The sequence below is a fragment of the Panthera tigris genome, chromosome X (assembly GCF_018350195.1).
Source record: "Panthera tigris isolate Pti1 chromosome X, P.tigris_Pti1_mat1.1, whole genome shotgun sequence".
In the NCBI taxonomy this organism is placed as follows: Eukaryota; Metazoa; Chordata; class Mammalia; order Carnivora; family Felidae; genus Panthera; species Panthera tigris.
The window spans coordinates 21,656,091-21,944,448 of record NC_056677.1 but is presented as its reverse complement, the minus strand read 5'-3'; the positions used below and the strand labels follow the sequence as shown (position 1 = coordinate 21,944,448).

General features: G+C 40.4%; 5 protein-coding genes, 2 long non-coding RNA genes, 2 other non-coding genes and 1 pseudogene across 18 annotated transcripts; 2 read left to right on the top strand and 8 right to left on the bottom strand.

The window, feature by feature from the left end:
- Window positions 1-50,546: 50,546 nt before the first annotated feature.
- On the bottom strand, window positions 50,547-57,206 carry LOC102960825 (melanoma-associated antigen B5-like). 4 transcript variants are annotated; one of them, XM_007084790.2, is made up of 2 exons: window positions 57,099-57,206; window positions 50,547-51,968 (listed from the first exon to the last, which is right to left on the bottom strand). In XM_007084790.2, the coding sequence occupies exon 2, from the start codon at window positions 51,905-51,907 to the stop codon at window positions 50,777-50,779; it is 1,131 nt and encodes a 376-aa protein (XP_007084852.1). In that variant the 5' UTR covers window positions 51,908-51,968; window positions 57,099-57,206; the 3' UTR covers window positions 50,547-50,776. The 4 variants fall into 4 exon arrangements, with proteins under 4 accessions (XP_007084852.1, XP_042830338.1, XP_042830337.1 ...); XM_042974404.1 differs by lacking the exon at window positions 57,099-57,206 and adding an exon at window positions 56,864-56,929; XM_042974403.1 differs by lacking the exon at window positions 57,099-57,206 and adding an exon at window positions 56,592-56,634.
- On the top strand, window positions 54,998-56,553 carry LOC122235258 (annotated as a pseudogene).
- A 3,271-nt stretch (window positions 57,207-60,477) lies between the features above and the next one.
- Window positions 60,478-62,606, bottom strand: MAGEB5 (MAGE family member B5). Its single transcript, XM_042974596.1, is given in 5 exon segments — window positions 60,478-61,018; window positions 61,021-61,223; window positions 61,226-61,287; window positions 61,289-61,685; window positions 62,468-62,606. Coding segments are annotated over 4 exon segments (831 nt in total). The 5' UTR covers window positions 61,438-61,685; window positions 62,468-62,606; the 3' UTR covers window positions 60,478-60,601.
- A 12,733-nt stretch (window positions 62,607-75,339) lies between these two features.
- LOC122235257 (melanoma-associated antigen B4-like) lies at window positions 75,340-76,577 on the bottom strand (the record flags this gene model as incomplete). Its single annotated transcript, XM_042973936.1, has 1 exon — window positions 75,340-76,577. A coding segment is annotated over one exon (819 nt), but the record flags the coding sequence as incomplete, so codon positions are not given.
- A 4,209-nt stretch (window positions 76,578-80,786) lies between these two features.
- On the bottom strand, window positions 80,787-80,890 carry LOC122235563. The gene has a single exon (XR_006213617.1). It is a non-coding gene; the product is annotated as a U6 spliceosomal RNA (small nuclear RNA).
- A 29,851-nt stretch (window positions 80,891-110,741) lies between these two features.
- On the bottom strand, window positions 110,742-112,368 carry LOC122235256 (melanoma-associated antigen B17-like). Its single transcript, XM_042973935.1, has one exon. It carries the CDS (start codon window positions 112,366-112,368, stop codon window positions 111,340-111,342), a length of 1,029 nt encoding a protein of 342 aa, XP_042829869.1. The 3' UTR covers window positions 110,742-111,339.
- Window positions 112,369-120,387: 8,019 nt separating this feature from the next.
- Window positions 120,388-128,749, bottom strand: LOC122235401. 2 transcript variants are annotated; one of them, XR_006213464.1, is made up of 4 exons: window positions 128,708-128,749; window positions 127,909-128,024; window positions 124,258-124,389; window positions 120,388-121,111 (listed from the first exon to the last, which is right to left on the bottom strand). It is a non-coding gene; the product is annotated as an uncharacterized LOC122235401 (long non-coding RNA). The 2 variants fall into 2 exon arrangements; XR_006213465.1 differs by lacking the exon at window positions 120,388-121,111 and adding an exon at window positions 121,900-121,938.
- A 951-nt stretch (window positions 128,750-129,700) lies between these two features.
- LOC122235381 lies at window positions 129,701-132,359 on the bottom strand. Its single transcript, XR_006213442.1, has 3 exons — window positions 132,150-132,359; window positions 131,936-132,030; window positions 129,701-130,908 (listed from the first exon to the last, which is right to left on the bottom strand). It is a non-coding gene; the product is annotated as an uncharacterized LOC122235381 (long non-coding RNA).
- Window positions 132,128-132,256, top strand: LOC122235607. The gene has a single exon (XR_006213648.1). It is a non-coding gene; the product is annotated as a U8 small nucleolar RNA (small nucleolar RNA).
- Window positions 132,360-135,055: 2,696 nt separating the features above from the next.
- Window positions 135,056-279,441, bottom strand: LOC102960535 (melanoma-associated antigen B18-like). 6 transcript variants are annotated; one of them, XR_006213399.1, is made up of 5 exons: window positions 140,495-140,595; window positions 138,959-140,086; window positions 138,758-138,848; window positions 136,242-136,341; window positions 135,056-135,182 (listed from the first exon to the last, which is right to left on the bottom strand). XR_006213399.1 is itself a non-coding variant. In XM_042974173.1 (4 exons), exon 3 carries the CDS (start codon window positions 140,039-140,041, stop codon window positions 138,980-138,982), a length of 1,062 nt encoding a protein of 353 aa, XP_042830107.1. In that variant the 5' UTR covers window positions 140,042-140,086; window positions 276,129-276,400; window positions 279,328-279,441; the 3' UTR covers window positions 138,267-138,848; window positions 138,959-138,979. The 6 variants fall into 6 exon arrangements, 4 of the variants coding, with proteins under 4 accessions (XP_042830107.1, XP_042830109.1, XP_042830110.1 ...); XR_006213400.1 differs by lacking the exons at window positions 135,056-135,182; window positions 136,242-136,341 and adding an exon at window positions 136,362-136,418; XM_042974173.1 differs by lacking the exons at window positions 135,056-135,182; window positions 136,242-136,341; window positions 140,495-140,595 and adding exons at window positions 276,129-276,400; window positions 279,328-279,441 and having other exon boundaries at window positions 138,267-138,848.
- Window positions 279,442-288,358: the final 8,917 nt, after the last annotated feature.

Here is a 288,358-nt window from a genome sequence, read left to right as displayed (position 1 = left end):
CAATATAGACAACACAACAACACCCGCAGCAAAAAATATATAAGAATGGCCGGAAAAATTATGAAAATAATAATAATGGGGCCCTGCACCTAAATGATAGCAAAATTACTTTAAAGCTAAGTAATTAAAAACAGTGTAGTAATGTTTCATAGAGAAACCCGGATCACTGTGGATGTCTATTAAAATAAATGTGTGTGTGTGTGTGTATATATATATATGTGTGTATATATATACATATATGTGTACATATACATATACATATACATATATATACGTATATATATATGTATGTGTATATATATACACATACATATATATATACACACACACGCAGGCTTTCCATAATATGAGGTTGGCTCTTTAAAACAGTAATAAAAATACATTTTAGAAAGTTGGAAATTTACATCATGCTGTACACCAGAATAAATTCCAAAGGAATCAAGGATATAAATGTGAAAAATGAAGTAATAAACTATTAAGGGAACCAAGAAGACATTTATTTGCCCCATCCTGGAAAAAGCCTTTCTAAGTATAACACCAATTCCAGAATGTACAAAAGAAAAATAAGTGTTAGATTTCACTACTTAAAATCTCAATGCATACTGTACTTAGAAAAGCCTTTCTCGTGCTGGCATGCAGCCAAGGTAGGGACCAAGAAGGGAAACAGACACAAAGACTGATTACCCTGTCTGCTGGAGCTCCGCTGCGAGGGCGGCGAGAGGTGGAGTGGGTCTGGCTGCCCTAGCTGGCCCGACGCAGGTGCGGTATCCGAGCAGCTGCAACAGTCTCCGGAAAGGTTTTGGTACAAAGCAGCTTGGTGTCCTCTGGGCCTAGCTCTTGGCACCCCATTTCCCCTTGGTGAGAGTCCAGAGCTCCCGAGTTTGCCACTTAGGAAACTTCTTCGAGATTGTGTGCACCTGCCTGGCTTTGACCACCAAACCAGCCAGCACCAGCTCAATGTCCCTGCTTTGAGTATTTATCCAAAGGTATCCTTTGCCTTAGCAAGCCTTCTCTTTGCCTAGTGCTTTCGAAGGCTCATCTCAGGCCACGTCTCAGACGCTCTTCTTTGAATGACGTGGACTTGATTCAGTCCACACACCTGTGAAGGCTTCTCACATTCCTATTGGTTTTTCCCTCATCCCCCCTGCCATCAAACTATGAATTTGTTTTTGGTTTTGTTTTGTTTTGTTTTGTTTTGTTTTGTTAATGTGGCTGTGTGTATTAAATAAGATAGAACAAACTCGGGCAGTTCCGATTCCTATGAATGAGAATAACTGACAATTGGCTTGAGTTACTTTAGTTTACTCTCAGCCATGAAAGAGGCAGTGCAGAGGATACATAAAAAATTCAAGGGCCCAGGAGACTTGGCCCTCCAGTGATTCCCTTTGTTTCACATGAAGTGACCCCACAGTTGTGTGGTTTTACACACTAATGCAGGGTAAGGGATCCATCTTGTCAGAGAAGGCAAGAACCTGGCCTCTTGTCTTTCATTCTATAATACATTAGGCAAAAGAGGTCCCCGTTAAAGAGTTAGCCTTCTTAACGTAAAAGTGAGTTATTTCAGTGCCACCATCACCAAAATTTTGTTCTGTAAGTTCCAGTGCAGAAGTCTGCTCACAGCTGCAGTAAAACCTCCGTCCTTTTGGTATATGAAGACACTGCGGCCTGCAAGCTGTTTTGCTGTTCGCTCGTTACAGACAGAGTCCTGTTTACCTATCCCCAAACGTGATCACACAGTTCCTATGTCAGAATTACTATTGAAAGGGAAAGCCTAATGAAAACAGACCTGCATTCACAATACACAGGAAATGTATGCCAGGCGCTTAGGCCTTCTTGGACTGGCATGATCCACGGTAAGGACCCTGACACATGTGAAGAAATCATACTTCTTAAAAAAAAAAAAAAAAAAAAAAAGGTGGGGGGGAGGTAAAAATAATGACAAGAAAAATGGATGTCAGAGGTAACAGAGTTAATTCTCGAAGTCTATGGGAAATTAGAAAAAACTGCTTTATTTTTATTTCAGAGCACTTAAAGAGTAAAGCTCTCTCAAAACAAGGTACTCGATAAAACAGTGATTATAAAAATAAATAGAGTTCATTGCAATTAAGAATATAAGTGTTTTGTATTTCCCTGATGATGAGTGATGTTGAGCATCTTTTCACGTGTCTGTTGGCCATCTGGATGTCTTTGGAAAAGTGTCTATTCATGTCTGTAAGCGATGAATCTTGGGAATCTACTCCCGAAGACATGAGCACACTATATACACTGTATATTAGCTAACTTGACAATAAATTATATTTATTTTTTATGTTTATTTTTGAGACAGAGACAGAACATGAGTTGGGGAGGGGCAGAGAGAGAGGGAGACACAGAATCAGAAGCAGGCTCCAGGCTCTGAGCTGTCAGCCCAGAGCCCGACGCGGGGCTCGAACTCACAGACCGTGAGATCATGCCCTGAGCAGAAGTCAGACACTCAACCGACTGAGCCATCCAGGTGCCCCGACAATAAATTATCTTTAAAAGAATATTGCTACAATAAAATAATGAGAGGTAAAATTGCAAGTTGAGAGTATCTTCTAGAAAATAGCTTTAAAAATCAAGCTATGAAAAGTATTCAAAATCTCTAAAATGCAGAGTATTTGTTTAAATTCTACAATATCCACTTGTGTTTCCTCTAGAAAGACAAAACCAAGAATTTGGAAAATAAATACTAGATGAAAGTGCCCTGTAACAGAAAAAGAAGATATCTTCAGAATGTAAGGGCTTATTGAAAACTGAATTCAGAAAGAGTACAAGACCCACACATAAATGTAACATGATTGCATAACACCTGGGATTAAAAAAAATGTTAAAAATGTTTAAAAGAAGGGGGAAAAAGCATCATACTTGGTATTGGAGATACTAAATGGAGAACACATTGGGACTGATTTGAAAGTTCTAAGAAAAGCATTTAAAATGGAGAATGACCTAACCAGCAAAATGAATGTATTTTCAGATAAGCAATGAATTAAGTAGTTTCCTTCCAAAACATACATTCTGAAAATTTACTGTAAGTTTTCCTTCAGCAAAATGAGAATAAAATCAAGAGAGAGGAAGGCCCAGGGTTCAGGAAGCAGCAGGTGGATCACAGGATAGTGGGTTAAGAAACTCTCTTCAGCAATGTGTCCCGGTCCAGAAAAATGCAGCTCTTGGCAGTAGGAGGAGAAAGGTCTTTGGGAAAGATGTCTTTGTAGAACAAAGGCAACACCCTCCAGTAGGCTGTTTGACTCAGAGGATAGAAATACTCAAGCGTCTAATTGAGAGCTTCATGCAGTGAACGTTTCTGGAGCACATACTTGATTCTACACACAGCAGTATGTGCAGCAGTGCGGGGGGGGGGGGCGGGATACAGAAAACACGTTTTCAAGGAGATAATACTCTAGTTGGAGGAGATAGGATATACAAACAACTCCAACGAAGTGTGTCATTTGGGATGCTATTACAATGGTTATGAAGGGAAAAGCGAGCCCAGTGAAAGAAAGACAGCACCGGCTATTCGGTGGTGTGGATGGAGACGTTCTCATAACAGCTACCTTGGGCGGAAATCTCAAGTTGTAGGAACGTGAAAGAGGACAGTGCACCTGAAGTGTAGAGAGTAAACCGAAGTGCTGGAGTGGAAGAAAATAGAAACCTAATGAATGACCTCATGTAAACTTAGGGCCGTAATAAATACTAGATTTAATTCTGAATGAGATGGGGTCCCTCTGTTGTATGTAAAATGGATTGTTACGGGGAAAGAGTAGAAGAAGGAAAGCCAATAAAGGCACTGGTAAAATAATTCTGAGGAAAGATGACACTTACTCGGAGTAGAACTTTAACAAGGGAAACGACAAGAGATAGTTTTGAGATGTGATTTAAAGGTAGAGCTGACAGGAGTTTGGGCTCGAGTGGATGTGTAGGAGAGAAAAAGACATGAGTTAAGATTGACAGCCAAGTACTGCACGTGAAGAACTCAAACAACAGAGTGTCCATTTAGTGGGACAAGAAGAGTGAATGAAAAACACATTTGAGGGGGCAGGAGACAGGGAGTTGGATATATCAGGCTGAAGTTCTTGAGAGGTCTTAGAGATAGAAATAAACTCTCCCTCTCACTCTCGCTCTCTCTTTTTCCCTCAAATAAAAGTGAAATCATTAAATTCAGGGAAAAACACAGTGTCCCAAGGCAGCTATGGTCCAAACATGTGTATACGTAATCTTGATTACTGAAATGTTTTACTTCAAATAAATTAGGGCCGATACATTTTACCCAAAACAAAGTTTGGTAATCTTGGCATACTGCTCGGTTGGTCAGGAAATACTATTTCTGCACTCATAGTATCTGCATTATATTGACTTTACAGTGAATTTAATTTTAAGCTTTGCAAATTTATAGGCAAGGCAAGAAAGTTATGATTACGGTTGAAGAAGAAAATGTAGGATTTAACAACCTTGACAAGTGTAAAAGTAAATCTGTAGGTGACAGATGGTGGGAGATGAGAGAGGAAAAGAATGTGGAGGATGCATGGAGGCAGTGACATCCTCATCCTACACGGAAGGGAGTCAAAAGCCTTAAGAAAATTTTATAGCACAAGAAATTGAGGAGTGAAGACATTACTTAACATCGTAAAGTTTCCCGGCACCAGAAGTAGTTATGGCCATCACTTGTTTGGAGACATGTGCATGTGGGCAGTAGAATGAGCCAAAATTCAGGGTGCCTGGGTGGCTCATTTGGTTAAGTGTCTGACTTTGGCTCAGGTCATGATCTCATGGTTTGTGAGTTCGAGCCCCACGTTGGGCTCTGTGTTCTCAGTTCACAGCCTGGAGCCTGCTTCAGATTCTGTGTCTCCCTCTCTCTCTGCCCCTACCCTACTCATGCTCTGTCTCTCAAAAAATGAATAAATGTTAAAAAAAAAAAATTTAGAATGAGTCAAAACTTTAAATTTCCTCTTGAGTTAATTTTTTCCCCTAAAACCAATCAAGACATGGAATTATAAGCCTATATCGTTTCAATGTGTTATAGCTTAAATTTTGAACATTACTTCCAGAAAAGTTATATTAGGAGTCTGTTACAAGCTAGGGAATGGTTAAGAAGATTTTCTATATTTATTTCAGATACATGTGTTTTATTATTTGATTTTTAATATTAATAGAAAATGTTTAAAATTTATTTTCAAAGAAACATATTTATATTACGAATCTATAAACATTAAATACTAGGAAGAATAAAGTAGGATTAGAAAAGAATATGAAATTTTAAATGTTGCAATTTACACGATACAAAATTTTAACTCTTTCCTAAATTAATGTTCCCTGGGACTGTTAAAATTTGTCCCATTTCAAGGGAGCCTGGGTGGCACATTTGGTTAAGTGTCCGACTTCGGCTCAGGTCATGATCTCACAGTTTGTGGGTTTGAGCCCGGCATTGGGCTCTTTGCTGACAGTTCAGAGCCTGGAGCCTGCTTCAGATTCTGTGTCTCCCTCTTTCTGCCCCTTCCCCCACTTGTGCTTTGTCTTTCTCTCTCTCTCAAAAATAAACAAACAAGTAAAGAAAAATTTAAGATTTGTCCCATTTCACATTCAGTCACCCAGACAAGTGCAAAGTGCACTTAACCATCAGAAATTATAGGCTATATAGTTTGACCAATGTCTTTATAAAATTGTAGTACTGTATTTGATATAATGCCTTGTAAAAATAGAAATAACCTTATGACCCTGTGTAGTTTAAAAATGTTAAATGCTATGTTAAAACTGTCCTCAGCATTATATGCAAGACAAGATTACATAATGTTTATGTTCTTGTCATCACACACAAAGGGCACTGTTCATATTATCTATCCACTTGGGGCTGCCTCAAGCAAGATGGAAGCCTGTGTGTGTTCATCCATATATACGCTGTATGCATCACAGTGCTCATTGGTCTTGTGCTTCCAATTCCTGCACCTTGTTTACTACAGTAAAGCAAAGATTTGCAAGAGAACGTTTTTAATCACATGACTAGTCAGGTTTCATCACTTAGGGTAATAATAACAAATTATGGAGAGGCTAGTCTCAAGTAATCAAATCTGCCCATATAAATACTGGGTGACTTCTTTATTGAACAGAAAGCATTGTACTCTGTTTAGTCCAACCCTGTACTGCTCTAATAATTATTCCTGACTGAAACTTAGCCTACGATTTCATTTCTTCCTTAACCCATGGAGATCTTCACCTGGGTTTTTACATTCCGTGTCCTAAACTACCTTTATGTATGTGGTTTCTTCTTACATGCCAGCACCACAGAATCTGGCTTCCTGGCCAGCTTTTTCCTTTCCTGTCCAACACATGAACTGAGATCATGTAAACTTTTCCATTAGGGTCCCCACAAAGAATAATTATAACTTTATTTTTTGGTGGTATCCTGGTGATTGAAGTAATAAGTGACCTCACTCTTCAGTTGAGATTTGCCATCATAAGGCGAAATACTTGATCCAACAGTGTAAAAAAAACTTAAAACTTATGCTAACCATGGCACCTAGTCAAAAAGGTGACACGATCTGCTGGAAATCATGTAAGTGTGCTGTGAGGTTACTGGTCTGAATCATACTTTTCAAAAAAAAGTCTTACTCTCTTATAAGCATTCGTATCCACTTAGTGTCATTGGAATATCTACCTTATATTCTAGTCCTGACTTTAAGTGGGATCTTCCATTTCACATTCAATTAACATCTCCTACCGTTTCCATTTTTAACATGAAATTGCTTCTCCTTATAACGATCATGTTGAATGGATGGATCATTCGGGTTTGTTCTCAGCACATGAGTTCTTTGACTTCCTTTTCTCTCCCACTATACATCTTAATCCAACATTTTCTTGTAGTTATTTCTATATTTAAGTTCTTCCTTTCACACTCTTGTCTCTTGGACCTAGGTCATCTCTTCCACTAGAATCAGAACAATCCGGTAGGCACCTATTGCACAACACAAATTTGGAAGCAGCTGCATCATAAATGATTTTATTTAGAGTCAGCAGGTCCTTGTTGAGTCGGGTTTTTTACTGCATTGGTAAAAAGTTCAGCAAAATTGATAGAGAAAATCAAATTTTATCAGACCTTTTTGAAAAAGTTATCATCAATATGGGTATGCAGATACCTCTTAAATATGCTGATTTCATTTCCTTTGGATATATACCCTGAAGTGGGAGTGCTGGGTCATTGGATAGTTCTGGTTCTATTTGTAATTTTTTGAGAAAGTCATCCTGTTTTCCATAATGACTGTACCAATTAACATTCCCACCAAAAATAAATAAGGGTTTCCTTTCTTCAAATCCTCACCAACATTTGTTATGTTTTATATTTTTTATACTTGCCATCCTGTCTGGTGTAAGGAATAATTTCATTGCGGTGTTGATTTGCATTTCCCTAATGATTAGTGATGTTGAGCACCATTCCATGTACCTATTGACCAATGTAGCTCTTCTTTAGAAAAATGTCTGTTTTGCTCCTTTGCTCATTTTTTTTTTAATGTTTATTTATTTTTGAGAAAGAGAGAGTGGAAGCTGGGGAGGGGCAGAGAGAGAAATTGGGAAACATAGAATCTGAAGTAGGCTTCAGGCTCCGAGCTGTCAGCACACAGCCGGATGTGGGGCTCAACCCCATGAACCACAAGATCATGACCTGAGCCTAAGTCGGACGCTTACCTAGGCGCCCCACCTCATTTGCCCATTTTTAATTGAATTATTAGCTTTTGTCTTTTTTTTTAATTTTGAAAAAAATTTTTAATGTTTGTTTATTTTTGAGTGAGAGAGTGCGAGTAGGGGAGGTGCAGAGAGAGAGGGAGACACAGAATCTGAAGCAGGCTCCAGGCTCTGAGCTGTCAGCAAAGAGCCTGACACAGGGCTTGAACTCTTGGACCTGCATGATCATGATCTGAGCCGAAGTCATAAGCTTAACCACTGAGCCACCCAGGTGCCCCTCTTTTTTTAAAAGAATTTTTAAGTTTAATATTTATTTATTTTGAGAAAGAGCATGAGCTGGGGAGGAGCAGACAGGGAGGGAAAGAGAGAGGATTCCAAGTAGGCTCCATGCTGCCAGCACTGAGCCCAAGGTGCAGCTCGAACTCATGAAACCATGAGTTCGTGACCTGAGCCAAAACCAAGAGTCACACGGTTAACCGACTGAGCCTCCCAGGCTCCCCTTAGCCTTTTTTTTTTCCTATTGACTGGTATGAGTTCTTTATTTTGAGTATTTATTCCTTATCAGGTAGACGGTTTGTCTCCCATTCTGTAGATTGCCTTTTCAATTTATTGTTTGCTTTGCAGGAGCTCTTTATTTTGGTATACTCCCAGCATATGTTGTCTGTTGTTTGGGTGTCTATTCTAAGGAATTATTGCCAAGACCTCTGTCAAGCAAGTTTTTCCCCTATGTTTTCTGCTAGGTCTTTTATGGTTTCAGACATTACATTTAAGTTTTTTATCCATTTTGAGTTAATTTTTATAAGCGATCTAAGATGTACGCATGTGGATATGCAGTTTTCCCAACACCATGAATTGAAGAGCCTGTCCTTCCTCACTGTGTGTTCTCTGCATTCCCATGTTCATTGTAGCATTATTTGTAGTCGTCAAGATTTAGAAACAATCTATATGTTTTTTGACTGATGGATGAAGGTGTTAGGATATATAAAGGAATATTATTCACCCATGAAAAAGAAGGAAATCCTGCCATTTGTGACAACATAGGTGAAACTGGAGGCCATTCTGGCAAGCAAAATTAGCCAGACAGAGAAGGATAAATACTGCATGGCATCACTTACATGTGGAACCTTTTAAAAAATAATAAAAGCCTATTTCATAGAAAGAACAGAACAGTGGTTGTCAGGGGCTGGGGAGAGGAGCAAATGGGGAGATGTAGGTTAAAGGGTACAAACTTTATAAGAAAAAGAAGTTCTGAGCATCTAATGGAATGCATGATTACTGTAACTAATAATATGGCATCATACAATTGCAAGTTGCTAAGAGTAGATCTTGAGTATTCTCACCACATGCCCCAAAAGAGTTAACTATATGACATCATGGATTTGTTAATTGTCTTGATCTTGGTAATCATTCCACATTGTATATATCTAGTCACCATGTTGTACATGGTAATACATGTTGTACATGGTAATAGATAGTACTCTATCTTTCAATTACTCCTCAATAAAGTCAGGAAAAAAAGGAATTTATCAGATAGTATGGAAAATAATCTTGGTTTTTGGGGTTTTTGTTTTTGTTTTTATTTTTGAAGAAGGGATATATCTGTATTTTTGATAGCTCCTTAAATGAAATATGGTCATGGGTAAATGTGGAATTGATACATGCTGCTTATCCTGTGGTATCTCATCTTAATACTGCCCTTTAGATTTGGGTGTTTTTAATATGTCAGATTGTTACAAAGTTGTTTTAAACAAAATTGAAAATCACTGTCTCCCCTTCAAGAAAACTGTCTCACCTTCAAGGTGAAAAAAACATGATTCAAAGTCTGAACTCATGTTCTTAATATGCCCTCTGTTCTGTGTTACTGGATTCAAATATGAGCCTCTATTCCTCATTTTACCACATTAACATACTAAGGATGGAAATCAAAATACCACTCCAAAAGAGAATTTTAATTTAATTCCATGTCTTCCCATCATTAAGATAGGTCTTCATTTCTCCAAAAGAATTGGAAAAAAACCTGAGCCACTATTTTTAAAAACATGTTGAATACCCTCTGTTGGTTCTTTCACTGATTTCAAACACCTCTTCTCTCCTAGAGGAATAATTCGAAGTTATATATTCTCTTTGGAATTCCCTTAGTGTCCTATTTCTTTTCCTAGGATATATGCCGCCTTCTACCTTATTAAGAATTTACATTTGAAAATTACTTTGTTTTTTGCTGTGGGATTAAGAGTTAGTTGAGAATAGATATTGTTTCTTATTCATTGACGTACTTCAGTGGCCAGTGAGCCAAGTCTATAGTGTTAGATAAATGTTGAACTGAATCTAAACTTTCACTTTCCTTCTAGACCTCATTAATATCTTAGGTATTTTATGGAGAGTTTAACCAATGTATTGATGTTATCTTTTTCTTCAGTATTATCCATAATGAGTATAATTCTTTGATTTAACCAGTAAAAATAATATGTCAAGCGAAGAATTAAGTTAGGTCAGTCTATTATTTCTCATCTGGAATAAATAACGTCTGAAATAACGATTCCTAGTGAAAAATTCTGTAAAGACATGTAAGAATGTTAAGGAAAAGCATATCCCTGCTGATTTTATGTAAATTGCTCAGCTTATTCCTAAAATCAGGTCATAAATTGTTAAAAATTTATCCAAGGCAAATCACATTTCTATTTTCTTGAATTTTGGGGGGGTGTATTATCATAACAATTTGTATTTAACTATATCACCAGAATATAGCTATAAGATTCAAAGTAATATCCCATATGGAACAAGTCACTGTGAAACTACCAGTATTCCAAAACAAGCTATTGTCATTTGAGTATTTTAAATTAACTGTTCCTCAACTTAAGATATAACTGAGTGCTGATTCATAGGGGTACATGTACCCCAATGTTTATAGTAGCACTATCACCAGTAGCCAAATTATGGAAAGAGCCCAAATGTCCATCAACTGATGAATGGATAAAGAAGTTGTGGTTTATATACACAATGGAATACTACTCAGCAATGAAAAAGAATGAAATCTTGCCATTTGCAACAACGTGAATGGAATTGGAGAGTATTATGCTAAGTGAAATCAGTCAGTCATAGAAAGACCAGATATATATCAGTATGTTTTCACACATACCTGGAATTTGAGAAACTTAACAGAAGACCATGGGGAAAGGGTAGGACCAAAAAAAAAAAAAATAGTTAAAACAGAGAGGGGAGCAAACCATAAGAGATTCTTAAATACACACAACAAACTGAAGGTTGATGGGGGTGGAGGAGCGGCGGGGCAGGGAAAATGGGTGATGGGCTTTGAGGAGGGTACTTGTTGGGATGAGTACCGGGCGTTGTATGTAAGTGATGTATTAAAGGAATCTATTCCCAAAGCCAAGAGCACACTGTATATGATGTATGTTAGCTAACTTGACAATGAATTATATAATTAAAAAAAAGATTTAACTCCAACTTTAGTAGTATGAAAAACCAAGGATAAACTCAACACCACAGGTTTGCTGGCTCTTCACAACCTGAAAGTTATATTTTATTTCCTTGCAAGGCTTATATAATAAAGTTAGGAGACATTTAGATGGCATTTATCCAAACTATACAACACAATTCAAGAAAATTAAGGATGTTAAATATAACGTATCAGTATAGCTTGTACTAAGTTTATTAAACCATTTGTTCATTCATGAAATATGTATCCTGTAACTATTTTGTGCCACAAATCTGTTAGACTTAGTCCTCACTTTCCTGGAGTCCATGCCTCAGCAGAGAAAGTGGATATCCCACAAGCAGTAAGAAATAGGATAAATACTAACAAAGAGAAGTATTGTTAATTATCGTTATAAATGTGCATGTCTTTATAACATTAAGTATATTGAAGGCATTTATGGATTTTTTAAAGCACCAAGTATAGTGTCTTGTAAATAGGTGATAAATATGTGTTAAATGAACAGAGAAATCAATATATAGCTATGGTAGTCACGTTGAGTGCCTAAAGACTATCGTGGTGTATGAGGAATGGCGTGAGAAGTATTTTACACAAGGGCGGGAATGCATGCCCTCCAATTTTATTAGAAATGGAAAAAGGAAAATTCAGATTTTCAAGTAAAGAGTACAGAGCTTAGAATAGATGTACAAAAGCTTTCCAAAGAGTTGGTAGTCATTAAATATTATAATTTATTTCCAAATGAAGTTGTCAAATTCTTTTTACATGTCTTTGAGAAGAAGATAGGAGTTTCATCTGTTCAGGATACTTTAATTGTCTCTACATTATGCCAAAACATCTGCTAGTTGCAGTCAGTAGTAAAAAGTCCATACTGTCAATTGAAAGAATAAAATCAGTTCAATCATTTTGCTGGCATCCTGTAGCTCAAACAAAACTGTTGATTGACATTTTTATTTTTCTTCAAATTATTTTAACTTGATGGCAACTCCAAGGCTCTTATAGTTGTGAGTGGGGTAGATTAAATAAAATTTCCAAATTCCTTTTCTGCTATATGTGAATTAAACTGTTGTTATTTGTGATGTCTGAATATAAAATATATGTTACCTTTCTATAACTTGAAGCTTACTTTAAGTACCTTTGAAAACATTTAAAGTGAGAAAATGCTGCTGTCTTTAAATTATAAGGAAAATTGCTAAACTTAAGTTGTCCTCAGTGTTCAAAGGCCAGTGTGTTTTCTGTATTTCACTTGTGTAGTCATCATACATAGTGGTGTGCAGTGAAAAAACTTTGGAAAGAATACCAGTTAAACCAAAAGTGAGGAAAATAAGAAGGAAATGGCTTTTTACATTTTTTTGGAAAAAAAAATAAGAGCTTGGTTGATGTTCAATGAATACCTATTGGATAGATTAACTGGCTGATTGCTTTGTATGGTGAGTCGCTGATCTGAGGTATATATGATAAGAAGCGGTATTGTTAATCTGTTAATTCAGTGTGTCTAAAACAATACTTAATCTTCAGCTAAGGGTATTTCCAGTGAGAAGAGGGAATTGGACAACACTGGTATATGGGGGCCAAAACTGCTACTTGTTTCATGTTCTACTTGTGTTTTTACCTCATGATCTTTTAAGGTGATATTTCTAGTGAACAAAATAAATCAACTGCTTTGTATGGACATTCATATGTGTATAAATGACCAATATCTAAGGTTATAAGTTAATTCAATTTAAAAGTAATAGACCTTTATGAGATGTTCCCTTGTGAACATAGCATTTAGGCTAAGGGCTTTACATTTCTTTTTTTTTTTTTTTTTAGAGAGAGAGAGAGAGAGAGAGAAAGAGACAGAGAGAGCATGAGTGAGGTAGGGGCAGAGAGAAAGGGAGACAGAATCCGAAGCAGGCTCCAGGCTCTGAGCTGTCAGCACAGAGCCTGAAGCGGGGCTCAAACCCACAAACTATGAGGTCATCACCTGGGCAGAAGTCAGATGCTTAACCAACTGAGTCTCCCTGGTGCCCCTACATTTTTTTCTTAGGAGTTACATAAACTAAGTGGGGAGGTACTCATTTTTCAGATGAGGTGATAAAGATAAGGGATCAATGTTAAAAAGGTGAGTGAGTAAAAACAGCTTTCGTGACCAGTTAGTCCTTACTCTTTTTTTAAACTTTTTTAATGTGTATTTATTACTGAGAGAGAGACAGAGCATGAATGGGGGAGGGGCAGAGAGAGAGGGAGACACAGAATCCCAAGCAGGCTCCAGGCTCTGAGCTGTCAGCACAGAGCCCGACACGGGCTCGAACTCAAAAGCCGTGAGATCATGACCTGAGCCAAAGTTGGACGCTTAACTGACTGAACCACCCAGGTGCCCCATACAGTTCTCATTCTTGTAAAATAATATACTATTTTGATTATAACTATTCAGTCAGCGTTATCTCATATGTACTCAAAGTGTCATTAGTAGCTATTAAAAGATAAGAATAAAAGCTCAAACTTATAAAAGATTATTGATCATTTGTATAAGGCTGACTAGGAATGTTTCAAACCTGTGTGTGGTTCTCTTTAAGTAATATTTAGATACCCTTGTTCTTTTTGGTTTGTGGGTCTGCCATTTTAATAAGTGACTTCTGGGGTGCCTGAGTGGCTCAGTTGGTTAAGCCTCCAACTTTGGTTCAGGTCATGATCTCAGGTTTGTGATTTTCAGCCCTGCATCGGGCTCTGTGCTCACAGAGCCTGGAGCCTGCTTCGGATTCTGTGTCTGCCTCTCTGTCTGCCCCTCCACCACTCGCGCTCAGTTTCTCTCTGTTTCAACAATAAATAAAACATAAAAAAAAAAAACCCAATATTCAAGCCCTAAGCCCCAGAACGGATGGATATGATAATTTACATGACAAAAGAGAATGAAATTAAATTTTCTAATCACCTGAATTTAGGATAAAGAAATTATCACAGCTTATCTGGGAGGGTGCTCTTATCTGTAATCACAGGGTCCTTACAAGTAGAACAGGGAGCCAGAAGAGAAGTCAGTGTCAGAGAAGAAGAAATGATCGAAGGATATCGTAGTGATGTGTTGTGGAGACCCATTCAGCCGTTACCGCCTTTGAAAGTGGAGGAAGCAGTCAGGAGTCATGTCCCGTGGGCAAGCCCTAGTTGTGGGAAAAGGTGAGGAAAGGGATTCTCAGCCGTGGTCTCCAGAAAGAGACCCAGTCCTGCTGACAATGATTTTGTACCAGCGACACCTTTATTGGACTTCTGCCCTCCCGGACTATGACATGATAAATTTATGCTGGCTAAAGTCACTAAATGTGTGATAATTTGTTACCGCATCAATAGGAAAGTAATACAACTCTCTCCCTCTGTGAACATCCAGTATACCAAAGGGGTCCTGGAATGGGATAACAGCAAAATGTTCCCATTTAGGGAAGGAAAAATGGGAGATAGGCAGCAATATTGGCTCACAGCAACGGTTTAACCTTGAGAGGAAGGCATTGTGATCCCGCTTTTCCCCTGCTAATTAGGAGAGTTTCTTAACTACTGCTGATTTTATTCTTTGTTGGCAAATTCGTTGCTTTTAAGTAAGGCTCGAGCTCTTTCTTCTGCAAACTTTATCCTCTGTCATTATTCTATACGTGAAATGGGTTGTGAGGATTATTATTTCCTTCAATATTACGTAGTTTTTACAAGCCACTCTTTTGCACATAGAAATCAGGAGCCATGATATTTTTGGTAACGTAATCAAAAAGATATATTTAAAAACCTTTAGAGGCTTATTTTCTCTCGGATTCTAGGTAGTTCCTATGTGTTTACCACATTGAAATTATTTTCCGGACAGAGCTAGAATATGGTATTTCCTTCGGTTCTTTATTGGTGGTGTGTTGGTGGTTTCTTAGATATTAAATCCCTTTGAGTTACAGTAGGTTCATTTGGAAAGCAGGGATTAACATAGTAGCTGTTTTATAGGATTAACATGTGGGTGAAGCATGAAAATGTATATAAATCACTTAGCTCATGGCCAGATAGACCCTAAATATTGAAAAAAATTTGAGCTGTTGATGGTGGGGCACTCTTTCTGTTAGAATTACCAACACTGCAAATTATTGTCACTAAACCTAGTTAAACTTGGGATGTGAAGGCTGCCGTAGCCACACTGATCACATTTATCCAGCACTTTTTGCTCCACTGATGAAATGAAGAATTTAATTCACATTTTACGTCACTGCCAGACACTGGTGTTTTTCATATTTGTTTGGCTCAAGTGTGTTTGTGGCTTTCGGCATCTCTAGGATTACCATGACCAGAAGTGACATCAAAAAGAGGTGTTCTTTTTAAAATCAGACCAAGGTGGAGGGGATTAGAACATTATCTGTTTTGCCATGTAGTAACAATAAGCTGTGGCATTTGTTATTGAGTAGTCACAGAAAATGGCTTCACCTATATAAGGGACCTGGCAGCAAACAATACGGCTGAAGAATCCAGAACTAGTATCCTACAGATAGAGATTGTTATAGTTTAAATGTGAGAACCCTTATTTAAGGAGGCTCTACTTATCTTGAGGGTATCTCTGGAACAGAAGTTTCAGGCCAGCGAGGAGCTTCCAGGAATATTTGTTGTCATCGGTGCTGGTAGCGTATCCTCCTGGGGCCCTGATGCAGAGGTCTTTTCGCTGTGGTATGGTGAATTCAGTACGGGGAGTCCAAGGTATGGCTGTCTGCAATTTTAAGGAAGAGTGTGTGATTTATAGGACTAGGCAGGGCCCTGTCCATATAGGATATAGTCGATCCTAGGATGACCCATTTTTCCACATTTTGAGGTAAATCCATTCCCCCGGTTCATTGGGGTGAAGGTTAATTCCGATGGGTTGAAGGAAGCAAACATTTCCATACGTGTTGAATGCATCCACTCCCTGTTGGAGATCAACTCTATGCCTAATGGCCAGAGAAACTTCCAGGTGAGAAGGAGTCAGAGCCTTTTGGAAAAGCCTCCCATAAGTCATTCCACATGGGATGAACTTTTAGTTTGCCCTTTGAGACAGCTCTCAGTCTGGTCAGAGCTACCGGTAGTAAACTGAACCAGTATTCCTGTGTTTCCTGGCACAACTTCGTCAGGGTCTTTTTCAGGGTTTTGTTAGCATGTTCTGTTGTCACAGAAGCCTGAGGTCTCCAGGCAGTTTGTACCCTCCACTTAATATTTAAAGCCTTGGTTACCTCAGAAATCATTTTTGATATAAAGGCGGGCCCATTCTCATTTTGGGTTGACCTTGATGATTGAAATCAGGGAATTATGTCTTAATAAAAGAACTTTATTGCTTTATTAGCTCTTTCTGTCCTATAGGGAAATGTATTTACAAACACCAGAAGGTACTTGAACCTTCCAGTACTGGAGTTCTGGTTTGTACGTTATTTGTCTGGCATTAGGCACATTGTTTTTTTCTTTCTCAAAAATTTCCTTCATCATTTATGTGCTGACAGTCTTTATTAACGGTAGGTATAAAGCTTCCTTAACATGGTGAGTTGAGTCATGTGTAGTCTTAAGGATTCGTCAGTCTGGTTGGCTTAGGTACCCAGATTATCTCGTTATTCACCCTCCATCCTCTGTCCAATTTTACAACCTCTTTGATCTCATCCAGGAGGTAGGGTGGCATGAGCTTTTACAGTGGTAGAGACGGAATTAGTGACAGTTGCAAGATCCCCCCCAGACCTGGCAGACCGTTTTGTGACTGCAGCAGCCCAATTATTTCCCTTTGTTACCTCTAGATTTCCCTTTTGATGGACTCTACAGTGAGCCATTGCTAATTCTTTAGGCTTATGTGTGGACACTAGCACTCTGTGCATTTCCTTGCCATATTTAATTTCTGTTTTCACTCTATAAGTGCTCTTTCCCTCCATTTGGCTCCACTGGCTTGAATTACAGAGAAAGCATATTTGGAATCAGTATAAATAGTTAACACCACACCTTGTCCTTAGTCAATTCTGATGCTCTGGTTAATTGGCAGTTATTTCTGCCTTTTAGGCTGTGGTGCCTGGGGCCTGTCTTGTAGCCTTTACAATAACCTTTAGGAATACTACCACATATCTTGAACTTTTTAGTCTATTTTCCATAAATTGCTGCCGTCTACAAACCACATTTCTTCTGCGTTGGACACAGGTTTACTCTGGAGATCTTTGTGGCTAGAGTACATTTGATCAAATACTTGCTGATAGGTGAGGAGTAGGGTGGCAGCTGTAATGGGGCGGGGGGGAGCAATGGTTATCTGTCAGCATGGCCTGATACTGTAACATTCTGTTTTGTAACAGCCGCAGATGTCCCTAGGTTTCCAGTAAACTAGAAACTTGGTGTAGTGTGTTCAGTCATACGTTGGGTCGTAGTTACTTTTTCCGCTTCTTTTATCAAGAAGCATGTGGCTGCTATAGCTTTCAGTCAAGGGAGCCAACCTCTGGCCACCGTGTCTAATTGTTTAGAAAAACAAGCCACCACCGTACTTTTTAAGGGCCCCAGCATTTGGGTTAACATCCGTACAGCTATTCCATGCCTTTTGTGTAGATACAAATCAGCTTGTCAGAATCAGGTAATGCTAAGTCTGGAGGCTTCATACTAGTGCTTTAAGTTGCCTAACTTTAGTTTGCAGGGCGATAGGGAAAAAGGTTGTTTTAGTTCTCGATGATCCCAAGTCAAGGGAATGAAACAAAGTTGGAAACCGTAGTTTGGCGATTCATAGCCAGATACGTAAGGAAACCAGATGAATTCAGGATCTAGACCAGCTTTATAGACAAACAACAACCACTAAGAGACATTCAGAATCTAATGTTGACCAAGATGTGTTATTGAAACAGTTTTTCTCTAAAATCACTCTCATTTCCCTCAAAGATAGCCAAATTAAGACTAAAGCATGTGTAAAACAAATCCAAGTTTAACAAACTCAGCCTAATTATTTACATAAACTCAGCAAGAGTAGTAATTCACCATGTAAGTTTTGTTTTTGTTTTTTTAATTTGCTTTGCTGGAACTTTTATAAGGAATTTCAAATTGAATTTTTTTTTTAATTTTTTTTTTGACGTTTATTTATTTTTGAGACAGAGAGAGACAGAGCATGAAGGGGGGAGGGGCAGAGAGAGAAGGAGACACAGAATCGGAAGCAGGTTCCAGGCTCTGAGCCATCAGCCCAGAGCCTGACGTGGGGCTCGAACTCACGGAACGCGAGATCGTGACCTGAGCTGAAGTCGGACGCTTAACCGACTGCGCCACCCAGGCGCCCCTCAAATTGAATTTTTAATATCCTCTCAAGGCCAGAAGCTAAGCCAAATACTTGACTTCAGATTTGCCTGAAATACCTATATATTTCAGTAAATTCCTCTTCTCAAGGTCTCCAAAATATCCTGACGTTTCCTGCACCTGGCAGGAAGTGACCTTTATTCAGCTGGTAAAGCTGCTGAGAACTCTCTAAGCAAAGTATCAGGCCAACATTTCCAAGGGACTTTATTGGCTCCATAAAATTGGCCTTAGTTTCTAAAAGCTGTCAGGTCATACATACTTTTATGCTTGTCTTTCTCAAATATGATATTCCACTGAAAGCCTTGGTAATATAATCAATGTTTCCAATGGTGTTCTGTTAAAAACAAAAAAAAATTCTCATTGAATTTATGCAAATAATCATAATTGCCATGAAAGAAAGGAAGAATACTCATTGAGAGTTTCTGAATTCTGGAGGGTTCATGTAAGGAGAAAAGAAAATGTTTCAATTTGTTCACAAAGGTATATTTTAACGTACTTCTCTAAGTCATAGATATTTTAAGAGAAAAAGGTTCCTCAAATTTGGAAGACTGGACATTAGAAAGTCAGCAGCATTTCAAACAAGATTCATAAAAGTATAATCATCTTCCTCAATTTATTCAGTTCCATGTTATTAATTCTTGTTCTGCCGGAATGCAGCTTTTCCATTAGTTGTGGAAATTCTTACTCAGTTTTATGATCTAAAAGATAACAAAAACCTGTGTTTGTCAAAAAGTCCTTTTCATGAATCTCCTTGAAGATGAAACACGTTTTGCAAGAGCATGAGCACAATAACTGTAAATGACAAAAATATTCAAAAAATGGACATGGTTAAAGATCTGATAAGAGTTCATTATAATGTAGTCAACAAGTTGTTCTGGATATTTCTTGTGACACACATTTCAATAATTAGAATACTGAGTGATGACCCTGTAGAGGATGTATTAAAACCTTAGGAATTTCAGGGGTGCCCGGTGGCTCAGTTGGTTAAGCATCCTATTCTTGGTCTCGCCTCAGGTCATGATCTCACAATTCATGAGATTGAGCCCAGCGTTGGGCTCCACACTCACAGTACGGAGACTGCTTTGGATTCTCTCTCTCTCTCTCTCTCTCTCTCTCTCTCTCTCTTTTTCTCTGCCACTCCTCTGTGTGCTCTCTCTCTTTCTCAAAATAAATAAATAAATAATTTATTTTAAATAAATAAATAAATTATTTATTTATTTATTTTAATTATTCAAAATAAATAAAACAATAAAAAAACTTAAAGAATTTCATATAATTTTTAGAACATTTCCATATATAATATAATCCAAGAAAGTTTATCATCATCTGTTTGACTTCGCTTCCCATGTAGCATAACATACCAAATAAGCAAATCTAATTAGTCAAGACTTCATTTAGAATTTGAATCTTGGTAACTTTGTTAAAAACCTCACAAAGGTTTTTTTGTTGTTTTTTGTTTTGTTTTGTTTTGTTTTATTATTTTGAGAGAGAGCCTGAGCAAGGGAGGTGCAGAGAGAGGGAGAGAGAGAATCCCAAGCAGTCTCCTCACTGTCAGTGCAGAGCCCAATGCACGGCTTAAACTCACAAACCGTGAGACCATGACCTGAGCTGAAGTCAGGAGTCAGACACTTAACCGACTGAGCCACCCAGGCACCCCAAAAGCTTAATATTTAATCATCCATTTATCCAAGCTGGCAATATGAGATTCTGCAAAAGGTTGTAACTTATTAGCAAAACTAAGCTTCTTTAATATTGAAAAGTTTTACTTAACTAATCAAAGTCTTGTTAAAGACAAAGCATAGAAATTTTGTTTTTCTGGGCATATAGAAAAACTTTGTTTACAACTTGTTATCAAGAGTAGACCAATAATCTAAGAAAACTTTGTCTTTTCACCAGAGAAAAGCCAAATTTCCATCTAATAATAGTGTACTTTTAAAATTCTTTCATTCCTGACCATCCATATGATTTTTTTTCAAAGATTTTCTTACAGACCTACTATCACTTTCTTTTTCATTCATATTTTGTCTTAAGCCTCTCTTTAATAACCAGTCACATTTTTGGACAAGATTTTTTTTTCCCTCAAGAAAAATGTATTCCCATTCCTTTTATCTTTCTTTTCAAAAACACATCTTATTTTACTTGCATCCAGGTTGTTTCTCTTATTATTTCTAGCAGTCTCCATTATATTTAGCAGAATTTTTACTTTTAAGGTCCTTAGTCTCCAGTGAAAACGCAGTAGTAATCAGTTGTGAACTGTGTGTGACACCAGATCTTTACATCAGAAATTTATGACTATATTTCACAATTTCTCAAATCATGTTTTTTTTCAGAGTACAACTTTTTAATAAAGCATAAAACATATTCACTAACAGACCCAAGTATCCTCAGTTACCTGCAAAAGAAGCCAAAAGCAGACAAACCTACATTCAGTAATCAATGCTTTAGTATTCTTATTTGAAAAAGTTTTAGATATCTAATGAATTCAACCCAATTTATCATTTAACTTAGCAAAACTTTAAAGTTTAAGGTTACCAAAGATTTTCAAAGCTATTTAAAGCTGTCAGCACTGAACCCAACTTGGGGCTTGAACCCACAAACTGTGAGATCATGACCTGAGCCAAAGTCGGAAGCTTAACCGACTGAGCCACCCAGGTGCTCCCAAATCAACCATCTTTCTAAGTCATTTTTGCTGACACATTATAACAGGTACAATATGAATTTAATAAATTCAGATAGAATAAAAGTTGGTTATTATATTTGATGTTGATAACACCAAAAGACATGTGTATTTTAATTTGCCAGACATTATCCCAGATCACATGAACTTGAAAAACATTTAGGTTAGTTTTTATTTTTCTGAGTTTTAGAATGCCCAGTTTTTACAAGTGCTTTTCTTTTAACCAACTCAATAGAGCTCTTACCTGTTCCAGGTAAATGCTTCCAGTGACCCACAGGGCTGTTGCTTCCTTTGTTCAGGTTTGTAAGGGAAGGAGGAGGAGGTACCCCAGGGCCAAGTAGCAAGGGTGGAGATTTAAACAGGGAACAAAAACAAACAGAGTAATAACAAACAGACCAAACATCCAGTTAGGGCAGAGATTACTTTTAACTTCCTAGGCCTTACCCAACAACCAGGCTGGATGGAGGTTTCTTTTAATCTCCCAGATCCTAGACTAGTCTTTGTTAGATCAGTCTTATGTTGTCAGGCTGGAGCATCCAAGTCTCCAATGGCCGGATCATGTGATCTTCTGTCACCCACAATGTCTGGATGGAAGTCTAATCGAGTGTTCAGTCTTCCAGAGTGTTGACCAGAGAGGCCCTGTCATTTCCCCAAGTATTCTGACTGTTAAACTGGCTTGCCCAGACTTTGTGACACAACTCTAGTTTTACCTCTAACAGTTGTGCCATGGATCTGCCATAACTTACTTAGCCCAACAGAATTCCCTCTGAGTAAAAGTATCAGAGTCACCCCTGGATTTGAGGTGAGGACAAAAGGCCAGAATGGTGGGCACAAGTACCGAGAAGGGAGGGTGCCCTCCAAGGACTCCACTCCTGGTCCTAGTAGCTTGAACAGGTTAGCCTGGGTGAGCTGTCACTGTCCACTGGTCTGTCTGTTGCAAAACCAGGGAACTGAAGGGCAGAACCTCAGAAGGACAACTGTTCCATCTGGGTCATCAAATTTGTAACCTAACTAGTGTGAGTTTGCTCCTTGGTGAGTCACAAATAGAAACTGTAAGAGGTGAATTGGTGCACAAAGTAAACTTCATTTGCAGTAGGTAAGAAGATCACCCAGAATAACTTTGAAAGTTGTGACTCCCCAGTCAAGAGTGAATACCCATTTATTTAGGGTTACTATAGATAGTTAGAAAGGGGACCTTGTCATCCTATGTAGAGCCTGGCATAAGGTCGCTCATGCACCTTAGAGAAACAAGCCTATACATATATTGCACGTTATGTAAATGAGCCTTGTGTTCCTGGTTGGACACAGCTTTCAGTATTATAGTGAGGTAAAGATAACTGTTGGTTAGTCTGTGGTCTATCTGTGCAGGCATGAGTTGAAAGATAAGTTCAAACTGGTCTGGATTGTGTGGGCAGTAGGAGTTCTACCTCCAAGTAATCATTATTGCTTGAGTGGTAGGTTTGGTTTCCATTATGGGGTGCTATGCCTCTGTGATCTTTTGCCTGAATTAAGACCTAAGCTGGAATGAAGAGCTTAGGGAAAATGTGGGACAAAGTCATGAGAACAAGCTGACTGAGCAGCGAAGGTCAGGTGTTGGGATCTAGCTGGTGACACTTCCTTCCTGAGGTTTCCAATACAATAGATTTACCCCCTACTCAGTGCTTTCCATTTGTTATCCTCTTACCTGCTCCAGGTGCCTTTTTTCTCTACAGCATTTCCTTAACTTTTGCAGTAAGAAAGTGGGGGAGGGAGAGCAGTGCTAAGATACTATATTTCCTCTGTTCAGAAGCTATTTCCTCATGATGAGTTTTTGAATTGCCCCAGAGAAAAGACAGATCTATCATAGTGTCGAGGAGGAAAAATAATTTTCACTCCACTCTTGTGTAGTAGGATCTCTTGGGTGAGATTCCCTTTAATAAAAGACAGATTAACAGAAAAGAAAAAAAATTTTAAACATGTATACCTCCTGTATACATAGGAGATGCACAGGAAAATGGAGTAACTAACCACAATGGCCCAAGCTACCACCTTAAAGACCATTTCCAGCTACAGATAAAAGAAAGATGTTGGGGGGGGGGGGTAAGCGTTAGGCAGTTATGAAAGTTTTTTATGCAAAATACAGTAATTGAAGGTGAAGTTATGCAGACTTAAGTCATGACTTTCCATTGATAAGAGTTTTTTAGATATTCATCATCCTATTCTTGGTACAGAGAGGGTGACACCCTCCCAAATGAAGATTTTCCTTATAAACATAAATGTCTTCGTAAAAGAGTAATTTCTACTCATTTTCTGAGCTTTTCTTATGTCTGCTGCTGCTTTAAAATGATTTCAAAACAATCCTAAAAACAAAGAGGTGATATTTTGGGGTTGCATATTTTGTTCCCTTTGACTAATTTCACTGAAGTCAAGCATGTTGCCAACCACATCCCTTCTCTTTATATTTTTTGGCTCTGACTCAATAGGCCATCTTTTGTACATAAAAATAATGTCTGAAATAAGTCAGCTATTTGAATCTTATATGAACTTGGTACCTGACAATTGTCCAGCTACTAAATAAATGTATCCCTGCCCCAAGATCTTGGCCATTGTGTATACACATTTTTTTCCACCTTTTTAAAAGAGATTTCAAAGAAAACATTTTTAATTTGTCTTTCCCAAAGTTTCATTCCTAAATAATACTTGAATTTTCTACTTTTGATGCACCTGATCCTAAGAAGAAATTTATGCCTGTAATCCAGTTCTCTCAATGCCATGTAATTGTTCTTAAAACTAACGAATTGGTACCATTAGCTGCAGAACCAAAGCTTTCTTGTAGATGGGAAGGCGGAAAAGGCAAAAAATAATTTGCTTATTAAAATAAAATTGCTCACACTTAAGGCAATAATTAAACTTGTTTTTTGCTTCCCCAAGATTTTTCTTCTCACCAACCAGTCTTTTCAGGGGAATTCAAGTCAATAATTGTTAAAACATCTGTCATCTAGGATTTCTTTTCCATACACGTAATGTCAACATTTCCCTACCTGGAAAGTTACTATCAGTGGAGCATTACTTCACCTGGTAGAATGAAAAGATGAAGTCATTAGATGTATCTGAGATATAGTCCGGACCTCGGGGATTTCAAATCTCTTTTGGGGATCCTAGATCAATGGTTTTCAAAGTGTATTTTCAGTACCAGTAGCATTAGTAATATTTGGGAACTTGTTGGAAATGAAATTTCTTGGAAATCTTTTCTATGAAACCATCTGTGTGATTCTATGCCTTCTAAAGTTTGGCAACTGTTGTCCCATCAACACAGTTTTGAATAACAGCATTAAAGGAATCTGGAAAGTGATTCTTGGATTCCCTTGACTTTTGCTCATTTCTGTATAATTGTCCACAAGGCTTGATCACTCACACATAAGGGGATTGGAGACAACTCTTCTTGACACAACTTCCTTATCAAATAAACTTCCTTCAACAATATAAACATCTTGAGTCCACAGATCTGCTTCATCACACAAAATTCCTTGTTTTTTTCCTTTAGGTCTAGATACCCCTTTCTAAAATCAAAACATGACACTAAAGAATCTTCATAACCAAACCATCTCTGTAACTGCAAAATTTCAGACAGTTGGTGTACTGGCAAAAGGAAACGACGGACCCTCTATAAATTTAGCATTTATTCAGCCAAGAAAGAGAAATTCAGCAGATGGTAGGTGACTACACAGAGCAGGATTAAATGGATAGTGTCTTGGATAGATACTTGAATTTCCCTGGCTCCTGGGTTTCCTAATAATGTATGTATTGGCCAGTGACACTTTCCAGACTGATGTTTCTTTGAAATAAAACAACTGAATAATTTGTATACTACTGTTCTTCTCTACTAGGGGAGTAGATCGCTGTAGCAGAAGTAACTACCGTGATCATCAACACATTTCTGTTTAAATAAATGCATAGAGGTCTTCCTTGTTTCTTGAATGAAGTTCAGTGCTGTCAGGAGCACTCCCTCAACAAGGTCAAACAACAAGTTTGATCTTTGACCAGGTATTTTTGCATAATAATTGTGCTATCTGATTTTCAAGGACTAGGAGTCCTCCCCTACAGTATCATTTTCCCATTTTTTAAAATATGGCCTTTGGGCATTAAGGAGGGCACTTGTTGCAATGAGCACTGTGTGCCATATGTAAGAGTTGAATCATTGGGTTCTACTGGTGAAGCCAATACTATCCTGTGTGTTAACTAACTTAAATTTAAGTTAAAAAAAATGTGTGTGTGTGTGTGTGTATACACATACATACATACATACGTATATACATACATATATATACACATATATGTATATATAGTATTTTCTTGTTTAGACATTTCTTCTTTATAAAGTCTTTACATATATTAAAGATTTAATTATTTGACTACCATGTTTGTTGGATATCTTTTTCTAGCTCACTAATTCTTTTACATACATTTTTATATGTAAAGCATTTTTTCTTTATTAATCAGATTTATTAATTTTTCCTTTTATGTTTCTGTATCTGTTCCATATGTTAGAAACATAATCCCAAACTAAGTATCAGATATTCAGTCCCTTAAGTTCTGAGTATTTTTTCCAAGTTTTTATTTTTCACCTTTACATTAAACAAATTTTTTTAAGGTTATTTATTTTGAGAGAGAGAGAAAGAGAGCCTGAGCAGGTGAGGGGCAGAGAGAGAGAAGGAGAGAGAGAGAGAATCCCAAACAGGCTCCACACTGACAGCCCCAGATGCGGGGCTTGAGCTTAGGAACCTCGAGATCATGACCTGAGCAGAAACCAAGAGTCTAGAGCTTAACTGACTGAGCCACCCAGGTTCCCCTCACCTTTCCTTTTTTTAAGATGTACATTGAAATGAACTTTGTTGTAAGGTGTGACGTGGTTTTCTACATTTCTTTTTTCTCCTCAATTGCACTGTTCTTTATATAATAAATAATCTATCCCTTCCAACTCATTTCGAAGTTCATCTATAAAATGGTCTATATCCTTATAAGTTCAGGCATATATCTACACTTGATTCAAGTACTTAATTTTTTAATAGAATAAGTCATCATCTATTCTCTTTTTGCCAGATATACTTGAGTATTTCATCTCTTTCTTCCCAAAGAAATCCAGTCTCTTATTATAACATTAATTTCCATTTCTCTAAAACATAATTGGTATTGAATTTTAATTACTTTAACAATAATTGAAGTCATGTAAATAACAAAATTTATCATTCAGAAACAATTTATCTCTTCTTTTTCTTTGTGTATTTTTGCATGGTCCTCAATATAGAATTTTGTACCTTTCTTATATTTAATATAAGAACCCTCATGCTATAGTATATTTAAAGCATATTGAGCATTGTGTTTATATAAATCAGTGGATGTATGTCTTAGTCCATTAAGACTGCTTAAATAAAATACCAGAGAATGGGTGGCTTATAAATAACACAAGTGTATTTCTTGCATTTCTAGGGGTTGATCTGAGATCAGGTTGCTGCCAAGGTTGGGTAGGGCCCTCTTAAAGACTGCAGACTTCTCGTTATGTTCTCTCGTAGGGGAAGGGGCAAAGGACCTCTCTTGGGCCTCTTCTATAAATCATTATAAAAATGTCATTCAGAATCCTGCTGACCTAGTCATCTCCCAAAGGCCCCCCATACTAATATCGCCCTGGGCATGAGGATTGCAACATGAATTTGGGAGGGAAACAAACATGCATGCCACAGCATTATATGAATGGAAAATATTCCCATTATCTTAACCAAAGCTTATCAAATGCCAGTTACAATACAATGTATGAATGTATTGTCATTTTCAAAAATCACCATCACAGATAAAATCTTCCTCGAATATCACTACCAAGGCCCTTTTCTTTCCTACGTTGGTAAGTACCATCAGCCAGACATCTCTCTCCCACGGATTTACAGCTTTACTTGTCTTTGCCATAGGTCATTTGGTGTTTTTAAATATAACTAGTATGTGATCATTTTGCACTTCCTGTTTTCTCAATAAGTCACCTTGATTAATATATTTTACAAGTCAATAAACACATATCTGTCACAAGCGTATTAAGTACTGCGGAGTATTCCATGGAACTCTGGTTTTCATCAGTACTGTCTTGATGGACATACAGCTTTTATTCCATTTGTTGTAACTATGGATATCAGTCCAAATAAATAAAACAGTTTTGTGCATGCCTCTTAAGGGACATGTGTGAATGTCTCTAGTATAAATACTTAGAAGTGGAGTTGCTGGGTCATAAGATAGGTGCCTTCTTATTTCAATATATTCTATTAATTACTCCCCAGAGTAGTTTTAGAAATTGACTCTCCAATCTGCAGATCATTAAATCATTTGTTTTTCACACGTCATTCTATCCTCCACGTTATTAAACTTCTAAAAATGTTTACTTCTTCATTTTTTTTACAGTGTAGGCAAACATTTTTATTACCAAGAGAGTGGACATTAGAAAGTATCAGTATACCAGTTCAGAGTTGGAGATGATCTATTTTTCAGTGTTATTCTTTGCAGGGTATTATCACTTAGTACTTTATATTTCAACTAGCATACACATTTCATTCTGTATCTAAGTAAATCAATATTTAATGCATACTTGTTTGACACAGGAGTGGTTAACAAGTTCTCAGTTAATGCTCCTCACACATGAAGTTGTTTTTGTGGGTTTTTTTCCCCAGTAACTTTCCCAGTTTGAGTTAGCATCAAACCAAGACAAAAATCTAACACTTCTAATACTCAGAGCAGTATTGTTTCCAGCTGTATGAAATGGCCTTTGACCTAAGTTATCTATGCACAACTAAAAATTATACTGTTCTTTGTGATGTGCTGACAGTCTTATAACATTCCTTTTACAATGTGAGTAATTCTTAAAAGTCAGAAATGGGTAAGATTATAGATACTTAACAAGTAGTTTATTCTTAGTTATTCTGTAGGCGTGGGGTCCAAAGAATGTGTTCTCGCTTAATTATTTAAGGCTTTTGTTAATTAAATTGTTATGCTTAATTGATTATTTAATCATGTTTTGTTTCTCTGTTTATATTTAGGCATTTTTTAAAATTTTATAAGTAGTGCAAATTCATTGTTGGTAACATAGGAAACATTCAAGATTGTATTTTTTATGTTGTCCTGTAATATAACCTTGTAGGAAACATCACTACTAACATTTTTATTCATTATCGTTCATATGATTGTGTGCATAACATATCCATACATGTTACATATGCTTCATGCTTCAGAATTACTATGTAATCAATGTAGTTGTTCATTCTTGTCCTCAGACACACTCATGGATAAAAAAATGTGTACATAAATACATATATAGGCATATACACTGACATACCTAGGCAAAGCATACATAGACTTCAATGCATATGTATTTACCTATAAACATATACATATTTATTACTTTTGTATTCATCCATACCTGTCCATATATATGTGAAATATTTTTCTGTATTACATATAGTCTTAAATGGAGGATGTGAGATAGATTTAATAGCAAAGCATATAAAATCTTCGGTTTGCCTTTGGCTTAATTACTGCTTTGGTGATTCTAACGCTTGTCACCTTCATGATGCTACATTTCATGTAATCTCATTACCAGTACAGAATGGTAGGAGGTGTTACTTAATTGGGTGCTGATCATTGTTGAATGGATTAGATCCAACGTTTTTTTTTCCATTTTCTTCTTGATTTAATTTGTGCCTTCTTCCAAGTATGGATCCTGCCAGAGTGTATTTACTTTCCTTAAAAAGGAAATTGCATTTTTTTTCTAAACTCCCTTTTTGGGTTGATGGATGGGAAATTTTCATTCATCTTTATTTTCAGATATTTAATTGGTCATATGTGATTGTATCTGTTTTTCATGGAGTTATAATTGATATATAACATTGTATTAGTGTCAGCTATACAGCATAATGATTCAATATTTGTATATATTGTGAATGATCACTTCAAGTCTCACTAGCAGCCATCACCACTATACTTATAATTTTTTTCCTTATGAGAACTTTTAAGATGCAACGACTTTCTAATATACAGTATAGTTTTATTAATAATAATCACCTCACTGTACATTATATTCCAGTGACTTAGATATTTTATAACTGGAATTTAGTAAGTTTTTACCATCTTCACCCATTTGGCCCACCCCTCCCTCCACCTCTGGCAACCACCAGTGTGTTTTCTCTGTGTAAGTTCAGGTTGTTTTTTTGTTTTGTTTTGTTTTGTTTTAGATTCGGATTTCTCATATGATTATATCATCCAGTATTTGTCTTTCTCCATCTGACTTATTTCACTTTGCCTGGTATTTCAAGCTCCATCCATGTTGTCAGAAATGGCAAGATTTCCTTTTTTATGGTTGTATAATATTCAATTATATGCATATAATATATATGTTTCATCGATAACAAATCATTTATTCATATTTTTTAAAATTTTCTAAACATTTATTCATTTTTGAGAGACAGAGACAGAGTATAAATGGGGGAGAGGCAGAGAGAGATGGAGACACAGAATCTGAAGCAGGCTCCAGGCTCTGAGCTGTCAGCACAGAGCCCAACTCAGGGCTCCAACTCACGGACCACAAGATCATGACCTGAGCTGAAGTCAGATACTAAACCAACTGAACCACCCAGGCAGCCCAATATTTATTAATATTTAAGTAAAAAATAATATATAATAAATATTCCTATATATTTTGTTTATCCATTCATCCATTTATAGATATGCAGGTTGCTTCACTGTCTTGGCTATTATAAATAATGCTGTTATGAATTTGGGGGTGCACATATATTTTCAAGCTAGCTTGTCAATTTCCTTTCAATTAATACCCAGAATCAGAATTACTGGAGCTTATGGTAGTTCTGTTTTATTTTTTTGAGGAACTCCTATACTGTTTCCTGTACTGCCTGCACCAATTTATATTCCCACCAAGAGTGCATGACAGTTCCATTTTCTCCACATCCTTACCCACACTTATTACTTCATTTTGATAATAGCCATTCTAAGAGGTATGTGGTGATATTGTGGTTTTGATTTGCATTTTCTCAATATCGGTGACATTGAGTACATTTTCATGTACCTGCTGGTTAACTGTATACTTCTGATTATATCTCTTTAATGAAATGTTCCTTCACTGTTTGATCTGAAAGTTGGCGTTTTCTGTCTTTTCAAGGAAACTTTTTCCTATGTGTGTGTGTATATATATATATATATATATACACGCATGTACATATATATATATACACCTCTGCTCCAGTTCTTCTTGTTCCCCGCCCCCCTCAAGGACACTGAATTTGTACAGTGATTATTCTCTCTCTTTTGTCCAAAGCTACCTGTTGGAACTAATCCCTTCTTGTTCTCATTTTTGTACTTTTCTTCTGTCTTCTATAGTAATGGTTGTATTTCTCGCCATGCAGATGCTAGTATTCACGTCTTCTAATGAGTTTTAACTTTTATGGTTATTTTTTGGGAATTATTTTCTCTCACCATTCCTTTATTTTGTCTTACCATTCCTTTTTTAACTCTCTATTTATTTCCGTTAAATTTTATCTACCAATTAAGAATGGAACGGTTTTAATTTAAAGGTAGCCTAACTATATGTGCACTTGCAAATTATAATACAGAAGAGAAAGATAGGGCACTTTTTAAAGCAGTGAAAATGCCCAACTAGAGTCAAATATAGCATCAAAAATGCAAGTTATCACTTAGAAACAATGGTGAACTTACAGAATTATTGTAATATTTGATTTATAAAAGCTGGCTTTTTCCTGATCAGTAAATATGGTCTACCTTAATCAGACATGAAATACACCAAGAATATTAAAATTATTCTCCAGTTAATTCCAAAAATTTTTTAACATTTTGTTAAAAAATATATAATATTGCCTTCTTTCATTTGGAAACTATTAGATCATGGGGATTCCTTGTGGTACACAAAGCAGATGCTGATTATGAAATCAGAGCTTTCTGAGAATCTAATATGCATGGATCAGTGCTGATGAGAGCAGACCATCCCTAATACTTTCAAGGCAGGAGATATAATAAGGTGTTCATGCTTCAAACATAAGTCATCAAATTGAAAATGACCCAAGATGTTGATGAAGCCATCTGGCGTTTTATGGACTTATTGGTAAAAAGCAGATTTTGTTCTTTTATTTGAAACATAATAATTTTAACATTTATAGTAGGGAGAATGTAAAAGAACAGAAGGTACTGTTCACACTTCAGATTTAGAATGTAACCTAAACTATAAGTAGAACTATGTCAAACAAACTCTGATCTACATAAACCACAACTGGCCAACAGTGACAAGCAAGCAGATACTTCTGAAGCACACAGGATGGGAAGAAGTTTACTGGGATCAAGCCAAAATGCATCGTGCATATTGTGAACAAATATATTTGATGAATTGGCTTCACGTTGCAAAACTTAAAAAAATACCCAGGTTGAAAACATAAACACTTATCACAATTTGTGCTTGGTGCCTGGCATATGAAGATTCATGAAATCATATACAAATCAGAACTAAGGAATCACTTTTGAAAAATGTTTAAGGAGGAAGATCAAGATTATTCTTACTGAACATCTGAAGGTGTTCAAGATGCAAACTGTATTTTATATCATCCTTAAATATCTGTTAGGCTGGTAGTTACGTTTTTGGAAACAGGCTTTAGTGGTTTATGCCAAAAAATGCCAAACATTAAAATGAAGTTTATTTTACTTGTAACTGTAGGGAAAAAAGGAAAGTAGTAATAAAATATATTTATTAATTACACAAAAGTAATGACACACAAGAGCAAGCAAGAAAAGCAACAGAAATATACTTGTATTTGGCTTTAATAAATATTCAACTGAGACAAGTACATCTTCTTGGCTTTCATCATAACAGTAATTCAAATCAATGAACATTATCTTTGAAGATGCTAAAGAAAACCGCAGAAAAACAGGGACAAACATTTTTTCTTGATGTGGACAGTCCATTTCCCTATCTGGAGGTGAGAAGATCTTGACAATTTCCTTCGACATTTATGATTATGGTATATATACACCTAAATCTGTGAAAGGAACAGCTTTGAATCCAAATGACAGCCCCGCCTTAGTTTAAAGCTAGGTTCTCTTTTCTGCTTATTATGGATGTTTGATAAGAAATACAATTGCTGAGAAGTTTGTTTTGCTTGCTGTTTGCTATGAGCATTGTGAGACCTTTCCTGATTGTAACCCACTGTAGAATGGGCTGTAAAACTTCCTAAATGTAGTCTGATATGTAATGGAATGAGTGATTGTATACAAACTAACCGGCATTTCTCGCTTCTGTAAACCTGCTTGCTTAGCACATTCCTCACCTACCCCCTTCCCCCTTTCTTCCTCTCGCCACAAGTAAAAACCTCCCCTGTGCTATTTGTCTCTGTCTATAAAAACGCTATACCAACCCTAATCGTGGCCTCTTGTGTCACCGGCGACGAGCGCACAGAGGACCAGTTTCGAACCTGCAATAAACGACCCTTGCCGCTTGGCTTTGACTTACGACTCTGGTGGTCTTTTGTGGGAGGTTTTGGAACTTCAGGCATTACATCTGTACTTACATGAAAATCATACAGAAGTGGAAATAGTTTGCTGATGAGCTAAATATAATCAAAGAAATTTAAAAACCAAGTCTTGATCTTTCCTGAAGGCTTTAGGCAGAGGAAAAAGAAAGGGAGGAATCACATTTTCTTTGGCCTTTAATTAATTTTGTTATTGACTTAGAAATCTAGTCCAAAAAAGAAAGTTTCCTGGGGAAGTATTTACACATGTCATCCCAATTTCTATAGTACCATAGAGAAGGGTATAAAAGACACCAAATAAATACCGAAATATCAGAGTAGAAACTTCAGGATTCCCACTGGAGAGGTGGAAAATCTATTATTCATTCCCTTACCTAAGGGACCAAAAAGAAAGTAAGAGTGTGTAATAACAGTGCTTGGTAGCAAATAAATATACCTAACACTCCTGATCATTCCCCATCATCAGGAGAGACCAAGAAAACTTTGCCTAGGCATTGTTTTTTTCTCTTTTGCTTCTTGTCTTAATACAATCAGCTCAAGGATATATTGTAATGCTTGAAGTTCCAAAACCTCCCACAAAAGACCACCAGAGTCATAAGTCAAAGCCAAGCGGCAAGGGTCGTTTATTGCAGGTTCGAACCTGGTCCTCTGCGCACTCGTCGCCGGTGACGCAAGAGGCCACGATCAGGGTTGGTACAGCGTTTTTATAGACAGAGACAAATAGCACAGGGGAGGCTTCAAATTATGAGGGGCCTGATTAGTTGATTTTAAAGTAAGGACATTTGTTGTTCTCTGATTGGGCGTCCTTTGTCTGTCCTTTGGCGGGAAGGCTTTGTCCATTACTTGTGGCGGCGGGAGGAAAAAGGGGGAAGGGGGAAAGGGGAAGGGGGAAGGGGAGGAGTGTGTTGAGCAAGCAGGTTTACAGAAGCGAGAAATGCCGGTTAGTTTATGTACAATCACTCATTCTATTACATATCAGACTACATTTAGGAAGTTTTACAGCCCATTCTACTACACAGCGGGTTACATTCAGGAAAGGCCTCACAATGCTCGTAGCAAACAGCAAGCAAAACAGACTTCTCAGCAATTGTATTTCTTATCAAAGATCCATAATAAGCAGAAAAGAGAACCTAGCTTTAAACTAAGGCAGGGCTGTCATTTGGATTGTTCCTTTCAATATAGCTGGCAGAGTGATCTCATAAAATCTGTGACATTTTTGTATGTCATACGATACACAATATCTAACTTCACAGAGTTGGTATCAGAAGTAAATTAGCAGAATGTCCAGACCCTGACTGGCAAAGAGTAAGGGTAACTGAACTCAAGTGTTCGCTGCTTGGGGTGCATCAAATTGAGCACCTCCCAAGAGAAGGTTGAAAGCATAGAATGTTTTATTATTTTACTCATGGGGTTTTTTGGAGTGATGGGGCTTCAGAGTTTATGGCCAAGAAAGAATTCTTGGGACATCTTTGGTGCAAAAAAATTGATTTTATAAAAGCACGGGGATGGGACCCATGGGCAGGAAGAGCTGCCCCTGATCTAGACTGATTATATACTTGGGAGTTGGGGAAGATAAAGACAAGCAGAAGTTCACAAGGGATTTTCATATTCTAAAGAAGACTCACAGGATCCTGGAGGCCTAGCTATTGTCAAGCTAAGGTTGTTTTTCCCTCTAGCAAAGCATTAACATTAAGACAGTGGGAGGTCCTGGAGAAATGTTCTACTCTGTATTTGCCTCAAGTATTTGTCAATGGGCTGCAGGTTATAGGGAAATTTAATTTTATCTGCCATTTCCTTCTGCCTTTGTTTCCCACAGCACTTATTACAAGTAAGGAGATAGCTCTAAAAGTACTATGTCCGCATGGACCTAGTGCAGGAAGTTTTTATTCAGTGTATTACAGGATGCGGGCAGGGAGCTTGCATAGGCACCTTTGGTTCAATTGCGCATGCTTCCTATGTCAACTTAGTGATGCAAACATCCTGTGTTCAGGAGATGGGGAAAAATCCCACCCTTGGGAGGAAATCTTAGTATTATAATGAGTTAAAGGTAACTTCAGGTCACCTCAGGGGCCTTCTGCATCTGTCCTTAGCTCCAGTCCAGCTCAGAGTGGCTCATGTAAGAGGCTGTCTGGCCAGATACCTAGCAAGGGGCCCTCAGGTGAAAGACCTAGTTGGATGTGTCCTTGGCTGGAACTGTTGGTTGTACAAAACAAAACACATCCCTTCCCTGCTTTTCTCCCTTCGCCTTCTCCTTTTTGCTGAAAGCTGTCAGCCCTCTTATTTGAGTAACTTTCCCTTGCCTCCTAGCTAAAGTAAGCATTGCGCATGTTTGTTAATTGAATTTATATTTTTAAAAGTCAGTCAGCAGTAGATTAATTTGTAACAAAATCTGCCAGTTACTACTTGATTAAGTCAAATCAACTTTTTGGATTCATATAGACTAGTATATTCAAAAGTACACCGATGGTAGTGAGAAGGGAGCCTAAGGCAAGCTGAGGACCACACACAAGGTAGTATACCCCACCCTCCAACATCTGGGATATGTGTGATATTCCTCGGACACTCCTGGCTGCCCAAGAACAAAGGAAAGGGGGAAAAAAATGGCTAAATGATAGAGATCATAGTCCTGCAGGACCTGAGTCTCCATTTATTTACAAATATCTTAGTAAATTACAAGAAAAAGGCAATCTAATCAATAGCCTAATCTCCAGAAACCTTACAGACTCAGTTTCCTGGAGCCCCAACATCACCCTCCCCTCCATTGTGAAGCCGGGAACAAAGGCAAGAAGGAAATGGCAGGTAACATTAAATTTCCATAGAACCTGCAGCCCATTAACAAATATTTGAGGCAAATACAGAGTAGAACTTTTCTCCAGGAACCCCCTACCTTCCTATTGTTAATGCTGCTAGAGGCAAAACAACCTTAGCTTGACAATAGCAAGGCCTCAGGTATTTTAAGAGTCCTCTTCAGCATATCAAAGACCTTCTGGAGGCTTCCCTTTTGCCTTTACCTCCCCCAAGTCCAAAGTATATCACCACTCTTCACAACCCCAGTGCAGCTCTTTCTGCCCATGGGCCCTGTCCCCGTGCTTTAATAAAATCACCTTTTTTGTACCAAAGACGTCTCAAGAATTATTTCTCGGCCTTGAGTTCCAAACCCCCACCACTCCAAAACCTCATCAGTAGAAGCTGTAATTTTAACAGGAAAACAGCTGGGTTTCCTCTCCTGAATTTACTTAAGTTCTTTAAGTGGATTTAACACATTGAACATTAATTGATAGCAATGATACCAACTTTCCATTTTGAGTACTTCAAAAAAAATGTTTTTTGGTCTTTATTTACCTTTGAGAGAGAGACAGAGTGCAAGCGGGGAGGAACAAAGAAAGAAAGGGAGACACAGAATCCGAAGCAGGCTCCAGGCTCGGAGCTGTCACCACAGAGCCCGATGCGGGGCTGGAACCCATGAACCATGAGATCATGACCTGAGCCAAAGTTGGACACCCAAATGACTGAGCCACCCAGGTGCTCCAGCCCATTTTGAGTACTTTTAAAATACAAAGGGGAATTTTAAAAGTCAATAAAAGATCTTATGTATTGTATATAGATATGACAAGTGTAAAAATATTACATGCAATCCAGTAGGAAAAAAATGTAAATAGTTGACAAAGTTGCAAATCCAAAGAGAAACAGCCCTATGAAAAGAGGCTCAAATTCACCAGCAATGGGGGAAATGCCAATCAGAGTAACCATGAAATACCATTCTACATCTTTTAAAAAAATTGTTAACATTTATTTATTTCTGTTTTTTTTTTTTTTTTTTTTTTGAGAGAGTGTGAGCAGGGGAAGGACAGATAGAGGATGAGACCCAGAATCAGAAGTAGGCTCCAGGCTCTGAGCTGTCAGCGCAAAGCCCGACGCAGGGCTCGAACCCACAGACTATGAAATCATGACCTGAGCTGAAGTCATATACGTAACCGACTGAGCCACCCAGGCACTCCTCATTCTACCTCTTAAAAGAGCTAAAACTAAAAAGCTTTGACCTCTTTTGTGCATGGTGAACGAGGAAACAGTTATTGTCACAATTGCTAGGGAAATTCTGATGCATTAAAAGGTTTTTGGAAGTAATTTGGCAACATACATTACAATTAAATATACACATACTCACCCCTGGGTCCTATCCTATAGAAATAAAAGCACATAAGAACACATGCATGTGAGAGTTGATTGCTGCAACTGAATTAGGGGCGCCTGGGTGGTTCAGTCGGTTGAGCGTCTGACTTCGTGTCAAGACACGATCTCTCAGTTTGTGTGTTCGAGCCCCGCGTTGCGTTCTGTGCTGACAGCTCGGAACCTGGAGCCTGCTATGGATTCTGTGCCTTCCTCTCTCTCTCTGCCCTTCCCCTGCTCATACTTTGTCTCTCTCTCTCTCTCTCTCTCTCTCAAAAATAAATAAAACATTAAAAATTAAAATACTGAATTAGAACTGTACCTTTTGAGTTGGATGTTTTTCATGGAGTATTGAGAAACCAAGATGCAGACGTAGGTGTTCAGTTTAATGACACTGTAATGAAATTAGTATTAACAAAAGTAACTACTTAGATATGTATACCTATTTATACAGGATATGTAGGGATGCAGACTGTTTTCTTGGTCACCTTAAAGGCAGAAGAGGGGGCGTTAATTGATTAGAGGGGAGGCAGAAGAGGAGGGCCAAGTAAAGACAAAATGTAATAATAATAAAAAAAAAAAGTCTGTACCAGCAATAAAATATCTGTATCCATTTTTTTTTCAAATGTTTATTTATTTTTGAGAGGGCTCAAGCTGGGGAGGGGCAGAGAGAGGGAGGGAGACACTGAATCTGAAGCAGGTTCCGGGCTCCAAGCTGTCAGCGCAGAGCCTGACACGGGGCTTGAACTCACAAACCACAAGATCATGACCTGAGCCGATGTCTGGCCCTTAACTGACTGATGCACCCAAATGCCCCTGTATTGATTTTCATCATATATTTAAAATTACCTATTTCCCTATATTTAAAAAAGTTAAAAAATACAAAAGTACAAAGATACTTGACTATTAATACCACGAGTAAACCACTTTTTTTGTTTAACCAATTCTTAAGAGCTCATTCTAGTTTGTTCTTAGGTATGTAATAACCTTCAAAATACCAATTTTTGTATTTCAATACTGTGTCACATCTTGGGGGCCATCCGATCAGGGGGAGGGAGGCCAGCAGCACAGGTGGGGAAAGAATTCACCCAAAGCAAAACCAAGGAGACAGAAGTTTGTAGACTACACAGCAAGGGAGCAGCTGGCAGAACAACAAGGGAGAGGCTGTCTGCCAGGAGGCAGTGGGGGTGAGGGCTCTGGTTAAGCGGGGTAGTGAGAAAATGTGGGAGTATATGGAATTTTCCTTTTTCGATACCTGTGAGTGGTTTATGTAGCCTATGGGTCAGCTCAGACCTATGGTTATTTTTAGGTGGGTCGTTTAATGAATGAGTCTGTTGGCGTTCAGCCCTGTAGTTGCTGTCGGCCCTTTTACCTAACTCAGGTCTCCTTGCTCAAGCCTGTTGCCTAAAAGTGGCGTCTATCATTTCTTTGGTTATATGAAACCACTCACCGCCGGTAATGGACTTGTCCCTTTTGAACATGGTTTAGGTTGACATAGGTTTCAGTTTTATAATGTTCTCTTTTATCATTAATATCGTCAGTCATTCTTATTGTGCTGCTTAAACTGTATATTGGGTTGGTTGGGGAAGAAAAAAAATTTTCCTCTAGGTTCTTTGGCTGGTCTAATCAAATAACACAAGATACAGTAATAGAAAAATGAGTATGATTACATACCTGTGCAGACTGCCTAAGTATATGCGCTCAAGTACCAGCCAGGCAATTGAGGTTATATGCCCTCTTGAGGTAAGGAATGGAATAGGGGTCTGGGGCTTCAAGGGGTGGGGTGGTGGGGTGGGGTAAGATCAGTCACATGGTAATTTAAAAAAAAAATGTTTGTTTGGTAATGAGAAGTTTGTCCTGCCATATAGTTAGGTCATTCAGATAAAAAAGTTATTTCTTGGTAATAGCTGTCTTTCTGGCCAAGATCACTATCTAAATTCTTTTAGGCAGTTTAAAGGAAAGGTCAAAGTTTTTAAGGGGCTCCTGGGTGGCTCAGTTGGTTAAGCGTCTGACTCTTCACTTCGGCTCCGGTTATGATCTCACGGTTCAGGAGTTCGAGCCCTACATTGGGTTCTGCACTGACAGCTTGGGATTCTCTCTAGCTCCTTCTCTGCCCTTTCCTCCCTGCTGTGAGCGCTCTCTCTCTCTCTCTCTCCAAATAAACACACTTTTTTTTTTAAAGGTTTTTCTTGAGTCAGCTGGGTCTTGATTGCCTTCAGCTCAAAACAGTCTGCATACGAAAGTGGCACATTTGGGGGAAACTGGTCCTGCACCCCTTCTGGTTCATTCTAAAATGCATCTCCTTGTCCATGATGCTTTGTTTCGTTGCAGTGATTTCCCTCCGCTTTGCCATCGTAACTTGCATCTTAGCGTGTTTGCTTGTCTCCTCCTCCCTACTTGATTGTATTTCTGTCCTGAGTCTTCTGTCAGATATTTGAATGTTTGGTTATATTTTCTTCAACATTAATTAGAAAATATTTGGTCGTTCTTTGTGTCTGCTCTGTGACCTGTTTCTAGTGGGTCTTCTTCGTATGTTGATTAATGGTGATATTCTTGATTTCGTGTTTCAGTGGGGTCTTTAGATAGCTGCTGTATTAGTTCCCTTTTCGAATAGTCTCCACGTAGCATCGTTAACCCAGAAATCACAAACAATATGAGGATTCATACTTCACTGTTGCTTGTTCTTGGCATTTTCATGGTTAAAGAAATATCTGGGAATTTTGATGGCATTCATCTTAGTTACAGTCTTTCAGATTGGACAAAGCAGGTCACATGCCTATTTTTCACAGTCTTTTTGGATTTTAATGTATTGAATATTTTTGTAATGTTTATTTGAGAGAACATGTGCACGCACACGTGTGCCTGAGTGGGGGAGGGGCAGAGAGGGAGAATCCCAAGCAGGCTCCCCACTGTCAGGCAGACCCCAAAGCAGGTCTCCTTCCCACAAACCATGAGATTGTGACCTGAGCCGAAATCAAGTTTCAGATGCTCAGCCCATTGAGCCACCCAGGCGCCCTGAATGTAGTTAGTATTTTAGAGGTCACAGATGTCTCTTTAACTGCCTTGGCAAATTATAGAACAGTTAATGATTAAATACTATTTCCAAAACAGTAATAATGCTTACAAAGCAGTAAAACAAAATGAGCAAAATGACATCTGTGATGAACTGTGTGTTTTAATACACTTTTTCAGGTGAGGAAAAGTGACTTCACTATATCCTTCTGTGTTCTTAGCTGAGAACCCAAATGAAAGACATGTTAACAGGAGAAAAAGCAGATTAACAGGAGAAAAATAAAGTTTAGGAACTTAATATTTAAAAAAGTTTAGACACACCTGAGTGGCTTAGTCAGTTAAGCGCCTGCCATTGGCTCAGGTCATGATCTCACACTCATGGGTTCAAGCCCCATGTAGGGCTCTGTGCTGACAGCTTGGAGCTTACTTCGGATTCTGTGTCTCCCTCTCTCTCTGCCCTTCCCCCACTCTCGCTCTGTCTGTCTGTCTCTCTCTCAAAACATAAACATAATAATAAAAAAATTTTTAAAGACAAAAGAACATATTGTGAAGGGTGGAGGAGAAGGCGGTTATGGGTGGTTACAAAGCCGAGAACCCAAATAAAGGTTATGGTTCTTAGGCCAGTTTACACCCTTTCTTTCTCCAGTGATAACGAGTTTCTAGAGGTTTAGAATCCCCCATCTTCCAGGTACAGAAAGGGAGACACCCTTACAAATAGGGATTTCCCTTGTAAATGTCTACTACAAAAGAGTAGCTTTTAATTAGTTTTCAGAACTACTTCTGTGTCTCAATTTCATAAAAAATAATTAGCTCAAAATAATCCTTTTGACAAAGAGATAAGTTTTGGCATGGCACATTCAGCTCCCCTTCACTTGAAAAGAGGAAAAGAAAGTAACGTCTCTCAGCAGAAACCTCTTTGGCATTTTAGAACTAGATAGTCAAAAGCAATAAGTGGAATTGATGTAAATAGTCATCACTCTTGTCTCACATTGAAAGATTTTTTGAAAATCAGTTTTGTTACCTGAACACTGACCTTGCTGTCCGTAACTATAATTTTGAAATCATTTGTTTCCTTAGCTTCTTGAATGGGTTTTTGTAGTTGTCCATCAGCTTGATTTTAAAGAATACACCAAGTCAAAGAGGTGATGTGAAATGTAAGCACTTTTTAGGACCTTTATGGTCCCTTTCACTTCTCACGTCCCATGGATATCTGTGGTGAAAATTCAAAGGTATTGTAGTCATTTGCTTTACATAGTATTTTTCTATTACCTGGCTTGAAAGGATAATGTGATGTGATGATTAAGTTTATATTCTGGTTAAAAGAATGAACACAAATCCCATACAGGAATAACTAATTTCCAGTAGAATGTGATTCAGTTCGGCAATGCCAATTATAATTGAATGTGTAATGCACTTAATTAATTGATGTGCCTATTTTCGAACATTTATTGACTATTGATAATATGCTTGATGCTGTACTTCATACTCATAATAGAGGTATCCTTCCAAGGGGAATTTACATCATTTAATTTTCTTTGTTCAAATTAAGTATCAGCCCTTTGAGGTCTATTGGGACCACTGTCAATTACTGTTTAAAATAATTAAGTGAGGGGCACCTAGATGGCTGAGTCGATTGTCCAACTCTTGATTTCTGCTCAGGTCATGATCTCAGGGTAATGGGATCAAGCTCTGGATGGGGCTCTTTGCTGAGCATGGAGCCTCCTTAAGATATTCTCTCTCTCTCTCTCTCTCTCTCTCTCTCTCTCTCTCCCCCTCCCTCCCCCTCCCTCCCTCTCTCTCCCCCCTCCCCCTCCCCCTCCCTCCCTCCCTTCTTTCCTCCCTCCCTCCCTCCCTCTGCCCCTCTCCCCTGTTTATGTTCACTGTCTCTCTTTCTCTGTCTCTCAAATAAATTAATGACATTTTCATTTGTGGTACTTGTGTTATTTTCAAAATATTCTAGCAAAGTCAATACAAAATAAAAGATCATAAATCATCCTTTCCTTTATTATTTTAGCCCTGCAATGCTGTTTTATTTTTAGGCTAAATAATCATATAAAAATTTAACTCAATTATAATTAAATATAATCATTTTAATCTACAAAAATACAATTTGTACTCTGTGCTTGGGATGGTTTAATAAAAATAATAACTTATATAATGCACAGCCTTTGTAATGCAGTACTTTCATTTTGTAAAGAATAATGTGGCATTTCTTTTAAAAATTTTATTAAATTAAGGAATTCATTTATTCTTAGGTTGCTGTAATTATTTGAAGATTTCCCACCTCACTATGTATGAGAATTTGTGCTAAGCAAACTGTAAATCAAAAAGTGATTAACTCTTATTTACAAAATGCATGAGGGTTTGAAAGTGTGCTTAATAAGTCATATGAGTGACAGGTAAAGGAAGAGATGTGAGCATCTGTGTCATCCACTGGTCCAAGAACATTGTTTGTCTTGAAGAAATTTTATACACCACTGGACCATGTTATGAACTAGTAACATTTAATTAAAAAAAGATAATCTTAGTATAATGTGAACTCTACAATACTTACATGCCAAATTTTTAAATTTCCAAATACTACTTTAAGAGCATTATTGTTTTCATGGATAGCAGGTGGCTTGGACTCACACAGTATTTTAGTATTGTGCTTTAAATTTCAGTTTTCACAAACTGCTTTTCATGCAGAGAAAGCAATTGTACATATTAATTCCCATGAGACTCCCATCAGTATTCATTATATGCATTCTTTGTAAGAATGGGTATTCTCTTACTGTTTTATTATCTGGCATGCATGCACGCATGAACCTTAACATACCAAAGGAGTTTTATCGAAATCAGTATTTTTCAATGTTTTATTTTCTAATAGTTATATATAAGTTACCTTGTGGAGAGGTTACTTTTGTCGCACAATCTGTCTGTGGTCAGCCTGTAGCTGTATCCATAGATTCCTAAGGAAATGAATGAGTTCGTGATTCTTTAGGCTGTGTAATTATGGATAAAAATTATAATATTAATGTCATTACTAATTTTGTGTGACATTTTGCAAACCACTTAGCTGTGCATTTATTGTGTCTGTATGAAAAAGAAAAGTTCCCTCACTAACTCAACGTTAAAGAAGATAAAAAAAATAAGTCACAGAAAGAATTTATCATCTTATTTAAAAAAGCACTTAGAAATGGTATATGATGTAAACATTATTGAAAAAATAATTTTTAAACAATTTTTGCCTTTTTAAGGATTAATTCAATGAGGCCAGAATATTGAAGAACCAAAAATCCATCATGAAAGCCTTTACTATTAAGTTGTTCAAAATCTTATTTAACCCTAATCATATTCAGCCACTTTTTTTTCCCTTTGGCCAGCAATATATACAAGCCTTCCACCATTCCCACTTAAAACATGCAGAAGAAAGTAACATACATATTATGAAACAATTGACAATCGTAGAAGTTAAGGATGTTTGTCCTTAAAAACAGGGAATGGAGTTAAATCCATGAAAGTAGTCGACTAGAGAACTCTAAAAATCTATTCTGAAAAAAAAAAAATCTAATAAACTGGTAAAAACTGTCAGAATCAACTTTATCAGAACTCTGAAAGTTAATCATAGATTTCCAACAGCCATGGGAAATCAGGAAAAGGTAGCTGACTCTTGGTAAGAGATCTTTGTGGAATTTTTACTTACTACATGCCTGGCTCCCCCAATCAGTGGTAGCCTTGAGGATGGGAGCTCACTTTCCAGATATGGGTCCCTTGTGGCAGAGAGGGCAGAAAGGTCATTGTTCTCTGGGAATTATCCTTGTTTTGGCCTGTTTAGTGTGTCTCTGAAGGATGAGTTCAAAGGACTCCTTTCATTACTCCTAACTCAGAACTTGCCCAGGGTGGAGTCATTTTCTAGGGAGTGTTTGTCAAAAACATATAAAAATAAATGCATTAGCCACTCATACTTATGGATGGCAGTGGATAACAGTTGGGGCAAACAATAAAAACCCTGGAAGAGCTAAGGAGTAAAATACTTGGGGGGAAAGGAGACTTCACAAAGCTATGACATATTCCTGGAAGCCTGGGTGATCATCTGAATTCCAGGAGGTCCTGTCAAAAAATAAAACTGAAAGGCCCTAATCTCTTACTTGAGGCTCACATTCAGGTTCTTTGGATGCAGAAGTATAGGCAAAGTTGTAAGCCGTCCAGCTGATGAAGAAGGCATACTCCAATACAAACACAGAGCCCATCTGCAGAGAATGAAGGTCATTAAGGAAATCTTTGCCAAATTACCAGCTGGCATATGAACGAATTGATCAGAGATATCAGTGGTCACACATAGCAATGAACGCAGATCTTAAAAAGTTTGTTGACAGAATTCATGAAGAAAAATAAAGCATGAATGGAAAAGAATCTGATTCTAAAGCTGACACATTATAACATTTGAAATGTTTAGTTTTCCCCAAAAATTATGAGATGTGCAATGAAATAATGAGGTGTGGGGGGAGATGACATCAGTAGAATCTGTGCAGGAGGAAGCCCAAAGATTGGACTTACTAGACAAAGACCTTAAATCAACTATTTTAAATATTATCCAAGAAATAAACGATATCATCTACAATAAACTAAAGGAAACTGTGAGAATTAAGTCTCACCAAGTAAGGAATATCAACCAAGATAGAGAAATTGTTAAAAGGAACCATATGGAGATTCGGGAGTTGCAAAGAACGCTAATGGAAAGGAAAAATACACTGTAGGGATTCAGCAGGAGATCTGAGAAGGCAAAGGAAGGACTCAGTAAACTTGAAGATAGGTCAGTTGAGATTATCCGGTCTGAGGAATTGGGGTAAACTCCTCAGAAAAAGGAAAACATAATTAAGGAAAATGAACAGCACTTAACAGACTTATGGAACACAATCAATTATAAAAGCATAATGTAATAGGAGTCTCAGAGAGGAGAGAAGGGGGCAGAAAGAATAATTGAGGAAATAATGGAGTTCCAATTTCTTATCTGTCATGTAAGGAGTTTCGAAGTCATCATTCCATCCTAACAACAAGTAAAGGTGAAGACACTGAAAAATCAACAAATCTTATATCTACCCATGAAGTGAGACCACAGGACATGCTACCGCCCCCACCAAGTGGAGAGACAAATAGGTCAGTACAGAGAATCAGAAGTTAGCGGAGGAGAAACCTCCATGGGAACCAGTACCAGGGTAGGAAAACCTGAACTATAACTGAGAAATTTCCAGAGTCTCTTTGTAGAAAAGTCTGAGAGTTTAAGACTCTGCACATTGTGAGTATTACTTCAGGAGCTCTACAGATTTCCACCATGAAGATAAAAAGTCTCCTTTGGCTTCTAGCAGGGAGAGAAAAGTATTCATTTGAAATATTCCAGACTGTTCCGTTCTCAAAAAGACCTGTCCTCAGAAGAAACTATATTATACAAGTTGAACCTATTGGGGTTTTGTCAGAGCTCAGCTGATCTGGGATAAAGGAGACACTCAACTCCAGCCTTCTCTAGCCTTCCACGTGGGACAAGGAAAATAAACAACTTCAATCGTACATAGCCATCCTGTCTTGTTAATGGAGGTGAGGAAATGAGAATCACCTTTGAACTTTGTGGCCTGTAGGTCACAAGTACAACTAGTATCCTTGGACTTGTGATTGTTCTCTGCTGTGGGGGCAGTCTTGTGTGGACTGATCCCTTAACCTGGGAGATCTTATGCATCCTCAAGATAGATAGTGTCAGACTTGAGTCAAAATGGGGACTTGCTTGGTGTTAGAAACCTACATATTGTAGCATATAATACTCAAACTGCAGAAAATAAAAGATAAAAGAAAATTTTTCATAGAAGCCAGAGGAAAAGCAACCAACCTTTAGAGGAGCAAAGATGAGAACTACATGTGACTATTTCGCAGAAACCATACAAACAGGTGAAGAATGTAGTGAGATATTTAAAGTGTCTAGAGAAGAAAACCACCAATCTAGAACTTTATATCCTGTAAAATTATACTTCAAAAGTGAAGAAGTGCTTTCTCAGACAATCAAACATGGAGGGGATTTGTTGCCATTAGAACCATGTAGCAAAAAAATGGTCAAAGAAGTGTGTTTAAAAAAAAAAGGATATAGGATGTATATTAAAACAGGAAGAGGATTAGAGAAGAAATAAGTGGAGGTAAAATAAAACTTATTTTTCCTCATTCTTAACCAGGTAGCAATTTGTTTGAATTAATAATAACCATGGTGTATTTGATTATTATAACTTATATATAAGTGAAATGAATGACAGAAATGGAATAAGGGATAGGAGACAGGAATTAAGAATACTTTGTGATTATATAAGCTACTTGCACTATCTATAGAGTCATATAGTGTTATTTCAAAGTGAGCTTGTATTCATTGTAAATATATATCGTAAACACTAGGGCAACCCTGAAAAAATGTTTAAAAAAGTGAAAAGAATCAATATGCTAAGAATGGAGAGAAAACGGAATCATATAAAATGTTCGAGTAATTTTTTCCATTTAAAAAATTTTTAAAGTTTTATTTATTTTGAGAGAGAGCATGACAGAGGGGAGGGGCAGAGAGAGGGAGCGAGAGAATCCCAAGCAAGCTCCACACCATCAGTGCGGATCCTGATGTGAGGCTTGATCTGGTGAACTGTGAGATCATGACCTGAGCCAAAATCAGGAGTCAGATGCTTAACTGACTGAGCCACCCAGGTGCCCCAGTTTTTTCCACTTTTACTGAGGTGTGAATGACAGGTACACATTGCATTTATTTAATGTTTGCAATGAGATGTCTTGGTATACATATGTATTGTGAAATGATTCCCCCAATTAAGTAAATTAATGTAAAACACCACAAAAGGCAGAAAAAGAGCGTAAGTCAAAAATATAAAAACAGGAAAGGATCAGCAAATATGGTAGATATTAATCTAGTCATATCAGTAATAACCTTGAATGGAATATCAACAATCTGAAGATACCAATTAAAGGACAGGATATCAGTATGAACCAAGAAAGAAATCTCCTCTATGTGTTGTGTATAACAAACCCACTTTAAATATAAAGACACATAGATTGAAAGCAAAGGAATAGAGAAAGATAGACCACGGTAATATTAACCAAAGGAAAATGGGGGTAGGTATATTCATTTCACACAGAGCCGAGCTCAGATCAAGCAAAGTTATCAGGGATGGAGAAGGGCAGTGCCTAATGACCAAGGTGTCAGTTCTTTAAGATGACACAGCAGTGTTTAATAGGTATGTGCCTCACAACAGAACATCAAAGTGTGAGAGGCAAAAATTGTAAGAGAAAGTAGATGAATCCATTATAATAGTCGGAGACTTCTACAACCTTCTGTGAAAAATGTGAAGATCCAGCAGGCAGAAAATCATAGGGATATAGTGGAACTCATTAACATCCTAAGTCCATCAGACATGATTAACATCTCTAGACTTCCTCATCTAAGTGCAGAGTACACATTCCTATCAAGCCCACATGGGGCACTCCCCAACCTAGACTACATTCTGGGCCATAAAACACATCTAACAAATATATAAGAATAGAAATCATGTAGTTTCTATGTCAGACAATAATGGAATTAAACTAGAAACCATTACCAAAATGATGACTGGAAAATTCCCAAAACATTGAGATTAAATAAAACACTAGTAAATAACACATGACTAAAAAATGAAAATTCAAGAGAAATTTAAAAACTCTGTTTTGAATGAAGCAAAATGATAAGAAAACTTACCAAAAACTGTGCAGGTTTTTGTTTGGGCATAAGATATAGGTAATGCTTTGCAAAGTGTTCACATGCAGCGAAAAGGGGCCCAGAACACCTATTTGACCTTGGCCTGTGGGAAGTTTCTTTCTAGTGTACCCAGGATTCAGGAGCCATTTTCACTCCCAGCTGAAATCTCTCAGTCCTTCGGCACACCGTGTGAAGAAATGGCCCTTGTTTCCATTCCCACAGTCTTACCTCATATTGTTAAACCTAAACTTCAGTCTCACTAAAGAAACCTGCAGTTTCCCAAACATATTTGCACCATTTGCTCCTAACTGCTACCTCCCCATGTTCATCTGGACTCCAACACCCTCATTCTGGTGTAAACACCTCTGGTTTACTACAATATCTTACTATCGCCCTTCTAATATTACTACTCCCAGACACTCCCTTTTTCCAAATCTGAGCATCCCCAGCAATAGCACAGTGTGTCCCCAAGAGCAGATGCCTGATTAATATTAAGGGAATAAATGAGTCAATGAGCATATTAGCCAATTGATTGAGATTGAATTTCTTGTAAATTCTTAAGCAAATCCAACTATGTGTTGTTAAATTTTACCGAACGGGAAGATGGAAGTTGATAATCTTTTACTTTATTTTGCCTTTTATGGACTCAAATAATTTTACTGCTGAGTTATGTTATAAAGTAACATCTATTCCAATGCCATGTTGTCATGTTCTGGATTCACAATAATCGGGAAGGTTTTCCAATTTGATTGACAAAGTTTACAAGCTTCTACTTGTAAACTTGACACATGTTAATAAGTGTGTCAAGAAAATTCCTCATAAATTTATAGTAAGAAGCTATTTAAACCATCTATTAGAAGGCTTAACTTTTGGAGAAGGCAATGTCTGGTGTGTTGAGAGAGAGAGAAATGAAGATCTCCATACTACCACATAAACAGATATATTAAAATGATATATATCCGTGGTGAAGGAGGTGCCCACCAGGGAGTTGGAATGCTCTAAGGCAGGGCTAGAGCAGGTGATGCAGGTTTTCAGCTCTGCTAATAATGGAGTGCAGCCATCAGAGGAGGCCAAAGTGAAGAATTGGTCAGCAGATCAGGTTCCAGATTTGGAAGGAGGGCAGACTTGGAAGTCCCAGATGAAGGGTTCTCCAATGATGGAAGGTGCTAGAACTGGGCACAGTACTAGGCCCTGGACAGAATTAGTTCTCAGTAGGATCTTAGGAAAAGGAGACCCGAGGACAATCCCCAAATTATGACTTATTCTCATGTTTCCCTTCCCTTCAACAGGCCTGCTTTTAGTAATTTGGTTTCAAGTGCCTTCATACTGTCTGAGATACATTTTGGAAGAGTGAGTGAGTAAATGAATTAAGAGGCGGAAGGTCTGCCTCGGGTGGGGAGAAGGCGAACGATGTGGCCTCTAGGCGAATTCAAACCAAGGATCTAGTTCCAGCTCTGGTAGTGACCATTCTTGTGAAGTTGAGAAAATTGCCTGTTTTTATCCTCCAAGTGAGTTTGGTAAGGCCTATCTTACAGGATTGTTGGAATGTATATATGTAACCACATGATAAGATGATTAGCAAGTATTACCCAATATTTAAGGAATGGAAATTAATATTTTGATCCCAAATGGTATCATCCACCTCCCTTGTATTTTTTTTTTAATTTAGGAAGTGCCAGAGAATATGCAGTATTCTTGGACAAAGAAGCAGCCACAAATTTACCTGACCTAGTAAAATGAACTAAATTTTCCCCATTAGACCACCTGTCATTTAATTCAGGCACAGAGTTGTCTTTCTCATTTGGATACCAGTCAAGTTCCTAGAATTTGTGTCAAGGTACAAGTTTTCCCATCCCTCCCAGGTGCCCTTCCATCCATATGACCTCTGTTGACATTCATTATTACATGCTCAACAAAAGCAAGCCCTTGCTTAGTCTGCCAAATTGCATCCATGATAATCTAATTAAAATGGCCTTTTAATGGAACAGGCTGTGCCTCTCCCAACTCCAGGCAAACAGTGCCAGCACAGTGGCATCTCACCTGAAGGTGGGCATCACCCTTATTTCTGAGAAACTCCATGAAGATGTCGTGCCTAGATCACATAGCTTGCACACTGTACTCATCTGCACTGGAATAAGAACAAAGGACCCCTTCCTTTTCTGCCCCGGCGTGGAGATTTCTCTTTGGTTTACCCATCCATAATCCCAAAATAACTCATAGCACCAATTTTTTATTACAGACTGAAAGTGTCCCCACTCACCAAAGTTCGTATGTTGAAGCCCTAACACCCAATGTGAACGTAATTGGAGGTGCAGTCTTGGGGAGGTAATTCGGTTTAGATGAGGCCCTGAGGAGAGAGCACCCGTGACGTGATTAGTGTTCTCCTAAGAGCAAGAGAGACCAGAATTTTCTCTCTATGCCACATGAGGATACATGGAGAAGGTGGCAGTCTTTAACCTAGCGAGAGAGCTCTCACCAGAAATCAAACCTGCTGGCATCTTGATTGTGAACTTCCCGGCCTCCAGAAATGTGAAAATGTTCGTTGTTTAAGCCACCCACTCCATGGTATGTTGTTATAGCAGCCTAAGCAGACTAACACTGGGTTTTCTCTCTCAATTCCGACATAAAATGTTGAAGGAACTGGCCTCTCCCTAGTAATTCCACAGCCTCAACTGTGTGCACCACATACTGTAAATGGCAATTACATCCCCCTGAAGACTAGCAGGTTCCTAAAGTCCCAAGCTGTGTTGCTTAGGAAATTTCCACTTGTTCTCATAAGGACCACCCTCCTCCTCTCCCGTTCTTTTTACCCTACTTACAGGCCAGAGAGGGTATTTGGGCATCTTGTGTGAGTGTAGCTCAAAGGCTCTAAAATTCTATGAGTAGAGACTGGATTCCTTTATATCAGCATCTGCAGTGCTAAACTGAGCTTTCCGGTGAGCAGATACTCCATGTGTGATGAACAAAAGAGTCAGTAAACACACCGTATAATTTAAGATTTAATTTATCTTTATTGAACAAACGAAGTATGAGTTAAGATGTAATTTATCTTTATTGAGCAAACTTGAAGTCTAAATCATCTAAAACTAAAACATCATAACTTGTGTAAAACTAACGCCTAAAAGGAACAAGAAAAACTGGATTGACCATGTTTAAATTTTTTTTTCCTATTCTCTCATCCTTACCCTTTTACTGTGAGATTCTTTCACATTGCTAACAATCTAATTCTTACTGCGACGTTGTATTATCTTGTCAAGAGGATTAGAAGCCTCGGGTCTCAGCAGAGGTGGGAAGATGCTCCTGGCCATGACGCTGGAAGGTACGATGACTCTGGCGGTAGCGCCAGCCCCGGTTGCGCCTCTGGCCTGGGCTCTCTCTTCCTCTTCCCGCAGAGCCTCTTCATAATAGGACGGGAAAGCAGTAGGGATGGTATCGTTGACTTTGGACAAAAACTGCAGGACTTTCATCTTGGTGGTTTCAGCTAGGGCGTTTGGGCCCCACAGGAACTCGTGGCGTGGAGGATCACTGTTGGCCACCTGGCGGTACTCGAGATACTGCAGCCTCACCAAATCTTTGGTGATGAGCTTCCTGGGCTCCCCGTAGATGAAGTGCTTCCTCCCAGGATATACTCGCATCAGACCCAGGAATTTCCAGATGTCTTCCTCAGCAGCACAGTTGCCTTTCATGAAGATCATTCCCAGGATATTCATCAGGAGACCGGTCTTGGGTAACCCCCTGCCAGCACGCACCCTCCCGTTGTTGGGGAGTTTGAGTTTGCTGACGAGGTCGTATCTAGTCGAGTCGATTTCCTGTAGGTCGACGGCGAAGACAATCTCAATGCGCTCAGCAGCTTTCTTGAGGATCTCAGGAAAACGATCTTCATAATTTGGGCCGATAATCTTCAGCATGTCTTGCTTCAGAATGGGCTGTTTCATCTTATACTTGTACAGAAGGTACTGCTCCAGCAAGCCAGGCTTCCTGCTCAGAGAATCTTCGCCTGGGCGTTCACCGTAGAATGGGGCCTCATAGGGGCTCACCCTTTCCTCATCTTGGTTGTTGGATTCTTCATCAGATTTAGTGCCAGAAAGGGCTGCAGAAGTAGCGGCGGCAGAAGTCGCGGCGGCAGAAGTAGCGGCGGCGGTTTTTGCTCTTCTTCTACGCCGCTGAGAAGCGCCACTTGACCCAGTAGTGGGCACACTCTGGGTAGTATCTTCGCACTGAGCGGCGGAGGAGGGAGTGGGCTCCGCTTCCGCTGCTGCTTTGGCCTGAGCATCTTCGCAACCCTGAGCTTCACCTCGAGCCTGGCGGCGTCTCTCACGAGCCTTGAACTTACTCTTGTGTCTCCGAGGCATGATGGCCCTTCGGTCAGGCACAGGAGGCAGGCGTAGAAACAGGATCAGGAGATGCGGATCCCTGGATGAGGGAGAATGAAGTGACGTGAGCACCTTCATCAGGGACATTCCTCCCTGGCTTTAACCAAGGCTGCCTCTGGGGGCTTATCAGAGGGCCCTGCTCCAGGAACCCACAAGGCCCCTGTTCTCATCAGCCTGTTCCCTGAGAATTCTATGGAGGAAGTTAGAGGGAACTTTAGAGTATAGTCTGCCAACCCTGCCTGGGGTATACTGGGGTGACAGCAGGGGCTGCCAGTGGGGAGCCTCTCTTCTGCGTTCTGGGGGTGTTCTGAGTTTACATTCAGGATCATCCTGAAAACTCTTGACCAGTCCTGGGTCTCCTCTATTCTCTTGCCATGAACTCGATACCTCAGACCCTAGAGGAAGAAGTAAAGTAGTTCTTTACACCCTGTCCCCCTCAGGGGGGCATCCAACTGAGAGTTGTGTGGAGCCCTCTCCTTCATGGGCTGTTTTGGTCCTCATTTCTCATTCAGGGTACTCACTTGGCCTCTAACTAGCGCCTGGTACACTTCCCTTCTGCTCACTGGTGGCTGTACTCAGATTTGGTGTAAATAAGTGAGGGTGACACTCAGCCTGACTGCCCTGCCCTGAGCCTTCAAGTCCTGATGGAAAAGTGGGGATCTGACTTTTTGTTATTTTTCGACAGCCAGTGGTTTCCCCCTCCCCACCTTCCAATCTTTCCTTTGGCCCCTACTGTAGCCTGGGATTCTTTTCGTCCTGCCAGCCTGTCCTTAAAACATGCTGGGAGAATATGGGAGTCATCCCCCTTTCCCGTTCTCTAAAAGTAAGAATTGTTTGATTCAGAGGTCATGGAAAGATCTAGAAATCCTCCTACTTCAGGGAGTAAATGTTGTTGCTTTTAAACAAAATCTTACTCCACCCGACGCCCCTCCCACGACGCCCCCTCCCGCCAACGCCCCCCCACACCCCTCCCCCATGCCCCCTCCCTCCACTGGCCCCCGCTGCCCCCTCCCCCCCGCCACCTCCCCGGACGCACCCTGACACCCCCTCCCCCCCCCGCCACCCCCCCCCGCCATCCCCAACACCCCCTACCCCTGCCGCCTCCCCCGACGCACCCTCCCCCCGCTGCCTCCCGGATGCACCCTGAAGCCCCCTCCACCACCGGCCCCCCTCGCCGCCCCTACCCGCCCCCTACCTCTGCTGCCTCCCCCAACAACCCCTGACGCCCTTTCCCTACACCGCCCCCCGCCGACGCACCATCCCCCCACCGACCCCCTGCCGCCCACAACACCCCCACCCCCTGCCACCCCCCCACCCCTTCTCCTGCCGCCTCCCCAATGCACCCCGATGTCCCCTACCCCCACCGCTCCCCTGCTGCCCACAACGCCTCCTCCCCCCACCTTCCCTGAAGCCCCCTGACGCCCTCACCCCCCGCCGCCTGCCCTGAAGCCCCCTGAAGCCCCCACCCCCCGCTGCCCCCACCAAGCCCCCCACCGCCTCCCCCAATGCCCCCTCCCCCCACATCCCCTCCCCCCAGCGACCCCTCTCCCCATGTCCCCTCCCCCCATTCCCCCTCCCCATGACGCACCCCCACGCCCCTCCCCCGCAATGCCCCCTCCCCCCACTGCCCCCCCGCGGTGCCCCCCGGACGCCTCCTCCTCTGGTACCCCCCCGACGCCCCCTCACCCCATGCCCCCTCCCCCCACGCCCCTCCCCCGACCGCCTCCCCGCTGCCCCCTCCCCCGCTGCCCCCCGACGCCCCTCCCCCAGGCCCCCTCCCTCCACCGGCCCCTGCTGCCCCCCTCCCCTGCCCCCGACGCCCCCTCCCCCTGCCGCCTCCCCCGATGCACCCTGACGCCCCCTCCCCCCACCCGCCATCCTCGACGCCCCCTCCCCCTGCTGCCTCCCCCAACACCCGCCCCCCCCAAAGCCCCCTCCCCACCCCCGACACCCCCACCGCCCCCTCCCCCCGCCGCCTCCTGGATGCACCCTGATGCCCCCTCCACCACCGGCCCCCCTCGCCGCCCCTACCCGCCCCCTACCCCCGTCGCCTCCCCCAACAACCCCTGATGCCCTCTCCCTACACCGCCCCTGCCGACGCACCCTCCCCCCACCGACCCCCTGCCGCCAACACCCCCACCCCCTACAGCCCCCCGCCCCGCCCCCTCCCCCTTACGCCTCCCCAATGCACCCCGATGCCCCCTACCCCCACCGCCCCCCTGCCGCCCACAACGCCTCCTCCCCCCATGCCTACCCTGAAGCCCCCTGACGCCCCTACCCCACGCTGCCCCCCACCAACTCCTCCCACCGCCGCCTCCCCAAACGCCCCCTCCCAATGCCTCCCCAATGCCCCCTGCCCCCAGTGACCCCTCTCCCTACGCCCGCTCCCCCATGACCCCTCCCCTTGACGCCCCCCCACGCCCCTCCCCCGCAATGCCCCCTCCCCCCAATGCCCCTCCCCGTGCCCCCCTGATGCCCCCTCCACCGGTGGCCCCCGACGCCCCCTCACCCCATGCCCCCTCCCCCCATGCCCCTCCCCCGACCGCCTCCTTGATGCCCCCTCCCCTGATGCCCCCCACGCCCCCTCCCCCATGCTGCCTCCCCTGCCCCCCCTGACGCGCCCCCCGACGCCCCCACCCCCCACCGCCTCCCCCGCAGCCCTGACACCCCATCCCCCCGCCGTCTCTCCAGATGCCCTCCCCCGATGCTCCCTCCCACGATGCCCCCTCCCCTCTGACGCACCTTCCCCGCCTCTCCCCAACGCCCCCTCCCCCCACGCCCGCTCCTCCTGATGCCCCCTCCCCCATGCTCCCTCCCCCCCGCCGCCCCCGTCCCTCCCCCCGCCCCTCCCCCCACACCTCCTCCCCCCGCTGCCCCCCCCCGAGGCCCCCTCCCCCGGTGCAACCCGACGCCCCCTCCCCCCATGCCCCCTCCCCAGACCACCTCTCCGCTGCCTCCCCGACACCCCGTCCCTCACGCCCCCTCCCCCCGCTGCCTCCCCTGCCCCCGACACCCCCCCCGACGCCCCCCCCGACGCCCCCATCCCCCACCGCCTCCCCTGCAGCCCTAATGACCCCTCCCCCCGCCGTCTCCCCAGACATCCCCCGATGTTCCCTCCCCCAACACCCTCCCCACGTCCCCCGACGCCCCCTCCCCCCCGCCGCCTCCCCCGACAGCCCCCGACGCCCCCTCCCCCTCAAAGCCCCCTCCCCCCGCTGCGACCCCGACGCACCCGAATGCCCCTTCCCCCCACCACCTCCCCCAACAGCCCCCAATGCCCCCTCACCCCACCGCCCCCCAACACCCCCAACGCCCTCTCCCCCCACGCCTGCTCCCCCTGACGCCCCCTCCCCCGCCTCCTCCCCCCCCCGCAGCCCCCCACGCCCCCTCACCCCGCTGCCCCCTGCCCCCTCCCCTGATACCCGCCACGCCCCTTTCCCCTGCTGCCCCCTCCCCCCGACGCCCCCCACGCCCCCTCCCCCTGCCGTCTCCCCCGACGGCCCCCCATGCCCCCTCCGCCAACACCCCCCCCGCCATCCCCCGCCACCCCCTCCCCCCGCTGCCTCCCCCGACAGCCCCCAATGCCCCCTCCCCCGACCGCCGTTCCCTGCTGCCCCCTGCCCCCGCCACCTCCCTGGACATCCCCCGATGCCCCCTCCCCCCACCGCCCCCCCCACAGCCCCCTCCGCCTGCCGTGTCCCTGACGCACCCCCGACGCCCTCTCCCCCCACCGCCCCGCCCTGCCTCCCCTTCCCCCAACGCCCCCCACGACACCCCCCATCGACCCCCCCACCGCCCCCTCCCCCGCCGCCCCCCCACGCCCCTTCCCCCAACCGTCCCCTCCCCCCACCGCCTCCCCAGGTGCCCCCTCCCCCGACCGCAGTCCCCTGCTGCCCCCTGCCCCCGCCACCTTCCTGGACAGCCCCCGAAGCCCCCTCCCCCCACCGCCCTCCCAACGCCCCCTCCCCCTGCCGCGTCCCCGACGCCCTCTCCCCCCACCACCCCGCCCTGCCTCCCCTTCCCCCAACGCCCCCCACGACACCCCCCACCGACCCCCCACCGCCCCCTCCCCCGCCGCCCCCCCACGCTCCCTCCCCCAACCGTCCCCTCCCCCCACCGCCTCCCCTGGTGCCCCCTCCCCCGATGTCCCCCCATACCCCTTTCCCCCGCCGCCCCCTCCCCCGCCTCCTCCCCCACCGTTCCCTCCCCCCATGCACCCCCCCGCCGCTTCCCCCGCCGCCCCCCACGCCCCTTCTCCCCTCTGCCCCCCCATGCCCCTCCCCCCATGCTCCCCGACGCCCCCCCATGCCCCCTCCCCCAATGCCCTGTTCCCCCGCTGCCCGCCGCCGCCCCCTCCCTCAACACCGCAGCCTTCTCCCTCAACGCCGCCGCCTCCTCCCTCAACGCCGCTGCCTGCTCCCTCAACGCCGCAGCCTTCTCCCTCAACGCTGCCGCCTCCTCCCTCAACGCCGCCACCTCCTCAACGCCGCCGCCTCTTCCCGACGCTGCCTCCCCCCATGCCCCCCCCACCGCCCCCCATGCCCCCTCCCCCCACACACCCCCCCTCAGCCCCCTACCCCCACCGACCCCCACAACATACACTCCTCTCCCCAACCTTCCGGTGACACCAGAGTGAAAAAAACACGAGTGTCCGTCCACATACCACTGCCCTTCCCCAGATCTCTCCAGGACTAATGGCGGTTGGAAGTTACGCGCCACCTCATTGTTCTAGAAACGACGGTTCCCTCAGACCTCACTCAGAGTTCGATTCTCTCATTTCCTTCAGAGCATAGTACCCTTCCTCTAAATTCAAGGCCTTCAGCTTCCTGAGCCTCCAAATAGGGAGGGTAGCTTCACACACGTGTGACCGCCATGTTTGATTCCCCCGGGAGCCACGAGGAACCAGGCATGGCCTTGGTGGCACCTGTTACCTACTTTTTCTCCCCTTGGTTTTCGTTAGGGTCTTCTCTCCCCTCCGCTGAACTGGCGCCTCCCACCAAAGCCTTCACGTTCTTGCGACCCCCTAGGTGGAAATCTCTTTCCGCCTGACTGACCACTCTGCCGAGGGCCCCATAAGACTGAGAGTAGGCGCGGGGGGGCAGTGGGGAGCAGGGGACGCACTATTTGCGGGGAGGGAGGTATTCTCTTATTCCTTAATCGGGCTTCTTACCTTGACTTGCGCTCGGGCCTAGAAGATTCCTCAGCTGCCTGCCCTGAGGAGCGGCAGCCAAAACGAACGTCTCTCCCCTTCCTCAGGCGCCCCAAGAGGAAGTGAGGGCTGTTCTTCCTGTCACCAACGATAGGGCCTGTGAAGGCTGGCAGCGGGGGGCGGGATCTCTGGTGCCCCCTCTGTTCTGGAGTGGAGAGGACTCGCGGTTTCCCTCCACCACCACCCTCTTACCTCCTTGATACTTTTCTTTAATAGGTCAGCTTGACAGCATAGGTGTGAGAGCAGATGAGGGTAGGTTGATGCACGACTCCCTGTATGCCTGTGTGTTGTTTTCGTCAGTTTTCATTTATATCGGTCCTCATCTTGGCTTCTGTCTCTTTAATGAAAGGCTTCCGGAGCGCGTCCACATCCCTACGAACTGTTTAGTAATCTCTTTAGTGCCCATCTTAGAGTGGACGAGTCTGTGTCCCAGGGGTGATCGGAGACGCGAAAGGTGAAGAACGAGAAAGTGGACTTAGGTTGGGAGAGGGAATGTCAGAGGAGAAACCCTGCTGATACATTTGTTCCCTTGACCCCTGCCCCAGACTTGGTCTTTTAGGTAACTTCTGTTCTATAATACTTAACTGTAGGTAACGGGCTGAGGCAGATAATCTCATGAGACCACCATGTTTTGAAGTTAGGCTACACTGCATATGCAGATCGTCATATTGTTATCAGATATTGTATCTTTCCTTTCAGTATTCATACCTCTCGTTTATTTTGGTATTCTTATTGCTCTGTATACGTATTCCAATTTTTTCCCCTAATGGATTAAGATATATTTTGGAGTAGCAACAAGGAAAGTGAATAAGGTATACAAGGTCTGTTTCAGGGTGGGAGTGGTAGCCCAATACATGCCCTGGATGAATGCATACTAGGGGCCTAGTCTAGCTCTGACACCACCTTGTGAATATGAGAATATTTGAAGTTCTTCATGTGCCAACTGAGTTTGGTAAACTATCTTGTAAGACTGGGAGTGTGTATGCTGTATATAAAGCATCTGTCAGAATGACTGGAAAATATTGGGCACTTAATGAAAGACAGTTATGATTTTTACCTAGGCAATATCACCCTCCTACGTAGGAATGTTTTTTCAATCCAGGATATGTCCTAGGAAATGGAATACTCCTAGACAAAAGAAGATTGAATCAGCCAAACATTCACTTTAGCAGGTAGAATTAAATAGATTTTCCCCATTAGGGCATGTTTTTAAAAGCTTGTTTAATTTGATGGAGAGAGAGAGAGAGAGAGTGAGCACAAGCAGGGGAGGAGCAGAGAGAAAGGGAGAGAGAGAGGGAGAGAGAGAGAGAGAGAGAGAATATGAATCCCAAGCAGGCTCCACACTCCATGCTGAGCCTGATGCAGGGCTCAATCCCACGGCCATGAGATCATGACCTGAGCCAAAATCAAGAGTCAGACACTTAACTGACTGAGCCACCCGGGCAACCCCAGAACATTTAATTTTGGTGTGTGGTTTTTCTTTCCCCACCTGAATGCAACTCTGAACTCCTTGGATTTTGTCAAGGACCAACTCGTTAAGCTTTTCTCTATTGTCCTTACATTCAAATCACCTCTATTTTCATTTGTTTCCTCCCCCACCCCCAGTCCCAAAATGTAGCCTTCTCTTAGAATTCACCAAAATACAGTCAAGATAACCTAATTAAAATGCTCTTTTAATAGAGTGGGCTCTGTACCAGTTCCAGGAAGAAAGTATCTATACTGTGGCTTCTGTGTATGTCATCTCAAGGGAGTTCACCCTTTTATCTCAGAGAGTCCCTGGAGACAATGTGTTTAGAATAGCTATTTGTGCACTATATTCTTTTGTATTGAGACTGGAATGAAGACGCTCATGATTTCTGTTTTTTTTTTCAGAGCTGAATTGTGTCCCCCCAAATTTCATGTTGAAGCCATAACCCCCAGTACCTTAGAATGAGACTGCAGTTGTAGATGAGATCATAAGAGGTGGTTAAGTTAAAATGAAGCTTTTATGGTAGGCCATAACCCAGTCTGGCTCATGTCCTTATAAGACCAGCACCCACAAAGAGACACCGGAGATTCATGCACACAAACAGACAGCCAAATAAAGAGGGTGGCCATCTAGGAGCCCAGGAGAGGAGCCTCAGAGCAAACCAGCCCTGCCAGCTCCTTGACTTTGGACTTCTAGCCTCCAGAACTGTGAGAAAATAAATTTTGGTTTAAACCACCCAGTCTTTGTTATTTTGTTATGGCATTCCTGACAGGTTAATACACTGCCCCAAGTAGAGATTTCTCTCTGGATTATCTACGAAGCCAAAGTCGTTTGTAAGAATCTATTTTAATGGCCTCCTCTTTACCCCCCGAGGTAAGGAAGGAGCCTCCACACTATGGTTACGTGGAGTTGACACATGCAGCACTGGACAATGTAGACACGAGATAGACAACCAGTTATTAGCCACGTTTCCTCGCTGGCTAGGGGATAAGGCACCACGTGCTACACAGTGCGACACGGGGATACCGGTCAAGAACACAGTGAATGAGCGAGTCTGTGGGAGGCATAGTTTGGTGTCAAGAGCTTGAGGTGACCTTTCATTCCAGTGGTGCTGTGTCATCAGCTTCTTTGAATAATTTTGCATGCTAGTAAGGAACAGAAATCTGCCGCTTAGGAATAAGCAAGGTTTGTGCCTTGTTCCCTTGATAAAGATGACGGTTTGGTAGGGGCCCTTATCTGTAAGTACAGAATATCGAGGGGGAACTTCCAGTAAGACAATTTGAGGCCCTGTAAGTTTCACTAAATGTCAAGGAGCCCGTAATATTGAACCTTAATTTTAGAACTTACAGCTCAATGTAGTTTTCGATTCAAGGATTTTTCTTTTCTCTCACGTCTGAGATGCATCATCTTAGGGTATGGCATCTGATCGCCATTGCCACAACCTCAGTCTAGTCCACTGCATAGTTTAATTTGAAATTACATGACATGGTTTGACCCACAATATCCCAAAACTTAAACGGTCTTATTTTGGGGAACTTACACTCTGCCTGGCCCCAGGGCACCTCCCTTCTCCCTCATTGCGTTTTTTGTTTTTGTTTTTGTTTTACTTTTTTGTAAGACACAGAGTTTTGGGATCCTTATGATCCCATCTACTAGTTTGTAAAGTTCTATGGGAAAGGCTGGGTCTTTATCTTAGCATCCCCACTCCTAGCATGGAGCCTTCCAGAAAGCACGTACTCAGTAGACATTTGGGGAATAAAAGAGAGAATGAGGTCTAACTTGTTATGATTTGGCATATCCTAAAACTAAACATATTGAGGTATAAATTATTTAATTTTATAAAGCAAAAGGCTGAAAGGAGTAAAGAACACCAAAGTTGATCGTGTTTTATTGTTTTTTTATATTCCATTATCACAATACATTTACTATGAGGTTCTTTTACGTTTCCATGAAAATCCCTATTGTGAGGTTATGTTTTCTTACTGCGATGATTTTTTTAAAAAGCCTCAGACTTCAGTAGTCTGCTGGAAGTGACCCTGTTACACACAGTGGCTATAGGTCTGGCTTCAGCTCTTACTTCCTCATCTTCCAAAGTTTCTTTATATCTTGCTGAGAAGACACTGGGAACTGTGTCATTGAACTTGGCCAATAATTCAAGGACTTTCATCTTGATGCTTTCAGTGTGGGCTTTTGGGCCCCATAGGAACTCACAGCATGGAGGATCACTGTTGGACACTTGGCAGTGTTCCCGGTACTCTAGCTTCACCAAATCTTTGGTGATGAGCTTCTTAGGCTCCCCATAGACGGAGTGCTTCCTCCCACCATATACTTGCGTCATATTCAGGCATTTCCAGATGTCTTCCTCAGCAGCACAGTCGCCCTTCATGAAGATCACACCCAGGACTGTCATCAGGGTAGACCGGTCTTGGGTAACCCCCTGCCGGCGCACACCCTCCCATTGTTAGGGAGTTTCACTTTGCTGACAAGGTCGTAGGAGTGGCTGGTTGAATCCACTTCCTTGAAGTCTACAGCAAAGACAATCTCGATATGTTCAGAGGCTCTCTTAATGATCTCAGAATAGTATTCTTTGTAATTTTGGCCACTAATCTTTAGCATTCCTTCAGAATGGGCTCTTTCATTCTATATTGGTACAGAAGAAACTGTTCCAACAAACCCATCAAAGCATGTGATCTCAGTAAAAGGTGGGAGCCCAGAGAAACATAGATGTTTCTCATCTTGGCTATTCTCACCATCAGATATTGTACCAAACATTTCTGAAGAAGTAATGGTGGTAGATGGGGCAAGACTCTTCGGAAGTGCTAATTGAGTCATTAGCTGATAAACTCTGGGTATTACCTTTTGAAACAGGGGAAGAAGAGGGAGGAGACTCTTCCACTGCTACAGGGGCCTGAACTCTTGTGTCACCTCGAGACTGGTGGCATTTCTCATGAGTGCAGTGCTTATTCTTCTGACCCTGAGGGATGATGGCTGTGATCAAGGTCAGTGGTCAGGAGTATGAGTAGGAGAGCAGGTGGTGAGGTCCCACTAGAGGAGGAGGAAGGTTGACGGGGTGTGTGCACCTTTATAAAGAAGGTACAGTTGGTTTTCCTCAAGGGCACTTCTCTCACCACCCACAGGGCTCCTTTCCTCCCAGTTGGCTTATCCCATGGGAAGCTTGTGAAGGAAATTAGAGATTTAGGCTGCTTCCTGTCAGACCTGCCTCGGGCATACTGGGGTGATAGCAGGAGCTGCTGGTCTTGTGGTTGAGAAATCACCTATTTCACAGTCAAGACCATCATTCAACTAGTGGCCAGTCATGGGGTTTTTGTTTTGTTGTTTGTGTCTGTTTGTTTCACCTCTGTTCCTCTGATGTTGACATCACAAACCTCCCTGGTACCCATGATAAGGAAGTGAAAGGGGTCCTCAGCTTATGTTTCCTGTCCCGGTCTGACTGTTCAGTGGGGAGTTTTCTATCTTGGCCTCTTTGGGGTCCTCAGTCCTCATTAAGGTCCTTACCTGGGGTCCATATAGGGCCTGACACCTCCACCCCTTTCACTGAAGTGTAGCTGCACTTTCGATCTAAGGATTTCATTTCCCATAAACCTAATATATATAAGTGTTGGGGCAGTTTCTACTTGAAACTCCTGCCCTGGTTCTTCAAGGGCTGAAATTAAGGGCAGAGCCAGAATCTTTGCTTTCCTTTCTGCCTCGTGGTGAGTAGTCCTTTGGTCCTCGTTTTGAGCCCTGACCCTTTTCATGGCCTGGAATTCCTCCCTCCCTTGCCCTTAGGCCTGCCCCTCATATCACAGCCTGCACCACCCTGAGACCCCTAGAAGAAAGTGGGACTCTCATCTGATCCTACCTGTCCTTGGTCTCCTGAGGCTGAGAGTAAGAAACTAATGCTTTCCTATTCCTACTCTTAAGGGGTGTGTGGCTCCCTTAGTCCACAGGGTATTCCTTTGATCTCCAGAAAAAAAAAAAAAAAAAAGAAATCTTCCCACTGCAGCTGCTTAGGCCATAGTCCTATAGACCAAGTTTCTCAACCCTTTATGACACCATAGGAGGAAGTATGTCGTACTCTGTCATCAATGCCCAGGTATCCAAAGGGTGCCAGCAAAGTCAGAGTTCTGTATGATTAATTCAGTTCTGAGGGAAAAGAGCTCCCTAGGTCCTTACTCAGGATCCTCACCTTGACTAGGACCTGAGACTCCTTTCTTCGCTTGCCTGAGATCCCTTCCCTTAGAGCAAGGCACTCGGGTTTCTGACCCTTTTCTTGTCGAGTCAGCCTGACATCCTTACCGAGGCATCCCAGGGTTGATGGCAGGGGCAGCCTCTGTGCCAGCTCACTATTCTGGGGTCTGGGGTCTCCACAGTCATCACTCAGGATTCTGCCCATGTTGAGTGGCAGTACCTGGGATGCCTCCCTCTATTGTTAGGTCTCAAAGCCACAGACCGAGTCCATCACTCCCCAAGGTGTCAGAGAGGGAAAGTCAGGGAATGCTGCATGAAGCTACTCCTGCTTATGCCTTTCCAAGTATGGCATCAGGATTCAGGCTCCTTGGGGCCCTCTCTGATCCTGGTCTTCCCTTAGGATCTTCACCTTGACTTCCAGCAAGCCCTGGGTTTCTGCTTTCTTTCAACCTAAGATTACCCATGTAGACCAAAGCTCAAATGTCCCTGAGAGCCCTGAAAATAAGTGAGGGAAGGCTTATCTTGGCACTTCTGCCTTGGCCTCCTGGGCCTGAGAGGGGTCACAGGCCAATCTTCCTATGAGTCTAGTTATTATGGGGTGTTGGTCTCCTCAATCTTAATTTATCAGTCTTCCTATGGACTCGGGTCTTTTTTTTTTTTATAGTTTAAAAACCAAATACAATTATTTTTTATTACAGGGTCACAGTTTTTCATATTCAGTGCTTTGGGGGAAAGTCTTTTCTTCAAACAATTCCTCAAATCGTGTTGAAAAACATTTCATGTCTTCTGCAGTGCCTCAGACGCATAAATAACAACATTAAGGGGCACCTGGGTGGCTCAGTCGGTTAAGCGTCCGACTTCAGCTCAGGTCATCATCTCGCCATTTGTGTGTTCGAGCCCTGAATGGGGCCCTGTGCTGACAGCTCAGAGCCTAGAGCCTACTTTAGATTCTGTGTCTCCCTCTCCCTCTACCTCTCCCCTGCTCACACACATACTCTCTCTCTCAAAAAGAAACAAACATTTAAATTAAAAAAAAATAAACATTAATATACATATTTGTCAGTTAAACAGCTAAAAATGGTAATTTCACTCTTGTGCAGTGATGATCCAGATTAGGTTTCAAGGGAGTTAAATTTCTGATGACCAGAGCACCATCCAGAAACCTGGGGAAAATTTCTCATGGTACAACCCAGTTGACTGACGTTAACTTGTCCATTTGCAAGAATAGTAGGCATGCTCACAGGTAGTTGCTATTTTGCTTTCTCATTAGTTGTCTGAGATTCACCACACGATGCAGTTTCCTAGACTGTGTTAACTTGGTCATAAACTCTTGGACATTGGTGGGGAAGTCTGAAATGGGTGGTCCAAGTGGTTGCTCTTTGCTCCCTGACTTCAAGGGTGGCAGTAGGAGCCAATGGTGCCAAGTTTGCACCGAAGCTCGGAGTCCAGGTGAAAAAACTCATAGCCCTGCGTTCAGGCACCAAATAATGAGGTTTTGGGGGTTGTGGGGGGTTTGGAGCTGAGGGCCAAGAAGGAATTCTTGAAGACCTCTTTAGCACAAAAAGGTGATTTTATTAAAGCATGGAGACAGGACCTGTGGGCAGAAAGAGCTGCTTTTTTTTTTTTTTTAAGTTTCTTTAAAATTTGTTTATTATGAGAGCAAAAGGGAGAGTGAGAATCCCAAGCAGGCTCCATACCAGCAGTGCAGAGCCTGATGGAGGCTCAAACCCACAAACTGTGAGATCATGACTTCAGCCAAAAATAAGAGATGCTTAACTAACTGAGCCACCCAGGCACCTCTCCTGACTCTTCTTTGAAAGGCTTCCTGGGAAATACCTCATCCTTCCAAACTCCTGCTTAGTCTCCCTACTGCAAACCTGGCAGCAAATGAGTTGATTCCCAGGAGTAATGTGAGGTGATGAAACTATAGTAGAGGCAGGGTCCAGGGCCGGTGGTATGCTATCGCAGATCTCTTCTTTCTTCTTTCTTTCTTCTTTCTCACACACTGACCTCTTCTTTCTTTTCACAGACTTAGCCTCTTACATAATTTCACTTCTAATAGATTTGTTTTCCACAATAGAGGGACTGAGCCACATGATACTGTGATTCCCTGATCTTTTCAGGTTTATTGACATTTCCTTTGTTGATAACATTATTGACGCTGAATACTGTCTCTTTCTTTATTCATACTTAACATTGATTTTGCTATTGCTTGTTCCTTGGGCTTTGTCTTCCAAAACCATATTTGGGGTGTGGAATCATGGTTTTTAACACCTGAAATACAGTTGGGAGTAATGAGCAGAACAGTGAAGTAAGTGATACACATATGCCTTGGGCTGAGAGGAGTGGCACTGTGGGCTCTCAAGGAATTCAGAGCCAGGGTCTAGTCCATTGCTGTCACTTGCCAGCCTTGAATTTAAGAATATTCCAAGTTCTTTATTCGGAAAGTGAGTCTGATAACATTTGTCATGTAGGACTATAGACATATAGGTGATGGATATTACCCATTTGGCATGGTGTTAGGCAAAGTTTGGTGCTTTTGTTTTTTTAATGTTTAGTTTTGAGAGAGAGAGAGAGAGAGAGAGAGAGAGAGAGAGCACAAGCATGATCCAGGGAGGGGCAGAGGCAGAGGGAGAGAGAGAATCCCAAGCAGGCTCCGCACTATCAGCGTAGAGCCCGATGCGGGGCTTGAACTCGAACTCACCAACCGTGAGATCATGACCTGAGCCGAAATCAAGAGTCAGATGCTTAACCGATGGAGCCACCCAGGTACCCCACAAAGTTTGGTGCTTTTAATGAACGGCCGTTATTACTGAGATGATTGTGACCCCTGATGATAAAATTGTTTCTTCACAGAATTTTATTTCCAGCCTGTACTAGACAATATCCAACTACTAACAGTATAGAAATCCAAATCCACTGAAATGCTACAGGGCAAATAAAATCCGTAGTATTTCTCCACTAGAGCATCTGTTGTTTAATATAGGTATGGGGCTGTCTTCCTCAATTGGATGCAACTGAAAGTTTCTCTTTGTGTCAGGTACCAACGACTTCCCTTTTAAGTCCCTTTCCATCCAAACCACCCCTGTTGTCATTCATTTTATCGCCACCAAAATTCATGCCCTCTCTTAAGAGTTGGACAAATTGTACTCAAAATAACCTAGTTAAAATACCCTTCTGACAGAGTGAGCTCGGGCACTCCCATCCCATGAAAAGCAAGAAAGTCCAGGGCCTTCTTGGCATCGCACTTCAATGAAGTATTACCCTTATTACTCAGAAGCTCTCTGGACGTTCTCTGCCTAAAATACCTCGTTTGTGTACTGTGTCACCTGCACTGGGGCAAGCGCATAGGACCCATTCCATTCAGGCCTCAGCTAGGGACTGATGCTGACACTGACAACCCCAGAGTAAATGTGAAAAACTGTTTTCCACTATAGGCCTGGGCTCCCAATTCTCAGAACCATCATCTAAAGACCTGGCCCCTTGCTGCCCACCACTCCCCCGGCCACATCCAGCCCACAGCACAGCCTGGCTTAAAATGACCTCCCCAAGGGACTGGCATTTTACCAAGCCCAACAGAGCGTTAACCGAACACTTTACACTAGACTTTTCTCACCTAGGACCTCGCCTTATGCACCTCTTCTTTTTAACTTGTCATTAATTTATTTCTTGGAGTGGATCTCACCATCTTCACTGTATAACTGCTGCTAGAGTCTACAGTTCTATGTGCATTGGTTTGCTTATTTTTCTTAACATTCCCAGTGCTACCAGGGGGCTTTCCAAAGAGAGGGTGCTCAACTGATACTAGAGGAAAATAAATAAATAGCATTTATTATTATTGAAATAAATGAATAAAATAAACCAAGAAGTTTATTTAATTTCTTATACATTTTGAATAAGCTACGCAATACCCAGGTGTATGTTATGTAATTTTATGAGCAAAGAGCCCAAAGAATAAAGCAAAGAGTTAACCGTCCTTTACTTAAGTTTCACCGCCTGGTGATCCCAAATATTTTCCTATGAGGCTCTTTCATGTTCCCATGAAAAACCCCATTTCAGTGCTCTGTTAACCAGTTCTGTAGCAAAAAGGAAAGAATGAAGGCATTTGAGCTTGTTTAAAAAAAAAAGGCAAACCCTAAAACGTGAATGGTAATAATGTGATTTCTCTGGCATTAGTAACCTTAGGTTCTGAAGCAGAATATCTTCACTAAACTGAACAATATTTGAAAATTAAAAAAAAAAAAAAAGCTTACAGATGACTTTAATGAAAAAAACAAACAAACAAAAAAGGCAAAGATCTTCATTTTGTTCCCTCCAGCCCCCAACTCTGCACTACTTGGAAGGCCAAGGGCCATCTTTTGCCTCACCTGACTCACTGGATTCTGCGACAGCAGCTGACCCGGGTCCTTGAAGGCTCCCGCGCCCTCCCCCCACCCATCACCAGGAGAGGCCACCCTGGCTGAGGCTCTGGGTCTGTGAGCTGCCTCATGTAGCAGGGCCTCCTTATACATTTGTCATCACCAGAAATGGAAGTCACATAAGTCACATCTAGTCACAGCTGTTTGGACATTCTGAGAGCTAACAGCGGGGGACAAAACTCCATGGGACTCTACCGTTCTGAGGTGTGTGAAAGGAGTGTGTTTTATACCATTCAGAACCAGCCCCTTTCAACCATACCTGAGTTTATGTTCATGAGGTGACTTTGGAAAGCTCCTAAGTATGGGTACTGGCTGCCCAGGGGGAACCAACCGTGTATTTAAGGAGTTGGAAGTTTCGGCCCCACCTCCTGATCTGCGGGGAGGGGAGGGAGGCCGGAGATTGACTTAATCGCCAACAGCCAGTGATTTCATTAATTGTGCTTCTGTAACGAAGCCTCCGTTAAACTCCTAACCAAAGTGTTTTGGAGAACTTCCAGTTGGCTGAACTCATGGAGGTGCTGGGAGGGTGGGACAGCTGGAGACAGGACAAGGAACCCCTGAACGCCTTCCCCACACCATGCTCTGTGCTTTTCTTTTTTCTTTCTTTAATTGATGTATTTATTTTGAGAGAAAGAGAGAGAGCGAGAGCGAGCACGCGTGCAAGTGGGGAAGGGGCAGGGAGAGAGAGGGAGAGAGAGAATCCCAAGCAGGCCCTGTATCACCAGCGCAGAGCCCGATGCAGGGCTCGAACTGCAGGATCGTGACTTGAGCTGGAGTCAGACGCTTAACTGGCTGAGCCAGCGAGATGCCCCTATGCATTTCTTACATTTGGCTGTAATTTAGTCCTGTCCATTCATGAGAAATCAGTAACCTACTAAGTACATCATACTCCTGACTTCTATAAGCCGTTTTAGAAAATTCTTCAAACCGCAAGAAGAGTCTGTGGGAATCCCTGATTTATAGCCAGTCAGAGGAACGGGAGGCCCAGATTTGTGATTAAGTATAGGAGAGTCTTCTGGGAATGAGCCCTTGACTTGTGAGATTTGATGCTCGTTTCAGTAAATGTTGTCAGAATGGAATTGAGTTGTAGGACACCTGGCTGCTGCTTAAGAATTGGTCCATTTGGGGGATAAAGACACTAAACCCTATACTGCTGGTGTCAGCAGTGTTGTGAGTAGAAGTGTAGAGCACATGTTCTTTTCTTGTAAAATGCATTTGCTCCTTTTCTGTGAAGGCAGTGATTTCCCTTTGTCGGTATTTTCTTCCCTGATCTAACCATTGTGTTTCTGAGTCATCCTATTTGATTCCTAGTGAAATCCGTGGTCTTTGCTCATCCCCAAATTGCAAGGGAGGCTTTGGTTATTGACCACTCGGGTAAGCTCGCTCATTGCTGTGTTTTTCAGAGGCCAGTCTCAAATAACACACCAGTAACAGATTCCAGAGTTGGACACGAGGGCACGCCAGGGAAGGCCCCGGGCGAGGATGCCGTCTTGCAGGAAAGTGCTGGAACCAGGCGCACGCCTTGCGGCCAGGGCAGGGTCTGCTTCCAAGGATCCATACGGCTAATGGTATGTGGATCTGAGGTGAATGCAAGCCACAGACAATCCCCAAATTGTGGTCTCTTTTCACAGTAACCATCCTCTTCTATGCCTGCTTTTAACATTTTGGCTACAAGTTCCTCTTTCTTACTGCCTCAGATCTATTTTGGAGGACTGGGGAAAACAAAGTGAATTGAGAGACACCGTGTCGGTCTTCATCTGGGAGACACGCAGTGGCACGGTGTGGCCTCTAGACAAATTCAGACCAGGGCTCTAGTTCTGGGTCCGTCACTTCAAAGCCAGGTGAACTGGAGAAAACGGCTAGTTCATCATCTGCAAAGTGAGTCTGATGTGTCCTCTCTGGTAGGATTGTTGGAATATGTGCAGTGTTTGCAAAGCATCTGAAACAACGATCTTCTAAAGAGTGGCATTTCTTACTATGATGATTAGGACCCCAGACAATAATACCAATTCCTCTGGGATTTCGGGTTTGTTTGTTTGTTTGTTTGTTCGTTTGTTTTTATGAGATGTCAGAAAAACTGCAGCACCTTTGGAAAGAAGGAAGTACTGCTTAGCCAGTAAAGCTATGTACATTTTTCCCGTTTGAAAATGTGTTATTTAATCTGGGTGTGGAGGAGTCTCCCCCAGTTCGATGCAATGCAGAGGTTCTAGAATTGGTGTCATGGACAGTTTCCCTCCCGGGGGCCTTTCCATCCAAACCGCACCTGTGTTCATTCCTTTCACCACCACCACGAATCTAGTTTTCCATAAGAGTTTGCCAAATTCCCCTGAAAATCGTTCAGTTAATAGAATGCCCCTGGAATGGAATAGCCTGTGGCCCTCCCAGCCCGGCGCAGAGATAGTGACATGACATCTCACTCTCCAGGAGTGTCACCTTTGTTTCTTAGAAGCCTCTTAGACAGCATGTGCCTCAAACATCTGTTTTGTGCACTGTGTTCACATGCACAGGAACCAGAGCCCAGGACCGCTTCTCTTCCTGCCCCAGGTGGAGAGCCTGTCTGGTGTATCCAGCATCCCAAAGTAAGGATTAAGGGCAGGATTTCATTCTTACCTATAGTCAGACTCTCAGCTCTGAGACCTGCCGTCTGAGGGCCCATTCTCCGCTCACGATTCTCACCACTTCATCTAGTCCACTACCCTGCTTAACTTCAAACGACCTCCTCTACAGGAAGTCAAGAGTGGCAAAGCTCCCAAGTGCCTAGCTGCAGAGCACTTGCTCGTGGCTACTCTCATCGGGAACCTTCTCTCTCTCCCTGACTCCTTCTTTTCACTCGTCATTTACATGGGTCCTAGAGTCTGGGTCACCGTCTTGCTGATAGGGCAGCAGCTCCTAGACTAAAAGTCTATGGACAGTGGGAGGGTCTTTTGCGTAGCATCCCTAGTACTGGCATGAGGCCCCCCCGAGAAGAGATGCTCAGTTAACGGTTGTGGAGGAAGAGAGATAGCAAGCAGAATGCCTACTTTGTTATTATTTAATTTCTCTCGCCATCTTGAATAATAGAAGAAATGGGAGATACACATCTTTTAGTTTTCTAGAAAGTGCTAAGAGAGTCCTCCACTGCTTCGACCCTAACGACATTCTTCAGTGAAAAGGTCCAGAATCTCCCTGAGGCTGTACTTGATGTGGGCGTAGTTAGTGGTAATGGCCCTGGAACACGTGCTGGTTTGGGCGCTCAACCTGGCAGCGTCTGCTCTAGAGGCTTTCTTCCTCCTATCTCAAAGCCTGTTCATAATGGGATGGGAAGGCACCGAAGATGGTAACATTGACCTTGGCCCACAATGACCAGACGTATCTCTTGCTGGTTTCAGCACAGGCTCGTAGACCCACATGGGAATTCACAGAGAGGAGGATCACTGTTGGGCACCAGTCGGTACTCCAGGTCCTCGAGCCTCATTCCATTTTGGGTGATGAACTCTTCATATACGAAGTTGTTCCCCCACCATATGCCTAAATCTGACTCAGAACTTCTCAGTTCTTCCCTGCTGTGGCCCAGTTGCCCTTCATGAAGCTCATGCTCAGGAGTGTCACCAGGAGATGGGTCTTGGGCAAATCCTTATCGCCACTCACACGCCCGTGGTCAGGAAGTCCAGGACGCTGGCAGGAGCATCAGAGGGATGCTCTAGCATCACTCTTGCATCAAAGGCACCCCACTTCCTTTAATTCAAGGCCAAAAGCCAATCCCTTTCTCCTCAGGATCTCAGGGAAGCGGTTCTTAGACATTTTGTCAGCACCTTTCAGCATGACTGCTTTTCTAATGGGTCTTCATGTTATAGACGTGCAGCAGAAATTGTACCAGTATAACTTGCCTTCCTGCTTACAGGAGTTCTGTGGGAGCTCTCAGTGGATGGTGCTGTCCTCTCCTCAGCTTGGTTGGCTCTTGGCATTGTCTTCACATCTTGGGCAGGAAACCCCTACAATAGAGGTAGTGGTGGATGGGGCTCTCTTTGGCTCTCGGGGAATGCCAGAAAGAGGGAATCTCTGCAGAATACCCCCAAATCAGGAGAGGAGGAAAATGGGGGACTCTGCTGCTGCTGCTGCTGCTGCAGTAGACTGAGCACCCTCAAGACCTTGGGGGCATTTCTCACAGAGGCGGAGCTTACTCTTTTGGCCCTGAGGCGTGACGACACTGGTTAGGGACAGCAAATAGCAAAGGCACCTGGGCACCTGGCTCTGCCTGACATCAGAGGGAGATGATGTGAGCCCCATCAGTGGGGAGATTCCACCTTGGCTTCGACCATGGTTGCCCCTGCAGGGTCCTCGAGGGCACTGTTCTAGGACCCCACAGGGCTCCTGTTGTCCTGGTCAGCCTGGGTCCTGAGCACCCTGTGGAGGAAGGTGTTGGGAGTCTTGGGCCACTGTCAGACAGACCTGCCTGGGAGTGAACCAGGGTGACCACAGGGGCTGGCAGGGGGGGCTGCTCACTTTGTCACCTCGGGGCTGGGACACACCCTTCTGCCCTCTAGTGGCTTCACATCCAGGCTAAGGATCTTAACATCCTTAGACATGCTATAAGGGAGGAATAGGGGATCCTCTGCCTGTCCACCCTGCCCTGAGCCTTGAAGCGCTGAGCAGAGGTGCAGCTGGACTCTTTGTTGTCCCTTCCACTCGGGGGGTGGGGCAGGGGCCCCTCAGTCTTCAGTCAGGGTTCTCACATTGAATCCTAGGAGGGCCGGTGGCTCCTCTCTACCTTCGCCTGAAGACATCTCCTCTTAGGAAGGCCACAATGCTTTGAGACCCAGTAGAAAGAGTGAGGATGACCATATTTGGCCACCCCTGCCTGTGGTCGCTTGAGACACAAAGTTGTGGTAGGCAAATCTGGAACTTATGATGGTTTGCCTCCCTGGTCCTCACTCAGGTTCCTCAGTTTGACTCTGGGATGGCCTCATTCCTTCCTCTCTTGATCTCTTACTCTCCCTATTTCTCTGTCACGCTGACAGGAATTGAGGGTTGCCTTCACTCTGCCTGACATCTTTCCCGATGTCTCCCGGGACTGACAGCAGGGCGGATATGATGTGCTGCACCACTCTTATGGTTTTCATGCTCTGCTCCTTTTTCAGGGCCCTTACCCTTATCCCTGGCACAGCCTGGCAGTTGTCCCTTTTCTTGCTTCCAACCAAGGGCCTCACCACCCCGAGTCCCCAGAGGTGGAAGTCACATAAGTCACATCTAGTCACAGCTGTTTGGAGATTCTGAGAGCTAACAGCGGGGGACAAAACTTGATGGGACTCTACCGTTCTGAGGTTGGTGACACCTACAGTCCTCACTCTGTCAGGATCTAGGAGGCCTCCTTCTACTGACCTGAGTCCCCCAAGGCTGGAAGCCAGTGGGTGACACATTTGCATACTCCTGCCTGGAGCCCCCAGCCAGGTCTGACAGGGCGGTGGGACTGTTCGTTCTTCTCTCTTTTCCGTTGTTTCTCTTGGCCCTCACTCAGTCTTCACACTGCTTCTTGCCATGACCTGGAGGCCCGTTCCCCCACGCTAAGGCTTTTCATGGCCTAAGACCACCTAGGGGGCTGTGAGGGTTGCCTCCCGTGGCAGCCCTTCCTATGGTCCCATGGCCGACAGTGGCCGAGGTGTTCTGTGGCGTCTCTACCTTTATGGTTTGGGTGGTTCCCTCTTGACGTAGGGCCCCATGCCGGATTCTTGGCATGACCTGGAGTTTCTCCCTCTGCTCCGCTGAGGCTCGCCCCTTCGACCCAGCGCCTCACCTCCTCCACGAGACACCCCCAGAGGACACGAGCGGGACAGGAATGCCAACATTCCTGGGTTTGCGGAGAGAAGACAGCAGTGGTCGGGCTCTGCGTGGCCCCGTGTGTTCTGGCCGGTGTCCCTTTCCCCTGATTTAGAGTCATCAACTTGCCTCCAGTTAGGGACGAGGTTTCCACACCGTGAGGACCGAGGCTGCTCCCGTTAGGCAGAGGCCCTCTCCTCCGTGAGACCACTTCCCGTGGAAAGAGGGGACACCTCAGCTGGAAAGCTTTGCCCTGGGCCTCCTAGGACTGACAGCAAGGGTGGGACTCTGGGCGTTCTCCTCTCTTCTGGGGTGAGGGGTCCCCTTGCTCCTCACTCACGGTCCTCCTCTTGACTCATGACCAGCCCTGGGACTCTACCCTCCACTCACCTAAGGCCGTGCTCCTCAGACTAAGGCTGTTACCTGCCTGGACATTCCGATTTGGAAGTCAGGATGAACCCTATCTGTCCGGGGCTGTTGGGATCCTCTGAAAGATCATAGTAGGGGCTAAATTTTAGGACACTTCCCTCTTGTCGAGTGACTAGCCCCTTGGGCTTTGCTCGGGTGTCTAACCTTGACTCCGGGGAATATATGGGACTCCTTCCTCTACTGAGTCGGCCAGCCTTCCGGCAAGGCTGTCATCTTCCTGAGACACTAGACGGGGAAGGCCGGCTGCTACTCCCTGGCTTCCCCCTGCCGGAGGCTCTGTGTGGTCCCCTCTGTCATAGGGGTCCACTCATCAGCCCTCAGTATCCTCACCTTAAATGCCAGTAAGGCCTGTTGGATAGGATCTGCTGCTTGGACAGAATCGGAGCTGCTGCCCCAGCACCAGAGACCTCGCCTCCCCATGAACCCCCCTCCTCTGTTCCCCACCAGAAGAAATGAGGGGGAGCCTCAGCCGGAGAGCACCGGCCACAGCCACACGAGGCGGAAAGCAGGGTATGTGTTGTGGAGCCCCTGGCGTTGCAGGACGGGCAGTTCCTCCTTCCTCATTCGGGGTCCCCACCTTGCTACCTGTCAGGCTAGGACTCTTCCCTCCACTGCCCTGAGGACACAGCCCTTAAACTGAGGCTTCTCTATCTCTGAGAACCTTGAAGGAGGAGGGGATGCTCAGGTACAGCTCTACTTGAGGCCCTCTAGGTGTGAGGGCAGCTCACCTCGGTAATCCCATGTTCTGGGGTGTGGGTGTCTAGGGTCCTCATTTTGTCCTCTCCTCAGTTAGAGGCTGCTGGGAAATCCACATCCCTGCCAACCCTCGAGCAGGTTTCTGACTGCGGGCCTTGCAGGGACTTGGGTGCTGTCCCTAGGAAGATGTGACATTAGGCAGGGGTGGGGGGGAGGACTGGGAGGCTGGGGGTAGGGGGCTGCCCAGATGGTCTGCTGCCAGAGAAGAATCACTGTGATCTCTTCCTTCTCTTTGCCAGCTAGACAGCATCTTCCGGGGCTCTCCTTCTAACAGATTTACTTCTTATAGGGACAAGGCAGGGCCCGTCAGGATTTTGAGAGCCCCTGATCTTTTCGGGTTGTCTGATGTTGCATGTACAGGTGATCCTGTTGACACTGGATGTCAGTTTTTTCTTATCTTTGGTCACGCTACACACTTATGTAGCATTATTATTACTGTGGCTGTGTATTCCAAAACGCTGCTTTGGGTCAGGGTTTTGTTTATCCCATGAGATAGAGTGTGGAGTGATGAGAAGAGAAAGAATGAAAAGCTGGGAGGAAAGGAAGAGCATGGGTCTCGAGATGGGTCTAAACCAGTCCAGAGCAGGGATCCAGTCCAAGGGAGGTCACTCACCACTCCCGTGAACTTGAGGCATTTACAGGTGCTTTGTCTGTAAAGGAAGTTTGCTATAGGAATGTTGGAAGTTATGTACCATAGGAAGCATTTCACATGCTCAGTAGAAAAATACCCGGCCTGAACGAATGGCAGTTAGGATTGGTATGAACCCCCAACCTCCCACCCCCCCCCCACCTGAGTTTGGTTTTCCCTGAATGCTTATGTCCAGAGAGAAGGAGCAAGAGTGGGGGGAGGGGCAGGGAGAGTGTGGGAGGGAGAGACTCCCAAGCAGGTTCCACACTGTCAACAGAGAGCCCGACCCGGGGCTTGATCCCACCACACTGGAGATCGTGACCGAGCAGAAACCAAGGGTGGGTCGCCCAACCAACGGAGCCACCCAAGGGCCCCATCTGAGTTTACTTTTCATCCACCAGGTAGCAGGGAATATACAGTGCACAGAGACAAAACAAACATTCTTGAGAATACATCTTTTCTTTTTACTAAGAGAATGAATGGAAAAGACAAACCATGAATTAAACACCTTTTCTTTTTATTTAACTAGTGTTCCTCCGTTGGCTATTCCCCACTCTTTTCCGTTTTCCTCTTCTCACACGGCCATGAAAATCCCTACTGCATGCCATGTTACCTACTTCTGGACCATAAATGCAATATGGATGGTCTGTGGCTTTGTTTTGCACACAGCAACACTGTAACTCTCCCTTGAGGAACAGCCACGGAGGTAAGAGCCATGCCATTCTTTATATTCTAGCGCTAAATAAGGGATACTAGGAAAAAACTTGTAAACACCTAAATAAATACGAATGATATGTGTGTTGATATTAGTTAAGAGTTTAGAACAAATATGAAGGAGATCTACTTACTTCCCTCCAGCCCCCGGACTCTGCACTACCTGGAAGGTCAAGGGCCCCCTTCCGCCCCGAGCAGGAGGAGCAGCCGCCCCACCCGCCTCGCTAGATTCGGCGGCAGCGGCCCACCCGGGCCCGGGACGGCTCCCCGGCTCCCGAAGGGCCCGCAGCCTCGCCAGCGGAGGCCACCCTGGCTGCGCCTGCGGAGCTATCGCGCGCCGCCTCTTCCAGCAGGGCCTCCTGGTACAGCTGGGGGAAGCAGCTGGGCACCGTGTCGTTGATCTTGGCCAGCACCTGCAGCACCTCCATCTTGCTGGTGTGGGCGCGGGCTCTCGGGCCCCACAGGAACTCGTAGCGCTGAGGCTTGCTGCCCGGCACGTGGCGGTACTCCAGGTACTTCTGGCGCACCAGGTCTTGGGTGATGAGCTTCCTGGGCTCCCCGAAGATCGGGTGCCTGCGGCCCGCGTACACGCCCAGCACGTTGAGGAACTCCCACACCTCCTCCTCGCCGGCGCGGTTGCCCTTCATGAAGATCACGCCCAGCAGCGCCATGACCAGGCCGCTCTTGGGCAGCCCCTTGTCGCCGCCGTCGCCCTCCAGGCCCGGCTTGCTGACCAGCACGTAGGCCCGGCCGCCGGCGTCGCCCTCCCGGAGCTGGAGGCCGAAGAGCAGCTGCAGGCGCTCCGAGGTGCGCCTGAGGATCTCGGCCCAGTGCGCCTCGTACTTCCTGCTGACGATCTTCAGCAGCGCGGCCCGCGTGATGGGCTCCTTGCTGGCGTGCTTCTCCAGCAGGAACCGCACCAGCATGTCGGCCTTGCGGCTGAGGGGGTCTTTGCGGGCGCCCGGGCCGGGGGGCGCGGCCGGGCCCTCGGCGCCCTGCTCACGTGGCGGGCTTGCAGCGCCTGCGCCGGGGGCCCCGGGGGCCCCGGGGGCCCGGGCACCCTGAGGCTGCTGGGCTGCACCCGCCCGGGGGGACCCCGGGGAAGCCTCCCCAAGGGGCTCCGCCGCCGCCGCCGCCGCCGCCGCTGCCGCTGCTGCGGCGGCGGCCTGAGCACCCTCCACACCCTGCCCCTCACCCTGGCCCTCGTGGCGTTTCTGGCGGGCGCGCAGCTTGTTCTTCTGGCGGCGCGGCATGACGACGCTGGGCCCGGCTGGCAGGCAGCGAGGACACCTGTAAGAGCGGGGGCGGGGGGCAGGAGTTGCCCTGGGCTTCGGCCAAGGCCGCCCCTGCAGGGTCCTCGAGGGCACCGCTGTGCGACCCCCCAGGGCTCCCGACGTCCCGGTCAGCCTGCCCCCTCGCCCACCCCCCCCCCCCCCCGCCGAGCACCCTGTGGAGGCACGTGGGGGGAGCCTTGGCCCCAGCCAGACAGCCCTGCCTGGGGGCCACTCGGGTGACAGCGGGGTTCCGAACTGACGCGGGAGAGCCCTGGGTCCCGGGTTTGGGGGCCCTCCCCGCTCACATTCAGGCTCGGCACGGTACTTGTGGGCCCGACCCAGGCCCCCACCCCCGTCTCCTGCTCTGAAGGCGACCCCGCCACCTTCCAAGGGACCCACGGGGCCGAAAGGAGGGAGCGCCTCGGCCCCCCATGGAGTCAGGGGGCACCTGGTGCTGAATGAACACTTGTGGCAGGCCTTCTCTGTCCCGGGTTCCTTGGGTGCTGGGAATGACGCAGAATCCCCACTTGGGCTCCATGTAGGACCTGGGACCCTCCCTCCCACTGACTGCTGGCTGCAGCTTCGGGACACAGCTCCCCCCTGGCCTCAGACCTGGTATTTCTTAGACGTGGCGGGCTGTCTCAGCCTGGCCTTCCTTTCCTGGCATTTGCAGGGTTGACACGAGCGGACAGGCCACGTTCCCTCTGGTCCCCGGGGCCCGGGCCCGGACCCTACCCCCCCCCCCCCCCACCCCCGCCCCACCCCCGCCGGCCAAGGTCAGGAGCGGGGACGCTGCGTCGCCCCGGTCGCGGAGTACGGAGTCCCCCCAGTCCTCACGAGGGTCCCCTCCTTCCCTCCACAGGGCCTGGGAGGGATGGCTCCCTGTGCTGAGCCACGCCAGCGTCCAGCAGCCTGGGGCCGAGGCCTGCAATCCCTGACACCCGGCGGGGGAAGCCAAGGCACTTGGGATGAACGGCCATGACGGGGGTCTCCGAGCCCCCGGAGCAGGGGCGGAACGGGCCAGGGCCTGCGTGGGCCCCTCTTTTCAGGGGTGACGGGGCTGGGGGTGTCGGGGAAACGTCCCCGCGGTGGTCGAGCCAGGGCTGCTCTCACCTTGACCCCTGACGGGACGTGGGACCCCCCCCCCCCCTCGTGTTCAGCCGAGGCAGCGGCTGTCCGACCAGGCCTCACTGCCCAGCGCCGGGAGGAAGTTGGAAGGGCCACTTCCGGTCATGTGGGCCTGGCCCCCAGATCGACAGCGGAGGGGGCGGGCTCTGGGGTTGGCGTGGGGGGATGGGCAGGGGGGCCGCGTTCCAGGGGGGCTGGAGTCCCTCCCGCAGGACTGGCACGCGGGCTTTCGCGCACTCTTAGCGGCTCCTGTGAACTCTCCCTCTGCTGTGCTGTGTCCGAGGGCCTCAGACCAAGGGTCTCGTTTCCCTCTAAGCACCCAGCAGTAGGAAATGTTTGGGGGTCTGAGCTTAGCAGCCATGGCTGGGGCTCCCCCGAGCTGACAATGGCCAGGTGTTGTTGCCTTTGGGGGAGCCCGTGTTCCGTGTGGGAACTGCCTCAATCCTCTCTCGGTGTCTTTCCTTGAGTCCTTTTGGGTGCTGGTCGATGTCCCTCTTGTGCCTTTAGGTCGATGCCATCACTGCCTGTGACTCGGGATATGAAGTGCAGGCTACTCACCTCTCCTGGCTACTGCTGCCAGAGGCCTTCCAGAGACGGCTGCGGGAGGACAGAGTCCTCTGTGGTCCCGTGTTGGAGGTTAGAGATGTTGCACCGAGTTCTTCTCAGTCCCAGAGTTGCTCCCGTTTGTAACTGAAGCCTCTCACCCCCACCATGGTATTGAGAACCCCACAGAGAAAGTCAGTTGCTTCCTAGCCTCATAGCTCTGCCTGTGTCTTCTCCTGACTGACATCACTGCCATTTCTGAAAGCTTCTGGGATACAATTCTGGCCTGTGCATAATTACTATGATACTTGTATTCTATTTTAACATTTTTGGTTTTTTTTGTATTTTTGTGTCTTTCTTTTTTTTTTGTATTTTTGTATCATTTGTATTTTTAACATTTTGTATTTTCGTATCATTTCCCTCCCAGCCTCAAGTAGGGTGTTTTTGGGGTTCTGAGCTTAGCAACTCTACTTGGGGCCCTCCAAACAGGACAGGACAGGGACTATTTTGTTCTCTCCTATGTCGTGCATGCACCTCTCATTAGTCTCTCAATGTTTGGCTTCATTTCTAATAGTTCTTTGGTTACCTCTAATTAGCTGGCCTAAGGCCAACTCCTTATACCACAGGCTTTGACTTTGTGAGCCTCCTTTCATGAATTCCTTCTCACCAGGTCACTCCTGCCTGAGGCTTCCCAGAAGTGGCTGCCATAGAACGAGAATCCTGCTGTGTTCTCTTTTCTGGGTGGAGGAGCCCATTCGATTTCTTTCAAGGAACCTGGAGTTAGCAACTCTGGAGTTCTTTCCTTTGCTCACTTGATACCTCATCACACCCCCTATCAAGGCCCTTAGGAATCCCATGGAAAAGTGGGTTGCCCCTTAGCCTGATCACTCTTCCCGGGGTTTCTTTGGCTGATATCATTCTTACTGATCATGGTTTCTGGAACCAGTTTCCATCCTTATGTGCAATTATTGTGATACTCGCTAGTAGTCTGTTTTATTTTATGCGTTTTGTTCTCGTAAGATGTTAATAAAGGCCAGTTCACATTCACTGGCATATTTTCAAGTGGTTATTAGCACAGCCTGTGGACTCATGCTTCCAATATAAACCCCTGCTTTGGTGCAGTCCTGGTATTTCCCCTTGGTCCTGGCACTTAGGCTCTAAAGAGCTGCCTTAGGTTCCTTTATTGAAGGTGTAGAAATTCATTGTCCTAGGGAATACTGAAAGGATCAAGGGCTGGACTTAAAACCTTCCCTCCAGTCAGTTCTGTCATCTGCCTCTCTTGCAGGCTACCTACTGTCCTCAGTCACAAGCAGGCCTCTGCCTGCCCACATAGATATTCTAGGTCAAGACAGAGTTAGTATTCCCCAGGGGCTCATCATTTTTGTTGTTTTGCTCTTGTTCATATTCGTTTTGTTTGTTTGTTTCTTTGTCAGTTTTTCCAGGGTTGGTTTTGATTATGGGAAAAAGCAACCTGAATTGGTGTCATTTTTGTAGCTGTAGGTAAAGCCATAAATCTGTAAATACAGTAAAGAGAATTGACAGCTTTGCAGTGTTCTCTTTTGTATAAATAAACATTGTAAACTGCTTTTTTGAGTACTATTTTTCGGAAGTCGATCAGTAAGTTTTTATAGTTGTCTCCTAAAGAACTTGTAGGTGTCTTTTTGTTTTTGTTTTAGGTGTATCTTGGCTATTATTGTTGTTTTCAGTGATATACTTTCCATTACATATTGTAATTTGTTAGTGATTTTGTTGGCCAGATTCCATAATTGACTATATTGATCTTTTATATATCACCTTTCCGAAGTTGCTTATGTATCTTAATAATTTCTGTACCGGGGCGCCTGGGTGGTTCAGTTGATTGAGTGTCCCACCCTTAATTTCAGCTCAGGTCATGATCCCAGGATCCTGGGATCAGGCTCCATGCTGAGCCTGGACTTGGCTTGGAATTCTTTCGGACTCTCCTCTGCCCCTCTCCCCCACTTGCATACTCTCTCTTTCTCTTAAGAACAAAAAAAATTAATTAATTTTTTAAAAATCAAAAAAAAAATAATTTCTGTACCAATTACTTGGAACTTTTTAATTAAGAGATCATATTGTTACCACAATTTCTTTTCATTATTCTTTTGTCTTATTTACTTTGGTATTCTTATTCTTGTGTGATGGTTGTGTACTGGGTATTTTTTTTTCATTCACTCATAGACAGAGGATTTAATACCACTTATCTTTGTCTTATCAACCCTATTGCAGTGGTTCACGTTTATTATATTCACTGTAGATTTTAGAAAATGACAATTCTTACATATTTTTAAAAATATGGAACACTTTGCAAATTTGCCTGTCATCCTTGCATAGGGGCCATGCTAATCTCTGCATCATTCCAATTTTAGTATATGTGCTGCTGAGGGGAGCACAGAAATTCTTGTCTAATGCAGGTTTGCCAAAACTTATTATCATCAACAAGTGTTATTTCTTTATATATTTTGGGGGACAAAAGGCTTTTTCTTTATCCTCGTACATAGTCCTGTCCCTTTCCCCCCTTTTTTGTCAACATAGTGATTTCCATTTGGCAGTGTTTTCTAATGTTGATTCTCTGCTATATTGGAAACACTATGAATTGATTTAGGGTGTTCGTGCAAGCAAGCTTGGTTTCGGTGTTGTTTTATTGAGGGATTCTCATCTGGTCTTTGTATCAACAAGAGGTAGCCTATTAAAATGGTTGAATAGGGGCGCCTGGGTGGCGCAGTCGGTTAAGCCTCCGACTTCAGCCAGGTCACGATCTCGCGGTCTGTGAGTTCGAGCCCCGCGTCAGGCTCTGGGCTGATGGCTCAGAGCCTGGAGCCTGTTTCCGATTCTGTGTCTCCCTCTCTCTCTCTGCCCCTCCCCCGTTCATGCTCTGTCTCTCTCTGTCCCAAAAATTAAAAAAAAAAAAAAAAAAAAAAAAAAGTTGAAAAATAAAATAAAATAAAATGGTTGAATAACTGCAAATCTTTTTGTATAGTTTAAAAGAATTTTCATGAGATAATTACCTTTTCCTTTACCATTTTGTGCAGTAAGCCCCAAAGCCTGGATGGCCCTGAAATATTTTGATGTTGCCTTGGGTTGGACTGCTGTTTCAGTTTCTTATTTTGTTGATTGAATATTTCTGTTTTTCTGTGGGCCTATTTAATCATATATATTATTAACCTTCAAAATAAAGCATGTAGTTATTTCACCAGGAAAATGGGTTTATTTGGAAATAGAAAAGAATTTCAGTTTGGGACTGGCAAGCTATGGCACAACCCCAGGCAAGTCCAAGAACAAAGTCGAGGAATACTCTGGTAGATGGAAAGAGGAGTTGGACGGAGCTCTTAGAAAGTCCATTGGAATAAACTGGGAGTTTAAAGTGGCTTTTCATTGGCAGAGTTGTGACCGTCTCTCGTTGGCTGGGATGTTACTGGGCAATGAGATAGTCGTTTTTCCTCCTGCTCTTGTAGTGGAGTCTGAGCTCTTCCTGTTGGGAATGCATGTCTACCTGTCTGCAGTTGAAGACAAGTGGTAGGACATGAGAGCTCCCCGTTCTAGCCTCCCGACCCCATTTGAAATGAGTTTTCTTTTATTTAATTTCACAATATCTTGATTAAAATGCTGCATTTTGTAGGCATATCTCAAAGACATTGCAGGTTTAATTCCACACTACCATAATAAGTATTGCAGTAAAACAAGTCACATGAATTTTTCGGTTCCCTGTGCATTCACACTATACTGTAGTCTATCGTGCAAATGCATTATGTCTAAAAAAAAAAAAAAGAAAGAAAGAAAAGAGAAGAAAAAAGAAAACAGTGTGCACACCTTAATTTAAAAATAGCTTAAAAAAAATAGCTTAACGAAAACTTCAAACTCGTGGTTCTGCTTATGTGGGATAGATTAACTAAGTAAAATTTCTAAATGCCGTTTCAGGTGTATATGTATTAAACTGGATTTTATTCATGATGCGTGCGTATAAAATATGTGTTACTTTTATGTAATTTGAATGAAGGATACTTTAAGTACATTTGAAAATATGTAAAGTAAGAAGGTGGTAATCGCCATATTGAAATTATACTGCAAGTAGCTAGGACTTAAGAAGTTGTACTAAATATTCAAAGGTGAGTGTGTTTTATGTAGTCATCAAGGATAGTGTCCCGTAGGGGAAAAAAAACTTTTCAAAGGATACCAGTTCTATTAGAAGTGAGGAAAATGAGAAGGGAATTGTTTTTTAACAATGTCTGGAGAAAATTAGAGCTTGTTGATGCTCAATAAATACCTTTTGTATCAATTAATTGACTGGTTGCTTTATATGGTAAGACAGTGAGCTGAGATATACATGGTAAGATGAAGTACAGAGGCATACCTTGGAGATATTGTGGCTTGGCTCCAGACTACTCCAGTAAAGCAGACACTGCAACGGAGAGAGTCCAGTGAATTCTTTGGTTTCCCAGTGCATATCAAAGTTATGTCACACTTTGTTGTAGTCTGTTAAATGTGTAATACATTTTGTCTTTAAAAAGTACGTATCTTCATTAAGAAGTACGTTATTGCTAATGATGGCTAACCATCATCTGAGCTTTCAGCAGTCATAATCTTTTTGTTGCTCGAGGGTCTTGCCTCAGTGTTGATGACTGCTGACTGATCAGGGTTGTGGTTTTAAAGGTTAGGGTGACTGTGGCAATATCTTAACATAAGACGACAGTGAAGTTCGTCACATGTGTGGACTCTTCCTTTCACACACAGTTTCTCTGTAGCATGTGATGCTGTTTGATAGTATCTTCAGGAATAGATTTCATCTCATGAAACCACATTGCTCACCCACAGAAAGCAACTCCTCATCCATTAATGTTTTACCATGAGATTGGAACGTTTCAGTCATATCTTCAGGTTCCACTTTTTCCTAGTCCCATTCTATTTTCACCACATCTGCAATTGCTTCCTCCACTGAAGTCTTGAAATTCTCATAGTCATCCATTAGGATTGGAGTAACTTTTTCCAAACTCCAGTTAATGTGGTCATTTTTACCTTTTTTCATGAATCATAAATGTTCCTAATGATATCTAGAATGATGAATCCTTTCCAGAAGGTTTTCTTTTTTTTAAATTTTTTAAATGTTTATTTTTTGAAAGAAAGACAGAGCACGAGTGGGGGAGGGGCAGAGAGAGCGGGAGACACAGAATTCAAAGCAGGTTCCAGGTTCCAAGCCATCAGCACAAAGCCTGACACGGGACTTGAACTCACAAACCACAAGATCATGACCTGAGCCGAAGTCAGTTGCTTAACCCACTGAGCCATCCAGTGATAGAAGCCGAGCTACCCAGCCTGAGTGGAAGGCCCCGGGCTGTGGACGGATTGGTGACTGCAGGGCGGCCCGCCGACAGCGAAGCTTCTTGTACTCCCGCTTTTAGGTAATTCGGCCTTAAAACTACCTGGGGTATTGTCTGTCGGGGAATGGCCCTCGGCAGGCCCCCTGGGAAAAGAACCATTAGGGAAGAAAATCAGGTTCCGCCAGAAATTGTGTGGCCTTACGTTTAGCCCTTGCCATCCCCCATGGAGACTCCTCTCCTTACAGGAAGGATAGCCTCATGCCTTTGCCAGCAAAGAGGGCCTGTAAAGGAGAGTCATATGGATTTGAAAGCCCCACTCCGGCAACTAAGGGGTGTATCTCTGGGCACGGGTGACTTCAACCCCTAGGCCCACCTGGCCCCCAGGAGGCATTCCAGATGATGACTGAACCTAGTCGGTTAAGCTACAGAATGGTTCATTGGTTCCTAGGTGCATGGTCTGAGAACGTGTGAGGCATGGGTTTCTAAGGCCTTTTCGGCCCCTTCCTGGCACCTCGGACCGAGGCGAACACACTGTTCTTCTGGCCCCATGTGGTCAGGAGGTCACGTCCCTGTAACTGTTCCACTTGAGGTGTTGAGAAACGGAGGGCCTTTCACGAGAACGGCAAAGCACATGCTTTGTAGATTATAGATAAACGCAGGTGCATAATGGAATAATGTAAGAAATTAATCTATAGTCAAAGGGTATGCAGGAAAGTTAGGGGAAAATCACCATGTTATTTCTTAAAGGTTGTTTATACATAGGAGCATTTTCAAAATTAGATAATGTTAGAAAAACATAGATGACGTATGCTACAAGGAAATCACTAGCATATATAATGCCACGTTTGCTGCAATAAATCGGCCAGTTCAACACACTGCTGTTGTCTGTGTCCATTTTTATTTTAGTTTTAGTTTTAGTTTTTTATTTTCCAGTTTTTTATTTTAATTTTATTTTATTTTCACCGACGCCGTTCATCCTTCAGGAATCCTTGGATCTGCTGGAGCTGGACTCCGGCAACCCAGCTGTCCCATCCAGAAGGTTTTCAGTTGACTTTGCCCAGATCCATCAGGGGGATCACTAGCTATAGCAGCTATAGTCTTAGGAAATGTATTTCTTAAGTCATAAGACTTGAAGTTTGAAAATAACTCCTTGATCCATGGGCTGCAGAATGGATCTTGTGTTAGCAGGCATGAAAACAACATTAATCCCATTATACATCTCCATTGGCGTTCTCGAGTGACCAGTTGCATTGTCAATGAGCAGTAATATCTTGAAGGGAATCTTTTTTTTTTTTTTTTAAGAGCAGTAGATCTCAACATTGAGCTTAAAATGTTGCATATGTCATGTTGTAAACAGGTGTGCTGTCATCCAGGCATTGTTTTTCTGTTTAAAGAGCACAGAGTATTTTTAGCATAATCTTTAAGGGTCCTAGGATTCTTGGAAGGGAAAAATGGGCTTTGGTTTTAACTTAACGTCACCAGCTGCCCTAGTCCCTAAAAAGAGAGTTGGCCTGTCTTTTGAGGCTTTGAAGCCAGGCCTTGAGTTTGTTGCTGTAGCTGTGAAAGTCCTGGATGGCGTCTTCTTCCAAGAAAGGACTGTTTGATCTGCACTGAAAATCTATGTTTAGTGTAGTCACCTTGGTGAATTATCTTAGCTAGATCTTGAGAATAACTTACTCTAGCTTCTACATTAGCACTTGCCGCTTTTCCTTGCACTTTGATGTTGTGGAGATAGCTTCTTGACTTAAATCTCTTGAACCAACTTCTGATAGCTTCAGATTTTTTCTTGTGCAGCTTCCTCACCTCTCTCAGCCTTCAGAGAGGTGGATAGAGTTAGGACCTTGCTCTGGATTAGGCTTTGGCATAAGGGTATGTACAATGTGACAGGTTTGGTCTTTTATCCAGATCACTGAAACTTTCCATGTTTTACTATTGTGTGTTCATTGTAGTAGTACTTATAATTTTCTTCAAGGACTTCTCCTTTACATGTAAAATTTGACTGGTGCAAGAGCCTTAGCTTTTGGCCTTTCTTGGCTTTTGACGTGCCTTCTTCACTAAGCTTAACAATTTCTAGCTTTCGATTTAAAGTGGAAGACTTGGAAATTCCCTTCGCTTAAACACTTAGAAGCCATTGTGGGGTTACTAATTGGCCTAATTTTAATACTACTGTATCTCAGAATAGGCCGGCTGGATGAGATGAGAGATGGGGGGAACGGCTGGTTGATGGCACAGTCAGAACACACACACAGCAATTATTAAGTTTGTCATCTTATATGGCTGTGATTCTTGGCGCCTCAAAATAATTACAGTAGTCCCTCAAAGATCATTGATCACACTACCTTAACACATATAAAAATAATGAAAAATTATGAAATATTGCGAGAATTACCAAAATGTGACACAGAAATAAGAAGTGAGGAAATTCTGTTGAAAAAATGGCACCGATAGTCTTGCTTTCCACAGGGTTGGCACACACCTTCATTTTGTAAAAAAAAAAAAAACAAAACACAGTATCCGAGAATGACCATAAAATGGGATCTCCCTGTATATCACTTTTTATATTAAAGACATGATACTTACATCATGTTTATATTTATAGAAGCATTTTATTATAGGAATTCTCAAACAGATAACAATAGTATGGAGAACAGAGGAATGAATGCAATTACCAAACATTCAGCAGCAGCAATTCTCAATATTAGAGGTAGAATCTTGTTTGCATTAAAGTTTAGGTGTTTGTTTATTGTCAGGCACACTCCAGAGGTAAAATTGTGCGCTTCCATTAGGAGATAGCTGATGTCTGTTTTTTCCTTGATGGTAATGTTATCAGTCATCATCTTTATCCATGAATCTGTTAGAGGCGGCAGGATGGGAATTTTCTCATTCTGTAATTCCTGAGTTCTTTTAAATCTGAAATTCTCTAGGTAGAACTTCTTTGTCCATCATTTATTTATCTTGAGATCTTGGTAATACTTATTGTGGTATTTTATAATTGCTATAACTGTTCTGCACCTTAATTTTGCCTGGTTTTATTTACCTAATATCACATATAACTGCTTCTTTCACTGATGATTGTAATACTTATAAAGATGGTTAGGTAAACCCTTTCAAAGTACTAGCTTTCATTACTTAGGTCTTCTGTCTTCTAATTGATCACTTTTGCACTCATCTGTATTGTTTCCTACCTTTGCTTCTTTGCGTTGAATATGCTGTTCAGTCGTTTGGATGTTGTAAACATTTTTGTCATCAATCTAATTAATACAATAAATATCACCCGTAAGTACCACTTGGACTGTTTCCAGCAGTAGAGTACTGTAGAGCTTTATTTTCAGTGCTCACATTTTTTTTTTTACAAGTTGACTCTCTCTCTCTCTTAATGCCTTTATGATATTTTGAGTATGTGTATGTGTTTATGCTTACAGGCACTAAAACTGAAACAGAGTTATTTAGAGGAAGTTTCAAGTTGCAGAGTTCATGGGGTGGTAGGCTTTGTTATATTTTACTTATTAATGATAGAAGAAATTTGAATAAATTTAACTGTAGTAAAAGAGTTGGGTTTTTTTCCCCCTGAAAGTGAAAGTAAGGTTTGGTAGTGAGAAAATCAATAAAAATAATTGGTGAACTGCAACAGATTATCCAGGAAAACAGAAAGTATTCTGAGTATATAACTCTGAGAGGATGTTTGTTTATTCAGAAGCTTTCTATTTTTCATGCTATTTCAGGTTTACAGAAAAATTGGACAGAAGTACAGAGTTCCCATATACCGGCTCAGCCCCTTACACAGTGTCTCCTGTTATTTACATCTTGTCTTGCATTAGCCTGGTGTGTTTGTTACAGTTAATAAGCCAATATTGCTACATTATTAGTAGCTAAAGTGGAGAGCATACATTAGGGTTCGCTCTTTGTGTGTTGATGTTGTATATGCTTTTTTGTTTAATGTTTATTTTTGCGGGAGAGTGCATCCACATGTGCACGCACGCGCGCGCACACACACACACACACACACATGCACGTGAGAGAGAGTGCAAGAAGGGAAGGGACAGAGGATCCAAAGCAGAGAACCCGGTGCAGGGCTGGAACTCAAGAACTGTGAGATCACGACCTGAGCCAAAATTGGACACTTAACTGACTGAGCCACGCAGGCGCCCCTGTGTTGTACATGCTATGGGTATTGACTTATGTAGCCATCATTGTAGTATTCCGTATAGTATTACACAGAGTGGTTCCCCTGCACTATAAATCCCCTGTGCTCCACTTATTCGCCCTCCCTCCATCCCCCTGAATCCCTCATCTTTTCTAATGTCTCCATAGGTTCACCTTTACCAGAATGCCATGCATTTGAAATAATATAGTATGTAACCTTTTCACATAGGCTACTTTCACTTAGCAGCATGCATTTAGCCTTCCTCCATGTCTTTTCATAGCTTGAAAGTTCACTGATTTATATCGCTGAACAATCTTCTACTGTCTGGATGTACCACAATTTGTTTATCCATTCACCTGCTGAAGGACATCCTGACTGCTTTCATCTTTTGTCATTTATGAATAATGCTGCAGTAAACATTTGTGTGCGGGTTTCTGTATGAACATAATTTTTCAACTCGTGGTTACACACTAAGGAGTGCATTTGCTCCATTGTATGACAAAAGTATGTTGACTTTTGTAAGATTGTTAAACTGCCTTTCCATGCGGCTCTGCCGCTTTTGCGTTCCCACCAGCCCCTAATGAGAGTCGCTGTTGCTCTTCATCCTTTCCAGCATTTGGGTTTTTCTGGGTTTTAGATTTAACCGTTCTAATTAATAGGTGTGTTGTGGTATCTCTTTGTTTTAATTCCCAATTTCCAAATTCGATATTGTGCTAAGCATCTTTTTATTTGCTGATTTGTAGAAAATGGGTATCATTTCCTCCTAAAGAAAATGAGCCCCTCTGGGATGGTTGTTTTCTCTTCTAGAAGGTTATTAATTATTGATGGAATTTCTTTAATAGAGATGGTTCTAGTCAGAGGATCTGTTTTTCCTTGTGACTGTTTGGTAGATTTTGTCTGGATTTGGTCTCTTTCACCCAATTTATCAAATTGTGAGCATAAAATTGTTCTTAACATTTCTTTATTTTCCTTTTAGTGTCTCCAAAATCACTAGCAATGGTCTCTTCTTTAATTTTGGATACTTTTTGTGCCTTTCTTTTCTTATTTAACCTGGCTAGAAGTTCATCAATTTTATTGACATTTTCAAAGAATCGGCTTTTGCTTTTGTTTTTTCTCTACTGATACTTTTATTGTCATTGAGTTCTGCTCTAATATTTATTATTTCTTTACTTGTACTTAGGATTTTAATGTGGTGTTCTTTTTCTGCTTTTCCAAGGTGGAAGTTTAGGCTATTAGATTAGATCTTTCTTACTTCTCATATATGCATTCAGTGCTACAAATGTCCTTCCAAACACTGCTTTTGCTGCATTCCACAGGTTTTTTTTTTTTTTTTTTAATGTTTACTTATTTTTGAGAGAAAGAGAGACAGAGCGTGGGAGGGGCAGAGAGGAGCAGGGGCACAAAGAGAGGAAGACACAGAATTGGAAGCAGGCTCCAGGCTCTGAGCTGTCAGCACAGAGCCCGACGCAGGACTCGAACTCACGAGCTGTGAGATCATAACCTGAGCCAAAGTCGATGCTTAACCGACTGAGCCACCCAGGTGCCCCCAGGTTTTGATATATGTATTTTCATTTCATGTAGTTCACATTAAAAAAATTTTTCTCTTGGGAGTCCTCTGAGCCATCTTTTATTTAGAAGAATGTTGTTTAATCTCCATGTACTTGAAGGTTTGTGCTATTTTTCTGTTACTGATTTCCAGTTTCTTTTGTGGTCCTACAGCATACTTGTATCATTTCTGTTCTTTACATTTGGTGGTGTTTTATGCTGCAGAGTATGGTCTTTCTTGATGTTTGTTCCATGTGAGCTTGGAAAAAAGTGTGTTTTCTGCTGTTTAGACCTTCACTGATGGTGCTCTTCAGTTTAACTATACTACTAAGAATTTTCTGGCTGCTGCATTTGTCACTTACTGAGATATGTGTGTTGAAGTCTCTTACCTATATTCGTGGATTTGTCTCATCAGTGTTTTTTTTTTCTCATGTATTTTGACACTGTGTTTTTTTTTTTTTTTTTTTTTTTTTTAAATTTATTTTTGGGACAGAGAGAGACAGAGCATGAACGGGGGAGGGGCAGAGAGAGAGGGAGACACAGAATGGGAAACAGGCTCCAGGCTCCGAGCCATCAGCCCAGAGCCTGACGCGGGGCTCGAACTCACGGACCGCGAGATCGTGACCTGGCTGAAGTCGGACGCTCAACCGACTGCGCCACCCAGGCGCCCCTTGACACTGTGTTTTTTGGTGCATACACATTAAAGGTAGTAATTTATTTTGGAGAACTGATTCCTTTATGGTGATGTACCTCTCTTTATCCCTGGTAATTTTCCTTGATCTGAATTCTGCTTCATCTGAAATAAAAATAGTTACTGTAGCTTTCGTTTGTTTTTCCTAGAAAGGTGTATCTTGTTCCATCTCTTTACTTTCTTTAATCTGTCAGTATCTTTATATTGAAGGTGGATTTCTTGTGGACACTATGTAATACGGTCTTGTTTTTTTTTTTTTAATCTCCTCCAAGAATTTGTCTTTTAAGTAGTATATTTAGACCACTGACTTTTCTTTTTTTAATGTTTATTTATTTTTGAGAGAGACAGGGCGAGTGGGGAAGGGGCAGAGAGAAAGGGAGACAGAGAATGCAAAGCAGGCTCCAGGCTCTAAGCTGTCAGCACAGAGCCCGACGCAGGCTCGAACTCAAAAGCCGTGAGATCATGACCTGAGCCGAAGTTGGACGCTTAACCGACTGAGCCACCCTGGCGTCCCTAGACCACTGACTTCTAAATTAATTATTGCTAAGGGTGCCTGGTGGCTTAGTCGGTTAAACGGTTAAACCCTGGCATCCCTAGACCACTGACTTCTAAATTAATTATTGCTAAGGGTGCCTGGTGGCTTAGTCGGTTAAACGTCCAACTTCGGCTCAGGTCATGATCTCCTGGCTTGTGAGTATGAGCCCTACGTCGGGCTCTGTGCTGACAGCATGGAGCTTGATGCCTGCTTCTGATCGCTAAATCAATCATAATTGCTAAATAGATTGTTTCTGTTACTAATTTGAGCTCTTATCTATTAGATCAAATTAAAATATGATTTTGCCTTTATTTATTCCTTCTCTGACATTCTTCTTGTCTCTGTACAGGTCGGAGTTTCTGAGCTATATCATGTTTCTTCTCTTTGAAGAACTTTTTAAAACATTTTTTTGCAAAGGAGGTCTACTGGTGACAGATTTCCTCAGTTTGTGTTTGTCTGTGACTATCTTTTATTCTCTTTCACTTGAGGAGATTCTTTCTCAATATAGAATTCTAGGTTGAGTTTTGTTTATCTTTTTCAACTCTTTCAAGCTTTAATTCAACTCTGTTCTTGCTTGCCTGGCTTGTGAAGAGAAGGCCAATGCAGTCTTTATCCTTGTGTCTCTGTAGGTAAGGTGTCTTTTTCTCTGGCTTTTTTCCCCCCAGAATTTCTCTTTTGGTTGGTTTTCTACAGTTTGAATATGATATGTCTAGATGTAGTTTTTGTTAATCATACTGCTTGGCGTTCTCTGAGCTTTTCATATCTGTGGTTTCGTGACTGTTGCTAATTCTGGAAAATTCTCAGTTTTATTTCATATATTCTGTTTCTTTCTCTCCTTCTCCTCCTAGTGTTCCCTTTACATGAATATTATACCTTTTGTCATTGCCCGCAGTGTTGGGCTTTTCTCTTCCATCTTTTTCATTCTTTTTTCTCTTTGCATTTCATCTGGAAGTTTCTCTTGACATGTTTTCAAATTCATTCATGTTTTTATTCAGCCATGTCCAGGCTTTTGATGAATCTTTCAAAGGCTTTCTTCATTTCTCTGGTATTGTTTTTGATTTCTAGCATTGCCTTATGATTCTTAGTGATTACATCTCTCTGCTTACATTACCCTCAATTTATTCTTACATGTCATTTCCCTTTTTCCATTATAGCCCACAGCATATTAATCATAGTTATTTTAAATTCCTGATATTATGGGGCATCTGGGTGGCTTGGTTGTTTAAGCATCTGACTTCGGCTCAGGTCATGATCTCACAGTTCGGGAGTTTGAGCCCCATGTTGGGCTCTGTGCTGACAGCTGGGAGCCTGGATCCCGCTTAGGATTCTGTGTCTCCCTCTCTCTCTGCCCCTCCCCTGCTCGTGCCCTGTCTTTATCTGTCTCAAAAATCAAAAAATTTAAAAATATAAAAAAATATAAATTCCTGATACGATAATGCCAAAATGTCTGCCATATTTGATTCTGGATCTGATGTTTGCTCTCCCTCTTCAAACTCTGTTTTTGTTTTTTGTTTTTAAATTTTTTTGGGGGGGCGCCTGGGTGGCTCAGTCAGTTAAGCGTCTGACCTCAGCTCAGGTCATGATCTCACCGTCTGTGGGTTCGAGCCCCGCGTCGGGCTCTGTGCTGACAGCTCAGAGCCTGGAGCCTGCTTCACATTCTGTGTCTCCCTCTCTCTGTGACCCTCCCCCGTTCATGCTCTGTCTCTCTCTGTCTCAAAAATAAATAAATGTTAAAATAAAAATTATTTATTTATTTTAAAAAAAATTTTTTTTAACGTTTATTTAAAATAAATAATTTTTATTTTAACATTTATTTATTTTTGAGACAGAGAGAGACAGAGCATGAACGGGGGAGGGTCAGAGAGAGGGAGACACAGAATCTGAAACAGGCTCCAGGCTCTGAGCAGTCAGCACAGAGCCCGACGCGGGGCTCGAACTCACAGCCCTCACGGACCGCGAGATCATGACCTGAGCTGAAGTCGGCCGCTTAACCGACTGAGCCACCCAGGCGCCCCTGTTTTTTGTTTTTAGTATGACTTACAATTTTGTTGTTGTTGAAAGCTAGATGTAATGTACTAGGTGAAAGATATTATGATTTTTCTGGCTTGGAGTTAAGCAGTGTTTACTGTTTGCTATAGCTGCACTTGTCAGAAACAAAATTTTCTCTGGTGTCCTTCTTTTCATCTTCTCTGTTTTCTTTTCTTTTTTTAAAGTTTTTGTTTTATTTTTTAAAGTTATTTATTTATTTACTTTGAGAGAGACAGAGACAGTGCAAGAGGAGGAGGGCAGAGACAGAGGGAGAGGGAGAGTATCCCAAGCAGGCCCCACACTGCTAGTGCAGAGCCTGACCCAGGGCTCGAACCATGAAACCACGAGATCATGACCTGAGCCGAAACCAAGAGTCAGAGGCTTAACGGACCGAGCCACCCAGGCGCCCCTTATCACCTCTGTTTTTCTTAAAGAAGATGGGACATGTACAATTATTTCCCTTGCATTCCTTTGTGACTGTATAGGAGCTGTGCTGATGTGGTAGTAATGTCTGGAACATGGGGGAGTGTTCCATGATCTGATGATTCGTTCTCAGTTCTGTCGTGAGCCTGTGCCCCTGGGCTGTGACTTCGCAAGTGCTTCTCAGTTTTTTCAGTCCTTCAGTGAAACTGGAAGTGAAGAGGGCCTATTTCTGGTATTTCCCTTCCTCCTCTTGGAAGGCTAGAGGGGCTAGGGTTGGCATTTCCTCTCCCCTACATGGTTAAGGCTCTGGATAAAACTCTACTCGATTAGGCTCTGGTAATAATTTCTCTGTAGGCAAGCCTTCTTATGAAGGCTTTGGGCAGTCTTGAGGATGACTACTTTTTCCTTTCCCCTGCTGGAAGTACAGTGACATTTTTACCTGACTTTTCTTGTCACTCTAAGAACCTGCTAGGGCTCCTAGAAGTAAAACTTAGAAAAGTTTAGGGGTCCCTATTAGACTAGGCCCACCTAGAGCTTTTTTTCTTTAATTTTTTAATGTTTATTTATTTTTTGAGAGAGAGAAAGAGTGTGAGCGGGAGAGGTGCAGAGAGAGAGGGAGACACAGAGTCCGAAGCAGGCTCCAGGCTCCGAGCTGTCAGCACAGAGCCTGATGTGAGGCTCGAACTCACGAACCGTGAGGTCATGACCTGAGCCAAAGTCGAACTGTGAGGTCGTGACCTGGGCCAAAGACAGACGCTTAACCGACCGAGCCACCCAGGCACCCCATACGTGCCTAGAGTTTTTAACTCGAGGCGAGTCTCCAGCGAGTCTCCAGCAGTTTGTGAAATACACTTTAAGGGTTCCGTTCCTGGTACCAGCTCCAGTACTGCTTTCTGCTCCTGGACTTAGGCTCCTGTGAGCTGTGATTCTGTTTCAACTGGTTTCTCTCTCCACTTTGGTGGGGACGGCCATTAGCCTTGTGACCTCAGTTCTCTGATGGATCTAAGATGAGTTGCCAATATTCACTTTGTTCATAGGTTTTCCTATTGGGAGGAGGGGTGTGACCAAGCGATTCCTTGCATGTTAGACTGGAAATGGCAAGTGACCACGAAATATCCACTCTCAAGCTCATTTTGTTGGCCAGAATTAATTTCCTTTCATCTTTGGGACTTAGAGGGCTTTTTGTTGTTGTTGTTTTGGCTATTATATGGAGACTAACCTCGGTACCTAAACCTAGCCTGCAATCCTGCCACTTTGCTTTCGCCACAGGCCTTTTGAAACATGGCAGATTCCTTCTTCAAGGCAAGCAAGATAGCAAGAGCATATCTGATAGTAAAGTGCTGTCTTATGCAATGTCTGTTATCAGACGAGTGTTGTCATACCTTTGACATGTAACGTAATGTGATTATGAGACTGACATCCTAACGCTTTTGTCAGAATCTCTTCCTCAGATACCAGGGTATGAGTACCCAAATGCATGGCTACGAGGAGGCAGGGAATCATGGGCCCCCTGAACAGTTCTTTCTGCCACAATCTGCCCGGTAGGCCCCATTGTTTCATGTCCCTTCCTGATACCAAATACTTCTCACCCTTCTAAGATCCTCAAAGGCCTGATCCAGGGACATCACCTCCAAATTCCAATCTTACATTTTTTAGTGTTTATTTATTTTGAGAGAGTGCACAAATGAGGGAGGGGCAGAGAGAGAGGGAGACACAGAATCCGAAACAGGCTCCAGACTCTGAGCCGTGAGCACAGAGCCCCACGCAGGGCTCAGACTCAAGGACCGCAAGATCATGACCTGAGCTGAAGTCCACACTTAAACTTTGCACATGGTTCTGACATGCGGTGGGACAGGTACACAATGCCTACCCACAATGCTCCAAAATTGAAACATTCTCCCAGTTTCTCAGGGAATCCCGTGTAACTGCTAAGAGCTACTTTGCTTTCGTCTCTCACCTCAGAGACACATCATTTGAGGTTTTGGCACCAGTCCACCACTCCCATAGCCTTTACCTCTTGGACCACAGGGTGAAACTTGAACTTCAGTAACCGGAGAATGGCAGTTACTGAACTCCTGAACAGACTTATCTCAGGAAATTTACTCTTAATTGCTCTTGCTTACATTCCCACCTTCTATTTTCTTCTTTTAAATTATCCTTGTGCACTCCCGTAATACCCCACCAGTTTCCACTTGCTCTTATCACAGAAATCCTAGCATCCCCAGAAATAGCGTGGTGTTTTCCAAAAAGCAGGTATTCGCTTAACGGTGAGGGAATGAATGAGTCGATGAACATATTATCTAATTTAGTGAAATTTAATTTCTCCTGCATTCTTGAATAAGCTGAGTCAGTGTGTGTGTCTGTGTGTGTGTGTAGGTATGTGTATGTTTAAATTTTCAGAACAAATTGAATGTTTAGGGAATTCAAGAGTTGAGCATTCATTTTTTGCTTTCTCTCTGTTTCTTTAGCATGACAGTTGTACTGTTCGGTTCGTTCATATTTCCAAAGAAGCAATTGCTCAATTGCCATATTATTCTGTTTAAATCACCAAATAAGATGGAAAATTTACCAGTTTGTTATACAAAACAGCATAGCTCCTACTCCTCAACTTGATGCACAATGGTAAATGTGTGGTCAAAGTAGTGATTCATAAGCTTACATTCTGAAGCTGGATAAATTTTCTGTTGAAAGGAACAATGTTGAGAAACTAAGTGGGAAGAAAGAAGGATAGAAAGGAAGACTAAAAGGAAGGAAGGAAGGGTGGAAAGAAGGCAGAAAACCCTCCAAGTTACCCAGTAAAACAGGAGTATGATGGTGATCTATGTGTTCCCTCCTGCCCGACAGCAGTTCTTCTCTACGTCGGAGGAGGAAGGACTTATTCAATCAGGAAGTGAAGAGTCTGCCCCAAGACTTCAGTAGGGGTAGAAAAGCTTCTGGCCATGACCCTGGGCCCTGCCCGAGCCCTGGCAGTACCATCGGCAGCTCTGGCTCAGGCTCTTCCTTCCCCATCTCCCAAAGAGTTGGTATTGGCGTAGCAGAAATGGAACCATATCATTGTCTTTGGTCAGAGATTTCAGGGCTTTCATCTTGTTGATTTCTTTGAGCTCTTGGGCCCCACAGGAATTCACAGCATGTGGGATCACTATCAGGAGCATGCTTGAACCTCCAAGTTTCTTTCTTGTACTAAATGTCTAGTCATGAGTTTTCTGGCTTCTCTGCAGATGAAGGGCTTTCTCCAAGCATATATCTATATAATATTCAGGAATTCTCAGATCTCCTCCTCATTGGTGCAGTTGCTCTTCACAAAGGTCATGCCTAGGAAGGTCATCAGGAGACCAGCCTTTGGCAACCCCTGGTAGCACTCTAATTCCCATCACGGGTGAAATCCAGTGTGCTAACAAGGGCATCGCTTAGTTGGGTCAGAATCCTTCAAGTCAAGGGCAAAGACCAACACCATGCATTGGAGGCTCTCCAGAGGATCCCAGGAAAATGGTCCCTGTGCTTTTTGTCAACCTTTTTTCAGCATGTGTGCTTTCTGGGATGGGCTCTTTAATTTTCTATATGAGCAAAAGGAACTGAATCAACTAAGCTGACTTCTTGGTTTAAGGGTCTCTGCGTGAGTTCTCTGTGGCAGATGGGGCTTATGAAGTGCTTCGTATCATTTTCAGTTCTGCTACGTGACGCATCAGCGGTACTGTGGGTGGTGGTTGCGGGAATGTCAGAGGCCTGGAGATTGCTCTCTTTCCTAATGGCAGGCAACTTGTGGCAATACCCAGAAAAGAGGGGCAGAGGAAATGGATGATGCTTCTTGTCTTACTGCCGCGCCCTGACGTCCCTCCAGATCCTGAGTACCACCTCAGCCAAAGCTGAGTACAGCTGGCTGGTACCTCTCAGGTCTGAAAGCAGAGGCAAGGATGTAGTAGTGCTTATGCTCTGAGGTGTTTTGTTGTGTTTTGTTTAAACGTTTATTTATTTATTTGGAGAGAGAGAGCGAGAGAGCAGGGAAGGTGCAGAGAAAGGGAGATAGAATCCCAAGCAGGCTCTGCACTGTCAGGGCAGAGCCAGATGTGGGGCTCACCCCTACAAACCATGACCTCTGAGCCACAACCAAGAGTTGGGTGCTTAACCAACTGGGCCACCCAGGTGTCCCTATGCTCTGAGGTTTGTGGTCACTTGAGTCCTCCATCATGCAGATCCTCATATGTGATTACTGCTCCTTGACTACCACTCTCTACAAGCTCTGAGATTTTGCTCAAGTGGACCCTTTGTAAACAATAGGTAGGATCCCAGGCTAGAGATAAAGAACCTGCAACAAAAGGCATAGTGCCCAGGACAGGTGACAGGCTGTGTCCTAGTCCATTCGGGCTGCTATAACAATATACCAGACTGGGTAGCTTATAAACAACAGAGACTTTTCAGTTCTGAGGGGTGGGTGTCTAGGGTCAGGATGACAGTATGGTTGGCTTGGTGAAGGCTATCTTCTGGATTGCGGGCTGCTGACTTCTCACTGCATCTTCACATGGTGAGGGATCTCTCTGGTGCCTTTTCACTAGAGCTCCTCCCTCGTGACCTAATCACATAGGTTTCAATGTAGGAATGTTGGAGGTGACACAAACATTCAGGCCATAGCAGGCTGTCAGAAAATAAACAGAGTTACCTGTCCCTTCTCTTCAGCAACCAGACTTGGTGTCTCTACATATCCTCTGTCTAAAAAAAAAGTTCCTTTATAAAGGAAAAGTGCCAAACCAGATGATTCTGTGAGCTCTTGATGCTTTGACATTGTTTAGCGCTGCAATGTCAAGCACAGTGGCTCTGTTTGACCCTCAATTATAGTAAGTTATATACAGAATACTAAGAAAGTCTACCAACTATGTATGTGAGTGATTTTGTGTTCCTATATACATAGACATCATCTCAAAAATTCCACGAAAAACTATTTAGTCTTACCATGTGATTCACTGTGATAATAACTATTCTGTTTTTCATCCATTCTTTATACTTTATTAAAATGATAATTAAAGATTTTTGTATTTAAAGAGTTCGCAGATGTTATTTTTTTAATGTTCATTTATTTTTGAGAGAGAGAGAGAGCGAGCACACAAACTGGGAAGAGGCAGAGACAGAGGATCTGAAGCAGGCTCCATGCTGCCAGTGCAGAGCCCAATGTGGGGCTTGAACCCACAAACTGTGAGGTCATGACCTGAGCTGAAGTCGGACTCTTGACCAACTGAGCCACCCAGGTGCTCCTAAAGAGTTTTCATGTGTTTGTTATATTCTCTGGAGTCAGAGGGTCTCCACTACCTGAACCCATGGTATGTACAGGCTGAGGTGCTGTCTCTGATTCCTTTAGTGTAGCAGTGGAAATTCAGTGTTCCAAGGCTCACTGGGAAGAAGAGAGAGCAGAACTTTAAAACCTTGTTTTTGAAATATGAAATTTATTGTCAAATTGGTTTCCATACAACACCCAGTGATCATCCCAACAGGTGCCCTCCTCCATGCCCAGCGTCCACTTTCCCCTCTCCCCTACCCCCTATCAACTCTCAGTTTATTCTCAGTTTTTAAGAGTCTCTTATGATTTGGCTCCCCCCCTTTCTAACTTTTTTTTCCCCCTCCCCCGCCCCCATGGTCTTCTGTTAAGTTTCTCAGGATCCACATAAGAGTGAAACCATATGGTATCTGTCTTTCTCTGTATGGCTTATTTCACTTAGCCTAACACTCTCCAGTTCCATCCACGTTGCTACAAAAGGCCAGATTTCATTCTTTCTCATTGCCACGTAGTATTCCATTGTGTATATAAACCACAATGTCTTTATCCATTCATCAGTTGGTGGACATGTAGGCTCTTTCCATAATTTGGCTCTTGTTGAGAGTGCTGCTATAAACATTGGGGTACAGGTGCCCCTATGCATCAGCACTCCTGTATCCCTTGGGTCAATTCCTAGCAGTGCTACTGCTGGGTCATAGGGTAGGTCTATTCTTAATTTTTGGAGGAACCTCCACACTGTTTTCCAGAGCAGCTGCACCAGTTTGCATTCCCACCAACAGTGCAAGAGGGTTCCCGTTCTTCACATCCTCACCAGCATCTATAGTCTCCTGATTTGTTCATTTTAGCCACTCTGACTGGCGTGAGGTGATATCTCAGTGTGGTTTTGATTTGTATTTCCCTAACGAGGAGTGACATCGAGCATCTTTTCATGTGCCTGTTGGCCATCTGAATGTCGTGTCTTCTGCCCATTTCTTCACTGGATTATTTGTTTTTTGGGTGTGGAATTTGGTGAGTTCTTTATAGATTTTGGATACTAGCCCTTCGTCCGATATGTCATTTGCAAATATCTTCTCCCATTCCGTCGGTTGCCTTTTAGTTTTGTTGATTGTTTCCTTTGCTGTGTAGAAGCCTTTTATCTTCATGAGGTCCCAATAGTTCATTTTTGCTTTAAAACCTTTTCTTGATCTGATCTTATCCTCTACCTCCTGTTGCAGGCTCAGAGCAAGCACAGCGTACGGCATGCCCCTCCGCCCCACAGTCAAGTGTTTTTGCACCTAACTTTAGATCCCTAAAGAAGGCATTGATCACTTGTACTTCATCAAAAGTAAAACCTTTTGCTTTACAAGAGGCACTTAAAAACAGGTAACAGGGACACCTGGGGGGATTGGTCAGTTAAGCGTCTGACTCTTGATTTTGGCTCATGTCTTGATCTCACGGTTCATGTGTTTGAGCCTCATATCAGGCTCTGTGCTGACAGTGTGGAGCCTGATTGGGATTCTCTCTCTCTCCTCCTCTTTTTGCTCCTCCCATGGTCTCTACCTCTCTCAAAATAAATAAATAAACTTAAAAAAATAAAGACAGGTAACAAAAGCCATAAACAAGAAGATTTGTGCATGTTTGCAAATCACCTGACAAAAGACTTGTACCCAGATGAAACAAGAAAGACTATGCCAAGTGGCAATAATAAAAAAAGAGTCCAATTAGAAAATGTGTGTGGACCTTGAAAACATTTCACAAAAGAGGACCAGTGAATGGAAAATAGGCCCATGCTGATATGTTCACCACGAGTGTCCATTAAGGAAATATGAATTCATGCAACACTGACCTGCAGCGACACGCCTACTATAACAGTGAAAGTAGAAACCCCCGAAAATACCAAGCAGTAGTGAGGATTGCAACCAGTTGGATTGCTCGTCCATGGATGGTGAGAAAGTAAAATGATCCAGGATCTCTACAAATCAGTTTGTCGGTTTTTTTGTAGTTAAATACACGCTTACCGTACGACCAAGCAGACTTTTCCTAGGAATTTAAAGAAAAGAAATGCCAAAGCATCCCAGACAAATGTACATAGCAGCTTTATTTGTAGCTGCCCAGGATTTAAGATAACCCAACTATCCTTCAATTGGTGAATGTATAAAAGACTGAAGTACATCAATACAATGGAATCCTTAGCATTAAAAAGAGAACCAATCAATGATACATGAAACATCCTGAATGGATCTTGAGACTATTCTGCTGAGCAAAAAATCCGACCTGAATATGAAATCTTACATACTGTAAAATCCCATTTATAGAATCTTCTCAAAATGGCAAAACTGTAGTGACGGAGAATAGATCCATGGTTGTCAGGGTTTAAGGTCTGGGGAAAGGCAAGACTTCAAATGGAGAGTGTTGGAGACATTTGATATGGTGGCAGAGCAGTTCTGCATCCTGATTGTGGTAGTGGTTATATGAATCGATACATGCGAGTGGCAGGCACCTGGCTGGCTCAGTCACTTAAGCGTGCAATTTCAGTTCAGGTCACGATCTCATGGTTCAAGAGTTTGAGCACCGCATCGTGCTCTATGCTGATGGCTCAGAGCCTGGAGCCTTTTTTGGATTCTGTGTCTCCCTCTATGCCCCTCTCCTTCTTGCACTCTGTCTCTCTCTCTCTCTCTCTCAAAAATAAGCATTAAAAAAATGAAAAATACATGTGGAAAAAAAACTTAGGGAACTCTCCTCCCCTGTCAAATAGGTGCATGTTAAAATTGGCAATCTGAATTAGATTACAATTTAGTTAATCTTGGGCAGCAATGTTATTTCCTAAGTCTTTTTATAAGTAATCTCTGCACCTAACATGGGGCTCACACTCACAACCCCAAGATCAAGAGTGGCACCATCTATTCACTGACCGGCTAGATGCCCCATTCAGGGCCCTGATAAATGTACTACTCTCCGTAAACTCATATATCAGGCTAAAGCTGGGGAAAAGGAACACGAGAACTTATGTATGTATGTATGTATTTAAGAGAGCACAGGTGGGGGAGAGGAGCAGACAGAGACAGAATCCTAAGCAGGCTCTACTCTCAGCGTGGACCCTGACACAGGGCTCAATCCCATGACCCGCATGACCCTGGGATCATGATCTGAGCTGAAATCAAGAGTCAGACACTTAACCAACTGAGCTACGCGGGTGCCCCGAGAACTCAATTTGTACTATTTTTTACAACTTCTTGGTGAGTCTAAAATGATTTTATACGAAAGGCTTGAAGTACAAGGGCTGTAACTCATGGTACACTGGTGTCCACCAGTGTCCAGTTCTCCCCTCACAGGACAACATTTACAGGCCTCAGTGCAATTAACTGGCCACCTGATGAGAATATGCTTGTGATGGAGCCACTGATTCAAAGCAAAATGCAGAGCCCCACAAAGGCAGCCCGATATGATAACATTGTGTGTGTTAACATAGAAAGAGAGGCAGGGAATCATCTCTGAGCTTCAAGAGGTGGGAAAGGTAAAAAAATTAGAGTATCTGCTAAAGGCAGAATATACCAACTTCCAAAAAAAAAAAAAAAAGAGGAGGGGGGACCCTGGGTGGCTCAGTCGGTTAAGCGACCGACCTCGGCTCAGGTCATGAACTCACTTTCGTGAGTTCAAGCCCCATGTCAGCCTCTGTGCTGACAGCTCAGAGCCTGGAGCCTGCTTCGGATTCTGTGTCTCTCTCTCTCTCTCTGCCCCTCCCCTGCTCGCACTCTGTGTCTCGCTCTCTCAAAAATAAATAAACGTTTTTAAAAATGTAGAGAAAAATAGAGACAAACTTACCACCTGCACCTTTTCTGGAGCAGCACTGTTACTATGTTGGCTCTCGCCAGCCCTGGATGCCACATTCTCAGTCCCTCAAGAGATCTCTTCACTCAGCAGTGACACCTCGAACAGGGAAAGAGGATTTACATTTTACAGTAGATCCTGTGAAGCCTGTGTGGATGCTTTAGAATCCATTTTCTTAACTATCTAATTCATAAAGTCACGGCCATTACCGTAACACAGATGGGGTTTTACATCTCCTTTTTCCACAGCCACATAACCTTTTTTTGGGATGCATTTCCTCCTTCTGGACACAAGAAAGACGAAGCTAGCCTAAGTGCCCTCGGTTAGGAAACTGTAGGGCAGGAAGGATTGTGTCCCGTCAGGACACTTGTCAGGAAGAGCTCTCCCACAGGAGGAAGGATGGGGCCAACGTGGGAGGATACAGGCAAAGGAAAAGTGAAGGCAGGGGCGCCTAGGAGATGAGGAGAGTCTCCTCAAAAGCTCGGCAGAGTGGGAGGAATGTCACTTGGGAGACAGACTGGCTGGTAAGGTACACAGTCCGTGCGTTCCTCTGAGCCACCGAAGCCACCGGTGGGTGTGAGCCGTGCTTCTGGGGAGAGCCGGGAGGCTTGCTGCACTCCCTGGGAGGAGGAGGCCAGAGCAGTGTACGTGTCCCTATGGGTTTCCTCCTCGTATGTTTAAGGAACCAAGGGAAATGGATCTCTCTCTTTTTCTGTTTCTCTTTCCTTCGCTTTGGTAGTATTAAAAAGAGCTGTACCAGATAATGATTTGAATTATCGTTTTATGGGCCTTATAAATTACTAATAAATATTTTTGTATCTCCTTTTCACATCAGATATTAGAAAGGATAGGACCAAACCTAGGACCCAAACAAACAGGGGTACATAATGAACATTTTATGTACTGCCTCCTTGTTGAATTCAGCTTGGCATTTCTCATTAAAAAAATGTAGGGGTGCCTGGGTGTCTGATTCTTGATTTCACCTCGAGTCATGATCTCGCGATTTTGTGAGTTTGACAATTTATGTAAATTGTTACATCCTTAAATTGTCCCTGGGACTAATAGGACTGAATTATATTGATGAATAAATCAAGCAGTGTTACAAAGGAAAATTAAAATGTGTAATAAAATGACATAGAAACATTTTTTTAGAGGAATACAGATATAAAAGATGCAGTTTTAGATAGTAGGAGGATTGTCATACCTTGATGTTCAAATCAGAATAAAATGAAGATGAGTTAGGAACTTTGTGAGAGATGGGTTTTCAGGGACATGGAATCTGAAAATCTAAAGTCAGTCTGAGAAATTGACAAAACAGAATATTGAACAGACATTATTTTCAGTACGGCAAAAGTAAGGATTCTCCCCATGTTCAACAAGGACTATATAACACAGAAGTTACAAGGAGGGCAAAAATGACAGAACGTATGTTATAATCATGTAAAATAATAACTGCTATGTGATCCAGTAGGAATGTGTAACTACTTAAAAGAAAGAAAGGGGTGGGTTGCCTGGGTGGCTTATTCGGTTAAGCACCCAGTGCTTGATTTTGGCTAAGGTCATGATCTCACGGTTCGTGAGTTCGAGTCCTGATTTCATGGTTTGTGAGTTCGAGCCATCGTTGGGCTCTGCGCTGGCAGTGTGGAGCCTTCTTGGGATTCTCTCTCCCTTTCTCTCTTTCTCTGCCCCTCCCTGGCTCACACACACACATACGCTCTGTCTCTCTCAAGATAAATAAATAAACTTTTTTTTTAAAAGTGAGAATGGGGCAACATATTTAGATCTGCAGCAAAGGCATACTAAAGAAACAAGATGATAAATTGGAAAGAGAAGGAAGAGTTTCATTTGCAATTATGAGAAGCTGGTTTAAATATATAATGGTATTAGGGAAAATACTGGAGTCTCTTCATTCTTTTTTACCGTTTTTGGAGAATACAGGCAAATTTGTAAAAAGAAAAAGTAAAATAGTATGAGAATTGCACAGTAAACTGATATTTATATGCCTTGTGTAATGGAAAATCTGCAGAATCAACTTTGGATCAAAAGCATGCCGTAAAACTTAGGAATTGATGCGTTCTGGGAAGAAAGCCATGGTTCAAAAGCTAGGAAATAAAACATGTTCACTGGAGAAGAGAGAATATAATTCTTTAATAAAGGAAAAGAAAATAACATGGAGCACATAGTACAATGGGGAGAAACTTAGGCATAAAATAATATGAAATTATATCAATGTGAAAAAAATCGTTAATGCCTTTGTTACCAGGACAATTTTTGAATGCAAACTTTGTAGCAGAAGAATGTCACAACCAGAGCAGGTATGTGGTGTGTAACTAACCACTCAGAAGGTGACAACGTTGAAAGTAGAGGAGAAGAGTCAAGTAAGTCATGAATCTCACTTCTCTTTACATAGTGTTTACTTTGTGAAAGATACTCACATGTTAACTTAGGAAGCATCGTCTTAAATCATAGTCTGTGATGGAAAATATACTTTACTGACATTGTTCTCATGAAAGTCTCTAAGCAAAAAAGTAAGTACATTTTTCAGTTACTTCTTGGAATTGATGGCAGCACTGAAAATATTACGTATTTTTAAGTAGCACAATTTCTTTATATAAGCCTGGATAACAAAGATAGAAACACAACATGTGTAATACTGAAAGCAATCAATGTTATTTGTTGTTGCCCTGTTAGTTGTATACAGTCATTCCTGTAAATACTGAAAATAGTAACTGAATCCGATCATGTCCGGGAAGATTTGTGTAAGATATATATATAATTTCTGCTCCTAAGATATAACTTAAAACTTTCTGGAGGGAGTCTGTTAAGTTGTTTGAATGGACATAGCCTAATACTTGGATTTTAACTTTTTTCCTAATTATCGAAAGGTTACATCAGAGAATGTGTGTTTAGTTTTGGTGTCGTGATGGTTAGATGTATGTTTCGGTTTACCTGGGCCATGGCGTGCCGTGGTCAAACATGATTCTGGGTGCTTTTGTGAGAGCACTGTGGGATGAGATTAACATTAAAATTTGTTGACTGAGTAAAGCAGATTGTCCTTCCTAATGAGGGTACTCCTCATATAATCACTTGAAGGCCTGAATAGAACAAAGTATGAAAGAGAATTCCTCCTGCCTGATGTTTCTGAGATGGGGCTTTGGTTTTTTTCCCATCTTTAGACTCGAACTGAAATGTCAGCTCTTCCGGGGCTCCGTCTGGTGGTCTTTACGCTGGAACTGCACCTTCTGCGACCCTGGGTCTCTGGCTTGTCGACTCCTCCTGCAGATCTTGGCACTTGCCAGCCTCCATAATCACGTGAGCCAGTTACTTATAATAAAACCCGATAGATACATAGATGCATAGATAGATACACAGAGATGTATATACATACACACACACATACACACACTTCCTATTGGTTCAGTTTCTCTGGAGAACCCTGACTAATGTCGGTATATGAATCATATTTTGAATATTTAATAGTATTTTATAAACATAACGGAAATGCATGTGTGTTTTATCAGTGTTGGAAAATATGGAAGCCATAAATAATACAGTAATCATGTACCTTTCCACAGAAGGAGAGGAACATTTTTGTTATTTTGCCATGCATGTTTAATGTTTATACTCTACTAGTTATATGTATGTAAATGTGTCTCTACGAATACACACACACACACACACACACACACGGGCGTGTGTTCCACAGTCTTTCTATTCAAATTCTATTCTAATGTGTTTTATTTTTATTTTATTTTATTTTTTTTAAATTTTTTTTTTTACATTTATTTATTTTTGAGACAGAGAGAGACAGAGCATGAACGGGGGAGGGTCAGAGAGAGAGGGAGACACAGAATCCGAAACAGGCTCCAGGCTCTGAGCTGTCAGCACAGAGCCCGACGCGGGGCTCGAACTCACGGACCGCGAGATCGTGACCTGAGCCGGAGTCAGCGGCCCAACCGACTGAGCCACCCAGGCGCCCCCTAATGTGTTTTAAATGTTGATGGCTTGGAGTTTGAAGGCACTTGTTTGTCACACAAATGTAGTTTTTAAATTTGGACTCTACTACTTATGTTTTTGGAGAAGATGAAATACTAGGAGATGGATCTGGCCACCTGCCAGAAACAACCAAGAAAACAGGAAAAAGTGCCAAAATATATATGACAACCATTTTCAATACCATGGCCATCAGGCCAGGAAAGACAGTGACTCCCAAGAGATTGAAAAGAAAGAAGGTGAGCCTAGAATTGCACCAGCTTGCTGCCTCGAGCCCATAGCGCACAGACTGGTAGTTCAAGTGAAAACCTGGCAGTTGAGGAGTTGAGAAGAAGAGACTGAGGGCCAGGGGAGAACCAGGAGGCTAGAGTTCACAGGACAAAGTACCAGAGTGAGAGAGCCACACAGAGAAAGAATTTCCGAGTCCACATGGGCTGCTTCCTGCTCCCACAAGTCAGAAGGGAAAACTGTATCACGCCCAGGGCATCAGAGAGAGGACGTAGAGAGTTGTTTCTGTCATAAAGCAGGATTAGTCGTAGATTTATGTTGCTTTGGAAGTACCTAACCTTTAGAGCAAAAATGGAAAACATATAAGTGTTTCTAAGAAACTTACCTGAGTTACAGAATAAAGTTCTAGAATATGTAGGTATTGAAAAAACAATATTCAGCACACTTGTACTTGATAAGTGTGAACAAGGCCAAATTCACAATGTTTGGCATCCAGTCAGAAACTGCCAGGCATGCAAAAAAGCCGGGAATATGTCCACTAGTGAGAATAAAAACTAATCCCTCAACATTTATCCAGAAACTATATGGCTGATAGAAAGAGTAGACAGTGACATCAGAAGAGTCATAACTGTATTCCATTTTTTCTGAGAAACAAGAGTACAAATAAAACATGTTAAACAGAGACACATAAGATAAAGAGAAACACAAATGAACTTTGTGGTACTGAGTGCAATGTCTGAGCTAAAAACACACATTTTTGCAGGAATGACAGAAGTAAAGATAAGTGTATGTTAAAATCACAGTATATGTTTATAGTACATCTACATATCTAAAGGAAATGAAAACATTAACTCAAAATGATCTCTGGACTCCCATGTTCAATAACTGAGACATGGAAGCCACCTAAGTGTCCACTGACGGATGAATGGATAAATACAATGTAATATATGTAAAATATTACACACTCATAAAATAAAGGAAATCTTGTCGTTTGCAACAACACGGATAGTCCTTGAGGGCATTACACTACGTGAAATAATTCGGAGAAAGACGAATACCATATGATCTCACTTACATGTGAGAATCATTAAAGAAAACAACTCCACCACGAAAACGGTCCCAAATGAATACATACAGAGGACAGACTGGTGGTTGCAGAGGCCAGAAGTGGTGGTAAAGGTGTTCAAAAGGTACAAACTTCCAGTTACAAAATAAATAGGGGCGCCTAGATGGCTCACTTGGGTAAGCGTCCATCTCTTGATTTCAGCTTGGGTCGTGATCCCAGGGTCACGTGATGGAGCCCCACATCGGGTTCCACACTGAGCATGGAGCCTGCTTAAGATTCTCATTCTCTCTCTCCCTCTCTCCCCCTCCCCCTGTGCCCCTTCCCCACTCATGCCTGTGCATGCTTTCTCGGAAGAAAAAAAAAAAAAAGTCCTGGGAGGGCAAAAGAATCATACGATCATTTTTAGCATAGTAGCTGCTACAGGCTAATTTTATTCGCCATGGAGGATGTTGCTGAATTTACTAGGCATGATGTAAAGCAGGCAATTGTGATTTCTCTGTATTGTTTGTATTATTTTGCTGCAAGAACCTATGCACTGTTATCTTGGTAACTGAGATATTTAAACAAGCCTAACAGAAATAGCAGCTGTGTGTTAAAGGAACCGCTAGCTGATGTGACAGACACACATGAAATCTGAATGGCTTCATGGAATGAAGGCTCCTTTCTGGATGTGGGTTGGAAGGGGCTTTGTACTATCACCTGACCCAGGGATTCAGGCTCCTTCCATCATCTAAATAGAGAATCTTAGCATTTGCCGTAGAGGGGAAGAACAGAGCGTGGAGGTGGGATACTGTCTGTCAAATGTCTAGACCAGGCAGTGACAAAAAAATGCTTCTAGTTACATCTCAGTGGCAAGCGTAGTCATGTGACCCTAAGTACAAGTGAACTGGGCAATATAGCCTACCAGTGTGCCAAAGAGGAGGGCAAAACACCTGTGGTTGAGTGGTTGTAGTCTCTCCCATAAGCTTACATAGTAGCTATCCTGCAAAGGAGCAGTTATTAGAATTTATTATGAGACCAATCCCCTCCATTCCTGGTGGAGTTTCTGGCGAGGCTAAATCTGCCTTGGAATTCACAGTACAAGATCACATCACGTTATCAAGAGGATCCTGTAAAGCTTCAGCAGGGAAGGACCAGCCTCTCTCAAATGCTTCTTTCTGGACTAACCGTAAGTTCCGGATTCTCAATAGGAAAAGAATGTTCTCTTTTCATTGACGTTTGGTCAAAACCTTAACTTGTGAGTCTGGGCAACCCTCAGCATGACTGAATGTGCCAAACACTTTACAAGTACTGTTAGGCACAAGGGAAAACCAGGATATTCCTCTGGGGCAAGCACTGAGATAAGAGGCAGCAGAAGGAGGACGGATTATTTTAATCAGTGCTGTTCAGTCTACCAGGAAACCATTTTCCTCTCCTAGAAATACTCTGGGTCCTGAGGAATTCTGCCATGGTAGGTGTTTGCTGCATAGTGAAATCCATGGTCTTTCCTCATGCCCAAATTGCTAGGGTGGCTTTCGTTATTGACCACTTAGTTAAGCTCGCTCATCAGTGTATTTGTTCAGAGGCCAGTCTCAAATAACACACCATTAAAGATATACTGCATATATCAGGATGCTTTCAAAAACCTTTTCTACCTGTAGGATCATATCCCCAAACCGGTAGCTGTGCGAAAGCAAACTCTACTCACGAGCCCACTTAGGGCCTGTTTTGAGAGTGAAGAGACACAGAGGTTCTAAACTTCAGTGGCTAAAGTGATCTTTTACATGGATGTGTCTAAACCTGTCTATAATCACCTTTTGTATGACAGGCTCTGTGGCTATCAGAGAGGTTCTGGGTTTGATTGGGGTTTTTTTTTAATTTTTTTAAATTTATTTTCGAGAGAGGGAGACAGAGCCTGAGTGGGGAAGGGTCAGAGAGAGAGGGAGACACAGAATCCAAAGCAGGCTCCAGGCTGTGAGCTGTCAGCATAGGGCCCGACGCGGGGCTCCAGCTCCTAAACTGTGAGATCTTGACTTGAGCCGAGGCCGGACGCTCAACCGACTGAGCCACCCAGGCACCCAGAAGTTGGAATGTTGTAAGTCAGGAGGAAGGCAGGTGATTCTGGACCGGCTTTACGTTGGCCACAAGGAACGTCCTTTAGAGAAAAAGATGGCGAAGAACTGCCAGCAGGTCAGCTTTCAGAGTTGGACAGCGGGTCACACTAGGAATGACCCAGGAGGACATTCTAATGTGGCAAAATGCTGGAACTGAACAAAAGCTGGCACCTTGGGCCGAGTCAGCTCTCAAGAAACCCTGGGGTGAGGGAGAGCAGAATCCTAGTAAATGAAGCCCACAGACAATCCCTAAATTGTGGTTTATTCTCCTACTCACCTTCCTTCCTTAGGCCTGCTTCTGATGTTTGGCTACAAAGTCTTCTTACTGCCTGTGAGTCATTGTGGAATAAGAGGAGCCTAAGGGGGCAGGCCCTGAAGGAGGAGTGGCACAGTGTGGGCTCCAGAGCAATCAGACCAGGCTCTACTCCCTGTTCTGTCACTTCATCAGCCACCTGAACTTGAGAATATTTTGAGTCCTTCCTCTGTTAAGTGTGTTGGATAAGATCCAGCCTGCAGGACTGTTGGAACTGTCTGTAATGTGTGTGAAGCACTCAGTACAGTGATGGGCAAATATTGGGTCTCTTACGAATGACCATTACTCTGAACATTTTGGTACCAGATGATACCACCCACTTCTTTGTAATATTTTTGTTTGCTTTGATCCAGCATATGTCAGAGATGATGCACTGTACCATAGAGAACACCAAAATAGCCAATAGTTGCCTGGCAGGAAAATTGTCCTGCTAGGCCCCTCTGCTGAATGGGGCCTCCCCTGTTAGGCCAAGCATTTTATGTCCCTGAGACCATCCATAACTCTGTTAATTGCCAGCCTTATGTACTTGATATCTTGCAAGTCATTTATCTGTAAAAGGAGTCTGGCAAACCCTGTCTTGTCGGAATGTTGGAATATACACAATATATTGTAAAGCACTTGGCATATTTATTGGGGAATACTGGATCTTTACTGATTGATAGTGATCATGTGATTATTTTGAAACCCCAAATTACCAAATCCCAAGTAATATTTTAAAATTAATCCAGTAGATACTAGAAAATAAACACTGTTCTTCAACAAATATTCTTTAATAAGCTATGATATTCCAGGGCAGATATCTTTTAATACTAGAAAACCAAGACTAAAAGCAACAAGGCAAACAAATAATTGAACACATTAAACATTTTAAAAGTTTATTTTTTTTTTTCATGTACTTTGTGACCTCATCTATTTTCCTGTTGGATTCTTTCACATCTCCTTGAATCCTGTTCTGGTACCATGTCATCTTGTCTGGATATTGAACAAAATACTGAATATATTTGAATTCCTTTACAAATAGCAAAACTGAGACTTTAAAACCTTTTGAAATGCAAAAAAAATGTGAGCCTAATGTTGGTCATACCTTCATATCTTGAAGCAAAGTAAACTTTATCTTAAAAGGAAAAACATTTGAAAAAACTTTAAATATCTCGAGCTAATATGCATCTGTGTATTTAACTTTACCTAAAACATAATTATGTGAAGATCAAAAAGAAGATAGGTTTTGTTAAAACAAAAGCCACTTAGACCCCCCACTACTTAAAATGTTCAACTGAAGATTTCTTAACTGTTATATCTACTTACTTCCCTCCAGCCCCCGGACTCTGCACTACCTGGAAGGTCAAGGGCCCCCTTCCGCCCCGAGCAGGAGGAGCAGCCGCCCCACCCGCCTCGCTAGATTCGGCGGCAGCGGCCCACCCGGGCCCGGGACGGCTCCCCGGCTCCCGAAGGGCCCGCAGCCTCGCCAGCGGAGGCCACCCTGGCTGCGCCTGCGGAGCTATCGCGCGCCGCCTCTTCCAGCAGGGCCTCCTGGTACAGCTGGGGGAAGCAGCTGGGCACCGTGTCGTTGATCTTGGCCAGCACCTGCAGCACCTCCATCTTGCTGGTGTGGGCGCGGGCTCTCGGGCCCCACAGGAACTCGTAGCGCTGAGGCTTGCTGCCCGGCACGTGGCGGTACTCCAGGTACTTCTGGCGCACCAGGTCTTGGGTGATGAGCTTCCTGGGCTCCCCGAAGATCGGGTGCCTGCGGCCCGCGTACACGCCCAGCACGTTGAGGAACTCCCACACCTCCTCCTCGCCGGCGCGGTTGCCCTTCATGAAGATCACGCCCAGCAGCGCCATGACCAGGCCGCTCTTGGGCAGCCCCTTGTCGCCGCCGTCGCCCTCCAGGCCCGGCTTGCTGACCAGCACGTAGGCCCGGCCGCCGGCGTCGCCCTCCCGGAGCTGGAGGCCGAAGAGCAGCTGCAGGCGCTCCGAGGTGCGCCTGAGGATCTCGGCCCAGTGCGCCTCGTACTTCCTGCTGACGATCTTCAGCAGCGCGGCCCGCGTGATGGGCTCCTTGCTGGCGTGCTTCTCCAGCAGGAACCGCACCAGCATGTCGGCCTTGCGGCTGAGGGGGTCTTTGCGGGCGCCCGGGCCGGGGGGCGCGGCCGGGCCCTCGGCGCCCTGCTCACGTGGCGGGCTTGCAGCGCCTGCGCCGGGGGCCCCGGGGGCCCCGGGGGCCCGGGCACCCTGAGGCTGCTGGGCTGCACCCGCCCGGGGGGACCCCGGGGAAGCCTCCCCAAGGGGCTCCGCCGCCGCCGCCGCCGCCGCCGCTGCCGCTGCTGCGGCGGCGGCCTGAGCACCCTCCACACCCTGCCCCTCACCCTGGCCCTCGTGGCGTTTCTGGCGGGCGCGCAGCTTGTTCTTCTGGCGGCGCGGCATGACGACGCTGGGCCCGGCTGGCGGGCAGCGAGGACACCTGTAAGAGCGGGGGCGGGGGGCAGGAGTTGCCCTGGGCTTCGGCCAAGGCCGCCCCTGCAGGGTCCTCGAGGGCACCGCTGTGCGACCCCCCAGGGCTCCCGACGTCCCGGTCAGCCTGCCCCCTCGCCCCCCCCCCCCCCCCCCCCGCCGAGCACCCTGTGGAGGCACGTGGGGGGAGCCTTGGCCCCAGCCAGACAGCCCTGCCTGGGGGCCACTCGGGTGACAGCGGGGTTCCGAACTGACGCGGGAGAGCCCTGGGTCCCGGGTTTGGGGGCCCTCCCCGCTCACATTCAGGCTCGGCACGGTACTTGTGGGCCCGACCCAGGCCCCCACCCCCGTCTCCTGCTCTGAAGGCGACCCCGCCACCTTCCAAGGGACCCACGGGGCCGAAAGGAGGGAGCGCCTCGGCCCCCCACGGAGTCAGGGGGCACCTGGTGCTGAATGAACACTTGTGGCAGGCCTTCTCTGTCCCGGGTTCCTTGGGTGCTGGGAATGACGCAGAATCCCCACTTGGGCTCCGGGTAGGACCTGGGACCCTCCCTCCCACTGACTGCTGGCTGCAGCTTCGGGACACAGCTCCCCCCTGGCCTCAGACCTGGTATTTCTTAGACGTGGCGGGCTGTCTCAGCCTGGCCTTCCTTTCCTGGCATTTGCAGGGTTGACACGAGTGGACAGGCCACGTTCCCTCTGGTCCCCGGGGCCCGGGCCCGGACCCTACCCCCCCCCCACCCCCGCCCCACCCCCGCCGGCCAAGGTCAGGAGCGGGGACGCTGCGTCGCCCCGGTCGCGGAGTACGGAGTCCCCCCAGTCCTCACAAGGGTCCCCTCCTTCCCTCCACAGGGCCTGGGAGGGATGGCTCCCTGTGCTGAGCCACGCCAGCGTCCAGCAGCCTGGGGCCGAGGCCTGCAATCCCTGACACCCGGCGGGGGAAGCCGAGGCACTTGGGATGAACGGCCATGACGGGGGTCTCCGAGCCCCCGGAGCAGGGGCGGAACGGGCCAGGGCCTGCGTGGGCCCCTCTTTTCAGGGGTGACGGGGCTGGGGGTGTCGGGGAAACGTCCCCGCGGTGGTCGAGCCAGGGCTGCTCTCACCTTGACCCCTGACGGGACGTGGGACCCCCCCCCCCTTCGTGTTCAGCCGAGGCAGCGGCTGTCCGACCAGGCCTCACTGCCCAGCGCCGGGAGGAAGTTGGAAGGGCCACTTCCGGTCATGTGGGCCTGGCCCCCAGATCGACAGCGGAGGGGGCGGGCTCTGGGGTTGGCGTGGGGGGATGGGCAGGGGGGCCGCGTTCCAGGGGGGCTGGAGTCCCTCCCGCAGGACTGGCACGCGGGCTTTCATGCACTCTTAGCGGCTCCTGTGAACTCTCCCTCTGCTGTGCTGTGTCCGAGGGCCTCAGACCAAGGGTCTCGTTTCCCTCTAAGCACCCAGCAGTAGGAAATGTTTGGGGGTCTGAGCTTAGCAGCCATGGCTGGGGCTCCCCCGAGCTGACAATGGCCAGGTGTTGTTGCCTTTGGGGGAGCCCGTGTTCCGTGTGGGAACTGCCTCAATCCTCTCTCGGTGTCTTTCCTTGAGTCCTTTTGGGTGCTGGTCGATGTCCCTCTTGTGCCTTTAGGTCGATGCCATCACTGCCTGTGACTCGGGATATGAAGTGCAGGCTACTCACCTCTCCTGGCTACTGCTGCCAGAGGCCTTCCAGAGACGGCTGCGGGAGGACAGAGTCCTCTGTGGTCCCGTGTTGGAGGTTAGAGATGTTGCACCGAGTTCTTCTCAGTCCCAGAGTTGCTCCCGTTTGTAACTGAAGCCTCTCACCCCCACCATGGTATTGAGAACCCCACAGAGAAAGTCAGTTGCTTCCTAGCCTCATAGCTCTGCCTGTGTCTTCTCCTGACTGACATCACTGCCATTTCTGAAAGCTTCTGGGATACAATTCTGGCCTGTGCATAATTACTATGATACTTGTATTCTATTTTAACATTTTTGGGTTTTTTTACACGTTATTTTGTATGCATATATACATGCATACACACACACACACATACAATGTGATGTTTTCATAGATGCATACACTGAAATGGTGACCACAAATTGTTCCACATATCACCTTCCATAGCTACCATTTTTGTGTGTGTTGTGACAAATTCTGCCGTTTTCAATAACATGGATGAATCAGTAGGATATTACGGTAAGTGAAACTGGCCAGACACCAAAAGACAAATATTATAATGATTTCAATTATATTTCGATTCTAGAAAGGAAACAGATATATATAATTCATAGTAATAGAGAATGGTCGTTACCAGAGGCTGGGGTGGGTGACAGAAGAGGGGAGATCTGATAAAAGTGTACAGTCTTTCAGTTATGAGTAAGATCTAGAAACCTGTATAGCACAGTGAGTATAGTTAATAATTATTTACCTGGAATTTGCTAAAAGACTGTATCTCAAGTGTTCTAATTTTATGTGTGCCTTATAGTGTATTCAGATGACCACAAAAATAAAGGCCCAGTCCTCACCAACAGAAGAGATTTCAGGTAGTTCTTAGGACAATCTCTGAACTCACTGACTCATACCACATCAACTAACCCAAACTTTGGTGCCGTCCCGACATTACCCCATGATCCTGGCACATGGGCTCTGAGGAGCTGCCTCAGGTTCATTCACTGAAGCAGCAGAAATTCACTATCCCGGGCACAGTGCAAAAATCAAGGCTACACTTCAAACCTTCCCTTCCCACCAACTCTGTCTTCTCGAAACCTGTCTGAACTTCAGAGCCTCCTCCCACACAAGTACTAGTTCAATACATACTCAGTACCCCTCAGGGTTTTCTCAGTATTGTTTTACTGTTATTGTTGATATTGTTTTGTTTATTCCTTTAGTTTTTCCAAGGGTTGATTTTGGGCACAGGAAATAGCAGCCCGAGATCAGTTTTCATTTTGGAAGCTACAGGTAAGGCACTAAATCCTTAAATAATTTAAGGAGAATTGATATCTTTCTGAAATTCTCTTCCCCTGAATAAACATATTTTACAGCTCTACGGGGACATTTTCTTTCTCTTACTCTATCAGTACATTTTTTAGTTGCCTCCATAAAGATCTTCTGCAGTGTTGTGAGGTTTCATCTTCGGTACATTTTAGATACTGTTGCTATTGTAAATGGCTTGTGTTCTAATTCGGTGTTGATTTTGTGTGACCAGGCTTCTGATTTTGCTATAGTGATTTTTTTACACACTAGCAATTTGATGATCCTTATATATTTGAATGTTGCATTTGCTTATTACTTTGGATATTTAAAAAAAAGTTGTTTTAACATTTATTGATTTTTGAGAGAGAGACAGAGTGCAAGGTGGGGACGGGCTGAGAGAGAGGGAGACAGAATCTACAGCACCACGTGTCAGCACAGAGCCTGACGCAAGTCTCGAACTCACAAACCGGGAGATCGTGACTTGAGCCGAAGTCAGATGCTTACCTGACTAAGCCACCCAGGCGCCCCACTTGGGACATTTTAGTTATAAGAGGAGATTGGTACTATTATCTGTTTATTTTTATTATTCACATCTCATATTTATTTTAGTATTCTTGTGGATGGCTGTGTCCTGCTATACATTCACATCCAAAATCATTCTTAGAAGTTTACTAAAAGTTACTACCATGAAATTGTGCCGAATTTTTATCAAAAGCTTTTTCTTTACCCCAGCACGTTGTCAGATGCTTTCCCTCCCACTAGAGTAGTGAATTCTGATTCAGTTTTTTGATGTTATACAATCTTTGCATCCTTTTGGCACATCTTCCTTCTTTATTGACCACTGTACTGCACGTATATGCCATGAAGTTGTTTATGTTACTCGTCTCTGGGAGTGAGCCGAGCTCAGGCACTCTTTGTTCAGTGTATCTGGATATGGTCTTTGTATCAAGGAGAGCTAACGCATTAGAGTGGGTGAGTGATTTCCCTTCTTTTTTTGTATGGTTTGGCAAAGTTCATATAAAAGTTTTACTCATTTCTCCTTCACCATTTGGTGTAAGAAGACTTCAACTATGGCTGGCTCAGGAACGTTTTGGGGATACCTTGCGTTTTAGCTAAGTTTTCTGTTTCTTTATGGACCTATTTAGTCATTTATGTTTTGCTGAAAAATATTCCATTTCTCTTGGATTTTTAAATTTTATGTCATGCTCTTCAAAGTAACATCAGATTATCATTGAAATTCAAAAAACATGTACAACACAGTACAGAGAATAGTGAACCCAGTGTACCCGGCACTCAGCATCAACAATACTCTGTAGAGACAGGAAGATGCTTAATCAGATCAAACTTTGTTTATTAGTAACACTACTCCAGAGGGGACCCTGTGCACTTCCACCATGAGATACATGATGTCTGTGATCCCCTTCGTGGTGGTGTTGGCAATTAGGAGCATCACCCTCATTGATTAATCCATTAGGGGCTGCTGGACGTTAATTCTATCATTCCTTTGTTTCTGTTAGCTAAAAGAATTGTCTAGGTAGACTCTTTTCCTTTTCCACTGTTCATTATCCTCAAATAATGGTACAAGTATTGATAGTGTTACTTGCAGCCTGTAAATCTCTTCTACATGTATACTTTGTAGAATTTTATGTAATATCCCTTGTTTCTGCTGCTTTATTTTGTAATTGACAAAACCTACAGAAGGTGTTACGGAAATATTTGCGAAGAACCAGCTTTCATCAGTTGGCTCTGCTGTCCTAATTTCATCATTTCTGCATTTCTCTTCATTATTTTCTACCTTTTAATTATCTGGGTGGAATATGCTGCTGTTTTTGTAACTCTTGAGTCATTTGGATGCTTTACATATTTTTTTCTGATAAATATATTTAGTTCTATCAAATCTAAGCACTATTTGGGCTATTTTCCCCAGGTACTGTTGTAGAGCTTTAGGAGTACTGCTTGAAAAATTTTAACGTCCAGTAAGTGTCTCCATTATAGTCCTAGAATTTTTTAGTGTGTGTGTGTTTGTGTGCACACACATATGTGCTAGACCTAAGGTTTTCCTAGGAAGGAAAGGATTTCACATGAAAAAAAAAATCAGTATAATTGGTCATCTGTATTAGGGATTATCCAGAGGTTACAAAGAGAAAAGTACATTTATTGAAGGACCTTGGAGCTATGAAGGTAATACAGTCACTGAAGGAGAAGCCCCCTGCATTAGAGAGGAAGAAGATGAAAATTTCTGGGCACTTCCATCCCCCTGATCTCTCACCTCCATCTGTTGCTGGTCCTTGGCTTAACTGACCTGGCATCCAGGTGTCGCGTGAGCAGAGGAAATGGCAGTCAGACATGTTCCAGAAGAGAACACAGGGCTGCATACCTTGTGGACAGATGAGATGAGGAAAAGTCACATCTACATGGCTAGAGAGTGGTGTTTTATCAAATTTATCACTCATTCATGATAAAAGAACATATGTTATAGTAAAGGGTATCTGAAAACAACAGCTAAACTGTTATATCAGTAAAAGTATTGGTAAAAGGTCTTGAGTAAAAGATAAATATATAAACATAGATTTTATCTGTGCAGCGACAAGCAGTTTGACCATGAAATTAAGAAACTATAACTTCTAAATTACTGTACCAAATACCTGGCACCTGATAGATGTATTTATATATAAAATACATGATAAAAATGAAACATATACAGCTGCTATATAGGAAATTAATGAAAATCTAAGTAAATAGAGGATTATCATGTTCATAGAGTACTCAACAGTAAACATGTTAATTCTCCCCCATATTTATTCTACAGTGTATATTAATACCCAGTCCCCCCCCACCAAAAGAAACTATATAGATTTTTGTATACAAAACTTGACAACCTGATTCTAAACTTTACTTTCAAATGACCAAGTGCTCTTGATAAACATAGAAAAATATGAGGACTTACTCTGTTAGATATTGAGAATTATTTAAAAAACTGTAGTAATTGGGGCGCCTGGTGGCTCAGTTGGTTAAGTGTCCAACTTCAGCTCAGGTCATGAGCTCCTGGTTCGTGGGACAGAGCCCCAGTCAGGCTCTGTGCTGACAGTCCAGAACCTGGAGCCTGCTTCGGATTCTGTGTCTCCCTCTCTCTCTCTCTCTGTCCCTCCCAGAGTCTTGCAGTCTGTCAGTCTGTCTCTGTCAAAAATAAGTAAACATTAAAACAACTGTAATTAAAACTTTGTGCTGTATTTGCCACTATAAACAAATAGACCAATAGAGCTGAATAGTGTCCCACAACACCCACTTATACATACACTTCATATTATTAAAACTGTCATTGCAGAGGAGAGAAAGAACAGGTTTTTTACTGAGATACGACAGTGGAACATCTGGAAAGGCAAACTGAAAACTGACACAACTGGAACACTTCCCTCATGCTGGACACAAAATGCAATTCTAAGGGGGATTAAAAAGCTCCCACTCCATATATTGTAACCATCCCAGTGAGAAGAGCACAAAGATTTTGTATATTCTATCAACTAGAAAGACACCAGCATGGGTCAAGTAGGACATTTGGAGGCAAAGAGATGAAAAGACTTGGGGACAGCAGGCCCTTGAGTAACAGAAAGACTGGGGAAGGTGTGAGCGGGAGAGGACGAGAAGAAACGGCAGCTCTTTGAGCCCTCTTGTGTCCTGCTTATTTGGCCTGGATGCCATTCCGGGCCTTCATTTTCAGAGAGTAGTACTCCGGTACTTAGCCCTGGCTCAGAAGACGACTCCCTGGGTCAGTGCCCCGTTCATTCCATCTACCTCTGTGCTAGTCCCCGACCGACCTGTCAATCTTGAGACCTTCAGAAAGCCTAACCTGGACAGTAGCGTTCAAGACAGTAGTGACCAGGAGTACAGCACTGATGACAGACACACTGAAGAGAACTAAGACGTTGTTAGGAACTTAGAGACAGGTCCGGCTTGTGCAGATGTGATGGGAGCAGTGTCCCACCTCCTTCTGCACCCGAATGAGGACTCCTGCTATGGGGGGGAGAAAATTGGGAGCCTGGGATTCTCCCCCTTGCTTTTTTGTAACACTCTTTTGAGTGTGGTCGTCACACAATGTTCCATTAAATTCAGGTGTACATTTTAGTGACTTGACAAGCTTATAGATTATGCTGTGCTCACCACAAGTATAGCAACCATCTAGCCCATGACATCACTATTACAGTATCAATGACTAGATTGCATATGCTGTGCCTTTTATTCCTATGATTGATTTATTCCACAACTGGAATCCCTTATTTCCCCTTTACCCATCCCCCACCTCCTCCCCTCTGGCAACCATCCGTTTGTTCTATTTATAGGTGTGATTCTGCTTTTTATATGATCATTGGTATTTGAATTTTTAAGATTCTACTTATGAGTGGAATCATAAGGTATTCGTCTTAGTCTGAGTTTATTTCACTTAGCATAATACTCTCTAGGTCCATCCGTGTTGTCTCAAATGACATCCTTTTTTAAAAAGAAAACGTTTATTTATTTGAGACAGAGAAAGAGAGAGAGCATGAGCAGGGGAGAGGGAGAGAGAGAATCCCAAGCAGGTTCCGTGCTGTCAGTGCAGAGCTCCTCGAGGGGCTTGATCTCATGAACCATGAGATCATGACCTGAGCCGAAATCAAGAGTCAGATGCTTAACCGACTGAGCCACCCAGGTGTCCCTCATCCTTTTTATGAATAAGCATATTACAGTGTGTGTGCGCATGCATGTGCACCCCGTATTTTCCTTATTTATTTCTCTAATGATGAACACTTAGGTTGCTTCCTTATCTTCACTGTTGTAAATAATACAATAAGCAGGGGCTGCATATATCGTCTTGAATTAGTATTTTTGTCTTCTTTGGGTAAATCCACAGTTGCTGTACCCTTTTGCATTCCCACCGACAGCACATGATGGTTACTTTTTCCCCACATCCTCCCCAACACTTGTGATTTCAGCCATTTAACAGGTGTGAGGTGATCCCTTGCTGTGGTTTTGATTTGCATTTCCCTATTGATTAGTGATGGTGAGCATCTTTTGAGGTGTCTGTAGACCATCTGGATGTCTCCTTTGGTAAAATGTCTATTGGGGTCTTTTTGGGCCTCTCCCCATTCGTTTGCCCATGTGGAGTTATCCTGCAGATTCTCTTTATCAGGGGCGACCTCACACCGAGAGCCACACCGGGGTTCACGGTACTTAGGGTACAAGGAGGAGATCTGTCTCCTTGTTGTCATCAGGGCTAGTCTGAGCCGAGGGAAGTCAGGAAGCAGCGAGCGATGGTGATTCCACGGTGATGGGGGGCAGACAGCCGTGGATATGTTCACCGAGAGTGCCGCCTCCTCTAGCAAGTGTGCTCCCACCAGTCGGGGCAGGTTGTGCCCCAGACGTGTGTAAATGGGGACTTTCCACCGTCTAGCTGGTATTTGGAATTGTAGCGAGAAAGACTTTATTCTGACAGTCTATCCTTCAATGTGCAAAGAGTCACCCAGAAATAAGTCTACAGGGTCTGAGGTTAAGGGGAAGTGGAGGAGGAGGATGCTGTGTTGGTTATCTCCTTGACACACTCAGGATGGTAGGCAGCTCTCAGCCCAGAACAAGGCCCGCCTTCACCTTTGCTCTCCATTCTTCTTTCCAGGTACCTCCAACGTCCACGGAGCAAACGGTTCCCACTTACTTACTCAAATGTTTCACGAACCAGTTTTTCCTGTCAGCAGGTAACCACTTCCGGCTTAGAACCTGGGGATACAAGGGGTGAAGAAAGACCCAAAGAAAGAGTTAATATCTAGGTAAATATGGTTGGCTCTTCTTGTATTCATTTTCTACTCTTGCTGCGTAACAAACCATCACCAATGTAGCTGCATAAACGCAAATCTATTATCTCACGGTTTCTCTGTGTAAGACGTCCAGCTAAAAATCAACTGTGCTCCCTGTGGTAAAGTATCACTGACTGCATCAAAGGTGTCGTTGGAGCCGTGTTCTCATCTGAAGACCAAACTAGAGATGAATCCAAGCTCACTCGCTTTGTTGGCATTGGTGCTAAAAAGTTTTTGTGGTTACGTCATTCTTGTTGTTGTTGCCGGCTCTTGGTTGGAGGCCGGCCTGCAATTTTGTGACATGTGGCCCATTCCACACCGGCCCTCTCCACAGGTACTTTCCGGCATGACAGGGTTTTTCTTCAGGGCCACCAGCAAAGCAAGAACATTTCTGCTAGCAAAATGGAGTCTTACATGATATCCACTCAGAGGAGTCCCATTCCCCCTTTGATAAACATAAGGGTGAATAAAAATTTAAAATAGGAAAAAAGTACCAATATCGAATCATGTTGTACACCTGAAACTGATAAAATATTTGTCAATTATACCTCAATTAAAAAAAATAAAATTTCATTCTTTCTGGTACAAGAAGCCCGGGCGGCTCCATCAGTTGAGCATCTGATTCTTGATTTTGGCTCAGGTCGTGATCACAGGGTCGTGGGATCGAGCCACCTGCCAGGCTCCATGGTGAGCATGGAGCCTGCTTAAGATATTCTCTCTCTCCCTCTCGCTCACATGTGCTCTCTCTCTCTGAAAAATCAAACAAAAAACTTGTAAATTCTTTTTCTGCTTCATTGAGATCTTTGTAACTCTTAAAAGCTGAATAAGCTTCTTGCCAACTTACAGCCCAGGAATTTATTCTTAAGTAAGTGGGAGTCAGTCCCTTGAAACGTAAACATTAAGTAAGACAGCACCCCTATCTCCCAGTCTCCCTGAGATTTTAACTTCAGCACCTGTCTTCTGTCATAAAGAAATGAGTTTTTTTCTTCCATTTGGATAAAGGCATTTAGCTAACAAAGATACTCTCCCCCACCCCCAAATTACCAGGTGAATTTAGGATGAACTAGGTGTAGTAAATGGTGCTGTAAAGTCCTCTTACTTGAGGAATAGTTACTGTTATCTTAAGATCACGGATGTAATGGGTTATATCTGGCTGCATAAAAGGGTGAGATCTCTTTCTGTCTCAGCAATCTCTTTAGCATTGTGATGGGTATCACATTCTGGTTCAGTGCTTATTAAATAATAAAACTGTTTTCTCTCTTTCCTATGTTTTGTGGAGAGGCCTTTCTGAGTTGGCAGGAGATTTTATTTTTCATTAACTACCGCCACAGATTTGGAAATGAGGATGACTTCTGGAAGTTCCTAAATTGAGTGAATACGCAGAAGTTCTTTGGACCCACAAGACTCAAGTAAGAGACCTTCACTTATAAAGTCTTCCTTCTAGCTCTCTGCTCTTTTGGAATACTTGTCAGAGAAACCAACCTCTCTGAATTCAAGATTTTATTATTAAAAAAGCATGATAATGTGGGCTCTAAACTCCCAGGATCACCATTAGCTTTGATTATGGAAAATAAGAGAAGCTGGGAATGTTGCCTATGGTTGTCTTTAACATGTAATCTGTCACATAAGGAATGGTGTACCTGTAAGATATCTCCTCTTGCAGTGGCCCGAGGGCACGTCTTTTAATTTGTATAAATTAATGTATTTGCAGAGATTCTCAAAAGGTCCTCATCTCAACCAAATGAGTTATTGGTATGTATGGAATTCATATCATTCTTACAGGAAAGTTAAATATGAGTTGAATAGCCAGAAGGAAAAATTGGAAACCATGGAAGAGGAAATGAGAATGAAAGGGACTTTTTCTCTCACAGAACCCTCCTCCCTTTCTCAGCTACCCCCCCTCCCTGCTCCCCTGCTTTTCTTTATCCTTCCCTACATCAAATCAAGTCCTGGAAGGAAAGAGGCCGTGATCTTTTACACGTGTGGTGGTTCCCTTCGTTAGTGGTTAGTGGATGTCCCTGCACAAGGGGACTAAGGCCTAACTTTATTATGCTAATAACAAAGAACAGCAGGTATGCTAATTAATCACCTGCTCCCCTTAGGCTTGGATTGGGTAATATTTTATAAGGATTTACTAAATACTACTCAGATAGTTAATTATTTGAAAGCTTAAGCAATAAAGCATCACAACAGTTTGTAAAATTAATGTATGATGAAGAAGTTTCACACGTTGATAATCAAGAATATGCTTTAACTATTAACTATTAGTATGATATATTTAAAGTTTTTCCCCCAAGGCAAGTAATGTACTGAATTTATCCTACCTTATTCTTATAATTGCATCGCTTTATAATTTACTAACGACTTGTTGGCTATATAGATGGCTGCAATTTGCCCAGAGAAAGGTAGAAATGGCAATGAGATGATTTCTAAAACTGTACTTCTACTAGTTTTCGGTAACAAAGGGGGGTATTATCAGGATAAGTAAATTAAAAACTAAAAAGTTTTATTCTTTTTGTGTCAAAAGGGAATGAGACTTCCCCTGCCTTATTTTTTTTTTAAGTTTATTTATTTTGAGAGAGCAGGGGAGGGGCAGGAGATCCGAAGCAGCCTCTGTGCTGACAGCAGAGAGACGGATGTGGGGCTCAAACTCAGGAACCGTGACATCATGACCAAGCCAAAACCGAGAGTCAGACGTTTAAGCAAAGGAGCCACCCAGGCGCCCTGACCCACCTCTTTTTAAATAGCACTTACTTTAGCCTTTAAAAGAAAAAGGTTTTCTATTTACACTTTTTCTAAAGAAGCTTCTTACCAATTTTACATCCCAGAAAAGTACATTTAGGAAGAAATATGTGTGACAAATGGAGACATCAAGTCCTCTTACTTGGGGATTAGTTATCTTTTCTCTTAAGAACGTGTGTATAATGGGTTGTATCTGCTTGGCAATATAGAAGAGTAAGATTTCTTTTTGGCTTTGTCTGCTTGCCTGGGATGTACATCCTAGTCCGGCTTAATACTTATTCATTAATAAAACTTTGTTCTTTCCCACATGATAATGTTGAATGTTACCTGAGCCCTCTGATCCGGGAAAACAGTCAAATTGAGGCAGTTCGCACATTCTTTGTGTTCCAGGAAACCGCTTGCTTCAAAGATCCATCCTCCATATCACTGAGGTAAGACTCAGGGCGCTCCTTTGTTTACCTATGACAAGGCCAGACACAGATCCTCAAAAATCCCGTTGTTGGCCTCATAAATAGTTAGCTCAAGTGCTTGTCGACACTGATCCCATCGAAACAAAATGCTTATTAGCCCAACATTGGTTAAGCTTCTCTTCCCCTCCGTGCCCACCCTCACCAGAGCCAGCTACAACCCTTCTTGTGAACAGGCTGGCCTCAGGGTAAAGTATTCTCCGATCTTCCATCCATTCACACCACCCTCTGTCCTGCTTCCCTGTATCCAGTTCTCTCTAGCTTTGTGCACTCCTCTCTCCAAAAGGAAAACTCTTTTTGCCTAACTATTGCTTGACATTCTCCCCACTGTAGTTCCCTTTCCACCTTTGCGTTAATTCTTTATGAAGAAAGGTCTCTCCCTACTAAGTCCAATTGGCTTTTATTTTATATATACTTTGTGGAGACAAATTTTTGAGTCCGCATAATAGTGTGTTTCTAATTATTTACCCAACACTTGGAATGTGATGTAATCATGGGGATGACATCTGATCGCCTTCGTTATAAGGGGATTGTGTCTGCCACAGTCCACCCTGTGGGGCCCAACATCTCATGTCCCTACTTTATGCGAAACTTGCCCAAGATCCCCAAATGTCTTATCCCGTTACATCAGCTCGAAATCCAAGTCTCATCATCTAAATCTCTAAGTGTAGCTGTAGATGAAGAGGCTCTTGGGAGGAAGTTTATTAAGCAGAGTAAAACCCTATTTGTGGACCTAGGAAGCAAGGAGACAGGTCATCTGTCCTGACACATCAATGTGCAATGGCAGGATCGGAGACACTCTTGTTCAGAAATAAGCAAATGGGAGGTACAAGAGGCAGTGGACAGTAGCACTTCTGAAATACCATTGAGTAAATATTGTCAGTTCCTTATTAGATTTCAAAGCCTACGGATAATTTCCCTGGCTGTCACCTCCATCTTGTGGGTTCTTGCATCCACCCTTGGAGCTAAGTAATCTCTATGCCCAACATGGGGCTCTAACTCACAACCGTGAGGTCCAGAGTCACATACTCTACCACCTGAACCAGCCAGGCGCCCCTTATCTTTCCTTTTTTTATGAAAGATAGCATGTATTTGCAGTTGAGAATATAAAACAATTACTTCACTCACCGTGATCAAATGCATGAGACAAGTACTTATAGCACCTACCTTGCTTCTTCCCTCAATGGAAACTTTCTTTCTAGTTTATCCGGAATTCAAGAGTAACTGGTGGGGGGGCGGGTCCCTGAGTAGCTCAGTCAGTTAAGCATCTGACTTTTGATTTTGGTTCAGGTCATGATCTCATGGTCGTGGGATGGAGCCCTACATTGGGCTCGGCCCTGAGAGTGGAGCCTGCTTACAATTCTCTCTGTCCCTATCTCTTTCTCTCAAAATAAACAAACATTTAAAAACATTTTAAAAACAGAGTATGAAGAGCCATTCTACATTTTATTCTTTAAATCTCTCCACGCTGAGCCACACAATCTGAGGGTCTCCCACAGCCTGACCTCACCTACCACATAGCTAAGGTTGAAACATCCCTTCCACTGAAAAACTGGTTTCCCAAATGTCCAGAAGGACACTTAGCTGCTCTCACCTGGAATTGAATCTCTTCCATCCTTTTTATACTACCCTGACACAGCTTCCAACTGCTCTTAGACACAAAATCCATAGCGACCCAAGAATACCTACATGTCTTCCAAAGAGCACATGTTCAGTGACTGTTTAGAGAATAAATGAGCCAATGAACATGTTAACTAATTCAAGTTTTAATTTCTCCTACTTTCTTAGATAAGCTAAGCCAATTCACATATGCATCTTTTAATTTTACAGAGCGAGGGACTGAAAGTATTAGGAAGCCATGAGTCAGCGACCTTTCAAGCGGAACAAATTTCCAGAGAAACACCTACTCAATGCAGGCAATATCCTGTTTGAGATCCTAAAATAAGGGGGAAGAGTTCCCAAGTTTCTTTTGAAATTACCGATCTCCTACTCTTAAACCCGACACCCAGCAATGAGAGTTCTGGCCCAAGATGGCAACACAGAAAGACTCTGAACTCACCTTCTCCTTGGAGACACCTAATCTACACCTATTTATAGAACAGTTCCTTCCTAGGCAGAACTAAGAGTTGACTGAACGTCTTCTGCATAACAAAAGACCACAAAGAGAATGGCAAGAGAGAAGAAGAGAGGTAGTCTATTGTTTGTGTGCTGAGAGGGACACTGTAGTGTTGGTGGGGAGGGAAGGGGAGGGAAAACACGAAACTATAGTACAATGTAGTATCTCTGTGTGGAGAAGGGAAAGGGCAGTGCATTGTGTGTGTGCAGGAAGAGAAGGAAAGGAATGACAGGGGTAGTGTGTATGTGGCAAGGCAGGGAAGGGAAGAGATGAAAAGGGAGAGTGCAGTGTGTGTGATAAGGGAAGAGAAGGAAATGTGTAGTGTAGGTGGTGACGGGATAAGGAGGATGGGAACGGATACCGTAGCTCGTGTGTGGAGGGTGGGAAAGAGGGGAAAGTGCAGTCAGTGTGTGGACACGAGGGAAAGGAGAGAGACAGGAGGGGATATTGCAGCACGTGCACGGAAGGAAGGGGCAGGGAGAAGATGGGAAAGGAGAGCAGAGCCCTGTGGGTGTGTGGACACAGAAGGGAAAGGGTAGTGTGGTGTGGTGTGTTGCTAGAGAAGGGAAGGGGTGTGTGTGGGGAAGGGAACCCCGAGACTGCGGTGTTCAACCACAAACTACAAAACTAAAGAAACCACTTTGGAAAGCCTCATGATATTGATATGGGAAGGAACAGTGGACATCGTAAGTGGCCTTCCTCAAACCTCCAGGACTTGACTCTTTCCGGTCTCCAAATGGGCTCTCGGGCCCCACAGGAGCTCGGGGCATGGTGGATCTCTAGCCGGCACCTGGCGGTACCCCAGGTACTTCTGCGGCACCAAATCTCTGGTAGTGAGCTTCCTGGGCTCCCAAAGAAATGCCTCCTCCCAGCCTACGCCCCCATTACATTCAGGAATTCTAGATCTGCTCCTCAGTGGGGTAGTAGCTGCCCTTCATGAAGCTCACAGCCAGGCGAGTCATCCGGAGACCAGGCTCAGGCAACTGCTGCCACCATGGAACCTGCCACCCGTAGTGACATCTAGTTTGCTGACAGGGCCATAGAAGTGCTGGACAGAATACACTTCTCTGAAGTCCAGGCAAAAGCCTAGCTCCATGTGTGCAGAAACAGCCCACAAGGTCACCAGGAAGCGTTCCTTGTATTATTTTCATCGTGTCTGACTTGGTAATGCACACTGGCTTTGCATTTGAGCAACAGGAACCACACCGACAGAGCTACCTTCTTGGTTATAAAGTCTCACCGCGACGGCACACACAAGTATCTACCAATTCTGTGTGTTAGTGAGAATGCATGCATCTGTATATATACACCATCTCACGAGTTTGCTGAGAAAATACTAGCCTTACTAAGCGTGATTTACACCACATGGAAATAATAATAAAGGGCCGTACTTACCTCTAAGGAGGTTTCAGATGTGCGTACATAACCCCGTGGATACTGATACCAGTGGTCGCTGGCGCTCTCTCACCTTCACACAATGAAGCAGTCGGAACTGGTTATCCCCGGACACACTGGGAAGATAGAGGGGCAGAGCTTTAAAATTTTTTTCCTCTGTTGATGTTGTCATATGCATTTATTGCAGGCTACGGAACCGAACATCTTTAAGACACACAGCTCACATCCGCCGCATAGCGGGGGAAAATATTTGCAAATCACCTACGTGATCAAATACTTGCATCTTCCCGCACACACCTCCGCCCGCCTCCCAAAAGGGCTCTATATTTAACAGTAAGAAACAATCTAATTAGAAATTAGGTGTATTTGTGAGTTCGAGCTCTGCTTTGGGCTCTGCACTGACAGAGCAGAGCCTCCTTGGGATTCTCTTTCCATCTCTCTCCTCCCCTCCCCTGTGCTTGCTCTCTCTTTCAAGATGAATAAATGAACTTAAGAAAGAAAATGGGCCTAAGGCTTAAACACACCATTCACCAAAGAGAATATATGGATTGTAAACAAGGAGATGAAAAAACACATATCATTATCCATTGGTAGAATGTAATTTTAAACCACGATGACATACTACTACATACCTACTTGAATAGGTAAAATAGAAATTACTGAAAATCTCAAGTGCTGATGAGGATATGGAACAGTTACCTAGATTTGTCACTCACTGATGGTGAGAAAGTAAAATGGTCTAGGATCTCTGGAAATCGATTTACTAGTTTCTTATAAAGTTAAACATAGACTGGGGCACCTGGGTGGCTCAATCGGTTAATCATCTGACTTCAGCTGAGGCCATGATCTCATGGCTCGTGAGTTTGAGTCCCACGTAGAGCTCTGTGCTGACAGCTCAGAGCCTGGAGTCTGCTTCGGATTCTGTGCTCTGTCTCTCTCTCAAAAATATAATGGTCATTAAAGAAAAAAATTAAACATATATTTACTGTATGACAGAACAAGCCCTTTCTGAAAATTTACCCTAGAGAAATAAAATGTTCACACAAGACACCATACACAAATGAACATAACAACTGTATTTGTAATAGCCCCAACTACAGAGAACTCCAGTTTCCTTCAATGGCTAAAGGGATAAACTGTTGTACTGGGAATCCTATTCAGCAAGCAAAAGGGATATAGTATTTCTCCTCTCCACTTGGGTATCTCTCCAGTACATTATGCCAACTGAAAAAGCTCATTTCATAACATTATGTAGTTTTTAATTCCATTTGTCTAACACTTTCAAAAAAATGATACTAACATAGAATAGGTCAGCGGTTGCCAAGGATTATAAAGAAGGAACATTAAAAAACAGAACTACCCTATTGTCCAATAATCAGCCTACTGGATATTTACCCCCAAGATATAAATATACTAAATCAAAGGGATACACGCACCCCGATGTTTACTGCAGCATTATTTACAATAGCCAAACTATGGAAGCAGCCCAAGCATCCATCGGCTGATAAGTGAAGATGTGGGACACACACACAGGAACATTATTCAGTCATAAAAAGGAATTAAATCCTGCGTCTCTAATGACACAGACGGAGCTAGAGTATCATGCTAAGTGAAATAAGTCAGAGAAAGACAAATACCATATGATCTCACTCATGTAGAATTTAGAAACAAAACAAATGAGCAAAGGAAAAAAAGAGACAAACCAAGAAATAGCCTCTTAACCATAGAGAACACACATGGTTACCAGAGGGGAGGTGGGTGGGGGGATGGACGAAATAGAGGATGGGGATTAAAGAGTACACTTATCATGATAAAAAAAATATAAACAAAATAAATCCCCAAAAGAAGGAACATAGGGAGTTTCTCTGGGTTTCTTAGGAATTTCTGTGTCTGTATTCTGGTAGGATTCATACAGATTTATACAAGTGAAAAAAGTGTCTTTAGTTATGTACCATACCAAAGAAAACAAAACCTAACAAAAAGGAGCGACTGCCTGTTTGAGTCTGGTGAAATCCGGATTTGACTGCAGTTAAATACTACTCTATCAATGTAAATTTATGAATTCTGGTAAATGAACTATCACAATGTAAACAGTTTTGTTCGACTGAACTTTGCTGTAAGAGCCACAGGAACTCCCTGCACAATTTTTATGTAAGCCTTACATTATTTCAAAAGAAAAGCTTTTAAATAGGGAGGCTGTAACTTCTACAATTATTCGTGACCACCAGTGTCCAGTTTTCTGTCCTTAAAGGACACAATTTCTGGGGTCGATTGCAGTTGGTTGGGCCAACTGGTAATAATATGCTTCTGACAGATGCAGTGACTGAAAATAAAATGCAGAGCTCTATAAAGACTGTGGATATGAGACTTACTTATGCAAATGTGGAAGGAGAGGCAAGGAATAACGTGTGTTACAATTGGTGGAAAAAGACGAAGCAGCAGTCACAAAAGGGGAAAAACTGTTAACAGGAGAATATACGACATCTATTAAATTTCTAATACAGGCAAGTAAACCTAATTTCTTGTCCCCTTCACTGTACATTACTCTCCCTCAGTTGCCACTTAGGCTAGACATGCAACTTAGAAACACAAATCCTCCCCATGCTACACCAGTGGGTAGTGATTTGCACTGTGCTACAGATCATGTGATAACCCGGGGACGGCTAGCACCGAATATTTTTTTCAAGTACATCAACTCTAGGTTATTACAACCATAAAGACAGAGCTCCGGATTCCACGTATCCCTGTCACCCATGGTCAATTTAATAAACCGTGCCAATGTGACAGATCCTCCATCTGCCCTACTCGTGTCTGCATTCTGAGTCAACCTCTTACCCTAAGAGATACCTGGTGGCGATAGAGGCTGCCGAATACAGCCATGGGGCGTCTGGCCTCTGGTGTGCCAGGACCTCAGGAACCACGGAGGACACTCGGAGGACACGGACTTGGAGATACCTCCTGGAGCATCTTTTCCAGACGTGTCCACACTCAGCCCTTTATCTGTGGGATCATGGAGGCAAACGGCCTAAGAACACCTCCCCTCAATCTCCATCTCCTTGCAGTGGGAGGCGCCTTCCTCCGCCCACTGGTACTCCTGGCCTGTTTCAACTGTCAGCACTTACCAAACCTGCCCACTCATACTGCCCCAAACTCAGTGGACAGGGCACTGCAGACCGGGAGAGACGCCCGTCTCCTGCAGCACCGGCTAGGATGCAGCGGACCACCACAGTAGCCAAGAGATGGAGTCCTCCCGGTATCCAGCATGTGCAGCATCACTGGGTGATGTGAAAAAGCCATCTATATTCTGCCTGACTTTGGGCCAGGAGACTTCAGAGGCAGGGTGGGGTGTGTGGCATGCCTTTAGTCCTTTCATGAAGTAGACCTGCCCATCGAGACCACCTCACAACTTCAGCTGGTGGTGGCATTTCAGAGACCGGCCAAACCTGTTAACGGAAGTTCTTGGACCCTCTAGCCAGATTTCCCACCTCCACTCCTTACGGTTCTTTGTGCACTTTCAGCTCCACTCCAGATCCAAAATGCTGACCTCCAGCCTGCCCTGGGCTCTCCAAATGAGATTTTACCCGTGGTCTCTGTCTCATGGACTCAGGCAATTGCTAGGACCTCTGACCTTCACTAGCTAAGAGTGTCCTGCCTGGCTCCACTGCTCAGCAGCTGATCATTCTGTCAAGTTCTTGCTTTTCAAAGTGAAGGAGGAATGTTTTACTGGTATTTCAAAATATAAAGTATGCCTAGAAAAATCTAGGCACTCAAGACATTAATGCAGAAATCCCAGTCTGTATTAATTAAATTTTATATTCAACCTGTTTGGAAAAAAGGAAGTAGAACAATCATGAGACACTATCTTTTATCCCAAAGTTTGACCACAATTGCAAAGTCCGATGAAGTAAAATGCCTCTGAGGGCGTAAGGCATTCACACACATTAACTGGCCAGACTAGGAAGTGGTATGGCATTTTTGGAACAGAAGTTCAACATTACTTATAAAAAGTCCCAATCTTTACACTCACCTGCTTTAATCAAGCTTGTACTTTGCTACATCTTTCCTATGAGAAAGCATGCACACTTGCCCCAGATTTCACGTTCAAAGATGTTGATTTCAGTCCTGTAAATCATAGCAACGAATGAAACAATTATATGTCCGTGAGGAAACAATTTATATGGCCATTAGGAGGAGAATGGTCAAATTAATTATTGCACAAACATAAGTAGGATGATCCTTACCTGTTCTCTCTTTTTGTGGGAGGGCTTGGAACATGAGGATTTGAGTTCCCATGATTAATGTCTTTGTATAATCAAGACTTGCAATGCCCTGATTGCTCCTATCTTCTTCCTGACGATCTCTCCTTTAAGAGGCCAAAAAGTCTAAGAAAAGATTCTCAACATCACTAATTATGAGGGCAATTCAAATCAAAACCACAATGAAATATCACCTCATACCAGTTACGATGGTTATTTAAAAAAAAAAAAAAAAAGTAAGTGTTGGCAAGAATGTGGCGAAATTGGACCCTTGCGCACTGTTGACAGGAATGTAAAATGGCAAGCCGCTATAGAAAACAGCATGAAACTTCCTCAAAAAATTAAAACTAGAACTATCATATGATCCAACAATCTCATTCCTGGGTATAGAGACTCAAAAGAATGGAAATCAGGATCTCAAAGACCTATCTGCATTCTTATGCTCCTTGTAGCACTATCCACAATAGCCAAGTTATGGAAATAACCTAAATGTCCATTGAAGAGAAATGGATAAAGAAAATATGATAAATATATATATTTTAATAAATATATATACATGCATCACAGAGTTGATGAAATAAAGGAACATTAACATTTACCAAGGTCAAAATGACTTGGCAAAATCTTGAAGCATGAGCTCTATTTCTGGCCAGAACACTATACATCTGCTTCACTAAAACAATGAAAAGAACATTCCAAACATAAAGATAAGAAAAAAAAAAAAAACCTCCCTGGTTCCCACAAGATTAAATTCACACAGCCTTGCACGTACTGAAAACATAGGTAAAGTCTCTTTCTATAATGTCCTTTGTCATGATGATGTGTAAGTATGTAAAACAAAACAACACAAAACAAAACAAAACAAAACAAAACAAAACAAAACATATAACCCTGCACCAAATGTTCCTTCCCTGGAATGATCTCTTCTTCGTGAAGATTGTGTATCTGGGGCAGCTGTCCAAACTGGGGCTCGAATAAAAAAGTCTGTTCCTTTAAAACTTAAAAAAGAAAAAAAAGGTTTGTTCATTTTGCATCAACACAGTAGTGTCTTATTCTGCTTTAAAGGGCAAATCCTGGGGCACCTGGGTGGCTCAGCTGGTTAAGCATCTGACTCTTTATTTCAGCTCAGATCATGATCTCACGGTTTGGTTTGTAAGATGGAGCCCCAAGTAGGGCCCTGAGCCAACAGCACAGAGCCTGCTTGGGATTCTCTCCGTCCCTCTCTTTCTGCCCCTCCCCTGTTCACTCATGTGCTCTCTCCAGCTCTCGCTCGTTCTCTCTCTTGATCAGAATACATAAACAAACATTTTAACAAGTAAAAAAAAAAATAAATAAACGGGAAATCCTGCCATTTGCAACAACATAGGTAAACCTGAAGGACATTATGCTAAGTGAAATAAGCCAGCCACAGAAGGACAAATACTGCATGGTTCCACTTACACGAGGTACCTAAAATCATCATACTTGTAGAATCAGAAAATAGAACTGTGGTTACCAGGGACCAAGAGAAAGGGTTAAGGGGGAGTTGTTCTGTTGATACAAAGTTTCAGATACGCAGGCTGAATTAGTCCTAAAGATCTGGTGTACTGTATTATGCACTTAAAATTTTGAGACATTTCATGTGAAGCGCTTTTAGAAAAACAACCAAAGGGACACAAGGAACCTTTTGGAGGTGACATGTCTATTACCTTGATCATGATGATGATTTCACAGTTGTATACATATGTCCAACCTCATCAAACTGTACATTTTAAGTATGAGCTGGTTTTTGTATAGTATATCCTAATAAGCCTATCTCATTAGTTTTTTAATGTTTATTTATGAGAGAGAGACAGACAGAGCACAAGCTGGGGAGGGGCAGAGAGAGAGGAAGACACAGAATTCAAAGCAGGATCCAGACTCTGAGCTGTCAGCACAGAGCCTGATGTGGGGCTCGAACCTATGAACCGTGAGATCATGACCTGAGCCAAAGTCGGACGCTTAACCAACTGGGCCACCCAGGCGCCCCCCAATAAACCTACTTCAAAAGAAAAAAGAATTCGAGAGAGTCATGAAAAGAGGGTGATGGATCTGTATCTGCTGTCATGGAAATATCTTGCATTCATTTTATTAAGTCAAAGTCAAGAGGCAAAACGACATGTACACTGTTAATTGCAAATCTTAAAAATTCAATGTATTTTTATAGCACATCTACATATGAAAAAGTCTCAGATGAGCTTTAACCTGACACGCATCAGATTGTTAACTGTGAATGCCTCTGAAGAGGGGACTGAATTTTGAGGAAAGAGGATATTGTAATTTATCTGTATCGTCAAAATTTTTTACAAAAACATATGTACTATTGTCTTTGTTATTAAAATATTTAAATATACCGAACCACGAAGATAGTAGCTGTGCATTAATCAGATAAAGTGACTGATAGGTGATAAAACAGCAAACCTGCCAGGGCTTAAAACAACAAAAGTTTGGGAACGGCTCAGTCAGAAGCGACTTTGGCTCAGGTCATGATCTCACGTTTCAGTTCGTGAGTTCCAGCCCCGCATTGTGCTCTCTGCTGTCGGCACAGAGCCGGCTTCAGATATTCTGTACCCCCACTCGCTGACTCTCCCCGGCTTGTGCGCGCACTCTCTCTCAAAAATAAATAAACATAAATAAATAAATAAAAAAAATTAGGGGCGCCTGGGCAGCTCAGTCGATTGAGCATCCGACTTCGGCTCAGGTCATGATCTCGCGGTTCATGAGTTTGAGCCCTGGGGCAGGCTCTGTGCTGACAGCTCTGAGCCTGGAGTCTGCTTCGGATTCTGTGTCTCCCCCTCTCTCTGCCCCTCTCTTCTCCTGCTCATGCTGTCTCTCTCTCTCAAAAACAAACATTAATTTTTTTTAAATTAATAAATAAAATTAAAAATCATAGCAACAACAAAAGTTTGTTTCTCATACACATAAACTCTGACGTGAGTTGGCAGGTGTCCAGGCTGCTCCCATGATTCCACTTCTCAACAAGGGTCTCAAGGTTGGCTGCTGAATGAAACAGAAAGCATGGATGAGACACACTGGCTCTCAAATACCTTGGCCTGGAGGTGACAAATACTGTTTCTGGTCCTATTTCAGTGGCAGCAGTAGTCACATGACTCTCCCTAAGTGAGGATGCAGTCTCCCTGTCAGCCCAGGAAGAAGAGTGAGACATGGTGTCCAGGAGCGCTTGCAGCCTTTCCCATAAACTGTAACTTAGTAGGTGCTCAACAAAGAGATAAAGAGCAATTATCAAAGTTTGTTGTGAAAACAACCCTCCTCTTGGAGTTTCTAAGGAGGCCAGTTTGCCTCGCAATTCTGCAAATTTTTCCAATCCTGCTATGTGGCACGTTCTTTGAAACACTGGATCACATTTAATTTTCAAAAGGATCCCGTAAAATCGCAGTAAGGAAGGCTCACCTTTTGCACTCAATAGCACCTTTCTGAACTCACCTTTTAAATGAATTCTAGAAAAAAAAAAATAAATAAAATAAATAAATAAATGAATTCTAGAATCTCCGTAGGATGAGAACGTTCTCTTTCTATTGCAGCATGGTCAAAACTTTCACTTGTGAGTCTGGGCAACCCTCAGCATGACTGAACATGCAGGACACTTTTACGGATGCCGTGAGGCACAAAGACAACCCAGCATTTGCCTCTGGGGCAAGTACTGAGATAAGAGGCAGCAGAAAGAGGGCCAATTATTTTAGCCTTTGCTGTTGAAAGTTAGTGTGTCTGTCAAGAAACCATTTTTTCTCCTGCTAGAAGAACTCTAGGTTCTGAGGAATTCAGCGTCAGTAGATGTTTGCTGCAGAGTGATTTCCATGCTTAAAAAATTACAAGGGGAAGCTTTGGTAACTGACCATCTAAGTAAGCTCAGTCATTGGTTTATGTGTTCAGTGGCCAGCAAAATAACACACTCCTGCAAAATCCTACTGACAATATCTGTGTCCTTTATACCGACCTCCCCCCCACCCCATCTAACTTCATTTAAATCCCAAGAACCCGTATTTTCTTTGTATTTTCTTACAAAATAGGACTGTAGCGACCAGCTCATTTGGAACATACTTTGATACTGTTGTAGGGATGGGTGGCGGTGCTGTAGTAATCAGGTATATAAACTTCACGGTCTATGGCTCCACTGAGGGACAGGACCTCCCAGGTACACCTGCAGAGAGGTGGAAGGCTCTAAGGTGGAGGGCAGGTGATTCGGGACTGTCTGTATCACAGGAAGCTGGGTGCACCCTAGAGCAGACACAGTGAAGAGCTGGTCAGCAAAGGAGGTTCCAATTAGGACAGCAGGACACACTGGGGAATAGTCAGGGGACAGATGTTGTAAGGCTGGAAAGGGCTGGGACAAGAGGCGACTCAGTAAACGAGGCCCACAAACAACACCCCAACCGTGCTTTATTCTCATATTCACCATCCTTCACGAGGACTGCTTTTAGCACTTAGGCCAGTGTCCTGGTTTTTCATTACCTGTGATACATCTTGGAGTAGTGAGAAGAATAGAACAAGAAGGGACGGAAGGTTGCCTCAGGCTGGAGGAATCCAAAAGTATGGGCTCCAAATAAAATTGACCAGGGATCTAGTCCCGGCTCTGCCAGTATCACCCATGTGAACTGGAGAAAATGACAAGTTCTTTAACTGCAAAGTATGCCTGATAAGCTCTATCTCGTAGGACTGTTGGACTAAATGTAATGCTTAGGAAGCACTTGGCAGAGTAATTGGAAAACAGGAGGTCTTCAATGAATGGTAATTATCACGGGATTTAATTTTTTTGAACTGCAGACAATACCACCGTCCCCCTGGGGAGATTTATTTCAATGTTTATTTATTTTTGAGAGAGAGAGAGAAAGAGGAAGCAGGGGAAGGGCAGAAAGCGAGGGAGACAGAGGATCCCAAGCAGGCTCTGCACTGTCATCACAGAGCGCAATGTGGGGCTCGAACTCACAAAACTGTGAGATCAAGACCTGAGCTGAGGTCGGGCGCTTGACCAAATGAGCCACCCAGGCACCCCTATTTTATTTCTTTTTATTTTTAATTTATTTTTATTTTTATGAGGTTTTTAAATTCAGGAGTTATCAAAGAATATGCAGCTTTCTCAGACAAATAACATCAAATTCATCCATAATGCTGCTTAGCAAGTACAACTAAAGAAAATTTTTCCCAGGTTCAGGATGTGTTACTTAACTTGGGTGTGGAAGTCTCCCCCAGCCAGATGCGACTTAGATGTCCTAGAATGTGTCAAGGACCAACACCTTCGAACCCAGGGGCCTTTCCATCCAAACGACCCCTATTTTCATTCATTACACCACCACCAAAAATCTAATCCTCCCATAGAATTGGCAAAATCACACTCCTGATAATCCAATTAAAAGGCCATTTAAATGCGTTTGGACCTGGTTCCCCACCCAGTTCAGAGCAGAGACAGACAACATAGTAAGTTCTCAACATCCCACCTCGGAGTAATACCACCCTTATTAGATATTCCCTGGAGATGCTGTGCCTAAGACAATGAGATTGTGCTGTGTGTCCAACTGCCCATGAGGAAGAACACCGGCTACCTTCCATTTCTGCCCATGAAGGAGGTTTTCCTCCGGGATACTGATGATACCAAAGTAACTCAACAGCAGCTTTGCATTCCTGGGTTTTGTCCTTCAACACCGAGAAACCATCTGGCTGGCTGGCCCCCCGCTCACCAGCCCCACAGCCTCCCGTGGCCCACCAGGCAGCTTAAATTAACAGCCTGGCCCACCAAGGAACTTGTAGTTTCCTAAAGCCCCAAACTGCCTTTCCTCAGGGGATGTGTGTCTTACTGCTCTTAGCTAGACACCCTCCCCATCCCACCTCTCCCAACCCCTCCCTGTCTCTTAACCTCTTTCCTCCTTCTTAGTGGTCCTTTAGGCCTTAGAGGGTCTTTCACCATCCTCCATATGCGATTACTGTTCCTGGACTGTCACATTCTAAGGACAGGAGTGTTATATTTATATCCCAGCTTCCCCATTTCTAGCACTGTGACTTTCAAAGACCAGACGCTTAATTAGTATTTGGAAAATAAATGAGCCAGCAAGCATGAATTCTAGTGTTTCAACGTTTTATTTCTCCTACATTCTTTAATAAGCAAATCCAAGCATGCCATCTTGTATTCTTACAGAACAAGAGACTAAAATGTATGCGGAAAACCAAGAACAAATGGCTTTCACTCCTATCCTCTCCATTTTTTGATCCTAGTAATTTTACTGCTAAAGTGTTTTGCATTTCCAAGGAAATGCCTGTGACAATACCATCTTTTACCGTTCTTTTTTGGTAAGCGTGAAAGGTTTCCCAATGTGTTTTACTAGATAATAAAACTCCTTCCCTGAAGCCTATTAAACCGCAACAAATATGCAACCAAAATCATTACTTTAGATTTGAAAATAATGTAAACTTTCTATTAAAGAAATAACACTTGAAATAAAAAGAAAAAAAAGAGTGAAAGAAAGAGGAAAAAAAAAGAAAGAAAAAAAAATAAAGGACTCTTAAGTTTACCATATAGAACAAGAACACCAAGATGATATTCACTGTGTTCTTTCCAGACCTACCCTGGCCACTGCCATCCACTATTTAGAACGTTGACTATTTTTTTCCACAAAGAAAACGAACTGCTTCAAACTTCAACATATGAAATACAACCTGAAAAAAAAGAAGGTGAAATTCCAAGTTACCAATACACAACAGGAACACAGATGATACACACTTCTCCGGCCCCACCCTGCCCCTCCACTGTTACAATGGTGACATACCTTTTGGACCAGCCTGAGACTTCACTTTGTGTGGGATGAGCTGGAGGCCATGGCCCTGGCACGTGCACTGGCCATGGCAGCGGTATGAGCCCTGGCTGCGGCTCGGGCTCGGGCTCGCTCTTCCTCATCTCTCAAAGCCTCTTCATACCAGGCTGGGAAAGCACTGGGGACGGTATCGTGAACTTTGGCTAGAAACTCCAGGACTCTCATCTTGCTGGTCTCGGCGTGGGCTCTGGGGCCCCACAGGAACTCATAGCGCGGAGGGTCGCTGTTGGGCACCTGCCGGTACTCCAGGTACTTGAGCTGCACCAAATCTTCAGTGATGATCTTCTTTGGCTCCCCATAGATGAAGTGCTTCTTATCCGAATATACGCCCATCAGATTCAGGACTTCCCAGACCTCCTCCTCCCGGGCGCAGTTGCCTTTCATGAAGATTACCCCCAGCACGATCATCAGGATGCCGGTCTTGGGCGTGTTCTCTTCTTCACGCATCGTGCCATCGACGCTGAGGTCTAGTTTGCTGAGGAGGGCATAGCAGTGCCGGATGGGATCCACTTCCTTCACATCAATACCAAAGGCCAGCTCCATGTGCTCAGAGGCTCTCTTGAGGATCTCACTGAAATGATACTTGTACTTTTTGATGACATACTTTAGCATGTCTGCCCTCGTAACTGGCTCTTTCTTTTGATACTTCTGCAGCAGGAACTGTACCAACAACACCACCTTCTTGTTTAATGGATCTCTGCGTGAGAACTCAGTGCCCTTAGAGGATTGTTGGCTTCCCTCATCTTGGCTTTTGGCACTTTCATCTGAATTGGCGCATGAAACAGCTGCACCAGCACTGGCGGGAGGGGAGCGCCCCTTGGCTGCCTGAGGACTGCTGGATGTCGCAGCGGCAGACAAAGTCTGAGCTCTATCCCCAGAGAGAGGGCAGGCAGGGGAGGGGGACTCTCCTGCTGCTACGGCTGCTGCGCCTGCCGGTGCTTCTGCAGTAGTCTCAGGGCCCTCCAGCCCCTGGGTCTCACCACGGGACTGGCGGCGTCTCTCACGGGCACGGAGCTTACTCTTCTGACCTCTAGGCATGGTGATAGCAGGCGGGAGTGCAAGCAGGCTAATGAAGAGGTCACCCTAGAATATGGAGGAAGAGATGGAGTGCATTGGTAGGGATATTCTACCTGCTCTCCGAGGTAAGCTGCCTCCGCTTACTGTTTTGTGGGTACTGTTTTAGGAACCCACAAAACACGGGCGGGCAGGACTCTGGATCTCCACTCTTCCTCGGGGTCTTGTAACCTCAGTTCTAATTCAGAATACTAAACTTGGCTCCTGACCGGTCCTTTGTTTCTCTGTGGCCCCTTCAAGAATAGTCCTCCCATCCCAACCGTTCCCAACGTGAAAGTAAGAGGGCATTAGTCTTAACAGCTTGTGCCACGAGTTGGTGGCAGTGGGGGTGGGGCATACCAGAGGAGAACGGGGCCCTCTTTGGGGCACCTAAGGTCTGAAAGGAGTGCAACCCTTCAGTTCCAACAAGTTACTCACCTCAACACCTGCCAGGTCGTGGGCCTCCTCCCTCGGCCACCCGTGAGACCACACCGCTCAGACTAGGCCTCAAGTTCCATAGCAGCGGGGTGTAGCGGAAGTCAGGGTGAGCACTTCCGGCCACGCCCACATGGGGCTCCCTAGCATAAAAGCCCGGGTAGGTTTCTGGGTTGGGGGCCTTCCCTGAGTTCTGGTGTCAAGGGAATTATGCTGAACTCAGACATGGGTCTTTCCTGACTTCTGACAGGGAGGGGCCGGGACTTCTCCCTCTGGTGAATTTAGTAAGCCCACCTCAGACCAAGCCTTTCATTTCCATCAGAAACCCCCAGTAACAAGTAAGGCAGGAGCAGAGCCTAGCAGTTGTCATAGGGACCTTCCTAGAATGACAGCAGGAGGTGGGGGGGTGTTGGGGAGGAGGTAGAGGGTGGGTTGAAGGGGGGTGTGGAGGAGGTTGTGTGAGGGGAACCTCTTTGTTGCCCCTTCTTTTCTGGTAGGTTCTCCCCTCATTCCTCACTGTCATACCCTGATTCCTTGTTGGTGCTGGGATACCTCTCTTCTGCTAACTGGAGGCCAGCAGAAATCTATAAGGCAGAAATCTGTAAATAAGAAGAACTGACATCTGTAGGATATTCTGTTCACCATAAATAAGCATGGTATATTGCTCTATTTGAGACTTCTTTTACCTAAGTCTGTTAATAAATTTTTTTATATTTGCTTCCATAAAGATCATGTATATATTTCCTAGTTCTTTTTTTTTAGGTATATTTTGGATATTGCTACTCTTTTGAATGGTATATTTTCCATTACATAACCTGTTATTTATTTTGTGTGGCTAGACTTATTTTTTTAAGTTTATTTATTTGAGAAAGGGGGGGGCAGGGTGAGGGAGAGCAAGAGAATCCCAAGTAGGCTCCACTCTTTCAGTGCACAGCCAAATGGGGGACTCAAACCCACAAACTTTCGGATCATGACCTGAGCCAAAGTCAAGAGTTGGATGCTTAACTGACTGAGCCACCCAGGCACCCCGGCTTCTGATTTTGCTGTAGTGATCTATATCAGCTTCCTAAAGTTCCTTATACATTTAAATATTGGACAGCCAATTTCTTTGGAGTTTTTAATTAGGATATCTGATAATCTCTTTTCATAATCCATAACTTATTTTGGTATTGCTACATATGGCTATATATTAGCTATGCAATAGAGTCTCAACTTGAACAGTAGAAATGGTACCACACCTCTCTGTCTTGTCCTGACCATACTGGGAATGTTTGAACATTTCATCCTTTACATATATGTGCTGTTGATTTTACAATATGGAAATTCCATTCTAATATGTTTGCTAAAAGTTACTAGCATGAACTAGGGTTGAATTTTTATCAAAGGTTTTTTACTTTCAGAACAGGATAAAATGCTTTCTCTTTTCTGTTAACATAGTGAATTCCAATTCACAGGTTTTTTTCAATGTGATATGATCTTTGCATTCCTTGGACACAGCCTATTTCATTTAATTTGCTGCTGCATTGGATATGCTATGAATTTATTTAGAATATGTATATGAGTGAGCTTCACTCGAGTTTCCCTCCCCCCCACCCCGCCCCCCACCCGCCTTGGGGCATACCCATCTAGTCTTTGTATCAAGGACAGTTAGCCTGTTAAAGTGGTTGAGTAATTTCCCATCTTCTTGTATGGCTTGTAAGAGCTTACCTAATGTGGTGATTAGCTTTTCCTTCATCATTTGGTGTAATGACCTTTCAACCTGGCTGGTCATGGTACATTTTGAGAGCAAAATTTGCCCTGAAAATGTATCAGGACTACAATTTCAGGTTGTATTGTTCAATGAAAGTTTTCTATTTCTTTATGGACCTATTTAGTGATTTATATTTTGCTAAAAATTGTTTCATTTTACTTGGGTTTTCAAATGTAAAGAAATGATATTTATAATAGAAATTGCCAATCACATACAACATTACAAGGGATAAAATAACTCAATATACTTGACAGTCAGCATCAATAATGTTCAATAGTTATAATGAGAAGCTTGTTCAGATTAAGTTTTATTGATTTGTCTCTGTTGGCAAAATCACTCCTGAAGTGACAATGTGTTAATTCCATTAGGAGGCACGTAACATCTGTTGTTTCCTTTGTAGTGTTGTTGGCAGTCACTGAGGATGGTCAGTGTCATCCATTAATCCATTAGGGGCTGCTGAATTGTAATTCTTGAATTCTGTCATTTCTTCTGAGATAAGCTGAAATATATCTAAAGGTAGAACCTTCTGTTATCTTCCATTTTGTTTTCTTGAGGCAAGCCTTTATAGTTGGCCCATTTTACTGCCTAGCGAGACAGATATATGGATAAAGAAAGCTAGATCTCTTTGTTTAATTCCAGTAAACTCTTTAGCTCAGAATTGTAATTTTTTGTCATTTTAAATAACAAAAAAATCTTGCTTGAGAACTCCATCCGTTAATAACGGCTGAATAATTAATCAGTTAATAATTATTAATGAGTAGCACTGGAATAATCCATGTTCAGGCCCTAGTCTTTGTCACATGACATAATACTTGTGCCTACAGATAGTTCTAATTTTAGAAAACAGAAAATTTTACTGTAATTTATTCAAAGCTAGTTTTCTTTGCAGGAATATACTTTCTGTGTTCTTTCTATGTAGCTAATCTGTCAGTGTGCCAGTTTACTTTTTTTTTTCTTTTTAACAACTAATAATTTATTAAAAAGGTTGATTTAATCATCTGCAATGGTGACTTCAACCTCAATCCTGGCTGAATGCTGGTGGAAGTAATCTGTTTAACAATCTCAGAAGGACTGTGCAAATCAATGAGTCACTTATAGATCCTCATCTGAAAAGGATCCCAAGTCTTGGAACCTTCACCGCAAGGAGTTTTACTTGTATGAGTCTTAGAGTTTTCGTAGTCATCCAAACTGGTCCTTTTCACCATGAGATTCTTTTCTTTTGCGCCTCTGATCAAGTCAGCACATACCCTTCTCCAAAGATTTTACCAGGTTGCCTGCTTAGACTAATTCTAATTTGGTCTACCCCAGAGCTTAAATTTTGAGCTCAGGGTAAATGCCTCAGTTGCCTTAACCTAGCCCCAGTGCTGGTAAGTCTTCAGTGTTTAATACTGATCCTGGCCTCACACACTAAGAGCATTAATATTTAATTATACTTTGCCTTGTTTTTATTTATTTATTTATTTATGTATGTATTTATTTAATTTTATTTTTTCTTTTCTTTTTTTAATTCACATTAGATAACATACAGTGTAGTCTTGGCTTCAGGAATAGAATCCAGTGATTCATCACTTACACACAACACCCAGTGCTCATCACAACGAGTGCCCTCCTCAATTCCCATCACCCATATTCTGCACCCCCATCAACCCTCAGTTTGGTTTCTGTATTTAAGAGTCTCTTATGGTTTACCTCAGTCTGTTTTTATTTATTTTTCCTTCCCTTCCCCGATGATCATCTGTTAAGTTTCTCAAATTCCACATTTGAATGAAACCATGTGATATCTGTGTTTCTCTGACTGACTTATTTAGGTTCGCACAATACCCTCCAGTTCCATCCACATTGTAGCAAATGGCAAGATTTCATTCTTTCATTGCTGAGTAGTATTCCATTGTATGTGTGTATGTGTGGTATACACACAAACACACACACACACCACACCTTCATACATGGGTATACATATGTACGTATGTACATGGGTATATATGGGTATACATATATACATATATACGTATGAAGATGTGGTGTGTGTGTGTGTTTGTGTGTATACCCATATATACATATATATGTATGAAGATGTGGTGTGTGTGTATATCACATCTTCTTAATCCATTCATCAGTTGATGGACTCTTTCCATTATTTGACTATGGTTGATAGAGCTGCTATAAACATTGGGGTGCATGTGCCCCTTCGAATCAGCATTCCTGTATCCTTTGGAAAAATTCCTAGTAGTGCAACTGCTAGGTTGTAGGGTAATTCTATTTTTAATTTTTTGAGGAACCTACATACTGTTTTCCAGAGGGCTGTACAAGTTTGCATTCCCACCAACAGTGCAAGATGGTTCCCCTTTCTCCATATCCTCACCAACATCTGTTGTTGCTTGAGTTCTTAATTTTTAGCTACTCTAACTGGTGTGAGGTGGTATCTCACTGTGGTTTTGATTTGTATTTCCCTGATGGTGAGCAATGTTGAGCATCTTTTCATGTGTCTGTTTGCCATCTGGATGTCTTCTTTGGAAAAGTGTTCATGTCTTCTGTCCATTTCTACACTAGATTATTTGTTTTTCAGGTGCAGAGGTTGGGAAGTTCTTTATACATTGTGGACACTAACCCTTTATCTGATATTTCTTTTGCAAATACTTTCTCCCATTCCGTTGGTTGCCTTTTAGTTTTGTTGACTGTTTCCTTTGCTGTGCAGAAGCTTTTTATCTTGGGGAGGTCCCAATAGTTCATGTTTGCTTTTATTTCCCTTGCCTTCAGAGACATGTCCAGTAAGAAGTTGCCGTGGCCAAGGTCAAAGAGGTTGCTACTTGCTTTCTCCTCTAGGATTTTGATGGTTTCCTGTCTCACATTTAGGTCTTTCATCCATTTTTAATTTATTTTTGTGTATGGTGTAGGAAAGTGGTCCAGTTTCATTCTTTTTCATGTGGCTGTCCAGTTCTCCCAGCACCATTTGCTAAAGAGACTGTCTTCTCCGTTGGATACTCTTTCCTGCTGTGTTGAAGATTAGTTGGCCATACATTTGTGGGGCCATTTCTGGGTTCTCTGTTCTATTCCATTGATCTATGGGTCTGGTTTTGTGCCAATACCATACTGCCTCAATGATTACAGCTTTGTAATACAGGTTAAAGTCTGGGATTGTGATGCCTCCAGCTTTGGTTTTCTTTTTCAACATTACTTTGGCTATTCGTGCTCTTTTATGGTTCCACGCAAATTTTAGGATTGTTTATTCTATCTCTGTGAAGAATGCTGATGCTATTTTGATTGGGATTCCACTGAATGTGTCGATTTTTGGGGGTAGTATCGACATTTTAACAATATTTGTTCTTCCAATCCATGAGCATGCAATGTTTTTCCATTCCTTTGGGTCTTCTTCAATTTCTTTCATAAGCTTTCTATAGTTCTCAGCATACAGATCTTTTACCTCTTTGGTTAGGTTTATTACTAGGTATCTTATGGTTTTTGATGCAATTGTAAATGGGATCAATTCTCTGTTATCTCTTTCTGTTGCTTCCTTATTGGTGTATAGAAATGCAACTGATTTCTGTACATTGATTTTATATCCTATGACTTTGCTGAATTCCTGTATCAGCTCTAGCAGTTTTTTGGTGGAGTCTTCCAGATCTTCCATGTAGAGTATGATGTCATCTGTGAACAGTGAAGTCTGACTTATTCTTTTGCCATTTTGGATGCCTTTTATTTCACTTTGTTTTCTGACTGCTGAGGCTAGGACTTCCAACACCATGTTAAACAACAGTGGTGAGAGTAGACATCCTTGATGTGTTCTTGATCTCATGGGGAAAGCTCTCAGTTTTTCCCCACTGAGGATGATGTTAGCTGTGGGGTTTTCATATATGGCTTTTATGACGTTAAGGTATGTTCTGTCTAGCCTTTCTTGAGGAGTTTTATTTAGAAGTGATGCTGTATCTTGTCAAATGCTTTTTCTGCATCTATGGACAGGATCATATGGTTCTTATCCTTTCTTCTATTAAGGTGATGTATCACACTGATTGATTTTTGAATACTAAACCATCCCTGCAGCCTAGGAATGAATCCCACTTGATCATGGCGAATAATTCTTTTAATGTACTGTTGAATTCCATTTGCTAGTATCTTGTTGAGAATTTTTTCATCCATGTTCATCATGGATATTGGCCTGTAATTCCCCATTTTACTGCCATCTTTGTCTGGTTTTGAAATCAAGGTACTGCTGGCTTCATGGAATGAGTCTGGAAGCTTTCCTTCTGTTTCTATTTTTTGCAACAGTTTGAGAAGAATAGGTGTTAACTCTGCTTTAAATATATGGTAGAATTCCCCTGGGAAGCCATCTGGCCCAGGACTCTTATTTATTGGGAGATTTTTGATAATGAATTCAATTTTTTGCTGGTTATGTGTCTGTCCAAATTTTGTATTTCTTCCCGCTTGAGTTTTGGTAGTGTGTGAGTGTACAGTAATTTTTCCATTTCTTCCAGGTTGTCCAGTTTGTTGGCATGTAGTTTTTCATAGTATTCTCTAATAATTGTTTGTATTTCTTTGGTGTTGGTTGTGATCTCTCCTCTTTAATTTGTGATTTTATGTATTTGGATCCTCTCTCTTTTCTTTTTGAGAAGTCTAGCTAGGGGTTCATCAATTTTGTTTATTGTTTAAAAAAACAGCTCTTGGATTCACTGATCTGTTCTACTGGTTTTGTGGATTCTATATTGTTTATTTCTGCTCTAATCTTGTTTATTTCTCTTCTTCTGCTGGCTTTGGGTTTTCTTTGCTACTGCCTTTCTAGCTCCTTTAGGTGTAAAGTTAGGTTGTATATTGGAGACCTTTCTTGCTTGACATAGGGACGAATTGCAATGTATTCTCCTCTTCGGCCTGCCTTTGCTGCATCCCAAAGGATTTGGACTGTCATGTTTTCATTTTTCTTTGCTTCCATATATTTTTTAATTTGTTCTTTAATTTCCTGGTTGAACCATTCATTCTTTAATAGGATGTTCTTTAAACTCCGTGTATTTGGGGGCTTTCCAAATTTTTTCTTGTGGTTGATTTCAAGTTTCTTAGTGTTGTCATCTGAAAATATGCATGGTATAATCTGAATCTTTTTATACTTTTTATACTTGTTTTGTAACCCATTATGTGATCCATTTTGGAGAATGTTCCATGTGTACTCGAGAAGAATGTGTATTCTGCTGCTTTAGTATGAAAAGTTCTGATTATATCTGTTAAGTCCACCTGGTCCAATATATCATTTAGAGCTGTTGTTTTCTTATGGATTTTCTGCCTGGGTGATCTGCCCATGCTGTAAGTGGAATATTAAAGTCCCCTACAATCATGGTATTATTATCTATACATTTGTTTATGTTTGTGATTAATTGATTTATATATTTGGGTGCTTTCACTTTGGAGGCATACACATTTACAATTGTTAGCTCTTCTTTTTATTTATTATTTTTTTAACCTTCTAAAAAATGTTTATTTATTTTTGAGAGAGAGACAGAGTGGAGCAGGAGAGGGGCAGAGACACAGGGCAACATAGAATGTGAAGCAGGCTCCAGGCTCAGAACTATCAGCACAGAGCCCTACATGGGGCTCATACCCAAGAACTGTCAGATCATGACCTGAGCTAAACTTGGACACTTACCCAACTGAGCCACTCAGGCGCCCCTACAATTGTTAGCTCTTCTTGATGGATAGACCCCTTAATTATTATATAATGCCCTTCTTCATCTTGTTACAGTCTTTGTTATAAAATCTAGTTTGTCTGATGTAAGTATACCTACTCTGGCTTTCTTTTGCCATCCAGTAACATGATGGATGGTTCTCCACCCCCTAACTTTCAGTCTGCAGATGTCCTTGGGTCTAAAATGAGTCTCTTGTAGGCAGAATACAGATGGATCTTGTTTGTTTATCCATTCTGGTACCCTATGTCTTTTGATTGGGCCATTTAGTCTGTTTACATTCAGAGTGATTATTGAAAGATTTGGATTTATTACCATCGTGTTATATGTAGGTTTCACGTTTGTGGTGATGTCTCTGGTCTTTTGTAGTCTTTACTGCTTTCCACTCACAAAGCCCCCCTTAGAATCTCCTTCAGGGCTGGTTTAGTGGTCATAAACTCCTTTAGTTTTTGTTTGTCTGGAAAAGCCTTTATCTCTCCTTCTATTCTAAATGACAGCCTTGGTGGATAAAATATTCTTGGTTGCCTATTTTTCCTATTTAGCATATTGAATATTTCCTGCCACTCCCTTCTGGCCTGCCAAGTTTCAGTGGACAGGTATGCTACTACCCTTATGTGTCTACCCTTGTAGGTTAAGACCCCTTTGTCCCTAGCTACTTTCAGAATTCTCTCTTCACCTTTGTATTTTGCCAGTTTCACTATGATATGTCATGGTGTTGACCTATTTTTGTTGATTTTGAAGGGAGTTCTCTGTGCCTCTGGGACTTGGATGCCCGTTTCCTTCCCCACATGAGGGTAGTTCTCAGTTATAATTTGTTCAAATAAACCTTCTGACCTTTTCTCCTGTTCTTCTGGAACTCCTATGATATGGATATTGTTTCATTTTATGCAGTCTTAGCTAATTCTCTTCTTATGATCTAGTAATTTCCTTTCCCTCTTTTTTATCAGTTTCATCACTTTCCATAATTTTATCTTCTGTTTCACCTATTCTCTCTTCTGCTTCTTCCATCCTTGCTGTCACTGTATCTAGTTTATTTTGCATCTCATTTATAGCATTTCTGAATTTATTGTGACTATTTCTTGGGTCTTTGATCTCTGTAGCAATAGATTCTCTGCTGTCTTGTATGTTTTCAAGCCCAGGTATTAGTTTTATGACTGTTATTCTATCTTGTTCAGATATATTGTTTTATCTGTTTTGAGCAATTCTTTGGCTGTCATTTCTTCTTGAATTTTCTTTTGAGGATTCTTCTATTTTGTTATTTTGGCTAGGTTTCTCTTACATGTTTTAATAGCTTTTACATGTCCTGCACCTGCCAGTACTACTATATTAAAAAGGGGTCATAGACTCTCCAAGACCTGGCACTTCAGAAAGTGTTTTTGGAGTATGTTGTGTGTACTCTGTTGTTGTGTTTTGGCCACTCTATCCTACTGGTCATTCCTCTGCAGAGCTCCTCCTTGCTTGTAGTGGTGGAGCATTTGGACTTTCAACCAGGTGTGCTTTGATTTGTTCGTTGAACCAACCATCGATCCCACCAAGCTTTCTCCCTCCACCTGTGGAGATCCTTCTGCCACTCTGCAGATTGATTTCCTGGGTGTTCCAAGTGATCTGACCTCAATACATTTGTGTTTGAGGGACCAGGGAAATCTGATCCCCCTATTTCTCTGCCATCTTAACTCCTCACCTACTTCGCCTTTAAATTCTAGGCATTATTCCATAGTCTGCCTTTGTGATCTTGAGCTATAAAATTACTCTATATGAGATTATGTTAAAAGAAATATACAGTGGAGAAGGATATTCTTTTTACTGAGTTGGTGGAATGATGAAATAAAAGTATATATAAGAAAATACTTTCTAAGTTTTACAACTGACTAGTTGTTTAGAAATATTTATTGGATTCAAACTTTGAGAAAGTCTTAAAAATCAGTATTGATCCGTCCTTTGAGATATGCAGTACCTTAGTTTTTCATTGCTGCATAACGAACTATGTCAAAGTCAGTGGCTTAAAATAACGCCCATCTATTAGGTCACAGATCTATGGGTCAATAGTGTAGGTGCAGCTCATTTGTGTTCTCTGCTCAGATCCTCACTCTCAAAGTGTCTTGGCTGGGCTGCATTCTTATCAGGAGATCTCTTGGGAAGGATCCATTTTCAAGATTCAGGTTGTTGGCAGAACCGCGTTAATCTGTCACTATAGGCTGGGGTCTCTGTTTCTTTGCCTGCTGTCAGGGGCCACTCTTAGCTCCTAGAAGTCGACTGCATTCATTGCCCATGGGTCTTAGGTATCTCTGCATTTTCAAAGCCATCAGTAGAGAATCTCCCTTATGTAGAATCCCCAGCACTTGAACCCCTTTCCCCAGGAAGAAGGAATCTTGCTCCTTTTGAGGGCTCACCTAATTAGGTTTGGTCCACCAAGAATAATCTTCCTTTCTTAAAGTCAACTGTGCCATGTGACATAACTTAATCATGGGAGTGACATCCAATCATATTCAAAGGAAATTATATAGGAGTGTGAACTATTGGGGGTAATCATAAAATTCTGCCTGTCACACCCAGAACAATTAATGATTATAGAATTTCTGACCATAACAGTAGCTGGAAGTCCCAAGTTGCATATACTGTACTAAATTTAGAAGAAAAGGTTTTCGAGTCTCTAATGCTATAGTTTGTTTTGTTTTGTTTTTTTACTTTCTTTGGAACAATGGTGCCTGATGGCTGTTAGCATCCATCAGGCAACTGCTTAAATGGGATATGTGGCACAATAGCCAAAATTGAGGCTTCTAATTCCCTAAGTGAAAGGCTGCATTCAGACACTGAACTTAAGCTGTCTGTTGTTTCATCATTAATGTCCTCATGTGTTATCAACTCAGCAGCTACCCTCTTTCTGCTTGTCATTTATTTAACAAATATGTATAAGGCTAAGCACCATGCCAATAATGGAGTATGCAGTAATGAATAAGCCCTCTTGTATGTCTTCAGTGCACTAAGTGCAAATCCACAAGGTTTACAACTCATTCATTCTTCACTCCATCACAGTAACTTTAAATGTAAGAAGCAATAAATTACCCTTCCATCCTACTATTCAAAGGTATAGCAGCAGTCATATAACAAAATGAGGAGTGATGCATGGAAAACTAACTGGAACAGGGACACCTGGGCTTTGATGACAGTTCACCTTCATCATGTCTCTCAACATGACCATACCCTTGTCTGTTAAGGCTTCAGAATCTATTCTGAGAGGTTGGTGGACTAGCCTGTTTTAAGTATTTACTGTCAGTGTCTGGTGCTTACTACAAAGGGAAAATGACTTTATTTATTTATGAATTTATATGTATTTTTATTTATATGTTTATGTATTCATTTATTCATTCATGAGGGAATGTGAGTGGGGGAGGGGCAGAGAGGGAAAGAGAGACTCTTAATCAGGCTCCATACCCAGTGCAGAGCCCGACTAGAAGCTCAATTTCATAACCATGATATGACCTGAGCCCAAATTAAGAGTTGGACACTTAACTGAATGAGCCACCCCATTGCCCCAGGGAAAAGAAATTTACAATTTACAGAAAGTACATAAGTACTATAGAAGGAATTTCAAAGTGAAATGCCATTAATTCACGTGGAAAGGAGTAATTTACCAAAGAAATAACAACAACATCATCATCATCATCATCATCATCATCACCATCAAAGTTCTGACCAGGTAGTTGCTAAAATGTTCCTTGGCTGATAATGGAAAATTATAGGGATTTAAGGAGGAAAAAAAAAAGGATGCCTACCAAAGATGTAAGTTCAGCTCGTTTAAACACTACAAGCCTGTATATTTTATCTTTAAAAGAAGGATTATTGGAAATATCTTTTTGAAATTAAGGAAAACAAGAATGCCTGCCAAGCAAAGATAAAAGTTTGGTTATTTGGTTATTCTGGTTGTATGTCAAAAGAGTGTATTTTTACCTGCAAAGAAAATACTGTTTGAAAGTTCTGAATGGATACCAGGGTATCTAGAGCATTTAAAATCTGATGGGTTAAGAGGTTGGGGTTTGTTTTTCATTTGTTTTCTTTGTATTTTCACTCTTAGCGGCATGTTAGAACTAAGGCTCTCAGTGCATGCACATACACTCAGGGGTCAGGGAAGAAGAGATGGAAAAACAAATGACCAACTACCACCAGACAAATGAGATGTGTCCTAAGAAAGAAGTGGTTGTGACTGGAAAAATGTAAATAGCTTAGTTTCCCAGACTACTTTTTACATCTAAGGTGTCACTGAGTTATGGGATGGGGTACATAGGTGTCCCCACCCATTCTCTAAAGCATCTGTCTACTATTGAGTCACAGAGATATGAGGGGCAAGTGTAGGGAAGCAAGACAAATATTTTTAAATGAAAGTAATCAGAACTACTTATTTACTGAGGAACCTCGACATGCAAGGAAATGTGCTCTGTGCATCATCGTACATAGCCTGTGGTGTTGGTTTTAGTAATAAGATTATACAGGCGAAGACAGGGAAGCTTGCAAGATTAAAAAAAAAAAAAAAAAACCCTTTCATTTGTGTATTTAGTTCCTGTTTACTATAGTGAGGAACTTGACCAAAGTCATAAAAAGAGCAAAGGTTTAGAATGAATGAGAGACAGAGAGGGTTGTCAAAAGAGTTCCTTTTCTGGTCAGAAGAGGCAAAGACTCCCTGATAGTGGATAAGCTACCTTCTTCAGTTTCGTGTGCTGTATGTAATCAACCTTATCCAATACTTTTCTCTTTTTACCTTTTATTTTGTTTTCTCTTTGTAACATTCAAAATTCTGATAATCAAAATGAGGGTTAAAAAAGTGGTCTCAACTCTAAAGTAGGCTTACAGTCGTTATAAGAAAACAATTAATGTGATATTTATTATAAGGACATTTTTCATGACAGGACTACCTTGAGCATTCAGTTGAAAAGACCCTTAGGAAATATGCTTTTAGCTTAGCTGTCTTATTTAGGAGAAACTATGTTGTTTTTATCAGATAGGTAATTAGTTGCTTTTTTACTCAAATCAGAAGTGGAATCTCAAAGTCAGATTTATGCATTCTTATAGCAAATGAATATGATCTGATTCTATGCACTTTGAGTACCAACCAGACTTCATATATTTCGTCCCCATTTTAATATTTTCTGAATATAAAATATCACAATCCTTAATTCAACAGTTATTTATTGTAAAGAATTAGGCTATGGGTTGTGCTGGGAGCTGAAAATGATGAACAAAATATGGGCAGACTTTGCCTTCACGAAGCTTATCATTTAGTGGCAGAGACAAGTATAAATCCAGTAGAGAGAGAGAGAGAGAGAGAGAGAGAGAGAGAGAGAGAGAGAGAGAGAGAGAGAGAGAGAGTCATTACAAACTGTTCAAGGTTATGAAGGTAAAGGACCGGGAGATAAAAATAGTAAGATATTATTTGATTCAATAAGTTTGGGAAGCCTGTCCTGAAGAATTAGTATTTTGTCTAGGAAAAGGATAAATGTGAGTTAGAATAACAAAAGTGGAGTAAGTTTTGAAGACTGTTCCATAAGGGACCTGCCTGTTCAAGGGTCTGATTGAACAATAAGCTTGCTGCACTCATAACAGACTGGAAGAAGACCACTTTGGTTGGAGTGTGGAAATCAAAGGCAAGAGCAGTGAGGAGTCTAGGTTTTTTGTCAGGTGACAATAAAACCATTGAAGGTATTAAAGCGGGGGCATGACCTGATCAGATATGCTTTTTCTAAAGATCGATGTGGCTGCAATGTAGAAAACAGATTAACAGAAACAAGACAAAAACAAAACAAACCAAATAAACAAAAACATGTAGGAAGGGGCACCTGGGCGGCTCACTCACTTAAGCCTCTGACTCTTGACTTCGGCTCAGGTCATGATCTCATGGTTCATGAGTTCGAGCCCCATTGTCAGGCACCTGCTGACAGCCTGGAGGCTGCTTGGGATTCATTCTCATTCATTCATTCTCTCTCTCTCTCTCTCTCTCTCTCTCTCTCTCTCTCTCTCTCTCCCCCCCCCCTCTCAAATAAACTTTAAATAAACATGTAGGAGAAAGAATTCTGGATACTTGTACAGTATTGCAAGATGGAGAACTGTGCCTAGATGAGAAGGCCACATATGAACAGAATTTGCAGGACTTACGTGCCAGTTTGCAGATGGATGGTATAGGAGAAAATGGTGTCAAAAATGCCTGCTTCTATCCCTGGCAGGTGCACGTGCGTGCACACTTGCGTCACCTGCTGAGATTGGGGATTCTACCAGTGTACAATTTACCAAAACTTGGAATAAGAATGTATGTAATTTCAAAGTATGAATTCGAGTTCAATTTTAAAAAGGTTCTGTTTGAAGCACCTTTGGTAAATATTCAAGGCAAGATATCAGGTAAGCAGAAATATGTGAAATTGAATGTTAGAGGAGAGGTCTGGCCTTGACATGCACATCTGAAGTCACGAGCAGGTATTTGAAAATGGAAGCAATGAACATGAATGAGAAGGAAAAGAGTACAGGGTGAGATAAGAAATATGAAGGCAAGCCAGCGTTTAAAGAATGGGTAGAGAAGTTTACCCATTAGAGAAGACTTAGAGTATCTAGAAAAGAATTTAAGCACCCATAATTCTATTTAATATACATAAAAATTGTTACCATTTTGGTACCGGAGCTTACCCTTCCTATGAATACCCAATAAACATTTTTACTCTTAATTAGCAGGGATAGTAAGTTCTCATTTGGTGGTAATGAATACATTAATTCACTCAGAATATTGTGAAACTACAAGCATAATAAAGTAATGAATAAATACATTCTGTGAAGAGTTTAACTTATATACCCAGTACCTCTAGTTAAGGTATCTAGAGAACTGGGTGAAATTAAGTTCTATGGTGTATGTGCTTCAGAAAAACCTCACTGTCACATTTGAAAAACAGCACAAAGCAGATGTTCTGTTAATGGTAGCATTGTGTTGCTGTGTGAAGGACAGCACATTTAATGCACATTACAGTGACAAAGTAGAACAACTCAATACTGGCTTCTCCTACATTGAGCCATTTGTGTTCCGATTAAAATGAGTATCAACTGGTTTGCTCTAATTTGATTTCAACTTGAACAGCTTTTAAAAATGTCAGGGTCCATAAGCATAATGTATTTTTTAAATGCACCTAAAATTCATTCAAAAGAAAATGGCTATGTGCATTGTACTTATATGTAAATACAAAATTGATGGCAAAGCATAATGTGATTAATGTGTAATATTTGGTATTTGCATTAGGGAGGTCCTTTTCTATTTTCAGTGGTACATGGTTTATGGGCACTGTTGCAATCCTATTATGTATAATGTAAGAGACCAGGCTCAGCATTAGGATGAGTATGATATTTAAAAATTTATTTTCAGGCAGCCTGGGTGGCTCAGTCGACTGAACATCTGACTCTTGATTTCGGCTCAGGTCATGATTCCAGGGTTGTGGAATCGAGACCTGCATCAGGTTCTGTGCTCATGCATTCTCTCTGCGTCTCTCTCCCTCTCCCTCTCCCTCTCTCCCTCTCTCTCTCTCTCTCTCTCTCTCTCTCTCTCTCTCTCTCTCTGTCTCCCTCTGCCATTCTCTCCCATTCACACTCTCTCTCCAAAATTAAAATAAAGTAAAATAAAATAAAAATAAAAATTTATTTTGTCTGAACAAATCAACAAGCTTTCAAGTGATTAACTTCTTCACTGCTTATGAGAGTCATGCCTTTCCAATACTTAGGAAAATCTCTCCAGACTTATTTCTGGTTCTACTGCACATACATTTAATGTTGTGGTAACTAGGGAGGCCTGTGTACACTTGTTGTCATTTGAAGAAAATTAGTCATTAAAAGGACATTGGGCTTTTAAATCAAGATAAGTATTTCCTATTAAACTTTAGTTTTAATCTAGGTCTTTCAATGTGAGTTTTATGTTAGCAACTGGAGAGTTTTTTGAAACTCCATTTTTATGATTTGACCTTTTTAAAAGTGTAGACGAATTTAAAGAGTAAGAGAGCTCTGAGGGATGCCTGGGTGGCTCAGTTGGTTAGGCATCTGACTTTGACTCTGGCTCAGGTCATGATCTCACAGTTTGTGAGTTTGAGTCCTGCACTGGGCTCTCTGCTGTCGGTACAGACCCCACTTTGGATCTTTTCTCCCTCTCTGTCTCTCCCTCACTCATGCTTTTTTCCTCTCTCTCTCAAAACTAAACAAACATTAAAAAATGAAAAAAAGAAAGCTCTGAAATATTCATAGCAGTGAGGTATAGGATATATAGATAACTAAATATATACAGAGAAGTATATAATACAGAAATTATATTTAAAAATTTCAATAACGGTTTCAGCCAACAATTCCTTTTTATACATCTACTAAGCCAAATCATTTACTATTTGAATGAAACGTTTTTCTTTCCTTTCTTTTTCTGGTTATTCGACTGATGACTGGATAAAGAACCCAAAGACAAACACCAAGAAAAGTCACTTGGGAATGACCAAGCTATAGTTGAATCAGACACATCAACTTCAAACAAAGACATCATGGAGAAATAAGAAAGAAAAAAACCAAATAAAACAAACCAACATGCATATCTCATGAAACAAAACTGTAGTGTGAACATATCAGTCATAAGAGCAATCTATTCATTGACAAGATCTATTTTGAGCCATTTGGAGTTTATTGTGTAGCAATAAACTCACACACAAGTAAATCCGTAATAGCGATGCTAGAATTTTAGAAAAAAGTTTTTCCATACAAAACTGTTTCCTTGCTGTTGTAAAAAAGAAATGCATTTTTATTTAGTGGGAGATGCTGTACAAGAGATACGTTATTGTGTGAAAGGCAAGTTTGTTTTTATAAGAAGAAAACTTGATATGGCTGAAAACTGGCTCTAAATAAATAGAAAGAAATGGCTTACACTACTTAAGCGTTTTCACACACTTCATGAGATCATGTCAGTGCTGAGGAGTATGAGTATACATTATTCTTTTCCCCATCTAACAGATGAGAAAGGAAAATGAGGCACAGTGAAGCTAAGTGATTTGAAGCTGATAGAATATACATTCTACAGAGCATAGTGGTAAAAATTTGAGTATTTTACCATTCTCTTCTCCTATTTCCAAGAACCAAATTGCCCTAAATTAGAAAGGTAGGTTAGAATTTTCTTCTTGGTGACGCTTTAGTTAAAATGCTGTAAAAAGAAAAATTCATTACAAAGATGTAGAGGGGCACCTGGGTGGCTCAGTCAGTTAAGCATCTGACGAGATGTCAGCTCAGGTCATGATCTCACAGTTTGTGAGTTCGAGCCCTGCATCAGGCTCTGTGCTGACAGTGCAGAGCCTGCTTGGGATTCACTTTCCCTCTCTGCCCCTCCCTCACTTTCTCTCAAAATAAATAAATATTATTTTTTTAAAAGAGGTAGAGAAATGCAGTAAACAGTAATAGTATTAAGACTTCTGAAAATAGCCAAGTCAGCAGGAAAGAGGTTAGACGCCAAATGAAAACAACATGAGATGAAGGTAAGGGGGAGAACGTGTCAGAAAGTTCCTAGATAGATCTTTTTTTCTGGCTTATTGAACTCTCGACCACTCCTTGTGCACATCTGGTTAGGAATCTATATGATCCTCACATGTGCCTAGCAATGCATAACAGTCATTAAAAAATATTTGGTGAATGTCAGTATGAACATATTGTTGATTATAGAAGATAACTGAAATTTATGTGTATTTTAAAATAAACAGTAATTTTGCATAAATAATTTTTGTAGAGAATGTTATTCTCAACTAATTTCATATTGTTTGGTGTCTCCGTTTAACAATTCTAGCAATGAATCTAATGTACCTTGCCTGGGTAGGCACTGAACCAGAGTTTGCCCCGGAAGAGCTTAAAAATGCCTGTGTATTTCTTTGAATAGTGGGTTGAATCAGGTTCCTATTGTCACAGTTGTGTTGTATAAAAGGAAAAAACTCAAATTCAATGCATATAGCAAGAATTTATTTCTCTCTCATGCTTCTTCAGGTCGGCTGATGTTTTGTGATCTTGGCGGACTTTGGGCTCAGCTCCAAGCTGAAGCTGGGAACCAAGTCGGCTACATGTGTCTCTCCATCCTCTTTGAACTAGGGGCTATCGGTGACCTCTTCTCATGGCAGTGGTACAGGAGGAAGAGAATGAGCTCGAGCCCAGAGTCACATAAGCCACATTTCAAGTCTCAGTTTATGTCATGCCGCTAACATCCCATTGGCAGAGGCAAGTTACATGGCCAAAGTCAACATGAGTGGATCATGGATATATACTCTTCCCATCTAGGTAGGGGGCAGGGGAAGTGGGAAGTGAATATTTATTTGCTCGACAGGATTCTAATCTACCATCCATACCTTAATCAAAATGCAATGTGCCTTTGAGATTTTATTATGGGTTCCCGAGGACACAAACTGTTTTCTATTTGTCACACCAAGAAAATGGTAAAGTAGCTAGAAGTGTTTTAACATCAGCAGTTCTTTAAGACTTTTTTTTTTGTTCATAAACAACACAAAAACTTGTGTGTATGTGTATACCATAGGCCTTTGTCATCAAAGATCTCACATATATACAGAGGTTTTGCTTATAGTCTTAGTTTTTCTGAAATTCTTTATCAACATTTATAAAAGGTGGGGAGGACTCTCTAGATGCTGGAATTTCATATTAACATTTAGAAATAAGAAAGCACAAACTGTAATCCACTGCCTTAGTGTGATACTGAAAATTATTGTATTTTTAATTAGGGATTTGTCAGGGAGATGCAAAAATAGAATTCAAACTGCCGATTTGTTGACTGGGCTTAATAAAAACTTGGGATTTTTGAATAAGCTGAAGATTGCCAATTTTCTTATCAGGACTGTCATTACTAAGAAGCAAACATTTGGTAATCCCACCTCTGTGATGGAGGCTGAGCCATCATGATGCCTTCTGTGAGGATAAAATGAAATGTGATTTACTACTTTATATTTTCAAAACCATTGGAGGCCCTAAGACCTCCCTCACTATCACAGCCTTTAATGACTTACTTAATTGGACTACTGGCTTCTATTTTCTCTCTTTAAGTTTCAAAATATCAAAGTTTCTGGAAATCATCTGATGTTTTTTATCAAACTGTTTCTACATAAAGTAATTACTCTAATTCATAACCAAAGGAATTCTAAAACCACATACAGAAAAAGAGATAGAGAGAGAGAGAGAAAGAGAGAGAGAATTCTGTCATTCCTCAAGCTGAATATACTGTTATCATGCTTCATTGTATTTGTAAAGAGAGAAAAAAATAACTCTTGTTTTTTGTCATAAACATTACTTTTGGCAGTTGAGTCACTTTATTCTGCATAATTAAAATGATGCTTGTGACAGTAAAATTATTACTCTTGGCTGAGTGACCGCAAGAGAACTGAGCGGGCCACTAGAGACACCTCTGGGTTGACACGTGGGGAGAAGGCATCTATCTGTCACTGGCCCTCCTCTGAATAGTTAATAAAGAGCTTCCAGGTAACATTCTTTGGAACATCTGTCTCAGGAATCACAAAACTTCTTGATCTTTCTCTCTTCCTCATAATAATATATAAAATAATAAAATGATAAATAATGAAGTAATATATTCTTCACATACATACCAAGTTAACCCTCAATAATTATTTGTTGAATGATGGACATTTTATCTATGAATATTTTATGCATGTATCTACTTACTAACATGCACATACAAATAAACATATTAAAAATTAAATTAATTCTAATCAGAATTATATGATTTCATAGCTAACAGTATACTGAAGTCAGGACTGGCTAAGTAATTTGCCAGCCTCAGTGAAAAATAAAAATGCAGGGTCCCTCATTCAAATATTACTAAGGATGTCAAGATGGCAAGAGAAGGGTGTTAAAACAAGCATGAAGCCTTCTACGTGTGGGCACCTGCTCAACTGCACAGGTACTGTGCCCATGAAGCTGGTCCTGACCCAAGGATGGGCTACTTGTGTAGAATGTTCTTTCATAACAAAAATAAGAAATTATTGTCTTTGGGAAGATTAACAGAATGAATCTCTTTTAGCATATGTATATGCATACATATGTAAGAAATTAGACAAGAGTATACATGTCATATGTTTATATCATATGTTGTATTTCAATAAGGGAAGTCTGCTTTATATAATTATATTACTATTGTATATTTGAGTTATGTAACCAAAGCACATGATAGGAGGTCTGTAATATATTGTCCTACATCTTTCTTCTCTGGGGCTTATCCCATTCATATGTTGAAATGGGGTGAAGATCAGCAATCTTCACCTCTTTCAAGATCAGCCTAAAATTCTGAATGTGTGGTTTATCCTTAATTCTCTAAGATTTCTTCCCACTTAAGAGGCTCCTGACAAGAGAAGGCCAGAGCGTCTCACAGTTGAGTGTCTCAGAAAAGCATCACAATCTCCTTCTAGTCTTTCAATTTGCTTTCTGAATAGAAAGGATTTTAGGAAGAAGTATGCTAGAAAGCTATTCTCCAACACTCACCTAATAATAAAAATAATAACGACAACAACAACAGACATTCTTCAGCACCTGATATATGCAAATCTCTTCATGTAAGTCTCTAATTCCCGTAACTATCCAAGGTAATAATATTATCCCAATTTCATAGATGTAGAACACATTGCTCAAGTGGGCTTTCATTACATTGCATTACCTAATTGAGAAGAGGTAGAACCATGATTCTATTCTAGATCTGTTCAACTCTAAATTCCCACACTGCCCTAGATTTGCTTGTACCACATTGCCAGAAGATGTGCTTGAGGTCACCAGAGCTACTATGGGGACAGAAGGAAGGCCAGTCTGGGACTCTAAGTAACCCACTTAGAGACACAGTGTTTGGTCTCCAAAGGTGACCACCATCAATTCTTTCCCTTTTTGAATGCACATCATGAGGAGATGGAGTCAGTTTCCTCTCTTCTTGAATCTGAGCCAGCTTGGTGATTACTTTGACCAACAGGATATATATAGCAGATTGGACACTGTGTGAGTCCTGGGCCTAACTCTGAAGAAGCATCTTCTGCTTTCTCTGGACAGGAAGCCAGCCTTCATGATGTAAGGGAAGATTATGCCATACAACTGGAGGATGAAAAAAGAGGGGCCATGTAGAAGAGCACTGAGGTACCAGACACATGAGTGAAGTTTTCTATCTCCTAGACTAGCTCAGCCACCAGCCAAATGCAGGTGAGTGTAACTACCGCCATTGTTACGTAGAGCAGATAATCTGCCCAGCCAAGCCCTGCCTCAATTCGTGACCTAGAGAATTCTAAGAAACAATACATTGCTCTTGTTTTAAGCAACTAAGTGGTTTATTTCATAGCAGAAGATAGAGAAACACAGGGAAACTTGGGACTATCCTGTTTTGGTAAAGCTGGCAATTTCAGCAGGTACAAAGCCCCGGCTGTCCTGAATACAGGCATATTTGGGCAAAAATGTGTTCCGAGACTCCATGGGAGACCCGCTATAGTTGCCTAGGTCTCCTTTGGGAGAAAACCTATCTGCAGAAGTTTTTTTTTAATGTTTATTTATTTTTGAGAGAGAGACTGCAAGTACACTCGGGAGGGGGAGGGGCAGAGAGAGGGAGGGGACAAAGGATCCCAAGTTGGCTGTGTGTAGAAAGGCTGATGCGGGGCTTGAACCTATAAACCATGAGATCATGACCTGAGCCAAAGTCGCACACTTAACCAAGTGAGCCACCCCGGCGCCCCTCTGCAGAAGTTTTTGTGTGACTTTACCTTTCCATCAAAGCAAGCCAGGAGTACTCTTAATTGTCTCATGAATGAAATACTGAAGGAAGAATACCTTGCCTGCCTGATGGCTGAATCCACCACTGCTGTCTCCTTCCCAAGATGTCAGAGTCATGATACCTCTGGTATTCTGCTCTCTTAGTCATAGTTTCTGCTCTTGGGAGAAGAAGCAGTAATTTAAGATAATTTGTATAGAAAAAAAAAAACTTTCCTTGGACGATACTTCTGAAATTCAGGCCTCTTCATGGCCTTTTCAAATTTCTAAGTTTACTTGCTTGTCAGGCCTCTTTGACAATACACTAGCATGTACGACAGAGCACTTGGGGATGAGTCCTCGATAATTTTAATATGGCCCCAAACTTTGACATAAAAGGCACAATAAAATCATCTTGAAAACTTTTTTAATATCAATTTCATTTAATGGGAAATTATGTGATCAAAGCAAGTACATGTGATTAAAATTCCACTCTTTTTAGAATGCAATCAGTTTTTCCTCTTGTATCAAGTTGCCAACTTCATTCACAAGATAAAAGTGGAAGCTTCAGGTTTCTTCTTTTTTAAATTTTTTTAACATTTATTTATTTTTGAGAGAGACGGAGTTCAAGTGGGGGAGGGGCAGAGAGACAGGGAGATCAGAGCTCCCTGAGAGCTGTCAGCACAGAGCCGGATGACGTGGGGCTTGAACTCACAAATCGTGTGATTGTGACCTGAGCCGATGTCAGACGCTTAACTGACTGAGCCACCCAGGTGCCCTTGAAGCTTCAGGTTTCTAAGTCATGGTTCTAAAAATCTGACAGCTAAGTAAAAGGTTGCTCTTTTTTTTTTCCTCACTAAATACACTCTCTAATGCTAGAAAGTGTTTAAAAGGCATTTTAAAGAGCCTTTCCTCTCCCGTATTTTAGTTGATAACCAAGATTTTCATTTAGTATCTTAAAGGGAAAAAACCCTAAACTTCTTTGAAAGAAAGGCTATTTTTCTTCTGCAACACATCACATTTAGTCATTCAAATAATAGTTGCCCTTTAACTGAAATAGATATTATTTGGCATTAATATAACAATAGTTCTTGTTTTTCTCATTTAGTATCTTTATGTGACGCTAAAGCATAAAGAATGGTTTGAAGGTCACGTCTTCCAAGGTTTTCCAATTACCAAAGTTTTTCTCTGGCTTTAAATGCTTGTATAATGGAATAATTTTAATTAATGTTCCTAACAGTTCTGTCCAAGCGAGCCATATTAGTTACGTCACACGGAACAAGATCAAAAGAAATTACAGCAGCACACACTCTCGGTAAAAATAAAGAAACAAACAAACGACAAGAGCAGCAAGCCTTAGCAAATTCAGTGAAAAGACTACTACCTCCTCTGGCATTTGGATTCTAACAGGCATAGCTCCCCTTTTGCATAGTACGCCCAAAACAAAGAGCTCTCTTTTCTATGTAAGGCCTTAAGTATAACCACTCCTATGAAATTTCCTACTTTCCAACATAATCTCTCAGCTCCACATATTCCTGCCTCCTCACCCTGGAGGCACAACACGCTGACTCCCGCCTCTGTGCCTGTTCTCGAGTTGTTTCCTCTGCATGCCTCTCCGCTAAGTCAATGTCAGCTTATTTGGTGGTTTCAGGTCAAGCCTTCCATTCCCTGTAGGCTTGCCTGCCCACTGCATCTTCCACTAGCGTCTAGTTATAGTTCATCTACTTCACCATCCGGTCATCGAGTACATAGTGAGCTGTCCAAGCTGCCAGGCATTCTGCACAGTGCTGAAGATCTAGAAATGGGAGACACTCTTCCACTTCTCAGGTTGCTTATAATCTCTCCATGGGGAACAGCAAGTAAACCAAAGGAAGAATGGGTGCGGAGAGTGCTCTCTGATGGTTTTTTTTTTTTTTTTTCTTACAGAGGGCTAGAGCAGTACATATTAGAAATACCTAACTCATGGAAAAGGAGGGGAGCAGAGCTAACACTCGGGAGACCCTTTGCTATTGTGAGAATTGAAAAGTTAGGCAAGCAGAGAAGCTAGGTGAGGTCATTTTGGGAAGAGGGAACAACCCGAACAAAAATGCTATTTTCTCCATCTCAGGGTCTGCCTGCATTTTAACTCAGGGATTTAATATTTTTCCCTGGACCAGATACAGATAACCTGCCTATACTAGTCCTTTCACCAGTTTTTTAAATCTGCTCTTCCATCTTCTAAACCATGTAAAAGTTAAACGTAAGCAGGAAGTACTTCAGAAATCAAAAGGGACAACCGTAGGTAAGGGAAAACCAGGTAACAGGAAAAAAAAACCACCCCACAAACTACAAGTACTGTGAGAGATGTGACGGGACTAAAGTCTTCTAGATGAATAAAAAGCCAAGCTCAGAATATTTTTAATTTAATGAGACAAACTGAAACAACATAATGTAATTAAGGAAAAGTTTTAAGTTTAACGGTTTCAATTCAGTAGATCCCTTCTTTATTTATTTTTTTTTTTAATTTTTTTTTTTTTCAACTTTTTAAAATTTATTTTTGGGGCAGAGAGAGACAGAGCATGAACGGGGGAGGGGCAGAGAGAGAGGGAGACACAGAATCCGAAACAGGCTCCAGGCTCCGAGCCATCAGCCCAGAGCCCGACGCGGGGCTCGAACTCACGGACCGTGAGATCGTGACCTGGCCGAAGTCGGACGCTTAACCGACTGCGCCACCCAGGCGCCCCAGTAGATCCCTTCTTTAAATAAACGCTGAAATCCAATAATGGACCCAGAGGAGCCTGAAAATCATCCTTTTAAAAATTATTTTTGAGTACTTCAAGCGTGTCTGCTCTAGTGGTCAAGGCAAAGGCAGATTCTTGGGGCCCAGTACTTAATAAATTTGGGAGCCCTCTTGAAAAAAATAATATAAATTTGCCAATATAAGTAAGTACCTGTGAAGCTACAGGTCACTGGCATCATGGTCAGTCCACCCACACTTGAGATGCAATACCTTTATACACCTTATATGCCAAAGGGAACCACAGAATTTTAACAAGCAAACATGTAAGTGGGACATATACACAAAGGACAATAGAAAGGCAAGTATGAATACTGTAAGAACAATGGCAGGGGGTGGCAAAATTGGATCAGAGAAAGCCTCCCCCTGTAAGGATCTGTCATCTTGGCCAAGACCTGAGGACAAGAGGTGGGTAAAAACGTTCCAGGCAAAGAGAAAGCATGTATGTACACATCCTGAAGCCAGAAGGGGCATACGGTATTTAAGAAATAGAACCACCAGTGTGTTTCCCATTGTGTTTAAAAAATGAAATCAGGGGTGCCTGGGTGGCTCAGTAAGTTAAGTGTCTGACTTCGGCTCAGGTCATGATCTCACAGTTTGTGAGTTCAAGCCCAGCATCGGGCTCTGTGCTGACAGCTCAGAGCCTGGAGCCTGCTTCGGATTCTGGGTCTCCCTCTCTTGTCCCTTCCCTGTTTGCACTCTGCTCTGTCTCTGTCTCTCTCAAAAATAAATAGACACTAAAATAAAATAAATAAAATAAAATAAAATAAAATAAAATAAAATAAAATAAAAAATAAAATCAGTCAGTGAAGCTTTCTAGATAGGAGATGTGAGAACTTTCCTCTTCATCACTTCTTAAGGTTTGTGAAGACTGTTCTGGGTGGCATACTTAGCATGACCTTTGACTAAACATAGCTACTACTTGATTTAATTATGACTAACATTTAAATATAGAAGTTTGAGGGGCACTTGGGTGGCTCAGTTGGTTAAGCGTCTGACTTGGGCTCAGGTCATGATCTCACGGTTGGTGGGTTTGAGCCCCACGTCAGGCTCTGGGCTGACAGCTCAGAGCCTGGAGCCTGCTTCGGATTCTCTCTCTCTCTCTCTCTCTCTCTCTCTCTCTCTGCCCCTACCCCTCTGTTTCTGTCTCAAAAATAAATGAACATAATTTTTAAAAATTTAAATACAGAGGTTTAAGATTTCAGAAATGTAACAGGCATCGATGTCTATAATATATCGTCCAAATTGTACCTTTTAATTGAGAACAGTTATTTTCTGGGTGCGGTCTGATTACACCAAGAACTACTAAGATAATGGCCACATAGCTGCCCCTGAGCTTTTTCTAACCACAGTCATATCAAAGAGGATAAAAAATAAAAGATTCAATTCTTTGTTCACTTTGAAGTATATGTTTTTAATTTTCCTTTTGATTTCTTTAGTCTTACTAGTGATTCATAAGCCAAGAAGTAAATCGATAACTCTTCAAGGAAGACTGAATTTATGGGAAAATCTCTGCTCAAGAAAATAATTTGTTCATTCAGGCGAGAGTGTTCTTTTCTGCCAACACCAAATTTTCAAGAAAGATTCTCTGTTAAAACGATGCCTAACAGAAAACACTTCATAACTCACTTCCTATGTACAATAAATCTATTGTAATCTTCTTTATGATGAAACCTGGGAGTTTCAGAAGGTCCCTGACTTCTCAGAAGAGCATTACAGCACCAGTTAAGTATTATATATCCACTCAGAGCTTCACAGGAGAAAACACAGGGACAGGGAGAATTCAGAAACGAAGCTTCACCTTAGAAAAACTCTGTACTATATTAAGTAAGTTATCAAGAACTTCAGGGCCACAGAATTGGCCACAGAATTGCTTCGGTGCTCTACCGAAAAGGAATTTGCAGAAGTTCCAGTGCCTGAATGACTCAGAAGATTGCCATGGAAAAAAGAACTTTGCAACTTTAAGTTTGTCTATTAGGAGAACTATGCTTCTAGCAAAGTCTAAACTTCTAGGTCCTTTTGTCAGTTTCTATTGGTGGAGCAAAACAAAACAAAAACAAAAAACAACAACATGAGAGTTGTCAAAAGTGAAGACAGGAGACATTTATTTGAATACATTTGAATATATATGGTCATGCCAACTGTGTTTTAATGAGCTGGAGAATATGTTTCTCACTTATGGGATCACTAAGGCAGATACAATGGTGAACAGATAGACATAATTCCCACAAAGTAATGACACTGGTCTTGATCCTACAACTACTTAAGATCTATAGCATTAGTGGTTACACCATGCCTGATTAATCACTTTCTTCTTACCTTGCCTTGACTCTTCACTACGAAAAGGCAACATCCTGCATAATTTAAAGCTCTCCTCTACAAGGAGTCAAAGTTTTAGAATTTCAGAGTCAAAAACCCTTTGGGGACACTTGAGGTGGCATTAACAGGGAGAGTATAGCCTTTGGAACCAAGAAACTTCGGTTTAAGTCCAGGCTGGGCAACTTGCCAGCAGTATGTCAGTGTGGCCAACTACATTTACACGGTCTTGATTTTATCACCCATAAAAAAAAATATTAATGCTGTTATAGGAGATTAAAATTTTTAAAAAGTAAAAGCACTGTTTATGTATTTTGTTTGTATGTGCACGCACACATATGCATGTGTACATAGGCAATGCCTGTTACAGATTGCAGGGATTGTTTTGAAATGTGGAGGAAGATATTTAAGTCTGCAAGGAGCCTCACTGGAAGAATTATATAGCAAACTGCAGGTGGAAGAAATCATAAGGCCACATAGTACTAGTCCAACTTTTATTATGGAAGAAACAGTTTTCCCTGTGTGGCCTGGTTAGTATGCTTTGCGTGCAGAACCCAATTTTGACAGTTCCCACCTGCTCACAGTTACCCCACTGGGTTTAAGAAGTGAGCACACAGGCCTCCAGTGAATCTCCCGGGGGAAAAGAGAACAAAGTGAGAGGGTATCTCTACAATGTCTGGCTCATCCTGTTCTTCCAACACTGATTAATGTGTACAATTTTCTTTTAATTCACTGGTGATAAATCTTTGATTTTATGCTCCTGCTGTGAGTGTGTTCTAGAGGGTCTTTTTGCTCAGCTGAAACAACACTTAACTCACAGAGTTGTTCTGAGGGTCAAACTAGCTGCTATTCCTGAACAGCCTTAAAAACACAAAATAGAGTTCAAGAAAACACTAATTAACTTTCGATGTGTTACAACTCCTATGTTTTAATATGCCTCTTTTTCTTCACTGCTTTGTTGTTACAAGTAATAAGTGCTAATTCTACGTTTAAAAAAAAAGAGAGAAGAAAATACGGAGTAGAAGTAATTTCTTTCTAATGACCAATCACCACCTAGAGAAAAACGTCATTTTTCATGGCATTTGTGTATTTGGTTTTGCACATATAAAATGCTATGCACATTTGTCTGAGAACCTGTACATAGGTAAAGTAGTTTTACATCATAATTCGTAATGGTGCATAGTACCCCATTATAGAAGTGTAACGTAATGTTCTTGCCCCATTTCCCTTTGTGGAATATGTATGTTGTTTCAATTTTTTCACAATTGTAAGTAATGCTATGATAACCTTTGTGTCTGTATCTATATGTATATGTATATATTGTTAAGTAATTTTAATATATTTGACAATTATATCTAAAAAGTTGTTAGTAGACTGCAGAATGCCAATTTCCCAACATGCAAATCAACATTGACTATTCTCCTTTTTTAATCATTAGCCATTTGATCAGTTGAAAATTACATTTTATGGTTGTTTGGACTGCACTTCTTTGGCTAAGTATGAGGCTCTATTTATTTTTGATATTTACTGACCACTAATACTACTCCCACTAAACTATAAATTTCCTGTAAGCTTCCAATAAATTGTTAAATTTCTGATACTCTGCTTTTTTCAAATTACGTAGCACAATACCAGGAACAAAGGATCACTCAATAAATACTTTTGTTTTCTACAATTCTTGTTCAGGAAATAAAAAGCAGAATCAGACCTATAAATACAGGGAACAACCTTATGGTGGCGAGAGGGAAGTGTGGAAGGGGGATGGGGAAAATGGGTCAAGGGGAGTGAGAGATACAGGCTTTCAGTTATGAAATGAGTCAATCACAGGAATAAAAGGTATAGCACAGGGAAATAAAGTTAATGGTATAGCAACAACACTGCACAGTGACAGATGGTAGCTACACTCATGGAGAGCGTAGCACACATAATATATAAACTTGTTGAATCACTATGCTGTATACCTGAAACTAATATATGTGTCAACTATACTAAAAAAAAGCTTGTTTAGATCATTTTTTCTATTGCAGAATTGATAGTTTTTTCTTTAATTACCAAGCATTAATATATGAAATATATATTATATAAATACATACTAAATATATTAACCCTTTCCTGTGTGTGTGTGTGTGTGTATATATATATATATATATATAGAGAGAGAGAGAGAGACACTACAAAATATACCAACTGTACATACTATATACCTACTATACTATAAAATATATTTATCCATTTATCACTTGTCTTTTAACTTATATATTAGTTTTTTGCCAAAAATATTTTATTATTTAGTATAAACTTTCTGAAAATGTCTTTTATATTATGATGCACTGAAAGGTTTCTCTACCCCCAAGTTATATACATATGTGTCTATGCTTCTTCTAGTAACTGTACGATTTAACGTTTTACCTTTAGTAAAATCCATCTGGTACTAAGATGTGAGGAGGGTTTAGAGTTAGTCAAGAAAAACTCACCCTTTGTCTTTTCACTTCCCACAGCAAGAGCACACCTGTGCCCTGGCCGTGAGAAGCATGCAGACTGTGAGTAGCAATGAAGCCAGTTTGCTGTGTATACCAAAGGTAAGACTAATACCTGCTGCCAATTCACTGCGTGCCCTGAGACGGCAAGGCTCACCAGCAACCCAGTCTCCTTGTTCTATTCTGACCTCTCGGATGGTCCAGGCAGTGAAGGACCATGCTGCTGATGCTTGTTATTTGTTGCTGGTTGGTTTCATTTCCTCTCACTCTTATTTCATCCAAAGATGCAACACTGGTCATTGATGTCACTGTATATTGTTGCCCTCCTATGGAAAAATAACCCCGTTTGCTGCCCAAACCTTCGAGTGAGCATGATGCATCATCCCTCTGAATGCACGATGGAAAAAGCGTCCCTTCACATATAAACTAGATAACTGAGTGCTGTCAAGCCCTTGCAGAGTGTTTCTGGTTAGGAATATGGTCCTGCGTGCCTCTTAGGACTATGTGGCCAGCTTTGGTTTGGCTTCTGTTCCCAGACATAAACAGAGGAGAGCCCAAATGTAGCAACAGCAGATATTACAAGGAAATATCTGGGGAAAGCCTAAACAATTAGCCAGACGAGAGACAACATCTGGTTGAGATTGGTCACATGCATTGTAGTGTATCCTTACTGTTAAAAAAAAAGGTTTTATGTTGTAGCATTCCATTTATATAGCATTCTTAAAGTAACAAAATTATCGAGATGGAAAACATATTAGTTGTTACCATGGATCAGGACTGGGGAGTATGCTACTATAACAGAGAAGTCCAAGGGGATTCCTTCCTGATGATGGAACAGTTTGGCATATTTATTGTGGCTGTCATATGTGGTAAGATTCGCAGAACTACACACACACACACACACACACACACACACACACACACACGTGCTTGTAGGAAGTGGTGACATCTGAATAACCTGTGCAGTCATGGTTTTGATGCTGTACTAGAGTTCTACATGATTTTATTATCGGAGGATGCTGGATGAAGGGTACATGCGATCTCTCTGTGCTACTGTTGCAACTTCCTATGACCCTATAATTATTTCAAGATAAAAAACAAACAAAAACAAAAAGCCCTTTCTAATACAAGATGGTATTAGAGTACGAGGTACACGAGTAGTTATTTCCAGCTCTATAAATGTGAAGGGATAGTTTTTCTACACAGTCTGAAGCAGAGAGTAAACCAAATACCACAGTATCTGCAGAATGAAGAGAAGGCATGGAGTTTTTCAATTATCCTATACCCTGCATGCCTTCAAAACAAACTGTAATAACCCAAAGGCTAGAAGTTAGTGAACCTTCAATGTTGAGTGCACTTTTTACATCATCTGTGTTTGGAACGAATGTTTGCATGCCACAAAATTTGTATGTTGGAACTCTAACCCCCAGTGTGATGGTATGCGAAGGTAAGGCCCTTGGGAGATACTTAGGTTTAGTCTAGGAAACTCTCCTGAAGCAACTTTTTCTTTATTCTCCCATAATCCCATGATGGGATTAGTATCCTTATGAGAAGAGGAAGACAGGGGCACCTGGGTGCCTCAGTAGGTTAAGTGTCCAACTTCGGCTCACATCATGATCTCGTGGTTCATGAGGTCAAGCCCCACATCGGGCTCTTTGTTGTCAGTTCAGAGTCCACTTGGGATCCTCTGTTCCCTTCTCTCTGCCCCTCCCTTGCTCACTCTCTATCAAAACTAAATGTTTAAAAAATAAACGAAGAGGAAGAGAGACCAAAGCTTGCTCATAGTTTTGCCCCCCCCCCCCGCCCCCCACCCTTTCTCCCTCTGCCATGTGAGGGCACAACAAGAAGGTGGCCATCTGCAAGCCAGGAAAAGGGCCCTCACTAGGAAACCAAATGTGTCATTGCCTTGATTTTGGACTTGTAGCCTGCAGAACTCTGACAAACAAATGTTTGTTGTTTAAGCCGCCCAGTCTGTGGTATTTTGTTATGGCAGTGTGAATAGACAAATGTAGTCTAGGAGACTCTCCTGAAGCAACTTTTTCTTTATTCTCCCATAAGACTTGGTTTCTTTCTCTACTACTGAATCCACTGAGATGGTATTTCCCTACATGTCTGATACCCCATTGGGTTGCAAACAAGCGAGGACTCTACTGATCTTCCTCTCCCCCATGATATGGCATGCTTGGAAAGTATAGATACTGTCTTAGTCCATTTAGGCTGCTATGACAAGACACTATAAACCTAGTGGCTTATAAATAACAGAAATTTATTTTTCAGAGTTGTGGAGACTGGGAAGTCCAAGATCAAGGCACTGGCAGATTTAGTGTGTCGTGTCTTTTTGTATAACTTCACATGGTCTCTTTGATAAGAGCACTAATCCCATTCATGAGGCTCTGACCTCTTGACCTGATCACTTCTCAAAGGTCCCATCTCAATGCCATCACCTTGTGGGGCAGGATTTTAACATATGAATGGGGGGGAAACAGACCTTTAGTTATAGCAGGTACTAATAAAATTGTGTTGAAAACCACTAATGATGTAAACCTGAATTAAAGCATGAAAGAGCAAAAATGAGGAGAACTATCAAATACTATAAGAACATATAGAATACATACCTGTGTCCTATAGTCCCATGATATTATGATGTGATTTTTGTCTCCCATTTTATATGTTAATTAGCGATATATTTTCATTGTTTCTTATGTTTTGTAAGACTAATTGCAGAAAAAAAGGGGTGTAGGGTCGAGGTCAGGGTTAGGATTAAAGTAGAGCGTGGGGTAGATTGACAGGAAAACTCAGATAACTAAATTATATTCATTAAGGCTAAACTTTCTAACAGAGTGACAGTAGTTTACTTGAGTTAAATAAGACAGAACATTATTTCTCTGTCACATGACAAACAGTCCAGTAGTGAGTATTCCAGGCTGGGAGGATGGAATGGCCACAAGCAGGGTTCCTTCCATCTTCCTCCACCACCTGCTGGGCTGGTTTTCCTCCTCTGCATGGTGGAGTTTGGTCACTGCCGCAATCAATTTCTAGCTTACGGAATGGAGGAAAGACAAAGTCTAGGAAAAGCAGCTTTGCCTCTAAGTCAATGACATGAATGGTTTCACACCACGTCTTGAGCCTAGTTAGCTGCAAGGGAGTCCAGGAAATGTAACCTGTGCCAGGGAGGCATTATGCCCAGCTTAAATTTTGTAGATTCTCTTCTAAAGACACATGTAATAACACATAACTATGCATTTTTCTATAATATTTGAAAATTAATGAAGTGTATTTACTCAATAACATATTTGATCCTTTTTTAAAGTTTGTTATTTATTTTTGAGAGGAGGGAGGGAGTGTCGGGGGGGAGGAGAAGAGAGAGAGGGACAGGGAGAATCCCAAGCAGACTCTGAGCTGTCAGCACAGACTCTGATGCAGGGCTCAATCACACAAATCATGAAATCCTGACTTGAGCCAAAATCAAGAGTCAGACGCTTAACCAACTGAGTTACCCAGGCACCCCTTAATCCTCCTCACTTTTATAGGAGGCTATATTTGAATTCAGTTCCTAGCTCTACAACATACTAGTTGCGTTGGCCGTGAATCTAAACATCAGTTGTTTTCATCCTTCAGTGGTCAAGAGTGCTTTGTGACAACTGTGATAATTAAATGAGATAATTTATTGTGACAGTTATATGTGATAATGAATATAAGTTGCTTCTCACAGATTCTGTGCTCAAAAATGGCAGCAATTACTTGTAGATGGTCACATTTCATTATCATCTTTTAAAATGTTCACTAGATTTCCTTACTTTAAGACCATTCCTGTGGAAAATCAACTGGATAGTGTGACAAAATGTTTGATTTTTGGCTTTCTAGGTTTAGTGGAAGGTTGAGGGTTAAATGCCTCAAACCAATGCAGAAAAAGTCACTAACCCACACATCAGTTACTAGATGCAGAACCAAATATACCAGCAATCAGTATATTTCACATACAGCAAAGACAGCCGCATGTGAGAAATATTTTCCAGTAATTTTCAAAGCTTAATATATTCCTAGATTATTATCTATTTGAATGTATAAAAGAGAGAGAGTATATTCTCGGAAATTTTTAAACTCTGCATTAATCATGTTGATGACTTTGCAGTCTGCGTTTTTGTAAATATATGAGATCGATGTAAAGGAAAGAAAAACAAGTACACAATTAGCATATAACCTATAAATCGGCAGACAAAGGACTATTATAATACAGTAACACATGATTACTGTGCTGTAATTAAAACAGATGTATTTCTAAATTTAAAGTAGAGCTCTGAATTATTTGAAAACATTCTGTATTATTCTTCACACTTATGTTAAGGTTCAACTCTAGCGTATATACAATGCACCAGATAAGGAGGGGTGATGAATAGGTTATATCCTGCATGCCCAAATCTGATCAATGGCTAGTGGTGACCTACTGGGTTGTGTTCATAATGATTTTGAGGTCCTATTTGGCATGAGTGGGAAAGAATTAGTTGAATTAGTTGGTCATGTCTGTTATGAGCATTGCAGGACACACACAGGCATTTGTTTGGGTTCCTGTAACCTTTCATGATAATGCAGGCTGGCTCTTCAGTGATTAGTGGAGTGCCAGGAACAAATGCGCAAACTGTTGCCCCAATGAATGAACAAATGAATTCCCTTTTAGTGATTTCATTTTTCCCAATTAAGTTATCATTACGATGTGAATATTTCAAAAATCTTTATATATTAAGTATAGTATTAGGTTCATATCAAAAGTGAGAGGAAGATACAGATATTTCTCATACACCCTTTGTCCCCACCCATACCTAGAATTATCTGTTGGCAGTATCCTCCACCAGAGTGATACCTTTGTGAACAAATAATGAACTGACATTGACACATCCTAATTACCCAAAGCCAGTATTTCACACTAAGGAACTCTTGGTGGTGTATATTGTACGGGTTTGGTCCAATGTATAATGACGTGTATCTATCATTATAGGAACATACAGAATGTTTTCAATGCCCTAAAAATTTACTTGGCTCTGCCTATTCATCCCTCCTTCCTCCACCTCTGGTAACAACTAATTTTTTTTTCACTTTCTCCAGAGTTTTGCCTTTATCAGAAGGTCACAGAATTGAAATCATACAGAATGTAGCCTTTTTAGATTAGCTTCTTTCACTTAGTAATATGCATGTAAGGTTCCTCCATATCTTTTCATGGCTCAGTAACTCGTTTCTTTTTAGCAGTGAGTAATATTCCATTGTTGAGATGTACCACAGTTCATCCGTTCAGCTGCTGAAGGACAGCTTGAGTACTTCCAAGTTTTGGCAATTATGAATAAAGCTGCTATAAATATCCACGTGCAAGTTTTTCTGTGGACATAAGTTTTTAACTCCTTTGGACCATACCAAGGAGTGCAATTGCCCCACTGTATGGAAAGAATAAGTTTAGTTTTATAAGAAATCACCTAAGTATCTTCCACAGTGGCTGTGCCATTTTGCATTGGCCCTAGCTATGAGAGTTCCTCTTGTTCCAAATCCTCACCCGCACTTGGACTTGGGCCATCTAATAGGTGTGTAGTGGTATCTCCTTGTTTTAATCTGCATTTATCATGTGGAACATCTTTTCATATGCTTGTCATCTGTGCATATTCTCTGGTGAGATGTCTATTCATATCTATGGCCCATCTATTTATTTTTATTCTAAGTAGGCTCCACACACAACATGGGTCTTGAACTCAAGACTGTGAGAGTAAGAGTCTCATGTTCTACCAACTGAGCCAGCCAGGTGCCCCTCTACAGTCCATTTATTATTCATGTGGTATGTTTTCTTATTCTTGAGTTCTGAAAGTTCTCTGTATGTTTTGGATAACGGTTCTTTATCAAATGTATCTTTTACAAACACTTTTTTATCTCTACACACTTTCCCTAGAGTGTAAAATATCAGCATTGTATGCATTATACCCGGATTGGCTCTGTATTAGTTTTATATTGCTGCCATAATAAGTTACTACCAAGTCAATGGCTCACAATAACATCCATATATTAGCTCACATTTCTGCAAGCAGAGATTGTCTACTTAGGACTTCACAAGTCCAAAGTCAAGGTTTTGGCTCGCTGTGTTCTCACCTGGAGCTCAGAGTCTTCTTCCAAGCTCATTTCTGTCACTGGCAGAATTTAGTTCCTTTAGATTGTAGGAGTAAGGTCCCTGTTTACTTGCTGGCTATAGACTGTGGACTACTCTCAGCTCTTCAGGGCTCCCTGCATTCCATCTCAGTCACTTCATCCTCAAATCAGCAGTAGGAATTCATGTATCTTTCACATCTGTCTTCAGCCAAAGTTCTCAAGTGATTAGCAGGTGTATCTAGATAATCTCTTTATTTTACTGAAAGATAACTGTGCCATATAACACAACATAACTGCAGAAGTAAAATTTCATCACATTTGCAGGATCTGGAGATTTCAGAAGACTAGCACTGAGGGGTATATTAGAAATTCGGCTTATCACAGGCTCATCGGCTCACATTATACGCCATTCTCCAAGTGCCATTTTTCCCAATGACAAAATATCTTAGAGCTATTCCCATTTTAAGTGGCATGCAATATTTTATACTCTACATGTAATAAAGTCTACTTAATAATTTTTCTGCTGATGGGGATTTCAGTTTTTATTTTGAATTCTTATATAAAGATAAAAGCCACCAACCCTGGCATTGCATATTACAAGTATACTGAAGTATTTGCTCCACACAAGATACTTCAAAAGGATTATTTCCATCATCTATTAAACAAATGAATTCTTACCTTTGGAAACATTTTCAGAAGAGTTCTCCATAGATAGAAACAAAGACAGAGTAATAGGGATACATCTATACGTAGAGAGAACACTTTAAAGTTTTAAATTCTAGCATTACTATTTTTAATTTTGATTATCTAGTCAGGATATATTTTCAAAAGTCAGAATATCATAAACCCATGTTATAATGGTGACATCTCCCACCGCCTTGTCAATGAGCTTCAAGGAACCCTTCTTTCTTTATGTTGTACTTGTTTACATGTCTGTCTAGCCTGCTGATTTTCCTGAGTATTAAGTATTGCCTTATTCGGTTTTATTGCCTTCACAGCTTCTTTTACATGGAGAGTAAAATTATCATGCAGTGTTTAAAGACTGCAGTCAGATAGGTTGGTCAAATGCAAATAAAAGAGTTGGTTGTTCTCAAATTCTGTCTCCATATGGGTCCCTTTGCCGCCTATAGACCTCTAAAGGGTCTTTACTCTTCACAGCTTTTCCTCCCACTGTCCCAAGTAGCTCTGCCACTTGCTAGCTGTGGGATACTGAGAATACCTTTAAATATTTTTATTTAAAAAGGGTGAATGTGGACTGATAGAAAAGTTGAAAAGATGGTACAGACAGTTCCCGTATACCCTTCGCCCAGCTTCCTCTATTATCCTGCAGAAGTGTAGTACATTTATTAAAACTAAGAAATTGACACTGCTACGATATTATTCCCTCTAGACTTTATTAATTTTTCACCAGTTTTTCCACTAATGGCCTTTTTCTGTCCCATGATCCAATTCAGGATCCCATGTTGTATTTAGCCATTGTGTCTCCTTAGTATCCTTAAAATATGTTTTTCAAACATAAATTGGGGATAGTATCCATACCAACTTACAGCTTCCTTGACAGAGGTGGGTGAGCAAACAGAGGCTAAGCACTTTGGATAGACTGTATCATGTAATATTTGCTGCAGTAGAAAAGAGACATCACAAATTCTTGTACTTGAACATTTGTGGGCATATGTATGATTCCTTCTGGGTTATAGACTTAGAAAAGGAATTAATGGATAAAAAGATCGTTACATTTTAAACTAGGACTGGTGCACATTTTTCCCAAATAATATACCAATGTGAATTAGAATATTCACTTTCCTATGTCCTTTCTGATAGTAGATTAACGATTGTTTTCAGTCTTGCCTATTAGATGGATGAAAAACAACGTGCCCTAGTTTTTAAAACTCACATACCTCTGCTTTCTACTCCAATAATGCATTCTTTTAGCAGTTTACTGGCCATCTGGGGGCGCCTGTCTGGCTCAGTTGATAGAGCATGTGACTCTTGATCTCAGGGACATGTGTTCAAGCCCCACAATGGGCTGAGAGCTTACTTTAAATAATTAATTAATTAATTAATTAAAAGTTTATTAGCCATCTGTATTTTTCATCTGTGAACTGTCAGGTCATATCCTTTGCACATTTTTCTATTAGGATGTGTGTTTCTTAGTGATTTCTGTGATACTTCCTATATTCTGGAAGGTAACTGTCTATATGTCGCATGCATTGCAGTACTTTCTCTCAGTCTTATACTTGACTGTTAACTTTACAATGCTTTAAAACAAACTTTGACCATGGTAATATTTATGTAATAAAATTTACTAATGTTAATATTTTTCTATGGGTTCTGGATCTAATGTTTTACTTAAGATGGTATTTCTTAAAGCATATGCTATTTTAATAACTTTATAGGTATTTTAAAATATTATACTAATTGATCAGGATTTTTTGTATAAGATATAAAGGAAGATGCCATATATGGGATATATAAACTCCCATATATCCATGCATGCCATCTATATTGAAAACAATTATATATTTTAAAGTTCAGGCAAATTCATTGTCATATCAGATCATCTGGAACACTGTTCCCTTCCATTAATCCTGATTATCAGGGTAGCTACATTTTACATTTCTCTCATTATTATTATCGATATCCAAGGATAAACATGCTAAGAAATAAAGAGAAAGAGCAAGAGAGTGAGCAAGAGGGTGCATACTAAGAGAAAAATAACCACAAAGCCCAAGCAAAAATTTGACCATGAGCACAATTATTTTCCAGTGATATGTGGGTAACAGTTGTCTCCCTAGCTCCGTGTCTGTCTCACACACACACACGCACACGCACACACACACACACACACACACACACACACACACACACTCTGAGGAAAAAAAATCAACAGCTCGGATGAATTCATGTGTCATGTCATTTTTAATGGTAAAAATGTGTGTTCTGTGAATAAAATTAGTCACATATTCATTTAGAATATTAGAAAATTCAGTGTAATTCTGATAAGGCCATTAATGAAAACTGGTTTCTGATACTTAGCATCCTTATTTATACTATATTAAGACTTAATATGCAAAAAAGCAGACTTTATGAACCCTTGACTCCGGATGACAGGGGTAACAGTTCACATGCGAGTATGACTGTGAAGAGAAACTACTCTCAGGGCCATCTCCATTCTACTCAGCACTCTTTTAGAATTCATTAAAGCCTCCCTCTGGGCAGGCTTCCATGACTTAGGTACAGACAATACATTTTTTCGGGAAAAAAGTGCCCCATCTTCTGTAAGCCTGAATTACACTCAAGGGTGTAGGGCGTGTCTAGGCAAGTATCCTCATCTCACCCCCATAGCCAGGTGACTGTATGCAGGGCAAAAATGTACAACCATATGCAGTGGTTCTGATGCCTCTGACCTGGAACCCTCATTGTAAGCTTAATTAACTCTGCCAATTTGAAGGTTGATATAGTGTAAGACATAATTTCTCCCCAAATCAAATACTATAGTAAAACTGTGATAACTAGTAATGAAAGGGAAAGGTCCCAGGCATCCCCAATCAGGACAACCTAGAACTAAATTATCAAGATCCAATAAATTGTCACTGGTAAGTGACACTGCACTCACTATTAATTCTGATAGAGATATTGCTATTTATAAAACCAATCAAAGAAATAAATTGGGATTATACTATCCATTAACTACACGTGATTTTGCATTTATTTTTAGGTGCATTTAAGTTCATTAGTCCTTTGGGTAGGTTCTATAATGCCTTATGTTATGGCTCCCAAAATGTTATGACCTAAGAATCACTTGGCTAATTATGTGCATGGAATAGAAAAGAAATAAGAAGAGAAGGTACTCTGGGTCAACATGAGGAGTGCCTCTACAGGGCAGTAAAGGCAGAGGGAAAATTATTCATCAGAGTTAGGAATTAGATTTGGTCTTCTAAGATTTAAAGGAAATATCAAAGGCCTAGAAGTTCCCCTTTTGTTAATTTAATATCTATACTGAAGGTGGATTCTAATAAGCTTTTTAAAGAACTACATAAGATGAAGCACCACGTAAAAGCAAGACAACAACCCAACACAATCATTCGTCAACCTCAGTATCATTCTTCCCAAAGATCCCCTGAGATACACATTAGTAAATTTTTGTTGACTGCAGACCTTACTGGACAGAAGAAATATGTTATTCTTGCTTCTGGCTGTTACAATAAAATGCATAAAATCTGTTAACACACTAAGGGGATATTAACTCTTGATGACCACAAACCCAAAGTTCATTTTGAAACAGGCTACCCTTGCATATATGTAGGTATTTGTCTCTATGTATCATATAAAACTTGTTTTTAAAACCAAACCATACTCTTGTATTTGTTCCTATAAAACAGTGTTTTGCCATGTGACAAATAATCGAATAATTGCATTGTACAAAGCTGGGAGCTTTTACTAAAGAATGGTTACAATAATAAGTAATCATAAAGAGCACAGGGCAGTACAGTGTAGAGTGGTAGTGGACCAAAGGTAAGCCGGGGTCATCTACTCCAGTTTGCTTTACTAACACAGGAACAACTCCAGGTTCCAGCTTTCTCTTCTGTCATCTTCTCCAGCAAGGATGGAATTGGTTGTTAGTCTAAAAATTGGGGTTTTTTTTCACTCTTTTCTTCTGACTTGGACCCCATCACTATATTTCTTATAGAAATGAAAGATTATGAAGGGGAGTAGAATGTGCCACCCCAAAATATTCCTCTTTGTCACAAAGATTATTGTAGGCTGATTATTTTTAAAAACCAGCAGACATAGGAAAACCTCTGAAAACCAAGTAGGAGTTATCCTTTCTTAAGATAAAGATTTATAAGGAAAATCTCCATTTGTACAGGCATCTTACTTTATGTACCAAAAAGAGGAGGATGACTCAATCTCTAGAAACTCATCAATAGATTAGGCATGGACCTAAATCTATGTAACCTTTCCCTTGTTTACTGTGCCTTTCCTGATAACTGGCTATCCTCTCCCCAACCCCACCAATATCTTGTGTCTTTAGCTGAAGATGACATTTAAGATGATGGCTTGGGCCATTTTAAGGAGTCAGTTTTTCCTGGGTGTCCCACGTGTATATAGTAGTTGTCCCCCATATATACAAAAAGAGGTATACATGTTATTAAACTTCGGTTTGTTTTTCTCATGTTCATCTGTCTTTTTTATTACTAGGGGGTGGGGATCTCAACCAGGCACCTAGAAGGGTAGAGGGAAAATTACTTTTCTCTTCCCTACACCTTGAGAAAATTGGTAGTAAGAAACCTCACTAAAATGGCTTTGGCTGGGGTAGTTCTCAGACCCTACCACTCATTGTCAGTTGCAGACCCAAAAGAAAGAGACTGACCTTGTACTTGGATACTACTTTAGTATTCCAGCAGAAGGAAGAGACATTTTCCTTACCCTCCACCCCAACCCCCAACAACTCAGCCACCATACTTCAAACTCCAAGTTACGGTCATGGACTTTTAGTTCATAACAGCCCTTCCAACTGACCCCTTTTCTCCTTAAAAACTGTACCTCTCCTTTGTTCCCCAGACTTGCCTGAGGTTTTGCCACAGCTTGTTTGTCCTGCATGGCAATTCTCTTTATTCCTGAACAAGCCCGTCTTTGGCTGGGAAGTAACAGGCAGTTTTTATCTGGTTAAAGATAACAATCTCTACACATATTTCTTAGTCATTTTCTCTATGGCCTCTGTGATGTTTGAATCAGAACTTCAATTAACAAGTACTTACTAGATAATTTAGTAAAAATACTTAGTAAGCCCATATTTATTTCTGTTATTGTTAATTTAGTATTAATAGATTTGTTTTCTGCATGTTTTACAATGCAGCAATAGAAGCACATTTTTTTTAGTAGAAGCAAATTTTAATATTAGACTCCTGCAGTAAGGATCAGTATTTCACTTAAAATATATAACAACATGGAAAAACTGTCAAAAGCAATGGGAAAACACAACTGGGTGCCTGGCAGGTCAAGAAATGGGTTACATTTGATGGTAAGAGTACAGATTTATTTTTATGGTCACTGAAAGCCTTGAAATTGTTTTTAGAGAAAGACCAGGAAAGGAGTAAGTATTTCTAAGAATTAACCCTAAATTGTACTTGTAATATATATCATACTGTATAACCCTAACAATTTACTTCAGAGTGGAGGAAGCATTGCCCTGATGTTATAAGGAGTGGCACTAGAAACAATATATTGCCCCACATTATAGACTCAGAGCCAGAGTTGGTCTGATACCAAAAGCTGTCCCCTCTCCCTCCCTCTAGGTAATTTGGAATGGGGGTGGAGGATGCAGTGGATAGGAAGGAAGCTAAACATACAGAGAATAATATAGAAATAATAGACAATCTTTCAAGGACTATTTCTACAGATGATAGCAGGGGATACAGAGCTCGTGAACACAGGCTATAGAGATTGAGAGCAGCGAACAGATCCAAGAAATATCTTAGAGAAAAATATCATCAGACATATAGGAGAAGAGAGAGAAAAGAAAAAAAATGGCATTGTATTTCAGCTTCAGTGATAGAATGATAGGAGATTTTTATCAAAATTTTAAACAATGCAGAAAAATGCTCCCCCCACACACACGCTTTAGGAGGGGGAAGTGATTTGATTCATTTTGTTTGTGTTGAATATGAAGTGCCCATTTGATAACCAAGTAAAGGTATCTACTATAAACTTGGGTAAAAGTATAAAAGCAGATAACAAAAGTCTAAGCCTTTACAATGGTGCTAAGTGATCACACACAGAGTGTATGTACATTGAGATAAGAAGATGGTCATGTTAGTATCCTGACAAACATAAGTACTTAAGGCAAAAGTCCTTGGATGTACTTTGAAGGATGACTGAACCCCTTAAATTTTTTAACATTTGTATGTGTGAGGGGGATTGCCTCCCATTTTGTAAAGAGTGTTCCCAGATTAATAAGCTTCTCCAATGGGTATTGAGAGTGTCCATGAACCTGAGTGTTTCTGCATGTTTCTGCTGGGTATGCCAAGAATGCAAGGTCACGATGACTCTTTACTCAAGCCATTTGTTAGGGTTGGGTTAGCGGGAGCAATCTTGAGAGATGGGTAGGCTTATGGACTGGTTGCTATAAAAAGGAAGATACCCCAAGCCCAGTGTTCTTCAGCTGCAATGCAAGCCCACTCCATGTGGAACATCCATCAGGGCCCCGCTACATCAGCATCACATGACTCTGGGGAAAGGGGAGCCAAAACAAACACCCTGATGCTCACAGGGCTTGCTATGCTATGAATAATAAAGTTCTTGGTCTCTGACTCCAGAGTCTTGTGTTTTCTGTGAGCATCCATGAAATAGGAAGTAGGCTAGCTTAATAATTTATTAGCTTTTATGTAAGGTAAAATCAAATTCCGTACCTGATAATGGATCATGATGTGTTTTGTAAAGGTTTGAATATCACAGGTGGGAAATTAAAGTTGAGCCTATACGTAAACCTGAGAAGAGATAAAGTATGAGAGTCATTTTATGGAAATAAAGGATGTGGGAGGTATAAAGGAAAAACAGGAAAGAAGGTAATACCCCAAATTTATGAAGTTCAAGTAAACAAAGACGGAAGAATGATAAGTGAATTTGACAGTTAAGTTATGTGGGATATGAATGGAAGCTAATTCAGAGGAATGGTGTGGGAAGTAAACTTTCGAGTAACTAGTACAGTGGTTCTCCATCATGTTGGTCTCAGGACTCCGAAACTCATAAATTATTGAGGACTCCCATGAACCTTTGCAAATGTAAGATGTATCTACTGATATTTATATAATAAAAATTAACACTATTTTTTGTAAACATTGGCTTATTAATTCATTTTAAAGTAACAATAAGTTCACTGCATTTAAACATAAAATATTAAAGAAAACATGATGTTCCAAAACAACAAGAAGTGGAAAGAGTGGCACTATTTTACATTTTTAAAAATTTCTTTAATACGTGGCTTAATAGAAGCTAAGTGAATTCTCCTATTTGTTTTTGTGCTCGGTCTGTTATGACATCACATTTTAAGGCCTCTGGAAAACTCTAGTATACATTTAGGAGAGAATGAGTGAAAAAGGTGAACAATGTTTTAGAATTATTATGAAAATAGTTTTGACCTTGAGGCCCCCTCACCCTGAAAGTTTCTCAGCTATCTCCCCAGCGTCCCTGGATCATACTTTCAGAACTTGTGGAATAGAAGAAATCTAGATAGGGGCACCTGGGTGGCTCAGTTTGCTATGTGGCTGACTTTGGCTCAGGTTGTGATCTCATGGTTCATGAGTTTGAGCCCCATGTTGGGCTCTGTTGTCAGTGAGAGCCTGCTTCAGATCCTCTGTCTCCCTCCCACTTACACACTCTCTCTCTTAAAAATATATAAACATTAAAAACAACAACAAAAAAAAAAAACCCAGAAGAAATCTAGATATTTATGTGTGATACCTTGTAGCAGCCATGCCAGACCACAAAACAAAGAATAAAGATACTGCCACTGGTGGAAAGGAGCAAGGTGTTCAAGGAAATGTTAGTTGATTATTTGCTTTCATCTTCTATTAATTATGTTATGCAGTATAAGACAAAGTACAACGATTTGCTATTAGAAGACAAGTAGTGATTACTCTTGAGCAAGAGATGCGTAAAAACTCCCAGGGGGCAGAGAGAGGTTTCTAGCATAGCAAGGTACTGGTAAGTGCTAATTCTATGACTGCATTCAGTTAGTAAAAATTAAACAAGTTACATACACTTATCATTTCCACCTTTACCATATATATACCACACTTTAGTAAAGTTAGAATATATAAATGGAAAGTCCTAAGTGCCAGTCTCATTATCTTTACTAATTTTTAAAACACAGGACTTCACTCTATCAACCAAATAAGACTGAAATCAAGCATAGTTTGATTGACAGATGATGCATGGAGAAACGTGTATGTACAGAGTTTAAAATTTTAAATTTTTTTTAACGTTTATTCATTTTTGAGAGACTGAGACAGAGTGCAAGTGGGGGCTGGGCAGAGAGAGAGGGAGACACAGAATCTGAAGTAGGCTCTAGGCTCAAAGCTGTCAGCAGGGAGTCCGATGCGGTGCTCCAGCTCACAAACCATGAGATCATGACTTGAGCCGAAGTCGGATACCCAACTGACTTAGTCACCCAGGGGCCCCCAGAGTTAAAATTTACATTTGCGGGATGCCTGGGTGGATCAGTCAGTTAAGCATCCGACTCTGGATTTCAGCTCAAGTCATGATCTCACGGTTTGTGAGATTCAGCCCCGTGTCAGGCTCTGGGCTAACAGTGTGGAGCCTGCTTGGGATTCTCTCTCTCCCCCCTCTCTCTGCCCCTCCCCCACTCAAAAGTGCACACAGGCTCTCTCTCTCAACATAAATAAACTTTGAGAGATGGGTAGGCTTATATACTGGTTGCTATACCTATAAATAACTATAAAATAAGCTATAAAACTGAATTTTTTAAATAGTGACTAAGCTAAACATTCGTTACATTTATGTTTACACTTCCGTTTCTGTACAGAATGAATGTTTCTCGGCTGATAACAATCATTACTACAAATGGCTGACAAGTAGACTGATTTCATTTCCCAGCTCCATTAGAAGGGAATGGAGACCAACCTTTCATTTCCAGTAAACTCCTCAACCCTGTCAACATTCCACTTTGTGCAAGTTTCTTAAAAGGTAAATTCTTGGCTGGTCAATGATTCTCTTCAATGTTGTGAAAGGATATTAATTAACAGCTCTTATCTGTTTCTACCTATTAATTCCAACCCCAGTATGAATGTATTCTTGTTGCACTCAGAGAAAGCACCAAAAAATTTTTTAACATGACAAAGAAAAGTTCCCCGAGAGATGGTTTTCTTTGTTACCTATGATTCTCACTTAGTTTGAACAATTTCTGGGAAAGTCTCAACACATCTCCAGGGCACATATAAAGCTGTAAGCCTAAGCACTTACACTAATGCGCTCCCCTGTTAAAGACATCAAATATGTCATAACTAATGATGATTGTTGTGGGTTAGTGAGACTGAATATGCTTAACACTTACACGAATGTGCCAAAGCAGTGATCACTTCAATTATCTTGGGCATGAAGACTAACTTCTTTACATCTCCGTTTAAGGTAGAACAAATATTTCATAGTTTGTAACAAAATAAGCATTATTGAAAGTAAAAGCAACTCATTCAGTGCCATGATGGTGAAAGGAACTAAGAGCCATACCACTGGAAAGGTGGAAAGGTATTTTGGCAAAGAGCACTTTTCCCCTGCTGAACACTGAGAAAAGGCTTTAAATAACATCAGACAAGTTATGTGAATAGTACAGAATATTTTTGCCTAGCCATTCCATGAATCCATTGTCTAGTCCTAGAAGAACAATAGAGGCTATCTTAAAGTAATAAAAGTATTGTAACTACATTCACTGTAGGAAAAGTGCCCTCTTCTACAGTGTGATCACTACTAAAGGCAAACATTCATACTTGCATATACTTCTTGTTTACTTTGGAGTTTAAGCTGTATTAATCAGCACTCCTTCCTCAGTTGAAAAGCACATTAAAATCAGTGAAGGATGCCTCCTTGCAGTAGTATTTGCTAGCAACAAGCTATGATCTGCAACATTAATTGACATATACACATACACAGAAACACAGACACCAATTGAGATTGAAAAGCAGTGTTAAGAAATTTAAACAAGGGGCATCTAGACCACGAGTTGGGGGAGAAAAAGAAAAAACACACAGTTCAATTTTGCAGAGGTTTTTAAGTTATTGAAGTAATTTCAGCAAGTAAGTGATCTCCATGCCATCAGCAGCTAATTAAAATGGTTATACAGCCGGATGTCCTGGTACTACAAAATTTCACAGGTCGGAATAACTATAGTAATGGAGCAGAATTCTTGAATTAAACCAATTGGTATCAAGGGCTTTACTCTCAGAAGGTATGAAACAAGTTAATAGCCTAATCTGGAAAATATACATAGGGGATTTTTGGAAAAGTCTTGAATTTCAGGATTATGCAAGTTAGAGGAAGGCCAGGAGGTTCTATGAGATAAAACTCCCAGCCCTCTCCATATTTAATATTGCACTGGGCTCAACAATTCTGAAATGAGCAATTCTTTACGTGTAGATACTTTACATGCAGACCATGCAACAGCGGTCTCTACATTTTTTTTAAGCATCAGAATCCCCTGGAGGGCTTCTTAAAACACTGGTGACTGGGCCCCACTGCCAGAGTTCCTGATGCAGAAGGTCTGGACTGGGCCTTGAGAATTTACATTTCTAATACTATCTATGCTGATGCTGCCTGCCCTGGGATTGCACTTCAAGAACAGTGCTCTGGAAAACAGCCAAGTTCCTACCACTGTTCTCAAAGTTGAACATGCATATGAATCTCCTGGTTATCGTACTGAAATGTATACAAAACACATGGCAAACCTATGAAAATGCAGATCCTTAGTAAATGTGGCAGTGCCAACTTCTCTGCTCTGTGGAACCCATTCTGAGAAACAAGGAGCTTTAGTCTCTTAGTGTGAATCCATTTATCATACCATTCTTTCTTAAAGGGAAAAACTCAGTAAAGCTTGAAAGCACCGTTGGGGGAAGGATTGTAAGGGACAGAAGAGCAACAGATGAAGTTGGGGTTAAGCTCAGATGGACTGTGTCACGCCCAAGGCAAACTAAACCAACTTCATAGTTTCTCCTCAGTCTGACATTTTTTCCCCAGGTAGTATGAAACATAGACTTTTTAATGGTTTATACTGCATTTATCTAACTTTGAAATTAAGTGTTCAGAGCCCAGCAGATGTGAAATAAAACATTCTTACCTATATTTTCTGTAAAGGGTTATTTCTAGAATTTTGAAAGGAAACTTAATGGCAACTACATAATTACTCCTTTTTACAAAAAGCTTAGTTACCTGTTTTTGTCCTGTCTTGCAAACTTTATAGCCATCAACTCTCTGGTGGCAATCCTCAGCCTTCAATGTATCTAGTGATTATAGATGAGCCCGTGACTAACTACTGTAGAAGGTAATTAGGCATTTGAGGCCATGCTTTCTTAAAAAGAAATCTGTGTACAAATTATGCTTGGTAAAGAATAAAGAAATAAAATAAGAACTACTCCGAACCCCAATCTTCTGTTTACTCTGGTCTCTCTATGTGCACACACAAGTTCTTTGTATATTTTGGTTAACAGTCCATTATCAGATGTGTCTTTTGCAAATATTTCTCCCATTCTGTGGCTTGTCTTCTCCTTCACTTGATATTGTTTTTCTTAAAGCAGAAGTTTTACATTTTAATGAAGTCCAGCTTATTAATTCTTTCTTTCATGGATCATGGCTTTGGTGTTGTATCTAGGAAATCACCACAATACTCAAGGTAATCCAGATTTCCTCCATGTTATCTTCTAGGAGTTTTATAATTTTGCATTTCACACTGAGGTTTGTGATCCATAAGGGATCATTTTTGCCAGTTATACACCAAGGCTTATAACTCACCTTAACCTACCAGATTGCTTTTCAATAGGGACATTTTAACATTAAATAGTGAGCAAGACCCCCTTCCAGGTCATTCGTCTATGTGTAAATAATATAATTTGGTTGGTATGCTTTATAACAATGGTGAAGATTCATTTGTATATTCATAATTATAAAAATTATAACTAATATCTCAACAAAGTCCAAGGGGACTCTACAGAGAATAAATGAGTACAGTGGGTGAGGAAGCCATAGCCAAATTACAAGAGATGGTGAACTTCTTGAGAACAGTAGACCACGGTTTATTCATCTTTATGTCTCCGATGTGTTGCCTAATGCCTGTGAGTCAGATATAAGTAAATGTTGACATATGAATGCATGACAGAGTTAACAGCATTGATCTCTTCTGTCCTAGTTGTTATGTGTGATAGGGTATAACACCAATGTATTAGACCATACTATATCCCTTACAATAGCTATCCTGTTCAGAGGAGGAAAGAGAGAGAGCCAATTCATGCTTATGCAACAAAGAAATTTTACCTATGTATCATGTACTAGACATAGTTTGCACACATTATCTTTGGATGTAAATAATTTCATTCGTGTTTCTTGAGGGAGCTGAAAATAAGACTTTGATTAAAAGCTTAAGTTGTCAAGGTACTACCCTAGCTGTAACATGGACCTATGGTTCACGGAGTATTCATAAAAGGCTGTAGAGATCCTCCATAAAAACTGTAAAGTAGCAGCAGAAGAATCAACTACCCCTCAGCCCTGTCACATCAGGCCATTCCAAGGCCAATCTGAATTTTTGTGAGCCCACGCATATAGTTATTAACTGTCATAGGTAGGTACCATTCCACCTTTGTTCCTCGATATTTTGGTCTAAGAGTAAGAAGAAGCCTTCTGCACTCCGCTTCAGCCTATAGTACATAGCCTGAAAGTAGGTACACTGAGATTTTTATCCAGTCCCCTTTACTTACTGCTTAGAACAGATCAATTACTGGGCTAGACAGGAGGGGAGACATGACTGCCCATATTAAAACTAAGCAAGCTAACAGGCTACACTGATAACTATAATTGAAATTGGAAGTAATAATTGTATACTTTTGAGTAACTCAGTTAAATGTAACATAAATTACACTGTTAAAGAGGATCATTATGAAAAATTATTTCAAAACTAAAGCTAGCTAAGAATCCAGTTTTGGTTTAGAATTGCTTCACATTTGAAAATCATCCATTACATAATTCCATTAAACCTGCTCTGTATCAAAGATTGTTATAAGAGTTCAAAGATAAGTACCTATATGCCAGTAATAAGAATTTTGATAAAATATTATTACTAAGCCCCTACTATATTCAGGGCACTTTATATATTTTCTCATGTTTAAAACAATCCTTCACTGTGGGTTTTATTACTCTCCTTTTACAGATAATATCACAGGTTCAGAGAAATTGACTAACTGACCCAAGTTTACAAAGCTCATGATTAACAGTTGGGAGCAAATCCCTCCTCCTTCTGACTCGGTAGCGTTGTCTATTTGGCCATCCTGCCTTCATGAATTCAACTCCCAACGCCTCCATTGTTTTTGGATTAAAAAAATAAGAACATAAAATTAACACTTATAGGGTGTATCAACAGGAGGACCATATAAATTATCCTCCAACCCAGAATACTTTTCAGAGTAAAAGAGGAGTATTAAAAATCTCCACAGGGAGTTATTATTCAATGGTCATAAAGTTTCTATTATACTAGGTGACTATGTCCTACAGACCCACTATACGACATAGTGCTATAGTCGGCAAAATGGGATTATGAATTTAAGATGGTAGATATCAAGTGTTCTTACCATAAACACACAAAATAAAATAAAAAAAAACAAAAAACACAAAGGGACACAAGGAGACTTTGGGATGTGTTAGATGTATCTAGAACCTTGATTGTGGTGATGGCATCACGAGTGGGTGTGTATGTCCAACCTCATTTAACATCAGATTATACACATTACATATGTGCAGTTGTTTGTATATCAATTATACCTCAATAAAGCTTTTTAAAAGAAGCTTAAAAATTACCTCAAGGCAGTATGTGTACCCCGTGAAATATGGTCCCTTTTGTATTAAAGTTCCAGGCAGAAAGTAGAGGACACACTGGGAAAGATTTAACTGAAATAATTCAACAAAGGAATAAAGTGCAGAGATGTGGCAAGTGTAAAGCATCCAATATGGATGGCAAGACCCAAGTGATTAGCAACAGCAGGCTTGAGGAGTAAGAAGCCCAGCTTCTTACTTATATATACTATACTTACTTATATATATACTTACTTATATATATTATATATAATATATAACATATATAATATATAATAAATATTATATATAATATATAACATATATAATATATAATATATAACATATATAATATATAATAAATATTATATATAATATATAACATATATAATATATAATAAATATTATATATAATATATAACATATAATATATAATAAATATTATATATAATATATATAATAAATATTATATATAATATATAATATATATAATAAATATTATATATTATATAATATATAATAAATATTATATATATAATATATAATATATATATAATATATATAATATATATAACAGGAGTCACCTGGGTGGCTCAGTCAGTTAACGGTCCAACTCGATTTCAGCTCAGGTCATGACTTCATGAGATTTGCATTGATGGTGCAAAGCCTGCTTGGGATTCTCTCTCTCCCTCTCTCTGCCCCTCCCTGGCTTGTTCATGCATACATGCACGTGCGCTTGCTCTCTCTCTCTCTTTCTAAGTAAATAAACTTAAAAAAATAAAAATAAAAATATAAAATAGGAATATATATCATAAAAAATAATCTACAACTTATTATTGAATTATTTTTTCATTTTCTTTATATTATAGCAAAATACATAAAATTGGCATATTCAATTATCACAAATTTTAAATCAGATTTCAAAATGTGGCTGTATTACTTGTTTTTTTAAGATTGATCAGTTAGTCCATCTTATTTACATCTATTTTTTTCATCAGTAACTGGTGTAGAATGTGAAGGATAAACATTATTCTATAAAATGCCATAAGGCAAATTATTTATGTTTGCATTTCTGATATCACCTATTAAAAGGCAGCAAGTATACCTCAGTGTCAGGTACATTGGCACTTAGCAAGAGGAAAGACTGACAAAAGAGCACAGTTACTACAAACAAGATCGTTTGGGTAGGATTGAAAGGTTTAGATGTAAACATTCTATGTGAAAGGATAGTTAGTAGAAATTGGTATCTATTTTCCGAGCTACAACCTGAAACTTGTTTTAAAGAGAACTTTAAGAAACGTATATGTGAATAAGTACAATATATGTATATGGATACATCACTGTACATATATGCTCTAATTTTTATAGATAAAAATAATTTATGTTATAGTAAATTAGAATCAGAAAGCTCATGTGGCAGAGTTGAGTAGCTGCCACCGATTGTATGTGGTCCACAGAGCTGCAAATATCCACTACCTGGACTTTTCCATTATATGTTTGCCCACCCCTCTTTAAACCCATGAGGAATGAGCATTAAGTTTCCTTTTACAAGTGCTTAGTTTTTATCCCACAGAAAACAAAGTAAAAGCTATTAAAATCCAACTGTAACACCTGGTTAACAATGTCTGTTGTTTAGCTTCAAAACGGTTCAAACTGAAATTGAATCAAGGAACACTGGGAAACCTTATTGAACAACAGTTCTTTGTAATGATTTCCTGCCTGTGGAGGCCAGTTTTGAATGTATTTTATAGTTGTCTTTCATTTATAAATATATGAACACAAAGACAAATTGTCTATAAAATTACAGTTTTTAGTCTCAGATATTTCACATCACAGTGATGTAAGTTTTAATATTTGTAGATAGTCTGAAAAATAGGTATGAAGGGGCTGTAAAAGGTGGCATAAATCTTACAGCTACCTGGGGCATGTTTTAAATAGTAGGCCTGTAAGGAGTTGCTAAAATAAGGCTTTGTATCCTCAAAACTATTTATGCAATAAATAATGCACCACACATTCCAGTCTAAATGGAGCATATGGAGGTGCCTAATTTCCATTTTAATCATAAGTATTAAAATTGCATATAAGATTTTATTATTTTAATAATATCTAAAGCAAAATATAACAGTATAAGCCATTTTTATCAAAAGACTATCTGAAAAGACAGATTAGCCCCATTAAGAGCAAATACGCTCTAGTTGCTAGGACCATTAAAAGGTGGGAAATTATTCTTTATTAGCTAAGGTCTTTCCAACTAACTGTTAAAAGCTAAAATAAAAGATCATTAATGATGACTGCCAATTTCAGCTTCAAAATCACAATGGACTGTTTTTTATTTCACTTAGAGACACATACATTTTGTAATGTGCTACCAATTTACATCAGCATGTGATTTTTTTTTCCCCATTTAGGACAGGGTTCTTCCATGACATTGGGTCAGTCATGACTTTGTGATGACAACAGTAGACACAATCTCTGCTCTGTTAGACCTTTAACAACCGAGGATTAAAAACAGATCCTAAACTGGTCTTCAAAAGTAAGAGTTGTTTTCTTTTTAAGTTTTTTAAAATTTATTTTGAGAGACAGAGAGGGTGAGCAGGGATGGGAGGGAGAGAGAGAATCCCAAGCAGGCTCTGGACTATCAGTATGGAGCCCAATGTGGGGCTTGAACTCACAAACCGTGAGATAATGACCTGAGCCAAAACCAGGAGTCCGATGCTTAACTGACCGGGCTACCCAGGCACCCAGAAGTAACGGTTTTGAAGAAGAGCTGAAAGCTACGGAAGGGGTGCCAAATTTAGGTTTAGAAAATAGAATTTTCAACTTCCACAAAATTTCTGCGGCAATTTCTTTATAGTCACACTAATGATTAAAATGAATGAATGATGCAAAGAAAAATTTCAATATGGGTATGAAATTTTTAATTAAATCATATTTTTGGAATTTGCCTTAATATGTTACCCTTTATAGTGATTGTTTTTAACCTTTTTATGTATTCTCGTAGAATTCAGACATGTTGAGCAACGGCCTCCCAGAGCAAACCCAGATGCCATCAGAGATCAGTTTGGGCCTAAACTACAAAATTGATTATGTACTCTCAAAGATCCTGCTGCCTAACCTGTAATCACTTTGCAATTTGAAGTTTCCCCCAGCTGCTTATTAACTCTGTGCAGCAGCCCTGATTTCTTAGGCAGCATTTCTGAAAATACTTTTTAAGACCGACCGCAACAGACTCAACAGGGACGATTGTTACAATATACAGATTCCTTGGCCAAGTTGCAGTTTTACTGTATGAGATGCTGAAGGAGGGAGGCCTGGGAATCAGTCCAAAACTAATCAGAGAAAGTAGGCTAATGGCAGGGAATGTCATAATGTGTTATACCTCTGAATTAGATATTGCAATTTTAAAAGAGTTCTTTATGAGAAAATTACGTAAATTGGAGAAGAGTGTTAAGTTGGAAGGATTTCAGGTGAATTGGAAAGGTTACATAGATATGTAGGAGTTAGTGGTTTTTTTGTACTTCTCTACTTATGGTGCACAGCTGGCATCTGGATGATCCACACTTGCTCCAGCTGCATATATGATTTTGACTTATTTAGCTTATCTACCACTTCCTGAGTTGCCTAATAAAAACTAATAGAAAATGTCCTTATTAGGTAGGTAATGGCATATTTGCCTACAAATGTATGCAAATATTAGACATTTTTCAATTTTTAGGAAAACCATGAATGTTAGGTGAGTAATATTTCTCACCAAGTCAGAGTGGATACCTGAATGAGTAGTTTAAATATTTTATGTATTTAGAAACATGGTTCCTGTGACTTTGGATATGGCTTTTCCTTATGTAATTCTTACCTTCAACAAATATCTCTCTTAAAGGAAATTCTTCAACTTCATTTTTTTTAATATTTAAACCACCTAGAAATATAAGAAGCCATTCATCTATTATTGCTAAGAGTAAAGTCATTTTTATTTGAAATTGTGTTTTAAGAAAGCCACTTACAAACTGGTGAACAAGTATTAAACCTGAAACATATTACATGAGGATTCAGAATCAAAAGAAAGGGGAGCTTTATAATCATCCTTATAAGAACAAGAAGAGAAAAATCCTACTGTAAATGAGAAAAAGAGGAATTAGAATTGTAATGTTACTTAGGCAAGCCAGAAAAAAACTGAATGGAACAACTATATCCCAACTAGACAGCCTAGAAGAAAATGAAAACTTCTCAGAAATGTACAGCCTGCCAAGACAGAAAGAGATAATCTGAACAGACCAATTATTAGTAAGAAGACTGAATCAGTAATCAAATATATCCCCCCTCCAAAACTTTTTTTTTTTTAAGCAGGGGTGGGGGGCACCTGGGTGGCTCAGTCAGTTGAGCATCTGACTTGATTTCAGCTCAGGTTATGATCCCAGGGGCATGGGACTCAGCCCTGCATTGGGCCCTGTGCTCGGCATGGAGCCTAAGATTTTCTCTCTCTCCCTCTGCCCCTCTCCTCTGCTCATGCTCTCTCTCTCTAAAATAAATAAAATTAAAAAAAATTAAAAATGAATAAATAAAATAAAATAAAATAAAATAAAATAAAATAAAATAAAAGTAAAATAAAATAAAATCTCCCTACAAAGAAAAGCCCAGGACCACACAGCTTCAGTGGTGAATTTTACCAAACATCTAAAGAAGAATTAATGCCAGTCTTTCTCAAACTCTTCCAAAAAACTGAAGCACAGGTAACACTCCCAAACTCATTTTATGTGGCCAGGATTACCTTGATACAAAGCCAGAAAAGGACACTCCAAGAAAACTACAAGCCAAGACCCTTGATGAATATAGATGCAAAAATTCTCAATAAAATACTAGCAAAATGAACTCAACCGCACATTAAAAGGATCATTAACCACAAGCAACTGGGATTTATCCCTGGTATGCAAGGATAGTTCAATGTATACAAATCAATAAAAGTAATACATCACATTAACAGAATAAAAACACATGATTATCTCAATAGATGCAGAAAAAGCATTTGACAAAATTCAACATCAGTTCATGATAAAAACTCTTAACAAATTAGGTATAAAAACAACATAATCAACATAACAAAGGCTGTGTATGAGAAACCCACAGCTAATATCATACTCAATGATGAAAAGTTGAAAGCTGTTCTAATAAGGTCAGGAACAAGACAATGGTGCACACCCTCATTACTCATATTCGGCATAGTAGTGGAAGTCCTAGCCAGACCATTCAGTTAAGAAAAGAAAATAAAAGGGGCACCTGGGTGGCTCAGTCGGTTAAGCGGCCGACTTCGGCTCAGGTCATGATCTCGCGGTCTGTGAGTTCGAGCCCCGCGTCGGGCTCTGTGCTGACAGCTCAGAGCCTGGAGCCTGTTTCAGATTCTGTGTCTCCCTCTCTCTGACCCTCCCCTGTTCATGCTCTGTCTCTCTCTGTCTCAAAAATAAACAAACGTTTAAAAAAATTTTAAAAAAAATTTAAAAGAAAAGAAAAGTCATCAGAATTGCAAAAGAGGAAGTAAAATTAGCTCTATCTGCATATGACATGACTTTATATACAGAAAATTCTAAAGACTGCACCAAAAACTGTTAAATCTAATCAACAAATTTAGTAAAGAAAATAAAGTATGGATTAGAAATTTTAAAACTAGAGGTGCGCCTGGGTGTATCAGTTGGTTAAGCAGCCAACTTAAGTTCAGGTCATAATCTCACTGTGGGTTTGAGCCCCATGTCAGGCTCTGTGTTAACAGTTGGGAGCCTGGAGCCTGCTTCAGATACTGTGTCTCCCTCTCTCTCTACCCCTTCCTCACTTGTTTGTTTTCATTCTCTCTCTCTCTCTCTCAAAAATAAATTAAAAACATTTTTAATTAAAAAAAAAGAAAATTTAAAACTAGGGAATCATTAACATATCAAACACCTACATGGTATGTCCTTGATATTTACATTATTTGATTTAATTTTCATAAGAACTATGGATTAAGTCTGTTGCTAATTTCAGAGTTTGCAAATGATACAATGGAGGCACAAGTATTAAATAACTTTCCATGCTCTGTGTCCTATACAGGGTTATGTGTATGCTACTTGGTGGCTTTAAGAATGATATAGCCAAGGTGAGTAAATGCTAAAGCAAAATCAGGACAACTAATGAGGAAGTCTCACTAACTGAAATGGAACAGGTTTTCCATTGACTAATTCAATATGTGGAGAAAGTAATTACCAATATAAAAGTAAATCCAAGCAGTGTACAGGTTTTGACTTCAAAATTCAGTAATTGAGGATTCCGAGGGGAAGATGGTGGCGTAGGAGGACGCTGGGCTCACTGCATCCTGCTGATCACTTAGATTCCACCTACACCTGCCTAAATAACCCAGAAAACCGCCAGAAGACTACCAGAACGGATTCTCCGGAGCCAAGTGCAGATGAGAGGCCCACGGAAGAGGGTAGGAAGGGTGAAGAGGTGGTGCCCGCTCCACGGACTGGCAGGAAGGAACCGGGGTAGAGGGGCAGCCGGCCAGCCAAGCAGAGCCCCTGAGTCTGGCATGCAAAAGCGGAGGGGCCAGACGGAGTGTGTTCAGACAGCAAGCGGGACTTGACATCTGGAAGGTTATAAGCTAACAGCTCTGCTCAGAGAGCTGGAGGGCTGGAGGACAATAGGAGGGAGAGTTGTTGAGCCCCGGACGACAGAGCTCAGCTTGGTGGGGAACAAAGGCTCTCGCCAGCGCCATCTTCCTCACCCATCCCCCAGCCAAAATCCCAAAGGGAACTGGTTCCTGCCAGGGAACTTGCCTGCACCTCGCAAACACCGCGCAAACACCCAACACTGTGCTTCTGCGGATCCATCCCTCCGGGGGCGGGTCTGAGTCCCTCCTGGTGCCGCAGGGCCCTTCCCGAAGCGATCACAGAAGGATAAGAGAGCTGAGCCTGCCCTTCCCGCCCCTGTGCACCTGGCTGATCAACCCCAGCTAATGCGCCAGATCCCCAGCACCACAAGCCTGGCAGTGTGCAAGTAGCCCAGACAGGCCATGCCACCCCACAGTGAATCCCACCCATAGGAGAGGGGAAGAGAAGGTACACACCAGTCTGACTGTGGCCTCAGCGGTGGGCTGGGGGCAGACATCAGGTCTGACTGTGGCCCCGCCCACCAACGCAAGTTATTCAAGACAGCACAGGGGAAGTGCCCCGCAGTCCCGCACCACTCCAGGGACTATACAAAATGACAAAACGGAAGAATTCCCCTCAAAAGAATCTCCAGGAAATAACGACAGCTAACGAACCGATCAAAAAGGATTTAAACAATATAACAGAAAGTGAATTTAGAATAATAGTCATAAAATTAATCCCTGGGCTTGAAAATAGTATACAGGACAGCAGAGAATCTCTTGCTACAGAGATCAAGGGACTAAGGAACAGTCAGGAGGAACTAAAAAATGCTATATGAACTGCAAACTAAAATGGAGACAACCACGGCTCGGATTGAAGAGGCAGAGGAGAGAATAGGTGAACTAGAAGATAAAATTATGGAAAAAGAGGAAGCTGAGAAAAAGGGAGATAAAAAAATCCAGGAGTGTGAGGGGAAAATTAGAGAACTAAGTGATGTACTTAAGAGAAATAATCTACACATAATTGGGATTCCAGAGGAGGAAGAGAGAGGGAAAGGTGCTGAAGGTGTACTTGAAGAAATCATAGCTGAGAACTTCCCGGTTCTGGGGAAGGAAAAAGGCATTGAAATCCAAGAGGCACAGAGAACTCCCTTCAGACGTAACTTGAATTGATCTGCATGACATATAGTGAAACTGGCAAAATACAAGGATAAAGAGAAAATTCTGAAAGCAGCTAGGGATAAACGTGCTCTAACATATAAAGGGAGACTTACAAGACTCGTGACGGATCTCTCTACTGAAACTTGGCAGGCCAGAAAAGAATGGCAGGAAATCTTCAATGTGATGAACAGAAAAAATATGCAGCTGAGAATCCTTTATCCAGCAAGTCTGTCATTTACAACAGAAGGAGAGATAAAGGATTTCCCAAACAAACAAAAACTGAAGGAATTCGTCACCACTAAACCAGCACTACAAGAGATCCTAAGGAGGATCCTGTGAGACAAAGTACCAGAGACATCGCTTCAAGCATGAAACCTACGGACATCACAATGACTCTAAACCCATATCTTTCTATGATAACACTTAACGTAAATGGACTAAATGTGCCAACAAAAAGACATAGGGTATCAGAATGGATAAAAAAAAACAAGATCCATCTATTTGCTGTCTACAAGAGACTCATTTTAGACCTGAGGACACTTTCACATTGAAAGTGAGGGGATGGAGAACTATTTCTCATGCCACTGGAAGTCAAAAGAAAGCTGGAGTAGCCATGCTTATATCAGACAAACTAGACTTTAAATTAAAGACTATAACAAGAGATGAAGAAGGGCATTATATAATAATTACAGGGTCTATCCCTCAGGAAGAACTAACAATTATAAATGTCTATGCGCCGAATACGGGAGCCCCCAAATATATAAAACAATTACTCACAAACATAAGCAACCTTATTCATAAGAATGTGGTCATTGCAGGGGACTTTAACACTCCACTTACAGAAATGGATAGATCATCTAGACACACGGTCAATAAAGAAACAAGGGCCCTGAATGATACATTGGATCAGATGGACTTGACAGATATATTTAGAACTCTGCATCCCAAAGCAACAGAATATACTTTCTTCTCGAGTGCACATGGAACATTCTCCAACATAGATCACATACTGGGTCACAAAACAGCCCTTCCTAAGCATACAAGAATTGAGATCATACCATGCATACTTTCAGACCACAATGCGATGAAGCTTGAAATCAACCACAGGAAAAAGTCTGGAAAGCCTCCAAAAGCATGGAGGTTAAAGAACACCCTACTAAAGAATGAATGGGTCAACCAGGCAATTAGGGAAGACATTAAAAACAAAAATGAAAATACAACAATCCAAACGCTTTGGGATGCAGTGAAGGCAGTCCTGAGAGGAAAATACATTGCAATCCAGGCCTATCTCAACAAACAAGAAAAATCCCAAATACAAAATCAGCACACCTAAAGGAAATAGAAGCAGAACAGCAAAGACAGCCTAAACCCAGCAGAAGAAGAGAAATAATAAAGATCAGAGCAGAAATAAACAATATAGAATCTAAAAAAACTGTAGAGCAGATCAACGAAACCAAGAGTTGGTTTTTTGAAAAAATAAAAATTGATAAACCTATAGCCAGGCTTCTCAAAATGAAAAGGGAGATGACCCAAATAGATAAAATCATGAATGAAAATGGAATTATTACAACCAATCCCTCAGAGATACAAGCAATTATCAGGGAATACTATGAAAAATTATATGCCAACAAACTGGACAACATGGAAAAATGGACAAATTCCTAAACACCCACACACTTCCAAAACTCAATCAAGAGGAAATAGAAAGCTTAAACAGACCCATAACCAGTGAAGAAATTGAATCGGTTATCAAAAATCTCCCAACAAATAAGAGTCCAGGACCAGATGGCTTCCCAGGGGAGTTCTACCAGACGTTTAAAGCAGAGATAATACCTATCCTTCTCAAACTATTCCAAGAAATAGAAAGGGAAGGAAAACTTCCAGACTCATTCTATGAAGCCAGTGTTACTTTGATTCCTAAACCAGACAGAGACGCAGGAAAAAAAGAGAACTACAGACCAATATCCCTGATGAATATGGATGCAAAAATTCTCAATAAGATACTAGCAAATCGAATTCAACAGCATATAAAAAGAATTATTCACCATGATCAAGTGGGATTTATTCCTGGGATGCAGGGCTGGTTCAACATTTGCAAATCAATGTGATACATCACATTAATAAAAGAAAAGATAAGAACCATATGATCCTGTTAATCGATGCAGAAAAGGCATTTGACAAAATTCAGCATCCTTTCTTAATAAAAACCCTTGAGAAAGTCGGGATAGAAGGAACATACTTAAACATCATCAAAGCCATTTATGAAAAGCCCACAGCTAACATCATCCTCAATGGGCAAAAACTGAGAGCTTTTTCCCTGAGATCAGGAACACGACAGGGATGTCCACTGTCACCGCTGTTGTTTAACATAGTGTTGGAAGTTCTAGCATCAGCAATCAGACAACAAAAGGAAATCAAAGGCATCAAAATTGGCAAAGATGAAGTTAAGCTTTCACTTTTTGCAGATGACATGATATTATACATGGAAAACCTGACAGACTCCACCAAAAGTCTGCTAGAACTGATACATGAATTCAGCAAAGTTGCAGGATACAAAATCAATGTACAGAAATCAGTTGCATTCTTATACACTAACAATGAAGCAACAGAAAGACAAATAAAGAAACTGATCCCATTCACAATTGCACCAAGAAGCATAAAATACCTAGGGATAAATCTAACCAAAGATGTAAAAGATCTGTATGCTGAAAACTATAGAAAGCTTATGAAAGAAATTGAAGAAGATACAAAGAAATGGAAAAACATTCCGTGCTCATGGATTGGAAGAATAAATATTGTCAAAATGTCAATACTACCCAAAGCTATGTACCCATTCAATGCAATCCCAATCAAAATTGCACCAGCATTCTTCTCGAAACTAGAACAAGCAATCCTAAAATTCATATGGAACCACAAAAGGCCCCGAATAGCCAAAGTAATTTTGAAGAAGAAGACCAAAGCAGGAGGCATCACAATCCCAGACTTTAGCCTCTACTATAAAGCTATAATCATCAAGACAGCATGGTATTGGCATAAAAACAGACACATAGACCAATGGAATAGAATAGAAACCCCAGAACTAGACCCACAAACGTATGGCCAACTCATCTTTGACAAAGCAGGAAAGAACATCCAATGGAAAAAAGACAGTCTCTTTAACAAATGGTGCTGGGAGAACTGGACAGCAACATGCAGAAGGTTGAAACTAGACCACTTTCTCACACCATTCACAAAAATAAACTCAAAATGGATAAAGGACCTGAATGTGAGACAGGAAACCATCAAAACCCTAGAGGAGAAAGCAGGAAAAGACCTCTCTGACCTCAGTCGTAGCAATCTCTTACTCGACACATCCCCAAAGGCAAGGGAATTAAAAGCAAAAATGAACTACTGGGACCTCATGAAGATAAAAAGCTTCTGCACAGCAAAGGAAATAACCAACAAAACTAAAAGGCAACCAACGGAATGGGAAAAGATATTTGCAAATGACATATCGGACAAAGGGCTAGTATCCAAAATCTATAAAGAGCTCACCAAACTCCACACCCGAAAAACAAATAACCCAGTGAAGAAATGGGCAGAAAACATGAAGAGACACTTCTCTAAAGAAGACATCCGGATGGCCAACAGGCACATGAAAAGATGATCAATGTCGCTCGTCATCAGGGAAATACAAATCAAAACCACACTCAGATATCACCTCACGCCAGTCAGAGTGGCCAAAATGAACTCATCAGGAGACTATAGATGCTGGAGAGGATGTGGAGAACAGAAACCCTCTTGCACTGTTTGTGGGACTGCAAATTGGTGCAGCCACTCTGGAAAACAGTGTGGAGGTTCCTCAGAAAATTAAAAATAGACCTACCCTATGACCCAGCAGTAGCACTGCTAGGAATTTACCCAAGGGATACAGGAGTACTGATGTATAGGGGCACTTGTACCCCAATGTTTATAGCAGCACTCTCAACAATAGCCAAATTATGGAAAGAGCCTAAATGTCCATCAACTGATGAATGAATAAAGAAATTGTGGTTTATATACACAATGGAGTACTACGTGGCAATGAGAAAGAATGAAATATGGTCCTTTGTAGCAACGTGGATGGAACTGTAGCAACGTGTGATGCTAAGTGAAATAAGCCATACAGAGAAAGACAGATACCAAATGTTTTCACTCTTATGTGGATCCTGAGAAACTTAACAGAAACCCATGGTGGAGGGGAAGGAAAAAAAAAGAGGTTAGAGTGGGAGAGAGAGCCAAAGCGTAAGAGACTCTTAAAAACTGAGAACAAACTGAGGGTTGAGGGGGGGTGGGAGGGAGGGGAGGGTGGGTGATGGGTATTGAGCAGGGCACCTTTTGGGATGAGCACTGGGTGTTGTATGGAAACCAATTTGACAATAAATTAAAAAAAATTCAGTAATTGACATATTGTCTCTTTAAAACTAAACTACATAAATACCATAGACTAAATGGTTGTGTCACCCCCAAATTCTATGTTGACACTCTCATCCCTAGGGTGATGGTATTTGGAGATGGGGTCTTTGAGAGGTAATTAGGTCATGAAGGCAGAGCCCTCAAGATGAGAGCAGTTTCGTTTCAAGACTAGATAGGAGAAAGCTTGCCTCCTCTTGCTCTCTTTTCTACCATATGAGAACCTAGCAAGAAGATGACCATCTTCAAACCGTGAAGAGGGCTCCTATCAGAATGTGGCCATACTGGGACCCTGATCTCAGACTTCCCAGCTCCTGAACTGTGAAACTAAAGAAACAACTTAATAATTTAAGGATGAAAACATACATAAATCAACGCTTTAATTTTATTACATTGTCTATCATTACATCTTTACTTTTAGAGCTTAATGGAAAGTTGAGTTTAAAAAGCATTCTTTAAGTCATGATATCTGTACAAAGATAATAATTCAAAATCTATTCATGTGTTTTTCTCTGAATATTTTCTTATGTTGCTAGAGTGCTCCATTCCTCAGGGAGTCCTATGTTATACCTGGAGAGTGCAAGAAAGGGTCGTTGTTCATCTCTTGAAATCTACAAGAGTTTACCAAAGCCAATTTTTAGAAATAAGAGTTCTGAAAACTAGGTTTCAATTTTTCAAGAGCCTATCCCTTGAGAGAGTCAAGTAGAAACCCCTGCTAGATTAAAGATAGAACCTAAACCAGTTGGAGCATGTGACTTACTTCCAAAATTGAACTGTGAGACAGTACAAGGTTGCATTTCTAGTGTAAAGATTGGGTTGATTTGGAAGAGGAGGAATGCTAACAGGGTACACTCAGGCAGAGAATGTCATTTGTTTACAGAAAAGCTTCCATACGCCCCATTTGAGCACATATCTGCTGTGAAGGCTAGTTGATAGAAGAGAACCAAGCACTGGCATAAGGGTGACCTTTAAGCCAAAAATCATGGCAGGGATCAGGAATATCCAAAGCAGATACTGCCCCCTGCCCCAGTGCCATGCAGGAACAGCTGCAGCTTCAATGGAAACCAACATATTTTAGACCGTCCAGCCCTAGTGTCATAGTACGCTTCCCACTGTCTGAGACATGACCTGTGGAAACAACAGAAACCAAAGTAATCTAAAAGAGCCTCACATGTAAGTGTGAGATGATTAAAACATAAAAGTAGAAATCAAGGCAAGTTAGAGGTATAGACAGCTTATGCAAAATTACTTCAAAAGACAGTAATTCCTTGAGTGAAATTTATTCAGTATTCTTATGGGGCAAGTGAGTATGGGGAGATGAAATTCACTGATTGAGAAGCAGGTGTATATCATCATTCTTGTAATTTTTTTTACTTGGGCAGCTCCAGTTTACGGTGGTCCATGCAATGTATTTGCTACCATCTCCTCAGTATTTATGGTCCCTTAGAATTTCTAGAAATGATGCTTTTCACAATTCTCAAAGCTGCCTTTATGCACGGAAGTCCAATTCAGGGTTCACAAGTAAGCACAGAGTTTTACAAAGATAACTGTTAGTGGGAATATTACAATTTTTCCAAGTACAGGTTAGAAGTAAGAACTAATGAGCAAAGTGAATTGTATCAAAGAAATGTATTTTATTTTTTTTTCAAAGATTTTAAGTAATCTCTACACCCAAGTTAGGCCTCGAACTCACAACCCTGAGATGAAGAGTTGCATGCTCTAGGACAGAGCCAGCCAGGCATCCCTAAAGAAATGTATTTTATTTTTATTTTTTTAATTTTTTTTAACGTTTATTTATTTTTGATACAGAGAGAGACAGAGCATGAACAGGGGAGGGGCAGAGAGAGACGGAGACACAGAATCTGAAACAGGCTCCAGGCTCTGAGCGGTCAGCACAGAGCCCGACGCGGGGCTCGAACTCACAGACCGTGAGATCATGACCTCAGCCAAAGTCGGACGCTTAACCGACCAAGCCACCCAGGCGCCCCAAGAAATGTATTTTAAAATTTACATTTCTATATCTGAATCACTGTAACTACAAACTGTAAAATGACTACATTTAAAATCAGTGTTAATCATATTGTAGTCACGGATGTTTTTGCTTTACTTTTTTTTTTTTTTTACCTCTTATTTATTTTTGAGAGAGAGGGAGAGAGACAGACAGGGCATGAGCAGGGTAGGGGAATACAGAGAGGAAGATACAAAATCTGAAGCAGGTTCCATGCTCTGAGATATCAGTACAGAGCCCAATGTGGGCTCGAACTCATGAACCATGAGATCATGGCCTGAGGTGAAATTGGACATTTAACCAACTGAGCCACCCAGGTGCCCTGTTTCTGCTTTACTTTTTAGGAATAGTGGAGCATACAGAATAGGATATTCTAGCCCCATATACACTATCAATTGCCTGTTATAAAAGATTTATTGTTACCCAAATGTTATAGAAAAAACTTGTCTCCTGAATCTTTAAATAGTTTGGTATTTATGAAGCTTTATTACTTTTTTCTAAGCATGCAGGAATTTCAAAGCATCTTTAAATAGATTATCAATAAAGAGCAAAGATTATAACACTGAGTAAAAATACTAGGTCAGAGAATTACATTATACAATACTATTTTTATATGGACCCAAAATATGCAAAACTAAACATCGTATTTTTAAGGATACAAACAAATATGACAAAACTATTCTTAAAAGGTAAAGGAATGAGGCCATCTGGTGATTTCTATGTCTGAAAAAGAGAGCTAGAGAATTATTACCAACTTTCCCACTGAGGACAATGAAAACAATTGGATGAACTTTTAAAAATAAATTCCTTAGTGCATCAAACAGCTGATATTAGAATAAGAAATTGCCAGACCAAGATGTAGGGGAAGTTGCAAGAACCAAGAGAAAGAAGCTCAGCACCGAAAGTAATTTTTTTCCTCAGGGCATATGCTTCTTGGAAAGCAACAGCTATAAACGTAAACTAGTTTTTAGTGGCCTTTTGGGGATAGAGAAGCAAGAGAGAGGAGAGTAGAACATACAGATCCATACACCTTAGAGCTAACAGAATTATCAGGGTATAAAATAATGATACTTTAATATATAATAAGAAAGGCTTGAAAATATATGCAGGAAATAGAATTATAAACATGACATAGCATATAAGAAAACAAAACAATCACTAGAACCCAAAAGTAATTAAAATCAAGAATTTAATATATGTGTCTGATAGCAGATTAATGCAGTTTAAGAGAAAATTACTTAAGTGGAAGTCAAACAAAATTTACAAAGAGAATTCATTAACTCAACTATAGGTCAGTTTCTGATAGGTCAGAAAATTAATAAAACACAATAAAACAAAAATCCCAAACAACCAAAGAGAGGATAAAAGTCATGGATGATACACTAAGAAGCTCTAATATATTGTTAATATCAGTTAGAAGGAAAAGAGAGGAATAATAAGGAAGAGGCAATATTTGAAGAGATAACAGTTGAAAAAATTACCAAAACTCATGATAGACATCATACCACAGATTCAAGTAACCCAACAAATCTCCATCAGGATGAAATACACATGCATGCGCATGCGTGCGTGCACACACACACTCACCAGACACAGTGAAACAGAAAAAACAATTAAAAATCATCTAACGAAACTAAGATAACCCTCAAAAGGGAGACAGACTGTAAGTCACAGAAGAATTCAGAAGGCAGTGAAATCATGGGTTCAGAAAAAAGTTTTTAAAAAAGTAAATTAGGGGTGCCTAAGTGGCTTAGTAGGTTAAGCGTCCGACTTTTGATTTCAACTCAGGTCATGATCTTGTGGTTTGTGGATTCGAGCCCTGTGTCGAGCTCTGTGCCGATGGAGCAGAGCCTGCCTGCGATTCTCTCTCTTTCCCTCTCTCTCTCTGCACGTGCTCTCTCTTTCTCACTTTCTCTCAAAATAAATAAACTCAAAAAAAGTGAAAAAATTCAAAAAATAAAAGCTCAAATACACTTTGCCTATGGTTATACAGATAAAAATTAATTACGAATAAGAGCAGTTTGGGGCAAAAAGAAACAAAACAAAGCTAAAATTAGAATTTGCGATCAGTTAGGCCTCTAAACGTTGCAATTTAGAGATAAGGAAATCTCTGAAAGGTAGACATTCCTGAAGGAACAAAAAGAAACTTCACGCGCGCGCGCGCGCACACACACACACACACACACACGCACGCACACACACACACACAATAATGTCTGATTTTAAAATACACTATGAAATAGTCAAAAGATAATGATATTAAAGTATAGATTTTTTTAATTGGGAGAAAGGTAAAGGTATTAATGAGCATTACATTATGGTGATATTTTTAAAGGCAAGAGAATAATAAATTCAGCATTGAAAATAGTAGTTACCTCTGGCAAAGCATGATGAAGATATAAAAGAGTCCCAAACTAGAAGCAAGATAATGCTATGCTCTAGTTCTTAAGGTGGATGACATGTTCTTGAGTACTTACTTTATCATCATGCTTTTTAATGAATAAAGTACATAACATGGACCAAATATATTTGGAAGTATGTACCAAATATTACATAATTACTTTTACAAATTACCTTTAATATTGGCCAAGAATTAGAAATCATATTTTATACAATGATGATCTGGTATAAAAGTGAATAAAAGAACTGAATTTTTAAAAGTTAATTAACAAAGTCTATTATTTGTATAACACTTCAAAGTCAAGCTTCTCATCATATTTTCATGATTTTATGTGTGGCCAATCCAATTTGTTCAATTATCATTCTTCTAGTAGACCGTATTCTTTGCTTAATCAGACATATAATGATTTTTTTCTACTCCCTTCATGATTCACAATTCTGGGAAGTTATTACATAACATAAATACTTACACAATTCTGGATTTATCCCTCACCATTCCTGCAAATTAGCACTATGAAAAAACAGACAATGTATGTCCTACTTGAGAATGAATAGATGCATTGGTGCAGTTGCAAGTAGACATGCTCATTCCAAATAAATACAGTTTCATCATTTTTATAAAAAATGTGGACTGGTGGATTTTATGTCATGTTTATATCAAACATTTAAGAGCCATTTATATGAAAATGAATTTTGTTAATTGACTGTTATCAGTTTGATACAATATTACATTTATTTGTTCCTATGTGTAGTCATTTTTAAGGTTTGCATTTTCATACTTTTTATTTAATCGCATTTTTAGACATATACACAATATTTATAGGGTTATAATGTTTTATGCTATTTATGTACAAAAACTAAAATGATAAACTCTACGATATAAATGTGTGTGGGCAAAAGACGTGAACAGACACTTCTCCAAAGAAGACATCCAGATGGCCAACTGACACATGAAAAAATGCGCAACATCACTCATCATCCAGGAAATACAAATCAAAACCAAAACCACAATGAGATACCACCTCACACCTGTCAGGATGGCTAACAACAACTCAGGCAACCACAAATGTTGGTGAGGATGCAGAGAAAGAGGCTCTCTTTTGCACAGCTGGTGGGAATGCAAACTGGTGCAGCCACTATGGAAAACAGTATGGAGGTTCCTCAAAAAATTAAAAATAGAACTACCCTATGACCCAGCAATGGCACTACTAGGTATTTATCCAAGGGATACAGGGATGCTGTTTCGAAGGGGCACAGGCACCCCAATGTTTAGAGCAGCACTATCAACAACCGCCAAAGTATGGAAAGAGCCCAAATGTCCATTGATGGATGAATGGATAAAGAAGATGTGGTAGAAACATACAATGGAGTGTTCCTCGGCAATCAAAAAGAATGAAATCTTGCCATTTGTAACTATGTGGATGGAACTGGAGGGTATTATGCTAAGCGAAATTAGTCAGAGAAAGACAATTATCACATGACTTCACTAATATGAGGACTTTAAGATACAAAACAGATGAACCTAAGGGAAGCAAAAATCATATAAAAACAGGGAGGGGGACAAACACATAAGAGATTCTTAAATATGGAGAATGAACAGAGGGTTACTAGAGGGGTTGTAGGAGGGGGGTGGGCTAAATGGGTAAGGGGCATTAAGGAATCTACTCCTGAAATCACTGCTGCACTATATGCTAACCAACTTGGATGTAAATTAAAGAAATAAATTAAAAGTTAAAACAAAAAAACAAATGTGTGTGTGTGTGTGTGTGTGTGTGTGTGCAGTACTTAGCTGATTTCAACAGTTTATTATAGTATGTAGCAATTAATCCACGTGATTTTTAAAATCATTATTTCCTAGGTTTTCATATAGAGAATACTTTGTACACGATTTTGATCATAATCCTAATAAGAATCCTAATCCCCGTATAGGTCATTTTAACATTTTATTGGAATATGCCAGTATTTTGTGTACTCACGATCACCTGTAATCGTAGTAATTCTGAATACTGCAGAAGGCACCAAGATATTTGAAAAACCTACAGTGTTACAAAAATCACTTCACAAGTAATAGGTTTTTAAACACATGCTATTTAGAGAACACCTCAGGCTCCCAGGTAGAGCTTATTTACTGACAGTTTAACTTGGATTTGAACAAAGTTGGATATTTTGTTTCCTAGGGGAGGAATATTAAAAAGTAGAAAATTATAATGTTTGGGGGAATAAAGGAGCTATTAGGGATGCAGTCATAGCGCCTCTCTAAGATAGCTGATGGTCAAATAGAGGAAAGACTTAGAAAGTCTTTAAAATGCAGCATCCACTTTGCATCAATGAATATTCTACGTTTCAAAAAGACCAAAAGGTACTAAGCAAACCCCAAAATTGCAAACAAAGATAAATGAATCTAAGGCTCTATCAGACTTATTACAGGACCACACAGAAAAATTAATAAATTCATTTTGCTTACCCAAGACTATAGTTAGTGGAGACTTTTTCAGAATAAAAACCTTGAAGGAAATATTGAATTTTATAAAGTTTGATGTCTGTAGGGGTATTGGTATACTGATTCTAAACTACACTGTGTATATCATAGGATAGTGCAAATGACAGATATGTTGATGTTACTGTAAACCAAGTTTCTCCATGTACGAAAGGGAGATAAAGCTATTAAGTAGGGGCAAGTAAGCCTGTAGTGTATATGTGAATTAGAAGGATCAGTGTGAGTGCCTTATACAAGAATTCCATCTCTACTCAAAGAACCTATAAATAATGGCACTCAGGGTGCTGAGCACCAGTGTACCAGTCTGGGCCAAATGAGGAGATAGAAATTACAGTGTGGCTTTAAAAGGGGGATGTTTAATAAAAAATAATAATCTGGGATATAGCATTGACTATAAGATATACCAAAACTCTATATGGTGCTCTTTGGCTGAAGGAGAGGACCCAAGGCAAGGATACCATGGAAGGGAGCCCCTTCCCAAGGCTGGGTTTCAGACTTCACTGGTGAAAGGTGTAATTCAGTCCCCTCAACTGCAGAGAAGTTTCCTTGTTTCCCAAAGCCAGAACTGGTCTAGAAACACTAGACAAGCAAGAGGCAACCTTTCAGAGTACAGGCAAAGAAGAGGGCACTGAGCAGCCAATCGGCAACCACCCGTGTGTGTGTGGGTATGTGGGTACACACGTGCACAAAGGAGGTGAAAACCCTGTGGGCCACAGGTGAGCAGCATGGGGCCTGCAGAGGGATTTGGCAGCTGTAGGGAAGAAGCCTTGGAGGCACTGGTATTGCCAGACCAAAGAAACCAAGTTGCCAGGGACCATACAATCTGGGTACAACATGGGGCACAGGTCTACCCTATGGCCTCCCACCTACACAGCTGTCCCACCATGCCCCAGAAGGGCCCTCTTCTCCAGCAGTGACCGTCCAGTGCCCTCTTTTGAGAAAGTTTAACATCACGCTCACTTCCCAGGAGATAAGCCTAAAAAAATGTGTGTATTATCATAGAGTATATGTTGCAGTGTGCAACTGGAACCAAGAGGCAATAAAACAGATTACTGTCACAACATGTAACACCCAAATATTTGTTTCTCAAAACCTCTACTCTTTAAAAAGACCAGGGTGGGGCACCTGGGTGGCTCAGTCAGTTGAGCGACCGACTTCGGCTCAGGTCATGACCTCACGGTTTGTGGGTTCAAGCCCCGCGTCAAGCTCTGTGCTGATAGCACAGAGCCCGGAGCCTACTTCTGATTCTGGGTCTCCCTCTCGCTCTGACCCTCCCCCACTCATGCTCTGTCTCTCTCTGCCTCAGAAATAAATAAACATTAAAAAAATAAAAAATAAAAAATAAAAATAAAAAGACCAGGGATCCTTGAATAAAAGATTGATTCTAGATCTGGATAGGGAAGAAACTAAAAGCTTAGAATTTCTTGCCAAAGACTTGCTCCAATATCAATGAGAATACGTCAACTTGAATAGGTTCCCACTGGCCAAATTTTGTTCAACTGACCACCAAAAAGGCTAGTGACAGTAAAGGCTAGAACACAGTTTGGTGGTGGTGGGGGAATCGATTAAGTCTGTAGTAGTACTCAAAAAGATGGAAGGGTGAAGGAAGACAAAGTTCTTCTTTATAGAAGAATGACAGCTAAAAATATATATGGAATAAAACAGAAAGTCACAATTAGCAATAAACAAAGTGATCTTGGGTTTAGGCGGGGGTATCAATGTACGCTGAAACCAATGACTGCAAGTTCTTGGGGACTTCCATATTGACTACTTTGAAAAGTGTCACCCCACTGGTTATAACTGCCAAAGAAAGGGTATCTTTATCATAGGTAAACATGGAGACGGGGAGAACTCCAACTTATCGGCATAGCATCCCCAGTCATGGGGCAAAGTGACATTATGTGTCTCTGATGTGAAGCATCAGGGGCTTTCAATATTTTACACCAAGGAGCAGGCATTTTACTTCCGCGACACTTGGGATCTGAGCACTGGAACTTTTTGTGATGCTTCTCAGGCTGACACCCACCTTCCCCAGATGGGAGAGACCGCTCTCCTGCGCTGGTGCCTCAGTTTTGGTTCCTTGTACATTCCTCTTTGCTCACCAGACTCGTGAGAACCTTTCTGCACATCTCATTCTCCATCAGCCCTGATGCCCTTTCCTGGTCTCCAGGGACTTCCTGCCGGGCACTCTCGGGGGAATTCCCTTGTCTCTCCTGCTCCGTCCTCAGCCCTCAGCAGCTGCTCATCTGCCTTGAAAGGCCTGTAGTGCCTTGAGGGAATTTTTAACCGGTGCTTGCCCTGCCTGCAGTTTATAAAGGTCATGCTAAACATTTGCTAGGCCTTGGAAGGAATGCTTTCATTTCACCAGCTCTAAGCTCAGCCTTCAGATGGCAGCTGGCTGGTCCCACATGCCTCGGGGATAACCTCTCTGAGCTCTTCCTGCTTGCACCACTCCTGCACATTTAGAGAAAGGTGGTAGGAAAGGTGTGGCAGGTCCGGCCAGACTCTCTGGCTCAAGATCTGCAGGATTCTAATCCATCAGGAGATCCCACTCACTGCCCTTCAACTTTGTTCACTACCTGAGCTGGTTTGTCCCGAATTCCGTCTGTGGTAGGTGTCTTCTCCTACCATTGCTCCACCAGAGTGAAGGCAAACGTGTACGTCTCCTAAGAGGAACTTGTACATGTCTAGAATTTAGTCTATTTGTATTTATTCGCATCCTCAGCTCTACTATATGCTTAAGAATTTTGCATGTCTAAAATATTCAGCTTGCTATTATCATTAAAACGGCAATAACTATTGGAGAGTTTTTATATACTAACTGGAACTGCAAGTCTTTGGATGTTTTTTTAAAAACCACTTGTAGAATTGGGGCGCCTGGGTGCCTCACTGGGTTAGACATCAATTTCGACTCAGATCATGATCTCACGGTTCTGGGAATTGAGCCCCGTGTCCGGCTCGGTAATGACACTGTGGAGCCTGCTTGGGATTCTCTCTTTACCACTCTTTCTGCCGCTCCCCTGCTCTCTCTCTCTCTCTCTCTCCCTCTCATAATAAATATTTTTTAAAAAGTTAAAAAAATAAAAACACTTATAGAATACAGCTTATACGGCTCCTCCCAAAGAGGTATGCTCTATTCCAGTAGCTACTACTCATAGAACAACCGAGGTTGTCCTCTGCATGTAATGGTAAAATGCAGTTCCTTGGGGGGCACCTGGGTGGCTCAGTCGGTTAAGCATCCACCTCTAGCTTTGGACTCAGGTCATCATCTCACGGTTCCTGGGATCTAACCCCACATCGGGCTCTGCGCTGTCTGCTTGGGATTCTCTGTCTCCCTCTCTCTCTGCCTCACCGCCCCCCCCCCCAACTTGAGCTCTTTCTCTTTCAAAATAAATAAAAATTAGAAAAATTTCTTTAAAATGGGGTGCTTGGGTGGCTCAGTCCATTGAGTGTCTGACTTTAGCTCAGGTCATAGTCTCACAACTTGTGGATTTGAGCCCTGCATCTGGCTCTGTGCTGACAGCTCAGAGCCTGGAGCTTGCTTTGGATTCTGTGTCTCCCCCTCTCTCTACCCTTCCCCTGCTCACACTCGGTCTCTCTCTCCTTCAAAAATAAATAAACATTAAAAAAAAATTGAAAAAGTAATTTATCTAAAAAATGCAGTTCCTTGGACACATTTCCAACATAATAGCTAACAAGAAAGAGAATCTTATCTTTGAATAACACATCTGCATTAGTTTTCTATTACTGCTGGAACAAAGGATCACAAACTTGTTGGCTCAAAAACAAACAAAAATCCTATCTTACAGTTCTGTAGTCATGAGCCCAACGCAGGGCCCAGGGGGCTAAAATTAAGGCCTTAGTGGGTCTTTGCTCCTTCTGGAGGCTCGAAAAGACAATACATTTCCTTCCTTTTTCCAGCTTTTAGAGGCAACCCGTATTTCTTGGCCTGTGGTCCCCTTCCTCTGCTTTTAAAGCCAGCAGTGTTGCACCTCCAAGATGCTTTCTCAAATGGCCACAGGCCTTGCTCTAACTCTTCTGCCTCCCTCTTCCACTTATAGAGACTCTTGGGATTACCTTGGGCCCGCCTGGACAATACAGGCTACTCTCCTCAAGGTCAGCTGAGTAACAACCTTCATTCTTCCCTGCCTCAATACGTGACACACTGACAGGTTCTGGGGATTAGGACAGATATATTTAGGGGTCAGAGAGCATTATTCTGCCTACTGCAAGATGACTCATCGCTTGCCCTTCAAAATTCTCTGAAATTAGTGTCCTTCAAGGACACAATTCTAGTTCTTCAGAAGTTTACACAGACTATGAGTAACCCTAATTGCATCCACACAGAAACCATTATGACCATTTGAAAAATATATTTACCAAATGAAGACAGCGGCACCCCCAAACCTAAAATCATTTTTTTAGCATTAATAAGTTTTCCTGAACACAAATGTTTTTTATGCTTTTATAATACAAAATTTAAAGAAAAATGCATGTAGAAATTTAACATTAAATTTATTTTCTTAAATAAAAAATTAAAAGCAAATTACATGTTAAAGTGCATATTGTAGGAAATATACTATCGGCATGTCCTAACTAGCTTGAAGCTATCAAATATCCCTCTGATAAGGGGAAAAATATCTATGTCTTGCTTTGGAGACATCATACTATGAAGTGAATAATATGCTGAGAATTGGCTGGCAGAAAGCAAGTCATTTTTTATAATAATCCGAGCATTTTAATGGAGAGCTATTTATCAAGCTTTCCTATTATCACTTGGTATTTGAACCATAAAGGTAATTAACTAGGAATAAGTGAACCGAATAATATGCCTACACCTGTCCACCCTTTATCAGCATGACTTTATGATGCACAGTGGTAGGAGAAACATTTTAGCTGCGAGGCAAAAAATAAAATATTAATGCTTTTAATATTGAATGCCTTTATGCCTTTGGAACAATGATTCAATAATCTGAGCCAGGCCTTGGGATTTAAAGGTGTGAGGGTCACACCTGAAAAGCATAGCAGTTCCTTTACCAGCCCCAAGCATTCTGACTTAAAACTTCCACCTGAAACTAAAATTCCTTCCTAAGTTTAAATGATACCTAGCATTATTTAGGAATATTGCCATGGCCACTAGCTGTAAGGATTGATAGCTAGAATTTAATTTTTAACATACTGTTTGTGGGACTCTGGCATATTTATAGAATTGCTTAATCATAAATAATAAAAGTTAAAGTAATAACAATCAAGTGTCAGTACAAATATCAGGCTTTTGTTTGTTTTCCTAATTTTGAGATGATAGACCATCAAAGGGATGATTATATCTGAAATGTAGCAAGATAACTTGATGAATGAAAGCATGGGTTTTTTTTTGGTTTTTGTTTTGTTTTTATGGATACAGAACTAGGGACTTGGAAACAACATACAGGTGTGGGCCATAGAGAGAAAGTAGAAAGTAAAATCTAAACAAAGTAATTAAATAATTTAACTGAGGCCCAAGAAAGTAAATGGTTTACCCATCAAAACTCAGGGATATTGGACATAAGGTCTACATGGGAAGTTAAAGGTCAAATGTCAGGGGATAGGAAGAGATGAGAGGAAAGGGGACAAAAACCAGAGGTATAGAGCCAGTTTTCAGCCATGAGTACACACTTAGTACACCTGCCTCATACTATGGCCCCATCCCTGGATTTTCTCTCATGTATGTCAGCAAGCAATTAAGGCAAATGTGTTTCTTGAGATTCCAATGTATGGCCCCTCTTGAGAATTTTTACATTAATTTGTAATTCAAAATTCAGGGTCCAAGTCAATGAATGCAGAAGTGAAGAGTCAAGTGTGTCAATCAGCATTAACAAGAATGAAATATATAAGGGCTTAATTAAACCTCCTGTGATTTTTCTGACCGTCTCAGGTTTCACACAGGCCTTATGGGCATGGTGATATTTGGGAGAACAGGTGCACGACCAGTTATAGGTATCAGCAGCAGAGGAAAAGCATCAGAGGAGTCAGTTTATAGAACATTATAAAGATGAAACAGTATGTGACATCACGGAGAAAAACCAGTAAGTTGCTGGGCTTATATTCATTTTAAATCATTTGTTTGGCTTTGTCCATATAGAGCACCTAAGAAAATCCCTGGCATATGAAGAGTCAACTTAGCAAAACAAAGAGAATGACAGCTCTGTACTATGAAAATTCTACTATTCAACTGGCACAAAAATAGACACAGAGATCAATAGAACAGACCAGAGAGCCCAGAAATAAACCCACACTTACATGGTCAATTAACCTATTAAAAAGAAGGCAAGAATATACAATGACAAAAAGATAGTCTCTACAATAAATGGTACCGGGAAAACTGGACAGTTACATGCAAGAAAATGGAAGTGGACCACTATCTTACACCATACACAAAAATAAACTGAAAATGGATTAAAGGCCTAAATCTGCGACCCCCAACCATAAAACTCCTCAAAGGAAGCATAGGCAGCTATCCCTTTGACATCAGCCTTAGTAACATTTTGCTAGACTTGTCTCCTCAGGCAAACAAAAATAACAAAAAATAATACAAAAAAACCCAAAAAATAATAATAATAAACTACTGGGACTACTCCAAAATAAAACCTTTTGCACAGCAAAGGAAACCAACAAAACAAAAAGGCAACCTACTGAATGGAAGAAAATATTTGCGAGTGATTTATGTGGTAAGGGCTTAATATCCAAAATATATAAAGAGCTCATAAAACTCAACACCAAAAAAAATCCAATTAAAAAATGGGAAGAGAACCTGAATAGACATGTTTCCAAAGACGACAGCCAAAGGGCCAACAGAGATCTACAAAGATGCTCAACATCACTAATTATCAGGGAAATGGAAATCAAAACCACAACGAGAAATCATCTAATACCTCTCAGATGGCTAGAGTCAAAAAGACAAAAAATGGGGTGCCTGGTTGGCTTAGAAGAGTGTGAAACTCTTGATCTCAGGGTCATGGGTTCGAGCCCCATGTTGTGTGTAGAGAGAACTAAAAAAATTTATTTAAAAAGGACAAAAAAATAACAAGGATTAGCAAGGATGTGGAGAAAAGGGAATCCTTCTGCACTATTGGTAGTAATGTACATTGGTGTAGCCACTGTGGAGAAAAACAGTATGGGGGTTCCTCAAAAATATCAAAAATAGAAATACCACATGATTCAGTAATTCCACTACTGGGTGTTTACTCGAAGAGAATGAAAACTCCAGCTGGAAAAGAAAAGATATATGCTTCCCTATGGTTACCACCGGATTATTTGCAGCAGCAAATATATGAAAGCAACCCAAGTGTCATCAACAGATAAATGAATAAAGAATGTGGGGGATAGATAGATAGATAGAAAAATAGATATAGATATTTATATAAATATATCTATATATATAATGGAATATTACTCAGCCATAGACAAGAATGAGATCTTACCATGTGTGACAACATGGATGGACCTAAGAGGGTATTATGTTAAGTAAGTCAGACAAAGACAAATACCCTATGATTTAACTTATATATGAAATCTAATAAATGAATGAACAAACAAAAGCAGAAACAGACTCATAAATATAGAAAACAAACTGATGGTTACCAGAGGTGCAGGGTGTGAGGAAAATGAGTGAAGGGGAGTGAAAGACACATGCTTCCAGTTAAGGAATGGGGAAGTCACAGGGATGAGAGGTACAACACAAGGAATATAGTCAGTGGTGTTATAATAGTGTTGTACGGTGACAGATGGTAGTACACTTGTGGTGAGAACAGAATAACATACACACTTGTTCAATCGCTATATTGCACACCTGAAACTAATGTAACATTCTGTGTCAACTATACTTCAATAAAAAAATTCTACCATTCAGAACTGGGGAGGACTGTTATACATTAAAAAAAATAAGGCCATATGGTCGTTTACTGATACCTGTGTAACTAACGATGTATTGTATAATAATAACAATTATTCATACAGTTGTAATATATAAATATAGCTTGCCCCATTCCATAAAATGCCTTAAATTGTTTCATTCAAATTGTTCGTTAATGATGAATATGTAGAAATTAAAATACATGCTACATAGAGGGTATGCGTGAATTAGCAAAAAGAAAAATACTATAAATGCTTGAGTTATCATAGAGTTGTCTTGTGCTTAAATTTTTTTTTAACATTTATTTATTTTTGAGAGACAGAGAGACAGAGTGTGATCAGGGAAGGCGCAGAGAGAGGGGGAGACACAGAATGTGAAGCAGGCTCCAGGCTCCGAGCTGTGAGCACAGAGCCCGACGTGGGGCTTGAACTCAGGAGCCACAAGATCATGACCTGACCCAAAGTCAGACGCTCAACCAAGCCACCCAGGTGCCCGTAGTTGTATTGTACTTTAAAAGGCGATTTTTAAAATTCAGAATCTGTAGAGCCAAACTTATCAGGTATTCATTCATTCACATTACAGAGTATCAATATACTTCTGAACAAATATATTCAGGAGTTCTTAAAAAGACTTCCACTATTTAAAATATGATTTAATTCACACGTGCATCAGTCAATACCCAACCTTTGTAAAAGCAGTTACATTTTACAAAATAAGGCTATTCCTTTGATATTTGTCCAGAATTGCAAAGTATCCTTTTTGAAAGACACCTTTAGTATCTTGAAATACTCTTTTTTTTTTTAAACAAAAGTGGCATGTTTACTATAATAGCACAGTACAATTAAAAGTACAAAGTAATTATTGTACTCAGCAAACATAATTGTCTTTCATTTTTATAGTATCTCATCCCCTTTAACATCACTGACAGTTTTGGTTTTGCTCAGGGACATACATAAGAGGAAACAGCACTCATATTTTCTAATATATAAGGAAGATGTGACATTTATAGCCAATCAGCTATGTTTTTCACTTATTAAATACCACATTCTGCATTTACTTACTTTTTGTGTATTATTTGGTTTTGTCTTATTGTAATCACTACTTTCTGCTCTGTCATCATTTTGCATGCTAAATATTAGTATATTCCATACACTGTTACTATGTTGGGCCTTTTAATGTTTTAATCACATTTAATTTAAAAACAAACTTGTATACATTTTTATCTTTGTTGATTTTTATCACCTCTCTCAGCATTTCCTAAACTAGGAGAAAAAAAACCTCTGCGTTGTCTACACAATCTGTCTCAATGTTTAAACAAAAGAGACAGGATTAAAAAAAAATTGTTTTTTTCAGTTACAGCAGGACTATACATTTGTAAATATTCTTAAATGCTACCTTATTATTTCCCTCCATTAAATTATGAAATTCTCAGGGCGCCTGGGTGGCTCAGTCGGTTAAGCGTCTGACTTCGGCTCAAGTCATGACCTCAAGGACCATTAGTTCGAGCCATGCATCTGGCTCTGTGCTGGTAGCTTGGAGCCTAGAGCCTGTTTCGGATTCTGTGTGTCCTCTCTCTGTCCCTCCCCTGTTCGTGCTCTCTCTCTCAAAAATAAATAAAAAATTAAAAAAAAAATGAAATTCTCTAACACACCTAGCATAATGAGCTTTCCTGACATTTTCTGACTTAACATGAGAAACAATGTGGAAAAGCCTGAACCAGACAGATTTAGGTTAAATCCTTGCCTCTATCAATGAACAGTTGTGTAAATTAGGACAAGTTTATTAACCTCTTTGAACTGGGGGAAACGTGCCCACTCTCTGAGATCTTAATGATGTTCAAATGAGAAAATGAACATAAAGAACTGAGGAATAATAAAGCTTCATCCAAACTCGGCAAGTCAATTCACACTGAATCCACAGGATGGAGTAACTGTGATTTTAATAAAACAGTAACCAGTACTAACCAGCACACCTAGCAGGTGGGATTTCCTGGATTTCAGGTGCAAGATTAACACTCCCCTCCCCTGCCCACACACACACCAGTCAGTCCTATCTGCAGGTTGATGTTATCTGGTAGGGTTTATATGCCTTCACTTAAATATCTATCCAGATATTTCTTGGTCCTATGACTGAGGTAACCAGATAAAGCATAGGACACCTAGTTAAATCTGAATTTCAGATAAACCAGAAATATTTGTCTATAGTATAAGTCTGTCCCCCAAGTACTTCATGGGGAGGAGAGACAGAAAGTAATGAACTGAAAAGATCTTTGACTGGTTCTACTACTGAGTTTCAACAAGGCAATGGATCCTTGGGGCTTGAGACCATCATTTCCAGGCCTAGACTAAGGGACGATGCACAGCTTCCACGCAAGCCCCACATCCTATATGGAGCCACATTTGACATATCGTGGGAAGGAGAGCAGAGCATGGTAGATGATCCGTCAGGGATCTGATACTTTTTTTGTGCCACAGAGAAAGTCTGGTGCTTGTGAACTTCCCAAAATAATGTTTTTCAATACACCAAATATGACATAATGGATTACAAAAGAAACCAATTACATGAAACTGCATTTATCAAAATATTTTAGGGGAATGGGTAAAACAGGTGATGGGGATTAAAGAGTACACTTATCATGATGAAAAACAAAATAATGAAAAAATGCTTATTGTGGAAAAAAAAAAACTATAGCCTGGTGGCTACAAATATTTTAAAATAAATTGTGATCCTGTAATGTTGGCTTTTAATTACAAGATTAAACAATAAACACTCTCAACATCACTGTAATTTCAAAATAGTGATGGGTTTAAACACTAACTCAGTCATGTGAAACAGCTGTAGTGCTGAAGAACTCACAGACCCTATTAAGGCTACTATGTTTGGAGGTCAAAGGAAATGCTAAATTTCAGTTGGGTATTTGTGAAAATAAAGATGTGGGATTTTTTCCAATCCAGTGTACAAACCCATAAACTCTAACCTTGGCCCCTAGGATACAGTTATTCCAAGTTAACAATCCCTGAGATAATGTACTGGCTTTCCATGGGTTAGCACTCCCTCCCAAATATTATTAGGGAAAATTTCAAATTTACAGCAAAGTTTAAAGACATTTAAGCACCTAAGTCCCCTATAAATTGTATCGTTAACATTTGACTCTGTTTGTTTCCAATCTGTTTACCCATTTAACAGCCCATCTTACACCGAGGCAATGCAAAGTGAAATGCAGACTTCTGAACAGTTCTCCCCTAAACATTTCAGCATAATATCCTTGTTTGCCAGTAATACTGCTTTTGAGGTAAAAGTCACACACAATTAAGTGCACAAATTTAAAGGGTAGGCTTACTAAATTTTTACAAATGCATACATTTGTGTCATCCAAATCCTTGTCAAGATATAGCACAAATCCCCTTCTTTCCTTTCACACTCAATCCCTGATGTGGCTTATTTTTATTTTTGGATACAGGTGATTCAGAGGCCCCTCTGCACCACCTCCCCACCCATCATCAAACAATAGAAAGAAGGTGAATGGATAGGTGAGCCATCAGTGAACCGAGGTTTTGAACATAACTGTATCAAAGCTGAAGGTCTGAGGACAGAATGATTAGAAGACCATCATCGGCTGTGTTAGATGGTAGGGTTTGCCCACAGGGAAGGTGATTCCAGCTGGTTCAAGGGCAGGAAGCCACCACCATCTAAAGGCAAGTAGGTCAGTCTGATCTCTTTTCTGTGGCCAAAACATGGCCATATCAAATTAATGCACCTGGTAGATCAGGGTTGTGGTAAATATCAGACACTGTTATTAGTATGATCATTCAGCTAAGAATTATTAAGTAACTAGAATATCTCAAATACAGATGTGGCTTTCCCCATTACTGAAATAAAACAGACCCGGCACTTCGGGGTGCTTTTCACCACCTGGTGTGCATGCTTACTTGTTCAGTTGTTTCTGTGTTCTGGGCCCCACTAAAGTGGGTTTTGTCATTGCTATTTTTTCCAACATTGATCAAATAGACTGAAAGTGACTAGAGAGAAAAAGAGACGAAGGACTTGCATACAAATTACTTTTCCTTCCTTCCTGTAATGCTAAGTTCAGTTAAATTTATTCCTAATAAAGTATAGAAATTTACTTCCTAGCTGCAGTGGGACTACTAAAGATTCATCCATAACCCTTGGAATGGTAGTTTTGACTAGTGGTTAATGTGTATGGCCTCTGAAACCTGCCTGCCTGGATGTGAATCCAAGTTTGTCCTCATACTTGTGATGTGAGCTCAGTCCATTTATTTAACCTCCTCTCTTTCATTTTCCTAACCTGCAAAAAAAAAAAAAAAAAAAAAAATGGGTGGTAATAACCATCCCAGATGAGATGATTAATGAGTTAATGTGTGAAAATTACTCAGGACACATATTCAGCACCTGATGCTGCTGGCTCTACTATTATAAGTAATTCTGCATCCTGAATTAGCAGCTCTGGTTCCAGTCAGATGAAGAAATGACTAAGAACTGTGCCTGGTAAGAATTACAACTTCAGAGATGCAGCTTTGAATTGAATAAAACCAAAAAGTCAAGTTCAGCCTAGTCTGCAGCAGGTAAAAAGGACTTAACTTTAGTTTGAAGAAACAAAGCTTTTATTCCAGGGAAAGCAAAGACTGTGTTTCTGGGGCATCTTAGCCCTAGTAGACCCTTGTCCACTGGATGTATCTCCTGAAAAATGCAACTTTTATTTAGAATCATAGTAAAAGTGAAAAAAAAGCCAGAAACGAGGAAATTTCGATGTGAGCTTCATCCAGAGCTGATAAGTGCATAAAAATACACCCTAAGCTCTCTGAATCTTTTCCTCGTTTATCTAATGAGAGAGTCAGATTAGACAGAAACTAGAAATATGATAAAATGACTCTGTAGCATCTACAACATCAGGGAGTGAAGGACACACAAAAAGTAGGCCATTTGGCAAACATGTAGGCAAAGGCCAGTTTGGACAGGCTTCAATATTTTTGTTGGTTTTGTGTGGAAGGCAAAGATATGAGGATTAAAGCGTTTGCCAGCTGCTGACATTGCTTCCAGCATACATGCTCCTTCAGTGCCGTATCTAATGCACGTAATGTGTTTGAGATGTTATCATATACATGATTTCTCAGCTATAACCAGGCAACACGAAATGTTCCATAATGTCGAACCCACAAGGAAGGGAGTGATTCCACTCCAGGCCAAGTTAATTGTCTAGATAATTCAAATTTACCCTCCAATTACCAAAATCTTAGACTGAAGAAAAAAAAACAGGCTTTCTAAGAGGCACTTTTACAATACTGTAACAATTTCAAAAACACATCAAAATTGTGAGCTGTTCATAAAAAGGAAGATTATAAGGATTATTTTGCCATTGTTAAAAGGTAGTCGTAAGCTCAGGGGGTGTGGAACATATGTAACTCGTTATCCCCACCCTAAATTTACCCATGCTGCTTTTCCATATTTTTTCCAGAAGCTTTAAAACTTTTTCATATTTCTAACCTACATTCTGCATATATGAACCTCTTAGAAAAATGAGGCTTGCATAAGTTAGTGCAAAGTACAGTGGTATCCCTAGGTATTTGTTTCCTTTGGATTCAGTGATCAAATGGAATAAGGGCTTTCTAGTTCATACTTGATATCATTTAACAATGGATTTATCATTTAACAACGGATTATCTAAATGTGAAGACAGAGAGTAGACATCTTTTCTTTTAAGTAAAAGGTCACCAAAATACTTTAAGAGTACCAGCCATTACAAAGATAACAAGCAACAGAATGAAAAAGAAGTTGAATTTAAGAGCATTGAAACTAAATGCCAAAACCACTTTCCACTCCTGTAATTTCTTTGTCTATGAAATTTCCTGATCACTATGTATGAAAATGATATCAGCATGGTCTTGACATCCTCATGGATGGTTCAGAATATATATCTCATATATGCATACATATACATACATAGGCAAACGTGGGTATGTGTATATATGTATATGTATATAGATACATATACATATATACACACACACACTCATATATATATGGCCTATATATCTCTCTCTCCAAGTAATGTGCTAACCTACAACATTAAATTCTTTATAATTTTAAAGAACTAGGTATAAAATTATACAAATGTGAACTGACAGACTGGCTACAAAAATTTTATTTATCATTTTTTGTTAGAAGAATTTAAGCATCATTTTGTCCTCATTTCCTCACTTGTGTTGTCCCATTTCACTGTTCATATCTTTCTGGGAGAAAAAGGTCTTCTTTTCTAGTACTATGGAAACAAAGTAACTTCGAAATACCATTATGCTGTAGTCATAATAGAAAATAATTCCACTGACCTCTGTAATTAGAACTTATATCCTAGAATCCAATCTGTTATCATTTTTACAAATTATTTTTAGTCCCAGGTCTTCTAAATATTCAGCTTATCAGAAATATTATATTTTCTGTATTATTAGAAACATCACAAAGCATTGCCCCTCAAATTAAGCAGACAGTATCAGTTCATTTATATTTTGCCCTTTTGGTAAGATGATGTGATTTCAAGATAAACTCTAAAAACCCTTATTGTCTGTATTAATGCAGTTTTCTGAAAACGTTTGTGTCTAAGCTGGAAATTTATTGTGTCTTCAAGACTCTTTTTCATGGTGAAAAAATACTTATCAGTAAGTCCAGAAGTTTAGATTATATCCAAACCTCCTACTTGTGATCCAAATGTATTTCCTTCTAATTCAAACTAATGAGGCAGAGCTGTCCTAACTATGAAAACTGTACTCTGGGGGCATCTGGGTGACTCAGTCAGTTAAGCACAGATAGATGGGGAAGAAAGGGCTGAATAAATGAACTACAGGATCTTATTTCATATATCCTGTATGTATGTGTGTGTGTGTGTGTGTGTGTGTGTGTGTGTGTGTATATATATATATATAAACTTTATTTATTTATTTTGAGAGAGACAGAGACAGCACGAGCAGGACAGGGACAGACATAGAGGGAAAGAGAATCCCAAGCAGGCTTTGTGCTGTCAGCACACAGCCTGATGGGGGGCTTGAACTCACGAGCTGTGAGATCATGATCTGAGCCAAAACCAAGAGTCAGACACTTAATTGAGCCACCCATGCACCCCTGAACTATTTTACTAAAGTGAGCTCAGGTCATGATCTCACAATTCATGAGTTCAAGCCCTGCATCCAGCTCTGTGCTGACATCACGAAGCCTGCTTGGGATTCTCTCTCCCTCTCTGCCCCTCCCCCGCTCTGAATAAAAATTACAAAAAAAAAAAAAACTATACTGAGATTTATCCAAGTCTCTAAGAAGTACTTTAGAACTTCTTTTTCATAAACAAAGTTGAAATAGGCTAAAGAATAAATATAATGTTAAGGGTTGAAGAGATGTAATAACTTGCCTCAAAGTAGTTGATTTTGTTTCTGTCACATCCAACTTTATGACAATATTTCTTTGCATTTCTACTTATTTTACTTTATTCTTGGGTTTCAAGTAACTACACTTATCATAATTCTGTCTTTTAATCATCCAGTGACAGAGGAAGACAGTAATAATAGCATGAAATTTGTTTAATATTCACTATATAGATAGGAACAATTTCAAGTGTTTTATAGTAATTCACTTAGCCAATGTGACAACTTGGTAAGTATCATATCAATTTTACAGACGAAGAAACTGAGGGAGAGAAAAGTTAAGGAATTTGCCCAAGGTCACACAGCTGATAAGCCAAGGATGAAATAAAATATGGAAATGCAAAGAAACACTGTAATAAAATTTCCAGGGCAGGAAATCCTGAAGCGTAATTGATGAACTGCTGGAGGCTCATTGTGGAAAACTGGCAGCATTTAAAAACTCACTGGGGACCTAGCAAGCGAAGCTGGTTTAACATCTGAAAATCAATTAACCTAACCACATCAACAAGCTAACAAAGTAAAAGTCACTTGATCATATCATATAGATGTAGAAAAAGCATTTGACAAAACCCAACACATATTCATGATAAAAACTCTTAGTAAACTAGGAACAGAGGAGAACTTCCTCAACTTGATAAAGAATATCTACAAAAAACCTACAGCTAACATTATACCTACTGGTAAGAAACTTGAACTTTTCCTAAGGTAAGGTAAAAAGGGAAGATATCCCCTCTCACCACTGCTTTTCAACATCGTACTGGAAGCCCCAGCTAAAGCAATAAGACAGGAAAGGGAAACAGAAGGCATATAGATTGGGATGGAAGAAATAAAACTGTATTTGTTCATAGAAGACATGATGGTCTAGGTAGAAAACTTGAAAGAATTGACAAAACAACACTGTAATTAATAAGCAATTACAGCAAGGTTGCAGGATACAAGGTTAATAAACAAAAGTCAGTGACTTTTCTATATATCAGCAATGAACAAGTATAAATTGAAATTAAACACGATACCATTTATATTAGTACTCCCCCAAATGAAATATTTAGGTATAAATCTAACAATATAATACAGGATCAACATGAAGAAAACTATAAAACTTTGATGAACAAAATCAAAGAAAAACTATATAAACAGAGAGAGCTCTTTTGTTCATGGACAGGAAGACACGATATTGTCAAGATGTCAGCTTTTCCCACTTAATCTATAAATTCAATACAATATCACTCAAAATCTCAGCATGTGATTCTGTGCATATGGACAGATAACTGGATTCCAAAATTTGTATGGAGAGGCAAAATACCTAGAAAAGCCAATGCAATATTGAAGGAGAACAAAATTGTAGGCAGAATTTCTTCTTCCACAGGCAGTATTTCTTCTTCAAGGAAACCTCAGTTTTGCTTTTAGGGCTTTTCAACTGATTGGATGTGGCCCACCCAGATGATTGAGGATAATCTACTTTACTTAAAGTGAACTGACTGTAGCTGTCAACCACAGCTACAAAATACCCATCACGGTGACACCTACATTAGTTTTAATTAAATAACTGGAAACTATAGCCTAGTTAAATGGAAACTGACCATCATAATCATGTATGTATTTTCCAAATACTTCCTCTGAGTCAGCAGCTTATCTTTTTATTTTCTCATAGTATTTTTCAAAGAGAAGAATTTTTTAATTAAAAAAAATTAAAAATACTGGTTCCTAGGTGGCTCAGTTACATGTCTGACTCCTGATATTGGCTCAGGTCTTGATCTCACTGTTGTGGAATCGAACCCCGCATGGGGTTCTGCATTGAGTGTGGAGCCTGGCTGGGATTCTATCGCTCCCTCTGCCCCTCTCCCCTGCTCACACACTCTCTCTCTCTCTCTCTCTCTCAAAATAAAATAAACTTTTAAAAAATTAAAAATAAATTAAGTTTTAAAAATTTGATTTTTAATTATAATTTAATTGTGTAGTACCAAACTCTAAACTTTTCTTTTCCTTTCATGGACTGTACTTTTTATAATCTATCCAAGAAATCTCTGCCTCAGTCCTAAGTATTTTCTCTTACGTTTTCTCCTAAGAGCCTTATGTTTTTAGTTTTACATTTATACCTACTAGTGATTCTGATTCAATTTTTGTGTTTAATATGAGGTAAAGTTCAAAAACAATTTTGCACATGAATGTCTAATAGTTCAGCACCATTACTGAAAAGACTACGTTTTCTCTATCACAGTGCCTTTGCACTTTAGTCATAAATTAGTTAACCACGTATGAGTGGATCCATTTTAGACTATCCTGTTTCAATTATGTATGTGTTTATCTTTGTGTGTGTGTGCGTGCGTGTGTGTGTGTATGTATGTGTTTATCTTTAAAAGTTCTTCATCACTACAGTTTTATAGTAGACCTGATTATCAGGTAGTATGATTCCTCCACATTTTGCATTTTGAAATGAAATCATCTTGGCATTTCTACATCTGTTGCATTTCTATATACATTGTTTTCCTTTCTCAGTCATCACAGTCTTGTGCTGTCTTCCAGGGCTTGAAAACCTATTGTTTCATATAAATGATTTGTATTTCTACTTTTTTCCAGGCTTTCTACATCCCCAAACACATTCCTCTCTCCACTTCCTATGGTGGTGCTTAAACTAAGCTGATACTAGAGTTTTTAATGATTATCACACTTTTATTAAAGGATGGAATAATTACAGAATAAAAGGGTACGGTATTTTGCAAATCAGATAATAATGTTTCCAAAGTCTAGCATAGGTAATTCCTAACTGTCAGTTCTTCCCTCCCCCCACCCCAGCCTTGGCTTCCTATTAAAAAAAAAAAAACTCCTCTGTGAGTAATCAAGAGACAGCTAATCATTTCTCTCATATGTTCTCCAATCCACTTTCAGATTCCTTCAACAAGCTGCTTTCTCAGACACCAAGGAAAACTAAAATCTTCTTTAAAAATTCTTCAAATAAAATAACCATGTTACATTAGTATTCAGAACATTTTAGGCTTCCTATTGTTCTGAACTTTGCCATTTTGGATTTTTCTTTTACTTGATCTGACACCAGATCCTTTCAACTGTATTTTCCTAAGGGAAAGAGCTTTCTGCCATCAAAAGTGATTTTCAAGACTCCATCTTTAGCAACACACAGAGCCTTTGAAATGGCAGTTTTTCTCGAAGAACCTCCCAGGCCTGAGATAAAGTTCTGAAGCAAAAGTGAAGGTCAAGGCTCCTCAGCTTCTTTCCTTAAATGTATGTGTCTGTTGGCCAGGGGTGGAGAGAAGGTTCACCTTCCTCTTTCCTGAGCAAATACCAGGGGTAGCACTTGTTTTTTTCACTCCTGTAAGATCATATTACATTAAGACTCCACTTAGATGGAGAAATAATAGAAATGTTCTTTGTATAAATAGAGCTTAACAAATAATAGGATATTATTACACTTTTGACAACTCGCCAAATAGGTTTGCTTCAAAACTAAATCACCTATTAAACAATGGGATATTTGGTGTAACAATATAAATAGCATATGTATACTATTTTCTTATTAACATGTGTTTTCTCTCCCACTGGGAGAAAGAACTAACTCTGTGTTTGAAAATAGACCCAGCTGTCAAATAATTAACACACTTGGAAACCAAATAAGCATGCCATTGTTCAATTCAAATCTTTTTGTCTTCCTTGAGATTGTTACCATTTAGTTATTAATTCCAATTTCAGGAAGCTTTTAAAAGTATATAAAATCTTCTGTTTCTATCAGTATTTAGAATGCAGATTTTGATCCAAAATGTCTACAGACTGTTTCCCCCTCACAAAAACTGGTTTGTGGGGCAAATGGCTGGCTCAGTCAGTGGGGCATGGGACTCTTGATCTTAGGGTTATGAGTTCAAGCCCCATGTTGAGAGTAGAGATTACTTACACACACAAAAAAAGGTTTGTGTATTCTGCACATTTTTGTGAACACTAAATGTTAAGTGTAACCAAAGGTTCTGCCTTCAGCCTCGACTCTTTCCTTTGGTGACCTTATGTACTTTTACATCAACTATGACCTCTTTTCTCTAAAGGTCTTGACTCGAGTTTCCAAAGCCTTTTTTTTTGTTCCTGCCTCTTCACCAGCATTCCAAGTGTTAAAATCCATTATCTTTCTGACTAAAGTTAATTTTCCTCTTGACTTTTCTAGATAGATAGGTAGCTAAGTAGGTAGGAAGGAAGGGAGGGAGGAAAGATCTTTTGTGCTGTTACTCGGGTTGAAAACTTGAGAATCAGAGGTGACTTCTTTCTTCTCCTTTGATCCTCACAGTTGTAGAATCTGCTTTCCCAGTCTCTCTCCATGCTACCCCTTTCTCTCCCACTTGTCCTTATCCTACAAGACCTTATTCTCTCTGAGATTATTACACAAACTCTCCAGTGCTTCCCAAATTCAGTTCTATATTAAATCAACTTGATAAGCTAATTGTCCTTTGCTCCAGCTTTACTGTGATTATAAATATGTTCAAAAATCTAAAAAAGAGAAAGATAATGAGGATTCACATTTATGATATAAAAACATTCAAGTTAAATTTTACAGAAACAAAAATTACAGCATTTAAAATAAAAATTTCACTGGATGGGATTACAGCAGAATAGACCTGCCCAAGAAAAGATCAAGAAAGATAAAGCCATAGTGATAAAAACTATCCAAAATGAAGCACAGATAGATGGGGAAGAAAGGATTGAATAAATGAACTACAGGATACTATATATATATATATATATACATATATATATATATATATATATATATACATATATACATATATATATACATATATATGTATATATATATATATATATATATATATATATATATATTTTAACTTTATTTATTTATTTTGAGAGAGACAGAGACAGCATGAGCAGGAGAGGGGCAGACAGAGAGGGAGAGAGAGATTCCAAAGCAGGCTTTGTGCTGTCAGCAAACAGCCTGATGCAGGGCTCAAACTCACGAACTGTGAGATTATGACCTGAGCCACTTAACTGGGCCACCCAAGGCACCCCTGAACTATGGGATATTATTAGATGGTCTAAAATGTGTGTAACTGGAGTCCCAGAGAAAAGAGGAAGGCAGAGTGAGATAGAAAAAATAAGTACAGAAATGATACCAAAACATTCACGGATTTGACAAACTAAAGCTGATAAATCCAAGAACCTCAATGAATCAGAAGCAGGATTGAATACACAGACATACACAGTCAGAAAGACGGGGACAAGCATGTTATGATACAACTTCAGAAACACAGTGATACAAAGGAAATCTTAACAGTCACCAGCAATTCTACTCCTAGGCATTTCCCAAGACAACCCAGACAGCAAACAATTTTTGCATTATTTAGTCAAAAATTCCCGATACTGAGCTGATGGAAGTTCAATTTCTTAGCCTTAAGAATAAGACAAGGCTTCATTTTTTGAGAGATGAGAGAACTGGGAAGATGATAAGAATGTGAATCCTGTTACTGGAAAAAGAGAAAATATAAATCTGCTTTCAAGGGTCAGGCAAAATCCATACTAAAAGCAGGCTTGATTTAATGCTGAGTCACCCAAGTATCAACCTAGACAGAGCCCCATAAATTCTTCCCAACCTAGGAGGCAAGTGGAAAGTTAATTATATTATGTTACGTTTTACCTAAATTTCTCCTACCTCACAAAGTCTCTTGGAATATGAGTTGCAAACTTATGGGAAAAGGAAAAGAATAATTGAATACTTGGGACCAGGATGATTCTGAGAAATTTTTTTTAAAGTAAAACAGTTTTCAGGTTATCCTGAGTCAACAGGTTCCTTATCTGCTAATACAGTATATATTTGAAGAGTATGGGAAATATATGATTACTCATGTGGCTGCAGGGGTGATCAGAGGAACATCAAAGGATGTGAAGCACTAGTCAATAAACCCATTGTCACCCTCCAAGGGGCAATAGTGCTATGCATTTATAGAAGTTGGTTGGATATATAGTATTGATATGTCTCAAGGGATCCTTTTAATAAGCAGGAGTCTGGACAAGTGATGAGGTATTCAAAAACAGAGTCCAAATTTCCTCTCTAAATAATTCCTTTAAAATTCTCTTCAAGGGGCGCCTGGTGGCTCAGTCGGTTAAGCCTCCGACTTCAGCTCAGGTCATGATCTCGTGGTTTACAGGTTAGAGCCCCGCGTTAGGCTCTGTGCTAACAGCTCAGAGCCTGGAGCCCGCTTCAGATTCTGTGACTCCTCCTCTCTGCCCCTCCCACCCTCACTCTTTGTCTCTCTCTCCTTCAAAAATAAATAAACATCAAAAATTTTTTTTAAATAAAAAAATAAAATTCTCTTCAAAACTCACACACACAAAATAAACAAACAGCTCCCTGACACAAAACCATGACAAAAACACTGCTGAATAAACCAGTAAAGGTGAGAGTTTGACAACTAGTGTTTGGTGGGCATGGTGTCTGAGGATCATACCCTACCACTCTGAGGACAGTAAAACCAACCTTGTACTGAATTTGCTTCAGAGGACCGGGCTCTTGCACACTCAGGCAAGACCTGCTCTCAAGTGAGTGATGAAGCTGAATCTATCCAGACTGGGGTCCACAAACCCTGCATTGGGAGTGCTGCCCAAGGTTTAGGTAGGATAGAACTAGAGACCATGAGGTTTGCCAGTGTCTGGACAGCTAAGAAATGTGTGGTGTGGTGTGGTGTGGTGTGGTGTGGTGTGGTGTGGTGTGGTGTGTGGTGTGTGCGTGTGTGTGTGTGTGTGTGTGTGTGTGTGTGTTTCAGATCTCACCTAAAGTTGTTATTCTAAAAATTTGACCCTACATTTGCTTTTCTTCATTAGTCTCTCTTATTTATTGTGAAATGTGCTGTGGATGCCTATTCTGTGCAAAAAGAAGCCTTATGGTCTGGCCTTAATTAACTTTTCCCAACTCCTTTTGAAATTGTCGCACTTGAGACCAATGCCTCTTTTTGATTAATTTACTATCTTGAGAGTTGCTTAAAATGACACAGGTTATCACTTTTCTCTCCCAAATCTCAACAGATGAAACTTGTGCTACCAGCTAATGCCCAATGTGTAATTATTGGGCTTTATTTTAGAGACTTTGGTAGTCTCCCAAGCTCAAAGGATCTCTATATGTTGTCACAAATGTATATGAAGAATTGCCATGGCAAACTCGGTATTTGTTCTCTTCTATAGGAAATCCTTACCACTGGGACCACTGGGAAGGAACCAAGCCCATTCAGCTTCTTTTCAACACAATCTCTTCTGACAGATTGTAAAGTGTCACTCTATATAATTAATTCCATGGTCTTCCTTTTGATAAAACAAGTTTTTAGTTTAATAGATTTTTTTAATAATGATGAATCTTCTTGTTACAAATTTTATTTCCTTTTTTGTTACTATCATGAATGAAGTAGATTATCTTAATCTGACTATGTGTATCTCTGTATGTAATCATAAGTAGAAATTCTAAAACAGAGAATTACAGTGCAGGCCTAGATATATTTGTTAAGTTACAAAGCCTGTATTTGCCATAAAGATCAATACATAAGGTTTTTATTTTTTTATTATTATTATTTTTTTAATTTCAAGCAACTTGGTAACAACTACAGTTTTTTTTTTTACTCTACACAGATATACCGGTGGTAAGATTTAGTCATCTTGAAGTTTTAACAGACATGTAACTGTCTTACCTCTCTGCTGGAATGTTAAAGTGATTCAGTACAGTCTCAGGCTATATATTATTCCAACCCAGCTGTGTGTGACATTTCAGATAGGTGGGTGAGAATCCTGAGTACTATTGAGCTCAATTCTCAACAGATATTTAAGTTTCAATACCAGAATTCAATGTGTTTACAAAACCTAGTATTTACTGTTCTGGACGCTTGTCTGTATGGGTTTAGGTCTTTACGAGCTTTACCCTGAGTCCTAAAATTATTTATGCAAACAACCAGACATTACCTTTATTCAGATACCTTTTAAATAACAGCTATCTTTTAAATGACCATAACAGTAGTAGTAGTAATAATATTGATAATAATAAATTATGTAGGAAGAATACTTGTTTGCCAGGTCAACACACATTACATAAATTATCATATTAGACCTACATCCTACATAAAAACCCTATGAAGAGATATTATAATGTTCCTCAATTCATTTAAAAACATTAAGAGCAGAATATAATGTACAGCACGGTGACTACAGTTAATAATACTGTATTGCATATATGCAAGTTGCTAAGAGAGTAAATCTTGTAAGTTCTCATCATAAGAGAGAAATTCTGTAATTATATATGCTGATGGATGTTAGCTAAACTTATTGTGGTGATTATTTCATAAAATATACAAATATTGAATTATTATGCTGTGCAACTAAAACTAATATAATGTTGTATACCAATTATGCCTCAATAAAACACAAAGTTAAAACATACATACACACATATATATATACATACTAAGACCAATACTTAAAGTACAGAGGGATGCATTAATTTGCCCAGGGCTCGAATCAAATCAGTAGCTATTTCATTATTTGATTCAAGTTTTTCCAATTCTGATCATAAGCTATCAAAAACTTCTTCATTATTTATACTATATTCTCATTTAGGAGTTTGGAAAATAAAGGAGACATAAACAATCTCTTCTTAATTTAATTATATTAATTCTAGTAGGCAAAGTTTATATCAGCTAATCCATAAAGGTTTATTATATCCTGGTAACTGCCTATTAAAGCCTTATAATATGAAGATGAATATGATGAAACACGGTCTTCAAAGGAATTCAGTAAAATACATTAACTGTTTCCAGTTCCATCACTAAATGCTCGTTAACATTATTTAAATGCGAAATTTAAACATGATTTAAACTGAAATACCAATGTACAAACACTATAATATTCTGGTTTGGTCACTGAAATATAAATCCAGAAAAAGTAAGTACCATTTCAGAAACCTAAACTGAATGACAAAAAGTTAAAGATTTGTGTGAAAGTTCTTATTGGTAGTAAGAAAATATGGTAGAATCTCGCCAGCAAATTGCGATTATAAAAGCAATGTTGAGTATTATGGAAGCCGCAATTCTTTTTTAATTTTTTTTAACGTTTTATTTTATTATTTTTGAGACAGAGAGAGAGCATGAACGGGGGAAGGTCAGAGAGGGAGACACAGAATCTGAAACAGGCTCCAGGCTCTGAGCTGTCAGCACAGAGCCCGACGCGGGGCTTGAACTCACGGACCGCGAGATCATGACCTGAGCCGAAGTCGGCCGCTTAACTGACTGAGCCACCCAGGCGCCCCGGAAGCCGCAATTCTAAACTTAATTCCAAACAACAAAAACTAGTTGGTGATGTGGATATGGAAGGGATCGTGGAGGAATTTACCATGAGGTTTTAGGATAGGTAAAAGTAAAGGAAACGTGGGACGTCTAGGTGGCTCAGTGAGTTGTGCGTCGGACTCTTGATTTGGGCTCAGGTCATGATCCCAGGGTCGTGGGATCAAGGCCTGCGTTAGGTTTCGTGCTAAGTGTGGATCCTGCCTGGGATTTTCTCTCTCTCTCTTTCTCTCTTTCTTTCTCTCTCTCCCTCTCCCCCTCCCCCCTCCCCCTCCCTCCCTGTCGGTCTCCTTGCTTGCATGCACTCTCGCTCACTCTCTAAAGTAAAAATAAACACATTTTTAAAAAGTACTAAAATTTTTCAAAATTAAAAAAAAAAGAGTAAAGGAAACGAAACTGAGCATATTCAGATATGGCGAAACTTCAGGGACACTTAAAAACTCAGAGAAAATAGAAAAACGGCTAGAAATTCCAAACAAAAAAAAAGTCTTGAAGGAATGAGAGGACAAAAAAAATACGACAATTCTAAATAATCTCATTAAGGGGCACTCAGATGGCTCTGTTGGTTATGTGTCTGACTCCTAATTTCAGCTCAGGTCTTGATTTCAGGGTCTTGAGTTCAAGCCCTACTGTGCTCTGTGCTGACATGGAGCCTACTTAAAAGGAAAACAAAAGTCCCATATAATAATACCATTAAGAAAAAAAGACGATTTTAAAAATTAACTAATGCAGGGGTGCCTGGGTGACTCAGTCAGTTGAGTGTCTGACTCTTGATTTCAGGGTCGTGGGATCAAGTCCCATGTCAGGCTCTGTGCTGATCAGGGAGCCTACTTAAGATTCTCTTCCTCTGTCCCTCTCCCCCACTTGTGCTCTTTCTCTCTCTCTCTCTCTCAAAAAAATTAGCTAATGCAGATTCATTATTGAACTCAGATATAAACAAAACTGAAAAAGTAGAACACATTTGTATGTGTGATTTTTTGAAAACAATATTTTTATGGATTAATGATACTTTGCATGCTTTTGCGTACATTTTAGGGGGAATTGTTACATTGCTAATAAATGACAAAAATAGCGTGGTAACAGTTTAATAATAAGAATAAATTACTGAAACACACAAAACCGTGGATGAATTTTTCAGATTGTTTTGAGCAAAAGAAGGCAGTTATTATGATTCAATTTACATGAAGTTCTAGAACAGGCAAAACTGATACATGGTAATAGAAATGAGAACAGTGGTTGTCTGGGGAGAAAGTGGAGTAGACCAGAAAGAGTTACTAGAGAAATTTTTGAGATGCTAGAAATGCTCTATATCTTCCTAGGGGCGTATACTATATGGGTGTACATATTTGCCAAAATTCATTGAACTGTACATTTAACAACTGCACATTGTTCCATATTTAAATTATAGTGAATGAAGTGCTTACTATATTCTTGCAACTCTGTTTGATACTTTGTTTTGCCATTCAATTCCCAATCTTGCAGCAACTCTCTGAGAAAGGAACCTTTATCATTTAAGAAATGAGAAAACAAGTTAAATAACATCAGAAGCAGAATTGGAATCCAGGATAAGCTGCCTGCTGAACATGAACTGCTAATCACCACTCTATTTATTTTTGTCTTCTGTGAGACACAAGTTAATTACAATTATACTGGAGAAAGTATTATGCTGTATGAAGCTGATTTCAGAAAACAGAATGTTTTTATGTAATTATGTACTAGAATAATCAAGTAAGTTTTAATTCAAAGTTAAAATAATGAGCACTGTTAGTATAAATGAGTGAAAGAGTTGTTAAGCATAAATAAAATTATTCAGTAGGAAGAACTTTATTTACAAGAAAAACTTGATAATTAGGTTTGGTTTGTGACTGAGTACCTGGGTAAATATCCTTAAAAAGAATGGATCCAAGAGGGACACAAATCAAAGATTATGTCTTATTCACTGCACTTGTATGAAGAACAGAAGAGCCAATAAATATAATAAATAACAAACAGGGTGGTAAAAAATAAGAAAAATAAATATTCCTAAGCCTGGAAATATGATGGAAGAACCAGAGCAAGAGGAATTTGAACCTGATTCCACATGAAATGTGGCTTCAGTTCCACTGCAAAATTTGGCTTTCTGCAGCACTACCCAAAGAGTTACTCCACCCGATGCTAAAAGAAAGGCAAGGAGTTTTTATCACTTTGGAAGGCTGGGCTCAACAATATTTCTTAAAAGTAATAGCATGCTAAGGTGAGATATGAATCTCCCAACATTAGGATACACAACAAAGGGTTTTCCAAATATATTTGGACGTAAAACCGTTTTATAGAGTATTTTAATGTAGAAGCACTTGTGGCATATACTTCAGAATTTTAGAGGATTTGGTTGCTTAATGTAAACACTCATAGGAAGTAAGATAACTAAGAATGAAGACAGATTACAGTAAATGATTCAACATGCTTCTGTTTATCTAGAGAAATAGAATCGAATGAATATTTGAACCTCAATATACTAACAAGCTTAAAAATTCAACTCACTTGCTCTCTTTGAGATCCTGCCCCACAAAAGGTAAGTAAACTTAGGTGTTACTTTTATTTAATGCTGATTTTCTACTTTCTTTTTTTTTTTAAGTATTTTTAGTATTTCTTTTTTTTAAAAGTTTATTTAGTTTGAGAGAGGGACAGTGTGAGGGGGCAGAGAGAGAGGGAGAGAGAGAGAGAGAGAGAATCCCAAGCAGGCTCTGCACTGTCAAGTGCGGAGCCACAGACTATTGAGATCATGAGCTGAGCTGAAACCAAGAGTTGGACACTTAACCAACTGAGCCACCCAGGCACTCCTATACTTTCTAATAGGTAACATTACTTAACATTTGCGAGATTTATGACAAATTATTTAGTACAAGCTCAAAATCAATAAACGCCCAAAGATAAGTAGAATAGCAACTGCCTACTATAAATGAGATCAAATCTCCTCCTATTTCAATAAATTATGTCCTAAGATAACGAAAGTACATTACAAATGATCATAGAATATAGTAAAAAAATTTATGAGAAATGAGACAATGGAAGTTATGCATGAGAGTAAAAGAAATACACATGCTGATTTTTCAGAACAAGAAAAACAGGTAGCAGGAAGCATAAATGAGGAAGTTCATTGTCAAATCTCAATTTAATTGGTACCTTATAAGATTATTAATTAGTTAATAATAAACAACTAAGCTAGAAAAAATGGTAGTAAACAGAAGGCAAATGGATTATGGAAAACATTCTTTTTTTGGTAAATTTCCTAGATTGATAACTACAGGAATACTGCAGGTATCTTTTAATTTCAGGAAGACTTATATTTTCAGAATTTTTAATGGGATCCTGTGGATAAGATTTAAAATAACAGCAGATACTTGGATTGCTTGTCACAAAAACAGTCACAATATAGATTAATAGCTCACGGTCAACTGTGCAGCATGCTATAGGACATACTCCAGGTATGTTTCCCTCGAGGCATTCTGTGTGCAAAGACAGAGAAACATGCTGATGGGATTCAAGACCAGTTACCCCCAAATATGACACCTAGCCATACTGAATATTTTAAGCTGAAGGAGTTTGAGAAAACAGAAGAAGCAGGAAGGTCACTCTGACGTGCCCCAGCCCTTATCTCCTGAAACCGGTCATTGAACCCTCATGTGAGAGGTACCCTCTCTCTATACCTGGAGGAGAGTTGTATCCTTTACCTGTAAAGACAGATTCCAAAAAGAATCCAAACAAACAGCACTTGCTGTGTATCCCCAGTTTACTACATTTCCCTTATGCTCTTTGACTTAGCATATTTTTTATGCTTATTTATTTGAGAAAGAGAGAGAGTGAGTGCCAGCTGGCGAGAGGCAGAGAGAATCCCAAGTAGGCTCCATGCTACTAACAGTGTGGAGCTGGATATAGGACTTGATTCCACGAAATGTGAGATCATGACCTGAGCTGAAACCAAGAGTCAGATGCTTAACCAACTGAGCCACCCAGGCACCCCTGACCTAGCATATTTCTACATGACTGTCCAATCTTCATCAGACCTAGCATAAAAGTACTCCAGTTTAAGTGTTTCTTTGGGCTTTCATTTTGTTATGAAGGCTTCCATGTGACATAAAACTTATATTCAAGGGTCACCAGGGTGGCTCAATTGGTTAAGTACCCGACTCTGGATTTCAGCTCAGGTCATGATCTCATGGTTGTGGAGATCAGGCCCCCAGGCTGGGCTCCATCCTGACAGCCCAGAGCGTGCTTGGGATTCTCTCCCTCCTCTCTCTCTGCCCCTCCCCCTGCTCACACATGTGCACGCTTTCTTTCAAAATAAATATTAAAAAAACCTAATATTCAATAAATTGGTATCCTTTTCTTCTGTAACTCTTTGTCAGTTTCTTTTTGTTTTGTTTTTATTTTTTTAATATCAAATTTATTGTCAAATTGGTTTCCATACAACACCCAGTGCTCATCCCAACAGGTGCCCTCCTCAATACCCATCACCCACCCTCCCCTCCCTCCCACCCCCCCATCAAACCTCAGTTTGTTCTCAGTTTTTAAGAGTCTCTTATGCTTTGGCTCTCTCCCTCTCTAGCCTTTTTTTTTTGTCAGTTTCATTTTCAGACCCAGCCACGGAAACTAAGGTTGAGGGATAACTTTTCCTACCATATAATATGAAATAACGTTTAGGGAGAATGAAAGCTAAAAGTTATACTAACATAATTGGCAGCAGAAGCCACACTAAAAACATACCAAATGTACTGGGATTATATACCCCAAATGAAATTTAACTGAGCTAAATGTATTCTCCTGTAATTTGGTTTTCAAATAGTAATTAAACAACATACAAGATAAGGAAAACATGGATTGACAATAGTCAACAAGTCAAAGAATATTAAGTTTCACTTCTAAAGAAGTTCAGTTAACACAGTTTTAAAAATCAAACCAAACAGAAAAAGAGAAAACCTAACACAGCAAAAGGCTACAGTATTAGAACTACAGTCTCCATAAACAGTGAAGTGGTACCTCACTGTTCTTTATTGGTCAGAGTAGATCACGAGTTTTGTGTTTATTTCTAGTACCATATTTTAATAGGGGTCTTTGAAAGGCCATACTTGATAGACAAGAAAGAGAGCATAAAACAATGAAAATACTTCTGAGGATCACTTTAAAATTTCAAGATAACGAATTCATAATGAACATAAGTAGGAGTTACAGAGTGCTACAAAGTGAGGGCAAAAACAATGCCAATGATGGAATGACCCTTCTTTTTATAAATCACAACACTTTGCCCTAGATACCTTGTCAAAGTCACAGCCAACTCATGACATTCAGAATAATGATTTCCACTACAGCACACTCTGTTTTCAAAGAGCTTATGAACTGTCATCTGGAAGCATAAGGGGACAAATATAATTGGCAGATAATGGAATGGAAAAAGAAACAGAAGTGTCCTCTTGCAAAGAAAAGCCAGTAAAACCTAGATAAAAGGGGCCAGCCAGATGTGCGAGGCTGGATACTTCCCTTGCATACTTTTGGCTTCTGTAAGCTTGCTTGCCTCCTGTGTCCACCAACTGCCTGCATAGCACCACAATAAGGGCCCCCTCCACTTTTTGTTTGCCTCCTGCTTCCACCCACTACCCCTGTAGCACCACTGATAAGGGCCCCCTCCCCTTTTCCTTTTGTCTTGCAACCCCCTACCATCCCAGCCATAAAAGGAGGCCAATGCCAAGGTCTGGGCTCAGCCTTTGGAGGGGACTCCGCTGGGCCGGCACTGGTACACAAAAAGTCTTTTCCAGATTCCCTGTCTCTTCCTGGGTGCTGAGTATTTGCTCTAACACCCTAAAACAATGCACAAATGCTTTGATCCAATAATTTCGATGGCTCACATTTTACCTTGTGGATATATTTACACAAGTGGGCAACGGAAGCAGATGGTTACTGCAAAACTGTCCTGATGAAATAATAATTATCATAATCATGAAAAGAAATGAAGGAGGCCAGCCAACAACTGAGTTACATGAGTAGTATGTAATGGAACTGAGGTTGAAGAATATGGAGCCATTTGCAGAGAGAAAAGGAGATGCAGATGGGGCCAATACCGCTATTTAGAAACAGTGACGGGGGTGAGGCAGGGCTAAATAAAGCCCTTGGAAGCATAATTAAAATAGATGGAGGTCAGGCAGAAGCAAAACAAGGCTCAATGTTCCCTTTAGTTTCAAGAGGCCAAAAGGCAATGAAGAAATGGAACATCCAGAGAAATAAACTTCAGGTAAAAAGGAAAAAAATGTTTCTTATCCTTAAAACTGGCCCACAATGTTCTGGTTGACCAAGAAATGAGTGTTCTCTCTCTCAGTGTGACTCAGAGTGTTTATTACAAAACACTTCAGGGGCGCCTGGGTGGCTCAGTTGGTTGGGCGACCGACTTCAGCTCAGGTCATGATTTCACTGCTCTTGGGTTCGAGCCCGCATCAGCTCTGTGTGAACAGCTCCGACCGAGCCTGGAGCCTGCTTTGGATTCTGTGTCTCCCTCTCTCTGCCCCTCCCCCGCTCACACTCTGTCAACAATAAACAAACAATAACTTAAAAAAATTAAGAAGATACTTTAACAATTAACTATGTGGGGCGCCTCTCTCAAAAATAAACAAACATTTTTAAAAAAAGAATTAATTGTGTGGTTAGACTAGGAAACTTCCAGTATATTACACTGCCTTGGTGACTTCACCCTATCAGTTACCAGTTGAGGCACCTCAGACAAGTCATATAATTTTTGTAACTCAAAATTTTCATCTTTAAAATTAGGGCTTAAAAATAAAAGGGGGAATTAATGAGAGATTCTTCTGGTCTTCCTCGGCAGTGAAGTATTTTATTTTTTTTAATTTTTTAACTTTCATTCATTTTTGAGAAACAGAGAGAGACAGAGCACGAACGGGGAAGGGGCAGAAAGAAGGAGACAAAGAATCCAAAACAGGCTCCAGGCTTCGAGCTGTCAGCACAGAGCCCGACACAGGGCTCGAACTCAGGAAGTGTGAGATCCTGACCGCAGCCGAAGTCGGACACCCAACCAACTGAGCCACCCAGGTGCCCCTGAAGTATTTTATTTTTCATTTTCTTTAATTTTATTGCACAGTGGTAAATTAGCAGTAGCTGAACTGATTGCATTTCCTTTGTGCCCCTTATCTTGGTGCACGTGGAGCTGTGCTATCTATGTCGGAAGAGACCATGATTCAGCTTAATATGCTCACCCTAGAAGCATTATGATGGGAAAACCACTTAGGGGGAGGCACAGCTGCACAAACAGCTTTGGGACACTAGGGGAAGGGGGTTGTTTTCAGTGCAGCTTTCGGGCAGACAGGCATCGGGACCAGAAGTAAAGACGGCAAAGCTGGCTTCTCTCACCTTCTCAACATGACCTTTATACATGTCCAGGAGCCCTGGCTCTACTGGTATTTTGCAATGGCACTCGTTCCTGCCTTTCCCTCGGTGTGTTTTGGCCTCCTTTACTTTCCCAGGACAGGTACCTTATGTGAGAAAATGATTTTGTAATGCCAGTGAGACTGCACACGGAAAGGAGTCCTCTAGGTAGTGCTATAGCACAGATCATAGACTTGAAAAAGAGCCATCTTAAAGGAGGAGGGAACGAAATTAAGTAGCAAGATCTTGCATCTCTAATCATCCTATGCCCTGGGTTGACTCATGGCTCAAAGTGTGTAATTCTCTGTGGTTCAGATCTGTGGTTCAGATCTCATGTACTGGGGTGGTGGAGAGAAAAACAGGCAAAAAACCAGCAGGAAAGAGAGAAATGCAAAAAGACAGGGTCTCCATGATGTGGCAGTTCTCTTAAAAGTAATTTCCTTGTCGTTTTATGGGCTATAAAATCTTTGAATACTTCATTCTTTCACAAATTGCTCTTTAGATTTAAATGTGAGCTCATAACAATGCAATATTTAACAACAAAATGTCTTTTAATGGATCAACTCGCTGGGGGGTCTGCAACACTCTGCATACTTAATTAGAGACTGGTACCAGAGAGGAAAAAGAAAAAGGAAAAAGGAAAAAGGAAAAAGGAAAAAGGAAAAAGGAAAAAGGAAAAAGGAAAAGGAAAAGGAAAAGGAAAAGGGAAAGAGAAAGAGAAAGAGAAAGAGAAAGAAAAGAAAAAGAAAAAGAAAAAGAAAAAGAAAAAGAAAAAGAAAAAGAAAAAGAAAAAGAAAAAGAAAAAGAAAAAAAAGAAAAAGAAAAAAGAAAAAGGAGAGGGCAGGTTTTGGAAACGCCAAGGTTCTCAACCGAAGTCAGAGGATTTCCTTTTGGGTTTCTCTGTGTTTCAAATACTGAATGTGAGTGGATGAGAAAGAAGAATTGCTCTATGTCACAGGCTCGGGTGGTGAGTAAGGGGGTGAGGGATTTTTATGGCATTTGTTGATCTTAACTGTTTTTTAATGTTTCTTGAGAACCAATCTCCAGTATCACAAAATACAAATACAAAATTACCTAGGATATGAAGACACTGACTGACATATTTTTTATGACAGTAATTAACACTATTTAGCATAGGAGATATATATTGCACAGAATTTAAAGTTAGAAGGCCAGGCTTTAAATACAGCTCTGAGGCTTAAGTACATGTTTGAATAGAGGCAGGCCACTCAATCACTATGCCTCAAGTGATTCATCTCTAACATGGACAGCATCCCTTTATTTGCCTCATGAAGGCAAGTGTTTGTTTGAAAGTACTTTTGAAACTATAAAAGTTACACCAAGTTTTCGTATCGATTACATCTCTCTTGTAGAAAAATAAATCTAGGAACTCAATAAAAATAATCACTTAATTCTTACAGACTAAGAATTCTGTGGGTAGAAGCCCTTGGATACGTGAACCACTTGAATAATTGGTTTACAAAATCTGAATGGTTTTCTCAGTAATTCATTGTGCCCAAGCAATATGAGTAAATGTTTCTATATTTCATTTCTCTTTGTATGTTTTTTCTGGACTATTAACAATATTGAAAACATATTGGTAACTCTTAGTGATCTGGGACAAATATTAACTGCTAATTTTATGGTCCTAATGATGAGCATATGTATATACCTACATTTATATGTATACATATATGTACATATACACATATACACCTACGTATACACACATATATATAGGGTGCACAGCTGACTCCATCAGTGAAGTGTGCAACTCTTTGTCTCAGAGTTGTGAATTTGGCATCCATGGTGGGTGTGGAGATTAGTTAAAAAAAAATATATATATATAGGGGCACCTGGGTGGCTAAGTCGGTTAAGCAGCCAACTCTTGGTTTCTGCTCAGGTCATGATCTCAGTTTCCTGAGTTCGAGCCCTGCATCAGGCTCTGTGATGATGGCATGGAGCCTGTTTGGGATTCATATTTTCTCTCCTTCTCTTTCTCTTTCTCTCTCTCTCCTCTCTCTCTCTCCCCCCTGCCCATCTCTCTGCCCTTCCCCTACTCACACTGTGTCTCTCTCTCAAAAATAAACAAACTTAAAAAAATAGGTTTACACAGGTATTTTTTTCTCAATATATTTGGACTTATTTCTTCTGGCAACTATTCTTCATGGTTCTTGTCTATTTTCCTATTTTTATTATCAATTATTTATCTTAGGTATCAATTATTTATCTAAAGATAGATATCTATCTAAATAATTAAACAATTGATACATAAATAGATATTTATCAGTTATACAAATTGGAAATGACTTCTCCAAAATAAGTACTGTGAATTTTCATTCTTTTCCCAGTGTCTCTTGTTAATCAAATATTCTTAATTTTCAGGTTATAGTTTTTTCTTATAGCTATGGATTTGTAGTCTTGTTTAAGAAATTCTTTACTACCCAGGGTTCATAAAGGTAGCTTTCTATACTGGGGCATCTGGGTGGCTCAGTTGGTTAAACGTGCGACTCTTGATTTTGGCTGGGGTCATGATCTCATGGTTCACGAGTTCAAGTTCCATATCAGGCTCTGCACTGTCAGTGGGATTCTCTCTCTCCTTCTCCCTCTGCTCCTCTCCCACTCATGTTCTTTCTCTCTCTCAAAATAAATAAACATTAAAAAGGAAAAAAAAAGATAGCTTTCTATACTTTCTTCCAAAAGTTTCAATTTTTTAAAAATGTTACACTGAAGTATCTAATCCAACTCAATTTGTATAGTATATGAGGGTAGGGATCTAATTTGCTTTTCCACATAGATTACAGATTGTCTCAGTGCCTTTTTGAATAATCCACCCCTCCACAATTTCTACATTTTCTCTTCTTTTGGTCAGGATGTATACTTCAATACCCAATCTATGCCGTAATTACTACTACCATTGCTTTTAATGTCCTGACACGTTGTTGGACCAAATCTCTGCTCTGTTCTTCTTCAGAGTCTGTCTTCTGTTCTTACATATACATGTAAGAATCAGCTTAAGCATTACCGTGAGGATCACTATTAGGATCTAAAGAACATTTAGGTTTGTATTTAGATCTTAACTATACTGAACAGCTTTAGTGAGGTATAACATTCATACATCAAGTGAATATTTTATAATAGTCATTATTATTTTTATTTAATCCATGGTTGTTTGAATGTTTTCTAAAATTCTAAAAATACAAATATTTAAAATTATCTTTTATTGTTATTCATTTAAAATATTAAATGCATTGTAGTTAATGAGTATCTGTATTATAGCATTCTCTTGAATATTGTTGACTTGCTTTATCATCTAACACATGATCAATTTCCTTAAATATTCCATGTGCTCTTGAAAAGAAATGAGAATAAAATTCTTTTGGTTTAGTGCCCTATATGTGTTAATTAGATGAAACATGTTAATCTCCTGTATTTTTATTGATTTTTATACCTTTGATCTACTCGTCATTCAGAGAAGTATGTTGAAATACTATGTTGATATAATTGTCCATTTCCCCTTTTTTATCTATCAATTTGCGATGTAATTATTTTGATACCATCTATTATATGCACATAACTCTAGACTCTGCATGTCTTCTTGATGAATTGAAGCTTTTGTCATTAGAACATGATCCTCTTCATTAGAAGTAATACAAACTTTTTTTGTTTTTTTATTATTACTTTATATATATTAGCTTTTATTTTTATTAACATTTGCCTGGTATGTGTGATTCTATCCTTTGATTTTCAAACTTCTGTATCCTAATGTCTTGAGGGTGCCTTTTATACACAAGAAATGGCTAGATGTAATAAATTCAGGGCTGCATTTCTTTTACTTTTCTTTTTTTAAATGCTTTATTTTTGAGACAGAGATGGAGTGTGTGCAGGTGGGGGAGGGGTGGGGGTGGACAGAGGGTCTGAAGTGGGCTCCATGTTGACAGTAGACAGCCCAATGCCAGGCTCAAACCCATGAACCACGAGATCATGACATGAGATGCTTAACTGACTGAGCCACCCAAGTGCCCCTCTTTTACTTTTAAACAAATACTTTTGTCTGTATGTACTTATTATGATCATCTGCTATATTTAATTTATTTCTACTCTGAATTATTACACTTTCTCTATATCCTGCTTTGGGTCATTGTGTCACCCTTTCCTTTCTGTCTTGTTATTGATTAAGGTTCTATTTTTTCTTATCATTCAATTGCTTTCTTCTAAATCGATAGCAATTTACACTCTTTATATATAATCTTTTTTAAAGTCAAGGTAGGTACGTTTTTTGCCTTTGTGCATCCATCCTCTTTTCATTTAAAATCCAAGTGAGGATGCAGCTCTCTTTTTAGATTCTCTGGTGTGAGCAAACCATAGCTCCTTCTCCTGTCTTCTAATCCTCATCAGGCAACGGAAAAAAAGCTCATTTTCACTAAGCATCTGCAGCTCTTGTATCCTCATGTCCAGAACTTATTTTGACATGCATCTTCCAGGTGTACTGTTTTCACTTTGTTTTAAAGTTGGAAAATTTTTTCTTGCCAACTCAGGGATCCATTAAGTCATTTTCATATATTTCAAACACATTTTTTTTTAAGCCGGTCAGAATTGTTTAGGGTATCTAACCTATCATATCACCAGAAACCAAAGCCCCTCAGAATTTTTTAAATCTCTCTGCTTATAATGTACAGATTCAATGCAATCCCTCTCAAAACACCAACAGCATTTTTCAAAGAACTAGAACAAATAATAGTGAAATTTGTATGGAACCACAAAAGACCTTGATTAGCCAAAGCAATCTTGAGTAAGAAAAATACAGCTGGAGATATCACAATGCCATACTCCAAGTATACTACAAAGTGGCTGTAATCAAAACACTATGATTCCCACAAGATAGATTGACAGACAGAGACAGACATAATGGAACCAATCAATGGTGTACAAACACACACTTTTACTGGTCAATCTATAACAAAGGAGGCAAGAATATACAGTGGGGTAAGGGCAGTTTCTTCAATAAATAGTAGTGGGGAAACTGGACAGCTACATGCAAAAGAATGACACTGAACCACTTTCTTCCACCATACACAAAAATGAACTCAAAATGAATTAAACACCCAAATGTTAGACCTGAAAACAAAACTCCTTGAAGAAAACATAGGCAATAATCTCTTTAACATCAGCCTTAGCAACATTTTTCTAGACTTGTTTCCTCAGTCAAGGGAAACAAAAGTAAAAATAAATTACTGGGACTACATCAAAATAAGTTTTTGTCTTGAAAGAAATCAGCAACAAAACAACAAAGCAACCTACTGAAGAGGAGAAGATATTTGAGAATGATTTATCTGATAAGGGTTTAATATACAAAATATATAAAGAACTCATATAACTCAACACCAAAAAAAATCTGATTAGAAATGGGCATAGAAGCTGAATAGACAGGTTTCTAAGGACATACAGATGGCCAACAGATGCATGAAGAGATGCTCAACATCACTTATCATCAGGGAAATACAAATCAAAACCACAATGAGGAATTACCTTATACCTGTCAGGTGGCTAGAATAAAAAAACAAAACAAAACAAAACAAAACAAAACAAAACGAGAAATAACAAGTGTCATCAAGGATGTGGAGAAAAGGAAACCCTTGTGCACTGCTAGTGAAAATACAAACTGGCACAGCCAATGAGGAAGACAGTATGGATGTTCCTCAAAAAATTAAAAATAGAAATACCATGAGATCCAGTAATTCCACTACTATTTACCAGAAGAAAGTGAAAACACCAATTCAAAAAGATAGATGTACTCCTATGTTGTATGCTGCATTACTTACAATAGCCAAGATGTGTCTGTGTGTGTATGTGTGTATATTACTCTGCCAAAAAAAAAAATAAAAAAGAGATTTTCCTATTTGCAACAACATGGAGAGACCTAGAGGGTATTATGCTAAGTGAAATAAATGAGAAAGACAAATTTGGTATGATTTCACTTACGTATGGAATCTAAAAAGCATAAAAATAAGCAAACAAAAAACAAACAGATCCATAAATACAGAGAACTGATGGCTGCCAGAGGGGAGGGCCATGGGAATGGGCAAAATGGTAAAGAGGAGTGGGAGATCAAGGCTTTCATTTGGGGAATTAAATCGTGGGAACGAAAGGGAAAGAATAGGGCATACAATCAATGGTATTATAATAGTATTACATGGTGACAAACAGTAGCTACACTTGTGAGCAGAGCATTATGTACAGATCTGTGGAATCACTATGTAACATTATGTGCCAACTATAGTTCAATTAAAAAAGTAAATAAAACTAACAAATAGTTACTGAGAAAAGTTTCTAAAATGAGTAACTTATTCCAGAGTTATCTTAATTCAACTACTTAGAAAGTAGAAAGTAGAAAGAAAAAAGGCAATCTATAAGCTGGTTTCTAAATATTATATGAATAGTCAAAATAATTTATGAGATGATAATTACTCTGATAAGTTTTATAAATATTATATAAGATCAAATTTTTATTGTCCTAATGAAGTCACATTGATCTCTATATTCCCTAATTTCTCCTTCAATCTATGTATTAAAGTGTCTATTAACTAAAAAAAAAAAAAGAAAGAAAAAGAAAAATCTCTGTGCTTTGAAGAATGGAAGGAAAAGTATTTAAAATTTATAACATAAACTCTTCAAAGATCTGTAACTTTCTTTAATTTCAACTTTGAAATATAAACATTCACAAATGATAACTTCTCAAAAGATCCATTGTAAAATATTTGCTTTGAGCTTAACCAGGAATGAGTGAGGTAATACATTTGTGAATCCTCCAGGAAACAGAATCTCTTGCTCAACTCTTCTTTGACCATGAATGCCCTCTCTGATTCCAGGGAGAATCAGAAAAATGAAAGACATATTTAGGAAACTTAGAACCCAGAAAGTAAAACTTGATGGTCTAAGAAGTAACAGCACCACGGAAACCACTGAATTACTACAAGGCAGCCTTCCTTGACAAAATTGAAAATCAACCATGTGGACTGGGGAGATTATAATTGTGTCTTTCAGAATGACACTTGCTCTGAATTGAGGAGGCTTTTTTGATCTGCCCAATATTTTGTGATTAAGGTCACCTCATTGCTAATCCCCTTCTACTACTGAGCAGGTAATAAGGACTTAGTGTACAGTTTGTCCTAGAGTGATCGCAGGGTGACATTTTGTTCTAGTTAATATTACAAGATACAATATGTATCCTATCACCATTCCCTCTTAATTAGAATGCCTATTTCACCCTACAGGATTTGAAGTTCAATACATTACATCCTTGGAGAAATTGATTCTATATTGCTGAAAGAATTTTTAGAGTTAAGGGTCTGCCAAAGACCCGGAAATCAATCCTAATGGACAGGTAGCTGCTCTGTGATTAATAAAAGTGGTCGGCAACGAAAAAAGAAAGAGCCAGAGATTTCTATGCCCTGTAAAAACTGCTCATTAACTCAAGCTTCATATCAAATTGATTTTGACAAAAGAGTTTTCTTTGCAGATATTCTGGCACTTTCTGATGGAGGAGTATCACAACTGTGAAAGTGTGTATACATTCTCACACATCTCTAGCTTCCTATTCTGTCAAAGGTAGACAGACATGTAAGTATAAAGCTAATTTTCCTGAGAATAGATTATGCCCATTATACTATAAAGTGAAAAACTCAAAACGGGGGCTCCTGGTTTAATTCAGGACACAAAGAACGTACAGAAGGCTCCTCAAGTTTCCCACAAAAATGTCATAAAGAGTTTCAAAATAAAATATTTGAAAAAGTCCATTATCTGTAGACATAGAGAACTTTTGAAATAACTAAAGGATTAGCAGTACCAAAAAATATAAATGTTTTATAAAAATGGACTGTTATCTTTACTGCATAGAAACGTGCACTCAGTAAGTGCTGCTTAACTTGTTAAAAAAACTCATTTTAAAATACCCAGATCCATATTACTAAACCAGTATAATCAGCAACACATAAGGGAAGACTGTGACCTCATTTTTCTCTATATCTCAAATTCTCCATCTGTATGGCTAAGATGTATTCCAACATTTCTATGATCCTTCCTTCTTGAATATTCCTTGAATCTGTGAATTCAGGTTCTTTTTCACAAGCTGTCAGGATAACGTGTGGTCTCTCTACTACATAACTTAGATGATTACATAACCTTTTCTTGAATATAATTCACCAACATGCAAACAAACCTTGGTGTTCCCAAGGGAGAACAAGACTCAGTATCATAAATCTTTGATGAATTAAATGTTTAGGCAAAAGAAATGAATCACCAATGAAGCAGCTCATATCTTTTTTGTTGTTGTTATTAATTTGTGATTTTCCTAAAGTTAGTGCATATTCAATCTAAACTTTTCATAGCCATATTTCCATATCACACAGTAACCCTTTAATGCAGGTGTATGATGTAAATGTCAAAAAGTAAATAAACCCCATCTTCACTAATTTCAAGGTTTGATGCAAATAAAGGGGGGGAATCAATGAAGAAAATATTTTAAAAAGATGAAAAATGAGAGTGAAAGAGATTGCCTTTTTAGTCATGAGGATGCAAGAAAGAAAAAAAATAAAATCAATGATATAGGAGTATCTGCTGAAGGATGATTCACTCTTTTTTTTTTTTTTTTTTTTTTTTTTTTTTTTATTTTTTATTTTTTAATATATGAAATTTACTGTCAAATTGGTTTCCATACAACACCCAGTGCTCATCCCAAAAGGTGCCCTCCTCAATACCCATCACCCACCCTGCCCTCCCTCCCACCCCCCATCAACCCTCAATTTGTTCTTAGTTTTTAACAGTCTCTTATGCTTTGGCTCTCTCCCACTCTAACCTCTTTTTTTTTTTTTTTTTTTTTTTTTCCTTCCCCTCCCCCATGGGTTTCTGTTATGTTTCTCAGGATCCACATAAGAGTGAAACCATATGGTATCTGTCTTTCTCTGTATGGCTTATTTCACTTAGCATCACACTCTCCAGTTCCATCCATGTTGCTACAAAAGGCCATATTTCATTTTTTCTCATTGCCACGTAGTATTCCATTGTGTATATAAACCACAATTTCTTTATCCATTCATCAGTTGATGGACATTTAGGCTCTTTCCATAATTTGGCTATTGTTGAGAGTGCCGCTAGAAACATTGGGGTACAGGTGCCCCTATGCATCAGTACTCCTGTATCCCTTGGATAAATTCCTAGCAGTGCTATTGCTGGGTCATAGGGTAGGTCTATTTTTAATTTTCTGAGGAACCTCCACACTGCTTTCCAGAGCGGCTGCACCAATTTGCATTCCCACCAACAGTGCAAGAGGGTTCCTGTTTCTCCACATCCTCTCCAGCATCTATAGTCTCCTGATTTCTTCATTTTGGCCACTCTGACTGGCGTGAGGTGGTATCTGAGTGTGGTTTTGATTTGTATTTCCCTGATAAGGAGCGACGTTGAGCATCTTTTCATGTGCCTGTTGGCCATCCGGATGTCTTCTTTAGAGAAGTGTCTATTCATGTTTTCTGCCCATTTCTTCACTGGGTTATTTGTTTTTCGGGTGTGGAGTTTGATGAGCTCTTTATAGATTTTGGATACTAGCCCTTTGTCCGATGTGTCATTTGCAAATATCTTTTCCCATTCCGTTGGTTGCCTTTTAGTTTTGTTGGTTGTTTCCTTTGCTGTGCAGAAGCTTTTTATCTTCATAAGGTCCCAGTAATTCACTTTTGCTTTTAATTCCCTTGCCTTTGGGGATGTGCCGAGTAAGAGATTGCTACGGCTGAGGTCAGAGAGGTCTTTTCCTGCTTTCTCCTCTAAGGTTTTGATGGTTTCCTGTCTCACATTCAGGTCCTTTATCCATTTTGAGTTTATTTTTGTGAATGGTGTGAGAAAGTGGTCTAGTTTCAACCTTCTGCATGTTGCTGTCCAGTTCTCCCAGCACCATTTGTTAAAGAGACTGTCTTTTTTCCATTGGATGTTCTTTCCTGCTTTGTCAAAGATGAGTTGGCCATACGTTTGTGGGTCTAGTTCTGGGGTTTCTATTCTATTCCATTGGTCTATGTGTCTGTTTTTATGCCAATACCATGCTGTCTTGATGATGACAGCTTTGTAGTAGAGGCTAAATTCTGGGATTGTGATGCCTCCTGCTTTGGTCTTCTTCTTCAAAATTACTTTGGCTATTCAGGGCCTTTTGTGGTTCCATATGAATTTTAGGATTGCTTGTTCTAGTTTCGAGAAGAATGCTGGTGCAATTTTGATTGGGATTGCATTGAATGTGATTCACTCATTCAAAAATGAGTTTTGCCTCCTGCCAGTTGTCTTTGCTCACATGTATGTTTGTATGTGTAGTTGTAGTTTTCTAGATATAGATAAATATAATATAGATGTGTAGGTATAATAAGTATCTATGTTAATATAACAGTGGTTCAAGCCATATGTTCGTTCACACACACACACGCGCGCGCGCTTAAAATTATGTTACTATTGTCTGATTCTACATGCTCCATTATGTATATTTTTAATACCTCCAGTTTGCTGAGTTTCCTTTTTCTTACTGATAGGAAAGATCTCAACCGGAAGGGAAATTTATGTCCGAAATCTCCAGCTCAAGTATTACCTTTTCTATGAAGCCTATGACCATTTTCTTAGATAATCACATATCATTCTGGTGTAATCATAATTAATCATCTCTTATGGTATGTATCATCTCTGTTTGTGTTTTTCTTTTCACTAACTGGTGCCATTTTCAAAAACAGAAATTAGGTTTTATTCCTCTTTGCATTGCTGGGAGGCAGGGACAGAGGCAGGTGAAATTGAGAGGAGAAATCACCAAATGTTTTCCCTTTCTAAGTAGTTCACGAATGGGAGCTTTATATGGTTAAGGTTCACATTTCCCGCAAACATTTGATGTCCAATTATACAAATTATTTTCTGATCACATGATATCAGTGACAGACAATAATCTGGATGGGACATGGTGCCGAGAATTGTGGAGAATATTAGTGAAAACAGTCCTGTGTGCGCATGGATTTTTATCTCTGCCAAGCTAAGCAAGTTATATCTTTTGCTCTAAAAACGTTTTCATAAAAATAAATATATGCTTTTTTCCCAAACAAAATACGATGAAAAGGAAAAATAATTCACTAGATTTCTCTGTTAACTCTAATTAGTAGTGTGGCAGGAGAGGGAAGTTTGAAGGGAGTGGGGTCATTTTCATCCGCTCTGGGAGTGAAAATTACCAAAACATCATCTTATTCTTTCTGATCCCGGCTAGTTTCTGAAAGGGTGAAGTCCAGAAAAGGTACACGTATTCTACCAACATGATCTATGGGGGGAAAAAACCTTTATGATGGTCATAAATCTCACAGCCTCTGAGAGAAAGTCCAGAGCAGGCATGTGATGCCATCCAACTGACACATATAAATGATGCATTTTCTGCTAGAACCACAGCTCATCATCATCCACACAACTGCCGAGAAGACAGAGTGACAAATGCAGTCTATACAATGCCATGGCTAACACAAAATAAGCTGTAGTTAATCATTTATGTACCTCCCCAAATAATAAGCCCAGAAAGCAAATACCAGTAGGAGACTGTGGTGATCCAGGGAATTTTGTGGGCAATCTTGCATTTATAAATAAAACCGTGAATACGGTATCTATGTGAAAGCATCAGTGCCATACACACCTTTATTTCACTAGAATTTCAACTTCAGGAATAAGTGTGGGTGAAGCTTATATGTGAGACTATTACACTAGTAAAAGGAGTTTTACTTAAACCTTCAGAAGCGAAATTTCCTTGAAAGAACACCAACAATTCTTACTTTGGCTAAATTTTGTAACTAGAGGTAAAAGGATTTCTGTAGAGCTTCAGCTAATGTGCTCAGTCTGCAGAATCGAGAATTGACAGCACACGTGTCACTGGGGATGGGAGAACATTTGGGGCCTGTGCAATTGGAGACACGCTCGTGTCTGTATGGAAGAGCCCTCCATAACATCCTTCCAAAGTTTAGTCCCCACCCAGGGTCCATGAGCTACCGAACACTTAGGAAACCAGTGGGTAATTGCCAATGGCAGCTGTCTGCTTTTCTTCTTGTGGGAGTATAGTCTTTGTGTCCATCTATTTTTCTTCCACAACCCTGATCCTCACTGTTTCTCCTGTCACGCTGCTGCCCAAATCTGAACGTCCTCTTATTCCACCCTATTGAGGAAATAAATGAAGGGTGAAAATGCAAACAAAGAAAAGTTGCTGACCTCCTCTTAGGCACTCATTAAATATGACTTTACTTGAAAATAAAGCAGACTGATAAAGAGCTACAAAGATACACAGCACGTGCAAAATTCCCTCTTGCTATCATCTGAAACCCTGTATATAGAAAGGCATTTTACACAAATAGGTAAAAAAAAATGCATGTATATTCAGGTCAGCCTGGCTAGGATTCATTTGTAAGATTGGATTACATGTGGGGCACCTGGGTGGCTCAGTCCGTTAAGCGATTGACTTCAGCTCAAGTCATGATCTCAAGTTCTGTGAGATCCACCCCGAGTTGGGCTTGGGCTCGGGCTCGGTGCTGATAGCTCAGAGCCTGGAGCCTCCTTCAGATTTTAGGTCTCCCTTTCTCTCTGACCCTCCCCCATTCACACTATCTCTCTCTGTCTCTCAAAAATGAATAAATGTTTAAAAAAATTTGAGATTGGATTATATGCAAAATCAGTGACGCCACCAGATACAATAATTGCTAAGTTGTTTATCATCAAAGATATTGCCTCCTCCATTAGAACTTTTAAAATATGTTTTCAAATTGGTCCTTCCATGCAGATCTTATCTTTTCTGTAGGTTTTAAAGCCCTGCAGGGCAAGGCAGAGGATATAAAATCTGCTTTTGCCTCCCAGAGGACTATGGACGCTGTCGCCACCTAATGCTTACAGAATGATACGTTGCTTGAAAAGCAGAGGACCAGACCTAAATCCATTCTTTTCCTGTCATGGCCTGCCAGCAAGGGAATCAGACTTTCACTTATTAGTATCATCATCCTTCCTCACTCCTGCTGGCTCTGCAGGGGTACAAAGATGCCCCCCTCCCCATACTTCCATGCCAAACACTCCCACTCGTTCTCATTCCGACTACAAGCTACCTGTCACGGTCAGATCCAGCACTCTACAGGCCCCCGAGAACCCCTGTTGCTCAGACAGGCCTCTAGAGACCTTGGAACACTGGTACTTCCAGCAGGATTCATGGAAAGAAAGGTAGAAGCCTGAAGCTGAAAGTCATGGCTACACTTTAAAGTGTATATATAATTAAAAGGTCATGTCCTGACTGAAGAGTAAATATTCTATGTTAAAATCACTGAAACTTGGTCAACAAATACTATCAAGTCTCTAGGCAAGCAATTCACACTGCAGAGATATAAAAATGAATTTTAAGACTAAGTGAGACGGCCCACTCAAAGAGATGGGTTTGTGTAGCTGCAGGTTACGTTATACTTTTTTATAAAAATAAGAGATCTTTTTAAATAGTGATTTAATTTTGGACTTATTTATATGTGGTTTTAAATTATAAAATACCTCAACTGTACCAACAGTATAGGAGAAAATATAACAAATTTATGTGCCCATGACTATAGTTTAAACAGATGTGGCCTCTTGCTATACAGGTTTTAGATCTTTACAGAAAAGGAATAGTATTTGTGATTATAAAAGTAATCTAAGTTGATTTTTTAAAATGAAACAAAAAAAAAAACACAAAGGAGAAAAATCCTAGTATGGTCTTACATTGATATATATCTGTCCGTGTGTGTTGGACCTGCTTTACAGTTAGGATATTGTAAATCTTCTTTGCTCATATCAATTTTTTTAACGTTTTTATTTATCTTTGAGACAGAGAGAGACAGAGCATGAACAGGGGAGGGTCAGAGAGAGAGGGAGACACAGAATCTGAAGCAGGCTCCAGGCTCTGAGCTGTCAGCACAGAGCCCGACGCGGAGCTTGAACTCACAGACAGCAAGATCATGACCTGAGCCGAAGTCGGCCGCTTAACTGACTGAGCCACCCAGGTGCCCCATGCTCATATAAAAAGGTTGTTTAAAAGCATGATTTTCAGGTTTCACATAATGCTCTATCTGCTTTCATGAGTCTATTATTAGATAATTAAGTTGTTTTTATATTTCACTATCAAAAAGAATTCTAGCAGCCAGAACGTTCCCTTCTTTGTCTTACTCCCCAAATCCATCCCTACGAGGGTACCTACCACTTTTAACTCCAAATGTAAATGGAAACTTTTTTCCTTCTTCCTTCCCTGACTTTAAACATACCATCTAGACTAGAGCCTTGCTACTCAAAGTGTGGTCTGTGGACCTGAGAGCCTGATAGAGATGGAAGATCTAAGATCCCACTGCAAACTTACTGAGTCAGAATCTGAACTCCAGCAAGATTCAGGAGAGAAACCTAAGAACAGCAAAGTTGGAGAAGAACAGATGTGGTGAAAATCACTATCATCTCTCACCACATTGAATTCCTAGCTGGTGTCTCTGCTACTCCTTTTCCCATACTACATTCCGTTCTCCTTAACCAATGTGATTTTGCTAATGAGTTAAATCAGGTATCAATGCTTCCCTGCCGCAAACTCTGTAATAACTCACGTTGGGCATCGAACAAGATCCCAGTTCTTTTGTAGGGTATGCACACCTCCCCGCCTACCTTTCCGTTTAGTTCCTACCTCTCTTCCTCTCATTCTGTTCTAACTGGGCTGACTTATACATGCCTTCTATCTGGTGCTCAAACATTCCAATTTCATGCTCTCCTTGTCTTTGCTGTTTCCTCTGCTTGGAAAGTATTCTGTTCCCCAAATCTGTGGTGACTCCTTTCTAACACTCGTATCTCAGATCGAATTTCACTACCTGAGGGAGCCCTTTGCCTCTCTTCACTGTCTAACATACTACCCCATTTCAGGATTTTCACAGCTCTTATCACTGTACTTAGTTACCATTTTTATTCATTGCAGTTTTCATTGTGTGTCTTCTTTAGAAAGCAAACTCGATGAAACATGGACTTAAACTAGGGCCTAGGACAGTGGGTTTTAAATGATCATGATCAATACATATTTGTCCAATGAATGAATGAATGAATGCTATGGTGAACATCCCTATTGCTAAACTGTATACATTGTTGAAGATTTCCTAAGCATAATGCCTTTGAATTTTTTTAACTGAATTTTAGTATTTGTTATCATATTGCTAAAATGAATTCCAGACAGGTTTTGTAAGGGTTTACACTTCCAAAAAATTATTTTTCCTGCATTATCAATTCTAGGATTCTTATCAAGTACATACCCACATACCCTATACACATGTCATCAACATGACTACCAATTTCATGGGGAAATAAGAATCTTAACCATTTTTTTTACAACTACTGAAACTTGCACAACTTCTATAACGCTCTGTAATTTGTACACTCTTTAATTTTTTTCTTTTAATGGAGAATCCATCTCCTTTTCCCATGTGTCTCCTGGCATGCTCATCATTTTCTCAGTAATGTTGAAAGTTTTAGTGAAGTGTATTGTATCATGGCCTATATGCATTTTTCAAAAGAGTAACCATTTATCTCAAAATATTTATTCAATAATATTTTCTTTCCCCGCTGGTTATAACTTATTCTTATAACCCTAATATAGGTAATTTACATATATATGCCTGGATATCTCTCTGGGTTTTCTTAACTTGGTCATAGAATTAGTGCCACACTCTTTTAAACACTGTGGCTCTACAAGCAATTATAATAACTGATACTGAAAATTTCACATTTTATTCTTTCTCAAAAACTCAGATATGTTTTGTTTTTTCAGAAAAACTTTAGAATCGTGTTATCAATAATTAAACAAAATTAATAGGTCTGTATTGCAATTGCATTAAGTCTATACAGTAATTTAGGAATAGTTTTAATCCTTCAATTACTCAACCTCTAGATACTTCCTTTAAGGGCAATCATACAATATTTGCCCTGTTGTGACTGGCTTATTTCAACTAAACTAATGTGTACAAGATTCACCCAAGTTGTAAAATATGTCAGAATTGTCTTTCCCCTTTTTTTTTAAAGGTACAAACATTTCCGTTTTTAGTACTTTTTATGTTTATTTATTTTTGAGACATAGAGAGAGACAGAGACAGAGAGAGGAAGAGTGCAAGTGGGGGAGGGGCAGAGAGGGAGACACAAAATCTGAAGCAGGCTCCAGGTTCTGAGCTGTCAGCCCAGAGCCCGATACGAGGCTCGAACTCAAGAACTGTGAGATCATGACCTGAGCCGAAGTCTATGCTTAATGGACTGAGCCACCCAGGCGTGCCTCTATTGGTGATTTTTGCATCAATATTCATAAATGATATTGGTCTGTAATTTTATTTTCATGCAGTATCTTTGTTTGACTTTGTAATCAGGATAATGTGGCCTTCAATGGGTTTTTTAATGGAAGTTCTTTATTTCATCTAATCTACTTATAAATTAATTAGATTTATCTATCTAATTATATATACTTGTTATGTCATTTTTTTATATCTAAATATATTTTCAATATACCACTTTACCAAATTCTCTAGAAATAATTTTTCATTAAATTCTCTTGGGACACTTCTTTAATCACATTTTATTACTTTTGGAGTTCACTTTATTAAAATAGCTCAAATTCTTAACAGCTGTAAGTAACAGACTTTTGGAGCATCCTTTTACGGGAGAAACTGAATTTAATGGATACTTACGTTTTGTCACTGGTATAATTTTTAGTTCTCAGTTTGAAAAATATATTCCCCATCATGATTAGAAAATATCTTTCTTCTGTGATGTAATTATCAAAAATCTGCCCTTCCCTTCCCTGTCCTTTCTTTTCCTCTCTTCTTACCAACCATGCTTGGATTATGAACTTCCTCAAGATCCTTTTTAGTACTTCCTTTAACATACTCATGCAGTTGATTATACTGACAGAATATCTACACTCCTGAAATGCCAGGTTGATAATGTTCTTCTACTAATATATTATGGAACAGAATTTCTTTTATGTGCTCCAATTTCTGTGTTTTTCTGTTATTTTTTCTCTTGGATATGTTTATTTTCTTTTTTAGCTTAATGATCTATTTTACTTTATTATTGTCCTCAAATAATTTGTAAGTTATGCAGTTTGGTTTTATTTTACACTTATCTTCTTCTAATTTCAAAACCTAAATTATATTTACTGCTGGGATGCCTGGGTGGTTCAGTCAGTTAAACATCTGATTCTTCATTTCATCTCAGGTCATGATCTCAGGGCTTTGTGGGTTTGAGCCCTGCATCAGGCTCAAAGCTGGCAGCATGGAGCCTGCTTGGGATTCTCTCTCTCAGCTCCTACCCACTCATACTGACTGTCTCTATCAAAATAAACAAACTTTAAAAGAATTGGGGCACCTGGGTGGCTCAGCTGGTTAAGCATCCAACTTCAGGTCATGATCTCACAGTTTGTGAGTTCAAGCCCCGCGTCTGGCTCTGTGCTGACAGCTCAGAGCCTGGAGCCTGTCTCGGATTCTGTGTCTCCCTCTCTCTCTGCCCCTCCCTTGCTTGCGTGCTCCCTGTCCCTCTCTCAAACATTAAAAAATTGTGTGTGTGTGTATATATATATATAAATATATACTGTGTGTATATACATATATATGTGTATATATACATGTACATATACATACAGGTATATGTACATGTACATATATATGTACATATATATATATATATATATATAAACACACACACGTGTATACACACACACACACACACACATATATATATATAGTCACTGAAAAATTTCAATGAAAGATAAAATAATCAGTATTCTTACACTTCATCTTCTTCTGTCAATTGTAATACATTCTGGAATTAGTATTTTTTTGAGGTTATTATAGTTAGACTAATAATAGTGTTTTTTATTTTGCACCTTTTCTTTAATAATTTTGATATTAACCTGTGTTTACAATGAGCAAATAGCAATTTACATTTCACTATATTTTCCACTGAATTCAAGATTCATCATCACTACTTGTATATTTCAGTAATTCAGTTGGCTGAGTTATGAATTCACATTGTTTTTAAGGATTGCCTTTGGGCATTACATCTTCTGAATCCTTGCATAGTTGAGATCTTTTTAAAAATTATTGTTACATATGAATGGAAATTTACATAGGTAGAGAGTTTTGGAGCCACAGCATTTTCTCTTCTAATTTATTTAGAATTTGCTCCTCTTACTCCACTGTCTTTGCAGTGCACACTGTCAGGTGCCTTCCTAGTACCCATTACTTTTTTTTCTTTTCAACCTTGATTTTGATCAGTTATCTCAGTCTTCCTTCTTCTGTCCCCCATAAATGACTTCAGGGATGTTGAGTCTATCCTGAGCTCCATCCATATCATTCTATGGCGATCTTATTCTCATTACCAGGTACTGGTTCTGAATTCAGCACATAAATCAATTGTAATTAATAATTCATAAATAGCACTTATTGAAGAATCCTGGAAGGGGTGCCTGGGTGGCTCAGTTGGTTAAGCATCCAATTTGATTTTGGCTCAGGTCACGATCTCATGGTTAGTGAGTTCGAGCCCCACATCAGGCTCTGGTGACAGCACAGAGCCTACTTGGGATTCTGTCTCTTTCCCTCCCCCCCCCCTCTCAAAATTAATAAATAAACTGTATTAAAGAAAGACTCCTGGGAAAGATTCTTCACTCCTAAGATAGAATGCCAATAGCAGAAAGTCCTTTTATATTCCTCTGAATATCATGTCTGTATACTCATTGACATGAAGCCATTTTGCATTCAAACAAGTAATTAAGCCAACAATGAGAAGAGCAAAGAAGAATATTTGAAATTATGTGGGTCTTCAATGAGATTAGTGAATCAATGAATAAGCCGACTGATCTATGGACTTCCTATCGTTTTATGTATTTTCTTTATTGTTTATAACTAGTGAAGTCAAGTTTCTTATAATTTGCAGGCAAAAATAATTAAAACTAATACAGTCCCACTTGTCTTTAATGATACAGTCAGAATTCAAGGGTAAACCTGATATATTTCTCCTTGCTTTTTGGTAAGCATGCTTTTAGAATTTCTCTGTATCCTTCCATTTTAATCATTTTTATAGAATATATTTATGTCTTGATCTCTGTTCATGATTCCTGGAACATGAAACATGCTGTTTTAAACTACAAATTCAAGTCTCCCTTTATTTCAGGATATTTGTCCTCTACTGTATTAGAATTTATTTACATTTCTTAAGAATTCTGGGAATGTTGCATGTTGGCTCTGCGGTGTCTTGCTCTTCATATCTGCCGGATTTTCCCTCTTTTATATCTACCCTTTGCAGACATATATTGTGTGATTTTCTCAAGCCTATTTTTCATGTTCTGTATACTAATCACTTTCATTGAATCCTCACATTAGTTATTATACCCACCATATGAGGTAGGTACTTATGTAAGATTCATTTATGTAAAATTAAATTAAGGAATTGATAGACCAAATAATTTTCCCTTAGGATATGAATTTAATTAGAGGCACAATCAAAATTCAGAATCAGGTCTGACTCTCAATGTGAAATCTTAAATACCTGAAGTATAAAAATCAGTTTAGTCTAAGTAAATTCTAAAGTCATACTGCCTGATTCAAATTACGATCTTAATATAAAATATATTTTATGATATATAATATATACAAAAATACGCTACACTCTAATGGGGGCTCAATCTCATGAACCGCAAGATTATGACCTGAGCCAAAATCAAGAGTTGGACGCTCAACCAACTGAGCCACCCAGGCGCCCCACATAGACTACTTTTAATCTGATCCTCACCATAATTTGGTGAAAACTCCAAGGGCTTTGGAGTCTGATGTCCCTGGGTTCAAATCTTGACTCAAACACTTTCTAGCAATGATGGTGGACCAGTCATTTCACCTCACTGAGCCTCAATTATCTTGCCATTTATAGCAGATGCTGCCTGTAACCTAAGACCTGACTGCTAGTTCATGTGTATGTCATATAGCTTCCCATTGCAAGTGCCTATAACTCTGTGCCTGAGGGCTTTCTTGGACCAGAGGAGCATCTCTGACCTGTGTGAGGAGGTGGGTTGCTGTTGTCCATGAAAGGAACCCTGAAAAAATGGTAGACATGAGTTGGAGGTTAAGACCTGAATTCCTTACTCCTTAGGTAGAGTAACCATGAGGTGTGTTCAACAAAATCTTACAGTGTTCACACTGAGATTGAGCCTCAGTTCCCTATAATGGTTACCTACTAATTAGCACACATTTTAGTGGCTTCCTTCTCTCCTCCATTTGGGTTCTCTACTCTCCACTTGGTCATTGGGAGCCATCACTTCTCAAAAGTATTTACACTTGAATCCTTATTTCAAGCTCCAATTCTGGAGGAACATACACTAAAATACCTGGTTAACTATGAATAATAATATTAATAATTATAACACATAATTAACTGAGCATTTAAAAGTACACGAGATACCATAATGAGGCCCTTTTTAGACATTGTCATGAGTCAATTGAAAAGATATTATCATCCTAATTTAACAGATGATATATCTGAATCACAGAAAGGAAGCAACTTGTCAAACCACACAGACTTGTACTGAGATGAACCAGAATTCTAATTCCAGAGCCCTGAACTCTTGAGTCATTGCATTATATTTTCAGCTATCACAATGGGAAAATATAAGAGTCTGGGTGTACAAATTAGTGAAAATAAGGCCTTATAAACCGTTCAATGATTTTTTTTTTGGCTGTAAAAGGAAAGGAGAATGATTTAAGAATTTTTCTGGGGAGTGATGGTGGGGTAAGATTAGGATCAATTTTCACTTTTGGAAGAACCTGTGAGGGAGGCAAGAGGAGACTAGTTAGAGGCTGTTATAATAATTTCAGGAATGGTTAACTTTACTAGGGAAGTGATAGTGGGAATGGAAAGAAGTAGATGTGTTTTGGTGACATACAGAAGATAGTATTAGGTGTATCTAATGATGTATGGTAAATACTGATGAGGGGAGAAAGTGGCCTCAGACCTTTCAGGTTTCTGACATTAAGTAACTAGGCAGTAAAAGTTACATTTACTGTTATGCAAGGGAAAGGCAAGAAACTATTTTAGGAGGGGATATAGGTTTATTTAAGAAGTACAGGTAAGGGGGACCTGGGTGGCTGAGTCAGTTGAGCAACCCACTCTTGATTTCGGCTCAGGTCATGATCTCAGGGTCATGGGATCTAGCCCTGTGTGGGCTCTGTGCTGGGTGTGGAGCCTGTCTGGGATATTATCTCTCTGTCTCTTTCTCTCTCTCTCTCCTTCTACCCCTCTTCCCATCCATCTCTCACTCTCCCTAAAAAAAAAAAAAAAAGAAGTATAGGTAAACAATCAGTTATAATGTGCAGTAAAATACATTATCATGGGTAAATACACTTGGCATCAAACTCAGCCCCAGGACATGATCAGTGAAGGAAGAGATACTTGAGCTCAGAAATGAAAAAATAAAGACATGCTGTCTACAACCATCCCTATCCTATATCTATCTGAACTACATTTATAGCCAAGTGGTTCATCTGTGGGAAGCTGCTTCTCTCACAGTTTTTAGTATGTCACAATCTGATGTAACTTATTTAAAGTTTAAGGGCACTCACCCACCTAAAAAATCTCTAAATAGCGTTAAACACATAGAGCTTAATAAAATTCAGTGTGACCATCCATCCCCTTCTCCCTCTGCTTCTCCCTTCTCCATGGACATTATAAATACTAGTTCACATTTCACATGAAAGTTAAAATACCAGTCAGATACTAACAAGTACAGGGCAAAAGACTCTGAGAAATCTTTAAGCACACTTGAAGTAGAAGTAGAAATCATGAGAAGTATCTGCCAGTCTACTCTTTCTATTATAAAATGCCAGATCATTTATACTTTATTCCTGGAAATATGATTTGCACATTAGTAGAGATATGGAGTTTTCTCATCGGTCACGTGTATCCCCAGACGTTACTGTCAGGATCTGGATTTTCATACTCTGAGGGAAGTCCTAAATTGTAGAGACCTAGAGAGCATTTCTAGATGTAGGGAAGTAACAGACCCAAGTATCTGTTTGGGTCAGGCCCACCATAGCATAAATTTTAGTAATGGGCAAACATAGAAACAACCACTTTTCAAAATTCAACCTCAAAATCCAGTATCAATCAACTCCTAGGCAAACTGTTTCCTATACTAGTATAGAAGATAGAATAATGATCCTCCAAAGATATCCTGATACACAGTATCTGTGAATATGGTAAGTTAAATGGTAAAAAGGACTTTGAAGATGTGATTAAGGGTCTTGACAGGGGGAGATTATTCCAGGGCTCAATCTATAACTGTAAGCATCCTTAAAAGAGGGAGGTAGAAGGAACAGAATCGGAGAGAGAAAGTGTAACAATGGAAGCAGAGGTCAGAGAGGAGAGAAGATGCTACACTCCTGGGTTTGAAGAAGGAGAAAAGAGCCACAATTCTGTAAGTGGGACGGCTTCAGGTAGCTGGAAAAGACAAGGAAATGGATTTTCCCCTAAAGTTACGAGATGAAGTATAGGCCTGCCAACATCTTCATTTTAACCCAGTGAAAATGATTTCAGACTTCTGATTTCCAAAACAATAGAATAATAAATCTCTGGTGTGTCAGGCCACTACATTTTTGATATTTGTTATAGCAACAACAGTAAACTAATACAACTAGTAAACAGCATTATCACTTATGACAGACAATACTGTAATTAAATTGTTTTGAAGAGAAAAACAGGGAAGATGGTGGTGTAGGAGGGCACTGGGCTCACCTCCTCCTGCTGATCACTTAGATTCCACCCACATCTGCCTAAATAACCCAGAAAACTGCCAGAAGACTAATAGAATGGACTCTCTGGAGCCAAGCATAGACAAGAAGCCCACGGAAGAGGGTAGGAAGGTGGAGAGGCAGTATGCACTACACAAACTGGCAGGAGGGAGCTGGGGCGGTGGAGGGGCAGCCCACCCGGCAAGGCAGAGCCCCCGAGTCTGGCTTGCAAAAGCGGAGGGGCTGGACTGTGTGAGTTCAGACAGCCAGCGGGACTTAACACCTGGAATGTTATAAGTCAACAGCTTTTCTCAGAGAGCGGGAGGGCAAGGAGACACCGGGAGGGAGAGGTGTTTAGCCCTGGAAGACAGAGCTCAGCTCGGCAGGGAAAAAGGCCCTAGCCAGTACCATTTCCCTCTCCCATCCCCCAGCCAAAATCCCAAAGGGATCCATTTCCCATCACCAAACTTGCTTGTGCCTCACAAACACCCAATGTTGTGCTTCTGTGGATCCATCCCTCCAACGGGTCTGCCTCCCTCCTGGTGCTGCAGGGCCCCTCCTGAGGCGGACCACCGAAGGCAAAGCGAGCTGAGTCCGCCCCTCCCACCCCTGTGCACCTTGTGGATCCACCCCAGCTGATATGCCAGATCCCATAGAAGCAGCACCACAAGCCTGACAGTGTGCAAGTAGCCCAGACAGGGGCCACACCACTCCACAGTGAGTCCTGTCCCTGGGAGAGGGGAAGATAAGGTACACACCAGTCCAACTGTGGCCCTAGCAATGGGCTGGGAGCACACATCGGGTCTGACTGCTGCCCCGCCTACCAACACAAGTTACTCCAGACCACACAGGGGAAGTGCCCTGCAGTTTGGAGCTACCACAGGGACTACCCAAAATGACGAAATGGAAGAATTGTCCTCAAAAGAAACTCCAGGAAGTAGCAACAGCTAACAAACTGATCAAATCCTATTTAAGCAATATAACAGAACAACAGTTAGAATAAGAGTCATAAAACTAGTCACTGGGCTTGAAAAAAGGATAGAGGACAGCAGAGAATCTAATGCTACAGAGATCAAGGGACTAAGAAATAGTCATGAGGAACTAAAAAATGCTATAAATGAGGTGCAAAATAAAATGGAGGCAGCCATAGCACAGATTGAAAAGGCAGAGGAGAGAATAGGTGAATTAGAAGATAAAATTATGGAAAAAGAGGAAGCTGAGAAAAAGAGAAAAAAATCCAGGAGTATGAGGGGAGAATTAGAGAACTAAGTGATGCAATCAAACACAACAATATCCATATCATAGGAATTCCAGAAGAAGAGAGAGAGAAAGGGGCTAAAGGTGTACTGGAAGAAATCATACCTGAGAACTTCCCTGATTTGGGGAAGGAAAAAGGCATTGAAATCCAAGAGGCACAGAGAACTCCCTTCAGACATAACTTGAATCGATCTTCTGCACAACATATCGTAGTGAAACTGGCAAAATACAAGGATCAAGAGAAAATTCTGAAAGCAGCTAGGGATAAACACACTCTAACTTACAAAGGTAGACACATAAGAGTAGTAGCAGACCTATCTACTGAAACTTGGCAGGCCAGAAAGGAATGGCAGGAAATCTTCAATGTGATGAACAGAAAAAAAAATATGCAGCCAAGAATCCTTTATCCAGCAAGTCTGTCATTCAGAATAGAAGGAGAAAGAAAGGTTTTCCCAAACAAACAAAAAATGAAGGAATTCATCACCACTAAACCAGCCCTACAAGAGATCCTAAGGGGGATTCTGTGAATGAAATATTGCAAGAACCACAAAGTACCAGAGAATCACTACAAGCATGAAACCTACAGACATCACAATGACTCTAAACCCCTATCTTTCCATAACACTGAATGTAAATAGATTAAATGCGCCAACCAAAAGACAGAGGGTATCAGAATGGATAAAAAAACAAGACCCATCTATTTGCTGACTACAAGAGACTCATTTTAGACCTGAGGACACCTTCAGATTGTAAGTGAGGGGATGGAGAACTATTTATCATGCTACTGGAAGCCAAAAGAAAGCTGGAGTAGCCACACTTATAACAGACAAACTAGACTTTAAATTAAAGGCTGTAACAAGAGATGAATAAGGGCATTATATAATAATTACAGGGTCTATTCATCAGGAAGAGCTAACAATTATAAATGTCTATGCGCCGAATACGGGAGCCCCCAAATATATAAAACAATTACAAACATAAGCAACCTTATTGATAAGAATGTGGTAATTGCAGGGGCTTTAATACCCCACTTAGAACAATGGATAGATCATCTAGACACAGGATCAATAAAGAAACAAGGGCCCTGAATGATACATTGGATCAGATGGAATTGACAGATATATTTAAACTCTGCATCCCAAAGCAACAGAATATACTTTCTACTCGAGTGCACATGGAACCTTCTCCAAGACAGATCACATACTGGGTCACACAACAGCCCTTCATAAGTATACAAGAACTGAGATCATACCATGCACACTTTCAGATCACAATGCCATGCTACTTGAAATCGACCACAGGAAAAAGTCTGGAAAACCTCCAAAAGCATGAAGGTTAAAGAACATCCTACTAAAGAATGAATAGGTTAACCAGGCAATTAGAGAAGAAATTAAGAAATATATGGAAACAAATGAAAATGAAAATACAACAATCCAAATGCTTTGGGATGCAGCGAAGGCAGTCCTGAGAGGAAAATACACTGCAGTCCAGGCCTATCTCAAGAAACAAGAAAAATCCCAAATACAAAATCTAACAGCACACCTAAAGGAAATAGAAGCAGAACAGCAAAGACACCCCAAACCCAGCAGAAGAAGAGAAATAATAAAGATCAGAGCAGAAATAAACAATATAGAATTTAAAAAACTATAGAGCAGATCAATGAAACCAAGAGTTGGTTTTTAAAACAAATAAACAAAATTGATAAACCTCTAGCCAGGCTTCTCAAAAAGAAAAGGGAGATGACCCAAATAGATAAAATCATGAATGAAAATGGAATGATTACAACCAATCCCTCAGAGATACAAGCAATTATCAGGGAATACTGTGAAAAATTATATGCCAACAAACTGGACAACCTGGAAGAAATGGACAAATTCCTAAGCACCCACACACTTCCAAAACTCAAACAGAAATAAATAGAAAACTTGAACAGACCCATAACCAGTGAAGAAATTGAATCGGTTATCAAAAATCTCCCAACAAATAAGAGTCCAGGACCAGATGGCTTCCCAGGGGAGTTCTACCAGACGTTTAAAGCAGAAATAATACCTATCCTTCTCAAGCTATTCCAAAATATAGAAAAGGAAGGAAAACTTCCAGACTCATCCTATGAAGCCAGTATTACTTTGATTCCTAAACCAGACAGAGACCCAGCAAAAAAAGAGAACTACAGGCCAATATCCCTGATGAATATGGATGCAAAAATTCTCAACAAGACACTAGCAAATCGAATTCAACAACATATAAAAAGAATTATTCATCATGATCAAGTGGGATTCATTCCTGGGATGCAGGGCTGGTTCAACATTCGCAAATCAAACAATGTGATACATCACATTAATAAAAGAAAAGATAAGAACCATATGATCCTGTCAATCGATGCAGAAAAGGCATTTGACAAAATTCAGCAAGTTTCTTAATAAAAACCCTTGAGAAAGTCAGGATAGAAGGAACACACTTAAAGATCATAAAAGCCATTTATGAAAACCCCACAGCTAACATCATCCTCAATGGGGAAAAAGTGAGAACCTTCTCCCTGAGATCAGGAACCCGACTGGGATGTCCACTTTCACCGCTGATGTTTAACATAATGTTGGAAGTGCTACCATCAGCAATCAGACAACAAAAGGAAATCAAAGGCATCAAAATTGGCAAAGATGAAGTAAAGCTTTCACTTTTTCCAGATGACATGGTATTATACATGGAAAACCTGACAGACTCCACCAAAAGTCTGCTAGAACTGATACATGAATTCAGCAAAGTCGCAGGATACAAAATCAATGTACAGAAATCAGTTGCATTCTTATACACTAATAATGAAGCAACAGAAAGACAAATAAAGAAACTGATCTCATTCACAGTTGTCCCAAGAAGCATAAAATACCTAGGAATAAACCTAACCAAGATGTAAAAGATCTGTAGGCTGAAAACTATAGAAAGCTTATGAAGGAAATTGAAGAAGATATAAAGAAATGGAAAAACATTCCATGCTCATGGATTGGAAGAATAAGTATTGTTAAAATGCCAATACCACTCAAAGCAATCTACACATTCAATGCAATCCCAATCAAAATTGCACCAGCATTCTTCTTGAAGCTAGAACAAGCATTACTAAAATTTGTATGGAACCACAAAAGATCCTGAATAGCCAAAGCAATATTGAAGAAGACCAAAGCGGGAGGCATCACAATCCCAGACTTTAGCCTCTACCACAAAGTTGTAATTATCAAGACAGCATGGTATTGGCACAAAAACAGACATATAGACTAATGGAATAGAATAGAGACTCCAGAATTGGACCCAAAAAAGTATGGCCAACTAATCTTTGACAAAGCAGGAAAGAATATCCAGTGGGAAAAAGACAGTCTCTTTAACAAATGGTGCTGGGAGAACTGGATAGCAACATGCAGAAGGTTGAAACTAGACCACTTTCTTACACCATTCACAAAAATAAACCCAAAATGGATGAAGGACCTGAATGTGAGACAGGAAATCATCAAAACCCTAGAGGAGAAAGCAGGAAAAAACCGCTCTGACCTCAGCCACAGTTTCACACATTCAATTTCTTACTTGACACATCTCCAAAGGCAAGGGAATTAAAAGCAAAAATGAACTATTGGGACCTCATGAAGATAAAAAGCTTCTGCACAGCAAAGGACACAACCAACAAAACTAAAAGGCAAATGACGGAATTGGAAAAGATATTTGCAAATGACATATCAGACAAAGGGCTAGTATCCAAAATCTATAAAGAGCTCACCAAACTCCACACCTGGAAAACAAACAATCCAGTGAAGAAATGGGCAGAAGACATGAATAGACGCTTCTCTAAAGAAGACATCCAGATGGCCAACAGGCACATGAAAAGATGCTCAAGGTCACTCCTCATCAGGGAAATACAAATCAAAACCACACTCAGATATCACCTCACGCCAGTCAGAGTGGCTAAAATGAACAAATCAGGAGACTAGATGCTGGAGAGGATGTGGAGAAACGGGAACCCTCTTGCACTGTTGGTGGGAATGCAAATTGGTGCAGCCACTCTGGGAAACAGTGTGGAGGTTCCTCAAAAAATTAAAATAGTTCTACCCTATGACCCAGCAATAGCACTGCTAGCAATTTACCCAAGGGATACAGGAGTACTGATGCATAGGGGCACTTGCACCCCAGTGTTTAGAGCAGCACTTTCAACAATAGCCAAATTATGGAAAGAGCCTAAATGTCTGTCAACTGATGAATGGATAAAGAAATTGTGGTTTATATACACAATGGAATAGTACATGGCAATGAGAAAGAATGAAATATGGCCTTTTGTATGAATGTGGATGAAACTAGAGAGTGTTATACTAAGTGAAATAAGCCATACAGAGAAAGACAGATACCATATTTTACTCTTATGTGGATCCTGAGAAACTTAACCGAAGACCATGGTGGAGGGGAAGGGAAAAAAAAGTTAGAGAGGGAGGGAGGCAAACCATAAGAGACTATTAAAAACTGAGAATAAACTGAGGGTTGATGGGAGGTGGGAGGGAGGGGAAAGTGGTGATGGGCATTGAGGGGGGAACCTGTTGGAATGAGCACTGGGTGTTGTATGGAAACCAATTTGACAATAAATTTCATATGAAAAAAATAAATAAACCTATTAAAATACAAAATTGTTTTGAAGAAACCTATTATATCTGCATTGATATATCCTATCTTTGGAATGCAGTCAACCATATATTAACAATAACCATTAATTCCCATAGTTTTTTTTTAAGTTTTCAATTTATTTTCTGCATGAAGGAACTAAATCATGTCATAGTAATAAAACACCCAGTAAAGTTACAGAAGAGTACCTGCCAGACTTAGAGCTGTGATATCCAATCTGGTAGCCACATGTGGCTATGTCCGCTCAAATTTAAGTTAATTCAAGCTAAATAAAATTTAAACTTCAATTCCCCAGTTGCATTAGCCACATCCTAGGGGCTCAGTAGCTATGGGTGCATAATGGCTACCATACTGGGAGATGTGGATGACAGAATATTTCCATCCTTGTGTTGCTTTTGAACATCTTTTTTCTTTTTTAATTTGACCATAAATTTTCACACAAGTCCCCTTTTCCACAATGGACACTGAAATCTTAAAATTGAGGACATATTTATACTGCTTATAATTTCATTGTTTTTCACTTAGGAAAGCCTAAAGAAAAACACTAGAGCATAAATGATAATGACTTTTTGCCTCAGCAAAAGAATAAATTATTATCTGGAAAATCAGGAGAGAACAGGAACACACAACCAACACTAAAGAGGGGCAAAGCACATTTAAAAAATTCAAAAGAGAAACAACCACAACAAAAATCCAGCAAGAAAGAAACAAAATCCTAGACTGGAACCAGTCATTGTAAATTAAACAAGAATAAATGTGCGTGCACACACCCATACAGATACACACTGGCACAGACTTCCTTCCTACCTTGAGGAAGAGGAATTGGGATCATTAGCACATTAACCACCACAATCTGGAGGCCCCTGGATGGCTCAGTCAGTGAATTGTCTGACTCTTGATTTCAGTTCATGATCTTCTGGTTCATGAGATCGAGCCCAACATCGGGCTCTGCCCTGACAGCATGGAGCCTGCTTGGGATTCTCTCTCCCTCTTTCTGTCCCTCCCCTGTTCATGTTCTCTTTCTGTCTCTCAAAATAACCATGAAAAAATTCTTTAAAAATATAATTTGTACTGCAAAGAGAAATCATTAATTCAGCTTGCTCTGGTTGATAGAAAAATCTACCTTTAATTAAATAACCAAGTAAAATCAGGATCTTCTCACGGTATAAAGGAATAAATACTATTTCTGGGAATTATGCTCTAAAACCTTCAATGGTATACCCATGCTAGTATTTTCACACACAGGATTGATATGGAAATGACATATAGAGGACTCCCCTCATAACGAGGGGGAAAGTGGGCAGAATTAATACTTGACTTGCAGCTACAACTTGTTGCAGCACAGTAACAGTGATATTAAGTAAGAGTATGAATAGCAAATATATGGAAACCTTATTTCTAAAAGTTTGCAGAGAAATATAGGAGGCATACAAAAATGCCTCAGGATGTCAGGAAAGTTGAATGATGCTAGGAAGACGGAACACAACTACCTGTATTGATGACTGTAATGTCTTAAGAAGGAAACGGGGTTGCAAACTTGAGGGAAAGGAAGGATAAAGTTCTGCTGATGCAGGGAAGGGAGAGAAATTCTGTAAGGGCAAAGACGCTGACTTGTAATAACTAGGATGCAAGTGCTCAGAAGGACAGTGAAAGACATAATACGGAAGCAGCCTGTTATGTGTACTAACAGCTGAACTCCGAAGGTCTTCTGGACAAGCTGCAAACAACCAAACTGTCTCCTCTGATGACCCATCAATAGGACAGAATAGCCCCAAACAGTGCAGGCTGCCAGGCAACCAACAAATGACTCAAGAAGAGGAAAACAAAGTTTATTTCCAAAAGTGTGCAGTTTTTTCTTCTCTCCTCTTTCTCATATTTACATCCTACTTGTGCCTTCCACAGATGAAATCCATGTGTGCAGTAGTTTCCCTTGTATAGAGGGAAAATACTGCACTAAGAATTCCCTATGTGTTTGAGTTGTTGTGGGACAGGAAGACGAGGGGAGATGGAAAGTTTAGAGAAGAGCTTTGGCTGAGCAAGCCTGGGTTAAACTTAAGCAGTACACACTCCAGGTCCCTGAAGGAGATGTTGATAATCCTCTTTAGTCACAGAGCCTCCTAAAATAGGTCTTTAGCTGTTCAATTTCCTATTAAACTCAAAATGGGCAGAGTTTATGTGGAAGTAGGAACTGTAGAACATCATTACCCTGAAAGGATAAAATCAGGATTTACCTGCACAGGGAAACAATTCCCCACTGCTTTTTAAAAAATAAACGTTTTATTTTAGAACAATTTTCAAGGGATCAGAAATTTCAGATTTTTCATACACCACACATCTGGTCTCTATTATATCTTACATGACATTAGCATAGTGGATTTGTTACAATTAACCAGCAGTGACATATTGTTATTAAAAACAAAAGTCCTTTAGTCCTTAGATTTCCTTCATTTTTATCTCACTTTTTTGTTGTTGTTGTTCCAGGGTACTACATTACCTGTAGCTATAATATCTCTTTAGGCTCTTCTTGGCTATGATTGTTTCTGAGACATTTCTCATTTTTTATTATCTTGACTGTTGCAAGATTATTGGTCAGGTATTTTGAAGAATTTCAGCCAATTGGGATGTGTGTGATATGTTTCTCATGATTAGATTGGAGTTACGTGTTTGGAGCAGGGAGAAAGATGATAAAGATAATATGTCATTTTCTTCACATCAGCGTGACTTCGTGACTTATCATCACTGATGTTAACCTTGACTGCCTGGTTGAGGTAGTGTTGTTAAGGTTTCCCCACTGGATAGTTCTTTTCCTCCCCTTTCCAAATCGTACTTAATTTTTGGAAGGAACACACTATGCCCAGCCCACACCAAAGGAGTAAAAAGTGATGTTCCATCTCCTGGAGGGCAGAGTATCTAAGTAAAGCTTTCACTGCATCCCACAAATTGTGGTAAGTTGAATTTTAATTTGGTTCAAAACATGTTTAAATTTTTCTTGATACATCTTCTTTGAGCCATGTGTTACTTAGAAATGTGTTGCTTAATTTCTAAATAATTGGAGATTTTCCAGCTATCTACTGTTACAGAATTCTATTTTAATTACACTATAGTCTAAGCACATACTTTATGTAATTCCTATTCTTGTAAATTTCTTAACGGGAGTTTTAAGACCCAAGAATGTGGTTCATCTTAGTAAATATCCCAAGTGAGCTTAAGAAAAATGTGTATTCTGCCATCATTAGATGGAGTAGCTTATAAATATCAGATTAAGTAGATTGTTAGGGATATTCAGGTAAACTATATTTCTACTAATTTTCTGTGTACTTGAACTTCAATTATTGAGAGAAGGATGTTGGAACTTCCAACGATAATAGTGGATTTTTTCCACTTTTAGTTCTCTCAGTTTTTATTTCACATATTTTTTGCACTCTCCTCTTAGGTACATTCATACTTCAGACTGTTAGGTCTTCTTTGAGAATTGACCCCTTTCTCATTATATAATGCTCCTCTTTATCTCTGATCATTTTTCTTGGCCTGAAGTTTATCTGAAATTAATATAATGCTCCAGCTTTCTTTTGTTAAGTGTTAGAATGGTATATAATTTTCCATTCCTTTAACTTATCTCAATCTCTCTATATATTTTTAAGCTTTTTTGTTTGTTTATTTATTTATTTGGAGAGTGTGTGTGTGTGTGTGTGTGTGTGTGTGTGATGGGCAGAGAGAGAGCGGGAGAGAGAACCTCAAGAAGGCTCTGCACTGTCAGCAAGGAGTCTGATGCAGGGTTGGAACTCATCAACCATGAGATCATGACCCAAGCCAAAATCAAGAGTTGGATGCTTAACTGAATGAGCCACCCAGGTGCCAGAGAATCTTTTTAAGTAAAATATTTGTAGACAACATACAGTTGGATCTTTTTTTATCCACTCTGAGAATATGTTTTTTAATTGTCATATTAAGATGAGTAATATTTTAAGTGATTACTAATAGAGTTGGATTAATTTCTACCATGTTTATAACTTTTACATTCATTGCATCTTTTTTGTTTCTTTCACACCCCATCCCCCAACCCCCTGCTTTTTTCCCCTGCCTTGTCTGGTTTTAAATGAGTCTTTTACATAATCTCATTTTATCTCCTCTCTTAGTATACACACATTATACTTCTTTTAAAGTTTTTTTTTTTTTTTTTTTTTTTTAGTAGCTGTGCTAGGACTTCCAATATATATTTTAAACTTAAGTTTACTTTCTTTCTACTTTTTTAAAGTATAAAACTATACTACTATATGTATACTGTCTTATAACAGAATATCCCAATATCTTCCCTCCTGTCTCTTAAGACATTTCTGTAGTTCATTTCACTTATCCAAATGCTGTAATCGCCCAGTGTACCCTAACTAGTTTTACTCTAAACAGCATTTCTTGTAGGGATGGTCTAGTGGCAATATATTCTCCAGTTTTTTTTTTTTTATGTCAGAAAATGGCTTTATTGCTCCACTTTTGAATAATTATTTTGCCAGATATAAAATTCTAAGTTTCAATTTTTTTGAACCCTGTGGCTTCATGTACGATTTTCTCTTTGTTTTTGATTTCCTCAAGTTTGAATATGATATGACAAGGTGCAGGGTATTTTTTTGAGGGGAAAGTTGTTGTCTGTTATTAATTTTGAAATTTCTCAGCTGTTTAACTTCAAAAACTTGTGCTTCTCTTTTTTCTGGTATTAAAATTATGCACGTTACACCATGAGAAATTATCTTATAGTGCCTGGATATTCTCTTTTTTAAAATTATTTTTTCTCTTTGCATTTTAGTTTGGCAAGTTACTACTGAATTATCCTTAAGATCATGGATTCTTTCCTTATGCATGTCCAAATTGAGTATGTGCAAGGTGGTAAATCCAGGGTTATGGAAGAGGATGTTGTTTGCTAGGGTTAAGAAAGCAGGAAACGGAACCTAGAAATAAAGGTAGTAAAATGCTATTGTTATTGTGTATAGGTTTGACATAATTACCTTCAACTGGGGATGAACAGTTATTTATACAGAAAGTATGAACTTCCATAATTTAGTATATAAATTGCATGGAATTATATGTGACATATTCTATAAAGATACGCAATTCTTAGATGACTTCGTTGATTCATCCCTCTACCATTCATTTAATAATCATTTCTTTTTTAAAATTTTTTAAATGTTTATTTATTTTTGAGAGAGATAGAGTGTGAGCCGCAGAGAGGAGAGAGGGGGGACACAGAATCTGAAGCAGGCTCCAGGTTCTGAGCTGTCAGCACAGAGCCTAATGTGGGGCTCGAACCCATGAACCACAAGACCATGATCTGAGCCGAATTCGGATGCTTAACTGACTGAACCACCAAGACACCCCTGTTTTTGCCAAGGGCTTATTGTATGTCAGGTACTACTCTAGATAACCAGAGATATAGCTGTGAATAAATGTTATTTTAGCTTTTATAGTGCTTACATTGCCATGGAAATAAATATTTTCAGTTTTTAATTAGTCATATGAAGACAGAAAGAATAGAACATGGTAGAGGTATGTTCAGGAAAGGACTCTCTGAAGATGTGACATTTGAACAGAAACTTTGGGAAGGAGGAGGAGCAAGTCATGTGCAGAATGACGGAAAAATATTTCAAGAAGAGGGAGTATCAAGTGGTATAACTCCCAGTTGGAATTAGCTTGGCATGAATGATATAGAAGCAATGACAAGTGAGCAAGAAGGCAACTGTGGCTTAAGTGGAGTGAGCAAAGGAGTGAGCTGATTATATTAAAGTGTTTTCTATCCTATTCCACCATCAGGGAAAGGGGGTTCCCTCCACACCACCACCAATTCTCCAGACACCAGCTGGGTGTCCTAGAATTCAAACTCAATTCTGACAATGACTAACTGAAAAGAGCATCAGACCCTACATTTTATGGGTTCAGTCCTATAAAATGGTCTCTCCCCTCTACTTCAGACACCAATCATAAACAGATTACCACCTGTGCTTCTGACCAACTGGCTATAGATTGGAGGTTTCAATGACCCCCTTCCTTGGATTTCAGATGCCAGTCCTAAGTCCAGGTTGTCACCTGTGCTTCTGAATGATTGGCTATATAAGTTAGAGGTTCGCATGACCCCTTCCTTGGTCCAAGTGATTTGCTAGAGCAGCTGACAGAACACAGAGAAACATTTTACGTAATAGATCACTAGTTTATAATAAAAGGATATAACTCAGGAACAGCCAGATAGAAGAGACACATAAAGCAAAATATGGGGGAAAGGCAAGGAGCCTCGACACTACACAGTGCACAACTCTCCTGAAATCTCCACATACTCACCAAATCAGAAGATCTCTGAACACTGTCCTTTTGGGTTTTTGTGGAAGCTTCATGATAAAGACGTGATTGATTAAGTCTTGGCCACTGGCAAGTAAACTCAATCTGCAGCCCCTCTCACTTTCCTGGGCTGAAAGTTCCAACCCTTTAATCACATGGTTGGCTCTCCCGGCAACCTGCCCCTATTAGATGCTGGTCCAAAAGTCACCTCGTTAGCACAACGAAAGACACCTTCATGGTTCTCATCACAGGAAATTCCAAAAGGTTTAGGAGTGCTGTGCCAAAAACAGAGACAAAGATCAAATACGTATTTCTTATTATAAAATACAGTATCATAGGTCAAAGAAGTGAGGTTCAAAAATGAGGCAGGAGATGCATCTTGGTAGGTCATGGTAAGCAGTTTTAATTGTATTGTGAGTGCGTGAAAACAATTATAAGGTTTTGATCAGAAAAAAGACATGATCAGCTGTTACTTTAAAAGATCATTCTTGGGGACGCCTGGGTGGCTCAGTCAGCTGAGCATGCGACTTCAGCTCAGGTCATGATCTCGCAGTTTGTGAGTTCGAGCCCCACATCGGGCTCTGTGCTAACAGCTCAGAGCCTGGAGCCTCCTCCAGATTCTGTGTCTCCCTCTCTCTCTGCCCCTCCCCTGATCACACTCTGTCTCTCCCTCTCTCTCAAAAATAAATAAATATTAAAAAAATTTAAAAGATCATTCTTATTGCTATATGGAGAATAATATCCATGGCAAAGACTGAACCAAGGGAGATTAAATACGGGTCTAGGACAATACTTCCTGTGGGAGTTGATGATGGCTTGAATAAAGTGTTAGCATTAGAGGTGTCTTTGTAAGAAGTAATCAGACTCAAGAAATATTTTAAATGTAAAACCCATAGAATTTAATGAGGAATTTGTACTCAAAGGTTATGTAAACAGAGTATTTTAGTAACTGGCTTGCTACTGAACACAGTACTAATGACATTCTATTCCATTCCACTCCAAGCCCAATGTGGGGCTTGAACTCAAGACCTTGAGGTCAAGAGTCACATTCTCTAGGGGCACCTGGGTGACTCGGTTGGGCGTCCGACTTCGTCTCAGGTCATGATCTGGCGGTCCATGAGTTCCAGCCCCACGTCGGGTTCTGTACTCAAAGCCTGGAGCTTGCTTTGGATTCTGTGTCTCTGTCTCTCTGCCCCTCCCTTGCTCACACTCTGTCTTGTTCTCTCAAAAATAAATAAATGTTAAATTTTTTTTAAAGAGAGTTACATGCTCTAATGACTGAGCTAGCCAGGCACCCCTCTATTTTATTGATATCTATTTCAAGTAGGCCTTGCAGGGAAGTAAGATATACTACCTCTTATGCCTCTTTGGCATAAGGATTATTTTAGACTGATTACTTTTAAGAAATATCAGATAATGGAAAAGCTCTGAAAACTGAGAAGTTACCCTTCTGTAAGCGAAATTTGTATTTATAAATGAAATCATTTATAAGGCTATCTCTTTCTCTGTAATAGGAAGAAAAGGATGAGTCTAAATCTCTAGAAACTGTTATCAATGAATAGGCAAGGATTTAGGCTGATTCCTGGGGTATTTACCATGAGTGGATAGTTATCCGTCTGTATTCATGGGACAAGGCAAACCTAGGGTCCTCCTACTGCTCTGCCATATTCCTCATTCACTACTTAGAAGGCAAGAATTTAAATCTGCTTAACAACCTTTCCCTGCTTTCCCTGGTAACCTCCCATAACTGACCCCCTTATACATTTTTTGTCTTTAAGTGAAGATGACATTTAAGGTGGTCACTTGGGCCATTTCAGGGACTCAGTTTTCATGGGTTCTCCCAGATATATAGGAGGTATACATGTTATTGAACTTCTATTTCTCTTTCTCCTGTTAACCTGTCTTTTATTATATGGGCACCTCAGCCAAGAACCTATAAAGGAAGAAGGAAAATTATTTTTCCTCCCCCATATCTTATGCTCTAAGTATGAGAAGTAAGGATAATTATGTTTATCAAGAATAGAGTTTTAGGTCTTATTTAAAATTTTTCATTGATTTATCAGATAGTTGCTGAATATCTACTGTAAACCAGATGCCATCTTAGAGAAAAGGGATCCATCAGTGAACAAAACTTTAAAAAATTGTTACCTACATGAAGTTTTCATCTTAATGAGGTTAGACAATAAAGATAATTAGTTATATAGTATGTTAAAAGATGGTATGTACTATCAATAAAATAGGAAGGTGGTGCATCTCAAACTCTAAAGTGCATATTAATCAACTGGGACCTTTTAAACATGGATTCTGATTTTAGGAGGTCTATGTAGGGGCCTCAGTTTGGGTATTTTTAAAAAGCCCTTAAGTTATTCTACCTGGCATTACTCTTTATCAAAGGGGAACCAGGAATCTTAAGAACAGACTAGGATGAAAAGTCAGTAAAGTGAAATAATACTCTAAGAGAAAACTGAAATAATAAAAATAAGGAAAGCTGAGGAGAAGACAAGAAAGGAAAAAGCAAAATTAAAACTCACATTAGAAAGTACAAACTACAGAGCCCCTGGGTGGCTAGATGAGTTAAGCTTCTGATTCTTGGTTTCAGCTCAGATCATAATCTCACAGTTCGTGGGTCTGAGCATTGCATTGGGCTCCACGCTGATGGTGTGGTACCTTCTTGGGCTTCTCTCTCTCTGCCCCTCCCCAGCTATCTCTCTTAAAATAAACAAAGCAATTAAAAAAAAGAAGAAAGTGCAAATTAGGATTGATGTAGAGGATGAAGCATAGATGTTCTCCCAAAAAGTCAGAAAAAAAGAATGATGCAAAAAAGAAAAAAAAAGAGATGACTGATATGAAGACTGGAGTGTAAAGCAGTAATCTACAAATAACTGGAATATCTAAAAAACAAATGAAGACAAATGAAACAAAGGCAATGACCTTGGTTGAAATCCTCAATGTTTTTCCATTGCTCTCAGGTGGAGAGGACAATGCTTATCATTGTTACCACTGCAAATGCAGCCAGTTCAAAAATGCAGGAGAGCTCTATCTTGGCCAGAGTAACATACACCAGTTATCAATCCCAAAGGTGCAGACCACCATGCCATCCCAGGGGATTACTGTAAACACTTCTGCCCACTGCATCTTGGTATGAGAATTGACAAAAAAAAAACCACTGCCGTCAAGAACTGGATGGACTACTATTACTTACACAGAGAAGGGAGACAGCAAAGTCAGCTTCGATGGTGGGTGTCAGTCCCCTATGGTCAGTAGGTTTCTCCTCGTGGCCAGATGCAGGGCATTTCGCCTACGCACAGACTTCTGATGCCACAGTGGAGGGAACCCTGTCCCTTCCTCTCAGAGGGCAGATATAACAGTGGGATTGGCTAGGTGCCATATGACGCACACACTTTCATCAGAGACAAAAGAGTACTCATTGAGTCTGAAACAAGGAAAAATATTCCCACACAAGGTGATAAGCTGGGCACAAGCTGTGTGGACTCTATCTCTTAGTAAGGGAATGTTCCAGACCCAAGGCCCATCCTTAAGCAGCTAAGTGGGGGTGGAAAGACTATAGGCAGGAGACTGCCTTTCCCAATGGTTTAAACATTGGAAAAGAGACACTATATTTTCATTATGTACTTAGAATATTTATGAGAAACAAATGAAAAATGCTTAAAAAGTTAGCAAATGAAATATGGCTACTGGCTATGAAATTAATATAGAACCAATAATTCTAATCCATGCAACAAAGAGATCATTCAAAAATATAACTGAAAATATTAATTTTTACTTTTATTTTTTATTTTTTAAATAATTTGTTGTCAAGTTAACTAACATAGAGTGTAGTCTTGGCTTCAGGAATAGAGTCCTGTGATTCATCACTTACATACAACACCCAGTGCTCATCCCAACAAGTGCCCTCCTCAATGCCCATAACCCATTTTTCCCACCCCCCCCCACCCTCCACCCCCACCAACCCTCAGTTTGCTCTCTGTATTTAAAAGTCTCTTAGGGTTTGCCTCCCTCTCTGTAACTTATTTTGCATTCTCTTCTGCTATGGTCTTCTGTTAAGTTTCTCAAATTCCATGTGAGTGAAAACATACATCTGTCCTTCTCTGACTTAACTTAGCATAATACCCTCCAGTTCCATCTACTTTGTTGCAAATGGCAAGATTCCATTCTTTTTCATTGCTGAGTAGTATTCCATGGCATATGTATATATACCACTTCTTCTTTATCCATTCATCACCTGATGGGCATTTGGGCTCTTTCTATACTTTGGTTATTGCTGATAGTGCTGCTATAAACATTGGGGTACATGTGCCCCTATGAATCAGCTCTCCTATATCCTTTGGATAAACTCCTAGTAGTGCAATTGCTGGGTCATAGGGTAATTCATTTTTTAACTGAGGAACCTATACACTGTTTTCCAGAGTGCCTGCAACACTTTGCATTCCCACCAACAGTGCAAAAGGGTTCCCATTTCTCCATATCCTTGCCAACATCTGTTGTTTCCTGAGTTGTTAATTTTAGCTACTCTGCCCCATGTGAGGTGGTATCTCAATGTAGTTTTTTTTTTTTTTTAAACATTTATTTTTGAGACAGAGAGAGACAGAGCATGAATGGGGGAGGGTCAGAGAGAGAGAGAGAGGGAGACACAGAATCCAAAACAGGCTCCAGGCTCTGAGCTGTCAGCACAGAGCCCGATGCGGGGCTTGAACCCACGAACCGCGAGATCATGACCTGAGCCGAAGTCGGACGTTTAACCGACTGAGCCACCCAAGCGCCCCTCAATGTAGTTTTGATTTGTATTTCCCTGATGATGAGTGATGTTGAGCATCTTTTCATGTGTCTGTTGGCCATCTGGATGTCTTCCTTGGACAAGTGTCTATTCATGTCTTCTACCCATTTCTTCACTGGATTAGTTGTTTTTCTGGTGTTGAGTTTGGCAAGTTCTTTATAGATTTTAGATACTAATCCTTTATCAGATATGTCATTTGCAAAATATTCTCCCATTCCTAATGGTGCCTTTTAGTTTTGTTGACTGTTTTCTTTGCTGGGCAGAAGGTTTTTATCTTGATGAGGTCTCAATAGTTCATGTTTGCTTTTATGTCCCTTGCCCTCAGAGACATGTCCAGTAAGAAGTTGCTGCAGCCAAACCCAAAGAGGTTGCTGTGTGTTTTCTCCTCTAGGATTTTGATGGTTTCTTGCCTCACATTTAGGTCTTTCATCTATTTGGAATTTTAAAAATATTAATTTTTAATTTTTTTTTAACGTTTATTTATTTTTGAGACAGAGAGAGACAGAGCATGAACAGGGGAGGGGCAGAGAGAGAGGGAGACACAGAATCTGAAACAGGCTCCAGGCTCTGAGCTGTCAGCACAGAGCCCGACGCGGGGCTCAAACTCACGGACTGCGAGATCGTGACCTGAGCCGAAGTCGGCCACTTAACCGACTGAGCCACCCAGGCGCCCCTAAAAATATTAATTTTTAAATAGTAATCCATTGGTGGTAATGGTTACAATCCATTGGTGGTGATGGTTGTATGTACTAAAACCACTGAAATGTACATTTAAAAAATGGATAACATTCTAAGTTTTATGTTGTATGCATTTTACCATAATAAAAAATGCAATTTAAAAACAAACAGCAATCTATAAGATAATATCTCAAGAAAAATATTTATCAAGAAAAGTACAACAAGTATAAAAAAAACAAAACTTCTATTCAAAGGTATAAAAAAATCTTTGGTGAACCAATAGAAATACTGAGTTCCTAAAAATACAAATCTAAATAGCAAATATTTCTATTCTCCTTAGTTAAAATATAAATACATTAAAATTAAAACAACCCGATGATTTGTTAAGTAAACAAAATAATACAAAGCTATTCTAGAAAATATATCATTCAAGAATGTGCTGCATGGGGCGCCTGGGTGGCTCAGTCGGTTAAGCGTCCGACTTCGGCTCAGGTCACGATCTTGCGGTCCGTGAGTTCAAGCCCCGCGTCGGGCTCTGTGCTGACAGCTCAGAGCCTGGAGCCTGTTTCAGATTCTGTGTCTCCTTCTCTCTGTGACCCTCCCCCGTTCATGCTCTGTCTCTGTCTCAAAAATAAATAAACGTTAAAAAAAATTTTAAAAAAAAGAATGTGCTGCAGATATCTGAAAAATATGAATAATAAAGTAAAAAATGATTTTATAAGTTTAGAGGCAGATAGGTGTATGGAAGAGGAAATCAAGTCCAGAATGACATACACCTAAAGACTTTCTTTGCAGTCCAACCTCAAGTTTCTCTTTCAAAAGCGGGATTCATCTGCTATACATGTAATTTAATATATGTTCTGGGTTTTGTTCCATCCATCTCACTTTATGTTTATCCATTATTTTTTTTTCTTTATTTTTTCTTAGTTTTTTGCTGGATTGGCTACACTACTATTAATACCATTTCTTTCCTTTGTTAATTGGACCTTATACTGGCTCTTATCATTCTACTAGTATGTCTTCTGTGCTCAGAGTCAAACATATAGTTATCTTAAAATATACCAAAAGAAAATGCTGACCATGCTTCTTGAATTTACTCCTTCCTCCAGTACAATGAAACATTTTGGACATTTTTACTTCTTTCAATGCTTCATACTCTTAGGACCTACTTAGAATGCTTTCAGTTAATTTCTTTGCAGTTCCACCCACTCTTAGGTTTTGATGAGATAGGTTAGTACTTTTGATACCTTACTATGATTAGTCTCTTCCTTGCAGCATTTTTCTTTGCCAAGAATCATTACTACTAAGTGTCATCACTTAGTATTTGTATTTCAAATCTTCATTCCAAATATCACAATCCAATTACATACAAATATGGCTAGGTCATGGGTTTTTTCTTTTAATGTTTATTTTTGAGAGACAGAGATAGACAGAACGTGAGTGGGGGAAGGGAAGAGAGAGGGAGACACAGAATCTGAAGCAGGCTGAGCTGTCAGCAGAGAGCCTGACACAGGGCTTGAAACCATGAGGTGTGAGATCATAACCTGAGCCAAAGTCAGATGCCTAACTGAGTGAGCTACCTAGACACCCCTCTGGTTTTTTATTATTTACTGTTTCCTCTCCTATTTCTCACTCCCTGTTTTGAAGGTTCTGTTCTATTTGTTGTTTGGTTAGAATAATCTTTCTAGTAGCTTCCTGAGATAAGGTAGATGGGTAATATGTTCCATTATTTTCTGTATAACCACAAATGTCCATTGCTCACCCTGGAAAGTGAATTACATCATAGCTAGGTATAAATTTTTCTGTGTTACAATCATTTTTTCTCCACATCCGACACATACTATTTTTCCCTATCTGAAGCTTCCAGATTGCTTATGAAAAATTTCATTGACAGTCTAATCCTTTTTCAAGTAACTTGTCTTTCTCTCCAAAAACTTGTACATTTTATTTTCCTCGCACTGAATTTAGGAATTTTATCTAAATGCCTATCTTTTCCATCAATTCTCCAAAAGAGTTAGTGAGCCCTTTGAATCTGCAAGCATCTTTTTTCAAACCAAGGAAATCTTCTTTGATATGGTTCTTCTATTCCTTTTAATTTTTCTGCAGATCATATATAGGCATACTTTGTCCTGTTTTCTTCACTTAATTTCTCAGGTCAATAGGTTCTCAGAGGTGGCTATTCTCTTCATTAACTTATCTACTGCATTTTAAAATTAAGAAAAGTACATTGATACTCTTTTTTAGTTCCAGAAATGTTTTGCATTGGAATGCTACAAGTGAGTTTCCTCAACAACGATTATGAGTTTCATGCAGGAGATGTCATCTCTCTTGTCAGCAGCTCTACTTCAGGAGAAGTCACCTTACAGGTGCCCTGCTTTTTCTTCCAATTTGGTTGCTGGATTCAATTAAGCCCATTGCTATTTACTTTTGCCTGCAGAATGCTTTGTTCATCCTATGTTATCACATCAAGCTGTTGAGCTAATATAGTTGTCAGATGGAATGCAAATTTCAAAACTAATTTTGATGATATTAACAATGTAGTTTCAAATCATCCGTTGTATAAATATATAGCAAAAAGTGGATGCAACAAGAAATGGATGTGAAAGACTATTGTAATTTGTGTTTTATATAGGCCCAACCCGAAAGAAGCCATTCAATCTTGACTTGGATAGTTACAGAAATATATTCAAGTATATTATTTTAAAAATCATAAACATCAAAAATTGTAAAAATAAACGCAGAACTTCCAGGTCACTATGTAAAACTGGTTTAAGTTCTGGTAGACATAAAACAAAATGTTAAAATATTATATAATGCTGGAAAGAAGCAGTAAATCATTTGCCAATGATAGTTTCACATCTAGAAATACCAGCTGATCAAGACAAACTGCTTACAAAGGTCTTAAACAAATCAACAGATTCCCGGTTTAATTTCAATAATCTTTAAGTAATAAAAAGAAACAAAAAGATTCCCTTCCAAGTAGCGAACACAAAACCAAACAATATCCTAACAGTAACAACAGCATCAGCAAACACAATAGCACATGCTACGCCCAAGAATTATTTTACAAGCAAAAAAAATAAATAAATAAAAATAAGGATATAAAAGAAGAAATGTTTGAATAACTTGACAAAATTCTGCTGACAAAAAAAGAGTAAATCTGTGGCTCAGTGGAAACACAGAATATTGCAATTGATTCTTCATAAATTAATTTACTGCTTTAATTTAATCCCCACCAAAATTCACTTAGGGAGGCTCATTCATGAATATACATGCAAGAAATCACCAACAAAGTATTAGAAAAATGTATGGTATAGAGAATAATTATAATATAACCAAAATGAATATATTGAAAGATCACAATCATAGCTCAACATTAGAATATATGTAAAGACCATTCTCCACAACAGACAACAGGAGAAAAGCAGTAATTTGACCTCATAATGTAAAACAATGTTATAAAATTCGGCACCATTTGAGTTGAGAAACTCAGTAAACCAGGAATATAAGTGAACCTCCTGAACCCAACAAATAGAATCAGCCAAAACACTTGAACGAACATCCCTTATAATAAAAAATATTAGAAGCATTCTCTTAAAATTCAGAAACAATTAAATTAAGAAAGCCAGGTAAGCACTGATTCCAATCATTATACCGGTGATCCTGGTCAGTAAAATAGAAAAAGAAATTTAAATTGTGTGTGTGTGTGTATTAGCATGTAAAAAAAACAAAAAAACAAACAAACAAAAAAACCTGTCATTATGCACAAGTGATTTTTACCTTAGAAAACCCAGAAGTGCTACAAACATTATAAATAATACAAAGTTAGCAAGTTGGCTTTCTATGAGATAAACATAATCCAGAACACATAAAAGCATAATTTAAACATACTTTTTACAATTACTAAGAGTTTCACAGGGAAAAAAACTAACAAAATATATTATTGAGACATAAATGTGAAAAAGCAAACCTTGAAAGTCATTAGAAGAAAATACAGTATTATACATTTCTCACCTAGGGAAAGTAAATAATTTATCTAAACAAGTTTGCTTAATTCAACCAAATGAAAATTCAAAATTTCTGTCGATGAGAAAAAAATGAGTAAAGTAAAAAGAAAATACAAGCAACAAACAGAAAGAAGAAAAATCTTAACACAGAACTTACTAACTGTTACTGTTTGGAATGTGTAAAGAAATCCTATTTCTCCAGGTGAAAACAATAAACACCATATCTCCTCTCAATAAAAGCAAACAAAACACACGAACAACTTTTCAATAATTATGATGAATACAGACTATGTAATCAGCAAAATGGAAAATTAAGATCATATCTTAACCTGAGTCCCTCAGCTACTACTTTACAAGAGAAAGCAATCCCAAGAAGCAGGAGTGAGGGACAAACAGAATAAAACAGAAAGGGAAGGAGAGCCAAGATAAGGGTGTATTGATGACTTGGTTGCAGCTAAGTGTGACTGATTATCCTATAGGATTCTCTTCTGAGAAGGTGTTTCATTATGTCTTAGGTAAATCCACCTTGGAAGAGATGGCTGGGGAGTGAAAAAATGTACTCTCCATTTATCATATCCCCTATTCAAAGTATATCCCATGGTCCATATGCATGGCCACAGAGCAGAATTCCAGAGCATCCTACTTCTTGGCATCAACCGGTAATCCCCAGGTTTAACAAGGGCAAGAGGCAAGTACTATTACTTTTGCTTGCTTGAGAATGCTAGAAGGCCACACTGGTTATGTAGTAACACGAGTAAGAGCAGGTGAGGTTGAGAAAATCTCAAGTGGCTTATAAAAAGTATCTGATAAAGACACACAAGATACCATTTCCCAGAGAAGCATGGCTGGCTCTGTCAGTAGAGCATGTGACTTGTGATGTTAGGGTCATGAATTCAAGCCCCATGCTGGGGGTAGAGTTGACTTAAAAAAAAAAAAAAAGAAGAAGAAGAAAAGATACTGTTTGCTACCTGTTGTATTTGCAGAAATTAAGAAGTCTGGCTACATCAATTATTGGAAAGGATATAAAAAATGGTATTATATATTGCTGACAGGTATCACATTATGTATCTTTGTAAGTGCAAATACTAATAGAAAAATTAAAAAAATTAAATTTCCCCTGCCACATTGCAGAGCATATTTTAAGGAAAGTTTTAATTGTAAATTCTTTCCCTGTTTCTTTAAGATGTACATAAATCTATTAAAAATCTAAATAAGCTTCTTTACAGCTTTACAGTCCAAGAATATCTTCCTTCTACGACTTGGGAGCCATGTCTGAAAAGTAATCATCAAAGAAAATAGCATGCCTATCTCCCATTTTCCGTGGGAGACCAGAAGTCTAATTTCAGCAGGAGCTTTGCTCCAAAACTACCTTTAATAAAGATATGAGAAATTTATTCATTCTTTGGATAAAACCAATTAGCTAAGCCAGATGGTCACTCCCATCTACCAAGTGAATTTAGGATGAACTATGTGTGACAAATGCTGCTGTCAAGTTCTCGTACCTGAGGACTGGTTAATTTTTCACTTGAGAACATGGATGTAATGGGTTGTATATACTTGGTTATATAAAAGGGTGAGATTTCTTTCTGCCTTTGCAACCTCTTTAGTGGATGCCCTGTGACGCACATCACATTCGGATTTAACACTTAACTCAATAGTAAAACCGCTTTCTTTCTCTTCTGCCCTGTTGGAGAGGTTTTCTGTGTTGGCAGGAGATTTTGATTTTAATTATATTTCCCCAACAAGTTCTCATTTTGGATTTGAGTCTCAAGTTCAGGAGAATTCATTATATTATAATTAAAACTTACATACAGGCACATATAAGTATACATTCTCTTGAACCTATCAAATATTTTAAAATGTATTAAATATTTTTAATCTGTCCCAAATATCTTAAAAGTAAAAGATGATGTAGAGAACAAAGGCAAAAGATATGTAGATAACATTAAATTTCCTTATAAATTGCAGCCCATTGGCAAACACTTGAGGCTCCAAGAATGTGACATTCCTCTGGGGAACTCCCAAATGTCTTAATGTTAATGCCTTGCTACAGGGGAAAAACCACCTTAGATTGACAATAGCTAGGCCTCCAGGATCCTTTAAGTCTTCTTAAACATATGAAAATCCTTCTAGAAACTTGCTTTCTCTCTACCCCTCCCAACTTAAAAGTATGTCATCATTCCCTCCTCACATCCCAGAGCAGCTCTTTCTGCCCATGAGTCCGGCCCTTGCCAATAGTTACTAAAACCACCTTTTTGTATCAAAATCGTCTCAAGAATTCTTTCTTGAATGTTTGCTCTCAAACCCCACTTCGAATCACATCAAAAGACAACCAGCTGATAAATGTTTGCAACAAAGAAAATTAAGTTTTAATAACTTTGATAGCTAAAGTTCATGTAAATTAATTTTTCAAATACAGCCACTAGGCTGTCCTAGATTGGGACATGACCTTGGAGAGGCAGCTCCCTTTGGCCTCTGACAATTCTCAGGGATGGAGGAACTCACTTGTTAAGTGTCAAGAGCCAACACTTCCAGCCACTGAGGGAACCAGTGCTTCAGGTCTAAAGAGGAATCTAGAAGGGGGCAACAACATCTTTTTCCTAATTACATAGCAAACTAACTTATTTCCTTGTCCCCCGAGTTCAACTCAGAATATGCCACAGAAACAACAGTGATGAGTCAGAGAAACTAACCTAAGAAAGGGCAGGTAAACAATTTGGTCAAACTGTGCAATTATAGGCAAATGAGAAAAA

What these genes read in the sequence shown, in the direction of transcription:
- LOC102960825 (XM_007084790.2), bottom strand. Translation starts at nt 51,907, where the DNA reads ATGCCTCGGAGACACAAGAGTAAGTTCAAGGCTCGTGAGAGACGCCGC.
- LOC122235256 (XM_042973935.1), bottom strand. Translation starts at nt 112,368, where the DNA reads ATGCCGCGCCGCCAGAAGAACAAGCTGCGCGCCCGCCAGAAACGCCAC.
- LOC102960535 (XM_042974173.1), bottom strand. Translation starts at nt 140,041, where the DNA reads ATGCCTAGAGGTCAGAAGAGTAAGCTCCGTGCCCGTGAGAGACGCCGC.